The sequence below is a fragment of the Maylandia zebra genome, linkage group LG2, assembly GCF_041146795.1.
Source record: "Maylandia zebra isolate NMK-2024a linkage group LG2, Mzebra_GT3a, whole genome shotgun sequence".
Classification (NCBI taxonomy): Eukaryota; Metazoa; Chordata; class Actinopteri; order Cichliformes; family Cichlidae; genus Maylandia; species Maylandia zebra.
This window is the reverse complement of record NC_135168.1, coordinates 43,308,460-43,582,429: the sequence shown is the minus strand read 5'-3', so window position 1 is coordinate 43,582,429 and position 273,970 is coordinate 43,308,460. Positions and strand designations below refer to the sequence as shown.

Genomic DNA, 273,970 nt, shown 5'->3' with positions numbered 1-273,970 from the left:
ACTCGGTACAACACATAAGTATGGGACCTATATACACGCCCCGCAGAGCAGCCACCGAACCGGAACGGGACCACCACATCCTCAGTGAGTGGTAGACCCAGCAGAAAGGACAGCATGAGCCACCGAAGGGGCTGTAACGTCCAACCGATAAAACCGCACAAAAGTGTGCGGCGACGCCCAATTAGCCGCTGCACAAATATCAGCCACAGGCACCCCTCTAAAAAGAGCCCATGAGGTCGCCATCCCCCTGGTGGAATGAGCTCCCACCCCGTGGGGCAACGCAAAACCTCCGGTGCTGTATGCCAGCGAGATAGCTTCTACAATCCAGTGGGACAGCCTCTGTCTGGACAGAGCTCTACCTCTATTCGGATTAGCGAAGCAGACAAACAACTGGTCACACAAACGCACATCCCGAGTGCGCTCAATGTAGGTGCGTAGCGCACGCACCGGACAAAGAGAATGCACCCTCCTCTGCTCCTCAGATTCAAAAGGAGGGGAGCAAAAGCTCAGCAACTCAAACTCCATCGAACTATAAGATGCAGGCATGACCTTGGGAAGATAGGCGGCATTCGGACGCAATACGACCTTGCGGCCATCAGGAGAAAACTGTGTGCAGGCAGGATGCACAGACAGCGCATGAAGGTCCCCCACTCGCTTCGCCGAGGCCAAAGCGAGAAGTAATGCGGTCTTATACGAAAGAAGTTTCATATCTACCGACTCAACGGGTTCAAACGGAGGGCCACAAAGGGCCTCCAGCACCAAAGACAAGTCCCAAGCAGGGACACTGGACTTAAGCACGGGCCTCAGCCGGCGAACCCCTTTCAGAAAACGCACGGCGAGGGGATGCGCACCTGGTGTCACCCCGTCAAAACCGATATGACAAGCAGATATAGCCGCTAAATAAACCTTGAACGTCGAAAACGAAAGGCCTTTATCCAACAGCTCCTGCAGGAATGTCAAAACATCCACAATAGAGCACTGAAATGGGAGAGTGTGGCGGCCCTGGCACCATCGCTCGAAGGCTCGCCATTTGTAAGCGTACAAGCCTCTAGTAGACGAGGCCCTGGCGCTCTGAATCGTCGCTACCACACTAGGTGGCAGACCCTTAGCAACCAAGTTTAACCTCTCAGCAGGTAAGCATGAAGGTGCCACAGATCCGGGCGCGGATGAAACACTTCCCCCCCCGCCTGAGAGAGGAGATCCCTGCGGAGAGGAAGCTGCCAAGGACTTGCTGCAAGCAGGCTGATTATTTCTGCATACCACGACTTCGCGGGCCACCAAGGGGCCACCAGGATCAGAGAGAGGGAATGCCGACGCACCCTCTCCAGAATTGGAGATATCATTTCCACTGGGGGAAATGCATACAGGAGCACGTCCGGCCATTGGTGCGCTAGCGCGTCCAAGCCCAAGGGTGCATCGTGGTCGATTATGGAGAAGTACAGGGGGCAGTGAGCATTCACCCTGGAAGCAAAAAGATCTATTTGCGCCTCGCCAAATAGATCCCAAATCTGAGCCACTATTGAAGGGTGTAACCTCCATTCTCTCACCAGAGGACCCCCCCTGGAGAGAAGGTCCGGCCCCAGGTTCAGGTGGCCCGGGACATGGGTGGCTCTTAGAGTCAGAAAATGAACACTGCACCATAACAGCAGAGAGCGAGACAGCTGCAACAGGGGAAGAGAGCGTGTTCCTCCCTGCCTGTTTATATAAGACACCACTGTTGAATTGTCCGTCCTGACTAAGACATGCTGGCCCTGCAGGACTGGACGGAAACGCTTTAGAGCTAAGAACACTGCTAACAGCTCTAAGTGGTTGATGTGCAGCTGGCGCTGAGCCGCGGACCAGATCCCTCTCACTGACGCACCCTCGCACAGCGCTCCCCACCCACTTAGGGAAGCATCTGTGGACACCACCTTGCGAAACAACACCCTCCCAATCCGAGAGCCCTGGTGCAGTAGCCCGGGCTCCCTCCAAGGACGGAGAGCTAGCATGCAAGACGCAGTTACCGGCAGCCTCCTCCGGAGGTGACGCGAAGCACACAAACGGTGAGAGAGAGTCCAGCGTTGAAACGCTCTCATTTTCAACAGCCCAAGCGGCACTACGGCGATCATAGATGCCATCATGCCCAACAAGCGCAATATCGTCTGGAAACGCAGTCTGCGTCCCAGCTGAAATTGAGCGAGGCAGCGATGAAACGCGGCCACTCTGTGCTCTGACAACCGTGCGCGGCTGGAAAGAGAGCATATTTCCAGACCGAGAAAAGCGATCTGTTGACCTGGGATTAGCGAGCTCTTCTGAAAGTTCACAGAGAACCCCAGTGTCTGAATGTGTGACAGAACCCGCGACAGCTGCGTCTCCGCCTGTTCTCTGGAGCAAGCCACGAGAGCCCAGTCGTCCAGGTAGGCCAAGATGCGGATGCCCCTCTTCCTGAGGGGCGCTAGCGCTGCCTCGGCACATTTCGTAAAGGTGCGGGGAGCGAGCGACAGCCCGAACGGCAGCACTAGGTATTCGTAGGCTACGCCCTCGAATGCAAACCTCAGAAACTGCCTGTGTTTCGGGTGTATAGCTACATGAAAATAAGCATCTGTTAGATCGATTGTCGCAAACCAATCTCCCGGGCCGACTGCACTCAGGAGCTGTCTGAGTGTTAGCATCTTGAACCTGTACGTTCGCAGGTACGTGTTCAAGACTCGCAGGTCGAGGATGGGACGAAGCCCTCCCCCTTTCTTCGGAATGACAAAATAACGGCTGTACCAACCTTTGTCCGTCTCCGAAGCGGGGACCACCCGTATTGCTCTCTTCTGTAATAGCGCCTGTATTTCCTCTCTGAGTACCAAGGCTGCCTCGGGGTTGACAATCGTGTTCACGACTCTTTGGAAACGAGGCGGCTTGACCCGGAACTGCAACCGGTAACCCATGGCAACGGTTTGCAGCACCCACGGAGAGGGGGCGCAAGCGCGCCACTGAGGGAAGTGAGCAGCCAGCCGGCTGGCCTGCAGCACTGACGGCGGGGCGCCGTCGCCCCCCAGTGTGTCTGCAGGGGACTGCATCCCCTGCCTGACCTGGCTCATTTCGCCTGCAGGTTGAGCATTTGAGATTGTTTGAGAGTAAACCACACTCTTTATTGATTGCAACATGGGAACATGTACATTTATACATTTTGTTGGGTGCACCTTTTCCGGGGCATAACAATGAAAAACAGCGGGAACACTCGATGTGGTCGCTTGAACATTCAACACATCTGAACCGTGTGCAGGGGTTATGTGCTTGGGAGACCGCGATAGGGAAGTGCAGCGCCTTCTGGGGCTGACAACCTGAACAGAACTTAAGCGGCACCTCTTGTGCGGCAACAGAGGGGTAAGAGCAGCGTCTCCCTGCTGCCGGATCCCTTCCCCACTCGCAATCACAGCTAGGAGGGCTGAGGCTTCTTCCTCCTGGGCGTCGGGTCCCGTCGGGGGCCCGGGGGAGGGCCTTTGCCCCAGGCCGACTGGCGTGGAGCTCGGGCCGGAGTACGTGCTCTCGCCGGCGGCCCTCCCACTCCAGCAGTGGGCGCCGGTCTCTTGCCAGCTGTCAGAGGAGCGGCGGGCCTGTGAGAGCTAGCAGTGGGCTTGGGCTGGGGCTGGCGTCTGGGGATGATGTCGCGCAGAGCTTCCGTCTGCTTCTTCCTCAGATCAAATCTAGCCTGAATGGCTTCAAGTGAATGTCCGAATAACCCAGCCGCAGACACTGGTGCGTCCAGATACACAGCTCTGTCTCTATCAGGGACGTCGGAGAGGGTCAGCCACAGGTGCCTCTGCGCCACCACTGTCGAAGCCATCCCTCTGCCCAGGGAGAGCGCTGCACAGCGAGACGCACGGAGGATGTAATCCGTGGTGACTCTAACCTCGTTAAGAAGAGGTGACAGCGGGCTGTCCTCCGGAACCAGCGATCCAAGCTCCGCCAGGCACATTGCTTGGTACGTCTGGAGCATGGTGACGGAGCTCATGGCTCGAGCGGTGCCGGCCTGAGCCCGATAAATCTTCTCCAGCTGCGAGGCCGAGAATCTGCAGTGCTTGGACGGCAGAGTTGCGGGGCCACCGACACCATGGTTATGGGACGGGGCCAGATAAGCAGCCAGAGACGGCTCCATAGGGGGTGGGTTAGCTAAACCAGCTCCCTCGGCGCCGTCCAATTCCATGTACTGTCCATAGCCGGGCACAGTGACGCGGGTAGACAGAGGTTTGTCCCATGACGCTGTTAGCTCGCAGAGAAAGTCTGGGAACATGGGGAGGCAGTTTTTGGCCGTTGCGGGCTCCGGTGGAAGGAAAAAACCCGCAAACCGCGACGGCTTCCGAGCTGGTGGAGGAGAGGGCCAGTCCACCTGCAGCTTCTCAGCGGCACGGCGAAACAGGGAGAAAAGAGAGGTGTCATCGTGGCCGACCGGCGCAGCAGCGGCGGCATATTGGGTCGACAATGAGCTCTCCTGCTCATCCTCCGACAAACCATGGATGTCCAGGCCGATGTCCAGCACGTCATCGTCTTCCTGGGGAGCGCTGGCGGGCTTCAACCCAGGCTGAAGCCCGTCAGCGCTCCTGCATGGTTCCGGTCCGTCATCGGCTAACCCGTCAACGTATTCCATGTGGTCAGCCCAGCTAATCGCGGGGACATCGACCTGAAAATTTTCGTCTTCGGACTCGGACGAAGCCGGGGCTCCAGACTCGGAAAGAAGAGGGTCATGCCGTGCGACAGCCGAGCGTCCCAGCACTCTTCCCACAAACGTCACCCGTCTTTCCAGGGTCGAGCGTCGGAGCTGGCGACAAAACGCACAAGCTTCGGGCTCCGTCAACGCTCTCCTAGCGTGGACGATCCCCAGGCAGACAGGGCAGGCATCGTGCTGGTCGCTGTCGTGCAAAGAGAAACCACATCCCTGAGGACAGGGGCGAACAGAAGATTTCTGCTTTGCTCGCTTCGGTTTGGAGTCCATTCCCAAAACGCAAAGCGAAACGCTGCACAAGAAAAACTTGAAAATAGCGCTCCGCGGGCAGCCTACGCACCAGCTGGGCGGTGGAGGCTAACACCAACAGGGGCAGTTAAGCTAGGTTCAAGTTGGCAGACAACGGAGCTAACTAGCAGTAGCTAGCTAGCCCAACTCAGCAGAGGTGTTCTCAGCGAGGTGAAGAGCGTAAGAACTGAGGGATGACGGTGATGGCAGCGGCTATATGTGCGGGCGGGGCCTTGCGCGTGTCATCACACGTCATCTGCCGTAAAGGCGTGAATAAAGGTTTCTTCAGCCAGGACACGCGAGGGCGTGATATCCCATACTTATGTGTTGTACCGAGTGAATCGACTGAAAGGGAACTCCAGCTTTTTGTCTTTTTGTTTATTTTCAGCTCAATACAAAACACATAATATTAACTCTGAATACCAGAGGATTCCGTTTTTTATGGCACGGTTGGGAACTCTACTAACTAACCATATGAATAAAATAAAGTTCACCAGTAACATCATAGCACCCACCCAACTGTACAGAAACTCCATCATGCTAGCTACTACACAGTACGAGTATTGTAACTGACTGTAAAAAGTTAACACAATGAAAATAAACTACACCTAAACTTGGTTTGACCCACATAGACTGCAGGTCATAACTTCTTACCTGAAGCTCATTTCACCTGACAGTCGGACTGGCGGCCGCCTTGGGTCTCTCCACCTCCAGTCCTTTCCCCCATCCACCTGCTGGCCTCCACCGCTTACTAATTTTACTGAATCTGTGAAAGCTCCACCATAGCCACTACCAAACAATTGAGTTATTTTTACACGTCTGCCAGCATCTGTCCAATCCGCCACCTTTCACTGTTTACACGGTTATGGAAAAAAAGACAACAACAACAAAACATCGGCCCATATAAAAACGAAAAATTACCATCGGCCCACCAGGCAAATGCCCGGTATGCCCGATGGCCAGTCCAGCTATGACTGGAATGTAAAAAATGGATCGTGAAGTCTCTAAACGCATAGACCAGTGGATTTCAATAATCTTTTGTTATTCAAACACAGGTACAGTGAAATTAGATTAGTTAAAGCCAACAAGAATATGAATTCAAACACAAGCAATAAATATGAAAACAAGGAATAAGAAAAAAATTAAAACAAAAATAGTCTAAATAAGAAAAGTCAGGTTTAAAGTTTAAAAAAAGAGCACTTACAAGCCAACCTCGTTGCCAAACACTAAACCTGGATAAGACATATTCTGTATTTTATTTTTGTGAGCATATACTATCATTTGTCTATGTGACCTCCATTTCCAGTTGAAACTAAATTAACAACTTGGGCTACACCACTAATTACTATAGTGATTATATAAACGTTTTGGGTTGTCTGAAAATTTCAAGTTATGTATAAAAAATTTGAGTTTGAGGTTATCATTTCAAAATGTTTGGTTATATCAATATTTGAAGCTTTGAGTAATAATAAAATTTCGGCTTATTATATAAAAATGTGGGGTTATCAATATTTGGGGTGTCAAAATCTCAGGTTTTTATACTGAACGTTTGGGTAAGATTAAAAATTGTCGTTATCGGCTTATTTTATCCAAATTTCACGTTATTGTCTCAAATTTTGGGGTTATTATATCAAAATTTAGAGATTTAGGTTGTTATATCAAAAATGTAAAATTTTGTGATCATAGTGGATGGCATGACTTGTGGATGGCACTTTTTTTCAGTGGCGGTGAAAAGCTTCCATAAAATGTAAATGTTGCACTTTTAGCGTGGTAGGTTGTTTTAGGCGTCCTGTCGCGCCTGAATGACGTCAGCCAGACGTTTACCGTCATGGCGGCGGCGGAGGGCTATGAGGAGATGAGCGGCAACGGGGAGCTGGTAGAGTCTTCAGGTAGATGATTAACGGTGGTGAATTTAGAGTTCGTATCCGGTAGTTGTTTTACAGATGTGGTGGAGCTTTGGTTTAATCAGCCAGCGTTTTTAAAAACAAAGCCTCCAGCTGGAGCCATTGTGGGTGCAAGCATGACATGCTAGGCTAAGCTAACGTGAATTCACCTGCACGGAGAACAGTCTGTCTTTTACTTTCACTAAGTTACGATCGGGTGGGGGTATACAGCTGTTGGCTGCTGTTGTGTACCCTTTTTCGACAAGTTAGTTGTAGTCTGTCAAAAACAGCCCAGAGGCGCTTTAAAACTCTGAGCTTTATATGAATGAAGCATCTCTGCAGGCGCAGACAGGAGTCGGTAAAACAAAACAAAATACTGTACGAACTCATTTTAGTTGAGTTTATTTGGCCTTTTACTAGATAAATCACAGCTGTAGGCAGTAGATCATTCTTTCCATTCTTTTCATATTTTATTCTAAAGTTTACATGTTCATGCATGGTTTCTGTTATTACCATTTTTCATTCAAAACTATTCAGGAAGTAGAAGAAACAGAAAGTGAATGAGTTATGTAACTTCAGTTAAGCAGCTGAGTATTTCTTTAAGTCTTCTTTCTATTTTTCATCACACCTGCTGAACAACAAAGAAAAGATGAAACAGAAACGATGTCATAATGGGAGTTTTATCGGGTGTTTCTTTGTGTTGTAGTCTTTTGAGTATAAATAATTTATAACTATGGGCATTTGTAAAAGGTAGGCTGTTGGATTTTTTTCTTTTGTAAAAATAATTAAAATAATAATAATTCAAATCTCATCTGTGAAAGGTCAAGAGGCATGGTATACCCTGGTCTGTCCCAGGGTTAACACATAGACAGATGACCATTTATGTCAGTGGCCAACATTTCTTTGGTCTGTCACATCAAAATGCTTTGAGACCATGTGATGACGAGTTGTCAGACTTTATAAAAGTTTTCATAAAGAAGAGATTTATTCTCTGGCACTAAAAGCAGATTAAATAATCACAGAAACAATGTAAACAATAAGATTTTGCTGGCACCAGCTGTCAGTCAAATTCTTGTATTAAACATCAATATTGGCTCAGAATGTTTTGCATTTTGGGTTTTTGGTTCAACCAAAAAGTGTATCTTTTTCAGTATCGTACATATTTTGGGTCTTAAATATATTGAGATATGCCCCTGATCTTTTCCTCTTCAGCCATGGAAGCTCCTGAGGTTCCGGCGCCACCTCTACCTGAAATGACGGAAGAGAACGGCAGTGCCGCCGTGGTTCCTGAGGCTCCTGTTGGCCCCGACCCTGCTTCCTTCTCCATGCAACCAGCCGCAGTGGATGAAGAAGGGGAGCTACCTGCAGACTTTGAGCGTCTGTGGAAGGGCGCTCATGACAATCCTCAAGACTTCACCTCCTGGACTGACCTACTGCAGTACTGTGAGCAGGAGGTGTGTTTGTTTCTTTGATTGATCTCTGATACATTTGTTTTCCGGAGATCACAAGAGATTTTTGGTGAAGAAATTTAGAGTTGCTTCGTGTGACACTTGGATTAAATGTGTCTCCTCAGGGTCACGTCACATCTTCACGTAGAGCACTAGAAGCCTTCCTTGTTCGCTATCCACTCTGCTATGGTTACTGGAAGAAATTTGCTGATCTGGAGCGCCGCGTTGGGCTTAACGACAAAGCAGAGGAGGTAACGCGAGAGAGCTTTTACTGTTCTGTCCTACTGTTATTATATAATAATACTTTCAAGGCTATTTAGAAGCGCTTTATTTAGGTAGTTAACATATATGGGTGTCCTGTGTTGTGTTAGGTGTGCATTCAGGGTCTTCAGGCAATCCCTCTCAGTGTAGATCTGTGGATCCACTACATCAATCTGCTGCTAGGAACACTAGACATGAACCTTCCTGAGTCACCCAAGCGGATTCGCAGGTACACATACACACAGACCAGATCTTACTTCCTTTTTAATCCTTCCTCTTTTTTTCCTGTTTTTTTTTTTTTTTTTTGTTTAGTTTCATTTTTTTCTGCCTTTGCCTTCCCCATACAACTAAAATTTCTTTTTTCCAGCAAGAGCTCTGTTTTTTTTCGTAAGGATTCCCAAAAAAGAAGTCTTTAGACGTTCATCTTTTTTTCCTGGTCTTAAAACCAATCTAATCAGATTTGTTTAAGAGAAACTGAAAGCTGATTATCATGCTTTTATTTGTTTCACAACAACCATCAGTGTGTTTGAGGATGCTGTCGCGGCAGCCGGTTTGGACTTCCACTCGGACCGGCTTTGGGATCTGTATGTTGAGTGGGAGAAGGAGCAGGGCAACATGAAGAACGCAACAGCCGTCCTGGACAGAGTCCTCAGAGTCCCCACACAGCTCTACAACACCCACTACGACAAGTACGGCCACCACCCAGTTATTTATGCTGATGTTAATGTGTTTTTCTCTACCAGCTTTACTTTTAGAATACCACATGTTATCTTCTTAATTTACTGAACTTTTAATAGTTGTTAAAATATTTCCCCATGTGCTAGGTTTTGTATCTTTTAAGGGCAACACTAAATAACTCCACTGTTCTGTCCCTTCCTTCATTTCTTCTTTTCCTCTTTTGTTAATCTAATTTGAGGTCTTACTTTATTTGTCAGGTTTAAAGAGCATCTGAACAACCATGAACCTAAAGAGGTGCTTTCTCCAGAGGAGTACGAGGAGCTGAGGGAGCTGTGCCGTCAGAGCCAGAAAGCGGAACGAGCCGAACAATCACAGGAGGAGGAGAAGGAGAGGCCGCCGGGTGAGGAAGAGCCCGCCACACCCGAGGGCACAGACACAGTGAGTAACATCCACCTGCCTCACATTGATTAGAGGTGTGTGATGTGGATTAATGCGGAGGTCACATAGACTAATAAAATGCTTTTTCTGTGTTTTAGGAGGAATTGATGCAGAAGATTAGGGAGCAGGTGTTACTACGCAGGGACAAAGTGTATCAGGACAACGAGGGAGAAGTCCGGAAGAGATGGCACTTTGAAGATGCCGTGAGTTTGTCCTTCTGTGATTCGCTGCTGCTGTAGTTTTTGTGTCTCTATCTAAGAGAATCTAGGAGAAGTAGAGGGATTATTTTCTCTCCTTTATTCATAAGTGCTTTCCTATTTCTGTGCTAATGTAGAACATTGTCCTGAATCAAGGGGTTAATGTAAGAGTTATTAGAGATGATTAACAGATTAGGTCCTGGTAGAAAACTACATATATATTAATGAGCCCTTATTGGGGAAAGTAAAAAACACCTACAGTGGCTTGCAAAAGTATTCGGCCCCCTTGAACTTTTCCACATTTTGTCACATTACAGCCACAAACATGAATCAATTTTATTGGAATTCCACGTGAAAGACCAACACAAAGTGGTGCACACGTGAGCAGTGGAACAAAAATCATACATGATTCCAAACATTTTTTACAAATAAATAACTGAAAAGTGGGGTGTGCGTAATTATTCAGCCGCCTGAGTAGGGCTGCACAATTAATCGTTAGAAAATTGCGATCTCAATTCATACTTATGTGCGATCTCATTTCCAAATGACAAGGATTTAAAAAAAAAAAAAGAAAAGAAAAAAAACAGATGAAGATAGTATCACATTTTGATCCGGGACATAATCTGCATGGAGAAAATCCGTCCCGGTCAACCACCCAAACATCAATAACGGAAACCTTATACAGCGCTTCCCCATACCCGTCGAACTCTCGCAGGCACAAAGAAATTACGGAGGCTATCACTTATCACCTGGCTAAAGACATGGCTCCCATCAACACTGTGCAAAACGAGGGATTTAGGAAAATGATCAACACCCTAGACAAACGCTGCACAGTGCCGTCCAGCAACTATTTTTCTATTGTTGCACTACCTGCTGTATACACGCAGTGTCGAGCAACAGTGGAGACGGAATTACAACAGTACAACATTTTGCGGCAACGACAAAATGTGAGACATTTATTGTTTTTATGTTCAGTCTCAACTGTTATGAAGTTGATGTGCAGTTAATAAGTGCAATAAATATTTATATTGGAAAAGAAAATCATGAGAGAATCGTGATCTCAATTCTAAGCAAAAAAAATCGTGATTCTCATTTTATGCAAAATCGTGCAGCCCTACCCCTGACTTATACTTTGTAGAACCACCTTTTGATGCAATTATAGCTGCCAGTCTTTTAGGGTATGTCTCTACCAGCTTTGCACATCTAGAGACTGAAATCCTTTCCCATTCTTCTTTGCAAAACAGCTCCAGCTCAGTCAGATTAGATGGACAGCGTTTGTGAACAGCAGTTATCAGATCTTGCCACAGATTCTCGATTGGAGTTAGACACCAGACAGGTCAGGGATAAAGTTATTGAGAAATTTAAAGCAGGCTTAGGCTACAAAAAGATTTCCCAAGCCTTGAACATCCCACGGAGCACTGTTCAAGCGATCATTCAGAAATGGAAGGAGTATGGCACAACTGTACCAAGACAAGGCCGTCCACCTAAACTCACAGGCCGAACAAGGAGAGCGCTGATCAGAAATGCAGCCAAGAGGCCTGGACGAGCTGCAGAGATCTACAGCTCAGGTGGGGGAATCTGTCCACAGGACAACTATTAGTCGTGCACTGCACAAAGTTGGCCTTTATGGAAGAGTGGCAAGAAGAAAGCCATTGTTACAGAAAACCATAAGAAATCCCGTTTTCAGTTTGCCACAAGCCATGTGGGGGACACAGCAAACATGTGGAAGAAGGTGCTCTGGTCAGATGAGACCAAAATGGAACTTTTTGGCCAAAATGCAAAACACTGCACATCACTCTGAACACACCATCCCCACTGTCAAATATGGTGGTGGCAGCATCGTGCTCTGGGGGGGCTTCTCTTCAGCAGCGACAGGGAAGCTGGTCAGAGTTGATGGGAAGATGGATGGAGCCAAATACAGGGCAATCTTGGAAGAAAACCTCTTGGAGTCTGCAAAAGACTTGAGACTGGGGCGGAGCTTCACCTTCCAGCAGGACAACGACCCTAAACATAAAGCCAGGGCAACAATGGAAAGGTTTAAAACAAAACATATCCATGTGTTAGAATGGCCCAGTCAAAGTCCAGATCTAAATCCAATCGAGAATCTGTGGCAAGATCTGAAAACTGCTGTTCACAAACGCTGTCCATCTAATCTGACTGAGCTGGAGCTGTTTTGCAAAGAAGAATGGGCAAAGATTTCAGTCTGTAGATGTGCAAAGCTGGTAGAGACATACCCTACAAGACTGGCAGCTGTAATTGCAGCAAAAGGTGGTTTTACAAAGTATTGATTCAGGGGGCTGAATAATTACGCACACCCCACTTTACAGTTATTTATTTGTAAAAAATGTTTGGAATCATGTATGATTTTTGTTCCTCTTCTCACGTGTACACCACCTTGGATTGGTCTTTCACGTTGAATTTCAATAAAATTGATTCATGTTTGTGGCTGTAAGGTGACAAAATGTGGAAAAGTTCAACGGGAACGAATACTTTTGCAAGCCACTGTAGGTGTTTTAAAAAAAAAAGAAAAGAAAAAGATTTTTGACAAAGACAGTTGGAGGAAAAAAACCTAAAGGTTTTATTGGCAGTAATCAGAAAGTTTTAAATTCTTGGCTTCATAGGTTTTAAACTAAGATCCCTTTTTAACAAAGATGCTCCCTCCGCATTCTGTGACTACAGATCAAGCGACCGTACTTCCACGTTAAGCCACTTGATCGCCTCCAGCTCCGCACTTGGCACTCATACCTCGACTGGGAGATCACAGAGCTGAACAAGGACACGAAAGACCCCAGCCAAGGTGACTACACAGGTGATGAAGAGGCTGTTTGGTTTCCATGAATCTAAATGAAGTGTTCCAAACAGGCTCCCACACGGTTGCAATAACATGTTTATCTACAATGCTTAATCATATATCCTCATCTGCTTGTGGCTATGGAGAACCACTGACCTTCTATTAATCGCAATGTCAGTGGGTCGATCCCTGAAACCTCAGTTGCCATAATGGGGGGGAAAAAAGTATTTGTAGGAATGGGTGGATGTATCAAGTTCTCAAAGTAAAAAAGCGCTGTACAGTACAGTGCATTTAGGCAAAGAGAAACCCTCTTATATGTAACAAATCTATATGACAAAATACATTTAACTTAGCAGGTTCACCTATAAATAAATAAGCATTTTTGAGCTGGGGGTCTTTATAAGTATGCAGTTTAATCCTGCAAACCCATTAAAACCAAAGTGTTTCCAACCAAAAATCTCTTTCCCTAATCTTGCCTTGAGCTGACCTGCCAGTGAGGAATGAGTTTGGGCTTTTACACAGGCACAAAACTGTGTTATAAGAGAGAGGATTAGAATTATAATGCAAGATGAAATGAGAGCCCCATTGCAGGTCTTGATTATTTTGTATTAATAATTATTGGAGGCAATCACTGTATCTGAATTTACATTTGAAATAATTGCACAGTCCTGATGGCACCAGGAGGAGGGTGTGGTTTACTAGCTGATTCCCATGTAAGAGGGCTTCTCTTTGTCATTAATCGTTTCCTGCTGGTCAAGTATCAAAACAAATATAAAGATGTTTTTGTAACTGTTTGCCCATGCTGTGCGACTGCTTTGTGACACCTCGGTCATACTAGATCCAAACCAGGCCATCACAGAGGAGTCGGAGGTCATGGCCCCTCCACAGGAACCATTGGAGGACACTATAGCTGCTCAAGATGACCACAGAGTTCGCATCCTCTTTGAACGTTGCCTGATCGCCTGCGCACTCTATGAGGAATTCTGGTCCAGGGTAAGAATGATTTGCAGATACACTTTTTTTTTCTGCAGGTTGATTTAAAATCTCCTTAAATTCTCCCTAAACTCAGAATTTTAGGCCTTAACACTAAAACTGCCAGGTGGGTCCTTTTGGCCCCATTCAGCAACAATAAACAGCAAAGCCAGAGAAGTCATTTCTTGAAGTTAAATAAATTTTTGTAATCAAAGTTAGTATTTAAAATTATGTCTTAGTTATTTTTATCAGTTTTGCAAATTATTTATTATTTCATTACAGATCGTAAAGGTAAAATATATACTAGAATTTACTAATAAAGAAATATTACAATAAAACAACACATACTTTTTAAAAATGCAGAGGATCAAAATGACCCTGTTACCCTTGATGTCTCTTCCATCTAATAAGTGTAAGTGCAAATTCAATGAGATCCGGCTCAAGGACAGCATAGTTGCTTCTGATCCACCTTGAAAAAGAAAAAGCTCAAATTAGGAATTAGGTAGATTTGCATCTAGAAAAAAGCCAGTCAGTAAACACCTGCCATCACCAAATATTGTTCTGCATACACGTCCGTCAGCAACATCATCAATATTCCAGCCTCAGGATGACCAACTCTACATTAACAGCTTTAACTCCTGCAACCCCAAAAACGGGACATCGGTGCTGTTTGAATAGTCATATAAAAAATAAAAAGCAGTTAAGACATGTATGCATGTGTGCTTAAATTGGCTTTTCAAAGTCTGTAAAACTTCACATAACACTGGAGGATATTTAAACTTCAGTTTGAGTTCATATGTAGTCTGCATGAATCTCTGTGTGTGTTTCTCAGTACATCCAGTACCTGGAGCCGCAGAGCGTGGACGAGGCCCGGGCGGTTTATAAACGAGCCTGTGAAATCCACCTGGCGTACAAACCCAACATCCACATGCACTGGGCGACCTTTGAGGAGAGGCACGGTATGACAAAACATTAAACACCCACCCATCCCTTTGTTCTTTATTCTTGAATGTTAACAGACACTTAAGGGCTGTACTGGACAGTCATGAAAGCTTATCATCTTCTCTATCAGGTGACTTAACTGAAGCTCGGCGAGTGTTGGAGGCCCTGGAGAAGAAACTGCCGGGTTTGGCGGTCGTCCGTATCCGCAGGGCTGCTTTGGAGAGACGAGCCGGCCAGCTGGATCAGTCGGAAGCCTTGCTGAGGGAGGCGGTGGCTGAATCCAAAGAGAAGCCCACGTTACACGCTTTCTATTCAATCAAGCTGGCTCGATTGCTGCTAAAACTGGGCAGGGACCCCAGCAGTGCCCGCAGTGTTTTACAGGAAGCGCTGGAAATTAGTCCGGTGAGATGACAGAACACAATTCATTCATATTGCCAGAGAAATTATGTTAGACCATAAATTTGTGTAAGCTGAAAAGTGAAGACGATGCTTGCATTCTTTGTAATGACCAGCAGGGGTCGACTCTGATTGCAAAAACAATCAGAGTCGACCCCTGAAAAAGAGTCTTCCGTATTGCTCACTTGATCTGGGACCTTAGTTAACATTTTCCTGATGCTTTCGTAGGTTGAATCAGATGTTTTAAATCTCACTGAATACACACATGATGTTCAGTTTGTAAATTGTGTTTACAAACAAGCTTTGCATCCTGTATTGTTTGAGCAAACTTTAAAAAACAGAAAGAAAGAAAATTCAAATTTTAGTGGACTTTTAAAGTAGGTACTAATTGCCCCCATCCTCTTTCTTCCCTTTCATTATCCTTCTCCTCAGGATAATGATAAACTGCACATGAACCTGTTGGAGCTGGAGGTTTCAGGTGACCCCTGGGCCTCAGCCTCAGCGGTGCAGGAGTGTGTGACACGAGCTCTGGCAGCTCCTCTCGAACCTCACACCAAGATCCTCTTCTCACAGAGGGGCCTACAGTTCGCAGAGGACTACAGCAACTCTATCCAGAGGTCAGAGTTCAGAAAGAGAACTATTTTAAATTAAACTGCTCCCTTAAACCCTTTCAGGTTCTTCAGTTTTTATATGTGTGTCCTCTGCAGTGTGCTGTCTGTTTACGAGGAGCACCAGAAGCTGCTGAAGGAGCTCGGTGGAACAAAGAGAGAAGCCGAGAACGGGTGAGAGAGGGAGGAACGACTAACTAAATGTGAAATGGACTTAAACCCTGGTATTATTTAACATGTAGTCTGAATGCCTTAAAGGGGTGGGGTTTCACTTCTAGATGATTTATTTTTCTTAAAGAATAGTCCTTCATGTTATTGTCATCTGCCTCATTAATAAACATGTATAACAGCTGAGGTCTAGATGCATATTTTTGCTGAGTAAACGAGATGTGAACTGATTAGAATGAAAGTCACGCTTTCAGGATTTTCATTCTGTAGGGATGAAGATCCAGAGAAGCTGAGCAAAACTGATGACGGCTCTGCTGTGTCTGCACAAGTCCCACCTACCATGCCGCACGTCCCCATCACCACGCCGCCTCCTCCTGTGATGGGCGCCGATATGAGCGCACAGACTGGCTACGGAGGATACAGCAGCTGGTACCAGGTAACACTCAGATTTATATAAACTCTGTATTATGTGGTTTAACATGTCTGCCTGTGTTTTATTAATAGTGGAGTAGGATCAGAATACTTTATTAATCCGAGAGTAAATTATGTAATTGTTAGATTAGGATGGGTTTGAGGCTGCATATAGAAGATGAACACAGCCTCCTATTAGTTTGAAAATGTTCAGATCTAATTTAATAGCACAAATACAGATACCCGATAATTGTGTTGTTTTTTTGTTTTTTAATGCAATTATTTGCCAAATAATGTTACCTGTTCTGTAAACGGACCATCCAAAGAAGTTTTTGTCTTCAGTTTTGATGAGAATTTCTCGTATTTTATTAGTGTGTTATTTAGCTCTAATAGATGTCTGGATTTGAATCTGTTGGTCAGCTGGGGTCTTTCTGTGTGGAGTTAACATTTTCTCCCAGAGCCTGTGTTGGTTCTGTCCGGGTGCTCCAGGTTCCTCCGTAGTCCAAAAACAGGCTTGCTGGGTTGATTGGTTCATTCTAAATTGATCATATGTGACCTATTAAGGGTGTACCCCTGCCTCCTGCCCAGTTGAACCCATCGTAATATGCTCCTGCGAGCTAGCCAAACAGGCCTATAGACTAGTGAGGGTCCCATTATACCTGCCGTCCAGGGCCAAACATAAATAGATGTGGCTGTATGACCGTTACCAGTGCTGCACATATAATAGGGCTGTCAGAAACCCCTTACAACCACCAGTCCTTTGAAAAAAACATATGTTGTCCCGGATAATCAGACCAACTTGAAAAAATTCATTTTTAGCATTTGCCCCAGGAAGCATTGTGTGACTGGGGCTTAAAATAAATTGATGGAGTTTAGCAGCTAAAGATTTAAGCTTGGAGTTCAGAAACTAATGGGCTATGTTAATGATGGCTGTAGCCATCATTTATCTACAGTCTATTGAGAATGACTAGATGCTCCTTCAAGTGGACGCTCAAGAGGTGTCTTGATTTTTCAGCCCCCGAGGTTCCAGCTTGGTTTAATGTAGCAAAGCACAGTTTAAGATGTTTTTAATCCCGTTTCCTGTTTGTCGTGGTTTTTCTCCAGCAACCACAATACGGCAGCTACGGCTACCAGAACACCTGGAACTACAACCAGGGCTACTATCCACCCAGCTAGAGAGAGCAACAGCAAAAGACCGCATCAGGCCACTGAACAATAAAACTGAACTGAACAGTCCTCCAGACTGTGGAGAAGTTTCATCCTGCTAAAGTTCATCCAGTCATTATTCTTCCCTCTCCGTCCTTCCTCTCAGTCACCTCACTGTCTCACTGGATTTATGAAAACGAGGAGTTATGGTCATTTAAAAGATCATCTTTTCATTTTTTTTTTTTCCCTGAACAGCAGGTGGAAACATGAAAGGAAACACGGCGCTCATCTTCAGTGGCGTGTCTTTGAATTTTAATCAGAACTATTTTTGTATTCGTTGCAAGTTGACCGCTTTGCTCGTGTTTTAAAATCATCCAACTTCACAGGTGATGTATGATTGACATTTTGTACCATTCCACAGACTAGGCTATGTTTTTTTCTAATGTATATAAAGGTGTTTTATAGTGTGTCACAACACTGTTTCTTTGTGTCATGTGTTTCTGCTTGTGTGTTCATAATTAGAGTGGGTGGGGCAAAAAATCAAATATCACACTGTAAAACTGGTGGCCTGTTTCGGGTCGCTGTGCCTTGCTCATTATCTGGAGTTTACATGCCAGAAAGAGCATTTACAAGAAAGAGAATGCCCTTTGTTTAAAATAAAGTGTTGGCTGGATGGGCACATGCAAACAGGGAAAGCGCTCGTCTTCTTCGTGGGTTTTTATTTTTAGCCAAACTAGCATAATTTCTGTGAGAAGAGGGACTGCTGTTGGTTAGCGACTGTGATCTGGGCTGAAACTCAGACACAAGATTTAAAACTTACTGAAAAAAGATGCTGAGGATTTTTTTTTTTTTAATAGCCAAAAAAAAAACCAACCTTGAAGTTAAGGAAGGCCATCTGTAACGTGGACATTGTTAGACTTGTACATATCAAATTGAGTTAAACTGACAGCGTCTGGTTGTGATTTTTGTCTTGTATAATGCCAGCACCAGTGGCTGTTTAGTGAGGACTACAAAGTCCAAAAACTTGTATTATTTGGTGGATTAAGTATTGATTTCAAATGTGGACAAAATGCCAAACATGTAATGTGGGAGTGAGTCGCAGCAGGAAAAGGATCTGTGGCAAACTACAAAACCCAGAGGAAAATCACTTGAGTCAACTTTAGACTTTACACAGAGATAAAATCACTAAGTCAACAAGATTGTGTAAATATGGTTTCCTGCTTAAGACCTACTTTATTAAATTTTTTGCAAATCTGTAAGAAAGTATTAAAAAAGCTCCAGATCCCCAGACAATCTGAAGCACTTTGGGTTTACATTTGAATTTTGGACTATTAACCTTGAATATTGATTAACAGATGATCCTCTAAACCGGGGGTTTCAAACTCATTTTGCACTGCGGGCTAAATACAACACACGGTAATCTTGAGTGTGCCGGACCAAAGAAACTCCCCTTTCTAAGGAAGTTTAACTACACATCAACTACAAATTGTGAAAAAAAATTTGTAGACAGTGGAGGAAAAAAACCAAACTTTTCTGTCAGCCACTTGTTTATTACTTAATTACTTTGAAGCATGGGGGAGGGCTTTATCAGTAGTTATAAAACTTATGAAAATACAGTTAAAAGTCCAAAGTTTATGTCGGACCGTTGTGGAGGGCTGCATCAATAATCTGGACTTGATTCTGCTAAATGTTATTTTTATCTCTTTATAAACTTCTACTGATAACAGGAGATGTTACACTTTCACTGGAAAATTGCCCAACCCTTCTCTAAACTTTATCCCCATCCCAAGGTCGGAATTTGTCTTTCTCTATCTGTTCAATGAGACGCCTACAAAACTAATGACACCGTCCACAGCTTCAGCTGAACCTTTTGTTTGGTGATAACTGGAACATATAAAGTAGGATGGAGATGATGAGCAGAATTAAATGAACAAAGCTCACAAGTAACAAACTTTCCAAGTCAGCTTTATTTTAAGTAGATTTTTGGTGACCAGGTAGACATAGCTGTTGATATATTTAAACTTATATATAAAAAAGAAAAGGCAAACTGTCACAAAATCAGGAAGATTGTGGGGATTAAACTTAAGGTCCTTTCCGAATCAGGTGTTTTTATGGATCGGGTTAAAACTCAACAAGTTTGTTCTCTATTTTTGTCTTTAATGTGTTGAAACTATGAGTGGTGCTCCTTGAAGCAGTATCTGTCAGAAACCAGCTATCTTCACTATCAGGCTCACTGCACACACCAACCCACAGCCGGTGAAACCAGCGCAGAACAGGATGGATTCAATCAAGCCTTTTTCTTTTTGATAGTCGAACCAATTTCCTCCATATCATCATTTCGAGAGGAATTACACATCTGTGCTTGTATTAAGTTATCTGGCTTGTTGGGTGAAATGAAAAAGACTGCAGCTCTGTTTGTGGATCAGTCCATGTTCTGGTATCTCTGGTGTCGATGTAGTGGAAGTGGTGAGGTAGGCTCACAGAGCAGATCCTCCTGTTCTTACTTTTTGGCAACAACCAGCACAGCTGAAGGCACCAAACCTGAACACACAGAACCAAAGCAAGTCTGATTTCGATTTGTGATTTTTTTAAATCTTCACTAAATATTAAAATTATAACGTGATGATACCAAATCCAGTTTAAGCTAAGTGGCAGCCTAATGCTATTCCCAGCTCACCCAGCTCTTTGAGGGGCTTCTCCATATCCAGTTCAGTGTAGACGTGACGGGGGTAAGGTGACAGCAGCGTGAAGTCCTGACCCTCGGGCGTGTTGCCGTTCATCTGCACATAGACGCGCACTGCCGCCAGCGGCTCCTGGGCCTTGAAGACTGTTGTGATGGTTGAGCCGTCCAGCAGACGGACCTGTGAAGAAGCAGCAAAAATTAAAGTACATATTTTAAAGTTCAACGCAACACCAGTTTAGTGGATTCATTTTCATCTAAAGGCCTAAGCCCTGAAGCACACTCTGCTTATCATCCATTTTATTCTAAACACCCTGTTAGGCCTGAAGACTCTGTGCACATATTATATATGCATTTATCGAAACCTGTGACGTTCTGTTTCAAAGGGCACAGACTTCAAACTTTATTAACATACATGTAAAGTAAAATTTTAAAACCAAGTATGAATTAGGTACCTGTATCCTGGATTCATCATACTCCTTTTTAGTGGGTGGAGGGCCCTGACTGGTGGGTGAAGACGGACTGGGCTGGCCAGGGTGGGATGACGCAGTGGTGCTCGAGGGTGCAATACCTCCAAACTTCACAGAAAAAAAAGTCCAAGTTGTTCTTGTTTCCACCAGAAGTGGAAGAATACAGAAATGGAAAATAAACTTGAAAAGTACCTTTTGTGCTCTTTCTTCTCTGTCTCTTGCTATCTTCTCTTTAACCCTTTGCCTGTTGGTAATAAAGATAAGCAACACAATGACTCAGCAACCAGAGTTAACAAAGGAACAAAGTTACTTAATCAAACACAAGTTAATCTTTATGAATGCGAACATTTTCCAATAGGTAAAGCAGAGATAAAAAATTTTCCTGGGTTATTTGTTACCTTTTTATAAAAAAACAAAACAATTGAATGTAACAAAAAGGGTTCATGGGAACAACTAGTTACAGTGAAACGCTTAGCTTTTTTATTAATAAATCCACAGTATTTAGGCTTGCAATACATTGGAAAACATCACAAAAATCAACAGCATGACTGCTATCTGCTCTTTTGTGTGTCAGTGCTCAGCTGAAGTGACCACAGTAAGTTACTTGTGCATGTTTCTCACCAGACTGTCAGAAAATGATTTCACCGAGGGTGAAACAAGGGCTTGAAATCTGTTAGTGGTATCAGCTCACAGCCCAGCACTGTGCAGCTTTATGACTTTTAACCAGAGAACACCCAAATTCTCTCCACAGATTAAAGAAGCTTCAAATTGAGAACATGTGTCAGACGTGAAAGAGTGTGGCAAACATTATGATCCCTGTAACATCACTGGGACCCTCATGTCATCCTTGCGTTGTCTGTTTCCAACAGTCTGGTCAGAAACATGCACAAGAATAGCCGTTTAAACTTGATTCTGTAGGGCTCTGGCTGTGCTCCTCCTCACACAAGCAGACACCAGATACCAGCCCTGTTGCTGTGCTGATGCTCTTCTACAGCCCATCCATCTGTCATGAGATTATGCTGGGAGACAATTATCGGGCAGAGTAACATTATACTATTTAAAAAGCAACAGAATGCCTTTTAGCCAAGCTAGTCCTGTATATGAGATGGTGGGATTTGCTAGTCTTGGGCCTGTAAGACTGAAAGTTTGTTTTTATGAGAATAAACATGTCAGATAGGGTTGGGCCATAACATACTGTTCACGGTAATACCGGTATAATGTTGGGCAACGATAAGAAAATGGAATATCGCGATAGAATATGGGTCAAACGCACATGCGCAGTGCCTTTGTTTTTATACGCACATGGCGGAAAAAGCATGGCAGCTACGGAGAATGAGAAGGTCGAAAGCGGATCATTGAATGAAACAGATGAACCAGAATTGGTTTGTAAAAATGCTGCAGCTTCAGTGGTGTGGAACTGGTTTTGCTTTCGTCCGTCAGATACACAACAAAGCACTATTTTTGGTAGAGCATGCTAGCGGGCCGTCGTTATTACCGTGTTTTTTGGAAAATACGGCACACTTAAAATCAATCCTTTGATTTTTCTGAAAATCGACAGAGCCCCTTATAATCCCGTGTGTCTTATGTATGAATTCTGGTTGTGTTTACTGACCTCAAAACGATTTTGTGTCGTACATGGCGCTCGAAAATCTGTCAAATGTTTTAGTACGACTTTGCTAAGCTAGAAACCCGCACCGCTTGATGGACTGTCGGAGCATTACGGCTATCGTAGGCAGGAGCCTCGCGGAGTGATACGTACTGTGCTTCAACATAATATTACCGTATTGTGTGTGTATAACCTCTTTTTAACTTTTGTGGATATTATACATGGTTATGCTGAGGATATGTCGGCCAATTTCCACTGGAAACGCCTTTTGGTTAAACTGTCAGCAAGGATTTTGCATTTGCACTGTTAAATTTTTATATAACTTTAATGCACATAAAAAACAGCTGCTTGTTTAAGTAAAAATACATTGATTTTTTTTTTTTGCACTAATAAAGTTGTGGAGTTGTAAAGTATTTTGTCTAGTGTCAGTTATATCATCAGTTATATCATTATTGCAAATTTTCAAATGTATATCATATAAATATTTTTGGTCATATCGCCCTGCTCTAATGTCAGACATTTGGGGGCGAAGCCAAAGAAGTGTCTTTTTGACTGAACGGTTATTAGACTCTATGTACTCTGGTATGCAATCCTTCTCCAAACCTAATTATCACGTTCTCTAACTGTATGTGTGTTGTTGAAAAACATACCTTGCCATTTTGTCCTCCATCTTCTCCCTCTGACGCTGCTCAGCAATTTTTTTCATTTCATCGTCCTGCAGTTTTTGGCGCATCTGCTGCAGCTCCTGGCCCTGCTTCCTCCGCTGCTTCTCCCTCTCCACCTCTTCTGCCCGCTCTCGCTCTCTTCTCTCCGCCTGCTTCACCCGCATCAGCTCCTCGAGCCTGAAAAACAGACACAGCTTAAATTACACACGTGCTTCTATATTCAATATGCACACTGCTAATCAGTAAAATGCACTTTGAGTATCCTCTGACCTCTTGACTTGCTCATTTTTCTCCTCTTCTGTCATTGGCCGTTTGACGCCGTCCTCTGTCTCAATGTAGCCGATGTCTCCACCTGCTATTCCTGATGCCGAAGCAAACAGGCAAGACAACGTGAAAACTTTGACAGCTTACTTCCGACTACTAACAAACGCAAAACAAGACAAGAGGCCCATCTAAAATCAAATACCACAAACCTTAAAACAACACAGCAGTGCCAATGAACCACAACGAAACACCACCAACGAAACATCAAGGAAGTGACTCAACCACTTGACACAACATTTTTGAGATAAAGAGCTAGATAAGATAGATTTACTGGGGGTGCATATCCTGTAACTGAATTTAGCTGTATGCACGCGCACACGCACATATATATATATATATATATATACACACACGATTAACTGGTATAGCTATCAAAGGCAAAATAGTGTAATTTTACCATTTCCTTTTGGATATACAGCACAGGTGCACACATTCAGTATGACCACACTTACTGCAAATGTGGCGGTCTGATTGGTCAGATCTATTTATTTGGATCCAAATCAAGTCAAAAAATTTTTTTTAACACATTAAATATTCACACGGATTTTACACGTCCAGTGTGTAAAGTCCTTAAGAGTAGATACATTTAGGTTGTCTAGTGGTATATTCAATCACACTGAAAATCTGTGGGTGACTTTTCTTTCCTGCCCCTTTAATGACATACCTTCAAAACTTTCCTGCCCCTCCTGACCTTCAGAGCTGTCTGCTGTGCTGGGCTGGCTCTGTGCTTCTCCTCCCAGGATGTTGCCCGCTGGCGGCACATAGGGCTCATCGATGTCTGGGTCATTTTCGTGTTCCATTAGCCTGAGGAGAGTGTGTAAGCAAAATGTATTACTTTCCAACAGCCACAAAGAGCTTTACAGAGGTCTAGATAACATTTTTAAACACCCTATTTCAAGTCAAAATGGACACACACAAACAAAGTAAAAAAACCCCACAAAATCTGAAAAGATTAGTTTTAAACTGCCTTTTAAACAATACCACAAAGTCAAGGGTGCAAAGAGTGTGTGACAAGCTATTCCAAAGTTTTGGAATATTAGTTTTCAGGCGGGTATGAGGAACCACAAACAGGTCTAAGAACTTGGTTTGAAGAATAGGACTGGAGTAGTAGCAGGGAGACTATCTAGGAGGGGGCTGCACCCCATAAAGCCATAAAAGTGAGAACCAAGATTTTTAACTGAAAGCTAATCCTGACAGGAAGTCAGTGTGAAAGCTTTAAAAATATGGTGATATGAGAAAGTTTATAATGAGTTAAAAGCCTCACAGTAGCATCTTGCACAGATTAAATGCGATTAATAAATGTTTCAGTCCGACAAGAAAACAGTCCAATCCAAGTGAGAGGAGATGAAGGCACACACAAGCATTTCTAATTCACTTTTTGAGACAACACTACAAAGTTAATCAATATTTCTTAAACTGAAAAAACAACAGTCACTTATCCGATCACCACAATCATGTTTACATTGGGAAATGAAAACCACTGGATAGTTTTATGAGGGAAACTGGCGTGTGCAGCTGGACTGTGGCACCAAGTTAAGTGATGACAGAGGGAAAATGTTAATGTGGGAGGTTTCAAAGTACCGTAGTGTGTTGTTATTCTGAGTGCTAAACTCACCAATCCATGGCTTGCTCAATTCCCTGGTTCCCTGTGTTGGCCACTGCCTTCTCTCTAAAGACAGATTATGATAATATGATAGATAATGTAGACACAGTTTAATTTCCTTGAAATCAGCTTCAAACCTGAAATCCAAATAAACCAATAAAAAATGTGTGCATCAGGGATCACTCACGCTCTGTTTCGATCAAACCCCATCTCCAGCAGACTCTCGAGTGTTGTTAGCTCTGCCATTTTGACCTGAAACAATACAGGAACGTTAACGAGGAGTTCATCGTCTAACGTACTGGTACAATGCTTTCATTTGATGATGAAAAGAACCCAAAGGACTTCTAACCAAACTAAAGTTAGTGCAAGAGCTCATGACTTTATTTTAGCCGACTAAAGCAGCTACACTGACCACTATTGTCCGAATATAACACTGCGTGAATATAAATAAACGATTCCTTTACTAGCAGCTTACCAAAACACAAATTTATTCCCGCTACACATATGCAGTTATTTGATATAATAAATACCATCGTGATGAGAGCTAAAATTAGCTTTAATGTGGCTAACGTTCAAATTGCGAAAGCTAACTGGGAAGCCTCGCTGGCTAGCACGATTAGAAACAATTAGGAACTCCAATAAGCTCTTCATCACTTGTGCCGTTAATGTTAGTTTGTATACTTGAGCTAAATGCAAACTGACGTGCCAGTTTATTTATGTACGGAGGAAATATGAGCTAATATACCCAGTGAAGGTAGGGATAGTTAGCTACTCACACATCGGACAACACCGCTTCACCAGTAAGGAAGCCCACGCGAGTCAAAAAGAACAACGCGAAATTCACGCTTATTAGAAAGAACGATTTTTGAAGTCTTAAGATTTGTTTAAAAAACAAACAACATACAGATCCTCCACTTACTGGGGACACTTTGACGACGCTATCTTCACGTTTATACACCTTGAGCTTCTACTGAGTTATACTTCAAATGAATGAATAAGCCTCCCTAACATGCAAATAATGAACAGTAACACGTAAGCTACTGCAGGGTTCACCTGACCCCATCTATTCATCACCTCTGCGACAGCATATCAATACCGGGGTACTAAAACGATGTCAAATGATAAACAATGCAAAATATCTACAGGAACTAAATCAAATATCTTTTTTAAGGAAAAAAACATTCTTACACCAGTTTCTTTAAATCACTGGTGAAATAGTATAGATTGGTGAAAGTAGTGCCCTAGGTCAGAGTGTAGAAATACTCTGTTCGAAGCAGGATTTTAATTCTACTATTATTACTGATGTGGCCTGAGTAGGATAAAGTATATAAATCAAGGTGTTTACCTCTGAAATAAAGATTAAGTGAATATTAAATCATTACTTCACTACGTCTATTTATGGTTTTAAAGAATATAATTTGGTGTGAAATATGGTGTTAAACCAAATTCCCGTCAAAGTCAATGAGATCAGGAAACACATTGAGTGTGTTACTGGTTTAGATGTGCTATTTAAGAACTATTTATAAATGCATCTAACTGGCTTGGAGGAAGACGAAGAGGCTCTCCCTTTGTAACTCATTTACAATTATTGTTCTCACACTTTGACCAAAGACACATGCAGGAATGAACTGTTTGCAGGAATCACTCACTTTGAGCTTGAGCCAAATGCACTTTACAAATTTGTTTCAGGCAAACACTCTTTGTCTTCAAAAGTCATCTTCAAAACAACACCGTAAAGTAACACTGTTAATAGAAACGCCTTCAAATCTGGGTCATTTTTAAACGGTTTGTGTTTTGGGGGATACATAAGGTCTTATTATTGTCTATAATTTACAAATCGTTTGAAAAAAAAAATCATATATCATCTTGTAGTCACTTCAAAAGTCCAGTCCAGATTTGGATTTGATAGATATCCAAGACCAGAATAAACAGTACAACTTGATGGAGTTGGCCCAAATTTTGACTATTCATCAATCATTTCTTTAAAGTAATATCATAATGTTCTTTCCATTTAGATATTTAATCAGGGGATTTTATTAAACCGTGCCCCAGTAAGAGTGAGTGAGAGAGAGAGAGAGTGAAATGTGTCAGCAGAGGAATTATGTCCACTGATGATTAGGGGTGGGGGAGGCATGATGAGAAGGTCGGATGATCTTATTGGCTGCTCTGCTGCATGTATGATTTCATCTCATCTGCGTGTCTCCGTGGGTGTTCAAACACAATGCAATTTGCTGACTTTTATGTGCAGGTTGGGTTTGTTACATATTTACAGTAAGTGTAATGATTAATTTTTCTCTCCCCCACGTAGTCTTAAGCAGCCCTCATTCACGAGCCTACCATTACTCAGAGACTCCGCTCACTGCTGGGTGTCTTTTTTGTAAAAACGCTCTTATTTACTATTTATTCGTTTGTCTTTTTTCCCCCTCACACTTATATTTTGTTCTTTTTTTATCTGGGTTTTACTTGTCTTGTGTTTTCCTTTTACAATTAATAACTGAAGAAGCTTTGCCTGCAGCTTTTACTGGGTAAGTATTAACTTTTCTTTTACATTATAGAAAGCAAACTAACTCAAGAGATTAACAAGACCAGTTTATTTCACCATGCATCTAATCTGCTTGCACACTGCAGGAGAAACCCTGTAATATGTATTTGTATATATGTTAAAATGAGAACAGTTGATCACAGAGGATCTTTTAAGGAAATTAGATGATTCATTTATAATGAATTCAAGTGCCTTCAAAAGCAAACACGTTCTGTGCGAACATGTGTGTAATTTACAAAGATGTTTGGTGTCATTTCGGTAACAAAGACGATATTGTACCTATTCAGATAAAAATGATTATAGTATGAATACATTTCAGTTTCTGCAGGTTCTAACTCTGAGATGATAAGCGTGAGGATTTTCCCAGCATTAAAAATGTTGGTTTAATATGTGGTATTTGATTTCCTGACGTCACCTTTCTCTGTCCAGACCGAGTTCATTCTAGTTTCCGTGCTCGGCCTCATGGTGCACATTATCTGAAGACGCTAATGACCCTTCATAATGGAATTATCTGTTAACAATATATAGCAGGGCGGCCAAAGTCGAAGGAGACAATGGGGTGAAGTTCTCTCCAGGCTGCCCTTATATTGCTTTATGGTTCTCTGAGGCTTTTTTCTTCTTTTTACAGAAGGAGAGGATTAAAGGTCAAATTTCACCGAGGATATTCAGTGAGATTCTGGGAAGAAGATGAGCTACACACAAGAAAATGATGCTCGTTCCTGTTTACCACTTGTGTTAAAGATCCTTTCAACACCTAATATAAAAAGAAATAGCACAATAGATCTATTTATTTTTTACTAGGGTTACTGGAACCATTGTTAACTTCTAGGAGCACGTGTTCTTGGAGTGAATGAGCCTGATTTTTATTGGCATCAGAAGGGACACATGTAATCTTAGAGGCAGTAAAAGCCAAGATTAGAAGATAAAATAGTGGATGATACTAAGTCTTTATTGGGTGTGGGTAGTATTGTGACATGAAAGCTGAAGTATCATGTGTAATAAAATGATTCAAGTTCATGTAGTCAGAAACAGATGACCAAAAGAGGGCAGCATTAATTCATATGATTTAAAAGTGGACCATGATGCTGCCGCCCCCTTCCAGTTTGCAGTACTCTGAAATGCTTGTCTGGCTGATCAAGAGTACGAACAATACAGACTGTAGTGGTAGCCCCACAAAAATAGGAAAGCCCAGAGGAGTTGTTTAAGGTAAGTTTTGGTTATATTCAGTTTTGCCAACTGAATATATGACAGGAAAAACACTTAAATAGAAGATGCCAGCAGAATGAGTGTACATCCAATGCCGTGGTCTGGCTTGGTGCTCTCAGCTGTGTTTTTCTCTGGGTCTCACCAGCTGTAACAGCATCTCCATATGGAAAAACTGTGGCTTCCAGTGGAGCTGCTGTTATCTGTGGAGGGACACCTCTTGTCATGCAAACACTGCTGGGACTCTCTGTAGCTCATGAACAGCAACACTTTCAGTTTCTTGTTTCTGTGTTTAGTTTAATTTTCATGGTGATTTATGTGAAGGCTGCAATAAATTAAACAATTCTTGTGAATTCAGTTGAAGTTTCTGTTTCTTTATAGCCCCTTTTCACGAATAAAACACAAAGATTGAGATTTGTATGGCATGGGTTTATGTAGCTTTCTGAAATGAAAACCAAAAGTAAAAGTGAATACAAGAGCATCATTTGTAGTAAATGGTCAGAAGGATATGGGACTTTCCCTGACATCAGTCAGCGATGGTGATAGACTCAAAGGTCCCTTACAAAAAAAATTACCTTTTGGGGGTTCTTCCTGTAAACCCTGTAAGTGTTTACAGGAAGATATCGTAACAAGATCTTTTTCAGCTCAACAAACTGAAAACAGAGTAAAAAAATACTCACCACTCAGCCTGAGAACACAATCATCATGAGTGCTAACAAAGAAGCTGTCTTTGTTTTTGTAATGAAAAGTCAAACCAAAACTAAATCACTGTTTGCAATTTGATGTAGTCATTTCAAATTAAAAGTAACGCTAGTTCCACTACAAACACTGCACATAAACACAATATAGTGAATATTAATTCATAGTGAATGTTATTAGAAGCTTCACGGGTTCATACATATGAACAAATGAATGAATACATGCTTTCATCAAAGTTTTCATATGGGTTGTTGTTCATAACAGTAACACATTTAGCATAATACACTTTCCTAGTGGCATCCGGACACTAAGATGTTTAGCGTAGTAAAACAATATTAGAGAATAGAGAGATCGTCTGGTGACACTGCAGTTATAAGCATTTGGATTTCACCCAGTATTGCTAAGCCTCAGGGTCGCCTCCTGTTTAAAGACAGTTCTTTAAACTCTCTCTGGCTAATTGCATGCTCCTAGTATGGATTATTGGGTATTTGACATTTTCTTTGTGTAAAACCTGTCTGTTGTGGCTGTTACTGTGAAGGGGGACTGTATACTTTAAAAAGTTGTGATAGAGCCTGCTAAACCCTCCCCTCCGATACTTTTATTTGTCTGTCTGTTAAGAAATCCTTAATCCATCGGAACATTCTACTATTTATATCCATTTCCCTAATATTAATTAGTAGACATTCCCTCCACATTCATATGATATGCTTTTTCTATATATTGAAATAACTGCCACTACACTCTCATTGTTTATTTGTTTACGTTTTTGTTTGGATTTTTTCCTCATTAATAATAACTGAAACATTTAACCAAGACAAATATACAAAAAAACCCTGGAAATCAGGCAGGTGGTAAGCGCGTTTTCACACAACTGTATGTGTATGAACTTTTCATGCAGAGGCTTCACAGGTTCATATATATATGAACAAATGAATGAATACATGCTTTCATCAAAGTTTTCATATGGGTTATGAAGAACAGAGGCTTTTATTGTGAAATACAGACTGTAGCGGTAGTTCCCGCAAAAAAAAAAAAAAATACTGTTTCCGGAATAAGTCCTCTTCGGCGGTTCACCAACTGTCAGCAGGTGGCTAGTCGGCTGGCAAGCCAATAAACAGTTTTGCTGTCTGACATTTAAGCAGCAATTGACTGCATCTATCTGACCGCAGCTTAGTTTTTATGGTGGCGTGTCGTGTCACGTCACGTTAGATAACGTCCAGTGAAAAAGGAGTCCTCCTTGAATGACTGACTTCGCAGTTGCGTGGCTAGCTAGCAAAGAGGAGGGTGGGGACAAAAACTTCAGCCTCGCCCAGTCCGTAGCTTTATACCAGCAGGCAGCTACTCTCTCGGCGGTGTGAGCACCCACACCTCTAAATTCGATACTTATTAAAGGGGAGACTGAAACCCTCGTGTCAAGTAGGCGAAAAGAAGCAACCATGTTCAGGAAAAACTTGAAGAAGGATCCCGAGCTGTTTCAGAACGTGTCGGAGGGACTGCGGCGGCTTTACCGGACCAAACTGTTCCCGCTAGAGGACACGTATCGATTCCACGACTTCCACTCCCCAGCCCTCGAAGATGCCGACTTTGATAACAAGCCCATGGTTCTCCTGGTCGGCCAGTACTCCACCGGGAAGACCACATTTATCCGGCACCTCATGGAGCAGGACTTCCCCGGTATGCGGATTGGCCCGGAGCCGACAACAGACTCTTTCATCGCGGTGATGCACGGGGAACAGGACGGGGTGATACCGGGTAATGCCCTGGTTGTCGATCCCAAGAAGCCCTTCCGCAAGCTCAACGCCTTTGGCAACGCATTTCTCAACAGGTAAAGCCAGTGAGCAGGACTCCACTCTATCAAAGAGGATATGAAAAATTATATGACTCCTACCACTACCTCCACCTCCCAGGGTTATTCATTACTCTGTGAATGAAATGAATGGGGCTGACTCGAATTCTCACTTTAGTGCTGTTGTGTGTTGAGAAACTGTCATAATAACACAGCAGCCCTGATTTTAAATGCACTCCTACATGTTCTTACATGTACGACACGTTTCAAGGTACATTCTCACATTATGCTGTTGCACAATCTTTTAAAATGAGCCGAGACTGTGAGGGTTTTACCTCTTTCATCATCTTAAAAGAATGCTGGTGTTTTGTGTCAATAGATGACAGATGTAGCTTGTATATAAAGCAGAGGGTTGGAAGGTGCTTTCCAACACCTTTTCCCACTAGCCTTTCCCTTTCGCTTTGTATCATATGCTACCAATCAAATGATCTTCTTCGCCACCTGGCAGAGTCACTCTTGGCTGACCATTTTCTCCCAGTGTGGCCTCTTGAACTTAGAAATAGTTGAAGGTTATATTGCTAGGGAGCATGCCGACCTTGTCCTGTCCTCAGCTCATGAAGCCATAACTTTCATGTCTTATGGCATGGTAAACCAACTCCCTCATCCGCTACCTGTGACCTTTTATAGTCCTATCACAAAGGATTAAAGGCGTGGTTATCGATTTTGACTATTGTAACATACTTTTTGGCACTACTAGACTGGCTTATGTGAAGTTGGTCAATTCTAGTCCATGATCCAGATAACGAAGAGATTATGGGGAAACACAGCCACTCCCAAAGCATTATTAATTACTTTTATATTTGTTACTCAGCTCATGTCCTAATCCAACAAAAATGTCCCCCAGCAAACACTCAGATGACTCAGAAGTATTCCCCTTGTGGGTCTTTTACCAGTTAATGCAATTTAATTATGACAAGAATGCAGAAATAATCAAAAACAGCAGAATAAAATTAAATAAATGGCATAGAAAACTGATTCTAGGGTATTCTTTCAAACCCAGAGAGTGCCAAGGGCAGCTCAATCTTTGAGTGTTTCATTGAGTAAATGCTCCTCCCAGCTCAGAGTGCAAGTGAAACTGCACAAGCAATGTGCAGTGAGCCAGAGCCAGTGTGACGTTTCTTAAAACAGTCTCCTAGGTGCTGGGGGGCTTTTGGGGGGGGCAGAATTTGACATCATATGTCAAACATCTGATTGCTGATTATGTCATTTCCTGTAGAGGATGTAGGTATGCCCCCCTTCTCTGCCTGAGTTGCACCCTGAGTGGGATTAACAAATAATGCACAACTGAAAAACTCTGGGACAGTCATAATACTTGTTCTGTTATTAGTTTCAGGGTATTATGTGGGTGTAGGTAGGGTAGCGCAAACACTCAACTTGACACTTCCTAGCTGGACTAATTTCCCATTATCTCATGACAGCCCTTCCTTTATTATTGTAGAGTGTTTGGTTTATCTCGCATGAGTGTCAAACCTTTGCCAAGTGTCATCACTCAAACTTGAAAATGTGAAGTAAGAATAGGGGACTCTAAGACTTCATTGGTCACTATGGCTTTATTACTGACTTGAAGGGAAGACAGATAAGATTTGAACAAAAGCTATTGTCCGTTGTAGCATCATTTGCCAAACTGCTGGAAACAGTCCTACGTTATTGTGGGACTTGTGGTAGTCTTTCACTTCAGTGTGCATCTCTGTCTCAGAAGCATATGCAGACATGAGCGGGCATATGCTGGTTTAGAGCTCACATGATCACACACAACAGGATATGTGGGTAAGACAATAGCAGGTGTATGAACTGTTTAAACAGCTCACGTGGCATTTAGCCAAGAAGTGGCCTGCAAGTTGATGAATTGATTAAAATTTTCCACGAAGAACTGGATGTAGATAAACATTTAGAACCAGGCTGACTTCTGAACCATACTTCTGAGGCCAGTTTTCCATTTTCCTCTCAGGAAGTCAAAGAATTTAGCCTGGTCTTCAGCTAGGTAGGTAATATCAAGGGTCACATTGGTAATTGACTGAATGAGACTGTCAGGGCAGCTTCTCTTAATAGCTCTTAACTATAGTCATTCAAACTTCAGATTAGCCTTTAAATACCAGGCTCTCGGTATAAGCAGTTATTTATGAAGTGAGTAAACAGAAATCAGTCATGTGATCCTCAAATGCAGAGCTTTCTCTTGGGTTTTCTAAGCCCAAAATAGTAGGTAGCTTCCCAATTTTGGTGGTTTAAAAAAAAAAATAGAATTTATTGAATTGTGGTTGACCTTTCATTGTTTGTGCAGTGATACTGTTCTGAGTGTTTCCACAAAAGTTACCCAGTTTCTTTTACACCTAGATGAGCATGCAAATGTTTTAGCTCTTCTTCCCCTTTTTATGTTTAATTCAACTGCAGTCAGAGCCCCTCAGTGTATGTCAGTGCTTTCTGTAAATGTTTAGTCAGTAAAATCGGAGTCAGCAGAGCTCAAGTTCCGCACTGGCCCACCCCGGCCCACATTATCCTGCTCCGTCCTGTACTCCTCCAGGGTGCTGACTCTGCACTTTGTTGTGATAGCGGCTGACACACGTACACTCTTATACAGAGGTTAGCATGAAGACCTGTGTAGGTATGTGTGTAGTGAAATGATTGATTCACCCACACGAGGCAAGACTTCACAGGAAGAAGGAAAAGTCACACAGTTGTAACCTGCTGTTTGCATCTCCAGCAGTAATGACAGATACCCCGTTTCCTCTTCTCTCAGGGAAGTTGAGGTTACGACGTGAGGGAAGGTCATAGGTCAGGAGGTCATTAGCTGGAGCCAGATTTGCTATCACAGCATAGGCTTGATGTCTTTTACACTGTGGTGCATTTCCCACTTTCTGAAGATATAGTGAAAAACTGAAGGATCTTTGATATGCTAATGAACCGTCCCCCCTCGTCCCCTTGGGCCCTCCGTTTCAAAGAATTCCAGCTCAAGTTCATTGGAACATTTTTTTTTTTTTCCCTGCTAGCTCTATGTGGAAAAATGTTTGGATAGATGGCTGAAATGGAAAAGCTCAGCCAAAATTCCTATTGGGAATCACATGCCATCAGCTTTAAGAGCGAGAGAGTGAAAAACCTGCACGTTTGTTATCTTTTTGTAGTTTATTATTGTAACATTAATACACAGGGCCTCTATGCAGGAAGCCCTATTCTTATATTTCTTTAAGTTGCTCTTTGTGGATTTTTCCTTTCCCTGCTTTGTTAGGGTTTTCTCGTGTGTGTGTGTGTGTGTGTGTGTGTGTGTGTGTGTGTGTGTGTGTGTGTGTGTGTGTGTGTGTGTGTGTGTGTGTGTGTGTGTGTGTGTGTGTGTGTGTGTGTGCGTGCGTGCTCTCAGCGCGGTCACAGCAGGAATGTAAAAGCACGATTTTTTTTTTCTTTTTTTTCTCCCCCAGTCTTATGACCTGCTGCTTCTGAGCTCATGTTGTGAGTATCAGTTCAGTTTGACTGAAAGGGCAACAGAGTGTGAGAAGTAGTACTCCTGACTGTGTGGTGTCTTAACAATCCCCTTCTTTGTCCTGAGTGGGACAATGGGGGTGTATGCAAAAGCAGTCATCTACTTTCATTCTTATATCTGTCTGTGTTTGAATTTCTTGGCTTCATTTCTGTTTAAGGGCTCACACTCGGCTTTAAAATTTAAACCCCAGTGTCCCAGCTTGATGAGAGTATTGTAAAGTGAATTATGCCGCACTGGGAATGACTAAGGCATATAATTTATGGCTTATCATGTATTGTTCATATGTTTCCCTTATTAAATATTCTTACCTCAGTGCTGACCTAAAAGCATGGCTGTCACGCCGTTTGGAAAATCTGACTGTATAATTATGTAGCCTCACTGTTGTTGAGGGCAAAACATCCAAACTAGAGCTGAAATAATTAATCAGCTTGTTGAACGACAAAAAGAAATTACTGCTTTGATAAGCCATTATTGATAATAAGCAAGTCTTTAAGCAAAAAATGTCACACGTCCATTCATTTCATCTTAAAAATATTGAATCAAATGTGTTAAAAGCAGCAGTTGGTAGCAGTCTTTTACAATAACCACACACTTTATAAAGCAAATGATTAGTTGAACATTAAAGGGCAGATGTAGAATAACTGTTAACTTCAGAAATGTACATTTTTAGTTTACCTTAAGGCATCAAGGATTTGTAAAATGAGATTGTAGCTGTCCTCTAAACCCCAGCTTTGTCCTGTTAACAGACTCCTATTTTATATTAGTTTCAGGTTTCTTCCAACAAGAAAGAACATTATTTTATGCTTGAGATATTGTTGCTACAAAGTTCAAGATTAATGTCTGTTTAATAGGAGGTCTATGTAAGCATTCTCACCTAACCAGTTTTGTATCCCTCTCTCCTTTTACACCCCTCTGCCTGTTATTCTTGATCCAATCTCTCCCTCTCTCTTTCATAATGCTCTTTCACTTTCTTTTTCTCCCCTCTCTCTGTGCTCTGTCTCTCTCACCCCCTCCTCCCCCTCTCTACCTCCTTGGCAGGTTCATGTGTGCCCAGATGCCTAACCCCGTCCTGGAGAGCATCAGCATCATTGATACTCCTGGAATCCTGTCAGGGGAGAAGCAGAGGATAAGCAGAGGTCTGCCTCACATACATCCAGTTTTCCCACCTTTCACATACGCCTTGTTTCATGTTCTTAAAACTCTACCACACCACACCCACTGCTCAGAACCCAGAAACAAGCGCAATCAGAAAGCATTGCATGTATGCAAAATAAAACCACAGGAAGTGACAACTTCACTTCTGAAAAAGAAATGTTGAAACAACAAACATACCCTCCTTTCCCCAAGCCTGTTTCTGTTTAGCAAATGCACTGCCAATTTACTTCAGCAGTTTGGCTCACTGTGTTGTCAAACCTGTATTTAGCTCCTTTAACACCTCTAGGTCAATGCCTAACCAAACAGGTTGCATAAATCTGATGGAGACCTCAACAGCATGACAGTGCCAAGAGGCCACATAGCACTTTTCATTCTTTGTAGCTCTTCAGCGCCTTTAAAGAAATTGTCTGAAAGGGAGAGGAGCTAAAACAGAGCTGAGGCCCAAGACCAAGGCCCGGTATAAGATAAATAAGGACTATTTTAAGCAAAGCTCCAGGAATAAAAAGATATAGTAGGGAATAATTATAATAGATTGCATTTAAATCCCTCTTGTTTTCTAATCAGACCTAAAAAGGTATGAAAAATTGCGTCCTGCATTACCATTCTTCCTATTTTTATTTGCTTTATTACTACTTTTTAAACTTGATTTACCTTTTCTGTTTCCTATGTACTATTTATCACTACAGATCTGAATCATTTCCCTGTACTCTGTGGAAATAGATCAATTTATATTTTTATCTGCATGCTTCAGCAATGCTTCGACCTGCAGGGTCATTTCAGAATTGCCACATACGCACTTTTCTTGTAACTTTTGATGATCTTACAAACAAAACATAGCCTCTTCTTTTTTTCCCCCCACCTGCTCTGTGTGTTTGAGAGGAAGCACATATATAAGCACAGGTTTTCTGTACAACCCAGAGACAGGAAGTGGAGTAAAATGGCAAACATAGCAGAGTTTCCCAAGACTGCCCTCCCCTTATCCACTACCGCCTGTGTTTGGCAGCTTCTTTACAGGCTGCTCTTTATCGCAGTTGTTTCCTGTGAGGCACTATATGAAGAAATGGGGGGAAAAAAGAAGACTATTAAGCTAAATAAAGAAAAACTGATTATGTAATTAGCCTGTAGAAAGAGAAAGGCCAGAGAAACTGACAAGGCCAGACAAGCGACTGTAGACGTAGAAACGGATGTGCACATCTGAGTATGAATAAAGAGATTTGGCACACGGAAAAGTGACCCTGACTAAAGACACGAGGACGGTAAATCTGATGTTTCATACCTTAAACAGCTGTATACATACAGCACATACTCCTACATTCTTGCTGTCAAAGAGACTGTCCTCCGCATACACACTGTCTTACAGACATTATCCTCTCCTCTGTTTCTGTATAAACATGAATACAATACGGTACTGCAGACATACTGTACTAACTGTGTCATATATAAACACAACTGATTGGATTGTGCTGCTCAACTTTGACGGTCATGTGTGCCTCACCCAGAATAATGGCAGATCTGTTTTGTACCAGGCCTACAGGAAGCTATGATATTATTTCAGGTTTCCACAGATTGCTACGTCTCTAGTTTTTAGCGTAGATCCGCATTGCACAATTTCAAATGTGCAGGCTGTTTACATAACTTCACAATTACAAAAGTTTTCAGGAAAAAAATCAGGAAACGTGAAATTGATTTAAGTATATGGTGCTTTTTTTATTGCATAACACTTGGACTGTGTTTATTTTTGATTAGGTCAGCATGTGTGGTTCAGTGCTTGTTCCTTAGTAAACTATGAAGTGGCAAAAGCTATAGTAAAACTGGAACTAGGTGGTGTGTTTTCCGACAAGCAGTGCTGATGAATTGACAATGATATTTTAATGCTATTTAGCAAAATTAGAGGGGACTTGTTGCCCTTTTTTTCTGTCATGTATGCGCTCCTACATTGGTGGGAGCTCCTGTTAAACATAGCAAAGGACTGAAACAGTCAGCAAGAAGTGCAAGTAAGATTATACAAGACTGTGCAATGAAAAGTAATCCCTGTATGGCAAAATCTCAGGCAGTGTTTTTTTTTTTTTTTTTTTTTTTCTGCTCTTGGCTCTTTATATTGCCACAGAGAGGGGATGTTCCTACTGTGGTCACCTCAGACACCAGTCTCCTTCTGTGAGCATAAAATCCCCCCCCCCACCTGCTGTACAAACCTTTGCAAGGCAGCCAGTCAGAAGAGGGATGTCTTAAAGAGAGAGAGTAAAAACAGTTTGTTTCAGGCAATGGATGAACTGGGGGCTTGCACCAATGACCTGCATAAATAAACTAAACTGACTCGTGCAAAACTCTACTAGAGTCTAAGAATAAACATCTGGAGCTGGAAGTGAGCATAATAGGTCCACGTAAGCAGATTGTAAATACATTTTTTTAAAAAGGCTGAGCCTGCCACTATTAAGAGATAAAAAATAACACTTAAGGATTATTCTGAAGAAGAGGATGTCACTTTCTGGAAATATGTCCTTGCTGTGAAGTAAATGTGCAGCAAACAGATGTTTAAAGCTGGTTGTTTCTGTTGGCCTTTTGTTTAACAGACCTTGGCATATCGCACAACTTTATGCTAAGTCCTATCTGTTGTTTTATAGCTGCTGTGCTGTGATATGGAATTCTGTTTCTCGAATTCCAAACTAGTCCTTCGACTTTCCCAGAATTCTGAAAGAAAATATGCTCAGGGTTTTTTCCAATCATCTGCTCTCTGTCTAAGAGGCACATGATTTTGAAGCCATGAAGTCATGAGTGCATGGCTCTATCCCTTCATGTCTGTGTGAATAGTACAGACACAGCAGTTGTTAATGCTATGTGTTCTAAGTCAGCCTTGAGCAGCTGCCTCTCCGATTCCCTGACATGTGCGTTTAAAAACAGACTTAAGATGGAATGAACAAATATCCTCATCTGGCTCCCACTGGGATCCTTAACTGCAAGCAGTCCCCCTTTATGCCCCTTTACTTTCACATGTTACAAGCATGAACTAATTTTCCAGTATCCATCTGCTATATTCATCCAGACCTTGTCATTTTACTTTCACTTTTACTCTCTGTGTTCCCTCTTTATTCTCTTTTTATCTCCATGTCTCCCTCTTCGTGTCTCCATCACAGAGTTGCTCTTTTGACCGTATCTCTCCGTTGCTCTTTTGTATACATGTATTTGGACAGGGACAAAAGCCAGCCATGTTGGAATGCATGAGCTGCAGATCTGCCGTCAATTGTGCAGCTGCTGCGATGAGCTTTTAGAGCGACTGTCTCATTGGCTCAGAAAAGAATGCACACACTAATGAAAACCACTGCTCTCTTCGCTCCTACCTCCTCAAGTCCTTGAGGCAAATGAAAACTTAGGGGGGAAAAAGCCAATTTATGCAATCTGACTCTGCCCTGAGTTTCTCAAATAACCAAAGGAAGTGAATAGTACAGTAAGTTTCTGTGCTCAGGCGGCTATAGAAGTGTGTGTAGTGCACATTCTGGTCAAGCTATTCACTTTTTTTTTTATTTTATTTTTTTAAAGATGTTACAGTGTATAGCATTTTCAGTTTAACACCTTATATCAAGTATGTGTCTTCCTGCTTTCTGTTGATCTTTCGTTGCTTGGTTTCTCTAAGGCACGTTGCAGAATCTGCTGTGTCCAGAGGTCATTTTATTCCTGAGGCTAAAACCTCCAAAGAAAAAAGCTTTTAGCCAGTTCCACAGGAGTCACCCACCCTTCAATGTTGCAACACAATTTTCAAAATGTTTTTTTGTTACATTGATGGTTCAATTGTTTGTTTTTAAAGGGTCAGAAGTACTAGGTTATGTCAGACAAAGTAACAGGCTCTGCATTGTCAACCTCCCACGGCCTGCTGCAGGCCAGAAAAAAACATGTCATGCTTCAGATTATCCAGAGGGACTGTGGTTTAAACTTACCTTTATACCACTCTCTCTCTGTCTCAGTAAAGCAGTAAAGCCAGTTAATCAGTAATCAGAGGAAAAAGACCTGCCTCTTGAAATCCCTTATCTAAACATTACCTGGAATATAAATATGTGTAGAGTCCAAAACTAAACTTCTTTAAAGATGCAAGTTATTGGAGTTTCTTTCAGGTCAGATGGCTGCCACACCGTTGCACTTGATGTGCTCAAGTAGAATATGAACAAACATTGGAAGATAATAGTGCACACTGATACCCAGGACAATGTAGCCTGCTATGTGTGTCACTGTGAGCTTATCTAGTCATGACAGTTCTTTATCACTCCCCATATGTTAACAGCATGACACTATAATAATTCGTAATATGGCTGAATTTAACATGTACTGTCTTGTTTTTGTTTTAATGGCAATGCATCATCTGTTTGGGGAAACTTGATTTCAAGCAGCATACACACCTACCTAAGTTTTAATGTTGTTCAGACCTTATTGTAGACAAAAGGTTTAGAGCTGGGAAAACAGTCCAGTTAAGAAACCCAGTAATGCGACATTTAATATATTTAAAGATGTTTCAAAAAGCTTTTCTTTACTCTCTCCAGGGTACGACTTTGCCGCTGTGCTCGAGTGGTTCGCTGAACGCGTGGATCGCATCATCCTCCTGTTTGATGCCCACAAGCTGGATATCTCTGATGAGTTCTCCGAGGTGATCCGCGCACTCAAGAACCATGAGGACAAAATGCGCGTGGTGCTCAACAAGGCAGACCAGATCAGCACCCAGCAGCTGATGAGGGTCTATGGAGCGCTGATGTGGTCTTTGGGTAAAATCATCAACACACCTGAGGTGGGAAGGAGGGAAAAAAAGCCCTTTTGTTGTTTTTGCTTTTTTTGTTGTTGTTTTTTACAATTCTGTTTTTGACTGAAGATTTGTGTGAGAATAGTTGTGAGAATTATTTCACTCTAGCCTGGTAGTAATCAAGTGTTAGACACATGTGGAGCAAACAAAGGATGTTACTGTTTCAGAGTGAAAGCCAAGCTCCAGGCGAAGGTTGGATAGCTTTTCCAACGTTATCAAGTTCTCACTTTACCAAGGAACTTAAGAAAAAAAACACCTTAATGAAAGTGAAACGCGGATAAAATACCATCCATGTCAAATCCCATGTCCTAGCTGATATCACGTGACATAAGCACTTGTGATTTTTCCACCTGAATACTGAGTTAATGTTTGATCCAGAGCCATATTCATAAAGTGATCCCAGGGAAACCTTTGGAGCATGCAGATAATTACTCATTGACTTTGATCTGTAGTTCATATCCTGTTTGAAGGATTAACACTACAAATCAGTCACATTTTTAAAAAAATGTACTCCTGATTAACTCAGTCTTACTCTTTTCTTGTTTTTATTGTGTTGGACTATATAAATGTTTTACTTCTGTTTATAAATCCATGAGAACAATGTCACATATGTGGCCTGTGAGAGAATTTCTTGCCGTGGGTTTGAGCTGTAAAGTGTAACCTGATGGAGATGAATGGATATTAACTTGGAAAACCTTTATTCTAGGTGGTGCGTGTGTACATTGGGTCATTCTGGGCACAGCCCTTGTTGGTCCCGGACAACAGGAAGTTGTTTGAGGCGGAGGAACAGGACCTTTTTGTGGACATTCAGTCGCTGCCACGCAATGCAGCTCTACGCAAACTTAATGACCTCATCAAGCGAGCACGTCTCGCCAAGGTCAGTATTAAGAAAATTAAACCCTGTGGCCCAATGCAATGATCATTGCACAAAGCACCACATTCTTTTATACCAGTGCTTGAGTAGCACCTATGCTTCCTTTAAAGGATAGGCATGGATACTTGGAGAAACGGCACAGGTTCACCTTTAGAATTGGTATGGATTGGTAGGAAATGCATTTTAAAAAATTCAGTGCTATACACCACCACTAGTTCTGTGGTGTGTGATAATCCACTAGTCACTCACTGATGGATCATAGGAGTGTCTATAGACAAGCTTAGAGTTCAGCCTGCTGCTCTTTTCACATAGAGTGAGCTCAGTGCACATGGCAGTTTACCGGCGTTAGGTGTGCGTCTGCATGAAACCAAGCTCACCACATGTCAACCAGCAGCAGCGGTGACATTACATCTGGGGCACAGGTGACAAATAACACTGTAATAGTATAAACTAAGCTTTGTAGCGTTCACATCATAAACACAACCCGTTGAAAGTACCAGTATACTTTTTTTTTTTTTTTTTTTTTTTTTTTTTTTTTTTTTTGGCATATTTTTATAAATGGTATATTAAAAAAAAAGAAAAAAAAAAAAAAACCCCAAAAAAAACCATGAATTATAAATAATTAAAAAAAAAACACAGAAAAACAGCACTGACCACTTTCGGAAGAAAGCCTGCGATGTCAGAAAACACATTTTATATGCATTTATTTACCCTGGAAATATGCGTCACTGTGTTCTGTCTCGATGTAGTATGTGTTACTGTGTTTTTACACGTTCCAGCCATAGACCCGTCCTATCTTCTTACATTTTGGTGGCATTTTTCATTTAATTGTACATTTTTAAAGAAACCAAAAAGTAAAAAAAAAAAATGTTGAATTTTTTTTAAATGGATATTTCTGTCACAGATTACCATTCTTAGACTTGGCTGCTGAGTTTAATTTATGTGGTCATATTTTCACTCTCTATTCTTTTTAAGCCCCTGTCTTATGTCACTAATAGGGTGACACCAAAAAACAAACAATCCCCACCCTGCAACTTAGTGTTTCATGTTTAAAGTCACCACAAGCAGATGTCAGCCCAGTGATATGTTTGAACATATGTCAGTTTTAAAACGACTAATACAAATTATAGCACAGGGTTTATCTAATTCTGCTTTTAGTCAATATGTATATATCTGAAATTTAAAAATACACTGCAGACATCCATTTTAAATCTAGTTCCCTTCATTTGGCCTTCTGCCTGATTGAAAAGTCCAAAATTCAGATGTTGTAGCTCTGAAATGTTTAATGCAGAAGTCCAGAGGGTGCTAAGAATTTCTGCTTTTTCTCTTATGCATTCAGGTGCAAGCTTACATTATCAGCTCTCTGAAAAAGGAGATGCCGAGTGTGTTTGGAAAGGACTCCAAAAAGAAGGAGTTGATTGCCAACCTGGGGGAAATCTACCACAAGATAGAGAAGGAGCACCAGATCTCACCCGGAGACTTCCCCAAACTTGATAAAATGCAGGTAAGATTTAAAAAGGGAAAAAAGAAAGAACTGAAGCACTTCCCTGACAAAACTGAAGTGCTGTCTTGAGTTACAGATCTGATGAAAACACAACTCTATTTTTGGAGTGTTGTATAAAGTGTTAGAAACAGGCTGTTCAGAGTAGAATGACCTTCCAACCTTTTACTCTTCACCCTTCTTTCCTGCTCTTGCCCTCCAGGATGGGCCAGGACGGCGATGAGATTTATTTTTCCTGGTTTGTCAGGAAATCCTGCTTCTTGTATGTTGCTCCCATTGGTAGCCATTGAAGACTGATCTATTTCTATCACCAATTCCTGTTTTCTCTCAACCACCTTCATTCCCTCAGGAGCTGCTAAACGGTCAGGACTTCACCAAGTTTGCTTCACTCAAACCCAAACTGCTGGAGGCGGTGGAGGACATGCTCGCCAATGACATCGCACGTCTCATGGCAATGGTCCGCCAGGAAGAGGCCTCCATGCCCAGCCAGACCGTCAAGGGTGGAGCTTTTGAGGGAACCATGAGTGGTCCCTTTGGCCACGGTTACGGTGAGGGTGCCAGCGAAGGCATTGACGAGCTGGAGTGGGTGGTGGGTCGCGACAAGCCCACGTACGATGAGATCTTTTACACCCTCTCTCCCATCAACGGCAAAGTGTCCGGCGCTGCCGCCAAGAAGGAGTTGGTGAAGTCCAAGCTGCCCAACACAGTCCTGGGAAAGATCTGGAAGCTGGCAGATGTGGATAAAGATGGCTTCCTCGACGACGAGGAGTTTGCCCTGGCCAACCACCTGATCAAGGTAAAGCTGGAGGGCCACGAGCTGCCTCCCACGCTGCCAGACCACCTGGTGCCCCCGTCTAAACGTGGGACGGTGGAGGCCTAGATGCACCCTGCAGATCATTGATGTCAACACAGGGCTCTCCAGGCAGTGTCTAACTTCAAGAAAGAACGGCAGCACCTGGGGTATTTTTCACCAGAGAGAGACTGGAGGGTATCTGGGGGTTGGGTGGGAGGGAGGGCGGGTCCATCTTTGTGAATCTGGGGATAATGTTTAGTGTGTGTGAAATAAACGGTGGGAGAGGGGTTTTATTTGCAGACCGATAGAAGGACAATTACCAAACTGATGGGTAGCTGGAGGTCACACGATGAGGTGGAACATGGATTTATGCATCCTGTGTAAAAGATGTCTTACAAATATACACTTCATATTGTTATATGTTGATCCAAAGAAATCTAGTTTTTTTTTTCCAAATGGGAAAGAGAAAGGAAATGAATCAAAACAGCGGTTAGATGTGCTTTATCTCTATTTTTGTATTTCCTCACTGTTAACTTTGACTCTTTCCAGAAGCTTCCTTTTTTATTATTTTGCCGGATAAATAAAAAGGAATGCTTGTACCATTCAAAAGGTTAAGTGGATTTGTATTTAATATTGCTATATCACATTTAACAGTGGTTTGTCAGAAGAAAGCTACTTATTAAAATGGGGGAAACACATTTAAATAAATATGCTAAATAAATCTTAACTGATTCATAGTTTGGTGCTTTAAATTTGTAGTGGTTTTCTGTTACCAAAGGTTATGTCAAGGACTGTGTCACCCAGAGGTCATCCAAAGGTCATCCAGAGACTATTTAATGTATTAATTTAAATTGGTTTAGTGTGCTTTCCTGCCCTCTGTAGGCTAGACAGAGTCAAAGCAGGAGGCTGGGAGGACATATAAGGTAATTTAGCCATGAAAGTGGCTTCTGCCTGCACGTTTTCAAGGACAAATTGAAAATGGTGGCGAAGGCAGACATGCTTGCGTTCTCTGGAGCTCTTACACGACACGTGGAGACAATTTACAAAAACTCAGTCCGGGCTCAGAGACGAGCACAAATTGTAAACAGAAAGACAGGAAACACTCTCCAGTGAGCCTGGAAATAATATACACTTTTATTCGCCTTATAAATCTGTGCGACTATATAACCTGAGCAGGCCTAATGTAGATGTCAGATGTCAAAACAAGCAACTGAAGTATAAATAATACTCGTCAGGCCTGTATGTATCGGCTGTTTTCTCAGTGTTTGTAAAGGGAAATGCAGAAAGATGACTTATGCAATTCCAAGAGTTGCACAAACACATCCTCATACACTGCACGTCTCATCATGTTTGTTTGCATATTTTCCAAATGGCAGATTCATCGTCTCATCTGATCATTTTATGTAACTGAATATCAGTTGAGAGAATCAGTTTACCTCCTAAAACACGCCATTACACTCACGGTCATGTGTTTCCATCTTATCTTAAAATTACTCTGAAACGCTGCACAGTGACTCAGTAAGTTATCAGCCAGCATAAGATACATGATATTTCTCCTCTGGTCCAGAGGCGCTCTCTTGTGTCTTCCTGAGTTATTACAAGTGCTGTTTCAACCAGTTGTAAGCAATTCTACTTTCCCACGCCCTTCCAGCACATGCGTGATGGTGACAGTAAACATTATGTAGTTATTAGGAGCTGCACAGATTTCTAACAGGTCTGCTCTGTCTTAATTATCTTTATCTGCATTCTTGCCCCAAATTAATATAACCATCCTTTCTCTATGTCATTTACTTATTGATACTTGACGTGAATGGTTTAATGTATTGAATGGTAAAAATGTATTGCTTTTTGTGTTGTTACACCTTTAACATAAGTCACGCAGTTAGGCCCATAAAAGTGCTTTAACCATTAAGGCCTCTGTCAGTGCGCCCCAGGGTGGCTGTGGCTACAATGTAGCTGCCATCACCAGTGTGTGAATGGGTGGATGACTGGTTGTGTAAAGCGCTTTGAGGTCCTTAGGGACTAGTAAAGCACTATACAAATACAGGCCATTTACCATTTTTATCACATCACCCAGGTTCAGATTGAGCAGTTTTGTTTTTTTTTTTTTGTTTTTTTTTTGTCCTTTCAAATTAACCAGATTAAAGACCTGCATTTGATTCCAAGTGTTGATCTTAGATTTAGTAGCTGTTCACTGGAACTAAACAAGCGAACAGCTACTAAAAATGTAAATAAGGTACACCATCATTAAGCTGAAACACCCAAATAAACCAATCGGGGAGAGAACACTAACTTTAATCTGGTACATGTGTAAAAAGTGTGACAGCACCGGGCTGCTCAGCACCACTAATACACCACAAAAGACAGTTTAAGTGCATGATTGGATTCAAAAACACTCATGAGGTAGGAATATTATTGTCAAGGGAGTTTACAACAAGGTAAATGAACAGATAAGAGATAAACTTGGTCCAGAACAGTAGGAAGAGAAAAGGCTTGTGATCTAAGGCATACCATGCCATCTGTCAAACATGGTGGAGGCAGTGTTATGACATGGGCGCCTAGTGGAACCAGGTCATAGTGTTTATTAATGATGTGACTGCTGATAGAAGTAAAAGGATCAACTGTAAAGTATGCAGGGCTCTACGCTCTGCTCAGATTCAGCCAAACGCTGCAAAACTGATCAGATGTTCTTCAGTGGCCCAGTGAGTCGCCTGTTCTCAGGTCAATAGCTTTTCAGCTATTCAAAACAAAACTGAAAGCAGTAAAGGCCTGACGCAACATCTTAACCATGAAGACCGCATCTGGTGATGTCCATGGGGTTTGTGGTCCAAATACTTACGGACATAAGCTGCATGTTTTAAGGATGCGCAACTTTATTACCTGATTGTACTGTTGGTTGCATCTCTGTGTCTGCAAACAAAATGAATTTAACCAAAAGTGGATGCTTGTTTGTTGTGTCCCATTAAAGAGGTAAAAACTCTTTTAAGATGGATTTCTTTTTGTTCTCTGGCACAAAAATGTTGTAAAAACCACTGATCCTGAATTTCAGCCACTGCATCACTATCACAGGATAAAGATCAAAATACAAGCCTTGTCATTAAACTGATGCAAAGAGGAAAAAAGGATAACTAATAAAATTGGAAAGAAATCATTAGTTAAGAAACGTGACTGGATTATTCTGCCAATCAGAGATACCAAGAGATTCCTAAAATTTAACATAAAGCATAATTTGTGGCCACCTTTAAAATGGAAAAGAAATGCAATTTAGAAAGAATTTTTTTCCATTTACTATGAAAATATTGGAATTTACTGAAGCTCCTTTGCTTCTGATGTTCTTTTAATTGTAAATAAAACAGAGCCAAAAACATTTACTTCCCCCTGAAAAGTCAGGATCCTCCCCGGTTCAAGCAGATCATTTCCAGCTGGCAGCAGCTCCAGAGTTCCTCCTGTTCAGGTATGATAATTTACTGACAGAAAGCTGCTGGAATGCCCAGGCTGGTGTGAAGAGAGAGGCTGTTTGGCTCTGCATCCCTGTGCCTCTGTGCACTGTGTGTTTGGATAGCCGCTCTTCCACACTGTACATCTCTCCTTTACATTGTTTCCGTCTTCCAGCCTTCCTCTGTCAGGACGTCACCTTTTTCGCCTCTTCCTTCCTTGCCTTCCACTGTTTTCTGCTACTGCTTCTTTGTTTTTCATCTGTATTCCAGCCATGCCCCTGACTCTCTTTCACTCCACGTCAACCCTCTGACATGCTGACCCCAGCAGGGAGCTGACTGGGTCAGGCTTATGTAACACAGTCATGTGGAAGCCCACTTGGAATGAAGCACCTGTAGCCTATGTGTGAGTACAAACTGTAAGATGTGCAGCTATTAAATACTCATCTTATATAAGTCAAGTCAGCATTAGTGTAGTTTGAACATCCTTAATGACCTGTGGAATAAACCTCATATATTGGACACTTTTTAAGATGTGTGCCTACTTTTTCTGCACACTGAATGCAATCTTTAAACAAGGATATCTGAAAAACTTCCAAAGGTAAAAGCCTGAAATCTTCACTTGCCTTTCTTGCCATCAAAATGAACCAGATCTGTAATTTCAATTACAGTTGAAATTACAGTCTTACTCAGCACCTCAAAAATCTTGCGTGTCTTATGCATGAGTTCAGAAAGGAAGATCTGCAATCACTCATTTGCCTGCCTTCCTGGGTTTTAGGCTGCTTTGCTGTTCTCTTCATCACTACTGCTTTTCAATACAGTCAATCTCAATACTGTCATCATTACTCTAGTCCAATTATCTTCTTGCCCGCCTTCTTAGAGCCAATCAGTATCCACTTTGCGTTGTTTAAATCTACGCTCTCTGTCGTTCTCCCTTTCAGACTCATTCGTGTAACCCACCTCCTCCCCATCTCCACCTAGCAGACAATTCAGTGAGAGCTTCATCCAAGCCTCAGTCTTAATCTTCACCAGCACCTAGACTCCTGTTCTATATCCAATCACCACTGGGATTCTGTTCTGCCATGATGGGTCATCGGAGTCTTAACTGCCAAATACATCAATTTCTCTATCAATAAATCATGTTCTTCCAGATGATTTCTCCTTATTTAAAAGAAATTGTATTCTTAGAATCTGTGTAGGAAATATCACACAAGGTCAATAATTTATTGGGACAAAATTTTATTTTTTGGTGATTTAAGAACACATCAGAGCAGCTTCAAATGTACCTCTAGGAGTGCTTCAATATTTCCTGTAATGAAGATGTTTTCTGGACAGTTTCACATTCTTGAGGGAAGATGGGGATGGGCAGAAGGAAGATTTCATATAAGTGTTTATAAGTTACAATGTTTAACCTGATTTTGTCTGGTGGAGGGGGTGGAAAGTGCTGCCACAAACACAAACACTGGTTTATCTGCATTGAAACTCAACAGAAAGACTTTTTTTTTTTTATGTTTAAAGAGACAAAATACACACCAAACATTCAAATTAAAAGAAAAATCTTACATTTTTTTTCTTAATTTAAAAAAAAAAAAGCTTTATATACTGAATATCTTTTAATAGAAACCCTTAAATATAATTAGTCCTGTTACCCCAAACCAAATCTGAGTCTTTACCACAGACTCGTGTTATCTCTTTAAGTCCAGGGAGGTTTCATGAGGTAGACAGATGTGCTCTTTGGGGGGGAGGAACAGTCTTGCTTTGGCTCAGTTTGTCCTTTTTTCCCCAGGTTTGGTTGTGTGGTGTCTCCACTGGTCACAAATCAGTTCGTTTTATCACTTTTCAGGCTCAGCAGGGCCGCTTGGCTGCTTGCAGAGGAGCTCCGAACATTTCCTGAGAGGCATAGGTGATATACAGGAAGCCGTCACCATCTCTGTAGCGGGTATACACCTCCCCCATGTTGGAAGACATGCAAGACATGCTCTTCTCCGCCACCAGGAGAAACAGAGCCTGGGTGGAGTCCAGAGCGATTTTATTCCTGGAGGGGAGACAGTTGGAGAGGCAGACTGAGATTTTTAGGACAAAGAAAGACAGAATGTGAGGGAGGCAGAGGCATGGCGAAGAATGACAAATCTGACAACTTGCAGGAGAAGAAAAGGGCTTTAAAAATCAGAACAAAAGAACCTGCTGTGAGTCACAGATGACGTACCTGAGCAGGCAGAGGAACTGACCCAAGGTGAGCTCATAGGGAACCAGGAACTTTGTTTTGTCCAACAGGGGAAGGGTCCTTTCACGGATGTAACGTTCGACAATCACCTAAAAGCAAAAACACGTCTGCTTTAACAGGAAGTTCAACAACACGCATCTATTATGTCTTTAAAACATCTTAGTCTGAATCAACTTACAGGCAGCTTGTTGGGGAATTTAGACCGAATGCTGCACACTTCATTTTTTCTTGTTGCTAGAGAAAAAAAAAATAATAATTTGAAGACCATATTTTACACACATGCTTTAAAAACAGCATCCACTCAGTGAAAGGTCAACCAAATTGTCCTACTGAGGCATTTCCTCTGCTTGAAGGGCACCGTTTCCACAGATTTCTCAAAAGGAGCCATTTGTGCTTGGTTTTGTTGAGTGTTTCGCAGAGGCCGATGGTGATGGAGGCTGTCTCGCCCGGGCTAACGACAGAGTCCCCTCGGGTGGAAGTAAGCAAACCCCGACGAGCTGAGGTGACCACTCGTGTTTTATAGGGTGCGTGGGCTGGGAGGAGTCGAAATGTGACACCAGCAAACAAGGACACGCTCCTCGTCCCGGGGAGAAGTGTGTATGGATGCAGAGGTGTGTGTGTGTGTGTGTGTGTGTGTCCTCTTCAGAACAGATTCACACATACTGGCTATCTCTCTGAGTGTTCTCACGTCGGCTTGTGATTTCGGTTCTGCTGTCACGTACACAGAGGAGGACACTATGTGAAGAACACAGCGTAACGAAGGAGGCCCGCCTCCAAGAGAAGCAGAGGTTCCTAAACAAAGCTGCACAACCCAAACTGTCACACTCAAAAACTAGATGAGCCATACTTCTATCCTTTCACTTAGTGTCTGACGTAGGACACCATGGTCATCTTTAGAACATTTAACCCATGTTAAGCTAAACTTTTACCCTTGACTAACAATGGCCAGCACCAGTGATGACAGTGACTTGATCCTGTGTGCTTCTAATTACAGGAAGCACTGTGTAACTCATGTCTGCAGCATCTGCAAGCTCCAAATGTTATCTTATTACCTTTTTAAGTGCTGTGTGTGTTTCACACATATGGACACAGAGACATTCATTTAGATCCTCAGGCAGAAATCTGTAGTTGTTTCCACATCACATCTAAAGTCAAAGGGCGATTGTGCTTTGGCTGTCGAGCTTCATCAGTTGTTGACTGACCGGCCTGATGAAGTCTGATTTGCCTCATCAGCGTCTTCTTTTAAATCACTGCCAAAGACTTGTTTATATCATGTATATGATATCTGTTGGTATCCGTTTTTGTGTAGATTTTTGGCATACTCTGCTGATTCTTTTAACATTTAGATAGTTTTTGTCTTCATTTTAAGTTATTACAGCAGGTCACACTGTATCTTCTTCGTATTGTCATTTTTGAATGCTGTGTGGCCCATTTTAACTGATTTGTAAATTGTTTTTATAATTTTCTCTTAGTTTGTTCTTTTATTCTTTGTTTGCCAGAAGCACTTTGCAATTCTGCTTTACACATAAACTTTAATATTATTATTAGTGTTATTATTATCATTATATTAACTGGGGCTGTATTATTTTGATTTATTCAGTCTCTTTACACTTCTCTTTCTTTTGGAAGCTCTAAAATCTGCATGAAAGCTGCTTCCCTCCTGAATTTACTGGAGTTGTCAGTTTGTTATGGAGCTAAAACTAGTATTTTGCAACAAGAGTTCAGCAAGTATCATCACAGTGACAGCTATTTATGTTGGTTCCACAAAGACTGTAATTTAACTATATTTAGTTTTACAAAAATGTGAGTTCAGATTTTGTGGAAACCATTGTGAATAAACTGTCAGCTGAGTTATGAACAATGCATTTCTCTTTAAGGAGCTCATGCAGCAATGGACAGCTGCTCTACTCTGGATAAAGATTGCCCTCTGCTGGATGGAAGGTAGCCCAAAGGTCCCCTGCACTGCAGAGGAGACGCTCACCTATGCCTATCATGACATTTTCCCCAGTGGCTTCATTCTTAGTGGAGTGATAAAAACTCTTGTCAGTTTGTCCCCCCAAACTGACGACTTTATGCTTTTTAAAATTTTTATGAAGTACATTTAAAAGAATATAAATCCAACTAACAGATTCAGAATTTAAAAAAATAAATAAATAAATGTAATGCTGAGAAACAGTCAAAATTCTCATTTCGAGAGATGATTTCTGACTTTACTCTCATTTATTATATCACTAGGCTATTCTCAATATTTTTAGAATAAAGTGAGAAAAGAAAATCATAATTCTGAGATTAAAGTTGAAATGTTGAGTTTAAATCTGGATTCTGAGAAGTCAGACTTCAGAGGAAAGTCAGATTTTAGAGAAAAAGTCAGAAATGAAAGAAAAAAATCCGATTGATGAGAATAAAGTCATAATTCTGACTGTTTCCTGTGAATTATGATTTAATCTCAGATTTCTTTCAGATTTAAAAAAAAATTGATTCATGACACAACATTATTTTTTCTGAGGCTTTAACCTTCTTCTGTAGTAAGACAATTGAAACTTGTGGGTGGATCCAGTGTTGCTCCGTTCTGGCATCCTCTCCTCCCATGCCTGCCAACTCCAAGCTGCCCACATGTCACATACAGTAAACACAGCAGACTGGCCAGGGTAGCTCACTCTGAGAGCAAATAGTGCTCAGAGGTCACTGAATGTCACTCAGCACAAGGTAATTTAGGATTATGCTATTTGTCATCACAAAATAAATGAAGATTTTAAAAGATCCAAACTGTTTAGTTGCAAGAAAACCACAAAAGTGACAAACAAGTCAGTTCAGTTGTATCTGTTTAACACAAATTTGCAACAACAGTCACCTCAAGGAACTTCATATTGTAAAATAAAGACCCTAGAGTACAAAAAACAGGCAAACAAACAAACAATAGGGAAAGACCCTTTTTGCAGAGTGCATACTTTTACTAGTAGATATCACGACGGTGTCAACGATGCTGAAACTAAAGCACTTTTGTGTTAGCTGTGCATTTTTTTCCCAAGAAAAGAAGAGGATAAAAACTTTGTTGTGATTTTTTCCCCATATAAGGTCAAACTTTGCCCCCAGAGAGGGGGCCTGATTCACCTTGACTGGTAACCATTGGTAACCCTCATTCACCACACGTAGGAACTTTATTTTTGTGAAGCTGCTTCAGCACAATTCCTGTGCTCAGTCTCTTCCTTATGTTAGCAGAAGGTCGTAAACTATAATGATTTATTACTATACATATAAGAAAGTATAAGCAGCTTTTAAAACTTGAAGCTATTTGACTATTAGCGTATCACATGTGACAACTAGGATATGTTCCACTCTCATCCCCGCCTTCCACCCACCCCAAACCCTGAATTAGACGGATAAGAATCCAGGGAGAAAGAAACTGGATGGATGGCAAACACAGCTGCTTTCATTTATTTACCCTGCAATTATTCTAAAGCATAATGTTTAGTGGAAATAGGTAGGTAAATGTCAGCAACACTCCAAATGACAGGAGGCGTACTCAGACAGAGCAAATGCAGGCTTCTGTGTGGGTGAGCAGCATCTCTCATGTGTGCTGTTTAGCTATAGAGTTACATGCGATAGAAGGGATAAATGCTTAAAGACTTCGCTTGGAATACAAAGATCGTCCTTTGATATGTGCATTCAATAAGACTATAGAGTATAGATTTCACTAATGCAGGCATTGGATTATAGTATTCAACTCTATGCAATGTATCAGTGAAGAAAATAGCCACATTAACATTATACACATTATATCTCAAAGAAAAGCACTCCTCAAAGTAATCAGATTACTGCTGCAATATCTTCTTATTAAATTAGTCACACATTCCCTCAATATCTAATATTGTTTGAAGTCACATGACAAGACAGCATTTTACACAAAAGGTGTTTATCTAGTGAGCTTCTGAAGTAGAACAAAGACTCTTAGTTTTAAATGTAATGGAGTTAAAATTCTACTTTTCTTACAGAAACGTCAACGCAGGCAAATAAAGCTGTTCATACTGGGTCACGTGGCTTCTTATCGCAGCTCTACTCCCCATCTTGCAGAGATGATAAAATCTTGCATAGCTGCAGCTTTTAAGATGAAATACGTGCAAGTTTCAAGTTATAGCCGATGGAAAAAAACACTTGCAGCGCATTAAAAATTCAACTTTTCTACATAAAAAAAAAAAAATCAGTTTAGGGGTCAAAACATGGGCTAAAAAGTGGAGCAGAGAAACGACCCTGCTGATTATGTGCACAGTGTGCTGCTCGGAGCGTGGGTGCTGGGGTGTTTTCTACTGCTATAGTTGGATGAACACTTGAGGAAACAGTGCATCTGTCCTCTGCGATCCTGCGCGCTGAAGTTGGACACTCTGGGAATTTTCTTGCGTCCGTTCGAAAAAACTTGGTCGTCCAATCCGTGTGCAGCTCCTGCACACTGGCTCCTCCTTCCCCTCTCCCTCTGCCTGCTCCCACATGTAACGCTATCGCTGCCTCTCTGTTGCATTGTCTCATTGGGGACGCAGCGCACGGAGTCCAGCGCTGCGGACAACTCCGGCGGACCTGCGAGCTTTAAAGTGACAGGGGAAGGAAAAATGGACAATGTCGAGCGGAAATGAAAACCTGGGATAGTATGAGTCATGGCTCGTTGAGGTGTCTTCAGTCTGCCGGTGGATTCATTAATTCCAGCCCTGTGTCAGTCAGTCAGCGGGGCTGCCTGAAGCCGCGAGGCTGCACTGCACGTTAGAATGAGCCGCTATCCTTGATGTTGCGTTAAACCAAGCAGCTGCTATGTTGAAATCCCTCATTCGGACCTGTGTGGCTCTACCTGGTGCTGGACCCTAGTCCGTTCCTTCCCTTATCCCGGTGTGCGGTAACTGAGTGGTGGTCAGCGGTGCGCCCTGAGGAGGATGGCCGCCCGCCGCGGATGCGTGAACTCGCTCTGGTCGGGCACCGAGCGCGTCCGCATCGGAGAGCGCCTCAAAGCGACGCTGGCCGGAGTGATGGAGCTGGAGGTGCTCAGGTGCAAACACCTGGAGATGGTGGACGCCGCTCTGGAGGATCGACCGCCCGTTGCCGCCAACGCTGAGGATCCACGGGCGGCGGAGGAGGAGGAGGAGGGGAGAGAGACCTCGGAAAGCGGCGCAATGGATGCCGAGCATGGCTCTGCGACATCCCGCCGGCAACAGGTCAGTCAGTACGTCTGTCAGCTCACAGGTCGGATCCACAGACAGATGATTAAATATGAATGAAGGGCTGATGGTGATCTGCCAAAAAGCCAGTCCCTCTGCGACTCACTAGACAGATTTTATCGCTGCCTCGAGCGCACGGCTGTGCCGAGAGCTGAATACTCAATTGAATGTGATGGTGCCAGAGATCAAGCCAGGCATGCAGTGTGTGCGTGTGTGTGTGTGACATGGAGCAAATGTCACTGAGGTCAGGAAACCGGGACCAGCTCTGGCTCTGTGCCCTGCCTCATGGTTAGAAAGAAACATGTGGCGCTCAAATCAGGTGCAGGTATTAATACACAAGCCAGCGCTGCATTTTTTGGCTCAGGACCATAAGCTCTCCAAAGGTCACTTTGGCTCTCCGTTTGCATTTACAATTACTCTGATCACATTCTAAATACCAGCCCCTCCACTTTTTGTCTAAAAAGTGCGCTGCCTATTTTTTTTTTTTTAAAGTGTGTATGTTCAGTGGAGTGTGACCAACCTGAAGAGGGTTAGGCTGTCTCTAAACACCCATTTAACCCCATTTCCCCAAACCTGCCCTGAAATGGATATGCAGGTCTTTTGTGTGGAGAATGTGGGTTGACATGTAGGCTGATACAGGAGGACAGGATGAGAACAGGTCTCATCCTGAGGCATGGGCCCCGGGGCCGTAGCTGGTCTGCTCCGTTATTGGTGATCTACATTTAAAGCTGAGGAGTCATCAAGATGTAAAATCGGCCAAAAATGAGATGATTAAGATGACTATGGGTGCATCCATCAGTGTGTGTGTGTGTGTGTTTTTAACAAAACATAATAAATGTAAAATGGCAATGGGCAAGAGGGCACAGGAAGAGGATGACCAGTGTTATAAACAGAAATATAATGTTGAAAATATTAGACATGACCACTGTTTCAACTTGTTAAATTTGTCTTTTGATATTAAACAAATATTTTCTGGTTTTTGATTGTTGGTTAAAGGAGACATGCAACATGAACATCAGGCATTATATGCTAGAAAACATTGATGGATGGACATTGATTGCAATGACTGGCTTCAAGTTTAAACACCTTTTTTATGGTATTCACAGCCATCTAAAAAATAAATAAATAAAACAAACATTTTTCCAGCAACTTTAATACCAAAAATAAGCAAAAGTAATCTGAAACTTCACTGCATTGCACATGAAGTGGTGTGTTACTTTGTACAATGTGGATTATACCTGGAACATTTCCAGACTTGACAAACAGGTGATGGGTTCAGGCTGGAATTTGAGCAAATGCCAAATTTACGTTACATTTTAATGAAAATGATAAATAGTTTCAGAGCCAGGCAGCACCACAACCCACAAGTCTGAAGCATCACAGTAACCTCCACTGCACAGATGCCCAGTTTCACAAAAACAGATTCTTTACAGAAGGGATTTTGTTGTAGATACTATGTGCAGACCTGTTTTCCTCAGAACTAAAGGTTGCTGCTTTACAAACAAACTGCCCAGCAGTGCTTGCTACTTTTCACCAAATACAGTGGGGCAAAAAAGTATTTAGTCAGCCACCGATTGTGCAAGTTCCCCCACTTAAAATGATGACAGAGGTCAGTAATTTGCACCAGAGGTACACTTCAACTGTGAGAGACAGAATGTGAAAAAAAAATCCATGAATCCACATGGTAGGATTTGTAAAGAATTTATTCATAAATTAGGGTGGAAAATAAGTATTTGGTCACCTCAAACATGGAAAATCTCTGGCTCTCACAGACCTGTAACGTCTTCTGTAAGAAGCTTTTCTGTCCCCCACTCGTTACCTGTATGAATGGCACCTGTTTGAACTCATCATCTGTATAAAAGACACCTGTCCACAGCCTCAAACAGTCAGACTCCAAACTCCGCCATGGCCAAGACCAAAGAGCTTTCGAAGGACACCAGGAAAAGTATTGTAGACCTGCACCAGACTGGGAAGAGTGAATCTACAATAGGCAAGCAGCTTGGTGTGAAAAAATCAACTGTGGGAGCAATCATCAGAAAATGGAAGACATACAAGACCACTGATAATCTCCCTCGATCTGGGGCTCCACGCAAGATCTCATCCCGTGGGGTCAAAATGATCATGAGAACGGTGAGCAAAGATCCCAGAACCACACGGGGGGACCTGGTGAATGACCTGCAGAGAGCTGGGACCAAAGTAACAAAGGTCACCATCAGTAACACACTACAACGGCAGGGAATCAAATCCCGCAGTGCCAGACGTGTTCCGCTGCTGAAGCCAGTGCATGTCCAGGCCCGTCTGAAGTTTGCCAGAGAGCACATGGATGATACAGCAGAGGATTGGGAGAATGTCATGTGGTCAGATGAAACCAAAGTAGAACTTTTTGGTATAAACTCAACTCGTCGTGTTTGGAGGAAGAAGAATACTGAGTTGCATCCCAAGAACACCATACCTAGTGTGAAGCATGGGGGTGGAAACATCATGCTATGGGGCTGTTTTTCTGCCAAGGGGACAGGACGACTGATCCGTGTTAAGGACAGAATGAATGGGGCCATGTATCGTGAGATTTTGAGCCAAAACCTCCTTCCATCAGTGAGAACTTTGAAGATGAAACGAGGCTGGGTCTTCCAACATGACAATGATCCAAAACACACCGCCCGGGCAACAAAGGAGTGGCTCCGTAAGAAGCATTTGAAAGTCCTGGAGTGGCCTAGCCAGTCTCCAGACCTCAACCCCATAGAAAATCTGTGGCGGGAGTTGAAAGTCCGTGTTGCTCGGCGACAGCCCCAAAACATCACTGCTCTCGAGAAGATCTGCATGGAGGAATGGGCCAAAATACCAGCTACTGTGTGTGCAAACCTGGTAAAGACCTATAGTAAACGTTTGACCTCTGTTATTGCCAACAAAGGTTATGTTACAAAGTATTGAGTTGTATTTTTGTTATTGACCAAATACTTATTTTCCACCCTGATTTACGAATAAATTCTTTACAAATCCTACCATGTGGATTCATGGATTTTTTTTTTCACATTCTGTCTCTCACAGTTGAAGTGTACCTCTGGTGCAAATTACTGACCTCTGTCATCATTTTAAGTGGGGGAACTTGCACAATCGGTGGCTGACTAAATACTTTTTTGCTCCACTGTATGTTATCTCCGGATTGTTTCCATGGTCTGCTGTGATATGAAACAATGCCGTCGACAGCTACAGGAATAACACTCGTTCTGAGAAAGTAACAAATGCTTCATCATGGTGGCTTTACACAACCTGTTATTACACTGTGAATATGTGTTCCTGATACCAGTGAGCGGTATTAGTCAGCAGCCTGCAGCATATTAATACATGTTCTGTTTAAGCCAGGCTACAGCTGAGGTCACATCTGCAGAATATTGTATTTATTTATTTTTGACAGAGTGAAATGAAATTGTATCCCCACAAATAGTCTGCAGAGGAGAAGCGGAAAACACTTGAAATAAAAAGTGATGGGAGAGAGCTTTTTTGCAGTCCCATCTGAGAGAGGGCATCCGCATGGAAGCGCTTCTCATAACGTGCCGCCTTCCTCACCACCCACCCACCAACATCTCATCTGTAGTTCCTCCCGTGGTGCTGAGAAATCCTGTGGAGAGGCCGAGCAGCATTGCTCATTCTCACCTCTGAAGGGAGCTGCCGATGTAGCAGAGCAAGCAGGCTGGCACGCTGCCCTTTGCCCTGGCTGGCCTTCACCAACACACACACACACACACACACACACACACACACACACACACACACACACACACACACACACACACACACACACACACACACACACACACACACATCTAATTGACATAATGCTTTCCCAGCCATAACCATAACCACAAGCATAACCTAAATGTAACCCTGACACTAAAACCACATTTTGAGCCTCAAAAATGCCTACAAACTCGTGGGGACATGCATTTTGTCCCCATAAGGGTTCTTGGTCCCCACAAGTGTAGTAACGTTCCAATTTTTGGTCAAAACAAAGATATGTAAACATGGTACGCACACACAAAACAACATTTGCATAAAAGGGAAACAAATTTCTGTCTTGTTGCGACATGTAGCTGCAGATGGAGAGGGAACGAGGAAGGGAAAGTTGACGGTTACCTACTGCTTTGTTTACTAGAATCAACATACAGTTTTATACGTAAACCCATTATATTCATTTTCCCTGTATACACTACTCATTACTTTGGAAATCATTGGTTGTTCAGCCTTTTTTGTAAGCCAAGGATTTGGTGACTCATAGCATAATGTGCTCTACCGCAACACTAGATTTTTTTTCTTTCTTTCTTTCTTTTTTAATAAACTCTTGAAATATGATTCACATTTTTTCTCTCTAGCAGCAGAAAGAGGAGGATAGAAGCCACAACTGCGCACATCAGGGTTATGGCTGACTGTTACGGCCGTGGTGTCATCCGTGCTGAAAAATGCAGTTTAAAATGAGGGAGTATTTTAAAGAATGTCGGCTTTTGAACAAATGTTTTAAAAAAAACAGAGCAGTGGTTCTGTAGAATGGACAGAAAACACATTTAATTTGCATTAATACTATGAATAATTCAGATCTGCGCAATCTGTTGTATGGAGAGAACAAGCTTTGAGTTACTGAAACGACATCTAATCTGGAAACTAGAAGAAACATAACTTTTTGCTTTCGAAATGAGCATCAAGGCCACGATGGCGGATTCCGGCTCATTGCCGTTCAGAGTTTAAAAATAAAAATCTCCTCGCTGAACATAACACATCGAGAACAGGAGTGGGAGAAGGAGGGAATATGCTGCAGAGCTTTAATTAATTCACACGCACAGCAGAACTGCAACGATTAATTAATAGACAGGAAATTAATCAGCAGCTACTGTAATAAGGAAATCTTTTAGGACTGATTAAAGCTTGTCAAATGTGGAAATCAGCTGTCGTTTCTTGCAGAAAGCTGAATATCTTTGAGCTTCATGATTAAGCGCAAACAGCCGGTGATACTCATATAACGCTTTTCTACTCACATTAAACACACAGAGTGCTTTCTTACTACAAGCTAGAGACGAGCAGGTTGATCCAAATATCAGTAGTATCGATACCAATGATACTGGTATCATATCGATACTAGCGCGACAGAATCGATACTTTGTTTCTATCCTCTAAATTACTTTAAGTTAATAATTTAGCCTGCCTTTATAAGTTTAAACTATAGGTATGGGTACTGATATCAGTCATACTGGACCTGTCTTTACTTGGCAGTATTGAACAGCACTGCTACAAGCCTCAGTCACATATTCACGTTTCTTTAAATCAGGGGTCTCGAACTCCAGTCCTCGAGGGCTGGTGTCCTGAAACTTTTCCATGTGTCCCTGTTGCAACACACCTGAATACAATTAGTAGGTCAATAGCAAGACCCTGTAGAACGTGACTGCATGCTGAAGTGACAATTCAGCCATTTGATTCATGTTACAGCAGCTCATGAGTGAATGAACATGGTGCAATAAAAGTACTGTTAGAAGTAAAACACTTACATTTACTTACATTTACTTGAGTAGGGTTAGAGGTTGCCACTTCAGCATGCAGTCCAGTTCTATACTCTTGCTAATGACCTACTAATTGTATTCAGGTGTGTTGCAACAGGGACACATGGAAAAGTTTCAGGACACCGGCCCTCCAGGACTGGAGTTCGAGACCCCTGCTTTAAATGATAAGCACTTTTAACCTAACGTTTACACACTCACACTCCGATGGACACATCAGGGGTTAGTCAGCGTTCAGTATCTTGCCCAGTAATGCTCATGTTGGATTGAACCACCGACCTCCTTATTAGTAGACGACCTGCTCAATCATGAGTCGATAAATCGATAACTGATGGGAATAATATTCAGATAAGGTCCTAATGAGAAGTGTTTACATTGCCGTGTGCGCGCTCATTGAAGGAAGGCTGTCTTGAAATTAGGTTTGGGAAGCATCATCTTACATGGTGAGTCATTAGCCCCCCTCACTTGTGGAGTGACAGCTTTCATCTCCCCCCTTTTTGTGCCTCGGGGTATCTCCAAGTAAAACAACAAAAGTGTGTAACATTGATAATTTTTTCAGGATGATCCTGAAAGCTGAGTGAAGATGAAGATTCACAGTGTGGGCTGTCTTTACATTTCAATACCATATTAATAATGTATGAAACAATAAATAGACCACCGTGCGAGTTCTTCACACCGATCGCTCGCGCCGTCCCACACTATTTGACCAAATTATTCTGTCTCGACAAGCCAACCGCTGCAATTCGTTCTCGCTGATGACATAATGCACCTATTAAGAAGAAGTGTATGGCTTGTGCAGTCGCTGCAGCATTATTATCCCATCGACCCATACATTTTCTATGTGCACCCCTCCCTCACATGCAGGACTATCATATTACAGAGCTCTGAGCGAACCATCACCCGTCTCTCCAATGATTTGATCATGTGCTAGTCACTGTGTAACAATATATCCCGTAGCGTGCAAGGCCTTGTGTTGCTGGCACGGATTTGTTGCAGATATTTACCCTTTCAGGAGACTTTTAAAAAACGCGTTTCACATCGTTGCACAGGCAGAATAAGTTAATGGTCTTTTAAAAATGTCGAATTTTTCAGATCATACATGTGAGAGGAAGTCGCGTCACTATTGGACTGCATGTTTGTATGTGTGTGTGTTCAGGCTGAGGATTGAGTTAAATATTTCGCCAGGCCTGTTGTGCTGTTGTGGGTCTGTGTGGGAGGAGAAGCGAACGCGAGTTAGAGAGCGAGCAGCTGTAGCTATGGTGAGTAGAGGGTGGCTGGCTCGAAGGATATTATAGCAGAAGGAGGAGGGTTATTTGTTAAGGGGCCTGTGGGGGAGGTGGGGGTCCTTCAAGATGCCCCTCTCTCTCGCCCGGCAACCGCCCACCCCCCCCCCTTCACCTCACCTCACTCTCCCTTCACCGCCTTCACTCACTCAGTGACTCACTCCGCTATTTCTCTGTCTCTTTTTTTGTCCCTCGCACTTAGTTTTGGTCACCCACTCAGCCACGACTCGCTGTAGATTCACAGGGAAACAAAAAAAATAAAAAATAGTGAGGAGGGGGACAGGATCTCACTGACCTGAGAGGGAGAGATAAGCCGAAGACTGGTCAAAGTCTGAAACTCTCACACAGTTTCCTTCCTTCTCTCTTTCCTCCACAGTCCATCCCCCTTTTTACCTTCTGCCGCTCTGGCAGCTCTTTGTTACGTCATCTGTCTTCTCCCATTATCCTCTGAATCCCCCTCCTCTCCTGTCACCCCAGTGAGTCACTACCTGTATTGTTTCCTCAGTAACCACAGGATTGATCAGCAGCACCACTCACAGTGTTTCTGTTGTTTGGGCCTGATCACACTAATGCAGGGGCTTTTGGCTGCAGTCCTAAAGGGATGGGTTGGGGATTTGGAAGAGGGTGAAGGGGGGGTTACTCTTCTGCCCTCTTACTAATCTGGAAAATGGAGGCACTTTGCTAACTTGATGGGCTGATTGTTATTCTTGTTCTTGTTGTGCACAAGGCCTCATTTCTGACTGTTCCAGTAAGTGTGGTGTGACGTTGCTGGAGCATGTGGCTGGTAAATGATATTGTGAATGCACAGCCCTTTCACGTGGGTCTGGACCAAAACATGCAGAGGGTTAAGCTGTGTTTTTAAAGCAGTATCCTTATTGTCACTGGTGGAAAGTATACTTGAATGCTTAATAACATCTAGAATACTTTCTTCTTCTAACTTACTAGGTTTCCAAGGAATATATTGTAGTTTTTTTGTAACAACACTGTTTTTATCCAACCTTTTTCAGGGTTTTCTTTTTTTTCATATTCAGAAAGTTTTGACCTCTGCATGCTTTTTATTCTCCCCCACGCATCTATCAACTAGGTAAACTTGAGTATTAATCTAATTAAATTATTCTTTATGAAGCTTTATGGTAAATGAGCTGGCTCCTATATAGTGCTTTTCTACTCTACCCCTTTCCCCGAAGGTGCTCTATTGGATTGAGATCTGGTAAGTGTGGAGGACGTTTGAGTGAATTTATGGGTGATGGTGCACTGTCTCATAAAGGCATGAACATGGTCAGGTAGGCTGCGGTGTTAAAATGATGCACAAAAAGTGCCAAGAAGATATCCTCCACACCATCACACCACCACTAGAAGCCTAAACGATACAAGGCAGGGTGAATCCGTGCTCTCACTCATTGTGCGAAATTTGGACCCTACTATCCAAACAGAGCAGAGGCAGAAATCTTTTGACCAGACAGTGTTTTTCCAATCGATTGCTGTTCTATTTCGTGAATTGGTCCAACTTAGAGCCACAGTTTCCCGTTCTCGGCTGACAGCAGTAGCGCCCAGTGTGGTCTTCTGCTGCAGCTGCAGAACACACTGGATGTGTTTTGTGTTCGGAGATGCTCTTCCGCATACTTTGGTTGTAAGGAGTGGATATTTGAGTTACCGTTACCTTCTTGTCAGCTTGAAGCAGTCTGACCATTCTCCTCTGATCTTTTACATCATCGCAGCATTTTCTTCCAGGGAACTACTGTTCGCTGCATATTTTCTCTTTTTCAAACTCTTCTCTCTAAACCCTGGAGACGAAAGTGCTGGATAATCCCAGTAGGTCAGCAGTTTCTGAAATAATGAGACCAGCCTGTATGGAATCAAAAACCGTGCCACGTTCAGAGTTCCCTAAATCACCTTTCTTCCATTATTCTGATGCTCAGTTTGAGGTTCAACAGGTTGTATTAACCACGTCTGCATGTCTAAATGCACTGAGCTGCTGCCATGCAGTTGGCTGATTAGATATTTGTGTTAACAAGTAGCTGAATGGATGCACCTAATGCAGTTTCCATGGCTAAATATTAGCCAAATATATACCCATGAGAGCTGATCTTTAATCTCTAGTTTTCCTTCCACTGTTTCTTATTGATGGTTGGTGGTTCAATACCTGAGTCCTCCAGTTGGATGCTGGAATATGCTTGGGAAGAACTTTAACTTGCCTCCCAAAGCATCCATTTCTGTATGAATGTGTGTGTGAGTGTGAAGTGTAGCTTGTTGTGTTTTGGGAAGCCAATAACAGTAAAGCAATTTATTTAGATAGCAGTCCATCCATTTACTTCATGTTTGCTGCATTCATATCTTAAGTGACAGTAAATCAATATACCCGACTTCTGGTAAAATCGTGTTGTTATTCGATCACTCTTGTCAGATTTGCACACTCCTGCTGTATGCTATGCATTTTCAGTATCTAACCTGCAACTGAAGAACAAATGCATAAAAAGTAACGTTATTTTATGCTTGCTAAGTTTTAGGCCTGCAAAGAGCAGTTTAGTAAAAAAATCTCAACAGCCAGTATGTTTAATATGAGTCGTGTTTTTTTCCAGTTGTCCACTGACAAACATTTTGATGACGATCATGTGTCATTTTGATTTTTTATTGTGGTTTTAACCCTTACTTCCATTTTATCTGTGTGAATGAATCATCCATCGTCACCTACTGTTCTTCTTTTCTTTTTAGGATCCTTCTCCCTCTGACACCGCCTGTCAGAGCAGCCCAGAGGAATGCGGGGGTAATTCAGGGGACGGGACAGCTCACCTCTCATCGGGCAGAGGGAGTAGCTCACGTTGGTCCACTCTTTCCTGGGATGCCCCCTCTGACTTGCTTTCTCCTCCAACCCCGGATCTTAATGGTATGATCCCCCTGGACAGCGACTCCAGACCTAGTTCAGGTAATTACACACCTGAACACCTCTTTCGGGCGGTTTAAATGTCAGACGGCTGAGACAACGGCGCTGAGCTGTCCAATGATCCAACAGTTTCTCACCTCCTGATAGAACTACAGCTCACCTTGAGAGAATTTCCATGAAACATTAACCACGTCTCTTTTTTACTTTTGTTTGCTTGCACTCTGTGTGACTCGGCACTGACTCACTCAGTTTGTCTCTTGCTGTCAACATTTTTTAGCCTCTCCTCAAACTCTTATCCGTTCTCTGCTTCCTCTGAAAGCTTTTCTTGGCCAGGTATAGACTCTCACCCACTTTTCAATCCACTATTATTTATGCTCTGGAAAATCTATCAAACCTAAAGACATGATAATATATAGAGAGATTTTCTTTTAAAATCAAAATGATTTTTATTTGTCCATTCTTTAGTCAGTAAAAATGTAATTTCAGGATAAGTCTAAGTGTTCATGGCTCACACTGCATGTCTAACAGTGGTTTCTGCACTGTGACGCTTTTCTTTTGGAATTTTTACGAGGTTTGAGTTTCTATAGGTGATGGTAGCTTGTTTTTACTGACTCACCTATTTATCCGAATGCAGAAGGGATTGTGAATCTTGTGGAAGCACTGATGTCTCTGCTCTGACTCATAAACCGTGGCCTGAGCTTCATCTAAGTCACAGTAAGAGACAAAGAGTATTTGACTGCTAACAGTGCAGGCTGACAAAAGCAATCGAACCTTTGAATCAGCTGTTCCAGTTAAGGTGATGAGATTGGAAATGTGGACTGTAGGGGTGATTCTCTTTTTAAAGAAGGCCATAAATATCAAAGTCTGCTCATCTTAAGAAAGATTGATCGCTGGGAAGCATACTGCAATCATATACCTCCATGGGGCTTTAGCAGAAATGTTTTAGAAACGCAGGGAGCTTTAAAAGATTGCAGAAAGTGTTCTGAAGATCTGGGTGTTCATTAATCTATAACACGACTACCTAAAAATGGATACAATTCAAGGCCGCTGCTACTTTTCAAAGGAGTGGGCGTCCTGTAAACGTCACAGTAAGAGCACAACGTACAAGCCTGAACGAGGTGAAAAAGAATCCAAGAGTAACAGAAGAGCAAAAGAGAGGCAGTATGCAGAAATCACTACAGGTTAATGAGTGTTCATGGAAGTAGTGGGAATCATGAGGGAAACCACCACTATGCAAAAGCCGCTATTGTTTGCCACGGCGTTTTTTGAGGCTATGCTCTGTGGACAGATGGGGCAAAATCTGGTTGTTTGGAGGAAAAATGTTACCACACACCATGATTATAACTTCATCCTAAATGTAAAGCAGGATGGAGGAGTTTCACAGCTTTGAGACACACATTCAGTGAAGGAACATTGAATTAAAGTGATTTCTTGAGCAGTTACAGCCCAGGAAAATATCTAATAGAGTTCATTAAGAGGTGGATTTAGTTAATAAATCTACAGGTTTGTTTACTTTTCCTGTCAGTCACTGTCAGATACCTCTGTGTGTTTAATAAAAGGAAGATAACTACAGTTTGTGTGTTATCGGTTTAGTCGAGTTATTTTCTCTATATGGAGTCTATCCGAGAGGTGCAATACACCCTGGACAGGTCACCAGTTCACTATGGGGTTAACTCAGAGAGACAGACATACGTGCTCACATTCACACCTAAGGCCAGTTTAGAATTGATAATTAACCTGAATGTACATCCTTGCATGGTGGAAGGAAGCTGAACCTAGAAGGAGGAGAGGAGAACATTCAAAATCCACAAAGAAATGCCTCTTTTACAAATGTCCGTGTCTTTTTTTCAAGGTTTCTATTCAGTGAGCGGCAGCTCCCTGTCAGACTCTTGCTACTCTGTGTCCAGCGACGCAGCCCATGGAGGACCGGTGGCCCCTGCCAGGCCCCTGAAGCTGTGGGAGCAGGTTCCTGCGTGTGCTGACAACACTGACCTCCTGTGGCCAGAAGTTGCAGTGCAGCTGCAGCAACCTGTACTCCAGGACAGCCAGGAGGACGCTGAACCAACAGAAGAGACGCCCGTTTCTGGTGAGTTGGTGCAAACAATAGATCCCTATCTTGTAAATCAGTCCATGTAGATATGAGGTTTCAACTGTAAGTGAAAATACCTCGAAATGTCCACTGAAGTCTAAAGTTTTTTTTTCTCTCTGTCTCTTACAGTCCCAAATGACCTTGAAGCAACTGGTCTGACCTTTCTGTCTGAACTTTGTTCAGGACTTGGCGATTCCCTGATTTCTTTCATCCTCCCGCTCCTCAACCCTTCATCCTCCTCCTCCACCTCCTGCTCCCAAAATTCAAAACTCCAGCTTGACTCCCGCTACTGCACAGACCTGATGTCCCGTCGGACCAAAGAGGTTTACTCATACCCAAGCCCACTGCATGCTGTTGCCCTCCAAAGCCCCCTCTTCACCACCCAGAATCAAGAACAGTCAGCCTCTGTGAGCCCTGAGGGACCCCAGCATGATGAACCCACAGAGTCAAATGCTGACACAGCTCTGCCTCTCCAGCCTCAGCAACCTCCCACTCCACCCTCCTTCACCCAGTTGGAGCAGTACATCTCTCGTCTGGCTCGCCAGTACCACAGTCGGGCAAAGTCCACCTCTGATCTCACCTCACCTGCCACCCCTGGGCCAGTAACACACAGAGGCCTTTGCACCCCTGGCAAAACTCACGGATCCACCCAGTCTCTTTCTGCCTTCGAGAGCCGCAGCACACCCTCCACCCAGCCAGGCGTCAACATCACACCCTCTAAGTCACTGCTAGGGAACTCAGCCAGAGTCAGCCTTAGCACCACCGGAAAAAAGGGCACCAGGAATTCAATCAACCTGGGAAATCTTCCTTCAGCCACCGGAGAAGACTTAAACATAAATCTGCATCTAAACCTCAACTTGAACCTGACTCCCGGTTTAAATTCTGGTCATGGGCTAGTGGACAATCCCAGAAACGGAGCTCTGAGGAGAGACTTTGCGGCCAATTCCACCGCTTCTGCCTCATCACATTCTTCTGCTACACCCACCCCAGCAATGAGACCTCGTCCTCGCATTTCAACTTGTCCAAGCAGCCTGAGCCACCGCAGCTCCCTTGAGGTCCCACTGGGGTCTGGAGCCAGCTCTGGGTTTGGCTCATCAGCTTTCTGTCGCTCATTAGACTGGAGCAGTGGTGCTCCACCTGAGGCTGGACAGCCAGTGTTTGGCACAAATGCAGGATCAGCTCCCGGATCTCAGCGCAGCAGCTTGATCCAGGAGTCCAACTCCAGTCCAAAGTTAAGTGAAGACTCACCCATGGTGGAGGAGATCTCCCGCCTCTCTGGCCTGTCTCGAGCTGTTGTAGTTGGACTCATGGAACAAGGCGTGGAGCTAGATATTGACTGCTTCCCAACAGATACTGCAGGTGAGATGAGAAGCCACACTAAAACTCACCTGACAGCTCAAACAGATCAGTCACATGACTATACTAGACTGACAGACTTGAATCCCCAGAGACCAATACAGCTGTCTCTCAGTGTCACTCATTCTCCACAGTCTCAGTCCAGCCTCACCCCTCCTCTCTCACACTCCAGCAGCCCCATACACCCCTACCAATCCATGCACATTCCCTCCTCCCACTACTCCTCACACTCCCACTACCAACAGACACCTGACCTTCCTTCCTCCACAGCCTCCTCACCTGCCTCCCGTCCTACCCCAAGAGGTCGCTCACCTCCACGCCCTCTCCAACCATCCCCCCTGGGTGCGACTCCCCTCTCTGTTTTCAGACGAGATGCACCATTCCAGTGCTCCCTGCCCCGCACCAATACCAGGACCTCTCCTTTTGAGCATGGCGGGATCCAACCAAGAGGAGGATCACTTCGGCAGAGCAGTGGAGGAGGCGAGGGCAACAGCAGGCAGAAGAGGGCGGAGGGTGATGGGCTCTACAGAGGAAAACATGCCTCCCATAAGCTGATCAGGGCAGCAACAGTTAGCAGTTATGCAAAGAGAGAGGACTACAGCTCAGTTTGGCGTGAGGAGGAGGAGAAGTTGCGAGCAGCCGCTCACACATCCAACAAGTCCTCCAGCAAACTCTGGAAGGGCTTTGACGGACGTCTCTGGAGCAAAGAGTCTGAAAGTGAAAGAGAGGAGATAGACAGGGCAGAGTATGGCTATGGCTGGAGAACGAACAGCGTGGGAAGCTGGAGAAGAGAGCACAGAAGGGTTAAAGCTTCTAGCAGCGGTGACAAAAGGCCTAAAGTAGACAACTCTCCTGTCTTCTCAAAGAAGAGAGGTAAAGATGATGGGGAGAGACGCAGCTCAAGCCTCAAGCTTTCCAGGCGGGCTCTGTTCAGGAGTGAATCCCAGGGCTTGCTGGTACCTCGGAACCACAGCGAAGAGCCCACAAAGCGGCCACACTGGGTCTCCTCCTTGGACGTGGGGCATGGTGGCATGGGAATCAGAAAAGACGAAGGGGTCAGACTACTGAGAGCGAAGGAGGAGGACAAACGGCTGTCTTCCACCGCCAGCCTCTTTAACCTCTCTCGTTCTCAGAGCCTAGAAGGCAGCTGCCATTCACTCTCTCCTCTCTCCTCCCCTTCACTTTCTCCTTCTCCACCTCCACGGCTGCCCCTTCAGCGCTCCCGATCACTGAGGGATTTGGGAAGGAAAGTGTTTGGTTCAATGAGGTCGCTTAGTCTCAAACAGAAATCATCCAGGAAGTGACTGCTGTACAAAAAAGTGAACTTCATCGTTTGCGTTGTACATTCAAAAATACCAGTGACGATTAGTAATATTTGATGTTTAAAATAAAGTGCCAATATTTGGATTTTTATGACTGATCTGATACACTGGCTATGAGATATCCACTGGTCCTTTCACTCATCTCCAGTGTGTTGAAGTTCCTCTCAGGCACATAAGGTCTGTGAAGTTTTAGTCTTGGGTCACTTCATTCATTCTAGTAATGTTTCTTTTGTAAAACTAGGCATATACGTTTTTAGAACCTTCTCAAAAAGTATAAAATAAATGCGAACCTTCCCCAAACACGATATTTAGTATATATGGAGCACTTTAAAGCTCAGAAGTTTTTGTATTAGAAAACCATGTAATGTAAATTGTGCACACCGCAGCAGCAAGAAAGAGGTGTAAGATGCAACATGGCCCACAGAGAATTGTAATACTGCTTGTCCATTGATGTGGTACCGGTCTGCAGCTAGTTCTGCTTTGGTACCTTTTGAGTAGCAGTCTACAGGTTTATGCATTTGAAGTAACTTCCACAGGAAAGAGACCATGACTGACCTAACTTATGTGAATTTCTCTGATAGCCACTAAATAATTTCAACTTTGACTCCAACAACTTTATGCTACTGTGCACTGCTAGCTATTGGTACCAGGAATACTCTATGTGTGGCAGTCCTTCTAAATTAGGCACCACATCAGTGGAAAGGAGGCATCATTGAAGGGAACATGAGTGACCTGTTATTTAGGGGTGAATGATTCTTTTTAGGCTCTGTAAAGGGCTGCAACCCTTATAAACCCTAATTTTTATCAGTGCGAATGCCATCCTGAAGAGGAACACTTCTGGGATCCTATTGTGACAGGAGAGTAGCCATTTGAAAATACTGTAGTAATAACAACTGTAAGAAGCTTCAGTGCATAATCATGCGTATGAATGTGTACGTGCACAATCCCCTTCTGCATGCTGCTCTGTGACTTGTTCAGTGATTATAGCTATTGTGAGAGTGTGATATTCCTCTTTGATCATGGGCAGTATTGCCACTGAAGTACAATCACATTGGCCAGATTATGACCAAAATTAAGCAAATACTCTTTAACTTGATATTTTGCTCAGGATTTTGAAATGAACATTGAATTAAAGTATTGATGAGTTATCCAAGATACATATGTGTCCTCTTATGGCTTATGACTAATAAAGGAAACTTATAACTGAACGTGTGCTCTTCCTACTGTAAGTGCATTAAAGATACGTGTCAGCAAAGGGCTTTGCTAAAAAATTAATGAAAATTAGCATTTTTTTAACAAATATTTTTATTGAAAAGTCACAAAATTAACATTCATATCACTGACCAAACAACTGCAATCACAGAGGCAATTGAGTAGTGCATGAAGAGCCTCTTTAGCTTTCAGAAGCATTTTGTGAACTATATTAGACTGTGTTGCTAGGAAACCAACTTTTCTGTCTTTTCTATTTTCAGCAGTGACATCTTTGCTTTCCAACTGACTGCTTTCCTCAAGTCTGTATAATGTCTGTTATGCTTACGTCAATCCTCTCCCATGGAGACACAGCAAGAGTCGTTCAAGACATGTAAACATTCTTTAACCCCTTTGTGGTGTGGTCTGAGGTTGGAGCAGTCTCTCAGGCTGAGGTTTTATTTGGCACATTCAGCTTGTGGGCTAAACGCCGTCGCCAGCTCTTCTGGTTTGGTTAATCCCACCCTCGGAGCGATCATTCTGGTTGGAGGAAAACATGCCTCGATACATGGCTTTCTCTTTTTGTAAGTCCCGACTGAGTTTCTCCTCAGCCCTCTGCAGGTACTTCCTCACATTGGCATCTGTGACAGAAACGTATACTTTAACTCGCTGGTCTCCAGAGAAAAGATCAGTAATTTAAACTATGCTTAAATTACTATGAGCAAATCTATATCCTTCAGAAAAAAAAAAAAAAAAACTGCACAAGCTACCCACCTGGTCTTGATAAAATGTAATGACTCATACATGAGTCTTCTAACGTGCTTTAATTAAACACCTTTAACATGGGAAATGGTGACGCTTCTAACTCATGGGTTTAATTGATCACAAAGTTAAACAAGGTCAGTAAGCTTTTCTCAAGCTGAGCTGACTGTTTACTTTAAAGATGAGTGTTAATATTAATTACCATTTCCGAATGGATAGCAGTGTAACAAAAGAACAATTTTTGGTTATGGTGGTGGACTAATTGCAAATGTAGACTGAAAAATAAATACATTTGGAGAGCACAGGCGTCCACGGCTCCCACCAAAGAACTGCTGTTTCGACATGCTCTGTGTTAATCATCTACAAATCACAACTTATTCATCAAAGACACAGATTCTTTTTATTGCTATTTTTTCCTGCTTTCAGCTAGTGCAACTAGCTGAATTAATGTTTAATGTTTTCGCTCTTGAAAGTCGCCACCAGAAATACCTCTTGGCCCAAAGATTATGACACAGCCTCTGTGAGAGCTATTGGTGCTAGCAGTGCTAGTCACAATATGATAACTACTATGATGAATGTGCTGCATATTTCGGTAGCATTTAAAACAGTATGTGCAACTGGCAGATAGAGGAAGTGGCTGACATCCAGAAAGACAGCACAGAGGCACTAATAATGGCAGCACAGAAACAAGCTCTGAGTACAAGGTCCATATAACTATGTTATAAATAGTTTCAACAGAACCCATCAATTCCTGACTTGTTATCAGGAATTGTTTATCTTCATTTATTTAAACTTTATCTTCCATTTTTGCGATCCACATGTAGTTATGACCAAAATTTGGCATCATCTGAGTTAACAGAACTCTCAACATTTTCTGTTTATTTTATGCAATTTGATGGACCAAAATGTTTTTAAAACTTTAGTAAATTAAACCTAACATACTTTCAATCAGAGCCCTAGAGATTTTTCTTTTGGGAGAAGGTTATAACCTCTTTGGTGGTCCTTAAAAATGTAATATGCGGGAAGAAAAACCTGGCTATATATGTCTAAATAACTATTACGTCAACTTGCTCTTGAAGATCATGATGGTCTGGGTCTTTACCATTAGGCTGCTCTTTAGAGGCCTGGATGAGGTACTCTTTGGCTGTCTCTGCATCTCCCATCTCCAGAGTGGCTACCCCGGCCCTGTACAGCGCTTTGGCATTGCCTGGTCGCCACTTTAGCACTCGCAGACTGTACTCCTGCACACGAGTATAATCAACAGTCTTTCTCTGCAGCAAACAGGCTGGAAGAGATATAAAGAAATGATTATACTGAGGCACTTGTATCAAACTAGTGACTAGAGAGCAGTTTTTCAAAGAGTTACTACTTCAACAGCTTTGAAAGAATATGACATTATCTCAGAATGATATTTACCTACCAGCAAGGTTGTTGTAGCAGTCCACTTGAGTATTTCTCAATAAAGCCTCCTGTTCAGGTGTGAGCACAGGTGTCTCAGGCCCAAACCCTTTCACTGATGTCGTCACATCTGAGTCAATGCTTCGCAGGAGCAGAAGAGCGCGGTGATAACGACCAATGGCTGAGCGAATGTTCTTATCCTTGTAGAAAGCATTTCCTTCTGTTTTCAGCTGGGCTGCTTCCTCTAGCAAAGCTGAAACCGGCTTAGCAGAATTTGGTTTGTGTCCAAAGAGGCTCGGTGCTGCTGCCGCCGCCGCCCCCTGTACATCTAGGCTAGCCTCCCCACCAGCACCCTCCATGTCTGCAGTGAAGCTAATCAGCTGTTGGGGTGAGAAAGCACATTTTAGTTTATTCTTAAACAGAAAGCCTAAAACATAAAGTGGTGAGATGTAGAGAAAAAGATGTAAGGACTTATGAAACATATAGGTTCAGGCCACTATATTAGGTACACCTGTTCATTAACTGCTCATTAATTAAAACCAAAAATCTAATCTGCTAATCAAAATCAATATAAATGAATACTTTTCTCCAAGTGTAGGGCTGAACTCAAATTGAAAAACTTATAGTTATGTGAAATAAAGTTTAACACTTTTTCTTACAGTGGTATTGATCAAATAAACGTTTCAAAAGCGCTTACACACATAATCACTCACTGGCCACCTTGTTAGGTGCACAGGGTCCACTGCTTGTATACTACAAACATGTAATCAGCCAATCACACGGCAAGAATAGAGTCAAGACAACATGAAAACATGGAGCCCACCCTTGTTAGGGTGCTGATGGTGGTGGTTTAATAATGTGGGGGTACATTTTCAGTTTGAGGGGTGTTGAAGGATACAGTTTGTGCCCCTTATTACCAACCGAGCACTGTTTACACGCAACAGTCCACCTGAGTCTGATCGACATTAGTAAGGCTCGACACCACCTGTTCCAGTGTAAAAAGATGCTCTGCGTATAATAGTAGAAAGCACTTATGTGTAAGAAAACGGTTTGTCACACCTCTGCTACTTCACTCCTTCACTTGTAATACCTCACATATGACCTGGCAGTCACACAGTGAGCCACACTGCTTTTAATAAGAAGGTAGACAAACCGCAAGAGCAGTAGTTTTCCCACCATATTTAATATGACAAACGGCAAATCTACAGCTTTTTATTTGAAGTATTGGTACATGCCAACGTTACATTATTTTACGAATCAAATAGAAAGCACGTCACTCAGGTCCAAACGTAAACCGACGTTTTGCGGCAAAACGTCCAGGGTTTGTAGCTACCGCTAACCGAGCTAGCAGGCTGCCAAGCTAGCCCGGGTCCTCGAAAACTAGCTAACTCATTATTTCCCGTATGTTCGCGCATTTTATGAGGTTCGCTACATGAAAGCTGTATTGTTCTGCATTCTCTCGCCTTACGCCAGTGAAGCGACAATCCACGGATAGCTACTTTTCAGCTGGTAGTCATCTTAGTTGTTGCTGCCACACGTGCGCTTCCTTGCTTGCCTTTCTATGGACTCGCCCACAAACTGTGTGGAGTGCTACTGCCACCATAAGGTCGAAGCAGGAATTGCCAGCAAATTAACACAAAATACACCCTCTTCGTTTTTATTAAATATAATTTTGAAAGTAATCCATGCACAAAATACCAAAACAAACTTTTTTGGTGTAAATTACACTTATTCTGGAACAAAATGTAAACGCAGTTACTGAAAAAGTTGTTCCAAAACATTATTTACAACAATTAATTTATTAAACAATGTTTTTAAAATCTACTTTTCAGGTTCCAGAGTCCTGATAACAGAGCTATGCCAAGCATACCACACAGCAAGTAAAATAGCTCATGAAAAATTTACATTTGATACTAGAAATTGATAAATATAATTATCTGATCTTTGTTTTTTTTACAATTTCAAAATCTTTCATAATTGTATAATGACTCATTGATAAAACTGCAAATGCCCTAATATAATTATTCCGATTAAAAAAACAAAACAAAACAAAACACATTTATCACAAAGCAACTGTAAAATTTTACAATTTTACTGAATTCTACAAAAGAAAGATTGTAATTTATGAAGTATTTGTGTGCAACAGCTGTAAGCTGCATAGCTACAACCTTTTCTAAGCAATGGTATATAAGTGCTAAAAAGAGAAGGTTCAAGTATTTTTTTTAAAGTAAGTCAGTGACAGATTCTTAACATAAACAGGAACAAACCATGCACTGATTATAAACAATGAATTCCTCCAAAGTCCTTCATTTCTGTTTTTCTGCCAGAAAAACAGAAGGTGTGGTAATAAATCACCATAAAAACACATCTGCATCCCACTAAATCATTTAGTTTGTCACTCCAACTGACTGGGGGTTAGTATTAGTTCAGTTTCATTCTGACCACCTTCTCCTCCTTGTGTGTTTTGATGATGCCATTGATCATTAATGTTAATTTTTGTGATTCTTTGTTGGCCTTCACTTTGGGTACGTCCCACCTCTCAGAAATCACAACATGCAGATAGTCCTGACCGGAGAGCGCTGGACATAAATGCCATGTTCAAGAGTGCAACCTGGGAAGTGAAGGACAACAGGTAACCCTATGGATGGTTCACCACTGAGCAATCTCAGCAACACTCCAACTAGCAAGCCCATGATAGAGCCATAACCATTGGAGATGTTAAAAAAGAGGACGCAGACTAGTTGAGGGAACATGATGGTGTAGGTTATGTCTGAGCCCAGGATCCAAAAAACCATGATGCTGTTGTTTAGGAAGGTGAGCGATGTGCCAGCCACGCCCACCAGGACCACAGTGACACGGATCACCCACTGGAGCTCCCTGTCTGATGCCTGCAAAAAACCCCAAAATAAAATAAAATCTGGAAACTGAACCAGAAAAGACATAACCACAACTCGAATCTTCTCCTTTCAGGTCTCTTACTGTGGTCCTTAGGATGCTCTTATATATGTTGGATGAGAAGATGGAGGCGGCAGATAATAGAGCAGAGTCTGTTGAGGACATCACAGCAGCAGCTACAGCTCCAATACCAATGATGGAGATGTAGTTTGGAGTGAGGTACTGCAGAGCAATTGGCAGAACCTGACCAGCGTCTCCTCGCTTGAAGGGGGATGGGGAGCCATATAAGGTCATGTTCCAATCTGGCATAAAAACATAAAAATGTTATATAAAGTCATATTAATTCATTCATATTTTTACACTTGCTGTTGACTCTGTTGTGGTACCTGTTGATGCTGTGACTGCTCCAGTCAGCACAGATGGGATTCAAAGTATGAAGACTAGCAGGTGATCCTGGCTGTATTTGATGAGGAGGCTGAGAGAGTCCTCTGGTGGAAGTCCTGATATCCAAGGTTACCTAAACCCTTTAAAAAGAAATTACAATTAAGGACTACAGTACTTAAAATCTGATGCCATTAATTTATTTTTAATAGCAAAACTCAGATGCAGGCTGGGACAGATCAAATCTAAAGCAACAGCCTACCCAACAGCCTCAGGCCAGCTTGTAGGAGCCATTTTTAACTGTTTTAAGGAGCATTTCTTCAGAAATGAACAAAATACAATTTTAAAAAATATCTATCGACATGGTTCCTGTGCCATAGAAAGACCAACCAAGCTTTGATTCATAATTGTTTTTCAGTACAAATAAAAAAAAGAAGATGCATTTGGCTTTAGTGGGTTATTCGTGTGAAATCAGAGGGCTTTTCACACAAGGATTCAAGGGGCTTTATTGTCATTCACATTGCATGTTAACATGAGGTGGAATGAAAATATGTGCACACGGTCCCGGAGCGAAAAAGAAACCAAGTAATGAAGAAACAATTTTTTTTTTAAGTAATAAATAAATAGTTGTTTTTTGGTTTTTTAACAAACAGAATAATAAGTAATAAAACACTACAATAAATAATACAATAAGTGGAGTGCAACAACCTGAGTACCAGTATGGAGTATGGGTATAGAGTGTAGGTATAAACATAGGTATAAATAAATACTTTAATAGCAAAAGGGAATGATGACCAGCATTGATAAAGTGACAGTGACACTAATTATTAGTATGTTTAAATTACTAAAACTGTAGAGTTTTCCATAGTTGGTTACAACATGACTATTAAGTGACCATAAATTCATAGATTTTAAAAATCTCAGTGGAAATAAAAGTGCCTGAATGCATCTCACTGCAACAATAGTCATTAAAATTTCACCCATATTCACCATTTTCCCTACACACTGCACACTAACCTGTCATAGTGAAGACTCCAACCGCCAGACTGATCCCTCTGTTGCCCAACAGCGTGATCTCTCTCCGGTCTGCTTTGCTGTTTTCCTCTAACCCCTTGGACTTCCTTGAGGCCCACAGTCTGGTGCCCAGTACCATCACCACCATGCCCGGGATGTTAAGGGTCACCATTCACTACCTCAGAGACAGACAGACAATGGTTCCCACTAGCTCTCTCAAATACCTACATGACCTGCCTCCTGATGTAGAGCTGGAGTGGTGTTGCTCAATTACAAAGCTCACAAACAGAACACAAAGGAAAAATAAATAGTTCAGATCAGAGCACATCCCTGTTCAGATAATCTGAAAAGTGTAGGTAGGTTCACTTCACAAATTAATGCTCTCTAAAGACACACACACACACACACACACACACACACGCTTAATGGAGATCATTTGTAAGCGCAGATATTAGCCCTTTCATCTAACAGCCCCTCTCCTGATATCTCCATACTCCCAAAACTGTGCTGGGAGACGCAGCAAACCTTCACAGCTCCTGAAGGAGATGCACTACCTGTGGAACCTTGATGGGCTGCAGGTACTGACTCACAATAAAAGTACTGCTAACACCACTTAAACTGGAGAAAAAATAAATCAAGAGGGGATCAAAAGGTGTCTGTGGTCACCCCCTGCAACATCATTTTATTTTTTAGATGCTGCATCTGTTGTTACTTTCATTTTAAAAAACAGCATAAAGATTAGTTTTATGTATCTTTTGTTGTAAAAACTGTCTAAATTTGTTTGCTAGTTTTAGTACAATGAAAATTAAAAACACTGGCTCGTAGTAGCTGCAAAGCACTGTCAGCAGTCATTTTTGAAATGCTCAATTTAAAGGCATTTTCTTTTTCCAAATCAAACTGCAAACCCGTTAATGAAGACTGAAACCTCTGCAAAGAAGCAGTGGCAGCGACATGTACTCGCTTACTTTATTTCTCTGCTCAGCGTGATCCATATAAAGTTTCTCACAAAATTTTGTCATCCATAAAAGTGTGTAAACTTCATATCCTTCATACCAATAAATACCGCTGCGTCCATGAGGCTGAAGCCACACCTCTTTGAAAACTGGCTTACAAGTGGAAAATTACAACTTTAGGATTGTTGAGCTGGACTGAAGGTTGGCAAGAGTGATAGAGCACTAGTAATAGACCAGACTAAAAAAAATGGTAACAATTCCAGGTTTGCAAGAAATGTGCATTACTAATTATCAAATGACTTGTAGTATGTTTTTCCACACATGGCACAACGATGGTAACTACATTATTCATGAGTATTAATTGGGGATGGCCCGATTCGATATACAGTATCGGTCCCATCCTGACCTAAATTACTGGATCGGATATCGGGGAAAATAAGTGTTTTTCATAGGGGTTTTTTCGACTCACAACACTTTTTGGCCATGCCTCGTGTGTGTGTGTGTGTGTGTGTGTGTGTGTGTGTGAGTGAGAGAGAGAGAGAGAGAATGAGGAAACAAAAAGTCGGTTATGTGGGACTTGCTTGAATAAATTGCTCTACCTGATGCACTTTGTTATTCCTCTGTCTACTCAGATTGATAACTAATAGACAATTGCATTTGGCAATTACTCCACAATGCCAAGAAAGAGCCCATTTTAAAAAAAACAGAAAAAACAGGAGCTACACCAGGATGCTACCGCTAGCTGTCCTCTGTCGCCAATCAGGTCATCTAACATTAAGGAGAATGAGGGAGATGTTTTATCACTTATTAAAAAGTCATATAGGTTCCCAGAGCAATATGACCAGCTTGGGTAGATAATAAAAAATAGCATCCTTTAACGTTTTTATGGGCTTGCCAGCAAGTCCATACAAGTCTTGTTATAAAGTCTTGTATGAATCTAGGAGTTACCTTACTACTAAGAAACGGCATTCACAGTGTCTGATAAAGGAAGCTCTGTCACTGTGTGTTATAGATACATTAAAACATTCCACTTCTCATTATAATCTTTGTCATATATTTTTTCCTGTAAATATAAATCCAAAAATCTATTAAAATGAAATCTATTGGTGAGTACCCATAGAATGAAGCATATATTTTTTTCTTTTATTTAAATTGTACAATGCCCTAACTTTTTTAGGGGAAAAACAGGTTTAAACAGGTTTGCCTGCCCAAAGAAGTTCCAGTTGCTATGTGGGTAGTAAGACTATTAAACATGGAAGCACTAAATGAAAAATTCAAGCACCTAGCCATGCAGTCTGTCTTTACAAACATTTGTGAACAAATCTGTAGCTCTAAAGAGCTCACTGGATTCCAGCATGGTTCTGTAAGAAGATACAGCCATTGCAACAAGTTAGGAGTGAAACAAAATTCGCAAAGCTAAGCATTCAACAACCTTCAGATTGTATTACTGCAAAGTGAAAGTGTTGCGGAACCACATGAACTCAGCCACAAAGTGTCAGACCACATAAAGTTATAAATCAGGGTTACTGAATGATGAGTCACCAACACTCTGCTGACTTAATAACTGTAGAGCTCCAAATCTCCTTTGGCTTTAACATCAGCACAAACATTGCTTCAATGTATCACTGTAGGTTAAATATTTAGGTGGCCTAGTACACACACACGCACGCACGCACACACGCACGCACGCACGCACGCACGCACACACAAAGAAGTGCAGCCTTACCTGATATACACCCTACTGTTACTCATTTTATATTAAGATTCAAAAATCTAGTTGGTATTGGTATGCCGAGTAGCCTTCAATAATAGTAGCCTAATAAATCACACAGCAATAGTACATTCACGTAGTTGTATAAAAGCATGATAATAAATTACATAATCCAAAGTATTCAGAATATGTTACTTTTATTGAGTAACGTAACGGAATATGTTACAAAATACATTTTGGGACATGTAATCTGTAATGGAATACATTTTAAAAGTAACCTTCCCAACACTGAATATAGGCATGAGGATACAAAATTCAAAAAGAATGCTGGATATGCCATAAATTGGCCAAAACCCTGGTGGTGGTGTGGCTTGTGCATGAGCGGAAAACAACAAAGATTTCATTGTACACTGGGCAAGGATTCATTTCAAAGTGACGAAACTACATGAGTGATGTCGCAAACAACCAAGCCTGTACTTGCACCTGGAATCTTTCATCCAGTTCCAAGTACTAGTGCGGTCTCAAAGTTTGTTACTTTGATACGGAACCAGCATGCGTTTACTGCTGCTAAACTTAATATATACAAACAAATTAAAAGTAATATTCAATATTATTTGATAACTATATGAAAATAATGAGCGTTTACATAAGAAATTCAGCTATTACTGATGTTACAGCGTGCAAACAACATACAGAAATCCCAGCTGGCGAATTTAAACCTAGGACGTGTATCAAACATATTGCAACATGAAATTGAAAGATTTTTTAAATTGTAACCATTTATAAATGTATACCATCAGGATCAGCTGAGTGCTTGAATGCCAGTCAACCAATTATTCATTATGCAATGATGTTATACAACCAGCAGTATTGGCATGTAACGTTACGGATGATTCTAGTCGTGTATGTATAGCAGTTTTTTCAGACTGATAGAAAATGTAATTTCTATATCAACTTTTGAGAGAAAGATCACAAAGTGCTTCACAACAAAATACCAGAGCATTAAAAAAAGAAAAGAAAAAAATTTAAACACAGGAATAATCTCCTATAGATTGTCTTTTATCTCACCTGTCATGATCACGTTAGAGTTTTCTTAGTTGCTTTTTGGTTTAAGTATGCTTCCTGTCTGAGTTCTGTTCTTTTTTTCCCTTTGAATTTTCAGGTATTTCATGGTCCTGGGTTCTCTAACCCAATGTTTTTCATTTGTGGACTTTCTATATCTACTTATTATTCCTTCACGTCTTAGTTTGCTTTTTACATGTTATTCTTAAGTCTTTGTTTCATGACTTCTGTTGGATGAGTTTTATTACAACTTTTGTGGAGCAATTGGAGTTGAATTGGTTTTGCGATCTGCGATTACTTTTTAGTTTTCGATGAGCAGGAATTAAAGGCTTGCCATTTTTCTACACTTGTGTCATGTGTTCTGAATATTGGCTATACAGCTTCATGTATGAGACAATGGTGGAAGGCTGCCTCCCTGAGCCTGGTTCTGCTGGCGGCACCTCTTTTTAATAGGGAGTTTTTCCTTCCCACTGTTGCCAAGTGCTTGAATAAGAATTGTGTGATTGTAGGATCTTTACCTTACAATGAGAACCTATATAAATACTAGCTAAACTGAAAAAAAAAATAAGAAGAAAACAGTTTTCATTAAATACCAATGCTAGAAGTTCTATAATCTTGTATTTGTGTATCTTTCCAATTATATCTCTTGTGGTGACTGCCTATAAAATGTCTAACATTGTGTAATTTTTACACATTTGAAAATGAGTGTGATTGTGTTACAAAACTCACTTCAGTTGCAGAGTTAATGACCTCAACATCCTCCACTCCAGAGGATGTTGAGGTCCTCTGATAATATATTAGATAATATAAAAGCATAAGAGAAATCTTGCATAATCTACCATATCAGCATGTTCAAACATCTCATGACGTGTAAGAAAGAGCAGAAATGTTAGTGTGAATTTTTATGTCATGAATAGGACACATGTGGTCACATGTGTAAGTGTGGCACAAAGAAATCAAGGCATATAAAGAAGCAGATTCTTACCCTTGCCCATACTAACACTGGGAGATGTGAGGAACGTGGTGACATGAGTACCCTATATCAGTGCACAACAAACGTATTTAAATAAGTGGTATGTGGGCATGCTAACACCAACACTTAAATACTGCAGAATGCATGCCCGAGATATAGATTTTACATAACGTTCATATGGCTTTAAATTCAGAATTAACAGTTAAAGGTACTTTAAATGTCAATTCTCTGTTCATTCTAACATTATAACACAAATCTACATCCCAGTAAACCATTTGTTTGTTACTACAGGTCCAACATGACTGTGAATGAAACCACTGACAGTAAACCCAGTGCCCTGCCACCACATAGCTGGTAAAAAAATAAAAAAAATAAAAAAATAAAAAAAAATCTACCATACAATGCTACAGGCCATACTGTACCTGAGCTTTTTAACATAGACTCTGGCACAGTGAAAAATTGTCCTGTAGTACGACTAGAATTCATAAGAATTTAGCGATTCTGATTCCATTATCAACTCTCATTGCCTCCACTTTGAGAGTCACCATCATCACTAAGCACCATATGGAAGACGAGTGGATGAGAAACGTTTGTGCATATTGATAGTATTTCCACTCTTGGTGTTGATACTAAAAGTAATTGCGCCCAGAAGACAGTAATTTGTTACTTTTTACATTATATCAGCATTTTTCCGTAAAATTACATGGAACGCATAGTCTCATAATTACCATTTATCAATATAAATCTACTGACTACAGCCCCACACACCAACACATATCCCAATCCTAATAAGGACACACATATGATCTTTCTCAAAGCATTTACATGTGAACACAAAGCCAACAAAACAAAGCAAAGAAACTTCACAGTAATTTCCACAGTGATTCTACTTTAGTAACATGAACAGGTAGAAACAGGTACAGCTTGACTGCTCGTCACAGATGTTACCTGCTGAAGTTCAGGGTCTGGCTGCTGGGCGGGGTCAGGATTCACTCAGCTTTAAGTCACTCTGGGTTCTTGGTTAGCTTAGTGTTAGCATGCTGTCCTAGCAGGAGCTGGCAAAGAGCCGAAGTTGTGTTGGCAGGATAATGCAGTTACTGTTAGTGTAGTTTGCACTTTCCCCACTGTGCTCTTCTCCTTTGTGCAATAAAAATAAAAAATAATGTCCATATCCACACTTTTGCCCCCCATCTTCCTCTTCAGTTCCACATGTACTGAAATCAGCTGATTGTAGCACAAGTGCAAGTCCAAAAATATTTTTAATTGTTTTCCCAAATCATAATTTGTTGGGTAAGGAAGCACTTTACTGCGAGCATCCATCTTCCATTTCATACTTCCATCTAGCAAAATGAAGTCCAGTGGCATGAATGCTACATAAGATTCATACATATGAATGGACTCATATTCATTATGTGATTCATGTATTACCTCCCACTAACTTTAGGAATTTTATTGAAGTAACACTATTAGTATCATTCACCATTAGTAACAATCGGTTAAACAAATGCTAGTAAAATGTATTTAAAGAAATTACTCCAATGTAATTTTAAGAAATGTATATACTGCATGCAGAAAGCATGCACTGATTATAAACAATGGATGACTTTGGAAGAATCCATGAATTCTTCCAAGGCCCTGTGGCAAACATGATCATTTCACAAAATATCTGGCATAAAAACAGAAGGTGTGATAATAAATCACAATAACTTCAGCTCTGCCTTCAATACAGTTCAACCCCACAAACTGGTTAATAAACTAAGCAACTTAGGACTCAGCAGCTCACTGTGCAGCTGGATATTGGACTTCCTGAGCAACAGACCCCAGAACGTCAGAATGGGAGAGCACACCTCCACCACCCTCATTCTGAATGTGGGTGTCCCACAGGGGTGTGTCCTCAGTCCCCTCTTATACTCACTTTTCACCCATGACTGTTCACCAATCCACACCAGTAACACCATTATAAAATTTGCTGATGACACCACCGTCATAGGACTGATAGACAACAATGATGATTCAGCCTACAGAGAGGAGGTTCAGCATCTGAAGCAATGGTGTGACGACAACAACCTGCATCTAAACACAGCCAAGACCAAGGAGATGGTAATCGACTTCAGAAGAACAAAGCGATCTGAGCACTCTACCCTCTACACTGATGGGGAGGAGGTAGAAAGGGTATAAAGCTTTAAGTTTTTCGGAGTCCACATCTCGGCCGACCTTACCTGGTCCACAAACATTTCCCACCAGGTAGGGAAAGCACAACAAAGGCTGTACTTCCTCAGGAAACTACGTCAGGCCCAATTACCCCAAAGACTGCTCGTAAACATCTACTGCTCCACCATCGAGAGCCTTCTGACCCTGATTGGAGGATAACTGCACTGCCAACACTCATGGACATTACACCTTATTTGTAAATCGTATTTCTATTTATACTTCAATGCAACCAACACCCCTACCTCTTTAAACTATATTTATTATAACCTTAGCTAATATAGTTCCAACAGCACCCCCCCCCACACACACACTCTCAATGTGCAATATCACTGATCACACTGCACCTCTCAATGCACCTACTAGTTAGATGGCATGTATGTGTATGTATATAAATGTAAGCGTGTATGTGGAAATATATGTGTGTATGTATGTACGGATGCATATATGTATGTATGTGCGTGTATGTATAACTTCTACATATCTTTCTTGCGTAAATGTAAATTTTTTCTGTTATTGTGTAAATACTTACGCTATTGTGTACTTCACACACATGGAGAAATGCCAAACTGCCTTTCATTGTTCTTGTAACAGTGACAATAAAAAGCTATTCTATTCTAAAAACACATCTGCATCCCACTAAATCATTTAGTTTGTCACTCCAACTGACTGGGGGTTAGTATTAGTTCAGTTTCACTCTGACCATCAGGCTTCTCCTCCTTGTCTGTTTCGATGATGCCATTGCTCATTAATGTTAATTTTTGTGATCGTTTGTTGGCCTTCACTTTGAATACGTCCCACCTCTCAGAAATCAATCCTCTGTTGAAGAGCAGTGATGACAGGTAGGAGAACAACAAAGTAACAAAGATAGCGGATAACATGCAGATAGTCTTGACCGGAGAGCGCTGGACATAAATGCCATGTTCAAGAGTGCAACCTGGGAAGTGAAGGACAACAGGTAACCCTATGGATGGTTCACCACTGAGCAATCTCAGCAACACTCCAATTAGCAAGCCCATGATAGAGCCATAACCATTGGAGATGTTAAAAAAGAGGACGCAGACTAGTTGAGGGAACATGATGGTGTAGGTTATGTCTGAGCCCAGGATCCAAAAAACCATGATGCTGTTGTTTAGGAAGGTGAGCGATGTGCCAGCCACGCCCACCAGGACCACAGTGACACGGATCACCCACTGGAGCTCCCTGTCTGATGCCTGCAAAAAAACCCCAAAATAAAATAAAATCTGGAAACTGAACCAGAAAAGACATAACCACAACTCGAATCTTCTTCTTTCAGGTCTCTTACTGTGGTCCTTAGGATGCTCTTATATATGTTGGATGAGAAGATGGAGGCGGCAGATAATAGAGCAGAGTCTGTTGAGGACATCACAGCAGCAGCTACAGCTCCAATACCAATGATGGAGATGTAGTTTGGAGTGAGGTACTGCAGAGCAATTGGCAGAACCTGACCAGCGTCTCCTCGCTTGAAGGGGGATGGGGAGCCATATAAGGTCATGTTCCAATCTGGCATAAAAACATAAAAAGTACAAATAAATGAAAATATATTTTAACAATTTTATTAAATATATTTCTCTGTTGTTGTACCTGTTGATGCTGCGACTGCTCCAATCAACACAGATGGGATTCCAAGTACAAAAATAAGTGGAGCTGCAATAAAGCAGGTGATCCTGGCTGTATTTGATGAGGAGGCTGACAGAGTCCTCTGGTGGAAGTCCTGATATCCAAGGTTACCTAAAGCCTTAAACAAATGACAGTGTGACAGTTAGCCGTTCATTTTGTTAGTTAGTCATTTATTAGGGTAATGTTGTTTTAGTTTATAATCTCTCAACTTTAGTTGTATCTCTAATTATGTGTATTTTATTAGCACTCAGCAAATGACAAACTGTTTATTTCATCTTGAGTTAACTTGTGTGCTTTAGGTTTATAATGTTCACATGGAGTACACATTATAGGTTGAAACATTTGCTCATTTGTTTCTCGTCAGACTAATTGTTTATGTCTATTTGGAGTTTCAGTGCTTGTTCGGAGGTCCCTTGAATGTAAATGAACATTTCTAGTATTAATTATAGTTTTAGTATTAATAATCATTAAATTCAATGAAAACTATGTCCTTTACCCCCCCCCTCATTACATCATTAGGCTTACATCATGCAAACAATTTCATACCCATGAAGGCCTAATGCTGAATGACTGAATATTGTTGAATGTAACTTGATCGAGTTCACTTGTTAACCACAATTTCTCCACTCATGTTTTCTAAGATGAATATCGTGGTCCACATTGATATCCTTAGTTTTTTCTGGTTTTAAAGGGAGACCCTGTTCTTTATTTTGTTTATGAACCTCATTGATCCATCTCTGACCTGGATCCATTTATAGGCGAGTCACTGCTTGGTTTGAGTTTTGATAACTTTGTAAATTACTTAAATAATCACTTTAAAGCAGATTGAACAGCAACCGTGTGTGTGCTAATAAAGAATGCTGCAAAGCATGTTAATGTCATTCACATAGTTTATTTTGGATGATTGTTTGTACTTAGTGACCTTTATTTTAAAAACATTTAGATATTTTAATACCCATCAAGAGACTAGTGCTAGAAATCTGTCTTGGTCTCTGCAACTGCTAATGTTTTTCTGTGTTTGTTGCTTTTACAAATTCAGTCCTAAATAAAAATAAATGCAGGCCTTACCAATAATAAGAAATTATCAATCCATCTCCATAGCCTTTCTTTATCTACAGAACCAATCCAGGGGGCTTGGTAGGTAAAGTTGAAAGCAGTCTTAGTAATGTCCATAGAGTGGGGGTTCATTAAGGTGAAGGGGACACAGAGCCACTGCAGAACAGAAGAAGATCCAATGACATAAAGACTAAGTTACAATGTTCACAATCACATTAGATTTGCCTATATTAAAACCCTGTTCCCAAAAAGTTTGGGATGCAAAATGTAAAAACACTGTAAAATTGTAATACAAATACAATGCAATATATTGGAAACCATTCCAATCCTGTATTATAAGCAGTAAGTTGAAACTGTTGTGGTTAGGAGTCTCTTCTGCGAACTGTTTATGGCCCAGACGGGCATTGTTAACGCTGTGTATTTTTTGACATTGGGATAAATCAAAGCTGCTGAGGAAAAGGTGCATAATCACAGCACACATGCTCCAGAAGGTAAAGAACCATTTATCATAAAGATTAACCTTTCAACCTCAGATTAAAACCTACTGTTTTTCAAAAAATATAGGCTGATTTAGAATTTAATGGCTACAACACGCTTAAAAAAAAAAAAGGGGTGGGACGAGAGCAACGACAGTTAAGGGAGAAATGTATAATTAGGGAAACGGCTCAAATAATTGCCAGTTTCATCATCTTTAGTACATAATGTGCATGAAGATTCAGACAATCTGGAGAATCTAGAGGAGCCAGAAAACAAACGATTAAAGACCTTCAGGCCCTCAAGTCTGAAAACGGTGTCCAGTGAGCACCATCAGTCACAGATCAAAACTCACAAAGAAAAAACTGATGTTTAATATAATTTAAGGGGATAGAAAGAAAACCTCTCCTGTGGTGCATAAATAAAAGTTTGATATATATTTTTTTTCAAAGCCACAGATCTTGTATTTCTCATGGCCAAGGAGCAGAGGGAACATCCAACTTGCTATAAACACAATCTGATGAGTTTGGAGACATTAATGCATATATTACTTTTTTTTTTTTTAAAGTGAAGTGCCATCAAATTAAAAAAAAACAAAAAAACCATAAAAACAACAACAACTAAGTTTTCATGTATTTTCAAATCCATACAGGCTTTATTAAAGTATTTACATTAATTGTGCTCTTTTATTTATATTAAACACAGTTTCCCTATATTTTATTAAGGAGGGATGTGGTTTCCCATGCAAGTGAACTCACCATACTGAAGAAAATGAGTGTTAGCTGTATTATGTCTGTGTAGGCTACAGAGTAGAGACCTCCCATTAATGTGTATATGATGGCTACAGCAGCAGAGATCCAAATGGAAACAGCGTAGGATAAATCCAGGACCACGCTTATTGTTGCTCCTATAAAAGTAACACAGTAAATGATACAGAATCACATGCATCAGAATTACCTTCATTCAGTTTAGGAAAATGAGTTCAGTCACTTTAGGATGACACCAACAGCATGTGTCAGTATGACTTACAGTAATACTATCATACTAGTTTGTTGTATAGGTGTTTTGGATGCAGTTAAAACTATTATAGCAGCCAAACTTAAAACACTTGTCTCTATCCTGGAAATTATTCAGTTGCAGGTCTTATTACTAGAGAAGGAAAACAAAAGTTATGTGGGTATCACTCACCTAAGCCGATAAGAGTTCCTGTCACCCAGATTAGATCAGAAATTAACAGAGCCACGGACAGAGCTCCACTTATTGACTTTCCATACTTGATCTGGAATGGGTCCATCATTGTCACATATTTTCTTTCTCTCATTGGTTTGGCAAAGAAAAGTCCACCTTAACGACAGGTAGAACACATTTCTTCACATCCACTACTGAAAATCAGTGGACTTCCTCTTTAAGATTCATTCATAGTCTTATGCGAATCACATTTTACGCTAATTTGCACAGATGTGTCCCCACTTCCTTATAAGACATGCTTGGCCTGTATTTTTCAAAGCCTAATTTAGAAAAGGTAGGTTTTTAGATTTTTCCTTATGATTTTGCACAGCTTCCTCTAGAGGCATAAAAAGTGTTTGTGAAAATTTGTGGCGTTCCTATGTAAAACACATTTAAAGTAATCATATAGAAATCATATTTTTCCACACAGATATACGCCTTTGTCTTATAAAACACATCATTCCTGATTTAGACATTAAAAGTAATATCTAGAAATAAAAATCTTGCTTTGAAAAAGGTCGTTTTTGTAGATGTTACTTAATAGTTCAGATGAATATGATATTTGTAGGCGTAACCAAGTATGTGACAAGGAAATCATAATGATTAAAGTCTGTAGTGTAGTACCTTACGCACACATGAGCCGCTTTCGTCAGAAAATGGGAAATCATGTGCAAATGCAGAAATTATACAGGTAATGGTGTTATTATTAAAACTCTTACCAACAATAAAAGACAGGGCTGCTGTTAATGGCATGACTGCCCAGGCCAGCCCCATAGTTGGTGTGTACACTGCTTCTGTCAGACCAACGATAAAGCCCCCGCCAACAAAAGTAGCTGCAGAGAGCACAGCACAAACACACATAGAGGAATTACACCGTGACCTTCAGGCTCAGGTAAAGAGGCTTCTAAATTAATATTGCCTACTGATAAGCAGTTAATTGATGGTGTGAACACTTTTGCACATGAGATGAAGTTTTAAAAACATCTGTTTTCTCTTTTAACTGTGTCTTAGTGTAACTCAAAATGTAGGAATTCAATTGCACAAAAAAAAAATTGACTTAAGCAAGGAATATTAATTTAAAAAAAACAAAAAAAAAAAAAAAACCCGACTTAAGCTTAATGGTTCCACTTCACTGTAATATGTAATAAATTAGGCACAACAACACATTTTTTAAAATAACCGTATTAAGAAAGGTTTGTTGTCTTTTACATACGAACAGGCTAGCCCCTTTATCTTAATAGCTGCACATGTTTTTGTTGAAAGAATGTCAAACGGGGGACTCCCTGTTAAAGAGAGACAGGTTGTTGTTCACCAGCTACTTTACTATTTACTTTGGTGGAGTTAGAAGAGAATTTAACTTGTTCTATTACAAAAGCTGCACTGTGATGAGCTCATGCAACAACATACTCATTTTGTGCTTCACAATGTTCTTACACAGTTTCACTCAATGAAAGTGGCTACAATAACAGCCAAATATCTACAAACATGCACTCTCACCGGTCATTGTGAAGACTCCTACTACCATACTGATCCCTCTGTTTCCCAGCAAAGTGACCTCTGTCCGGGCTGCTTGGCTGCTTTTCTGCACCCGTTTGGACTTCATCGAGGCCCACAGACCAGTGCCCAGCACCATCAGGTAGAAGACCACCATTACCACCAGCCCTGGGATGTTCAGAGCCATTGTGTGCTGCCTTGATGACTGGCAAAACGTGGATCCACTGATGAAAATAAATAAATAAATTAATAAGTTGTTTTTCAAATGCAAAATGTTTAGTTCAATCCTAACATTTCCTACAAACTGTGCTTCCAACTATGAACTATCAGTTGTAATGTGATACGGGTGGGGCAGTCAAGGGCAGTCTGGGGTGCTACTGTTTGATTAGATTTTAGTAAATGTTTGACAGTTTCTCACAACTCCCGGAATAGCTCTTGATAGGGGTTGGAATTTTCCTTCACAATGTAAGGTTTGTTTTTAAGACTTTTCCCTCTTGGTTGAATTACTCAGCTATAGTTTAGTTTTATATTGGCATGTCTCCAAAACTGTGTGCAGAAAACCAAGGCTGGAAATGGAAAAAAGAAACTGTAATTATACTTACAGCTCTATAAACTGATATCTGTAGATGAATAAGCTGTCAGGACAGTCACAACCAATGTAGCAGAATTCTAAATACTAGACCATATTTTAGTTACATTTATTTTTACTGTTTACTAGTTATTAAGTTAGTGAAAGCGGTTAAAAATGTATTCAGTCAGTACAGAATCATCTTCTATCCTAAAATATCATCAAGAAAGCAGAATTAATTCAAATCAAGAAATAGGATCAGTTAGAGAGACAGAGGAGTGGCCTCACTTGGTTAAAGACGGAGTGTGATTGAGATCAGGGGGTTCCATTAAATCTTCTTATATTTTCACTAGTTTTTCAATGATTGATACTCGAAACGATTGGAAAGGGACATTTATTCGTTTATTTGTGATTTTGGGAGTGCTATTTAGGTGACAGTTTATGGCAGGTAAAAGAAAACCTTCATCAGAACTTGTTAGAGTGAATTGTTAAATCATTCATGTCATTTTATGCTTGCCAACTCTGATGAAAGGAATTCCACTGTCCTTCCCCCCCCCCCAGATTCTCGAGGTTGTGGGTGGGGGGGCTGTAATGTTTTATTGCAGATACATCCTATCTGGAAGATCTGCTTCTTGTGATGTTGCTCCTGCTTTTATGACCCTTTGGTCAGCAGGAGGTATATCACACACACACACACACACACACACACACACACACACACACACACACACACACACACGTATTAGAACCATGTGGGCGTTGCTTTGCTTCTAATTATTTGTCTTGTGAACTTGAAAACGGTGTCACATAGTTTATTATTCAGATTCAGTCCAACTTTATCAATCCCAAAAAAAGGGAAATTTGTTTGCAGCTTACCCACACAACATACTCCCACAGTCAAACTCACACAACCACCACAAACACTGTTGCATGTCAAGGCCACCTTACAGCCCTTAGCTCTCTTACTGAGAGTTTCCTATGTGAGGATAGGAAACCGGTTTCCTATGTGAGGATTTTTCTATACGTTCTAGAAAGCTCCGGAGAAATATCCACTGGCTTGGCTCTGCTGCTAGACCTTACTGATAGGAGGAGCTCCCAGCTAAAAATGATTTTGACGGTTGTTGCTACATGTTAGACACTTTGACACATTAGCCATAGCCTGCCTGTAGCAATTTGGGTGCATTTTTTCTTTCAACTCTGTTAACCTTAAAAGATTCACTCACCTATCACATTAGAGCCTGCTCACAGTAACAGCTAGAACAAAAATAACACAATTTGCATTTATTAATAAAAGGAGTCATTAAGAGGTACATCTTTGAACAAAGTTCACAGCTCTAAAATCTTGTTTTATTTCAGAGGAAGTTTTAACAGTGTAAAGTCTGCCTGTTTGATTTCCCTCTCTTTATCACACCATCATAGAGGCAACAAAAAAATAAAACAGAGTGAACACCGCATAATTTACAAAAAGCCTTGGCAACTGAAAAACACCTAACTGATCTAGAGTACTGGTTAGGTGGGAAGTAGTTATTTCATAAGGATATATCTAATTATTCTCCAACATTGCGTTCAAGGAAAAGCATTGGGAACAGTAAACATGTAAAGCATTACCTTCACCTTGTTACAAAAACTTGTTACAAACTGTCATGAAAGCTATTAAAAATAATTTTATAAAATCCATATAAAGGCATTTTGGCATAATATAGATGTGATAATGCAGCAGTAAAACCTGATCTGAGTGACCTTTCTGTGTAGATTAAAAAGTGATACAGTGACAATTATTTGTAAACTTTTACACTTTTACTTTGTTTTAAATCTTAGTCACCAGTAAGTGCCAAACTAAAACACACGCTTGCTTTATCAGACCAGCTTAGTTGATTTACAGTCAACAGCTGCAGCAAATATAGACAGAAGCTTTTGCTAACTGTGATAGGTTTAAGCAATGAAAATCAAAGTCAAACACTAATTACCTGCTTAGCTGGTGGCAGTGTGGGTATTCTGGTACCTTTCTGAATCCTTTCCAGGACTGCGTTCCTATTGTCTCTGCCTGACTGTTTTGTTTTCTGTTTGTCTCATAACCAGTCTAAGTCTCCTTGTGGCACAGGGGGCTGAGCCTATTGTAGATAAGACACAAAAAAAATCTACAGCTGGACAGGTTTTCTCATTCCTCACATACCTCAAAGGAACCAGCAATTTACGATCATTTCCAGGCAGAAAAAAGTGCCTGTTTAGGAATAGCGATACCAGAGGAAATAATTAGATTTAATAAATGAGACAGATAAAGGTTTTACTGAATTTCAACTTTTAGCTAATGGATTTGTGGCTGAAGGAGTATTTAGAGTCTTGACTTCTGCAAAAGTTGCGATGCAATCTAAAATATAGACATTGTTACAGTGCAATCAAAATCCTATGCTTTAGCAAAAAACATAAAAGAGCAGCACTCATTCTTCAGAATGTCACATGATTTCAAAATCACGTAATTCGCTCAGAATTTTTAATTCATCAGTGAAGAAGTCTATTTAAGAGTATAAATATGATTACTTTACATACTGTATCTATGATAACCCGTTTGTGGACACGGTAACCCTTGTTATATCTACAGATTACAGACTCCCTATTCACTTAATGTTTATGTATAAATATTATAAATATGTAAAAATATTGTTTTGAAATAAGAACAGTTATGACCTTGTTCCCGCTTTTTCACGAACTGCTTGTCTAGGCTACATGTGTGACTGACGTCAACTGGCACTATAAACTAAAGATAAAATACACATAAACAAAAAAGTTCTCTTGTCAGCATATTTGGTGTCAGAATTTATTTAGACCCATGATGTACAATAAATCTTCCAAACTTACAACTTTTTAGCTGACCCTAATATTTTATACTCTTTCAAAAGCCAGTTTGAGGGTCAGAGTTGGAGTTAAGTCTATGTCAGGGGCATTTATTGGGCAGGGTTCAACATAAAAACTTGCCTGATGGCTCAAAGCCTGAGTGGTAAAGTACACTGGGTATGTTGATTTGGCTGTGATGATATTTTTGTTATCAGATTATTCACTTGTGATGCCAACATGCTGAAATAAACCGTCACTATTTTTTTTTAAGTCAGCATTACTGTGATAAAATATTTTAATTTCACATACTAATGAATTACAGTAGTCCAGCCTAGAAGTAATAAATTCATTAACTAGTTTTGAGACAGGATGTTTCTAATTTTAGAAATAATTAAACACATTTTTTAAATTATACAAAATAAAGGAGATACCCTGGTCAAAAAAATGACTCCAAGATTCCACTCTCCATTTACATGAACAAATTAGAGTCTAATAGATAAATATGATTCAACCCACTGCAGCACAGTACATTTATTATTTTACTATTCTTACAGCATGCTATAATCTGTTATAAAATGTTGTGATCAACAGTATTGAACATTGCACTGAGCAAGCTAACGTTTAATTAATTTTTGGCTCAACAGAGCTCTGACTCTTTGTCAGCCTGGATAAAGTACTGAAAAGAAACCTGGGGTTGTTCTTGTTTTCTTCAACCAGGACTTTTTGCAAGGGCAGCAAACTCTTTTTCCAGGCTAAATGAAGCTCTAACTTAATGAGATGCCATTTCCTCTCAAGCTTACGTTTTATCTGCTTTAAGGCGCAGGTTTGCCAGGCACAGTTATACCAGGGAGTCAAGCAAAGATTTCAGGCTTTTTTCAGGGGAGCCACTGTATCCAGGTTCGTAAACAGTGCTCTGCATTGTGCTGGCACATGACATCGAAGGAGATAACCGTGGAATTGCATCCTTGAACTCAGTTACAGCGCTTTCAGGAAGACAACTTGAGCCTTACTCAGGGTGTAAACAGACCTCAGACCAAATAAAACTGGTTAGACCCTAAACTGCCATTGGCACACCTAATAACCTTTGAAAAAACTTGGCTTCTTTCATTGAGAAAGCGCTATATCTGAACCAGATGCACCTAGACCGTGTGGTGGCAGATTTATTTTCTCATCTATTAATCACATATTTAATCATATCACATTAGTTATAGTAATATCACTTTACTATAGTAAGAGCACTCCTGTCACTAGTTTACATGCATGTGGAACGTTAACACAGTGAGGCCATTGTAATGGGAGACATTAAACAGATAGTGGGACTCCTTCTGCGTATCAGGGATGTAAATCCTTAGGTGACGGCCAAGCAGAAAACAAGGTCATAATTCTCTCTGAGGGAGAAGGTATAGCTCCCCCGTGAGAGGGGCCAACGTGTGAGTTTGTGGAATGTTCTTTGTCTGCGTCTCTGTATATAAGATGTAAGGACGGTGGCCACAATTCAGAGATGGTCCTAGTGTTTCACTGGGATGCTCTCTCCACATTGCAATGTGTTTATCAAACCCACTTCAAATCAAGCTCGCTGGGTGTGTTGGAGGTTATTGTTCAATTTTCCACAACAATTTGGCGTTGTCGGGCAGGATTCCTCCGGTGAGTTTTGCTGAATCACGGGCACGCGGTGACTGGCCATCCTGAGGTAAAATTGCCTCAGTCCCACCGTTGTTTTCAAAAAGGGAGAACCGGGGGGTATGCTTCACCGAATCACACATGCAGGAATTTTTAAAAGAACCAAGAGAGGCACTGCAAAGGATCTGCAACGGTGAGCTGTTTTGATTTGGGAGGATTTTTCTATCGGACCGACGGGGAAATCCTCGCTTCCTTACAGCTGCAATTATTGGGTGCAGGTTCCTAGAAACTCAGTTTGGATATTCAAGTGGGTATTCTTGTTGCAGTGGTAAGTGCAGGATCAAATCCAGGTTTTGGTTGCATGATTTTCTTTTCTCTTTCAGAAATATGGGAAAGAATACATGCAGTATAAAGTGTGTAGAAACTGAGGAATGCAGTAAAGAGAAGTGTGTGTGTGTATATAACCAAGAGTGATGGAAAGAGATGTGTTAAAATGTGGATTGAAGAATAAGAGAGGGAAAGTGTTAATAAGTAGTGATGAAAATGATATTAAATATGTCACACATAAACAGAGAAATGTGAAGGAAAGGCAGGTTTAAGGACATGCTCTGCTGAATCTGCAGCTCCACTGCGCACACAGCCATTAAACAAACACACACACACACACACACACACACACACACACACACGAGTTATTTTTTTCTCCTTATCTTTCCTCATGTGGTGCATTTTCCATTGTTATACCTCTCTGACCTGTCTTCCCCATGTGATGTTTTGTGTAATGTATGTATGGTTGGAAGGGTAAGATGGCGCTGGCACGGCTGGCAGCCTTAACCCAATTTCCCTCGGGATAAATAAAGTATTATCAATCAATCAAATGTTACAGGGGGAAAATGTGTATTCAATGTGAAACACATACTGTGTTAAAATCAGTATCACTCCTTTCACAGACTAGGAAGGTTGACCACATGATTTACAGCAACACCTCTGGAATCTGTTGATCCAGGCCCGACCTGCGAGGACACACCACTGGCTAATGGTTTTTTTTTTTTTCCTCTCTAAGGGTTCTGGCATCACACAGGCAGACATGAGTGAAATGAAGCAGGTTGTGTAGTGATTACAGAACATCTTAGTGTGGGGCTCATTATCATATCTTTATTCATTTTAAGGTGTTGAGCTCAAAGTGTGAAAACAAGTGAGTGACATTACTTAAGAAAAGTTACTGGTTACAGTAGTTTTAATTAAACACATGGGATGATCCATGATTTGGGCAAATTATGGTAACAGTAGTGTTTTAATGATTTGGGGGAAATAAACTGCATATGGCGCACTTTTGTAAGTGGTGTTGGATGCCTTATTACTCTTATGACCCTACAGTTGTTTGTAAGTGTGAAGTTTGTATTTACTCACCGATTTTGGTTTCTAGGTAACTGTGGTGTGGATGCAGGCTCCAGGAAGAGCCAAGAGTTAGAGCCCACTTAACATGACATTAATGCTGATTTTATTCTTTAACACAGGGTTACAGGGCTGAAGTGAAATTACTCCGGAGGAGAAGCCCTGATGTTGTCCATGGCTTTTTACTGTGATTTGTGGGATTAACAGTTCATGTACAGGTATTAAACCTCTACAGGGGGGTTAAGTCCATGTTCAGATAAGGCTTTGATGATCTATAAGTAAACTTCACTGAACTGAAAGGAAAATGTGGTTTGATGATGGTTGACATGTTTTCCAAATGGTTAGAAGTTTTTCCTCCTAGTAAAGAGATACAGGTGCAGCAGCCAGAGTATTGCTGGAAGAAATCATCCCAAGGGTGGAATCTCCTGACTGAGACTGGGTGCTGATCAGAAGTCTTCAGAGACCCAGCAAGAAGCAGGGACCATTCATAGCAGAGCTGACAGCCCAGGCAGTGGTTGAGGTCAAAGGTCGTGCGGTTTGGGGCCCTACTAGTCATCATGAGAAGATTCCAGAACCACAGCAATAACCATAAAGCTGCGTTGGAACGAGAGGGTGAGGGGTGAAAAGAGCACCCTCCTCCAACAAGGGAGTGCCAAGCTCCAACTCAGCGACTGAAGAGTGAGACTCTGTGGCACCTAAGAGGGATCAGCGAATGAATGCAGATAACACCTGCTTAAACAGCCAATCAGTTTCCCTGGAAAGCTTAGTGTGTTTTTAAGTTAAGGTGGTCGTTGGTGTGACGTTAATAATCATTTTATAAATGACATGCATTTACATGACTCTCCGAACATCACAAACTCTGTTAGAGTTCTGAGCATGAGTAAAAGTGATTGGAGTAGTTATAGCATGCAAGTTTTACAGCAACTTGTGCGCATTTTGTAGGGTAGGTAGATTGATTATCTAGCATGTGTAGGAATGTTTAGCTTATTTTAGAGTTTAGGAATGTGTTAGATAGGATATAGAATTGTGAGACAGTGACACTGCCCTGGATATAAATAAAGGCCTGACTGTGTCATGAACTTAGGAGTAGATTTTAGGAGACCCTCCCCCAGTTGAACTGTGAAAGTAAGACAAAGAGGAGTTAATGCTGAGTGGAAATTCCCCAGAGGATACCTGGGTGGGGGTCTCAACATTTGTAACTGGATAACTGTGGTCTGGAAGGGAGATGGACTTTTATGACCGGCAGGGAGTCACGTACATAGAGACACACACCCACAGTGCTTTAACTGTTACGCACCCACAGTCACTCACGTGCACTCACACATACATACAGGTACGCACATACATTCACTCACGTGCGCTCACATAGGCATACGGGTACGCGCACACACAGGCACTCATGTGCTCGTGCATACACACAGACAGAGTTTGGAGCACACCATGGGGGTTTTATGATAGGGTCGCCTCTATAAAGCTGGCTGTAACTAACAAAGGGGTGAAGATTTTGCAGAGGGACATCGGCCTCGTCTTCCCTTCTAGAAGTGCATGCTTAAATGAAGATGAATAAAGGTTTTGTGAAATAACTACTGAGTTCCGGTGCCGTCTCTGGAAGTTTCGAGGAATAAAACGAACCGGGGTGAAACTGATTTCGCAACACATGTCAGTTCCTGATGCGTAAGTGCATTAGGCCCTCATTGTCTGAGTAAACATAGTAACAACAGTTGTGAGTTCTTTTGACATGTGTACTCAATTTTGACACATTTGACACCATAAAGATAGGATTTTTGGTTCATCACATTTCATTGAGGGATTTTGATAGACCTCAAACATGCTGGAAGCACCTAAACGAGGAGGTTTAGAGAGTTAAATGTGGTTGTTTTGGTTTCCCCAATCACTGGTGTAGGAACAGTAAAGATAATTGTAAATGCCCTTGAGAAGGTTTACACCTTTTAAACGGGCTGATGGCTCTACAATAGTAAAGAGTACAGTACACTGCATAGACAGAGAGGAAAGAGCTATAATTCTGTTGTAAAATGTAGCTCAGAAGTGTTTGATATATGTTGGCTGTGTGGAAATTCATGGCTACTTTTGGGTTTTACTTTAAAACTCGAGAAGCACTAACATCAGTGTTAGTATATGTTTGTGGTACCTACAGATTCAGACATATTCACTGTCCTTGATGGCAAACATCTGGACAGGGCAAAGCAAATGGCACAAAGGATTGTGTGTGATGTTTGGCGAGGCATGTGTGCCTCAATCCCTAATAACATGGGGGATGAGGGTCTTTTACAGAAACAGTTAATAAATTGGGAGATTTAATTATAAAGTGGGAAGATATATCACACACTGAAAAACTTCCTTATCTTAACAATGGGTTTTTATGAGAGAGCAGCTTGATGTAACTAAGGTTGAAGTTTTCTTTGCAGATAATGATGATCAATATCATCTCATATTGTGTTTTCTTTTATGATATAACTTCCATCCTTCGAACAAAGGGTGGAGACTTAGATGGAGAGAAGATGACCATAAAATGTGAATTTGTTGTTTCCTTCTGACTATAGGGAAGATGCACATTGTGAATTCTTTGAGTACACAATGGTGTTGATGTACAAAAAAGAAATTTCCATGTGTTTTTATGCGATACTTAATTATTTTTAATTCTTAATTGTGGTATCACAAAGGGTGGAATGTGGTGGCAGATTTATTTTCTCATCTATTAATCACATATTTAATCATATCACATTAGTTATAGTAATATCACTTTACTATAGTAAGAGCACTCCTGTCACTAGTTTACATGCATGTGGAACATTATGTGGAATTATAATATTATTTTATGCCATGTTAGACCCCTAATTAAAGTTTGTGAATTATTATGTAGTTTTAGTTTGCATTATTCTCCTGAATTAGAAGAAGGTGGTAACTATTGCATTTGTTAAACTGATTTGCATTACATTAGATTGCTGATTTATTGTGAATGAATGATATTGTTTTATGATGCATTATACTGCTGAGTTATAAGAAATACTGTTCGCAGAAAGTCATCGCCTTATTTGTCTGATTAGAAGAGAATAGAACATAGTGGAGTTTTCTGCCCCATCTCAGCAGGAGCAGATAAACAGGGAGCCAAGGTCGTAGCTTAGGCGCTGTGTGAGAGAAAGCATGTGAATGTTTAGGCTTTTATGATAAGGTGGGGGCCACTAGAGGCTATAAGAGTTTGATCAATGCTCCACCATTTTGAGATCTGATGCTGTCTGCGTACGGTGTCCATCTCCCACGCGTGTGATCATTAAAATCATCGTTTGACTCAACCCGGCCGGACCAGTGTTGTTATTGTGGTTTTTCCTCTTGTATCCATCCCCAATATTTGAATCCGTAACAGTTTGGGGGCACGTCCTGTGGTATTGGGGTGGAAGTTGGAGGTTTGGACGGTCCGAGGTTGTCGAACGGACAGGCACGAGCCAGTGGTCTGACGTGAGTGGGCATAAGCCGGCTTATACAAAGGTAAGGCACTACCTGTTGAATCTATTTCCAAAGTGTGCCAAATTGGACATGATTAAATTAAAGTCTACTCACTGAAGTTACTGGAGAAGGCCTGTTTTGATTTTGATGAAAAAATCTCATGAGTTTAATGCAGTTAGAGGCTGCTAAGTGTTTAATGCAGTTAGAGGCTCAAGTAGTTTGGTAGGGAATTGGTCATTTTGTGAGTTAGAGGCTCCATTGAACACTAAGTTGCACCTGCCTCAGTCATACTCTTGTTTCGAGGAGTTGACTGCTGTTTCAAAGTGTTATAAATTATTATAGGACGGCAGTTAGAGGCTGCTAAGAAGCGCAGTGCTCAGAGGTAACGCTTGCCAAGGTCGGGGACGTCTAGGCCTTGTCCTCTTTGAGGGATAGTCAGTTGGTCACTGTGGAGCTTGGGGCACTCCAGAATAACTAGTGGTTGCACCACTTTACCGTTTGGAACGGTATCTGCGCTTTTTTGGACACTGTTAAATTGAGTTAGGGACTTTAGGGATTAGGCCAGATACAGTTAGAGGCTGATACTGGTTAATTGATCACAAAAAAGTTGGACTTTCTTCGGTTGGACCCGTTAACTTAAATTTGTCAACAACTAAAACTATAACTGAAACTAAGGATTTTCAGAAAATAAAAACTAGACTAAACTAGCAAACAATTGGTAAAAACTAATTACAACTGATATAAAATTGAAAATCTGAAGTCGAAGCTGAATAAAAATACAAACTAATGAAAATTGCAAAACTATTAAAACCCTGGTGCAGAGATTGTCAAATCTGACCAGGAAATGTTATAAAATGGATTGTCGGAACAGTCAGCGTTAAAGGCACCTTTGACAGTCCAGACTAAGATGTCCGACGCCATGTTGGACATCTTCAGGGCGGAAAAGGGTTGGTGTGACCAACGTGTGGTTTGGCTTGTTGTATGTATATTTCGAGATGATATGGCTCTGGATGGACCAGTTACCAGGGCATGGAAGGAGGACAGACTCATTAAATGAGGAGAAGAAATTTTCTGGGATTGGAGATCCTCTGGGTGAGTGGTTGACTAAAAGCATGCATAAAATAAAAGCTATTTTTTGTTATTGATTGGTAATAGATTGATAATTGGCCACATTTACAGCTGTATTGACTTGTTGTGGATGTAGTCTACTTCATGTTTAAGCACTCTAATTAACAGATTGAAAATAGTGACATTAAAGGAAGAATATGCAGCGCCACCCTGTCAGACGCCAGTGACGGTGGGGCTCAGTGATGAATCAGGTGAGCTGCATTCATGGCTGAATCAAAACAGATTCCCCTGCTATGGTCAGTGAGGGGAAAACAGGGGGAAATAAAAGTAAAAGAGGCATGGATAAACGTTTATGTGTCAAGTTTATAAACGGGATAAAAAGGGGGTGTTTTACTGTTATTTTAGCATCAGCATTATTGTTACATCAGAATCATATAACAAGCATTGTATTGATCATTTATTGAAGCTTTTGACATTACATTAACATTTGTATTACGGTGATTGTTATAACCTCAGGTTAATCTTCTATTTACAGGTGTCTGGATAATCATATGATCTTTCATTGCAGGTGTAACCATGATCATTTTTATACATATTTCAGTTTGTTGCTCATTATAGAGTTGTGCTCAAGTTAATAAGGGTTAAAGGCTACGGTCAACGCGATGTTTGGCTGATCTATGGACTGGAGTGACTTTGGGCATGGAAGGCCGCACGCGCTTACATAACACTGATATCATGCTATTCTTTGTGATCTTTTATTCAGTTATGTCTTTTGCTAACTTTTAAGTAGTGGCAGTTGATTAAACAACATTCATTTAATATTTCATACTTGATTCAGAGCATTACACACAGATCAACTTAACAATCTGCAAAACCTTGTAGCTGCAATGTTGTGTCTCCATAAGGGACAGTTGGCTCCAGGAGATAAGTGGGAGTCAGTGCCTGTCCTCGAGAAGGAGAGAATGTTCCTTTGCTGTGTCAACAAGTTCATATTCAAGTGAAGTTCATATTAATACAGGTTTTGTTTCTTGGCAATTCTGCGGACGCAGGCTCTGGGCGGAGCCAGGAGTTGAACAGATCTAACATGACAATTAAATTGATTTCATTCCCTGGCACAGGATGACAGGACTGGAGCAATGACACTGGATAGGAGAAGGTCTCATACTTTCTAAGATATGAGGTCACTAACCTTTTCTTTTAATTTTCTAGCTCCGTTGATTTGACACATGGGAATGTGTCAAAAAAGGGGGGGGAAGTTGAGTTTTAACATCAAACAAGGATTATATGAACATTTTTATGACTTCATTTGTGTTTTTAATAACTTAGGTATGGTAAAACATAGGCTAGTAATGTCCCAAAAGGTTTCTGGACTTTTTTAGAGAATCAGTGAGAAGCATAAATCATTATTTCCATGTTTAAGCATTAATTATTGAAATGAACTGAATAGCGTTTAGAAGATAAAATGCCTGTGTTCATGAGAAGCTGACTACCACACTGGAGAGGAAACTGTGGGACAGTAGGCGGAAGCAAACACATGATTTTTGGGGAGCAAATGTTAGGATTAAAAATGGCTAATTTGTTTTTGATGTCTTTTGTTAAAATTAGTGGTTTTAATAATTTTCAGACACACCTTGCAAATGTGCTTATAATGAGTTGGCACTCGGTCATTTGAAGGTCATAAGCTTCGTTCGGCGTGATGGTCCGGACTGATAAAGTGTAGGAAATGCCTTGAGTGCAGAGGGCTAAATGCAAACACGCTTACACACACATAGGATATGATTAGAATAAGTCCCTGGGACATTCTGAATATTTTAAACCAATTCTGAATCACCAGAAGATCAGTAGATAACAACATTAGATTATTAGAGCTAGGAAGAGAGGTGTTTTGGTTTTCTGTCTCTTACAGAGAAAGGAACAGACACCAGACGAGGTCACAGATATACGGGGATCCTTCGCAGCAGAGACAGACACGGTGACTGCCGAGACACCAACTGGGTCCAAGTGTCATGGCGTTTGGGCTCCGATTAGTCACCTCAAAAGGATGGATCCCATAAACACAGCAATAACCATGAAGGGGTTGGCGGAAATCCAGGAACACCAGACCAACGAGGTTCGAGAGGCTCTTGGGCAAAGGGGGACACGTTCCTGTTCCTTTTTCTGGGGGATACACAGGACACAGAGGACCCGAGGACACACAGATTGTTGTTTGAAATCGGGGCAGAATAATCCTCTGATCTGTGCAACGACTGAAGGGTTGTCTAACCCCTGAGGTTGAAGAAAGAAGAGCAGAGGATCACCCAACTGGAAGGCACTGGTAGCTGCAGCAATAAAATAAAGGCTAAAAGCTCCTTGGACAGAGGTTCTAGTCTGAGTACGTCTGAAGGGTATACGGTAGCACCAAAATAATACTGTGGGAGGACTGGGGAGTGTCATCTGTACCTGCTATTGTTGTAATAATAGTTTTTCCTTTCATCTGAACTGCGCAAACACAGAGGTCATCTCACATATGGTTCGCCCAACAGGGGGACAAAGGGCTTCAGGAGTGAGAAGAAATGAACCCGGCCACACTGGATTACAGGGTGTAGGTGAGCTCTTTATTCTAAAGAGCTCATCAGGGGGAGTGTGGGATTATAATATTATTTTATGCCATGTTAGACCCCTAATTAAAGTTTGTGAATTATTATGTAGTTTTAGTTGGCATTATTCTCCTGAATTAGAAGAAGGTGGTAACTATTGCATTTGTTAAACTGATTTGCATTACATTAGACTGCTGATTTATTGTGAATGAATGATATTGTTTTATGATGCATTATACTGCTGAGTTATAAGAAATACTGTTCGCAGAAAGTCATCGCCTTATTTGTCTGATTAGAAGAGAATAGAACATAGTGGAGTTTTCTGCCCCATCTCAGCAGGAGCAGATAAACAGGGAGCCATGGTTGTAGCTTAGGCGCTGTGTGAGAGAAAGCATGTGAATATTTAGGCTTTTATGATAAGGTGGGGGCCATTAGAGGCTATAAGAGTTTGATCAATGCTCCACCATTTTGAGATCTGATGCTGTCTGGGTACGGTGTCCATCTCCCACGCGTGTGATCATTAAAATCATCATTTGACTCAACCCGGCCGGACCAGTGTTGTTATTGTGGTTTTTCCTCTTGTATCCATCCCCAATATTTGAATCCGTAACAGTTAACACAGTGAGGCCATTGTAATGGGAGACGTTAAACAGATAGTGGGATTCCTTCTGCTTATCAATGTGTAAGAGTTTGTGGAATGTTCTTTGTCTGTGTCCCTGTATATAAGATGTAAGGGCGGTGGCCACAATTCAGAGATGGTCCTAGTGTTTCACTGGGGTGCTCTCTACACATTGCGATGTGTTTATTAAACCCACTTCAAATCAAGCTCGCTGGATGTGTTGCAGGTTATTGTTAAATTTTCCACAACCGTTTGTTGCAACAAACGGTCTAGGGCCTTATCAAACAGTCCATGGACTCTCTTAGAAAAAGAAAAAAATATAGGGGGGCAGGGGGCGGGCTATAATCAGATGCTACAAATGTCGAAAAATGCCATTAAAATGACCAGTGATTTTATGATGCAAGAGTTATTTTGAGCACACATTAACGCAGGTGTGCATTGTTATGTTGGCTTTCCCTTTGGCATAGAAGCTTTTGAAAATAAATGATGTAGACAACCCTGTCTCACAGTAAATATAAATGCTTGTTCTGTTGACAAATTTGAACTTTGGTTGTAGTAAAAAAACAAAAAAACAAAACTAAAACCAACCCCCCCCCCCAAACCAAACAAACGTCGAGAGACACACAATTTCAACACATGGCACATTTTCTAAACTTATTAGTATTTTATGCATCAGATTTTTGCTCATGTTTCATATTCTTTCGTCTATAAGTCACCTTAAGTACAAATGACTCCTCTTACCCGAATATGGTTGTGTAGCGGAACCGAAGTGCGGAGAAGTTTGTTGTAAAATGCGCATTTCGTGTTTTTCACCAGGTGGAGGCAATAACGGTTTCCAGAATCTGTGCGCAGGCGCAGTGGCACATCACACAACCGCAATAAGCAAATATGGCGGCGGCCGTCGACAGTGTTGTTAAAGTGTAAGTTTACCTTTATTTATTGTGAGAGTTAAACTAGCAGCCGCACAGAGGCGCTTTTTTAGTTAATTATTCATCGTTTCAAAGGCAGGGCGCAGAAAAATTGCACATCGCATCTTCAGTATTGAATACGATAATTGTCCCAAGAGGATAACGTTATCCTCCGTGCTACTGTTAGCTTGTTAGCTTTGGGGAAACATAAGGGAATCAACCCTGCTATGGAGCTGCATTTCAGCCTCAGTTTAAGCCTAATTCAGCAAGTCTTAATTGTACTTAAAGTGGTTTTACGTGTAAAAGCTTTAAACTGTTTGTAGCCAGTCGCACGCAGATGAAAGAGGGTTAATTTTCCTTTAACCTGTCAGGTTGGCGGGCGCTTTGTTGTGACGAGAGTCGCTAACAATCAACCTTTTGTTCTGACACCCTCCACCGTTACTGATAATGCTGAGTGCTCAAATGAAACTAGGCTTGGTTTGGTGTCGCCCGTAAGTAAATAATTAAATACATTGACCCCAGACAGAAAATATCATCGTTTTACTGTTGTGATTCAACATAATTAATAGTGGATTTATGAGGAGAGCAGTAACCCTTAATTATTCATTTTAGATACATCGACATTGACTACTGTTAAAATAGTTAAATTGTGATGTAATTGCAAAGCAGTAGAAGAGACGTTTGTGGTGAAATATGCGAGCAAAGTCGCAGTAGGTTGTTCGGTAGTGCCGTTTGCAGTAATTTCACAGCTCCTTTGTTGTGCAGCTCAAGCAAGGCCGGTTTGTGTGATAGCACAGTCATGTATCAGCTGCATGTCATTCAAAAAAGACTGTTTTAAAGTGAAAATAAGCTTTTATGTGTCTTAATTCACTTTATCTCGACTCTTTACAGAGCATAGTCATGCTGTTAAACCCAGCTAAAATTTGCTTGGCAGATAAGTAACAAAAATAGCAGCTGAAAAAAAGGTTTAGTACTAGAGAAGCACTGATTGCAATTTTCTTGGCTGATTTTTCCCTTAACTGCGACCTGCCAATACCATTTCCTTTTTTTTCTAAGAACTATAACTCAGGATATATTAATCAAACTGAACCTTTTTTTCAATGCAAATTATTTTCATAATAAAGAGATAATTAAACTTGAAAATGTCCCCCAGGTTGAAGTTAATTAGAGGATTTTCTCTCACTTAAATTACTGAAAATAAAATGCTCTGCTGTGTGTTGTTTGCAGTATGTTAATAACGTAACCAGATAACTCTTATATCTTTTTCACTTGCTTGCATAATTTTTCACATAACTGCATTGATCTTTTGCTCATACTGAGGCTGCTAGCTTGTGCCTGGCTCTGAGCTCTGGATAGTTTTAGCTAGAGATACACCCATTGACTGTGCAGGGATATCTGAGCTAAAGCAAGCCAAGGAGGGAAACCACGAAAGCATTTGTGACAACAAATGTAATGAGACAGTTAAACATAGACATTTTAAGGACTGCTGGTGCTGCTGATACATTTTTACTTATCTCTTCAGTGTTGATTATTAATAGTCTGTTCTGATTTGTGTTATTTGACCTGTTAGTGTCCAACTTCCACTTTTCAGGCTTGGAGAGCAGTATTACAGAGATGCCATGGAGCAGTGTCATAATTATAATGCTCGTCTGTGTGCCGAGCGCAGCATCCTTATGCCTTTCCTGGACTCTCAGACTGGTGTAGCCCAGTCAAACTGTTACATCTGGATGGAGAAGAGACACCGAAGTGCAGGTATCGAAGTAGTGTTGGATGATTTCTTTAAGTATTTGTAGGTTCTCAGTCATCTAGGTCATAGTAATCCAAGGAGCTTGGAAAGCAAAGCGACTGGACGACCTTACGTTTCTTGAAGACATTTCACCTCTTATCCGAGAAGCTTCTGAAGAACCAAAGAACTGAAGAAGCTTCTTGGATTAGAGGTTGATGAAGTCCAGTCACTTTTCTTTCCAAGCTCCTTAGATGATCTCTGTAACTGATATACAGGGTGTAGCATGTCATCTCACTAAAATATACTTCAGCTTTTGGTGTTTCTCTGTCACATCAGGCGTAGCTCCAGGGCAGCTCTACACCTACCCAGCCCGTCGCTGGAGAAAGAAACGGCGTTCTCATCCCCCTGAGGATCCCCGTCTGGCCTTTCCCCCAATCAAACCAGGTACCACCTCTGATGAAACAACTTTTCCATTTAAATAAACATTCCATAAGTTTAATTATTTTCTTTTTTTTTTCTTCTATACACTGGTTTATCTGTTACACTTGTAGTGGTTGTATGCATTTTTGTTCTGCTTTGTTTGTGTAGCAGACTTGGAGCTGGGTCTGAAGCGCGATGCCTTGGGAGCAGTGGATGGCAGCAGTTTGGAGGCCCTGCTGAAAGGAGAGCCCCTTGACAGGAGGAGCGGTGTGGCAGATGTTCGAGGCCCTGAGGATGATCCGGCTACCGTGGAGCCTCCTGTGACATCAACGACCACCACATCCTCTGGGCGCATCCGTAAGGTCAGACCCAAAGCTGACTCGATGCTGATGCTTTTTGTCAAAAATGGCACAAATGATTTTTTTTTTTTTTTTAACAAGCAGAAGCAATTAGACTGTTATTTTTATGGTAGAGAGTGCTGGACCATGATGACTACCTGGATGATCTGGATGACGAAGACTTTGAGGATGAGACCCCCAAGAGGCGAGGGAAGAGCAAGTCCAAGGTTAGTGTTCTGCTTCTTCACTGATGGATTGCCAACTGTGAGTCTAAACTGATATGTTTAAAATATTAACTTGGCCGACATTTGATGTTACATCTTTCTGACAGGAAATAAAGAAATCTTTACAATAACAAAAAGAAAAACGTGACCAGATGAGCTGCTGATAATTCAAGTCATCCTTTGTCTTATTTGCAGTCAGCGTAATGTGTTTTCAATGTTGTCATTTTTAATAATACAGTTAATTTGATTAATCAGCTCATCATTTGTCTTACATAATTAAAACAGTGATAGTTGATAGATAACTGAATTAAAACAACTTACAACAACAGTGCTTACAGTTACTACTTAAGTTGCAATGCTTATAGTTCTCAATCTAACGTTTTTCTTAAACGCACTTCTTTTCCATGGATATTGTTTGATCTCTTCAGAGATACAATATGAAACATCACTGGCTTCTTTAGTCTGATTGACTGACACTGTTCTGTCATTCAGACACAGATACGGTTGGCCATTGTGCTTTTGATACATGAAGCTGACACTCTTATCGAAAGGCATATTTATCTGAAAGGGGCTTTTCTTGTTCAGCTGGTTCTCCTGTGTCAGAGTTTATTTTTGTAATTTTGATTTCTCCAGTGAACCAATTTCACAAAATGTTCAATTCATTTTCATTTCTCAAAACATTTTGATCTGTACCAATTGTCAGAAATGCACTTACTTCTCATTGTTTTTCAAAACCGTTAAAGGTGATGTATGCAAAGTAAGTTGTGTTGTTTAAGTTGGTCTGTTTGTTGGTCTCAACTGTGCAATTTGTTGTTCAGGGCCGCAGTGACAAGAATGGCAAGAAGAAAACGGAGGCCGCAGCTGCAGCGCTGGAGGAAAGGGATAAACCTTACGCCTGCGACAGTGAGTATTAGCTTTCTGTGTAACGTGTTTGTGTGCGCCATGCATGTCAGCAAGAGAGGCTTTTGCTTTTCCCCTCTTAAAAGACAAAGATGAGCCTTGTTCCATGCATGGAGTCATCTGAAAGATCCCACCTGGAACTAAAGTTTGACGACGCAGAAGTTGAAAAAGTTGCTCGCCTGGATGCGTTGTCTTTTTTTTCTTTTCTCTCTCTTATCCCTGAGATACTGCTTCGTGTGCTCTGTAACTTCCTGTTGGCCCCAGCTCACTGTGCAAATGCTCTCCTTCGCTGTATGAGTCTGCTACTAGCGTGTCCGTCAACAATTAATCATATGAAATGAAGTTAGTTTTTTTTAATGTTTTTACTTGGTTTTGAGGTGGTGAAAGGTGCACGCCCACCTTGTTTCCAACTTGGGCCTTTTTGGACGGTAGTTAAAATTCGCTGCCACAACTATAACACTTTTGTATGAACGTGTGTGTGTGTGTCAGTTTGTGGGAAGCGCTACAAGAACCGTCCTGGCCTGAGCTACCACTATACACACTCTCACCTGGCAGAGGAGGAGGGCGAGGACCGCGAGGAGATCGAGGCACCACCCACTCCTCGCCAGCCTGAGGAGCAGAAGAGTGAGTCACTCTCTAGTGCTGAGAGAGAGAGAGATGGAGAGAAAGAGGGGAGGGAGGTTTGGTTGCATGCTGTGTAGCATGTGTGTGTTTGTTCAAGGGAAGTCTCTCTCTCATTCTTTTTTTTTTTAATTTTTCTTGCTCTTTTCATTTTTTGATTTTCATTATTTCAGATCCCAAATTTGGAGGCATTCCTGATTGAAACATGCTTGCACAGTTGGGACTTTTGGCTCCCCCCCCCCCCCCCCCCCCCTTTTTTTTTTTTTTTAAAAGCATATCATCCATATTTATTTTTTCCTTTGTCTGCTGTTTTTAAACCCCCAAACATATCCATGGTCTTGCTTTTTAAAAAAAAAAAAAAATTCCTTTGTGCACGCGAAATCGTGTTATCATATACATAAAAAGAAGTGCGTTTTGTGAGTTGTCACTCATACTTAAGTTTCAATCATAATTCAATGCATCATCATTATGAATGTTATTTTTGGAAGGCCTGCTACAAACAGGTTTGTACTTGGAAAATGTGGAACTTTCATTTTTAAGCTGTATATGCTGATCTGCTTACCTGGGAGAAGAGCGCAGTGTTCTCTTTCCTTCATACGTTCAGATTCTTATAGTTTCTTCACTTATTTCCTGCACAGCTACTAAGAAGGGTCCCAATGGGCTGGCACTGCCCAACGATTACTGTGACTTCTGTCTGGGAGATTCCACCCTAAACCAGAAGACCGGCCAATCAGAAGAGTTGGTATCCTGTTCAGACTGCGGTCGCTCAGGTATGAACGCATTGTGTCCCTTTAGGCTTGGTTATCACACATATAGTTAAAAGCAGATATTTATCTGCTGTTTGGTGTAATTGGTCTTTCTTGAGACAACCATTTAAACTTAAAATGTTCTGTATCATGATGCCTGCAGGTCTTTCCACACTACTTCCTCACAGTTTTCATTGTTGTTCACCTGTTTTGTGTGTGTGTTTTTGGGGTTTTTTGTCTCCTTTGCGTAGGCCACCCAACGTGCCTGCAGTTCACACCAGTGATGATGGCTGCGGTGAAGACCTATCGCTGGCAGTGCATCGAGTGCAAATGCTGCAATGTTTGTGGCACCTCCGAGAATGATGTGAGCTTTTTAAAAAAAATTTATTTATTTATTTTATTTTATTTATTTATTTATTTTTTTTTATTTTTTTATTTTTTTAATGTTCCCCAAAACCTTAATCTGTAGTGGTTACAAGTTTAAAAAAACTGCCTGTGACCCCTTTCTTCTCTTTTTGACCATATCCACATAAGACTGTCTATTTTTTTTGAAATTCTTTATTTTCAAGAAGTGGAGTACAACATAGTGTGTCAATAACAGGATGTCCAAATATAAACCACTTTTATCTTTTTACGTTTTGAGAACAAAGAACAAGTGGGGAGCAAAGGAAAAACATCCGTCACAGGGTTTAAAGGGGGATAAGGCACTCACAGGCACTCTAAGTTTCTAAACAGGAGAAATTTCAACAAAGTCTGGGTGCAGAGGCTTAATAAAACTGACCCACTTGCTCCATAATTTGACAAAAATGCTCTTTTTTTTTTTTTTTAAGACTTATTGAAAACATAATAGCTTCCATTACATAAATCTCATTCACAATGTCTTTCTACTCTGATATAGTGGGAGGCACGGGAAGGAGCCAGCATCTCTTGACTGCCTTTTTGGCTGCTTTTACCAGAATTGTAAAAAGATATTTATTTACTATGCACTGCAAGATTTACTAAGAATATGGTAGAAAATTGTAAAGGTATATTATTTGACTTAAACTTTCTATTTTTAAAAATCGTTTTGTTTTAATGAGCAAACATCCACTCTGTGCGTCACAGCTGTGGGACAGACACAGTGCAACATCACTTCTCAGTTTCAGCTTGTTGACTTGCAGTCCCCCCGACTCTGTTTTTAGTGTGTTTAATGAGTTTGAGAGGGACAACAAAGGCATATTAGTTGTTATAGTGGCTCATGTAGGTGTGATTAACTTTATTTTCTTTATTGATGAACTGCTGTCTTGACACCAGCATAACATACTGGGCCAAATAAACAGTATCTTTGGATATCAGATTTTAAAAAATTGGATAAGATAAGATACCTTTATTAGTCCTACGAGTGGGGAATTTCATAGTTCAATTAAAGAGAAAATCATATAAAAATGATATCGGATATTCTTCTTGTGAATGCGATAACTCAACAAGGTGATGTACGAGCTTCGAACTGATACCTTAGGGCTGGCTATTAAAAATCTCGGATCAGTTGAAATCCTGGTGAGGTCAAGTTTCCTGAAAATCTTGTTAATGTGAAAGCAAGAACAATGTAATGCAGGATTTTAAAATTGATACCATAGGTTTATCTACTAGGAAGGGGTACCCTAACCCTCTGAGTGGTAGCACTGGTGGTCACCAGTATTTTTTAAGTCTGTTAATTAATTAATTAATTAATTAATTAATTAATTAATTAATTTTTAGCTTATTTTGACAAACAGAAATTGAGACTGTTTCTGAGAGTAACTGTCCTTTTGCTCCTCCTTACTTCAATTCAGTTTTCATACAGTGTCTCTTCCTTACAATGTAAGGTAAAGACCATCAGTACTATAGGAAATACCCCAACAATCAGACAGCCCCCTATGAGCAAGCACTTTGGTGATAGTAGGTAGGAGAAACTTCCTTTTAACCCTTTAAGACCTACCATAGAACCAAGTTCGCCAGAGTTTATATTATATTTTTACATGCTGTGGAGCCATTTTTGGGAGCATTTCAAGTTGCTATACATCAATACAACCATTATAGCCCAAACTTTAATAATATGTCTGCATTAGGTGCATAGTAATTACATAAATTGCAAAAAAGTGCAATAAACTACAAAAAAATTGAAAATCGTTTTTGTTTTTTTAACATATATTTCTAGTTAGAGAAATTTAAGAGGCTTATCCCTCAAAACTGTAAATACAAAAAAGTTACACAAACTAGTTTCCCACCACAGGAAATTTATTTTGAGTGTCTTCATAGTTTTATTTTTGAAATACACCAATTTTTATATACTGCAGGAAAAACGAAAATAAATATTATAGTGCAAATTTGCAAAATAACAGCATATGCATCAAAATAAACTATTTCCAGCAGTGCAATATGAGTCCTAAGCATCCCAGAAACGACACAGAAAGTCATAAACTCAAACATAACTTTTTAAAACACATAACAAGTAAAACACAAGCTCATAAGGGCCCGATCGTAAAAAACTACATTTCCGCAAAATGACGTCACTTCCGGTTTCGGGCAGGTCATGCGGTCATGTGATAGTTCGCGCTGATGGACGTAGGAAGTGTTACAAACAGCTGATGGATCGGCGAAGCGTGTTTCTGGAATATCATGTTTTTGTTGCTGCAAGTGATTTTTATGCAGTTTTTGCAAAGCTATATGTGGAAGGAAACTGTGACCTAGGACAAGCTGATGGCATAAGATGTAAGTACAACTCCTCCAGTTTCATATGCAAAAAAAATTATTGTGCTAGCTTAAGTGGTTGCAGAGCTACCGGGATTTAAAAATAGTTACGCAAAACAGAGCGTGCCCGCTCCGATCGGCTGTAAAGGGTTAATAGAAAGAAATCTCCTGCGGAACCAGGCTCAGAAGGGGCAGCCATCGCCTATTTGGGTGTGAGGGGAGGAACATGGGATAAAAGACACACGGTGGAAGAGCCAGAGATGAATAATAATAACTAATTATTAAATGCCGAGGGTTAGGGGAGTGAAAAGCGTGAGCGGTGAGCATTTCATCAGTAAATTGAAATTTTGTGTATTTGTAGGACCAGCTGCTGTTCTGTGATGACTGTGATCGAGGCTACCACATGTACTGTCTAACTCCACCCATGACTGAACCACCAGAGGGTAAGCAGACACTTTACAGCAGAGGGTAGCAAACTCAGAGGAAGTTGTTAGATACAACTGAGAGAGCTGTAAAAATGTGACTAATACAACAGCTAGTGGCCTTCTGGTATCTGCCAAGTTACTCCGAGATTCCATCACTTCGAGCCTTGTCTCACTTTGCTTCTGTTTTCCAGGGAGCTGGAGCTGCCACCTGTGCCTGGCTCTGCTGAAGGACAAAGCCTCCATATACCAGCAAAACCAGAGCTCCGCCCCTGAGTGACAACACAGTGGTGGACTCCACCCCCTTCAGGCACCAGGATCCCACCCCGAATTGAAACGTCAGACCTCCTCTCAGTCCGGAGCTCGAGGCTTGGTCCTGATGTAGCTGAGCCGGATTGCAGATCAGCTTTAGAAGTCTTTCATATCTTCAGCGGCCAAAGGGGGAAGGGGGAACAGAGCCAAAACAGACCTCAGATCAGCAACCACGGGGATCAAACCGTCACTACCAACCTGCCTGCAGAGTCCCCGAGGGCTGCCGTCAAACAGCATGGACACACACTTTCTCCTGGACTGTTACACACCAGATACCAGAGACACAGCGCATACAGTAACCATAGTAGCTGCTGTCTCCATGGGAGCTCCTAGGAGAAAACGGATTAGCACCACAGCTAACAACCTGCACCCCTCACACTCAAAGACACAGTGTGCAGTGTCGACCCACCACAGTTCTTCTTCTGCTGAATGATCTGTTTTTATTCCCCGAAAGGAGCAAAAGGAAAATGTCACAACATACAGTAAACGGTTGAGTATTCTTCTTGTTCTTCTTCTTCTTATTGTTATTATTATCATTATTGTTATTGTTCTGGTTACTAGTTGGCTTTTGTAGTGGCATGTGTGCTTTTGTCTGATCCATCGGAGTATTTATCCTTTGAGGAAGTTTCCAGAGAGGGACCCGGTCAGTGCCAAGGTCCGCCATCACACGACAGCAGCTCATCACTCGCTCATTTGAGTCTGCACAAAAGTTTTTGTATTTGCTACCTTTCACCTCCACTCCATTACTTCAACCAAACACTACATAAAGACCATATGCTGTAGGCTGAGCTCATCAAACAAAAGCCCTTTTCCCCCTTTTTTTTCATCTTTCTCCATCAGACAGAAAACCTGATTTTGCCGGGACGTCAGAAACATGAAACTAATTAGGATAAAGTAGCATCCTGTTCTCACAGCTGTTATTTTGCTTGCTTTGTAAACTTCATCTAGCAGTGACATCATCCTTTCACACTCCATTTCTGTTGATTCAGTGGCACACACTCATTCACAAACTGTAGCTGCTTTCATCATTTGTCACACTGAGGCAGATTTGCATGCAAATTGCACCCGTATGAACGCACACACACTCTCATGTCACACTCTTTATTTTTTTTGTTGTTGTTGACATTGTATTGTTTGTATTTTATTTTATTTTTTCATTTTGTATTATCTGATATTCCATTGGTATTGGGAGTTTTCTAGTAGAATTTTGTAAACTCTACAGCATAGCAAACACTTCAATATCTAGCTCCTAATGCATTCTCTGTACTGTATTTGCCTTTTTCTATTTTTTTTATGACTGTGACATGTTTGGATTTATTTGATTATTCTGATATGTCAAACCTCCATTATGAGTATTTGTATAATGATGTACTTTGTTGTACTATTTTTATTTTTACATTTCTTTGGTATTGAAGCCAATTTAGCCTGAATGAAAAATATCACCTTTAATAATGTGTTCATTGTTATTTCATTTTTGTCTTTTCCTGAATTATTCCTTCCTTAATTATGATTATGGACGACTATTCAACTGCTTGTTAACAAAATGATCTGCTTACTTAACCAAATGGCAGCAACTCACTGAATTTAGACAGGTCAGTGCCACTTGGAAAAGACAATTCCAGTGATTGTGAATGTGGCACCAAATGTACTGGGATTTTCCCACACAACCATCTCTTGGGTTTCCAAAGAATAATCTTAAAAAGCACTGCAAAAAGACCAGGCTGAGCATATTCTCTGGAGAAAATGCCTTGTTGATGTCTGAGGTCAGAGGAGACTGCTTCAATGTGATAGGAAGCCAGCAATAACTCAACCACTCATTACAATCGCAATCCAGTAGAGCACCTTTTAGATGTTATCAAACGGGAGAATAACATCATGGATTTGCAGGTGACAAATCTGAAGTAGCAAAGTCAGACTGGATGTTTGCCTGTTCAGTGCATTTGAGCTTATGCATGCTGTCACAAACCTCCATAACACTGCTTCTTTACCTTTTTCTTTATTGAAATCATATTGCATATAATTAGCATTTTCCCTATCATTAAAATTAGCCGACGGTTGTGGAACTGTCCATGGTGCTGAACTGCAGCAGGTAAACACCCCTGACTGTTTTTAACCTAGCTTCGGTATCCATTCTAAAACGAGAGCGCCACTTTGTTAAAGTAGCAACAGCGTTTACATACATCACTTCTGTCATCTGCTTTAGTAGGTAAACTGCTGACAGGACAAAGTTAAATTAGTTTCCATGTCCCAAAAACCAATTTCAGCCTCCACCTTTGACCATGGCTGTGGCCCATCTGGCCTGTTTGCCATCTTGGTGAATAAAAGTATTAGGAAAAATAAACAACCAAAGTTTGCTGATGATGTTGCACCGATCAAGAGCTGGGTAAATTAATAGAAATGAATGATTTGTAAAAATTAAGGTGTGGAGAAATGCCAGAAAATGTCTGAGAACTACTGTAGGTTTTCCCGCTTCTTCGGGTCCATTCAAAACAAGTTTAAATTTAGTCCTCTTTGGTTTAACTCTTCTGAGATGTTTTAATCTTTTTCGCAACAAATGTCACAGTGCCGTTAAATATTAAAAGTGTGATTAAGAATTTCGAGCCTCAGAAGACAAACATCACAGAACAAAGATTTTTATTGCACTCGTAACTCAAAGACATACACTTCAGGACTCTCTCCAGACAGACATTTATAAATATCTTGCAGAATATATTCATTGTTGTTTCAGGAAAAATTAAAACAACCTTTGTGTTGAGAAGCTTTTAGCAGGGGGGAGGGGGGCCTACATTGTATACAAAGCCAAGACAACAGTGGCTTAGTGCAAATATCTGGAGCGTGATTAGCCATGCTATGCTATTTTTACAGCTACAGATACAAAGGCGTGATGAAAACACAAAACTTTACATGAAATAAGTGGACAAACCGAGAAGCAACCATATACACTTACATGTGAAATCATCTGCTCGTTGAGGTTACTTGTGGCAGTAATAATAAGTAAACTAACACACTTTGGGGTTCTTATATAATATTTTAGGTTTCAGAATACAAATTCCATATTTTATAAATTTCTTGTGAGACAGTGCATTATCATCGGGTTGGAAGTGCTACAGTACAAAACTCTGTAAAAGACTCATTTATCAAAGGTAAACAATTTCGCTTGTAGGCAGCCGGTGTCATAGTAACGACTATCTATTGTGGAAAGCCACTTTGAAATGAAACCATAAATCATCTCTCCGTACGTTTTTCATTAATAATGGCAGCAGGGGAGGAGGGCCGTTTGTTTGCGTGTAACGGGAGTGTCGTCTAAAGCTGTTCGAAACCGACGGAGCAGAGCAGGAAGACAGCGTACAGCAGCAGGAGGCAGACTCCCAGCCTGCGGTCCAGCCTCCAGTGGTTCATATGGACACAGAGGACCTGAGGAGTTACGGACAGAAAGAGGCACACGGGGAAAAATTAAATAAGTGCTTTTTGTTTTGTTGTGTAATCACGAAATATGTTAGTGAAAATGGTCTCAGACAGTGATGGGTGGTCTGTTTGTTTTTGTACACAATCTCACTATTTGATCTGTGCTTTATAACATCAGGAGCTACTCACAGTAAGCGTGACTGAGGCCAGAAGCAGAATCACTGAGTACACCAGGCCTTTGCTGTTTATCGTCACCTGACAGGACACACAATGTGAAGTGTGTAACGCGCTGTTTTAAAACACTTGCAACATGTTCACAGTCAAATTTTGGTTTTGGCCAATGATTTTTAATTTTGGGGCTTTTTTTTTTTCATTTTTAAATGAAAAAAACTCACACTGTTTAAAAGGGATTTTGTATGATTTTTCTTTCTCCCTGTCATTTATTTACCATTCCAGTGGACAGCATTTCAAATAAAGAGATCAGCACCTGTACAGGTAATCCCTGTGAGCTAAACACTCAGGCTTCAGACTCCAATTAAATAAAACAAAAACACAATGTATGATGCCACGAGAGATCCTTTACAATTGGTAGTTTCAGAGAACTCTGGCACAAGCACAAGCACAGGAACCCCGCCTACCTGCTGTTCAAACCTTTTGTTTGTGAGGAGCATCCAATCAGAACAAAGCTTAAAGAAAGGATGAAGAGAGCCCATGACCTCAGAAAAAAGTTTTTGGTCTCTTGCAACTCCTTGAATAAATATCTGGTTCTGGTGCATTGCCTTACACACACATTAGCTGTGTGTGTCTGCTACTGGTCCTCAACAAACAGTTTACAGAGGGCTGTAGCGACAGCTGCTTTCACCGCTAAAGACAGTGTTTTGAGAGAAGTAACAGTGAATCAAAACAATAAGACTGCAGAGCTGAACTGTGATCTGGATGAGCATAATCTTCACATTTTAACACTGATGTAACCTTCAAATACTAGTTATAGCAGCTTTGAATTACTTCTTCATTACAAATCAGTTACAAATCAAAAGAAATGGTAGTTAACAATGAAAGAGTAATTCAGTAGTTCTATAAATATTGTCCAATTACAAATGTAAGTTTTAAAGGTGCCTTGAATATCATGTAAGGTACTTACAAAAGTTTTCTTCAGGTGCCGAGCGACTTTTTTTTTGTCTCGTCAAACACATTTCATGGTAATATTGAAGCTATGCTAGCTTACATATCAAAAGTAAAACTGAAACTGAGGTACAGAGAACAGCTGGTGTTACCACTGATCCATAGCTGACTATAAGAGTCCTCAGCGCCCAGGGAAAGCCCAGACCCAGCAGCACATCAAAGATATTACTGCCAATGGAGTTGGACACAGCCATGTCGCCCATCCCTGCAGCATAACAACATCATATGTTCACATCTTCATTTTCCTTTCCTTCATTAAATATTAAACACACAAATACACACCTTGTCGGGCGACAATGAGACTGGCCATGCAGTCAGGGACACTCGTGCCAGCAGCCAGGAAAGTGATGCCCATGATCACATCTGGGATTCCAAATGTATAGCTGATTATTGTCACCTTAAGAGAGGAAAAATGGTCATGCGCCTGTGTGTGTACGTGTGTGTTTAAACCAAATGTGTGTGTGTGTGAATGTGCATCATACCATCCAGACCATGAGGTAGGAGAAGAAGGCTATCCAGAGTGTGGAGGACAGGAAGGTGAGCAGGTACCAGCGCTCCCACCGCGGCAGGTTACAGTCAGGGATGGTGCAGTAAAGCAGGACGCTCACAGGCCAGGAGAGCAGCCACTTCAGACGCACACACCACCCATCTGAGAACATGATGAAAACACTCAGAAATGCACAAACAAGGTGAAACACACACACGCCCACCAGTTTGCCCAGAGGCGTCCTTACAGTTTAATCTGAACCCTTAAATTATTCACTGGCACAGCCTGGATGTGTCCGCGACTTCTCCTTTTAACTAACTCCATCAGCTATCAAATACTGTAAAGGATTATCTCTACAGTGCCTTGATGAATAATTATATTATTATTTATCAAAGCAGGAAGTTCTGGCTGATTCCAACGACAGAAAAAGCCTTTTAGAAGATCGACACAGTCTCTCATCTGCATTTTCTGTGGAGAGGAAGATTTAATTGGCTGTGGATGGCAAAAAATGGCATCCTGTGACCAGGTACATGATCGAGCTTCAGGATTAATCTTTTTCTGTGTTTCCTGAGTTTTAAATATGTAATGAATATTAACATCATAGTGGGTAAAACTCTAGTTATTGCGAAAAGCAAAAAGTGTGTGTTTTTTAGTATTTCTTTGACGCAGTATGGCTTACATGTGCATTTCAGATACTTTGAGAGTAAGTTTTGTCTCTTGCTTTTCCAAAAGACATGTTTGATAAGACTGACTAGCTCAAGTGTCGTAGTTCAGTCCTACCCTATAGACATGTTTTTTTTAGCAAAAAAGTTGACTTCTGTGTCAGGACCAAGTTTGGCCTAAATTTTTAGATATATTGAACTTTTAAGAGGAATCTTGTTTTGCGGCTGGATGTGAATTGCCGTGAAGATGGTGTGTGGTGGTGGTGCATATATTTGACTGTGTATTGAACATATGCAATACCTGAGATTCAATCTAACGTTAGGCGGATAAACTCACATCTAAAATGATTTCCTTTATAGCATAATGATGTGAAACACATCCAAGTATTAAAACAAAATCCCAGTCGGCCTTTCTGTGAGGCCGGCTCTTACCTGGCAGGACAAACGGTTTGAAAGGAACATTCTCTTCATCTTGGTCCTCTTGCTCCTCCTCCTCTTCCTCTTGCTCCTTGGGCTGTCCTCCCCCACATGTCTCCCCTACTGTCTCTTTACCCCTTTCCAACTCTCCCTCTGGTGGCTGTCTCTCTCCCTCAGGTGCCGTCCCATTCTCTCTCCCCCAAGGCCCACTGGCTCCCGAACCTTCCTCCCCTGAAGCTGCCCCTTCCTCTGGGCCAACCCGAGCCCGAATCAGCCTTTGCCTCTGTGGGTGATTGGTGAGGGAAGTCAGGAGAAATTTAAAAAAAGAAAGAACTTTATTCAGGAAAAAACAGAAACACGTGAGAAACACTGCAGCAGGGTTATGGAAATGAAGGTAGTTAAGATTATTTGAACTGGCAGGAAGAGTGATTATGCAGCTAGACAAGTCTTCACATTCACCAGAGGGGATTTAGAAAGCTTTATTTTGGTGGGGGTGGGGGTGGCATGGAGAGAGCAGGCATAGCATTGGCAGGTGTGCTTTAATTTGATGCTGGAAATGGCAATCACAGAGAGAAAGCTGAGAGAGTGAGGAAGCAGATTGGGAGATTGGGGTCTTGTCTGCTTTTGTGTCTGGGCTAATATTATGCATTAGGCTGCACTCTGTGTTGGTGTGATTTCTTTGTGGGCTTATTAGATGGCATCTGTGTAACAATGGCAAACAGGATGTTGTTTGATATGCCAGTACACATCTCCCCGTTTGCCAGTTTGTCTGCTATAGATGCACCAATTTAGTGTCTTCTTATTCCAGTACCACAGCTTTGGGTTCCTGCTGATGCTGTGTACTTCTCCCTAACTAGTTCTAGGTTTCAAGAAAAAGAAAAGAAAACCACTGAATTGAAGTGTTTATATTTAAATCTAAATTAAAATGGTAAATGGTCTGTATTTGCATAGATGGTATAACACTAGTCGCTAAGGACCCCAAAGCGCTTTACATATCCAGTCATCCACCCATTCACACACTGGTGATGGCAGCTACATTGTAGCCACAGCCACAGACAGAGGCGAGGCTGCCGGACACTGGCGCCACCGGGCCCTCTGACCACCATCAGTAGGCAACGGGTGAAGTGTCTTGCCCAAGGTCACAACGACCGAGACTGTCCAAGCCGGGGCTTGAACCGGGAACCTTCCGATTACAAGGCGAACTCCCAACTCTTGAGCCACGATCGCCCACCAAAATACCACCAAGCCGGCCGAAAAAGCCAGGGCAGCTTGATGTTATGCAATGAGTGTGAGCATGTGCAGTGTACCTCGCTGATGACCATGCGTCCTGCCATGCGCAGGCAGGTGAAGGGGGGGAAATGCGGGGTGATGAGAAGACGGAGGCTTGCCTCTGACAGAGTGAGTTGATGGGGGTGCGAGTTCAGTAGCTCATCCACCATCACGACCCCTGAATCCTGACCGGCCACCACACATGAGTCTTGGAGACAGAAGGAAGAAAAGCAGAAAAATGTTTAGTGGGAGATAAAAGAAGAGGGGAGGACAAAAAGGACACAGTGTTACGTAGAGAATAACTTTTGTTCGTCAAAATGGTCTAGTTCTATTTCAGCCTGTTGGAAATCCCCAGGGGAACACAAGAACCTTATACTGACAGCTTAAACTGTGTCACTAGGTCTGCTGGATGCTGCTCAGAGGCTTGGCAAACTTTTTCCTGTTTTGGATGTACAAGCACATGTACAAACACGACCCTTTTCACCTGGTTTCAGCGGCACCATGTCATTGTCGCCGTCTCCGGCGTTTCCGACAGCAGTCGTCCGTCGCAGACCGCTCAGACACGGCTGACCTGCCCTGCTGCAGTGTCTCTCCACCAAGCAGCACAGAGATCTGTTAAACCTTCACAAAGCACAACACATGAAGATGCTGCCTGTGGTACGTATAAAACATGTTGTGGCTTTAGGTTGGAAATATGAGCAGAAGCAAAGACTCACTTCATGATGATTATATAGAGTCCATACATAGAGATCAGGATGATGGTCTCCCACCTGAAACATGCACACAAATACCACCACAGATTCACAAATACCCACACAATCATCCAACGCACACTGGCTGCAAAAAACGTTTACCACAGTCTTACCACAGGACTTTTTCATCATAGATCACCTGCAAAAAAAAAAGAAGGAAACTTTAATGCCAACTTCAATTAGTTTTTTAGAAATATATTTAAACCATAACTCACTGCGAGAAGTTGCAGTATAGGCATGCAAAAGATTGTTTTATAAAGAATGAGAAATAATAAAAACTGGCCAAAAAACCCCAATATTAATGTCCTGTAATAATACAGGAGGTGTGTAGTTTTTCCTATACTGTTAGCCCTATACTTTATATAGTAGTTAAATCAGACAACTAAAAAAAAAATTATTTGGCGCCCTTCACTGTGCACACATGAAAATCTGATCTACAGATTTTGAAAGGTGGAGCTGGAGCAGAGGCGGGTTGCAAAAGGGCTTGCAGATGTGCAGCAAATGTAGGGCTGCTAAAGTACCGATAAAAACACACGTTATATGGAGAATTACCAGTGTACCAGAGTATGAGCCGTGACTTTGTATCCTACTTGATTTATCAATTAAAATATATACTTTAGATGCACCAGTTTAACATTAGAGTCATCTTTCATTTGCTTTTATTCTTGCACTAAAAGGTGCTTCCTTTCAATTGTAGGAATAATGTTACATATAACGGTGAGTATTTCAAAATCCAAATCCAGTTTATTTATATAGCACGTTTAAAAACAAAACGTTTGCCCAAAGTGCTGCACAGAAACACAGGGTAAAACACAAGGTACAACCACTGACACTCACATAAAACATAATAAAACACATAAAAACCATATCAACTCAAGCCAGTCTGAACGCTATCGAAAAAAGGTGTGTTTTCAAAAGCATTTTAAAAATAGGAAACGAAGATGCCTGTCTAATATTTAAAGGCAGCGTATTCCAAAGTTTTGGGGCCATAACTGAAAAGGCTCGTTCTCCTCTACGTTTAAGCCTTGATTTTGGGACAACCAACAGCAGCTGGTCAGCTGATCTGAGGGTCCGTGAAGGAATATAAGGCTGAAGTAACTCGGAAAGGCATGGGGGAGCAAGACCATTAAGGCATTTAAAAACCAGTGTTAGGACTTTGAAATTAATTCTGTGATGAACAGGAAGCCAATGAAGAGAAGACAGGATAGGTGTTACATGTTCATAGCTGTGGGTACCAGTTAAGAGGCGGGCAGCAGCATTTTGAATGAGCTGAAGACGAGCAAGAGATCGTTGGCTGACTCCAAAAAACAGTTCATCACAGTAGTCAAGCCGTGTTGAAATAAAGGCACGTATTACCTTCTCCATGTCACGTCTTGACAAAACTGGCTTCAGCTTAGCTATTTGCCTCAGCTGGAAAAAGCTTTTTCGCAACACCAAACTAATATGTTTGTCCAATTTAAAATCTGAGTCCATAATGACTCCCAGGTTTGTCACACGCTGCTTGATATAAGACCCTAGAAAACCAAAATTTACGAGCGGGCTGCATGAAATATTATTAGGTCTAAATACAATCACCTCCGTTTTACTCTCATTGAAACTCAAAAAGTTCAAAGCCATCCAAGCTTTGATATCTTCAAGGCAGTTCAAAAGGATTTCAGGACTTTTCATCAGTACTGAGTTTTGTACTGTAGAGATTTCTCACCAGAATAAGCACCACTATGGAGAGGATGTAGAAAACAGCATCACGGAACAGAGGCCACCAGCTCAGAGCAATGGGCTGCAGAGAGAAAGGAAACATGAAACACTGTGAAGACTCCGTCAGGCAGCAAGGGGTGCTCTGTAGTGTGCGTACCTGTCCTGCAAAGATGCCACAGATGCCGATGATAACCAGGATGTTAAAGACAGCTGATCCCACAATAGTTCCCACGCCCACGTCACCCTTTGTGATAAACACGGCTAAGTCCAGAAGAAGAAAGATCAAACTGAAATCATGCACACGTGTTTTATCTGCAACAGTGTACAAATTAAGAGTTTCTCAACAGAAGATAAACACAGTAATTCATCTGTCAGTTGACACCCAGAGGGGCTGGCCTGATGTCTTTCATGTTTTGTAATATTTACCGACTTATTGCCTAAAGTCAACTAAAGTCAAAGCAAGACTTTTTTCTTTCAAGATTAAAATATATTGTATCAGAGGCCGTTTTTGAGGACATTTCCAAAGGCAACATTGATTTAGAAGTAAGGCTTTCATTTTTATAAACTGTAGGTCAACATTTGTTTCAGAAAAAGCAGAAAAAAGTAGTTAGTAGTTAGTCTCAATAAAGGATCAGAGTCACAATACAATAATATCACAATATACTGCTAACAATAACAATGGCTCGTGCTACAGTGATGCTGCAATACCTGATACAAGACAGTTATATCTGATATGTTTTATCTGTGCAAAAGAAGAAGAAAATAATGCTAAAAGGCAAAATGTAGAAGTGATGTATTTAATTATTGTACTGTAGTGTCACAGTGTATGGGCAACATTATTATATAAGCAGTTACACTTACTGACCTGCTGTATATGCTTGTTTGTGTTTAACGTAATTTTTTAACTGTAACAAAAGAATTTCCCATATCTGGGATAAATAACGTACATCTTATCTTATAATATATTCACCTTGGAAACGTTTATTCCTTTGAACTGGTTGAATTTTTGACATGTCTGAGCTTAATGCACCGACCTGGCCTCAGATTAACGTACTTATCAATAAGCTTAGAGTGAAAGTCCCAGAAAAAGGCAACAAAGAAACAGAGCTGGGGATGACAAGCACAGCTTAAAAACACAGAGACTAACTCAGTGAACACACAGAGTATCTGACAGAGGCTACAATGGAGACAGGACTGTTTACTCAAAGAGGGAGTGAGTGAAACTCAAAACAAGACACAAGAGACAACTAACTAACAAAGTAAAAATAACAACAGCACCCAACTAAACACAGAGATATGAAAGCTCACACTAAAAAATAAAAACACAACACAGGGGGAGGCTGGAATAATGAGCTGAAAACAAAATACACGGACAAACACAACCCTCCACTAGGAAAACAGTTAAGTAAACATAGAACTATAGACTCTGGAATAGCAGGAAAAATCAGAACATAAACTCCAAAATATAAAATAAAGGTTTTATTTAATTTTATTTAATTTTTTTTATCTTATTTAAAAAAAGTGAAAGTTTATTTACTGAAACACTGTTAATGATTAAAAAAAAAACCTGCCCCACAGTGACATGATAAACCATCAAGCAAAAATAAATGTTGTCTTCTTGACATCTATGATTAATGATAAATGCCTAAAATTAATCACTGCTAGCTCCCTATGTGCACTTTTCTCTGTCCTGATTAGACATTGTCTCTCCGATTGCCTCTAATTGGAGCACTGATGGCAGAAATATTGATCTAACCAGCTGGAGGGAATGACTGACTGGGATACTGACCAATCAAAGAAGTGAAGAGCTCAGGGGCGGAGCTCCCAGCTGCCATGAAGGTTGCCCCGGCAACATCCTGACTGAGCTGAAGGTTCTAGTGGATGGAGAGGGGAGATTAAACAGGCTTAAGGATGAGGATGGTCATATTTGGTATTCTTCTGTCACAGGATTGATCCTAATAAATACGGTGTGTTTATCCAGAGCCTGCCGTAGCCAAAGACCTCTACTGCTGTCCAAAAACTACTAGAAAAACATCAACTAAGGTTACATTTGTCCAATGAACATGAACACTAGTTTATAATTTAATACCACAAGGCTTAAACAGAGAGTTCTGATAGACTAACACACTATTGTTTCATGTCTTTAGAGATGAATTACAGCCAGTAAAGAAAATACACTCGCTTCTTACCCTTTAAAGGTTTTTTTTTTACTTAATACCTAGAGTAGAATGGGAAACTATCAAGTATTACTTTACTTTCAGCCATTATAGATTTCTGCATCGTACCTCTGACACTTTTTCCAGTGATGGCACAAAGTAAACATCACAGACAATGGCCAGTGCGTGAAACATGTAGATAGCCTGAGAAATACAGCAAACGCATTACTGAAGATTTGGTTTAAGATGAAAATAAGAGAAAATACAGCATTTTATTATGTCAAACGCAGGCTTTCAGACAGATGTGATACTCACACAGAGAACATGAAGGAGGACTGCACCCTGTCTCCTTTGATCCACAGTAAAGACGTCTTCAGGAAACTCACTGATAGCTTGGGAAAAGATGGATAGAGTGTAATCTAATGACATGTGGAATTAGGAAACAGTGTTGGACAACAAAAACCAGTTACCAAGTATTCTAATACATTACATTTTAAACACGACTCCCTAAAACCTGCACTTTTATCTTCTGATATCTGAAGATTATTTTCTGTCATGTCTCAAAATTAACTCACAATGACTTTAACACACTTTCTTTAAAGGAGGATTTGTTCCCTTGGAGTTCAGAGAAGAGCCGCAGGTAGGTGGTTAAATGAAGGCTGTGATTAGAATTATAACTCAGCTCCACCCTGAACCTGCGGGCATTTATCCTTGCATGCGTCAGATCTAGAATTGGCGTATCTCAGTTTGTTGAATGTATCCTGTATCTTGTCTAGACACAGCTTGAGTTTAAAGTCACACAACCAGGAGTCCAATTGCATTACAGCTGTATTTTCCATGCTCCTCTTATGACTTCACACTATCCCTCACGCCATCCAAAAACAAGTGTTTTATTGACTTTCTTTGTCAGTTCTTCTAAAAGCAATTCCAATTATATTGAAGTTCAGAGGCATCTAATTTGGCTGAGCGTCACCATGCGTCACAGCCTTTCTCCTCCCAGCAGAAAGCGATTGCTTTGCTTGGCTGCACTGTCTTGCACATAAGCTCATAAATACCACAGCTCACTGCAACATTTAAAAAGCTTTTTTTCATGATACAGACGCAACAATAATCTGAAAAGCAGCCTCCCAAGTGACTTCCCCTCAAGGTTTTCTGATTTAACTGTACATCAGATTTTTTAAACTGCTTTTAAAAGTGAAAGAGATATCAATGTGCAGTTAGAGGCAAACACAAATCACACCTAAGAGGCAGAAATGGCGTGATGTTGGTTTAATTCAGATCATGATCAAACTGTATATTTTTAGCATCAGAAACCACATGATGCTCTTAAAAATAGAAATATGATAGTTTGAACAAAGCTTTTAAGTTGATCTGCACTATATTTCCGTGAGGCAGGAACTTCATTCTGACTGAATACAGCTCAGTGTGTTCTGTAAAAATCTCAAGCAGCCACACAGATTCAAGCATGCATAAGCAATGGTAGAGCGGCTGATGAGAGGTTACTAATCAGCGGGTCAATACCACAAGCGGGCACTTTGAACAGCTCCAGATGCACACTATATCAAACCACAAACTCAGTTTCCTAGCAACCATCAAAGACCTAACTGTTTTTAAAACATATATATGTACTAAATTTAAAGAAATGAAAGGTGGACCAGAGGAGTAAAGGAATGCACAAGAGGAAATAGTTCTTGATTTAAGGAGATAAACGAAGATTGCACACTTTGACTGCCATAAACACACAAGGGCTCAGAAGGTCACGGTGACTGTACACAGGTTATCCAAACCTGAGCTCATTCTAGCTCAACACACTGATGCAATTAGACTTTTAAAGTTTTGTAAAGATAATGTTCCTGTTGGCGCATCATGCACGTCTATAAACAGAGTGTATGTGAAAGACACAAACACGTGGTAAAGCACCTCACCAGATCTAGAAGCACCCCCAGTCTGGTTGTCTTCTTTTTGCTGGATGAGCTCCCTCTTGAATAAGGAGCTGCTGTGATCCACAGTTGGTCTATGGTAGTCTAAAAAGAGTAATTCACATATGAATACAGTTAAGCTATTTGAGGATATAAATTCAACATAACCTTTTATGTAACTTTAATGTGTTTCTTTACTAGTATCCCGCTAAAATAATCTGTACAACGTGACATTTGCCTTAATACTGCAATTTGATTTGTTATAGCAAATAATGAAAGTATAGGAGTGGTTAAGACAACTTTAAATCAGAGTCTTTATACGCACCTGTAACATCACAGAAGTGAAAGATCCAGGCGGCTGCGAACAGACCGACTCCACAGACGCAGAAACGCCGGAGGAGGCGCGTCTGCCTCGGTCTTCTCGGAGCCTTCATCCCGCCTGCTGCCGCCGCTCGTCGGCTCTCCGCTCAGAACATGCCGCTGCCCCTCTTCCTCGGACTCCTGCTCTCAGACCGAATACAACTGGCCTGTTGATCTCTTATTCTGATTTATTGTCTATCTTTCTTTGCTCCATCCAATAAGCAAGCGGATGTTAAACAGGTTCGGCCTGTCCACAGCATCTCCGGGAGTCAGTCAGGACTAACCGTGCAGCATCCACACGCTTCACATACATCCAGCGGATACTTGCACACAATGAATCATCAGCCAGCGCCTATTTGATAATATCCCGTCTTTCCTCCTGATCTAAATCTGATCTGCTGTTTATGATTTTCCCGTCGGGGAGGAGGGTTTTTTTTCCTGGACCTACAGACTAGAGCGCCTTCAGCTGGGTGGGGCGACGCGAGTGAAATACTGATAACACGAAGCAATGATTCAAGTGTCACGTGAAGCGCGCGGCACCGGGATTCTGTGGGGTGCATGAGAATATTTTCCAAAAGTATATATATTTTTTTCATCGATTAAAAAAGAAAATTCAAAAGGTTAAAGGGAGTAAAGCCTCTGTGTGAAGTAAGGTCCAAAAATAAGATAAGATCAGAAAGATGTTGAATAAAGACATATGCGCAATGCAACTTAACATAGATGATAAGACAATGAAATGAGATAAAAACAAAAAAAGTGAAAGTAAAAAAGATGCAAACTGCAAAGAGAGCCATAACATCCATAGTTTATTCGTTTTTGGGAATCAGAATTCTGAGATTAAAGAATTCTGACTTTAATCTCAGAATTCTCAGAAAAACGTCAGAATGGAGAATTCTGAAATTAATGTAAGAATTCTTTTTTTATCTGAATTCTGAGACTAAAGAATTCTGACTAATCTCAAAATTCTGAGATTAAAGTCAGAATTCAGATTTTTCCCCCTCTGAATTCTGACTTTAATTTGAGAAAAAAAGTCAGAATTCTGCCCTTTTTCTCGGAATTCTGGAAAAAAAAAAAGACGTGCCCACTTTTCCCCCCCCAGTGGCCCTAATCCTCTTCTGTAGCTAAGACACTTGCTTTTGCAAATTTGATTTTTTGATCAGCACAGCCTCTACATGCTGTTGGTTTAGAATCTAGACATTTCTGTATGTCATAACAGTGCAATAGACAATCAGCAAGCTCATGCAAGACCCTGAGGCTGAAGCAGCTTAATGCATCATGAGAAGCTTTATTTGTTTGTTTTCTGAACTCATGTTTACAAAAGAAATACTAAAATACAAGAGTAGACCAGAGGGAGAGTTAAGCTCAAATGGGAGGCAAGGCCCTATATTGTACACTCCAATAGGGCTGTAACATCAGGTGGGCGCTAGTCCACAAAGTGGTGATGGAAGAGAAGTCAGATGTTCCTGCAAAGCATCCTGAAGCCACAAAGGCTATAATCATGAGAATGAAGATGCACAGCATAAAGAAACCCACTCTCCAGATGGCTTTCTCCAAGGTACCTGGGCATCTTTACACGATTGAGAAGCAAGAGGGAGAATAATGAGCGAGAAAATGAAATACGATGCCTCCATCACGTACAAAATCTTATCTGAGTACCTTTTAGACTGAAGCTTAACTGTGGGAAGATGAGGTTTCAGCAGCTCCTCAGTCTTAGCTTCCTCCTGCAGACAGTGTAGCAGGCATCATTAATGTAGCATTTCTAACTCAGTTTCTCTAGTTTGTATTTATTTTATTGAACTTCATACAGACATCTACATTTCCATGATTTGTGGAGTCTGTCATGCCGGTATTCATTTCAGCTGTTGTGGCCAGCAGTTTAATTTCCTCTGCAAAGGACAGAGGGCGGTTGAGCACTCGTTCCTTCTCTCTCATCAGGTCACTAAAAACAGAGTACATTATGAGCTCTCCCACTATACTGTGTAATCTTTTAAAGCAAGAGGATCTGTGAGTGAGGATTACAATGTGGCCTCATCTTGTCTGTCCTCCAACTGCTTACTCAGCTCCTGCGTTGTCTGCCTGAGATCCTGTAGCACAGACACAGGGCCAGACAGTAAAACACCTTAAAAGTTTATAAGTCAGAATTGGGCAAATGTTACAAGGGCATACATGCCAACCTTCCCGATTTTTCCTGTAGAATCCCGAATGTCAGTGTCCCTCCCAAAAATCTCCCGGAGCCACCATTCTCCCGAATTTCTCCCGATTTTCCACCCGGACAACAAAATTGAAAAACCATATATCGCAGAATTCATAGCGCGGCCCAGCCAATTCCAGTTTCCAACTGTGGCGGCAGCTACTTAGTTTTAATATTACTCCTATTACTCTTTCTGGGTCACAAAATAAACTTTTAACATATTTTCAGGCGAGAATGTAGCTGTGTAAACTTCAAATATCTGAGCCGAGGAGACACATCGGCACCCGTCACATCGTTTTCAACCCCCGCGGTCTTTCACTACTCAGATTAAACATGATATATAAGTCACTTTGATAACTTAAAACTGCTATTGTTGGACTTTTTTCAGTGTTTTATTTGTTCGTGAGTAAATCAGTTTGGCTGAGATTAAAGTTATCAGATTAGATTAGATTCAATTTAACTTTGTTAATCCCTCGGGAGGGTTCCTCCGGGGTTTTCACACAGCTGAATAAACGTCAAACAGAAAACTGATTAAACAGAAGTGTGAGATGGTCAAGAATTTATGGCAGCGTCAAGTTTATATTTTAGATAGCAAGGAGCAGGCGGAAGAATTTCACTCCACTGACAGAGTTCGTGATGTAATTCTGAAGGCTAGACTGTCCAATTTCACAGTCGCTCACTTCCGGCCTACCCGGCTTTCGGAGGACCCGGCCCACTTAGATTGCGAAGGCCAGGTCCTGAGGAGGATGCAGCCTCTCAATTTGGATACCCCCACTGTTTCTGGCCAGCAAATAGAGCTGTTGGATACCCCCAACAGCCCTTTTGAATGTCTCCCTAATTCTGAGGTTTCAAGGTTGGCAAGTGGGGACTCTTTGTGAGCATCGCCTATGGACTGATTCCAAATGCAGTATCACATTTCAGGAATCTCTGACTCTCACACTGAAGATGAAGCAGACAATCCCTCCACCAAACAGACTTTAAGATGAGTTTTTTTTAAATCAAACAGTAATTGTGACCCACAACTACTAACTGTGCGCTCGGCTTGCAGGCACACAGCATGTTTAAGATCTCCCCGCTGACTTTCAGTGATGTTTAAGTCATAAAACTGTGAGAGCTCCTCCAAAAGCGTCAGCTTACAACTCCAATCAATCACATAATACATCAAATAATAATCTCTGTAATATTCTGGATATTTATTATTGAGCTATTTGTATGTATTAGAGCTATTTCTTATAATAAGCAATTTAGTTCAGTCTGTTACTGTTCTTACTGTATTGAAAGCAACTGTAACCACATAACTTCATTTAATAAGGTATTCTGTGATGAAAGCTGATGTCTGCTTTGCATCAATACTCAACAGTTCACAGTCTTCTTATAGACCTGCTTTTTCTTTCTTCCAAACATATACTTGATGATTCTGGCTAGACTTTCTATCTCTCTGCATCTCTGACTTATCCAGATGTTTTAGTGAAGTGACTGCACGTAAGGATTCCTTTGGAGGACTCTTCCATGCAGGCTGTGTTTGCACATCTGAACTGCACAGTGAAATAGTGCACCAACTCTCCTCTGTCAGTTAAAATTTCCAGCAGCTCTTTTGAATTCATGACGTTGATTTGTTTTCCTTTCTTGCACAGCAGGGGTGCAGTTTTAGCTAAAAGTTTTCTAAGCCTTGCAGATATTGTCTTGACTTTCAGAGTTCCTTTTAACTGTCGTTTCTCAGTGACTTGTCAGACAATTGAAAGTTGGAGGTATTTTGATCTTTTTAAAAGCCTTCCCTTTGATGCCCTGACAGTCTTTTCAACTATGGCACTTTTTGACCTGTCAACAAGTCAATTAAGGCCCAAAGAGTACCCGGACTTTTACATACAACTGTGCATTTGCAGATCCCAACAGCTCCAATGCAAGCTCGCACATCATCACACAAAGGAAATGTCTCTCTTGTCAACAGTCTGCTAATCACTGACACAGTTTGAAATCCATGTGATAAAGAGTTGCATCACATGAATAAATTGCATAAATTATACTTTTTTTGGTTTAATGTTTGATTAGATATCAATGGATAAAACATTCTTACCTTTATATTGTTGAAGCACTCTTCCACAGTTTCACTTAATTGATTCAACTGCAAGTATATCTATAAAGAAATGGTAAAACAATAAACAACAGAGAACTGTGACAATCTTTACTGTTAATGTTTGTGAGAAAATCTAAAACTGTTGGTCAGTCACTGCTTTGTATTGACATCGATGCTGATCTTATACTTGCCAGCTGAATAGCCTCATCTTTGTGCTCCAGGTTTGACTGGTCCTCTTCCCTTTTAAACTAAAAAAACATACAAAGTACAGAAGAAAAGAAGATTATCAAAATACTATATACTCATGTCATTCAGGTTTGTCAAGTGAAACCAATGTGGACGTTCTTTACATCTGCATTATTTTTTAAAGTCTTCCGGTTATATAGAAGACTGTGGAAAAACAGCACTCAGCTTCCTTGATCTATGATATGACACCCTTCTGGGATCTTTATGAGCTCATTAATATCAGATCATTCTGAAAAAAACATTCATTTTGTTTATTATGGACATTATTAGAGCCAAAAAAGAGGATTATGCACAGTATTCTTGTTTTTAAATAACTTGTCAATCACATAAGAATGGGCTGTCCTTGTTTTTGCAGTCAGATACACTCCTTGTTTGCCACATTCAGTTTCAAAACTATAATAAGGCAACGAAAAACACTCAGTTGGAGGCTTCATAACTTTACTAATGTGTGACATCGAGGTGGCTATAACCATGGTGGAATTGATAACGTTACCTTCAAGTCCTGAATTTCAGACTTGAGGTTGCTCAGTGAGAGCTTGTCCTGCTCTATTTCTTGCTGGAGGCTTTTGAGCTAAAAAAAATAAATTATATTTATATTTAGACACAGCTTTCCAAGTTTCTGCAAAACTTGAGATGTCAAAACTGAAACCCAAAAGCAAAATTCATCCAAGATAAATAAGCATGTATCACTGCACACTGAAACTATAAAATATGAGTGTTTAAAGTTGTTACTGAATGTGAAAAGTAATGCATATCTACCTCTGCAGTTAGCTTTTCATATGTTTTCTTCATCACAGTGGATTCCTTCTCCTACACAAAAACATGAAGGTTCATCTGAAGTGAACTCGCTGGGAGAAACCAGCAATCAGTGCAACATTACATCTACATTTTATGAAGCTTAAATATCACTGGGGGAAATAATGATTTGATCCAAGGCTGGATTTGTAAGTTTGCTCACTGGCAAAGAAATCACAAGTCTCCAATTTTTATGGTTGTTTCTTTTTAATGGAGAGAGACAGACAATCAACTATTCAGAAAAAAACACATTACATAAAAGTAGTAAATTGATTTCTGTGCCATTGAATGAAATAATAAAACATGACTTAGCACTTGGTGGAGAAACTGTTGAAGATGTTTCTTGTAGTTACCACCAGGTTTGCACACATGTCAGGAGGGATTCTGGCCCACTGCTCTTTACATGAACTTTCTAAATCCTTTAGGTTTCTTGGCTGCTGCTTGGGAAATCAAAGCTTCAGCTTCCTTCACAGATTTTCTATGGGACTGATAGGCTACTCCTTAACATGCTTCATATTGTTGTTTTGGGTCGTTGGTTGAAAACCCATCCATGGAAGGGGGTTCTCTTCCATGACTTTAGGGACTTCTCGTATTGTTAGCAGAAAAAGCATAACGATTCCACCTCTGTACCTGACTGTGGAGATAGTGCTCATTGGGTCATCATCTCTCTTCTTCCAAATGCGGCATGTCAAGTTCATGCCAAAGAACTCGATTTTGCTTTCACCTGATCACATCACTTTCTCCCAAACCTTCTCTGAATCATTTAGCTGTTCCATGGCAAACTTAAGATGTGCTTGCTTGAGCAGGGGAACCTTGCGGGTGTCGGAACCAAAGAAATTGCTTCTGAGGATAGGACTGCTTTACTCATATAATAAGTCTGTTATTGATTGACTGTAATCTATGTACCAAATTGGCTCACATCTCTCCATTAAAATGAAACTACCATAAAAACTAGACACTGTTTATTTCACTGTAAGTGAGCAAACTTACAAATTCAGCTGGGGATTAGATAATTCCTCTGCTATATTTCAAACACTTCTTACGAACCAATTCACGGATCTTTTCTTCATTCCGTCTATGTGCCTCGAAGTCATCTTCCAGAGCTATGCAAGGCTCCGCTTCAGTCTGTTGCAAGTCTTGGAAAACTTTCTCCATGCTGGAGACACACAGCGACAGTTTTAAGCGTCTGACCACATTGCTAAAAAAAAAAAAAAAAAGAACCTAATAAATAAAATCACCATAAAAAAAAAAAAAGCACAATTATCCAGTAATAACAACTGACTTATAATAGGTTTAAATTAAAAAAACAAACAAAAAAAGGAGATCTAACAGCAAGATGCAAAGTATTTCACAGGCAACAATAAAACAGCAAGATTAATCTGAAATTAGTAAAATATTAAAAACCCAACCTGATAACGTACTGGATTGTTTCATTAAATTCCAAGCAAGAATTAGGCTACGTTCACACTGCAGGTCGTAATGCTCAATTACGATTTTTTGATCAAATCTGATTTTTTTTTGTCTGGTTATTCACACTACAAATAAAATGTGACAGCAAACGCGCTCTAGTGTGAACCGTTCACGGCCCCCAAAGCGGCCCGCATGCGCAAAAGAAGACGTCACACACAACGCGCTCTGTTTAGACCCAGACCAAACAGTATTGTTTGACTGATGGCCCTTAATATAAAGACTTGTTTCGGACTTTACGTTTCCCAATTTTGTTTTAAGTTATAAAGTTATTTTGTTATTTACATATGGCCTAATAATGATCCTTATTGCTTTTTTAGAGGAGCGGTGCTTCAAAGGATAGTTGCAGATTTCTGTCATAATCTGCAGATTATACAGTACAAACAAAATGTTCACGTTTCTCCAACGTTGTCTTCCCAACAGTTTCACTAACATCTACACTGGATGGCCAGGAAGCGTTCGCGATGTCTTCTCCGGCGCTGATAATTGGCGTCTGTCTTGTGTGAGTGACGTAAAAGACGGATTTAATGCGACATGACCATTCAAACAGCAGTCGCTTTCTAAAACATCAAATATGTATCAGATTCAGTACCACATACGAAAGTAACCCAGATCAGATTTGAAAATATCGGATCTGTGCTGTTCACACTGTCATACCATGATCGGATATGGGTTGCATAGGGTCAGAAAAGTCGGATTTGATGCGCTTTCACCTGCAGTGTAAACGTAGCCTTAGAAACACTGCTGTTGTCCTCAGGGCCAAAGATAACAATCTTTCTCTTTCAGACTTTTCCCAAACAAACATAAACCACAATGTTTTACTGGAAGCCAAAATATGGAAACATGTGACACTTGCAACTGAATGCCACCGAATGGCAGGGAGACGAAATGGAAGTGACCCTTCCACAATCAACTCGTGACAGTAATCTGTCTTAACTTACGTTTCAACTTGTTTTCTGAGGGACTTATTCTCCGAACCCAGTGCTGCCATGTCATCATCTGCACCATCGAGCAATTTCCTCATGTCAGCATTTTGATCTCTCAGCAGACTCTGACTGTATTCCAGCTCTGCTATTTTCTCAAGCATCTCCTTTGGTGACCTGCACATGCACATCACAGAAAAAGGTCATATGCTGCACAGTAAGTCCAACCAGTTGTGTGTGTGTTCATTAAGCATCACTCACATGTTTTCCTCTATGACATCCATTGAGTTGGCGTATTCCTTACCCTGCTGTGATCAACATATGTTTTTGTCAAAATTCATATAAAATAGTGACAAAGCCACAATACATATTTTTGAAGTGAATGGTGTTGAAAGTAATTTAGATTTCAACTAGATTTCAAGTAGACTTTATTTATTCAAGCATAAATACATTTTTGGCAAGAAAGAACAAGCAAATGCACAGGTTTCTATTAGGTAAAGTAACAAAAATATATGTGGACAAGTTGTGCTTATGTGTGGTTTCCTCCCAAAAGACAATTTTGTGCCATGAAAAACCATGATCTACTTAATTTATCTAGGCCACTACAGTCATGTGAAAAAGAAAGTTTCAACTAAACCCACCTTAAGCAGTAATAAATACAAGTAATTGTTTCCAGTGTGACTTTATCAGTCTTTTACAATATTGGCTTTTGCCCAACACAGCATGTCACTGTGCATTATGTCTAAGTATCTTCACTTTGGTCTTGTCTTTTTCAAAGAAGTATCATTGTTTTTTCAGATGTACTAAAGCTAAGCCATGCTGACACTTTTACAGAAGAGGCTTTCTCTTGGTAACGACTCCAAAGAAGGACTACCTGTTCATTATTTTCAGAACTATACTGTCATGAACTTTAACATTTAATATGCTAATCGAGGCTTGCAGAAATTGAGTTTTTGCAGTTTCACTAAGCACTGCACAATCTGAACTTGAATATGCTGGGATGTCCACTCCTGGGATGATAGAGGCATTGTGTTAACACACACCTGAATGCTTCAGCCCAGTAAAATGCCTGAACTCCTGCTTTTACAGAGGTGCTGGTACTTGCTTAAGGTAAGTTAATCATTTACATTTGGAGCACCTGGCTGCTACTTGCCCTATTACTTGCTATGGCTATAGTAAGGGTTTGTTAGTTAACTAACTAGTTAACTTAGTTTTTGCATCAAGTCCTTTTTTTTTTAACATGACTGAACCAGAAATGCTTCATATGAGGCATATTTGTTTTGGCCTTGCAGGCAAGACCAGGACATCACACATTTAAGTAGAATGACATTTTGCTGTTAATGTAAATATAGATGGAGGTATGATTAAGGCCACATTAGCTTGAAAATGAATAAAAACAGACTCAGGCTTAGCTAACGGTTAACTTAAATGCGAATAATTAAAGCTAATAAGTTATGAGAACTTAACTGTCGTTTACAAAATGGTTAAGTTTTTTTTTTTTAAATACAGACACACATGCAAGCATTATTGTAACTTTACATAAATGTTTAAACGTACTAAAATGGAGGGGGGGAAAGGCTAATGCAAGGTAAAAACGTGCAAGCTAATGGCCAGCTTTTTTTTCAGTTAGCGTTAGTTAAATAAAATTCAACTTTGTGCAATAAAGACAATTTCTAGCAGAGCTTAAGTGTAAAAGTGTTTCAGTGGTGTTGTAGCTGTATAAAACTAACAAGCTAAAAACCTTACCAGCACATGAACACTTTGCTACTTGGATACCTGGTCACACTAGCTTAACTACCAAGGATCTAGCTTCCATACAAGCTGGTCACCATGGCAGCAATTAGTTGGGCAGGCTTCACAATGAAGGCACTTTTATCAAATCGCTTATTTCCATCTAGTTTATAACAAATTTATATAGCAGTATAACTGTAAGACTCACTGATACTGCTTATAAGGGATCAGAAAAGTTGCTGCCATGTGGAATAAATGTAAACTGTGCTGGTAGATATTGCTGCTTGCTTCAGTTGCAATTATTAGTTCAATATTAGACAAATATGACAATTTGTTTGTGTTGTGTTCAAGAAACCTGTCTTGGATGTTTTGAGCTTTGTGGTTAACCATCCATTAGAAGATGGGTAAACTTCTGTCACACAGGGATGGACATGGCCAGAGGCAGGCTGTGGGTGTTTAAATGCTTAGTTCATCCCAAAGTGGTAATAGAATATCCCCTGTCACAGAACAAATGGAGTCTCAGCATGCCATACCAGTATTATTCCCATCTTATATTGTTTTATTTTGGTGAGCCTCAGTTTCCTGTCACCTGATGTAGTCGCCTGCTGCTGTAGCCCATCTTCATCAAGGTTCAATGTGTTTTGAGTTCAGAGATGCTCTTCTGCATACCTTGGTTGTAACAAGTAATTATTTGAATTACTGTTGCCTTCCTTTCAGTTTATGCATTTCTCTGAACTCGGGATATTTTCAGTTATTTTCAGATGGCTGTGCAGGAAACTCCAAGGGGATCAGCAGTTTCTGAAACTCAGCTTTGTTGTTGGTGCCAGATGGATTGGCCTATGTTCAGTTACTTAAATCACCTTTCTTCCCCTTTTCCATCTCGACATACATAAGTACACTGCCATACTGTTGCTGCCAGTATGGCGAAGATTTTATCTTTTGGTGATTTTTATAATTGTTTTTATAATTGTTCCCTATTTGAACAGGATCTATTTGGAATTTTGGAATAAGAATTATTTTTATTAGTCAAATATGACAACAATTGCAGTTTAAAGTGATGCAAATTAGAAAAAGTTAAAACTTTTGAAACCCAAAATTTAATTATTTCAGCACAACTTTAACAAAAATAGAATAATATTAAAATTAAACATTTCTCAGTGGTATATCCCTTCAAGCAAACACCTTTAAAAGGCAAAACACCCAATAATCAACCAAACAAAATGATATCTTTTGGCAAGGAACTAACAACAGTTGTAAAGAATAATAATATAAAATTTAGTGACCAGTACAAACAAACAAAAAAGGCTTGTAATTTTTCCAATACACTTAGGCCAGAAGAATTAAAATAAGAAAAATAAAAGATGCCAAGGAGTAAAATACATGGAGGTAAAGGAAATTCATTTGGCATCAATTAAAACTGACATGTTCGCATTCTTCCATATTATTCTGAAATGAAGCACTTGACAGGATGAAGTACACTCAAGACAGGTAAACAGTTACAGGGATACCTCGTGAAAAAAGAAAGACTCTATAGCCATCAATTATAACAGTTTGAATGTGTTTGTATGCAAAAACTGGTAATTATAGGCAAAAACAGGATGCTCTAAAGATTTCTATACAGTATGTAACGTATAGGGTACAGAATGAGGACACAGACGCTGCTTAATGAAATATCAAGCATGGAGGCAAAACTGTTCACACATCATAAGCATGTACATTTTAAATACTGCATTCACTAAACGTAAACTGTCATATTTTGCACTTTTTTCCACACCATTTCAGTGTTTACTTTTATTTATTTCAAATTAATGTTGTGCTGAAGACATTAAGACCGCTCCTTTGTGTCTCCCACTGTTCCACCTGCCACAGCAGAATCCAATTAAAAAGGTCAGTTTAATAAACTCAGGAGCATCCTCAGAGCAACAGCAAAATAGAGGCAAATGATTGTGCATTTTACAGTCAAGTGGAGTAATCAGGAACTGCGTAAGCCACACTTGTGTAACGTTCGGATTTAGGCAGCCTCAGCGTAGGGAAAACCCAAGAAAGCAGCTATTATCAACACTCCCACGAGGCGTCACTGTCAGAGATTGTGAGTGCTTCTCAACAAGGATTAAAACTGAACGTTGTTCAGTCAAAATACATTCTTATTTCAGTGCTATTTTCAAACATGTATTATCAGTGCTCGCTTGCAAGATGAACACATCGAGTTTCTGTGTTCATTTTCTGAGGCCAGCCTTGCTGAGTGTACGGATTACCATTTAAGATCAATGTACCACCAAAAGAAGACCCTTAATTTCTTTGTCTCAGCACAGAATCTACAGAGTAGACACTGGCAGTGAGTTACACCCACCAATACATTACACAGCCACAGACAATTCTACTTTCTTCCCACTCCAAGCTACCTCTTCTTGAACTAAGATGAGTTCCCCTGCTGCTCCCGATAACATTAACCACCACCATTAAAGTAAAGACACTCGGTCCGCTCCGATCAGCACCTGTTACCGCGAGGGCTCCAGCGATCCTGTGACCTGGAAGTTTATGCCGTCTCCTGGCAGTGGCGAGGGGATAAGAGGGCAGAGCCAGCAGATGTACCAACGCAGGCCCAGTGTGTGATGCAGGTTGCCAAAGAGTCCCAGGCTGTAGGGTCGGCGGGAGGAATACCACTCCCTGGTGGTCTGACCACGAAACAGCAGGTAGAGATGGAAGAAGAAGAAGGAAGACACCAGCAGGAAACCCACCACGCATGTGTCTGCGATGAATGCGAAGGCAAAGGCACGTGCTGAGACCTGGCCTGGGGTGACGAGGAACAGCAGCACACATTAAATCACAGCAAGTGATTACAAATCCAGGCAAACTGAGGTCTGTGATTCATCTCATCACCAATCAACCAGAGGCAAGAGGACAGTATCAGTTTTACTTAACCCGTAGAGTTTCTAAAATACAAACTAAAATATGTATTTCTGAATAATTCTAAATATTTTTTCATAGATCTTAATAGTCAGAGATGTAAAAATAATGGAGATGAACTAACTGTATATTTGGATCTGATATTGACATTTAGCTGATTTTTTTTTTGTGGTTACTAAGATATGTGATCAGTAATGATACCAGTCAACAGTGGGAATATCAGCCAATACCAAGCGAAATCAGACAGCAATAACGATAATTTTTCTTTAAGCAGAGATGACAGTATCCTCTTTCCTTCAGTTTTAATACATTATGTTCATTTAGCAACATCTATAAGTTCAAACAGAGTGTCAAACAGTTAGTATCACAGTAATAATGTGCATGAGACGCTCCAGCTGTGACAAACCAGATCGTACCTGAAACAAGCATGATCCAGGGTATGAGCAGCAGCAGGATGCTGTGTACCGTCACACCCTCCTTCAAGATGACAATGAAGACCTCTGCGTTCATCAGGGTGGCGTACAGGAGCCCCGACCACATGAAAAACAAGCAGCTCAGGAAGTAGCGGTAATTGCGGAAGCCCACGCACTGGCCAAAAAAGACGCAGTGGTGATCCCGCCGCAGCACGCACACCTTGCAGTCGTAGCAGTGGGAACAGCGCGGAGGAGTGTGCGTCTCACATGTGTAACAGTACCTTTGAATAAAAGACAGACTTTTTTTAATGTATGGTTATTAGTAAATCTATTTTATTGTGAGCATCAAAAATAAAGATTGTGTTGAGCCACACGTTAATAATTCAAATGAACACCTGCTTTGGAATAAAGTGTGAAGCAAACTTTAGATCTGGCAAAAAGCAAAAATCTCACTTCTTTGCTGCCGTTAAATTAATTATTTATGGTTCCCGATCTCGCATTTTTCAGATTTTAGAAAACCTACAATCTGTTTCAGTTGTCAGCAGAGGTTATATTTCTTGTTAACATGCAGTACATGTTATGCAATGCTAAATTTTGTTATGTAATCACCCCCACCCCTTTTATCGCATTGCACAGTTGTAAGCAAAGATTTACTGCAAATTTAATCTGATCACTTCACTCAAACATAAACATCTCATCTCACATCTAAGTCACAAATAATCTGTTAGGATTCAGTGTTTTTCCTAGCTTGTCTCTCTTTAAAGCCTAAAACAATATGTCAAGGAATTCTTGCCTCTGCCTTGCTTATACCTCATGTTGGGCAGGATAGGGAAGCATACAGGAAGTAGTTTTTCTGATTCGATGCTTTATGAAGGTTACAAAATACAAATTAGTTGCCCAGAACATTATTTAAATCAAGATTCTTATCAAATCATGACGACAACAACAACAAACCCGAAGCGCACAAAGCAGGTAGCTGTAGATAGGTGGCAATATTAAACATACAATGTGCTGTGCATCAAATGTTCATTTCTACAGCTGTTTAATCCTCACCTCCACCCTTGGCCGAGGACTTCTCCTCCCAGGAACACTCCCTTGATGCTGGGACTAGTTTTCATGAAGAGCAGGGCGTTCCAGCAGATGTTCCCCAACATGAAATACTGGGCCAGCAAGTGGATTAATTTCCACCGAGAGGACCACTGAGTCTTCTTCTGGTCTGGCTCCAGCGGAGCCTCCACCGACACCAGGTAACTCACCTCTCCGGTTATGGAGAAAACCAGGAACGTGTTAAGGACCACAGGGAGGTAGTGACACATCTTCTCCACCCTGCAAAACACCTTACTAGCTATACTCGTCATGTTTTATTTGAAATTGCACCTAAAAGTGAATACGGAAAGCGGAAGGAATGCTTTAGCCGACGCACAGCGGTAAGCGTTGGCTAGTTTAACTAGCCTAAAACAATCTAAATTAGCCTCTCGCGTGAGATAAAGTCAAACACATGAAATAAAAAAAATGCCTTACGTGTCTTCCGGAAAGTTACAGTAGCGTAAGAAAATAAATGGTACCGTTTTAATCTTTAAAAACCTCACTGACAAGCACGATCTCTGATTGTGGACGGAATCTCGTCTGCTAGTAGGTGTTACATGAAAATATATCCGCAATGCAACAATATACTTTGGTTCCACCTCTAACTTGCCATGGGTAAAACATGACTAAATCACTCGCCTTTAGCCCTTTATTTGTATATAACTGTGTGTATCGGTTTTTTTTTTACGTCCCAAAATGTATTTCTGTGTGTCAGCAGGCACCATTTTGGTGTAAATTTGCTTCAACCACAACCCTGTTTTGAAGAAAGAGAGAAAACAAAGCAGCTTCTCCTCTTGTTAATCTGTTCAGTTTTGTAGCAGGTGTACTTTTTGCGACAGAACTGCAAAAATATTTTTTATTACTTCTGGTTTGAAGGTGAATCAAATTTTCTCCAAGTCAGAGAAGCTCACCTTCGGCCCTAAGTATCACATGAATTTTTCATTATAGAAATGATAGACTAATTTCTAATCCTGTACATCCTGGTCGCTCCTAATGAAGATCTGAGCATTTTCAACTGTGTCTCACTCTCACTGTCATCTTGTACATCATACCCTTCACTCTTGCTGCTATCCTTCTGTCCCAGATCACCCCTGGCACTCATCTCTGCCCACCCCACTTTGCCTGTACAGTCTTCTTCACCTCTTACGCAGTTTCCGTTGGTTTTGATGGTTGACCCCAGGTATTTAAATTTATCAGCCTTCACACCTCCACCTCTTGCAGCTTCAGTGTTACACATAGATTATTATAGATGGTATTCCACTGATGCCTGCTACATGCCCTCAAAATACCAGATATTAGGTATAAAAATCATTTTGATTATGTTATACTAAGGGCTCACACATTTGCATAAATACAAGTTCCAATAACTTGGTTACCCACTTACCAATAAAGTTGACCTCGCTGCTGTTTAACCTCATTAGCATGTCGATATGTTGATTGGACAGCATGTCTTTGGTCCCTCCCCTGTTGAAACACAGCCTTTAATCCCTGGTAATCTGCTCATCTACTGAGAGCCCACAGTCATGGCTGCACCAAAGGAAAATTTGCTGTCTCTTGGGCGTCTGAACTGCTCAGAAAAAAACACTTTCACCAAAGAAAGACAAATCTGTGGAAATAAGAGGTTAGACCACCTAAATGGTACCACATTTGCAGAGAATGGTGGATGATTTTGTCTTTAAAATCTTTTAAACTCTTAAAATGTGACATAATTTAAGTGTGTATGCAGTTTTTATATGAAAAGTAATGTTCACAGTCAAGACTAGTTTTATTGGCAAGTCTAAGAAGCAGATGCTGCCATGTCTTCTGGAAAAATGGGCTGTATGTAGATGGAAAGTGTGTGTGTGTGTGTGTGGCTTAGATGACCATCCTGCTGCTTCATGACCTCTTTCTCTTACAGTGTTAACAAGCTGGTGTTGTTGCAAGATGACCCTTCAGCTCTTCACACTCAGGATCATCTGTAAGTTAGCGAGATGCTTTCTCAGTAAGTGTTTTTTAAACTCAAAGTTTTTATGTGTGTGTCCTATTCAAGAGTGATGCACCTGCAGCAACGCTGGCAGGAGCTGAAGGAAAGAGAGCACATAGCCCAGCAACAAAACAGGCAGCTGCTGCAGCAGTTTGAGAAGGCCCAGGACACACTGAAAGGGATGTTGGCCCGCAATGCTGCCATGAAAGTGATTCGGGTGTGTAGATGTGCAGAAAACAGACCCATTAAACACACTGGAAGAAATCTATTCTTTCCTCGTGAAGCTCTTAAAATAAACTATTGCTTTGACCCCTGCAGATGGAGTATGAGAGATACCTGGAGGAGAACTCCCCCCGCTGGAAGCAGCAACTTAAGGAGAAGAGACAGGCAGCTCAGAAGAAGGTACAAGTAATGCACAGCATGAGCTGATTATTCACAAAGTTAAAGTGTCTGGTCAAAATGTAGAGCTGGTTTGTATTTGCTGCCTTACTTGCAGTTGTGTTTACATACACTCTCGTTGGCATGAATGTAATTCTGGGCTTTTAATTATTATTTTTTTCCAAGGTAGAATGATTGTACAGCATACATCTTTAATAATGACGCTAAATAATTGGGTGTACAAGTTAGAATTTATTTTAGATCTTTTCTAATCCACACAGGGTCAAAATTATACGTACACACGTTTTAATTTTAATGATGCTGAAGCTTCTACAAAGTCTTTTAACACAATTGACCACATTTGGTAGCTTCTCTTTGCCTGCATGAAAAAGGACTCACTAGACTCAATGAACAATGGGAAAGTCCAAGGAACTTTGGGAAGATCTAAGAGGGAGAGCTGTAGATTTACTTTTTGGGAAGGTCTATTGGAACCATTTCTAAATAACTGTAGATTCCAGGACCAGGATAATCAGTTTAATTAGTTATATTTAACTCAATTTATTCAGATTTATTCACTTTGCTGAGATATTCAGGAACAATCCAGGAACCACAAAGGCTCAAGCCTTTCATGAACTGGAAAGCTGCCGGTACACCAGCGTCACTGTCCACAGTTAAGCTAATTTTACATTCCCATAGACTGAGAGGGTGCCGACCAAGAAAGAAGCCACTGCTACTAAATCAACAACTTCAAGCCCGACTAAAATTTGCAGCTCCCTACACAGAAAAGTCAAACACCAAGGTTTTATAGTCAGACAAGACAAAGATCGATTTATGTCGGCAATGACAACAGGTGTGTTTGGAGGAGTAAAGATGAGGCTTTCAAACTGAAGAAAACTGTTGTAAAGCATGGAATGGAATGGATAAGGCCAGCTAACATTAAGCTTCTGGAATGGCCTTCCCAAAGCTGGACCTCAACCCTATTGAAAATGCATGGATGCTTGAAAGTTGAGTCAATGCCAGGAACCAACCAATTGAAATGAACTCTACCAATTCAGCAAAGAGGAGGGGTCAAATATCCAACCATAATTATGCCAAAAGCTTGTTGATTGCTGGTTCATCTAACCATGTGTTAGTGGGGGCGTGCAAATTTGTGCACCCAATTCTTGTTTTTTTTAAAGTCATTAAATATGTATGCTTTACAATCATTCCACCCAACAGTTCAAAGAAATCATGAAACAATCAAAATGACAGTGACATTCATGTCCATCATAAGTGTATGTATATTTCTGATCACAGCTGTATTTGATAGCACTTTCAATGTTTCCACTTCCTCTCACCTCAAAATGACAAATGCAAGGAGATTAAGAATATCCATGTTCCAAAATCCAAAGTCATTTTTCTTTATTTACAACTGATGCCATGTCTTTCTGACAGTGTATTAAAGAAACTGTTTCTTCAACAGAAAATGGACGACTATTTGAAGTCATGTTTAAAGAACACGGACGTGATGAAATCTTCTGCAGGTAAGTCTTTATGCTGTGGGGCTCACTTTAGGAAATGACTAGATCACATTTATGGTTTAGTGGTAATAATCTGGTCTCATGTGTTATCTTGAAGATTGAGGTGTTCAAATATTTTATTTAAAGTTAGTGTGACAAACACCAGTCGAACATGTATCCTTGTTTTCAGGTCCACCCACGGAGCCACAAAAAACTGCTACACCTCAAGGTTACTCTGACTACAACCAAGATGGCTCCTCCCATCTTCCCCACACGCAGTCCTCCTGGTTGAGCTGCAGTCAATCCCAGATAGCCAGATTTCCTACCAGAGTTCCACCCATCATTCCTCACCCATATCCGCTTTACTATCCCGCCTCCGCACCCGGACAGTACCATCATCCCTGGCACAGGCAGGATCTACAAGGCAGGGCTTCCCTACAGCCTGACTACCCCTGGTACCAGCCTGCTGGTGCAACTGGAACTCCATCATACTCCGAGGCCCTGTGGGGCCAGCTTTATATGGAGGAGCCTTTACGTGACTCAAGGGTTTCGCAGACTGTGGGAGAGGAGGATAAAATGAGCAGAGTGCTGAGCTCACAGAGGGAGAGGAGCATCAGAAGCAGCAGCAGTCGTTCGTCCCACGAGTTAGACATTAAACCAGGTGAATACACAAAAATAAATACTTTTCTTACACGAGTCTTTGTGCGTATTCAGCATGTGTGTGGACTTGTTTTGTGTTCGTACATTCTGTATCTAGTCCGTCTGTCCAGCAGTCACAGTGAGAGCAGTGAGAGTGGCAAGGATTCCAGCAAAAAGGCGGGGAAGGAGAAGGGAGGAAGAAAACAGCATGTCTCTTCAGACAGAGAGAGATGCAGCCCTCAGGAGTAAGCAGCATTCTTGTAGATGTGACTTTGAATTCATTGGATCCCACTGATGTATCATCTCCCCTTAGTTTCTTCCCTTCATGCTGCACCAGTCTGCTAAATGTGTTCTGAATACCCTTCATCAATACCCCCCTCAATTTATAGGCGCATTCCTGTCTCCTTTAAAAAAAAATGTAGTTGATTTATGTGTGTCCTAATCTTTCTGGTGCAATTACTTGCCTTTGATCACAGCACAGACAGAAGCTGCAGGAAAAGAGAGCACAGGAATGACAGTAAAGGTCAAACTGGCTGGACATGAAGCTGGGGATAGTATTTAAAGGCGTGTGGCAGTCACACTAACAACTTAGCACTAAACCACATTTTATAGAAAACATCACGTTCTTGTTACCTCCTAATTTTATATAAATTAACTTTTAAGTTTTAAAAAATATGTATTAGTTAAACGGCACATGCTGTAGAGGAGGTCACAAAAGATCAGAAACAAGTCTTCTCCTCTTGCTTTATTTCTTAATACTTATTACTGTTTTAGACTGGCAAATTCATTCATCCATTCTTCCATCTTTTAGGTTTTCTAGGAATTCGAGTGCCATTCACATTCACTCAGTTAAAGTGGCCCAAAGTTCAGAAAGCAATGCCTCCTCAGAGAAAAGCCTGAGGAGCAGTAGGAGAAGGAGAAGTGGGGAGCTTTCTGTTCAATCACCAGGATTTCAGGAGGCAGAGGAAAGGACTGCGAGTAAGGGAGGTGATTCAGAGAGTCAGGACACTGGTGAGGAGTCAGGAAGTTTGAATGAGGCATACGAGGGTGAAAAAGCAGGGAATCAAAATCATGAAGAGAAAACAAACAGATGCAAAGAGTCAGGATCCCAGCGGGAGAAGGAATCAGAAAGTGGCAGTGCAAAGAATAAAAACGATGATGTCAGTGAAGTAGAAGAGCAGGACAGTAGCAGTGCTGAGCAAAGCAGCACAGGAGAAAAAGTTAAAAGTAAGACAGAGGAAAACCTGGAAGCTAAAGAAGACTGTGAAGAAAAAGAGAAGAGTCAAACAGATAAAGAACAAGATGACAGTGATACCAAACAAGGTGATGGTGCTTCTGCCAAGGACGCAACAGAGGAAGCAGAGACATCTACAGGTGATGAAATGGAGGAACAGGGAGGTGAAGAACAGTCAATCAGGCTGAAGAACGAAGGCACTGAGAACAGAAAACAGGGTGCTGCCTCCTCTCAGGACGAAGAGGATGGAAGTGAAGGCAGTGAAGAAGAAGAGGATGAGGACTTGAATCAACAGGAGGATGACGAAAGCGAAGAGGAACACGGGAGTGAGGAAGATCAGATAGATTCAGACGACTGCATCGTCACACCACAAGAAAAGAGGTAAGACGATGAAGGATTGAAATATTCCTCACAGACATCATCACAAAAAAAATCGAATGTAATCCTGTTTTTAGATCTACACAGATTATAACCGAGGAGGCAGCTCAGGAACAGGAAGAGGGTAAAACAGGATCTGATAATGACGACTCAAACGAAGTCAGTGATGAAGAGGATATTGAGAACCTTCTTGCGCCTCAAGAAGAAACTCAGCAAAAGTAAGTACTCTTTTAACTGACTGACTTAAATTACAATGTGAAACGTGCCTCTTACTTTTCTTTTACCTTGTAGAGAAAAGTATCTGAGAGGTGAAGAGAAGCCCAAAGGTACAGTATAACCAGTCTTTACAGTAACATTAGAAAGGCTGCAGGACTTCTGATTTATGCTCAATTTATTTTCCAGCGAGTTTTCACAACATGGGAATTTTTCAAGTGGAGCACGACAAGCCGAAGACGGAGGACCCAAATGACTCTGATGAGTTTGATCATTTTTATGACTAAATGTACTGCTGTGCAAGTTAAAAGAGACAAACCACATTCAAAATAAAGTACTGCAGAGTATTATAATTAGTTTTATAATAATACATTAAAAACAGAAACAACAGGCTATTTAATAACTGTTTTATTTCTTCTTGTTTTAATTAAAGGCATTTTTGAATGTTACAATCTTAAACTGGAATACAGACTGTACTCAGGCTTCCCTGCAAACACAAAATTATTTTCATTTTGAGCTGCAAAAGCAACAGGATTTTTCAGCGTGTTACTTTTTCCTCCTGTTAGAGACACAGGAAGATAAAAAATCTGGACAACAATAAAACTTAAGTGGAAGAGACACAATGTTACAAAAGCTGTACAAAGGGCAACAATAATTTGTTGAAAAAGAAATTATTGCTGCTGTATTTGACTGATAACCCATCAGTTATGAGCACAGTACACTTCAACATGTTCAAGGTATAAAAATAAACCAATATACAAAATAATTTGAAATGGTTTTCCAGCAGCATGCCTGTAGCACAGCTGGTCCTGGTTAAACCAGCTCATTTCTGGTGACAATTAGAAGTGAAAGTCTGCACTCTTGTTAGATTTTCACCACCTGAGCAGTCAAACATGGGCTCACCCTCTTCCCGTCTTCTGACTGAGGACTGCGCTGGATGAGCAGCCGCCCGTACGTCCCGCCCACCTGGCCTTTGGTCAGCCGTCCAGGGTTGACACACACACAGCCGACCACGTCCTGAAGATGGGAGGAGATTTTAGATGACATAACACTCGTAAAAACTAAACAAAAAAAATAGTCACGTGTTTAAAAAAAACCAAAAACATGTTTTACTTTATATTATCAATGCAATAACTGATGATCCTGCAATCAATTACCTCAATAAATGTGTATATATAGGATGTCAAGGGGAAGACGAGTTGTTTACCTTTACAAAGTAGCGCATTTCAGAGGGAACAACAAGGATGTCGGGGGTGAGCGGCATTTGGCCGAAACTCTGGAACTTCTCATAATCCATATTTACCTCGTCCGCAGGCGGATACAGTGGGTAGTAACTGGACATGAGAACATGGACACGATCACTAATAATACGTGATCTCAAATAAATAAATAGATCTGAACTCATTCAGGATTTACCTCCGCTGTGTGAGCATGTGCTTCAGTATACGTGAGAATTTGTCTGAGCCGGTTCCACTGCAATGCAAAACATCAATTTCAACTATGTACACCGATGACCTTCATTGGAAAATATGATCATGTGAATAATTTAAGAAAACGGTCAGCCCTGTTCTTTATAAATCTGCATAAAAATGTAGGTCAGTAACTCACTTTGGTGTTTCTGATCTGCCACCTTGATGTCAGAATTTGGTGCAAATTAGAAAACAGCCTCACTCACCAGCTGATTTCCTCTGCACCCATGTGGATGAGGATGTCAGTTGATGTCAAGCCAATAGTCACCCCGTCAATCAGAAGGGTGCAGGGGTCAGGGACCAGGGTGACACGCTGCAAAGCATGAAGACAAACATTATATAACCTGACACTTACACATGACATCTCCGGGACTGAAAACCATATTAAAGACAAACAATGCTACACTATTAAAATAAGGTTTGCCACAAGTGCTCAGAAATCTGCTGCATGTGCTCATCAGCACGCAACAACAGTGTCTAACCTGGGTCTGTTCTTTGCTGGGGTGGGGCAGGCTGAACGGAGGCTGTGGGTAGATGAAATGGTGGTGGATGTCTCTCTGAGAAGGCACAAACACCAGCTGACAGCCAACACTGGATTAAAGAAAACGAGAAAACACGAGGCTTCATTGTGGTAAAGAAAATCTGATTTGAACAGGAGGAAAGCACAGTTTAAAAAACAACCAAACGAACAAACAAACCTCGAATCGTTACAGTGTGACTGACCTCTGTCTTAACTTACTTGTATAATGTGATGACATAGTTTATGCAGACATATATGTAATTAACAAGAAAGACAAATTTCATGTGCAGTTGCAAGCAGGTTAAGTCGCAGGGTTTCAGACGGGGTTGCAGCTATAATGTCCTTAAGGCACAGATTTAAAACAAAAGCGAAAAAAACTGTAACTTTCGGAAAATTGCAGAAAAGGTCACACATGGATCCTGAATTTAACATCACAAAGGAAGTCACATGCATAGCTGTCTGACTCTGAGCTTTGATTAGACAACACATACCTTCTGGTCCCATCCACAATGCTTTCAATGCATCTGGTGAAAATGTTCTCAAAAGTCTCAGTCACCTGGGCTTTCTATTTAAGAAACACATGGAGATGACAAAGAAAGAAAAACAAACAAACATGTTGATTAAAATGAATTCACACTGCAAATTTGGATATAGAAGCTCAAATTAGATCCTTCTATGCAAAACGTGTACGAGTAGACGGTATTTTATGATGAAAAAAAACAAAAAACTTTCTGTGATTGCTATACTGCACCTGTCGGTTTCATTGATCTGTTATTGTGGTCAATCCAGTGGTACGCTTTTTATTTCCAGACCCAATAACACTGAAACTAATCGTCTTATTTGTGGGTTAAGTGTTATATCTTGAAGGATAACACAGAAGATTTATTCAGCAAGTGATACCTATTAGTTTTTGTCTACACACATATCCCTTTTAAAGCATTTTGACTTGTGCAAAAATGCACGCGAAAGGTTCCCCCGTGCGCTGTGCACACTCAAAAACAAGAAAAACACGGTCTCTGTCCCACTGACCTCAATCTGTTCATGTTTGGAATCCACAAATGGGCCCAGCTGTGGAAGAGAAACAAGAAATAGGAAAACCAGACAAAACACAGAGTCATGGGAGGACTGTCTCCCTCATAGATACACTCCTGACAGTGTGTATGTGAGCTTTAGTGGAAATTCTGTCATGGATAGTGTCTGTTTTATGATGGAACAACAAGGGAGACTGTACCAGCAGGCAGACATCAGGACGATCCCTGACAATAACATTGATTAAGTCCACCAGGGGGTCAAAGGTCAGACTGTCAGAGGGAGCGTACGGTCCACAGGCCACCAGTACATTCAGTGGCTCTGCAACAAATGAAGAGCGTGGAGTGTAAGAAGATGGCTTTAAGTTCAAGCTAAATCTGAAAAATTGATCAGACAGATCTTACCCTCATCTGTCTCCATTTTCATGTCAGAACTGTAGAACGGCAGAGGAACAGCCTAAAAGCACAACAACGTTACAAGAGTTTTCACAAACAGGCGAAAAGTGTTAAAGCCAACAACTTAGAACCGACCTCATAGAATTTGGAAGCCACCAGTTTTCTTCCTGTAGTGTTCATACCCTCCATCACCACCACCTAAAAAAAAAAAAAACAGAACAGGAGCATTTAGATAAATGTTTTCTTACATGTGGGTTTGTTGGAAAGAGCTGCAAAAACAAAGCTACACGCTTCTGCTGATAAAAGGTTTCCTATAATTCTGAAAGTTTATTTTTATGAGGGGGAAAAACTGTCAGAGCTCTCGGTCAGACACCGGGTCAGTCTCAAGCCCATGTCCTTGGCATGCTCTGTTACTCTTGGTGGCCATATAACCTGCTGCACATAAGCTCAGTGCACAGGCAAAGGAGAAACCACCGACTGGTCATTAGGAAGGACCTCACTGGCATACCCATTTCTAGTTTCATCTGTCAAAGTAAGCGATTTCATTCAGCTCACCTGACCAGGAAAAAGGGAATACTCTTTAAGCTCCGATAGGTCAACAGGTACTTGCTGACCGCCTTGTTCTGGTCCAGCCTCTAGCAGGACTGACTGTGCATTCAGTTTGCCATTACTGTCACAGCAAATCTGTCCTAGCACAGTTATACTGTCCTGGAGGGAAGAAGACGCAAACCCAAGAAAGAAGTTAACTTTTAATCAAACAAATAAGCAGGTTTGATTTTACTCCTCAATATATATGATTTTAAGAGAAAACAATTCAGTGATGTAACGTAACATTTTATAGCAATGTACTATTATTTAATAATTTATTGTTTAAGCAGTGGGGATGAATCTTTAATTTAAAAGTTTTCCACAGGTGTCATCTCTTCTGTACCTGGGCAGGCAGAGAGACGGGGGAGAACTCCTCAATGCTGAAGTGAGTCCTGAGTCCTTCTCCTAGCTCCTCAATCTTCTCTGTCAACACTGGGAAAGACCCAGAAAAAAAATATTATCCAAATGTTCTGGGGTATATTTATTTAGTGATTTTACACCCAAACATACAGGAAATCTTTAATCAAGTGTGTGCAGCTATGTACCGTTTCGAACATCTCGCAGCCTCTGGAACATGTATTTGTAGCTGCTGTTAAGGGAATCTTCCGGTCCTTCCAATATCTCAACTTGGACACCTGCACCTGGATCTTTCCTGCCCACCCAACGGGTGCCCTGCACAGCCCCAAACGTGGCCACCACCTCTCCCTTTCCTCCCCGCTGGCTGTACTTCTGTGAGGGTGTCGCACTTCCAAAGAGATAAGGGGAGAAGGTCACTTAAAGTGACAGTGATGCAAATACAAAGGTTTATCTTTAAAAAAAAAGCTTTCTTTTTAAACTTTAACACAACCAGAGAGCATAATTTTCACGTTTTCAAAAATAATCAGAGCAGCATGGGGTGGAGAGTACTTGGGAGAGAAGCTGGCTGGAGACAGCAGTATGCTCGGGCTGGCCATCAGAGCTGCAGTTCTCTTTGAATGAGGACGCTCTGGCGTCGTCAGAGGTCGTTTCTGAGAGCCCTGTATCGACAGGAACAAACACAGTTAGGATCTTGTCTGTCTACATAGACTCAAACTCACTCTGCGGGAGACCCACGAGTTACATCTAGCTTATCTTAGCTTTTAAAGGCAGATCAACAAAAAAAACCTAAAGCATAAATGGATAAAATTTTTTTTAAAAGTTACGAAACTTTATTTCTTTTGTTCAGATTAGATAACGCTCTGCTGCTGACAAGCAAGAAGTGTTTGGTTACCTTAGCAGGAGTAGAGTAAGAATCTAAGAGATCCTCCTCCTCTTCCTCAGCTTTTATTCTGATTCATTTTGTCAAAGTCTATGACTCAACAGCAACATTAGCAGACACAAATCAAAGAAAACACGTGACTCCAGGCAGTGCAGATAGACGGGTCTTTATGCTCAAGCATCAGTGTGAAGGATACAAATCATCAATCATGCTAATGTCTCTCATTCTACTGGCTGCTTCTTCCTTTCGGGAGGTTTTTCTGGATTTGATCCTCTTGTTCAAAACCTGTAAGATGACAAACATGCTGCATTTATAAGGAGCAGAGAATGACTAAGTTGTTGCATATTTAATAAGTAATTTGTAATGCATATTAAAATCTGTGGTCCTGTTACCTCATGTTCAAACTGCTCCAGAGTGTCCGTGGTGAGCTTCACGCCTTGTTTTGTGGCGCTATAGGCAACCCACTCATGCAGTATCTCTTGTGCCTGCAGTCTGTTACAAATACACTGCTCCACCACTGAAATGGAGGAGATATGAGGGAAAACAACCTAGGATTTAATCTGAGTGTCTGAGAAAATATTAGATGCAAGTACAATGTGAATTAATTTTGTGGGACACAACTTGCAGTGAATAATTACTGTTCCTGATCTTTAAAAATGGCTTAGTAATTATAAAAGACGTATCAATGAAATCAAAACAAAAAAAGCAGATTTCTAATTTACTTGACTTGTGAAAGTAAGTTATCAAGAAGAAAAATGCTATTTTAGTCAAAAGCTTTAACTAACAAAATCGCATGCACATGGGTATATAAATATTATGACTGATGACAACAGCTTAAACATGTCACAACACTACATTACTGCTATCCTGGGTACGGTAGAGTCCTCGATGATTACAGTGACAATGCACTTAGCTTCTTTGCTAACACACTCTCCCGTGTAAAGCTTCAATCCATATGAGAAAAACGGTCATCTTAGTTAGCAACTTACTTTTGTCGAGGACGGAATCATCTTGATAGGGTATATCGAATATTTCCAGCTCAGTCTTTAAGCTCTCTGTAGTTACTAGCGACATGGTTTTATGATACACAGTTACTACGTTGTGGAAAACGTCAAAAGCTCCAATGTTGTGATAATAGCTGCTAACGTTAGCTTTACTCTTACTTCGCGACAATGCCGCCGACCCTAGTTTTGTTTTAACTACACGGCTTCTAAATACTACCTACAGGCGGTTCGCTGTTAGACAGCAGAAACTAAATAATAATGGTCAACCTGATGCCTGTTTCATTTTACCGCGAAAAAGCGCTGTTCGTGTTGGCGGCCGGAATGTACGTCACATTCGTAACAGTAATAAACGGAAGTTGGCGGTCCCACAAAAATAAAAGCCTGTCCTGGTAACTTAGATTTTTTTCAAACTTTTTCAGTGTCCCACTTCAGAAGCAGAAAAACGAAAACGCCCCACAGTTTAATCATCCAATAACAATTAAAAGCAAAGGACGCAAGAATTCTATCTGAATAATGGTCAGACAAGTGGCAACAAGCTATCTATTTATACTTATTTAATCATCTGGTTGTCTGCTCCATGGTTGTCTGGGAATCACTGGATAACATATGTGTGTTTAACTATTGGATAGCACTGGTCTGGGTAACACAATTCTCAGATCTTTTTACAGGTGTGCAGTGTGTGTTAATGATACTGCTCTGCTGCTGGCAGAAAGTCTCTGGAGTGGGCAGTTGTGTCCTTGCAGAAGATCAGCAGCAGCAGCCCGTCAGTGATTGAAGATATGTACATCAGCAGATGCAGGAACAGGGCTACCAGTATCAAAAACGACTCTTTAAACCCATGGACTTTTTACCCCCTCACCTTACAAAGTGCATCATCAGTGCAAAAACAACAACCTGTCACACCCATAAACACTGCTACACACTAACATTTTTTTGTCCATGCACACATACCCACACATTAGGAACTTGTTACGATACGCAATAACAGGTTACACAAAACAGACTCATTTTTGCAATAACACCTATTGTCCGTTTTTATATCTATTAAGACTCATTTGCACTCTAGAAACAAATGCGGTCTAAACAACTGCATACATCAGATAAGAATGCACAAAATTGCATCCTTACCGATGTATAGCCTTACCTTAATTATATGATCATTAATGTGTTGTTTTTTCAAATTTAGAAAATATTTCAAATTGTATTACTTGTTGAGGTTGCTCATATGACTATGATATCAGATAATGATAATATAGTGACCAAATTCTATAAAGAATACAAGTAAAATTCAAAACTATTAGAAATAAGACAGGAAATTAATTCAACAGATAATTTTTAATCTTGCATTTAGCACACAAAGTGGTAAAATAAACATTTGAACTCAAGTTAATTATTTTAATGCTGTTGTTTATTTCTAATAGGATGGATGCATGTTAGAGCTCTGAAACTTTACATTTTACAAATTTTTAATATTCAAACGTACTGGCGCATAGCCAAAAGATGTGAAAATCACTTTTGTTTGCCACCAGATCAAAGTGAAATTGATTGTATTGATTGCACAGTTCTTGGTGATGAATGCCAATGTTTCACGGAAGAGTATCTGAACTGGGGCTATTTCAGGGTTCAGTCTTGTCAGTTTAGGGAGATATCTCAACAACAGATACTCATCAAAGATCTCATGGGCATTCTTCTGGCTATCTGTGACGAATATAAAGGTATCACTGCCTCTGATTTTACGGCTTTTTTTCCAGGTTACCATGGTGATGTAGGTAAAAAGAGAGGCTCTTTCACCTCACATCCTAAATAGATATATGGTACAGACATTTTTCTATGGGTATAACCATTGATAAGAAAAAAACTGAGATCAATTTGGAATATTATTACAAAAATAAACCAGTGCAACCAAGCTATAACAACAACTGTACTTATAAATTATGGGTTAAACAGATGTTGCTTTTGGCAGCACTTTAAATTTTTTAAACACATTCAAACCCTTCTTCTGCTGCCTCCGCAGCCTTTAACCATAACAGAACTCTTAAGATAAACACAGAGATTCTCAGATTTCTGCTGTGGTGGGCTCATCGTTTTCAGGATGTACTTCCATCTGTTAAAACAATGACATTGCATCAAATTGTGGTTCAGTGTAAGAGGTACAGTGGTAATGAGGAGCTGCTATAGGAACTGGGTGGTGCTGGCGGAAACAAAGCGTCTCACTCACCTTAGTAGAAAAGCACTTTGCCTTGGGAACGAATTTCCACGATGTCACTCTCCACAGTGATTCACGGAGCGAGGCTGCCAACTCATGTGTGTCATGTACCTGACAAACACAAACCTAACATGTTGTCAACGCCTCTGAATACAGTATTCAGGTTCTGCTTCACACCATGAGACAAGCAGTTTTTCCACACCTTCATGCGGTTCAGACAGGCATTTCTGAAGTCCATGCTACTGCTGCTGCTCACGATACTCATGGACGAACCGAGAATCACCTCAGCAGCTGCATGCAGCTTCTCTTGTTGCTTAAGGATACACACAAACATACATAATTACTTTTTTTTCTGGTGTCAATAACTGTTGGAAATGAATGTAAAACAACCATCACAATCTACCCGAGTATAGGGTAATGCTTAATTGCATAACCAATTCAATCCATAGTTAGTGAAAAGAGAGAAAAGCTGTCAATGATCAAAACTGTTGCTGATTCATTTTCTGATAATGGACTGCAATAGTTATCATTACAGGACTAAAAACTCTTAAGTAAAAGAAGTAGGACACTTAGTGTGTTTGTGCATGTGCGTGTATGTCTTTGTCATGCCTTTTTTCTGTGATTTTGTGATTTCAGTGTGTTCCTCAGCTCAGTCTGCACGTCTGCTACGAGGGCCTGCCTGTTGTTGTTCAGAATGTCCTCCAGGTGGAGCTCTATCAACATCTCGGTGGCTGAATGATCAACAATTTGCATGTTTGGATTGGAAAACTGAAAGGCAGGCTGTCTACAGTGTAGGGTTTTGTGACTGTACATGCCGCTGCGGTTCCTCACCCATAAGATCAGTGAGCTGGGAGGTGAAGGGGTCACTATGCTGTAAGAAGAAGAAAAGCAGGAGACTCTGCTGCACTGTGGGAAGACTTGATTCCTGCTCTGGATCATCCCAGCTGTCTTTCTCTACTGTGTACACAGTACCGCCGCTATACACAAGATCTGCAGGGGATGTTGAAACATTTATGCCAAAGTAAAGAAAATAATAAGATGGATACAGTGGGAGTTACTTGAGATAAGAATTTTAAGAAGAAAACAGTGTTCGCATGAAGCCACACATGGGTTACAACCAGCATAACATGTATCTAGCATGCTGGCAATTAAAGACACACCTCTGGGTTGGGCAGGGCATTTATTTATTTATTGCAGCCTTTTATGTCAGCATTAAAAAATAGCGTGTCAAACGTGTTTCTTTTCATCCCAAATCAAACTTCTTAAATAAGATAAATGTTGATGGAAGATGGAAATAGTCAGAGACAGTGTGAAGCAGAATAGATTACGGGGCGTTTTCAGGTTTCATTGTGTAAATGTGAATGGATAGACTACTGCTGATTAATACAGACTGTCGGTTTTGTTTGTAGTTATGATTTATTGTATACACAGGGGGAGACACTTATTGTGAAAGAGCAGTTTCTGATAAAAGGGCCGCCTTTTGACTGTTATCACCACATGAGTGCGTTTAATCACACTGCTCCAGTCTGCCTTGTGTACAAAAGAGCGACTGTTAAGTCTTTTTAAAATGTAGCTTCCAGACTAATGTGTTTCTTTTTGATAGCTCTCTTTAGGGTAAGGTTTTAAATACCTGCTACTACTGCTTAAAATAAAATCTAAATGACTAAATGGTTAATCCATCCATCCATCCTCATCCGCTTTGTCCGGGGCCGGGTCGCGGGGGCAGCAGCCTAAGCAAAGAGGCCCAGACCTCCCTCTCCCCAGCCACCTCCTCCAGCTTATCCGGGGGAATACCAAGGCGTTCCCAGGCCAGCCGAGAGATATAATCTCTCCAGCGTGTCCTGGGTCTGCCCCGGGGCCTCCTCCCGGTGGGACATGCCTGGAACACCTCACCCAGGAGGCGCCCAGGGGGCATCCTTGTCAGATGCCCGAACCACCTCAGCTGGCTCCTTTCGATGTGGAGCAGCAGCTGCTCTACTCTGAGCCCCTCCCGGATGGCCGAACTTCTCACCCTATCTCTAAGGGAGAGGCCAGCCACCCTTCGGAGGAAGCTCATTTCTGCCGCTTGTATCCGCGATCTCGTTCTTTCGGTCACTACCCACAGCTCGTGGCCATAGGTGAGGGTAGGGACGTAGATCGACCGGTAAATTGAGAGCCTCGCTTTTACACTCAGCTCCCTCTTCACCACGACGGACCGGTGCAGCGTCCGCATTACTGCAGCTGCAGCCCCAATCCGTCTGTCGATCTCCGGCTCCCTTCTCCCATCACTCGCGAACAAGACCCCGAGATACTTGAACTCCTCCACTTGGGGCAGGAACTCATCCCCGACCCGGAGTGGGCACTCCACCCTTTTCCGGCTGAGAACCATGGCCTCAGATTTGGAGGTGCTGATCCTCATTCCCGCTGCGAACCGTTCCAGTGCGAGCTGGAGGCCCTCACCCTATGAAGCCAACAGAACCACATCATCTGCAAAAATCAGAGATGAGATTCTGAGGCCACCAAAGCGAAAGCCCTCCGCCACTTGGCTGCGCCTAGAAATCCTGTCCATAAAAATTATGAACAGAACCGGAGACAAAGGGCAGCCCTGGCGGAGCCCCTCACCCACCGGGAACGAGTCCGACTTATTGCCGGCAATGCGAACCAAGCTCTTGCAACGGTTGTATAGGGATCGAATGGCCCGTAGCAATGGGCCAGACACCCCATATTCCCGCAACACCTCCCACAGGACACCCCGAGGGACACGGTCGAATGCCTTCTCCAAGTCCACAAAACACATGTAGACTGGTTGGGCAAACTCCCATGCACCCTCAAGTATCCTGGAGAGGATAAAGAGCTGGTCCAGTGTTCCGCGACCAGGACGAAAACCGCATTGTTCCTCCTGTATCCGAGGTTCGACTAACGGACGAACTCTCCTTTCCAGCACCCTGGCATAGACTTTCCCAGGGAGACTGAGGAGTGTGATCCCCCTGTAGTTGGAACACACCCTCCGGTCCCCTTTCTTAAAGATGGGGACCACCACCCCGGTCTGCCAGTCCACAGGTACTGCCCCTGATCTCCACGCAACATTGCAGAGGCGTGTCAACCAGGACAGCCCTACAACGTCCAGAGCCTTCAGGAACTCGGGGCGGATCTCATCAACACCAGGGGCTCTGCCACCAAGGAGTTGTTTAACTGCCTCAGTGACCTCGCCCCCGGAAATTGGCGGGTCATTCACCTCATCCCCAGACTCTGCTTCCTCCTCGGAAGACGTGTCAGTGGGATTAAGGAGGTCCTCGAAGTATTCCTTCCACCGCCTGACAATTTTCTCAGTCGACGCCAGCAGCGCTCCGCCAGCACTATACACAGTGCAGGTAGAGCACCGCTTTCCCCTCCTGAGACGTCTGACGGTTTGCCAGAATCTCTTCGAGGCAGTCCGAAAGTCTTTTTCCATCGCCTCTCCGAACTCCTCCCACACCCGAGTTTTTGCTTCAGCCACTGCCCGAGCCGCATTCCGCTTGGCCTGTCGATACCTGTCGGCTGCCTCCGGAGTCCCACAGGCTAACCAAGCCCGATAGGACTCCTTCTTCAGCCTAGTGGCTCCCTTCACCTCTGGTGTCCACCATTTGGTTCGGGGATTACCACCACGGCAGGCACCAACCACCTTGCGGCCGCAGCTCAATGCAGCAGCTTCGGCAATGGAGACGCTGAACATGGTCCATTCGGACTCAATGTCCCCAGTCTCCCTCGGAATGCTGTTGAAGCTCTGCCGGAGGTGTGCGTTGAAGATCTCGCGGACTGGGGCCTCTGCTAGACGTTCCCAGCACACCCTCACTACGCGTTTAGGTGCACCAGGTCTGTCCAGCGTCTTCCCCCGCCACCTGATCCAACTCACCACCAGGTGGTGATCAGTTGACAGCTCAGCCCCTCTCTTTACCCGAGTGTCCAGAACATATGGTCGCAGGTCTGCTGATACGATTACAAAATCGATCATCGACCTACGGCCTAGAGCGTCCTGGTGCCACGTGCACTTATGGACACTCTTATGTTCGAACAGGGTGTTCGTTATGGCCAAACTGTGATTAGCACAGAAGTCCAGTAACAGAGCACCGCTCGGGTTCAGATCAGGGAGGCCGTTCCTCCCAATCACGCCCCTCCAGGTCTCGCTGTCGTTACCCACGTGAGCATTGAAGTCTCCCAGCAGGACAACAGAGTCTCCAGGTGGAGCACCCTCCAGCACCCCCCCCAGGGACTCTAAGAAGGCTGGGTACTCTGAACTGCCACTTGGCGCATAAGCGCAGATGACAGTCAGGACCCGTTCCCCGACCCTAAGGCGCAGGGAACAAACCCTCTCGTCCACCGGGAAAAACCCCAACGTACCGGCAGCAAGCCGAGGGGATATTAGGATACCCACCCCAGCCCGCCGCCTCTCACCAAGGGCAACTCCAGACTGAGACAGAGTCCAGCCCCTCTCCAGGAGACTGGTTCCAGAGCCCAAGCCATGCGTAGAGGTGAGCCCAACTATATCTAGCCGGTACCTCTCAACCTCACGCACTAACTCAGGCTCCTTCCCCACCAGAGAGGTGACATTCCATGTCCCTATTGCCAGTCTTGGCAGCCGGGGGTCAGTCCGCCAGGGCCTCCGCTCCTGGCCGCCACCCGGCACACAATGCACCCGACCCCTATGGCGCCTCCTGCGGGTGGTGGGCCTGCGGGAGGATGGGCCCATGTCTCCTCTTCGGGCTGTGCCCGGCCGGGCCCCATGGACTAAGGCCCGGCCACCAGACGCTCGCCCTCGGGCACCCTCCCCGGGCCTGGCTCCAGGGCGAGGCCCCGGTAACCCTATCCCGGGCAGGGTAAACTGTTCCCTCGGTTTCCTTTTCATAAGAGTCTTATGAATCGCTCTTTGTCTGGTCCCTCACCCAGGGCCAATTTGCCATGGGAGACCCTACCAGGGGGCAAAAGCCCCCAGACAACATAGCCCCTGGGATCCCTGTGACACACAAACCCCTCCACCACGATAAGGTAGCGATTCAAGGAGGAGTAAATGGTTAATAAAGACTTAAATTAGGCTCATTTTACTGGACTGCTGTCTGGACACAAGAAGACAGTTTGGTCTTTTTTAGAGAAGAGCGTCCTGCTTGTTAGGTACTCATTGACAGGAGAAACCATATAATATTTATAAGACTATTACTCTGCAAGTCAAATGATCTTATCTGTTCAAATATGCCATATAGAACTAATTTGCAAAATACATTTTGGGAAACTATAATGCTGCTGTCTGTATGTCCATCAGTTTGGTCCAAATTTAAACCCGAAAAACTTGATGGGTTTAATTGCAGGGGATGTTACTAAAAGCTTTTTGTAACTCTGATGGGACAGACTTTTCCTTGCATGGCACTGGCGGTCTTGTGGATGTGTCTTGTCAACTGCTGAATATTTTGCAACAAAACAGGTCCTGATAGATTTGCAGCAACTCTGGTTGTCCTATCTTTTTATCTGGCACTGCCATCAAGTCAAACATTCAGTCTGCACGTTGCACACAGTTCACATTCCACATGCTTTTTGCACTGTCACTGTGACAATATCAATGAAACAAAAATGAAACACTGCTCATCCCAAAAGCTATTAGCATGAAAAATTATGTAAATCCTTCTGAAAAAACAAACAAACAAACTTTTAAGTATATTACTTTAAGAAAAGCACAGTAATTCATGGGTAAGACAGACAGTTAGGTCAAACCCTTTATCCACAACTGGAGTCGCTGCTATGAGAATATTTTGCAGCGTGACTGAAGCACTAAATCTTGTATTGGAAATAAATGTCAAGTGCAAATTAGTTGCAGATGAACCCCATTCTCATGAGGCAGGTTTTTAGAGTGCAGGGACAACCACTGTGTTGTGACAGAAAGTAAATTCTAGAGTCCATTTTCTTTTAGTGCTTAATGCTTTTGTTTATGTTATATGTTCTGCGTCCATTGTTCTGTTTGGTTTTGCCTTTCCCATTCAAATGTTGGGCTTATGAGATCCATAAAAGTCTTATTTAGCAGCCTCAGGCTTGGGCTCATTCTCTCATAAACCCACGCAGGTGGTTGAAATTAGTTTTCTTCAACAAAGGTAACAAATCCAAGTTCTAATTGTTTCAATGTCTTAATGTCCTGTAAGGACAGGATTAACTGTTCCGGACTTTGGACCTACATCAGGTTCGTTTTACACTCTTTTTATTGGGAAATCAAACCTCTCAGCAAAAAGAATTAAAATACACCCTGAACATCAGAACATGCTGTTCCCATCAGTGATTACCTTTGAAAGAAGAGCAGTAAAGTCTATATAGTCCCAGCTCTTGACAGTCCAGAACAGCAGGAAGTTTTTGAAAGAAGCCAGAGGGCCCAGTGACAGGAATGTTACTGGGGTTGTATACCAACACATGGAAACATGTCAAGGAAGACTAATCCAAATCAGATGCCCAAATACCCCTGAAATGAGTCAGGCCCTAGTCTGAATTTCCTTCTTTTCAATTCCTTTGCCTACCATGACAGGAAATGAGACTGTGTGGTACAGATGTATGATAAAACATGAAAAGGATATTTGTATGTGAGTAAGTTCTGTTGCCACATTGGGATATGGCAGCAGACAGGGGGTCAGGAGTGTAACCACCTGAACACTCAGATCCCCAAAGAGGCCCTGCTCCATGGTTTGTGGTGGGATGCTGAGTGGCACCCTGCCTCCTATAGCAGGGTGTCCTCTCACACACCAGCACCCTTTCTTCACACAGCACGGAGGCCTTTAAATTCAAGGGGAGAAGAGAAAATCAGACGGATCAATAGAAGGCACTTATTCCGGTCAAACCTTTAAAAGCGGCATTACTGACGGTACAGAACAGGTGACGTCCAGGGTCAGTAACAGTTGGTCCGCCAGTGCAACTCTTCTCTTGACCTTGACACTGCAAGAACGCAAGATGACTATGTCAGCAGTTCATAAAACAGAGACGGATATTTCCATTCCTTTTTAATTTACAATCCAGACTCCACTCAAGAGGGTTTAGCACAGTCAGCCCTTTGTCTTGTTTTTATGTTTTTACTCCAAGACAAACCACTCGAGGCAGTTACAATGATCTACGGCAATACACTTTTGCTTCAACTTTTTTATATTGCAGTTACTTTTTAAACTTACTCAAAAATAATTAGCTAAATTCTGTTTATGAAGTGAGATCCTTAATGAACCAAAAGCAAAGTCATTAATTGTGAGATGCTCTAACAAGAGGGAGGCTTTCAAAAACAGAAGCTATGATATACATCGATGCACTCGTACCTAAATTCCCGCAGCGAGGCCTCCTGGTTGATTTTGAGTTTGAGGTGGATTTGTATCTATGAAAAATAAGAAACATGTAAACTTTTTTTGCTTGAAGCTTAACATGTAACTCGAGATGGGGAAACAGATCTGTTCATACCCCGGCATTAGCCAAAGTGAATGTGCGCAGGAATGCCTCTAGATGGGCTTGCCACTCTGAAGTGCAGTGTCTTGTGTCTTTTACCTGTACATTGCAAGTTATTTTAAAAAAACATGAGACTCACACTACTTGTGTTACGACTGAAAAACAAGAAAAGTGCATTTCAGAATTCATCTGAGTTGTTTTTCTACCTGAAAAGATAGAAGCAATCTGAGGGAACCATACAGATCTGCGAAGGCACTCAGCTCCTCAGGGTCAGGCTCATTACATGGCCACACACAGGGACACATGCTCTCTTTCAAATGGACAAGGGCTGATGTAGCAAGAAAAGAGACGATGTAATGCACAGAGGTTCCAGTTATGTGTATATGTCTATATTTGTGTGTACATACCAGGTTGGAGGGCTTCCATTTGAATCCCTGCACACCAGGGGCCAGCCGCTGCAACTGTGCAATTAACTGGATCAATACAACAAAACATTAGCCTTTGTTCCAGGAGCTGCTGGGACAACTAGCTTCCTGTTAGTTATCTTTATGCTGCAGTAAATTTAGATGGAGGCACTAACAGTAATTGTTCAGTAATAAATTATTGGTAACCAATTAATCATCTATTGATAAAATGTTATTCACCATATCCTGAAGAATAAGTTAATTTATGTAGAGACTTAACATTTATGATATAATTTATAGCTTTAATTGATACAATAAAAATCCATTGAAGTTTTATTTTAAGTTACCGTATTTCCCGGACTACAAAGCGCACCTGAATATTAGCCGCACAAGCTAAAATCAGGGGAAATCCTGTTTTGTACATACATTAGCCGCACCTGACTAAAGGCCGCAGGTGTTTCAATGTTGACTTATCATATGTAAGAGAATATGCACAAAGGGAATTGTCAGGAAAGAGATGGCTGTTTGGAGACACACCCCTTTTATTAATATTTTGAAAAACAAGTTATGGGTACATATTTGCACAACTTTTTAGGTAGGTCAGCAGTGATCACTGACTGTTTTAGGAGCTTTTTGAGATCAAATAGAAGAAAATACATAACATTAAACATGTTAACAACACAAAAGCCATATTAAACGCAGACTACTTTAGACCCGGAAGTAGGATTCGTCGCGTCATCACTGAACAACCGGATAGGCAATAAGGATCCCAAAGCGTGCCAAGAAAATATCCCCCCACAAAAAATGAACCACCAGCAGCCTGAACTGATGATACAAGACCGGATGGATTCATGCTTTCATGCTGTTTACACTAAATTGTGATCATAACACCCAAGTATTGCAGGATAAACTGTGACTCATCAGACCAGGCATCTTTTCCAATCTTCTACTTCTAATTTTAGTAAGCCTGTGTGATTTGTAGCCTCAATTTCTTGTTCTTAGCTGGCACCCTGTGTGGTCTACTGTGGCTGTAGCCCATCTGCTTCAAGGTTGGGCAAGACAACTGCCACTCACCTCATATTTTCCTTTTTTTGGACCGTTTTCAGTAAACCATAGAGATGACTGTGTGGGAAAATACCAGCAGTTCAGCAGAAATACTCAGACCCGCCCCGCCGGCATCAACAATCATACCAACTCATTCTTTATCCTGAGGCTCATCTTGAACTTCAGCATAGTCATCGTGACCATGTTTACTTACCTAAATAAATTCAACTGCTGCTATTTGATTGCCATCAGACATTTGCATCAATAAGAAGTTGAATTAAGTGTCCCTGATAAAATGACCTGTAGATATCAAAATACTGCATTTTTCTAATACATGGTGTGTAAATATAAAAAAAATAACCCCTTTTATCCAAGGACATTGTCATTTTAATATTTGATCAAACCCTACCTTAATCCTCATTTGTCTCCCTGTTATGCCTCTTTTATTTGGTGCAGTCTCAGCTGCTTTGACTCACCAGTGCAGTTCAGCTTTTGTGTAGAAACTTCGGTGTCAGTCCACAAAAGCAACAAAAGCCCTCCTCCTGTCCTTAAGCCCAGCTTTTGCCTTTGCTTTCCCATTAGCATGATCAAACGCAGCACCTGGAGAGGCCATTTGAAAAAACAAACTCCTAGCTTAGCATGCTAACGCTACTTGCTAGTTAGCGTTAGCTAGTAATTTGCTAATTTGCTAGTAATTTTCATCTTTATTAATCTCTAAACCTTTTTATCCATTTTCTTTTCTACCATGAATCAGGAATAGCTATAACTTAAACAATTACCTGTTGCATTTCTTTCAGCATTTTCAGTTGTTGTCTTTGTGCTAAATCAGCAACCTAACCTAATTTAATATGGGATCAGAACTTTGTTCCCGTAATTAGGCTGTTGACTCATACCATACCAATCCAGGAAAGCATCTGTATGTAATTTGAAAATTATTTATTATTTATTAGTTGTTTAAAATATTTGACATCATCATCATATTCATTGTAATAATAATAATAATAATAATAATAATAATAATATTTTTTACCCAGTTTTGAACATGGTTTTTATTGGTATGTATTGTATTGCTAACTGTTTTTTAACTTACTATTTAGTTTTAATGGATTTAATTTAGTTTAATTAATTTATATCTAAGCATATAATAGGCAGTAGTTTAAAAAGTATGTTTTGGAACATTTACATTTGATTGTAAAAATGTCTATATATTTAGGCATATTAGATCATAAGAAAGTAATTTATTTATTTTTATTTTTCATAAAAAACTGTTCATATACAGTGACAAGTACTCGCCTCCTTTGTAATTTCTCAGTTTTTTCCCCTACATTTGTTACACTTAACTGTTTCAGATCATCAATCAAATACTAGTAATAACAAAAGATAACCTGAGTAATACACCACACTGTTTAAATGATTATTTCATATATGATAAAAGCTATCCAAATCCATCTGGCTCTGTGTGAAAAAAGATAAGTGCAGTATAAATCTGTCCAGTGGTTGTTCTGTCCTTGGCAGCAAGAAAAATTAAGTAACTGGAAATGAGTCTTTCACATCACCGGGGAGGAGTTTTTGGCTACTCTTCTTTGCAGAATTAATTTACCACAGTCAAATTGGAGGGTTTGTTTTATGTTCTTTTTTATGCAATCCTGCGTTTGTTAGTTTTAGGACAGACGTAATGGGACTGAAAGCCTTCAAAGAGTTAAACATTTGTCTTATCAGTCAACAGATTATTTTCCCCAATGTTTTGCAGTTCTTTAGATATTGTTCTGGGTTCTTTTGTGACCTCCTCCATGAGTCATCGATGCACTCTTCAAGTCATTTTGGTAGGCTGGGTTCATGAGTGTGGTTCACTAGAGTCTTAAAGCCTTAGACTGACTGATCGATGTGAATGACCTTGTTTATCATCTGTTCTTGAGTCTTTTCAAATCAAATCAAATCACTTTTATTGTCACATCACATGTGCAGGTACATTGGTACAGCACATGTGAGTGAAATTCTTGTGTGCGAGCTTCACAAGCAACAGAGTTGTGCAAAATACAATAATGTAAACAAGCAAAATACAAGAATGGCTACATCTGAAACTAATAAATATATGTACAATATATAATAGTATATGCATTTCTGGATGTGTATACTAAATATTTTGCTACGTGTGTGTGTGTGTGTGTGTGTGTGTGTGTGTGTGTGTGTGTGTGTGTACACATATTTTACAAATTAAATAGAGTAAACAATAAATAAAATATATAAAATAAAATATACAGAGTGAGACATGTGCAAAACAGTGGCGTTACTGTACAGTATGGAGTGCATAATGTTAAAGTTCCAGTAGTGAAGCTGAGGTGTCTATGAAGTGTTCAGCAGTCTGATGGCCTGATGGAAAAAGCTGTCTCTCAGTCTGCTGGTACGGGACCGGATGCTGCAGAACCTCCTTCCTGATGGAAGTAGTCTGAACAGTTTCAGATCATGGCATGATGTGTTGCTTTTTGTTGTCTTTTCACCTGCTTCACTTTGTCAAACAGAGTGATTTCTTGATTCAACAGGTCTCGCAGTAATCACGCCAAGTGTAGATAGCGTAGATAGTGAAATCGAACTCAGCTTTTCAAAAAGATGTGGCTAACCACAGTTAATTCATGATTTAACAAAGAGCTGACAATGGCTTCTTCACATGGGGCCTTCTTGGTTTGGATATTTTTTCCCATAATAATTGAAATCTTTTAAAAGCTGTATTGTGTATTTAGTTCTAGTTTTAGTGTTATTTTTGCCTGATGTTAAAATGTTTTTGCAGATCTGAAACATTTAAGTGTGACAAAGAGGCATAAAACTAAAAATCAGAAAGGTGGCAAAAACCTTTCAAGGCGCTTTTCTCTGATAATGTTAGCAAAGCTCTTAATTTTATGATGATAAATAATTATTAATGATGCAATAAAAGTCACTCTACCACTGGTACTTTGTACTGTACAGCTGTAATTTTGTGGTGTTTATCAGGCTCATTACGTGCACCTCTGTTTGCAAAGACATCATTAAGCATGTATTTATTATATCTTTTGGGATCTTGCAATATTTTTCATCCTTAAAAATGAACAAACAGAACACAATTCTTTCCAAGTAAATGTAATAATTTAATTTCTTTGTAATTATTCATAAATATAAAATTCAATATTGCACAGTGTGAAAAAAATCACCAGAAGATTAAAACATCTAAATTTCACAGTTGCTGATTGGATGAAGACATATGAAACTCTCCTTTAGCGTGAATCACTTTCCTTCTTTCTTAGACCACTCGCTGTATCCACCAGTATAATTGCATGCGCTGAAATAGAGAACAGAGATGAAAGATGTCAGAATATAAAAGCTGTTATTATTACATCATAAACATGCAGTAGAATGCTGCACATTTTTAAAAACAACAACAACAACAACAACAACCAAAGATGGCTCTCTACAGTCTTAAGGGCTTATTGCCTTTGTGTTAATGAAGAAGACTTGGAGTTTTTTTAATGGGCCTTGTCCATGTATGTGTGTGTATTGTGTATTATAAGCAATAAATTATTTACGTCACATATCCCAGCTGTTGGACTTTGCCGATGGCCAGTCCTGATCGCCTGCCCGTCTGGCAGGAAAACACCAGCTCTGGTGCATCCAGCTGTGGCTTCTTTATGCCATACTTGGCCTTGAATTCCTCTGGATTCATTGCAAAAGCAGTCTCCACTGTATCAACTGAAGGAATCAAAGAAGAGACGAAGGTATAAAACATGAATATGCAAATGAAAACTTAGAGAAAACGTACAGAACTTGAAAAACAATCTCACGTGGGATATTGGTGCATCCTGGAATATGTCCTTTTGCTACCTCCTCTTCACTGCGGACATCAATCAGAATGAGATTTGGGCTCTTTCCCACAAGAGCCTTCAGTTCCTCATAGGAAATATCCTTGGTACCTTGAACATGGCAGAAAAAACGTTTCATTAAATTAATTAAAACTACACCACTTTCTTTTTTAGATACAGGTTTTAAGTGACAAATCATCCTGACACAAAAATGCATTATTGATGATCATTGCCAAAGGAAACTAATTACTGTTCACGTGAAAGGTTAGATGAAATATGACACCTGCTTTACTTGTACAAAGGTACATGCAAACACGCTGATAAGGAAGGATGTACTAATGCAAACCGCACTGTGGCTACATGTCATTTGGCATGTGTAATGTAGTGATCCAGAGAGTATCTTTGCTTCATTGTTAGTGCCGCAACAATCTAGCAATAATATTCAAATACATGTACATGACCCAGCCACTTTGTTAGGTACACCTGCTCAGCTGTTCATCATCTCAAAAATTTAATTAACCTGTCACACGGCATACAAGGCTCACCAAAAATTAAATAATAGAAGAGTCATTTCAGCATGGTCCAAATTCTCTAAAGCTTATTTATAGCAGCTACTGGAATCGATACCAAGAAGAACTGAGAAAGTTCTGAAGCTAAAAGGGGGTCTTGCTATCAAGGTGTACTTATTAAAGTGGCTGATGTAAATCGTCCTAGTTATTTAAACACCGTAAGGTAAACAGAGTGTTGAGTTCAGCTATTAAAATAATTCGTTTCTCAATTTGGCTTTTAGTTTAAGTAGAAGATGGCCTGAAAAAGAACCTGACATTTAGCTCCCCTTTCATGCTATATTCCTTACAAGATAATTTCACTCGCATGTTGACTTGTTCTTATCATATAGTGTGATGAATATGAGCCTGTAAAATAGGAGTAAAGGTACACTGTCCTGACTGCCAGTGAAAATATGCAGATAATTATCAGCGGTTATTAAACCTGATTGTTTTTTCTTACTCGAATAACCGAGTAAGAAAAAACAATCAAGTCCTTAGGGAGACTTAAAAGCTTCCAGTTTGAGCTATTTATTGTTTGCTGAGTCATTCTTATCCTACAAAGTGAGGTTTCTTCATGTAAATATTTAGTAGTAAGAGAAATAAATGTGGGAAAATGAAACAGTTCAACAGAAGGACCCCAAAACAAGTTTAAGTTTACAAAAATATATAATTCAGATTTTTATGAAAGCACTCTATTACTTCTTCTTAAGCTACTGTAGTTTCGAATTGTTATTTTACAAATTGGTTACCCATTAAATTAGACGTGCTTCAATTCAGACAGCAATAAATATTTTATAGTTTGTTAACCTGGTTAACAAAGTTGCAGAGTGGGCTTAAAGACTCACCTGTGTTCGCCATCCTCTTTGTTGGGTGAAGTTGAAAATATGAATGGCATTAGCAATTATATATAATGGAATAATAATGCACCTTCTGCATGCATTTGTTTGGTGGCACCTCATTGGCTCACCTACTGGTAAAAGGTGGATCTTAGCCCTCGAGACTTCACTGCTTAGCCAATCAAATCAAAGTCTTACTCATTTGTTTCCCAAGTAAAAGCTAGAGGAGGTGTTTAGTGACTGTGCAAAAGCCTGTTTTACAGTGTATAGTTAGTGGCTTAAATATTTTTTACAAATGTTTTGTGCAAGTAAAAATTATGAGTGTGACATGCCTAAAGGATCAAAAGTAAACCAGTCTCAGTTCTTATAGTGCAGACACAATCGCATTATTAGAATGAAGTGAACCCAACCTTTAAGTGGAAACTAAAAAAAAAGAGGTTAACATATAGAGTTCTCGTTTAAATGATTTTATTTTTTAAAAAGCACTCAGCAGTGTCTATCTAAAAAAATAACATTTACTTTACATTCTGTCTTTGATAGATTAAAAAAATATCACAGATCTACAGAGGTTAATTTGCCAGCAAATAAAACTGTGGTGGCTGCAAAGTAGCATAATAAATGATTTGTTAACATTATTCCTCAACTTTACAGTCATATTCACTCATATTTACACATTCCTTGAAGAAGGAGTTTAAATAATGTTTAAATTCTACAGTCACTGATTACACCACTACAGAACTGCATTTGTCCAGATCACAGTGTTCCACATGTACTTTAGTAAGTCCATCAGTAGAGTCTCTCTTTCCCTTTCGAAACTTCTTATACTTCCCACAGATCAGAGCTGCTATTACAACCAGTAAAAGGAGAGCGACTCCTCCTCCTATAATCCAGGCCATCAGTGTGTGGTCAGAAGATTCATGCAATTCATACCGCTTACATGAAAACTCTGAAGGATCGCTGCTTCCTGCGTTGTTCACTGCCACCACACACACTTTAGTTCCCACTTCCAAAGATCTGACCAAACCCCGCCGTGACGCATCCCCAAACTTTGGGACTTCACTGTCCCTTCCCTCGATGACTATTCTGTACTCAGATACCACTGAAGATGGAGCACACCACTGCACCTGTATTTTCCCTCTGTCACTCCCCTCACTGACTGGAACCAGCGCTTGGATACGTGGTGAGTGAGGACGCACATTAGCTCCACTCATCCCAGGGCAGAGGCACCCAGTTTGCTCTGAAAGTGTAACACAGGGAACCTGGTTCTCCGAGCAGGGGTCGTACTCGCAGAGCTGGTTTTTCTGGTGTATCATTGGGACGTTCACCACCCTAGTAGGAGCTGTGGTGGTGTCGTATTCAATAAGGTCATAATCATCCTGGCCGTCTGAGCCCATGTCAGGCACGCGTATGATCTGTGAATGGGTGATGGGTGGGGAAGCAGACGCAGCATTGGTGAAGAAATGGGAATGCATGGGAGGCAAGACAAAAAAGAGAAGTGCCACCAGGTTCCTGCAAAGTGAGGTCATCTCTGTGAAAAGAAATGACAAGAATAAATATGGTCACTGGTCACTTTACAACCATAAATTGACTGATTGATGCAACCTAACCACAGCTTGTTCATTAACCTACTTCTGTATATTAAAAGTATTCCCATGTAATTTTCTTTAGTTATGATGAAGTAAATTACATAAGAAACGCACTGAAGCAACAGTCACTGTAGCAAAAAAAAGGAACTAGTTACCAGTGATGGGAATAACGGCGTTACAAGTAACGGCATTGCATTTGGAGTGGCACAAATAATTTGTGTGGCATCTTATTTAGTGCAGAACACCTGATTGTTATGTAAATAGTTTGAAATGGTTATTAAAAAAAACAAAACAAGGTAAAAGGTAAATGCAAATAACTGGTGTTTGCAAAGGTTGTGCATAGGATTTTAAAATTGACAATTTATATTTGCATTTAAAGTTATGAAATATGATTCAATAAACATGTTTGTGGTTGTTACAGTAAAAAATACAACTTTTTCTACTCCGATTGTATGTTTTTTTGTCTGACTTTAGATCAATTGTGTTAAAACAGTTTATCAAAATAAAAAAAATCCTGCAAATTCAGACACGTGAGGTTGTGCTGAAAAGAATGATACCAAACAAGGCAAAGTAAATAGTTTTTAAAGGTGAAAAAAAATGTCTAATTATACCCTGGACCCCAGAGTGTTAAACTTTTAAAGTAATGCAATAGTTACTTTTCCTAGTAATTGATTACTTTTAGAATCTTGCAACTCAGTTACTAACTCAGTTACTTTTTTGAAGAAGTAACTTGTAACTATAATGAATTACTTTTTCAAAGTAACTTAACCCAACACTGCTAGTTACTGAATTTGGTTGAAATTTCCAATTAATAGTTCTGCAGTGGTGAAATAGTGAAACTTTAAGATTTGTTCTCCATTTTGGCACCTTAACACGTACTGTTAAGATGAACAGTAACTGTTAACATCTTAACTGTTAAAACAACTCCACGCTGTTTGATACAAAGACACATTTTTCTTTCAGTTCTCCTCTGCTCTTCGGTGTAATACTTTGGAGTTCAGATATAATCAGTCCCTCTCTTTTCAGAGAGCCATCAGGTGTGGAGAAAAGTAATGGAGGGAACATAAAAAAATAATTATTAATATTATTTTTTAGCTTTGAGACACTTAAGTTACCATAGCAGTATGCTTGGTATTACTATCCCGTTGCAGGATGACTTGCGGTCTAGATAACAGGATAACAGATAGGTTTCTATGCATGTCAGAATTCATTGTGCAACTGCCCTCAGCAGTCATATCGTCAGAGGAGATAAGCTTGCTAGCACCTGTGGTAGCCATAACATCCTCACCACCATTTTTAAAAAACAAGCTTTAGATCTTGGGCAGTTCTTCTTTGCCTCCACACTTTGATCTCGCTCTTACTCTGATACAGCTTAATCTTGTTCTCGTCTGTCCATGACGCCTTATTTTTCAGAATTCTGCAGGCTCGTTTAAGTACTTTTTAGATTTAAACTGTAGTCTGGCCATCCTGTTTTTGTGGCCATTTAGTGGTTTGCATCTTGCTTCTGTATTCTGTTCATGAAGACTTCGAAGTCGCTGACAAACACAAACACATACCTGCCCCCAAAGATCTGTTTCTTTACCATAGTGAGGGTTCTTTTGTCCTCAGCAGTGGTCTTCGTTGGGTTAATCGTCCCTTTGTGATTACAGGGCTGATGTCTTTAACTGTTTTATTCTTCTCATAATACCTTTAGCTTTTTCCTGTTGTTGAACAATGGCAACTACAGACTCTGTAGAAGCAAGTATAAGTAACGTATCCCTACGCTAATGGACCAATGTCCAACTTTGATAAGATAAGTGGAAGAGAATGGCTGGCTGGCTGGCTGGATGGATGGATAAATGGATGGATGGAAAGAGTGGCACTGGCAAGCAGAGAAAAATGCATCCTTGTCCCAAACATTATGGAGGGTAATATATAAAAGAAGAGAAAGATAAAAGAGTTTTTTAAGTCTGGTAATACATAAAATAAAATTCTTTGGCTGGATTCGAGGCACCAGGATGCTGTTTGCCTTGGTTTACAGCTCATAAATGCTCTTGTGTACACTCAAACATCTGCAGTGTCCTGTCCTGTAAACACTGATAGATAAATAAATACTGAGTGCGGGAAGACAAGTACAACTACCCCATCAGCACTACCATTGTTACCTGGCAGAAAGCCAGGGGAGTTTTGTGGGAACCCAAAATGTAGAAAAAGCCGGCTGGCTTTCATTCTGGTCAGTTTACAAAATTATTCATAACAGTCAGAAAACATTTTTCATGCTGTTAAACGATAATACTTATGACTAAACCTCTAAAAATAAAACATGGAGCAAAGAAAATACTGAAATGGGTCTACAGTACCTGCTTAATGCTGATGGATGTGTCAAGTCTCAAGTCTGAAGTTCTTTGTTTCCACTGTGGCTGCTCTCACCGTGTGCTCCCGACTGTTCTCAGTCTTAAGCTGTTTCTCTCAGACTCTCTCCTCCTCCTCATCTACACCCCCTCATCATTCTCTCCCTTCTGGGCCTCCCCCCACCTCCTCTTTTTACTCTTTTTTCACTTCTTCCCATTTGTTTTTCTTCCAACTGACCAGCAGTGCTCTTTTATTTTGTTAATCCGTGTCTGGAATTTGTGTTTGAATGTGCGTTAGGAGGGAGAGGGGGAGAGTCGCCATGTGTCTGTGTGCTGCTCAGCATATTAATTTGCTAAGTAACAGCGGGAGACAGGCTTGTGCTTGTTGCTCGGAGTGTTTTTCACAATCTGTAGGTGTAGCTGTCCGTTTTTCCATGTTATATGCAGGTGTTATTATGGAAGGGGACAGCACATAAGGTCACCTAACTACGTGTTTATTTGTGCTTCTCAGAGTCAGGAGGGGGGTGAGGAATGCTTGGGTGTATTTATTAAAGTTGTCCTGCATCTCTTGTAACCCCTCATTGTGAGACATTGGAGAGAAACGATGGAGGTTTGTTTTGTTTTTACCCTTTTATGGGATAAAGCTGGCAGAGTACACATTTTTTCTTTCTTGTTCCAAATGCCACTGTGGCACAGAATAGAGGAAAAGTACCAGCGCAGGAGCCTCCTTTTATCGTTAAAGATTCACTCAACTCATATCACTGACATCTCTGGATCCTTCATTTCAGAAACAATTCCTAAGATCTTTGGCCGTTTTTAGTCAGTAGAGTCACGCTGAGTGTTTTATACAACATTACAGTTCTTTGTTTGGGAGGATGATGATTGGCTTCTTTGTGTGTAAAACAAAAAGTATACAGTGTGTTTAAAAAGTCATAACTGCCTTTGAATTTTCTTAGAATGATTATTTCGTTTAAATATGAGAAGATTTGAAGGCAAATCTGTTAAGGTTTTAGTGAGTATGAGTTTACATATGAGGGCAAAACGATTGAAGAAAGCTATAAATCTGTCCAGATAAAAATACAATAGAAAAGAACCTAAACATGCAGTCATTCAAAGTGGAACAACATAGTTACTGGGCCAGGTTGCTTATAACTTTAACTCTCAAAAAGAAGAAGCTGAAGTTGGAGCTTTAAGAATACACAAAATAACATAATATGAATCCACACTGGGAAAAGGTATGCTGTGCACAAAAACTTAGATTTAGACCCGCATAGCTCTAAAGGGTTGAAAGTGAGGTGTAGCCTTTCATCTTTCATAACATCTACAGTCTTTCTCCTAATTACCTTTAAAAATTCTTCACTATCACATTTAAGACCTTGACTCTCTATGTGCTTGTTAAAAAGGAGTCTAGCTGAGTCATCAATTAGGAAATTCTGTAACACATTTTCAGAGAAGAGCAGAGGCGCTTCACAAGTGGTTGTGCCTGTTGTGGGAAATGAAACAGTGTTGCACATCTTGGTTTTATTATCATGCAGAAGAAATATTGAATCCAAATGTTCTTTTCTCCCCAGCACAGCCTTGTTCAAAGGCTGCGATGAAGGATTAAAAAGCTGAATTGAAAAGTTCAGACTTTCAAACAGGTCAAGTGAAACAGATATGACTTCTCAGTTTAGACCTAATGAACGTTCCCAGGAGTCGTCAGATATCGATTATTTCTGAAATGTCATCTATTCCACATCTTTGGTCACTTGATATTCGTGGTATTACCCTTAAGTAGTATCTCAGTGCTTACTGGATGAAGCAAACATTTGATGAACGCATTCACGTCCTCGGGATTAACTGTAATCGTGTTAGTCATGTCAAAATGGAAAACTTTCCATTTCCGAGTACTTTAATTTTTGAATGAAGACCTGTGAAACGTTCCCTGCTGTCACAGCTGTATTTTAATGTTTATCCAAAGACATTTTAAGGGACAATCTTGATACTGGGAGAACTTCCGGTTCTTAATATCTTATTTGGGGAAAAAGTTAGCAAAGCTTTTCAGTGGTTACATGACTGCTGATCCTGGGGTTATTTAAGACACTGAAGAACTATTTCAGCGGTTCTTCAAAGCCAAGTGCTAAGACCTGGTTTTAAAATGACTTGATTTATTGCTCATTAGCAATAAATGCAGATTATGTCTCTGAACAAGGCAGCGTAGCTTTTCTCCTTGCACTCCTGTGTTTAGTCAGTCAACCAAGCATGAATATAACATGTATCATTTATGTGTCATAACTGAGTAGAAAATTCAGGAAGAGCTACTGTAAATTCAGTAGGAAAGAGCATATTTAGAAAGGTCTCCTTAAGTCGTCCCCCATATGTATATTCTGTCTTCACGTTGTTTTGGCTACGTGAAACCACCATTTCTTCCCCTGTCTGACCCCCCCGTTTGCCACGTCAGAAATTGCTAAGTATCAACAGTTTCCCTGAAACTGTCTGGTACAGGTTTCTGTGGTTCATCAAGTTGAAGTCATTCATTTCAACATCCAGTCAATCCTTGAGGACAGTCCAGGATCTGTGATAACGATTCTTCTCTCATTACAGAAATACTCTCACATTTTCAGCACAGCAGTAAGTTTTTTCTTGCTTCATCCAGCTCAGCGTGGGCATTTTGCTCCATTGTTTTTTTTTTATTTTAAAATAAGCAAGATCGTGTTTTATGACACTAACAATAAAGAGAGCCAAAGAATTTCACTCTGCATGAGCACAGTGTCAGATTAAAAGAAACATACAGAAACAGTGGCTTACAATAAAGATTTTTTCAAAGGTCTGCAAGCGACGACTCAGCCAACGATACATCTAGACAGACTCCAACACAGAGACCCTTCCATCAGCTTGTATGCTATTTGTGTGTGTGAGGTCACACTTGTGAGGGTAGGATTACGTCAGATAAAGAAGGAGCTCCTCTCTTCGTCAAATATGGAAAGCGGAATCGACAGAACAGAAATGGAAGCAAGTATCTGCTATTTTTAACACGCTACAGCCGATCAGCCAATTTTTTTTTAAAGATTAAATTTATTGCCTGTTTTTTTCATGTTCATTGTCAACTCTGGAACAACTACTTACATGCAAAAAAGTATACAGCATAGAGTCAGTGACTGACTATGTTCAGTAAATCTTGTGATCGTTGGGAGGTGAGTAATTCCTGGATGAATGGCTTGACTTCCTTATTCAGCTTTTTCTCTCAGGTAAAACCAAGCAAACGCAGGTGGCTGAAGGAAAACTATGCACAGACTGAGCTGATAGAGTCACTGTTTTGTCTTCACTGGTTTTTCTAACATGCCCTTATGTACTGATAAGGTCAGCAGTTTTGTTAAAGGTGGAGATCATCACTAAGGAGGCCAAGCTTTTTCTTTTTAAATTACTTTCCGCGGTCAGTTTTAGGCCAGACTGTTTTTTTTTTTAAATTTTTCATAGAAACTGTGGTTCAGAGGTCCCTGAGGAATAAAGGAAGCCATAAAGATTGAGTCACATTACTTGAGATAGTGAGTTGCCTGCCTGTGCACATTCCCCTTTCTTTCCCTCCTACATGTTTGATCACGTTGCTGTATGTTACACACAGCCATGACCACATAGACAACTCCATGGTTTAAACTTGTGGTGTAGTAGTGGTTAAAAAAAATCCCTACTGATATGGAATTATTTTATTTATTATTTTCCTGAGTAAAACAACAATTATTCATTAAATAGGGAATCTCCTCTAACATATGTTTATTGAATCAAAATAACATCCCTTTAGTTTCCCATTCACGTATTCAGTTTCTGATTGATTTGGCGCGACTTAATCAAACTCATTCTCCAGTCCCTCTCATAGTCCATACGTCTCTGAGGATTTAAGCTATTTCTGTTTAAACAGGAAGCACTGCTATTGGCTAAATCCCAATCACCTTTGACCTCCCACTTCACTCAAAAGGAATCTCGTGGTAGGGTTATTACCAGACTCTGTGATGTTGTGTGAACCGCTACTTTCAGCTTAAAATAGCCGTGGAACTAGAATGCAGTCCCAGTCAGCGTGAAGTCACAGTGATCCTCCAGAGGATAATTGGAAACAGAAGTGTAATGTAGCAGTACTATGTGATGATGAGGTCCCACATTCCTAAATCTGGCCACAATAGAGTGAATTATAAATTTGAATTGGATTTGTTTTGTTTTATTGGCCTTTTAAATCACACAGAGGGCTTTATTTCTATTTTCTTTTTCCCTTTCCCTTTTTTTCCCTCTCTCTTAAAAAACTTGAATGTGTGTAAAATTTTACGCTCTATTTTTTATTTTTTTTACTTTCATGTAGGCTTATATGAACCTTTTAATTTTTTCCCCTCTGTAAATAACTTTTTTCAATTTTGAATGGTGCTATACAAATAAAAAAATTAGTATTGTTATTAATTTGATTCCCCAAAGAACTTACAATACCTATGCGTATTTTATTAATTATTTATGTGTCATGAATCGGATCAAATCTCAGACAAAATACAGACACCAGACAGACAGGGGGCTTAAATAAACAAGCATGTATTTTATTAAATTAAGCTCGTAGACATGTGGAATTGCTGTCAGTAGAAAGCAGGTATATGATGAATGTATCTGAAGGAAAGGAAGTTTACCAAAAGCAAACAAAACCCAAACCAGCCACTCTTCTCCCCAGCAGATGAGAGCGTGCTAGAGGGAAGGGAAAGTATTTTAGCACAGAGCCCCTTTTAAAAGCCATTAGCCAAGTTCCAACAGGCATGTTTCCGATAAGACCTGTCAGCCACACTCACTGGGTGAACTGCTAATTTGTGCTGCTCTTAGTAGAATACTCAGTATTGCTGAAATGAACTGACGATGTGATCTAGTCTGCCTCATTTCCTCCTCTTTGTTTAAGATATCCATGATAACTAAAGTAAAAGAAGTGAAATGAAATTACCCCCATCCATCACTCCCAGCTCAATCAAAGTAAAACCTAACCAATCATTATCCTAAAGGCAATAGACCTAAACAATAAAAAAAATAATTATAAAGAACCTTGAACTCACCTTGATGAATTAATAGAACTCATAATCTAGATTTACAGCACTAATATAAATATGTGTTTGTGGAAAAAATTCATCCATCAGCAAGTTTGATGATCAGAGTTCAGCTATGCATATAACAGCCTGTTGTTGAAAATGTAAACTATTGTGGTTCATGAATAATTGAAAGATTTATTTCAGTGATATATGGGACTACTTTGTCTCCTCTCATTTCATAAAAGATGCTCCCAGTGTGTAATGTGCTAAGGGATTTAATAAAGGAAGCAATGAAACGAGTCACTTCACAAACTTTTAATATTTTTGGACCATACCCAAAGAAGAGTTGCTCCAAACACGTTTCCTCTTTTTTTTTGATTATTAAAGTCTTAATTGTTCTCAGAAAAGGGAAAGAGAACCTTTTTGGCCTTTTAATGATGCAAACTAATAAACTGCATATTTTCTTTGAACATATCAACAAATGTGTCACATGATGTGAAATCTCAACATAAAATGTGCTGATAACAGAGAATCCATAGCAATAAAGTTTAATAAGAACTGTATAGATGTAAAATGTACATTTAAAAAATACCATTAAAGCAGGCAAAGAAAAAACTGCACCTTACTCTTTATCAGGGGACCTAAACATTATTATGTCCAGGATATTTGTGGCATATCATGGCATACAAATAACCTTTGTGATAATTTATCAAACACTGCACTCGATTTTAATGCGCATGAAACAATTATCTATTGTTCATCTCCATCAGTAGTACAAATGCTTGAATTTCTGCAGTCTTCCTATGATGTTATTAAGTCTTATTTAACTTTAGCTAGTGTTAAATGGATGCAAATCCAAGTATTTAGGTATCACTATAGAACAGAATGTGCAAATTAAAATTTACTTGGAAAGACCTGGATCCCTGTTTCTTGGAATAATCTACAGAAGGAGCTGTAGTGATTACGACAGGGGAGACTTTAAGTTCATCTTATTGGAGCAAGAGAATAGGTCTCTTGGTCAGTGTGACTATATTTTTAAAGCTGCTCTTGTAATGATCTGCATTACATATGTGGTTTGTGTTCATTAGTCTGTGCTGAATACCTGGATTGGAACTTTTAATCGCGATGAAACTTTTACCTGTATAATAAATTAATAAATGATAATAAATCAAGGATAGTAAAAATAGCAAACATGCTTTCGCTGTCATCATTACTACCAATAGAGCAGCTTGTTGATTCTGATAATCTGCCAGATGTTGCTATAAGAAATGTGAAAAGCACTTTTTTTCTTCTGCAGCCTGGCTCCTGTTTGCAAGTCTGTTGATCACACTGCGAGACACTTTATTCACTATTAAAAATGAAAGAATATAAAATGGAATGTAATTAAATAGAAGAAAAAACATAACACTGGAAATGACACAGACTTATGATTGGTGGTATTTATTATATATTTTTCAGTGGCTGATTGACATACATATCCTTTAATATTTGCCAGGAGGTGCTGGGACACCCTCACATGCCTGATGAGGAGCAGAATTCTTGAAAATACCAGACTGTGAATCATGTAGTAGTGGCTGAGAGATTATTATCAAAACATCTCAAAACTACCAAAAGGCAATGTGGGAACCTCTCATTTACACTGTCTGGATAGTAGCCAACAGCATAAACATTTGTACCGATGGTTTCCGCTTTGAGACCTTTACACTGAGTTGTAGCTCCTCTTAGTGGTGAATGCTCATTATTAAATCTTTCTTCTTTTTCCCACCTTTTCTTTTCCAATCACTTATGTTTGGAAAAATAAATATTTTTCTGTCACTAAAAAAAAGAAATGATAAAGTAAAATGAGATAAAATAAACATTTATTGTCATCTGTAACTTATAAATTATTGGTTATTATCTCAAAATTTAAATGTACCAAGGTAAAAAATTTGAGAAAATAAGGTAGAAATACTATACAAACTACATTTTTTAAATACTTTTGTTTTTTTGATATAAACAACAAATTTTACAAAATTTAACCGACAGTTTACAGCTTACATATATAACTTATGTTTCCTTCTTTCTTTTTTATTTTAATAAGGGAGTAAAAATTCCTAGTTAGGTCCCACAATCACAAAGAAAGTTAAGGTCGTGATGTGGGAAGTGTTATAGCTCTAACGCTGCTGCTGGAACAAATATGAGACTTCATTATTACCAGTGTGAAAGCAGTAAGAGGGGGAAGAGAAGGCATCATTTCGACACTTTTTAATGTCCATGCACATTAATTTCATACACTACAAGAAGTTGTGTGGTACAAAGCTAAGAATCAGAGACTTGTTAGGTCTTTTTGAGCTATGTACTCTAAATTCACACGTGTAAAACATTTAAAAAGATGTCACACTGCTTCACTAGAAAAAAGCTAGAGCTCCTTTATAAACCTTGAGCAAACTAGTGATTGTTAAAATACCTCAGGAATATCAAGGATGTTGTCACATGTTTTATGAACTTCCAATATTTTCATGGTCTTACAGCATGACACAAAAGTTTATTTATTTATATGTATTTATTCATTAATATAAAATTCAGTGTACAGTCTGAAAAATACCAATATTTATTTTATTCTTCCTGTTTTCATAAATAAATATGAAACTCTCCTTTAGCATCATTTTCCTTCTTTCTTCGACCACTCGCTGTATGCACCAGCATAATTACGTGCACTGAAACAGAGAACAGAGACATAAAAGATGAAAACTGTCTTCATTACGTCAAGTAAATGCAGTAAAAAGCAGCACTTTTTCAATAATATGAAAAAAATGTCTTCATAAAAAAGAACTTGACTTTGTATAATTAAAGGACACTTGGAGTTTTTGTTGGGCCTTGTGTATGCATGTATGTATGTATATATGTGTATTTTGTTGTATAGGTAGTGACTTATTTACTTCACGTATCCTAGCTGATGAGCCTTGGTGGTAGCCATTGCCCCTCGCTTGCCAATCTGGCAGTGAAAAACCAGCTCTGGTGCATCCAGCAGTGGCTTTGTTACTCCGTACATAACCTTGAATTCGTCTGGATTCATTTTAAGAGCGCCCTCTACTGTATTAACTGGAGGAATGAAAAAAGAGACAAAGATAGAAAACATGAACAACAAGTACATAACTGCCAGAACCTGATAAACCACATTCACCACAGCACACATGCAAAAGATCTTTGTGTGTGTGTGTATATATTATATATACATACATACATACATACATATATATATATATATATATATATGCGCAAAATGCTAAATAAAACAAACTTGACAGACGTGGAATATTAATGGATCCTGGAATATGTCCTTTTGCCACCTCCTCTTCACTGCGGACATCAATCAGAATGAGATTCGGGCTCTTTCCCACAAGAGCCTTCAATTCCTCATAGGAGATTTCCTTGGTACCTGAAAACATAGGAGGAAACACAAGAAACAGTATGATAACCTTTCATCAGATTAAATAAAACTACACCAATTACTCCTCAAATACAGGTTTCATGTCACAAATCATCCTGACACAAGAATGCATTATTGATGATCCTCGTCAAAGAAAACAAATTGCTGTTCATGTGAAGGGTCAGATGAAATATGACACCTGCTCTAACTGCCCAAAAAGGTCCATGCAAACACACTGACAAGGAAGGATGTACCAATGCTAACCGCATAGATATCAATGCTAACATGACATATGTAGAGCGTCATGTAGTGATCCAAACACTATCTTGGCTCTGTTGTTAGTGCTACAACAACCTGTACATCATAATTACATGTACATGCCCATGCTATTTTGTTAGGTACACCTGCTCAGCTGTTTATCCTCTGAAATACTTAATCAGCCAATCACATGGCAGCGAATTTGGAAAATAGAAGATTGCAGAAACATTGCCTGCAGTTCTGCTGCTACATTCGAATGGTAATGTAACAGCAGGTTGAATTTTTCTTTTTCTTTAAAGTTGTAAGAATATGCAGACCTAGTTTTTGTTATGTAAATTCGTAATTAATTTTATTTTTGGAAAAGTTTTTGGAAAGTGATTGGTTTATTAGCTTATGGACCCTCCCATTAATCAAGGGATTAAGAGCACCCTGGAGGGGTGTGGTAAAGATGTTTTTTGTTAGTCAAATGTCAGGAGGGTTTAAAAAAAAAGGTTTTTTTGACCACTTTTGAAGTTGTTAAAGCAATTTAAGTTAACTTTAATTTAATTTTAAGTTTTAAGAATTTATTTGGTTGATTTTTGTTAATAATTTTCCACGAAATAAATGCCATTTAATTTTAAACAATGAAGTCAGAAGTGTGTTCTAAAACAAACCTCCCGTTGCCACCCACCTTTTCTTGGACTTTTTTGGTGTTTGGAACATAAAAGGCCGTGACATAAACAGAGTATTGAGTTCAGATATCAAAAGAAGAACACGCCAGACTAAGCTGCCACATATTGTAATTAGTTTCTCAATTTGGCTTCTAGTTCAAGCAGGAAAAAAAAAAAACCTTTAAAGACTCCCTAAAAGCAGAACTTGACATCAAACTCCACTTTCATAGTACATTCCTTACAGGCAGATTTTCCATAAAGGCAGGCGTACTTGCTTTTATCAGATCGTGTGAAGAGTGTTAGACTGTAAGATATGACTAAAGGTACACTGGACTGATGCAACAGGTTATGGTATGCAGATAATTATCAGTTTGTTGTTTGTTGCTCGGGTAACCGAGTACAGTCCTCAAGGAGACTGGTGCCTCTTTACTGTTTGCTGAGTCATGCTACAATTTTTCCTTTCTGTAAATATTAGAAAGAGAAATACAGCCTATGGAAACAGTTCACCAAAGTGACCCCAAAATGTATGAAAACATATAAAAAATTTTTTTTATGAAAACACGGTAATACTTCTTAAGCTGCTGTAGTTTTGGGTTGTCACAATTAAAAATAGTCGTCTTTTACTCATTACGTTTGATATGTTTCAGTTCATTCAACAAATTCAGACAGTAGCCTTCTATAGTTCACATACGTTAACCGTATCTGTAAGAGTGGGCTTAAAAAGACTCACCTGTGTTCGCCATACTGGTTGTTGGATAAAATTAGAAATATGAAAGTCATCGACAATCACAAACGGTATAACAATACTGGATCTTCTTCCTGATACATTTGTTTGGTGCTGTCTCATTGGCTCGCATACCGTTGAAGGGCGGGGCTTAGTCGGCGAGGCTTCATCGCTTAGCCAAACAAATCAATTTGTCACTCTTCAAAATAAAAGGAAGTAAAAGGTATTTAAATAAATGCATATGTTGAATATTTTTTCACAGAGTAAAGTATGTGGTTTAAATATTTTACGTTTAAGTGTTTTGTGCGAGTAAAATTACGAGTGTGATATGCATAAAGGATCATATGCAGTGAGCACAAACCTTTTAATGGTCGCAAAAAAGATCAAGTTGACACAAACATAGTTCCTATTTAAACCATTTTATTACAAAAACAATCAATCAGTCTCCTAAAAATAATATTTACTTTACATTCTGTTTCTGATATATTAAAAAATAAACAATCTACAGAGGTTAATTTGCCGGCAAATAAAATCATGGTGACTGCAAAAGAGCATTATAAACTATTTGTTCTCGTTACATTTTACATGTACATTGTTATAATCGCATTTACACATTCTTTGAGGGAATTGAAATAACATTTAAATTCTACAGTCACTGATTACACCACTACAGCACTGCAGTGTTCAAACTGTACTTTAGTAAGTTCATCAGTAGAGTCTCTCTTTCCTTTTCGAAACTTCTGATATGTCCCACAGATCAGAGTCCCTATAACAACCAGTAAAGGGAGAGCGAATAAACCTCCTATAATCCAGGCCATCACTGTGAGGACAGGAGATTGACGACATTCATACCGCTTACATGAAAACTCTGAAGGATCTCTGCTTCCTGCGTTGTTCACTGCCACCACACACACTTTAGTTCCCACTTCCAAAGATCTGACCAAACCCCGCCGTGACGCATCCCCAAACTTTGGGACTTCACTGTCCCTTCCCTCGATGACTATTCTGTACTCAGATACCACTGAAGATGGAGCACAACACTGCACCTGTATTTCCCCTCTGTCACTCCCCGCACTGACTGGCACCAGCGCTTGGATACGTGGTGGATGAGGAGGCACATTAGCTCCACTCATCCCAGGGCAGAGGCACCCAATTTGCTCTGAAAGTGCAGCACAGGGAACCTGGTTCTCCGAGCAGGGGTCGTACTCGCAGAGCAGAGGTTCTAGGTCCATCTTTGGGAAGGACACCATCCTAGGAGAAGCTGTGGTTGTGTCATATTCCTCCTTATTAAAGTCATAATCATCCTGGCCTTCTGAGCCCATGTCAGTCATGTGTATGATCTGTGGACGAGTGATGGGTGGGGAAGCAGACGCAGCATTGGTGAAGAAATGGGAATGCATGGGAGGCAAGACAAGAAAGACAAGTGCCACCAGGTTCCTGCAAAATGAGGTCATCTCTGTGAAAAGAAATGAAAAGAATAAATATGGTCACTGGTCACTTTACAACTATAAACATACTGATTGATATATTTAAAATATTCCTGTCTAATATCTTTCAGAACTTGTTACTGAATTTGGTTGTAATTTCTGATTAATGAAAAAAGCAAAGAGGCTCTGCAGCGGTACCAAGGATGACAGTGAGACTTTAACATTTGCTCTCTGTTTTGGCATTTCACTGTATCAAAAGAGAGAAAGACAAAAGTGTGGTGACACACAAAAGAAAGTTCTTTGGCTGGATTCGAGGCACTGGGATGTAGTTTGCCTAAGTTTACAGCTCATGAATGCTCTTGAGTATACTCATACATCTGCAATGTCCAGTCCTGCAAACACATTTGTACTTGGAAGAAAGCCAGGGGACTTCTGTGGGAACCCAAAACAGACAAAAAGCTGACTGATTTTCAGTCTGGTCAGTTTATAAAATTAATTATAAAACTCAGAGAATATTTGTAATGCAGTTAAAAGATAATATTTATGACTAAACCTCTAAAAGTAAAACATGGAGCTATAAAGTGAAAAAAAGAAAATACTGAAATGGGTCTACAGTACCTGCTCAATGCTGGTGGGCGTCTCAAGTCTGAAGTACTTTGTTTCCACTATGGCTGCTCTCACTTGTGCTCTCAACTGTTCTCAGTCAAAGCTTTTTCTCTGACTCTCTCCTCCTCATCTACACCCCTCATCATTCTCTGCCTTCATGGCCTCCCCCCACCCCCTCTTTTTACTCTTTTTTTCCCTTCGTGCACTACAATTTTCTTTTTATTTAGCAAGCTTTCTAACTGGCCATCCGTGACCTTGCAGTTTGCACAGATTTTTTTAAGCTCAGATGTGTATTTATTAAAGACCCCTTCCACCTCTTGTAGCCCCCATTGTGAGATGCTGGAGAGAAATGAATGAGGCCTCATTTTGTTCTTATCCTTTAATGTGCTAAAGCGGGCAAAGTACCTTTTATGTTTCACAACATTTTTAATCTTTAAGGACAAAAAAATCTTAATTACTTTGCGAAGACCTTGACTTTATTAAAAAAAACTTTCAGCTGAGATATGCGTGGGGAAATGATACGCTTTCTGTAACTTTTGAAAAGAACTGAAGATCTTTTATCAGAAACAAGTGCTCAGAATTGGATGTGCCCAGTCAGGGGAATTGCAGGATAAAATTCCTTCACTGTTACTTTCCAAAATACTATGTGTCAATACATTGCAGAACAGCAACACAACCTCTACTTCCACAGAGGTAGGTTATCATATTAATAGTGTTACATACTTATTGCATATGAAACTGGATACTGTGTTTCTTCTGAAAAAGAAAGCGTCACATTTGTTATTTGACGCTTTCTTTTTCAAAGTCAAATAACAAGTGCTTGCCTACTTGGTATAACTCTCAAATGCACACCTTAAAGCTGATAAACTGTAAGCTGGAGAGAAAATAATGTCTCACTAATTTAGAAGGTCTTCATTTAGTATGGTAAAAAGAGTTTGTTGCTCTATAAAAAGCCCTCCATGAAGCTGGCACCATCTTACTGTTCATCACTGATTAAGAAAACAAGAACAACCCAAGGTTTCTCCTCAGTACTGGTTCCAGGCTGACCTACTTAAGTTTAAAGCCTTTCTTTAACCATAACATTTTATTTTTGACAGACTTTACACTTTGTTCTATTTGTGTGTACAGTTTTATACTCTATATTTCTACTCTCAGTATATTTTTCATTGTGAACCTTTACATCCTGTTCTGCAAAGCACGTTTTTTCAATGCTGAAAAGTGCTATACAATAGAAACAGTGCTTGTAACAAATGTTTCTAGTTCTCAGTTCTTTGTTTAGTATTGTTCCCTTTCGCCTGTTTCTTCTTTGTGTGTCCTCCCCATGGTCCCTTGTGTGTAGTCAGTCATGTCTCTTTACCAGTGTCCAGTTTGTGTGTCTTTGTCCATGTCTCTGTCTCAGAGTTAAGGCGTCCTGTTTTATTCTGCTAGTCTCTCGTCTCATGTGCACCATGTTCAGTTTTCCTTGCCTCATTAGTTTGATATGAGTTATATTGTGTCATGTTTCTTCCCAGGTGTGTTCAAACTGCCTCTCATCCCCACAGCTGGCCTCTCTTGTGTATTTAAAACCTCAGAATAGAGGGTTGTGCCTGTGTTCTTTGTTGTGTCCTCCATCACAGTTGTGCCCTCTGTGCTCTGCATTTCTTTACAGACTCATAGGCTAGTTAGTTCCTTACCTGAGTTTATGTATCCCATTGAAAGGCTTGTGTCCAAGCTGAAACTTGCTTTCAGTTTTTTTTTCTAGGAAATAAATCTTATTTCTCTAACCAAGTAATGAAACATTCAACCCTGTAACATTCTTACTTTTATTGGATTATGCTTATCTTTATGAATGCACCAGGCCAGTATCTAATGAGATTAGATACAAAAAATTTGGAAACAAATGCACTGTCCCTGTTTCCTGGAATAATGATCTGTCTGTGTTCACTTGTCTGTCTGCTGAATATCGGTTGGAGTTTTTTCTTCACTTGAATTTTTTGTAACTGATGCTGCTCTCTTGGCCAGGTCTTTTTTGAAAAAGATATTTTAACTGCTATCAGACTTTGTCCTAGATAAAGAAAGGATAATAAAAACAGCCAACATGCTTTCACTCACCATTAAGGCTGTAGGAGTATGTTGTTGATTCTGATAATCTGCTAGATTTTGTTATTTTTCAAGGATTGATGAGGACATCTACAAAGCAGTTTTGCATAGCCTTTATATTGTGCTGCTGGGTTCCCGGTTGCATGTCTGGTGACCTCACAGCTTCAGACACAACTGAACCTGAGTAACCTAAGAGCTAATTTACTACAATTTTAAAAAATAATGAAGGAAATGACATAAAAACCTATTATTAGTGTGAATGCTTGAAAAGCATTCACAGTATTGTTATTCGAATCTTTATTATTATTATATATTCCGTACGTTTTTTGGCATCTAACTCCTTCAAAACCGTTCAACTTAGAAAAACCATTCAAACACCGTTAGATTCCTATTCTTTTGGACATGACTGCTTCTATTTTTCATATTTTTAACATTTATATTTTTAATTTTATTCAACTTTATTCAACAAAAATTTCCCATGTATTTCAATGGGGAGACCCTTCAAATTCTCATTCAACTTACTCATTTTTAAACTCTTACTACTTCCACATACGTTGACATAGAGCCACCATTCAAACTTTAAAACGAAGACAAGACATTCAACTATTCAACTTGTATTTATCTTTTCAATATCTATTATACTTTTTCTTCAGTTCCAGTTTAAGTTTCATGATGTTTTTTCACCCGTTTCAGAGTTTATAATGGGTGTGTATGGGACGGAATGTTGGGGCTAGAGTGAGGCAGCTCAACTGCTAGAGTGAGAGGAGCAAAAAAATTAATCTTAAAATCTTTTTTAAAACTGCTGCTGTGTCCGCAGCGTTTGCTCTACAGGTATGATTTTACCCTCAAAACGTAGCCATCGCTGTCCTCTTTCATCCAATGTGTTTACTATTGTCCTAGGTGTTATGGTTCTTTCGTAAATGTCACCAATGCACAGCCTCCTCCCTCCAACTCTTCCATAGACTCTAATGTTAAAATGGCTCAGAAGGTTCGTTTGAAAATCAGAAGAGCATGGTGTCTTTCCACTGTCACCACGTCCATATAATAAACTCCACAGGCATGAAAACTGAGAATTCAGTAGACTAGACATTGCTGTCACTCACGGTGAAAGAATTTTGTCAATACGACCTATACTTTTCATTTGGGAACGATTTGTTTCGGCCTGACTTTTCTGTTCATTTTAAGCAGCAAAAGTGAGGCGCATGTCTGTGTACGTGTGTATGGAGCCATTGGGTGCGGTCACTATAGCAACCAGGCTCACACCTGCCTGCTTAACGAGCTCTGCCTGCCACTGTACCAAGATTCATCTTAAGCACTTCTCTTTCAACTGCTGCTGTGTCCACAGTGTTACAGCCATCATTTTACCCTCAAATTGTCGCCATTATTGTTCTCTTTCCAACACCGTATCTTTCAAAGCTCAGGCATTTAAACTTTTTAAACTGTGTGGATCAAAGTGGAGGGATCACATTTGAGTCATTCAGTGATTCAAAGAATATGACCTTTTAATATTCATTCAGATGTTTTCTGACTCTAAATGTTCTTTTCTCATTTCTTAGGGTTTTCTAATTTACATTTAAAACATTTTCAGCTTTTTTCCAACTCCTTCTTCTGTGTAACCTTCAGCTTTTAGCAGTTCAGCACTTTTGTTTTCAGGTTAAATTCGGGGTTTTTTTTTAATCTCATTCAAGCTTTTTAACTTAAATTCAGTAATTAATTCATTTCAGTGCATACATTCAGATTCAAGCATTCACACTGCAGTTTCTTCAGAAAATGCACTTTCTAGTTTCTAGTATTAATTATTCATTTTCAGTATTTAATTGACATACAGGTCCTATACAGTTGGCCAGGGGGTGCTGTGACACCCTCAGCACGAGTACTTCCCAGAGTCTTTGATGACATTGAGCAGAATGTTTTAGAATACCAGGCTACGAATAGAAATTTGGCACACTGGCAGTATAAATAGTGTGTAGATCACAATGTATATCAACACCACAGAATAGTGACTTAGAGGCTTATCAAAATATCTCAAAATTACCAAACATCAGTGAAGGATTTTCTAGTTTTCTCTTTCTGGAGTGCAGCCAGTAGCATAAACATTTTATCTTTGCTGTTCAGTTGCATTATAAATAAACTTATTGACAAACCTACCAAGACTGTTTTCACTTGCCATCACAGTACGAAAAGCGCAGATGTTACTGATCAGGTTAATGCTGAACATTAAGATCAGTCCCAAGTCCTCAAAGCTGAAGCAGGAATTAAACCATCAATCGTGATATTTTTTACACTTGAGGTTTCTGCTGTGATATCAGACAACAAAACCTGTCTGTACATATGTTAAAATATCATGCAGTTTGTCTTCACAGCCACTGGAATTTATGCATCTGTTCATGTAAAAGTCTGACTGAGATTAAAATCTTTTTAATAAGAGACCTTCACACTGATTTGTAGCGCCACATAGTGGTGAATCCTCGTTATTGCTGCTTCCTGACCCTTCACCCCGTTAACACCATAGATGGTAAAGTTCTGCTGTCTTTTCCCCCCAATACCCTATACTAAAACCTTACTTATGCCACTGAAATAAATAAATCCATGAATTAAATAATAAAGATTTCTTGCCACCAACATATTAAAACTATACGTCTCAACTGAATAAGTCATTATGTCAAAATTGTGAGTTAGGTGTCTTAAATGATCAGCTTACTAACCCAAACATGTGAGAAAATCAATCTAAATTGAGAAAATATCTTCAAATTTCGAGTTAGTAAATCGATTTTTTTTTTTTTTTTTAGATTTTAATCCCGTATTTAGAGTTTTTGGATGATATTTTTTCCTTTCTCCATATCCATACAATCCAGAGAGTTAGTAAGCAGATAACGTGCCTGACGTCTGCCACAATGATGTAAAACATTTTTTAATCTAAAAATTCAATTGATAGTTTAGAGCTATTTACAACTTTAATAAAGCTAAGACGTATTTTTTTTAAAATTATAATTAATATTATTTATTTTAGATATTAGGTCACTTAATCAAACGAACAAGACTTGTTACAAAAATTAAATTTAAAATTTGCAAAAATTACAAAAGTAGATATATCTCTTGATGTGTCGATATAATACACAGTATGTTATATTATGTTATATTATGTTATACTAGATTAGATTAGATTATAGAGGAAAATGCGCTGAAACGGATGTTTGCATTAGCCACAGGATGTTGTTACTAATCCGACACAAGAGAGGAAAAGCAAGCCACACTCGGGTTTTTCCGCGAAAAGCCACGAAGTGCAAACTCGTTCTACTGTAACTGTACTGAAGCTCCACCATTGGCTCCAACTGTCCGTCCGCCGGGGAAAGGAGGTGGTCGAGGAGGAGGGGTGTGTGGATTTGCTGAATGACGGCTCGGTGTGTGTTGACACTTGAGAACCGCTACAGCCTACGGGACATGCACAGGCCTACCTACGTTACATATCCACCTTGTAAAGATAAAAAGAAGCGTCTAATTCTTGCATTTAACATCGGGAAATGTTGATGATAGTGCGGGAACTGCGCGACGGGGCTACACGGAGTCGAGGCGGAGCGAACGTTTTCGCAGGTTGATGATCCTCTTTCGGCACCGAGGAGAAGAGCCAACACAAGTAAATACATGGTGTTAGTCTTTATAGGCGGTTAGGCAGGCTTGCATTAAAAGGAAGGATAGGCGGTGCGAGCTAATTCCTGGAAATATAGACCTCCGGCCAGAATGACACACGCTATGTTTGCAGGTTGGAGTTTATTCGCTGAAGTTGGGGCTGCGAGCAGCGTGTAGGAAGCTTGTGTGCCAGGAAAAACACCATCCGTCTTTCACGTTTGACAGCTAACCAATCAAAGCTGTTATTCAAATCGGTGCTCTTATGTCAGCGACCTATATCTCATGCATGTGCGCCAAAAGCCCACAGTAGCCTCTCCGCCAGATCAGACAGCATGGGGACCAACGGGCTAGACAACCAAGCGCAGCCGTCCGACAGAGAGTCACGGACGGAACAGCCGGCTCCAGGTCCTCAGATGGAGCAGAGGGATGCCCCTCAAGACCTAGACACGAGAAAGCATGACCAGGCGGACGGCAGCGAGGGTAAAATCGTGAAGGAGGACAGTAATACGCAGCTGATCGAGACCGGCTGCAAGCCACCCCTCACGCCGGGTTCCGACTTCGAGGCTAGGGTGCAGGTAGAGAAGCCCGGCCACGGAGCTGGCTTCGTCCCACCCGAAGGTGGTTTCGCTGGCTGGCTGGTGGTTTTTGCTGCAACCTGGTGCAACGGGTCAATCTTCGGAATTCACAACTCCTTCGGGATCCTGCACATGATGCTGGTGAAGGAGCACACAGACCCTGAAGACCAAACATCCCAGTTCAAAGTGGGTGAGTAAGTACTATCTGAGCAGTATCTCTCTGCTCAGGTGGGCTGGAGCTGAAGCCACAAGTGAGCTGGTGGACAGGAGTAGAGAATCTTGATGCACATTTGGTTTATAATTATAGGATTTTTTTTAAAAGTGGAACTTAGAGCTGTGGAAGTGTCATTTAAAGCACAATTACTATAATAAACATTTTAACATCAACTTTATATTAATTTACAGGATGTTTATTTTAATATGTATATCACTTTAGAAAAAAGTGGAATAACTTAAATTCCCAGTGGAACACTAAACACAGTAATGAATAAAACAAGTGCCCCACCAGCAGGTGTAAAGTATGCTCATTGCTGCATTCTTATTTTTGAATTATTATTTTCTTCTCTTACTCTGAAATTGCTCCTTACATCCTGTTGAAATCTCTTGTTTTCCAAAGCACCAGCATTCTAATGAGTTACAGGCACTTAACTGAAAAAGCACCGTAGGCACTTGTTAACTATTCATTAAGGCTGTCTGTTTATCCACAACACAGTTTGCTACAGTGGGTCCTTTGATAAAGGTTTCCTTAATGATATAGTGAGCACAAAGGACTGAATATTTGTGAACATTTGCACCGGTACTGAGCTGATATTGGAGTGCTGTTTTTTTCTTGTTATATTTTCCCCTCTTGGTTCCCAACAACCAAACAAAGACAAAAATTTTAAGCTATTTACCACAATATCATTGAACATTTGGCCAGAACAAAGCTGTTTTGTTAAATATCAGCCAGGGTGGTAGTAGACAGATAATTGCAGTTAGCGAGGCCGATATTGGTCCATACGAATGTCTGACCCATGCATTGCTGGACCAGTATGGACAGACTTGTTAGAGTCCCCAAGATGCACATGACTAATGATTAAAAATCCTGCGATAGATATGTAAATCAGGGATATTGCTTCTGCTTGTAGTATTTAATACAATCTAACAGGTAGTTATTATTAGAGTCACATCATTACCCTACCCACTTCTCCCATTTCAACCATTCTGTTTAGGATCATAAGCTTTCATTACTAAATGGTCAGACTATTTCTCTATCCTTATTTACTGTTTGCGCTCAGCTCCCTGCAACGGGAAAGGCACTATACAAAGCAGTCAAGGATATCAGTCTTAATAAAGAAATCACTGATGTTCATTTACAGGAATGTGACAGTTCAGTCTTGTTGTTGCAGATAAATTAGTCCCCAGAAACAATGGGCCTGGTGCTACTCCAATTGTTTGCAGGAATCTGACATTTTCTTGTGCCTGCAAGTCCAGTAGAAACATTTCTATTCTTCAGTGAGTTCACAAAGTCAGCGTCCAATTTGTTGCTAATGAAGCTCTGGGCTTCTGGGTAACCGTGGCTTCTAGCTTTGTGCTTGTTAATCTTGTTAACAAATACTGACTAAAGGAGTAATCATGGGAATTCTTGTTTGGGGGGAGAAGAAAGGGACCCTCCTGCCTTTCTTTCTCCTCCTCCCCTTCCTCATTGTGAAAACCGTGAAAGCTGCTTCTGCAGTGTACTGATCCATACAGAGAAATGTTTTGAGCTCGGGAATCATGTAACAGGAGTGGATGTTTTTCTTAAAATCCTCGTCAGTTCCCGCAATCACATGCAAAAGTTAAGGTCACAATGTGGGAAGGGATTATGGCACTAATGCTGTTTGCTGGAACAAATGTGAACCTTTATTATTATTATCAGTATAAAAGCAATAGGGGGGCGGGGCGGTATAGGAAAGACATCTTATTTATTAAAAGAAGCTGATGGAATTTTATACAGGATGTTTATATTCTCTCTTCCCCATTTTTTGACATATTTAGGATTTCATCTCCAGCATTTTCTTGGGTTGAGCTCATATGTGAACAGATTAAGTGAGTAGGCTGAGACCTGACCTTTTTACCTGAGCAGCAGGAAAAAAGCACAGGGGAAGAGCTTAGCTACAATAGCTATGATCTTAAAGGCTTCTTTTGAGATATCCGGTCTAAATTCACACGTGTACAACATTTTAAAAGATGTCAGACTGCTCAATAGAAAAAAAAGCAAAGGACCATAAGGGATAACAAAAGGCTGGATATAATGAAATCATACTTAGAGATCACCATTAGGCCTTGCTGAGGTCTTTTATAAACATCGAGGAGTAAACAAGTGAGTTTCAGAATACCGTAGCAGTATCGAAGTAGGGGTTGAGAACAGTAGGTACTTTAAATTTTTAATGACGGCGAGGTGTGTGTGGGTTATGAGTCACATATGGTAATGATTTGCTCCGTGATTAACATGACACCTTTACTCATTTTTTTCCCAGTTGTTACCACAAAAATGTTGGTAAACTTGTAAAGTGAGTGCACGTGCCCGGCACACCTTTCTTTTGAAAATGGAAGGGGGGGGGTGCTTTCATAATCAGCGAGGGGTGAGCCCCCAGTCAGGTGGTGTGCGAATGAACGTGGCTGCACCGAATGTGGGAGGAAAGTTCAAAATGCAGCCGGCACTGTTTCAGCTGCAGCAAAGTTGGCAAAGAGGGAATGTGTGTGAAGGGGCAGAAGAAAGGGACTGAGTGAGGAAGGAATTAATTTTTCATTGAAGCCTAAAACTATTTCCATCTATGTGCCACCGTGAAACGGAGCAGGAGGAAAATTGTGATGAGAAAAAAAGTAGCTCATCAAGTTCTACTTGTTTCTAAGCCTAAAGTTGGTTTACTTACTGAGCGTTATGCACTTTATTCTCTCACAAGAATACTTAATGACTCTGTAGTAACTATACCAGTAGGCTATGGTATCTGTGCGAATGTGAGAAAACATCTGATGACTCCAGCTGCAGAAGCCTGTTGGCTTTAGTCACCTACATTACATCAAATCCCGCTAGCTTGAATGTGCTGTGCTTCACAAATCTACAAATCAACAGAGAGAAATGCAGTGAAATGATTCTTGGGGACTTAAACATCGCCTGGATTTCTTCATCATGCACTCTTAAAGAAAGATGACAAAGAATGCGAGTGATTTAACTCAGATATTTATCATTCCTACCACAGTAAGCTCTGGCATGTCTAGACTCATGTCTGCCTCATGCACTGACCACATCTACACTAATGGCACAATAATGGATCTAGTAAGTGTAATAGCAATGACCAGAATCATTAGGTCACAGATTCTGCTTCAAAGACTTATGATGTAAAAAATTCACAGGGGAAAAGAACACACCGAGTGAAAGATTCAGAAATTACATTACGCTTGTTCCTGGATATCTTACAGACTGTTCTAGACAAGCATGCACCGATAAGAAAACTCACTAACCTATTGTGAGCAGTGCTTTAGCCCTGTGGCTTGATGTGGAGCTTAGCTAAATGAAGAATGCTGCAATAAAACTGAGAGAAAATAATAGAACAAACCACGTCATTTTTAGAAACTAAATCTGGAAAGATTGAAAACACAAGCTCAGTTAACTAAAGCATGAGTGTATTATAGAATAGTTTTACTGACATGTTAGGCACATATATCTTTGTTCATTGAGTCTAATTGTGTCAAAACCCACTATGTATGTAAATAAATAAATATGTAAATAAACTGTTTTTTAAACAAATGGAAATCAATAAAAGCCACGATGCGAATAACTTGGATAGCAAACTTTTTTGTTGAACCAACTGAAGAATTTATCAAGAATTGTATATGATTTTTAGGCTTTACTTGAAAGCAATACAAATATAGGAGGTTAAAACTTGTTTCTCTGCACAAATGGGCTACATAACCTTGATGGTAAATGAATAAGGATATAGCCGATTGCACTTTTGAACTGTTGTCATATTATTAACTTTAGTCTGAAAGAAACAATTTCCTCTCAAAGCCAACGGTTTTAGCCTTTATAGCAGGTAACTGTTATTCTTCTATCACTGGCCTTGACGGCAGCTCAAAATCTTTTTATCTTAGCATAGAAAACTGATGCCTCGTTACATTAACCGCTAGATGTAAAATGAAAAATGGTGACGCTTTCTTGCGTGACGTCAGTGCTGATTTCAATATAAGGAACATTGAACTATAACTGAAGTACCTTAAAGCTTATATTTTCAGTGTAGATGCTGGTGGCTAAGTTACGGTTATTCCGCTAAGCCTGCAGACACAAAGGGATCGAGACCGGTCGGCAATCCCCAGAAACCTCTGGTTGCTAGGGAAAATTTGTGTTCCTCTAAGTTTTTGGAAGTGACATTTGTTGAAACTGATTGAGTTGGGAGCTGCATCAGAAAATTCCTTACATTCGCTTTGGTTGCTAATAGATTGCTGGTCCCTCCTAATTTTCATGGAAGAGACTGACAGTGTGTAAAACACTCGCTAACTACTAGCCTAGCAGTATTACAACTTAAAAAAATACAACCAAAAAACAGAAATGGAGCGGATTCACCTTCAAAGTTCAAAGTGTGGTTTGATCCTTTCAGGATCAAGTCAGGAAATGTTTGCTTTAGTGGCAGAACCACACTTCCTTATGGTGCAGTGCTTACGGACAAGTTGGTGTCTTGTCTGGATATGACTTCAGGGCAGGTCCAGCTTTTAGGTGTCAGTCTGGATAAACAGCTTACCTGGTCCTGTCACACTGATAGGATTGAAGCCAAAATGAGTGGCGCAGTATCTGTGGTAATTATGCGGTAGGTAGCTCAGTCAGACAGATCAAACAATTACTGGGTTTATCTCATCTTGACTATTGATCAGCTGTTTGCGTAGAACAAGGTTATGTGTTTAGCAATTTGTTGTTTATCCAGGGTAAGTGTAGAGGGCCTGCTGTTGGATGAAAGTAGGGGACACACTTTAGTTTTCTTTCATTACATTTCAGCTGTTGCTACACCGGTTATTATTAATAAGAACTGCTAATATCGAGCCCCAAAAAAGCTTAAAAAGTTGATTCCTTTTTACTAGTCAAAAATTAATTGCCCTGTCACCTGTAGTCTAATTTATTGCTAGATTTCTCTTAATTTAAGTGATTTCTTGGGTCCATTTAAAAAATTACTCGTGATGTTTTGTTCCTGGTTCAAAGACTTTGAGACAAGCTTCTGCCAGATAGGCTCCATTAGTAATGCTGCAGGTAAAGGAGAGCCTTTTTAACTCAAACATCATAATGTTTATGCATTCATAACTTTAAGTGTTGAAAACCCTGAGAATACTGAAATAACAGGGACATTCACACTCACTGGCCTGGACGTTGGAAAGTATCTGAAGATTAAAAGCAGCCATTCGCTGCATGCTGACAATATATAGTTAGGAATAACTACAACAAGCCAAAACTAGCCAACAAGTGAGAGGCATTAAAGATGTTTTACTAAACTGCTTAAAGCTGTCTTCCAAATATTGAGTTGTGCTTCATCATATCTCTGTTTTCTTTGTGTGACCTTGTTGTGCATTATTTATCTTGGCCATCGTTAGCAGTCAGGTAAAAAAAATACCTTTTAAACTCTGTTTCACTTTAAACTCATTGATTCATTGCTTAAAGGCAACGATGGCGTCTTTATTGAAAGTCTTTCTACTGTTAAAAAGCCTTTAACAGAACATTAAACATGGGGAAGAATGAAGTGCAACATATGCTTATAACATTTGTATACACAGTGGTTGGAGAAACTGGGGAAACCTTCAAAGACAATGATTCCAGGTTTATCTCTGTGTTTCTTCAGTGGCTAGTTCATTATTTTAGATGTGCTTAATAATCATTGTTGGATTTTCTCAAAAACATCAAAAACAAGTGAAGTAACACAATAGTCTGTCTGCCAAGAACATGTCTTAAACCATTAACGTAGGGCTGTGCTCTTGGTAGGTAGTGTGTTATTGTTTTTCCCCTGCTCCAGATTTCTCCAGCATCTCCCAGGACAGCTGGAAATCTTAGGTTGGCAGATCAGGGTGCAACGAGGCATTTTTAGCATTCCAGTGGACAGTGGAATGGGTTCAGGTTGGAAAAAGTTTCTTCAAACTCCATGCGCTTATAAAAAGGTATATAAAGATGTGTACAAAGAGTATTTATTGGTTGATTTTGGTTAGTTTTAGGCATTTTTTTCTGTATTTAGATAGGATGAGGTCCATTTAACAGGCGCTTGGCTCTGGACCCTTCTACTGATCACAATTTAGCCTATGGGGTATGCACCCTAACGACTAGGACACCAGTGTCCCCTCAATACCAAAATGCATCTGTTTATAGAGGATGTTGCAGAAACTATCATTTCAGTTCAATCCAATTAATTTCAGTTGTACTACTACGCTGACACATGACAGGGTAAAATCTCCGCAAAACACATCCATTAAAAAAAATAAAAAGGATTACCCCTTTCAGCTTTATTAATAGTGTCAACACAAGCAGTTTGCACTTACTCTCAGCCTGAAATATGATGCGATTTGTAAACATCAGAGGGAATGGTTGACTCAAGGAGCATCCTGATAGCTTTGCTGTCAGAGCTCATTTATGGTCTGAGCCTGAGCTGTTTGAAGAGACTCCTGGTTGATCTGTGACAGATGGGCCTCCACATGCCTTCTGCTAGCAAGCCTTTGCGAACTGTGTCGCCTCACCTGTTGTACTTTCTATATTTGTGCTAACACAACATCCTTACCATTCTACTGTCTTTATGATACAAGCAGTGTTTTCTCATTCTTTAAAATGAACATTCTGTCCTTATTATGGACTTTAATCTTTAACTTGGTATGGTATTAATTATTATAAGATAAAAATGACTGATTTAAAGGTGACTTTTATGCTTATCTTCATCTTCACAGTGTTGTTCTTGGACTCTACTGTAGTATTCGTGGATGATTCACAGTTGATTCACAGTTGATTCACATGGGCGACCGTGGCTCATGGGGTTGGGAAGCGTATCTGTAACCGGAAGGTCGCTGGTTCGATCCCCGGGCTCTCTGTCCTGGTCGTTGTGTCCTTGGGCACTTTACCCTACCGCCTACTGGTGCTGGCCAGAGGGGCTACAACTGTAGCTACCTCCACCAGTGAGTGAATGAATAGTGGTATTGTAAAGCGCTTTGGGTGCCTTGAAAAGTGCTATATAAATCCAATCCATTATTATTATAGATGATTCAACATGTTTGATCTAATACTGGACATTGGTGCGGCTTGTAAGTTTGTGCACTGCCTGCGTTTGAAGAAGTTTTAGCTCTTTTCTGGCTAAATTCAAGCCAAATATCTCATGATTGACTGACTGACCACATTAGGGATATGTGCTCTCATCATATAGATATAGAGTAGAAAAAATGCTCTGAATCTGTGCATTTGGAGCAGTTTGAAACCTGAGCTGGATCATAGGTATTACTCGTACATAATCAAAAAACACACTGCTGGATCGTAGCAGTGTAAAGCAATGTATTTGTGTTTTTCAGTTTATTATGTTGCCTCAGCACCTGCTAAGAGCATTTTATGTTACCTTGAGGGACAAAAATACCTATGACTATTGTTTCTTTAGGAGTACGTCCCCCAAGACGCTCTCAGAAACAGTGTGATGCATTGTTTAGGTTCAGCAGCATTTCCCCGTGTCTGCGTCAGCCGTGGAAAATATCGTCAGAAAGCATTTGAACAGATGTGTTTTTGATTGTTTGGGCTCACTGGCTCAGAAACAATAATTTTGAGCTGAAAGCAGCAGTGCGCTGCATTCGCAGTCGTCTAAGCGGATGGTTTCATACACTGCGGGATACATTGGAAGTGAAAGAAAATGTCATTGGTGCTTCTCAAAGCAATGAAAACAAAAACAACAGCAAGGGATCTTTCCAAGGACAGTGTCTTTGTTATTCTGGAAAACCCACAGACCATATTCTGAGCAGTTTCCCTTCAAAGTATCGTACTTTCTGCCCCCTTAAACAAGGGGACTAATGACCTATTATTCCTACTCTAGTCATTTGATATGAATCCTGATATTCTCAAATTAAGACTGAAAGTAGGCAGTTAAACGTCATTATTTCATTTCAAATCTGGTGCTGTGGACAACAAAATAGTGTCAGTTTCTCATTGCACTACAGCTGCTCATAAAAAAGGATCTGTGAACCTAATAATTTAGTAACTGCAGTGTAGGTAATTTAATGCCTGGTTAAATTTCAGCTTTGTTATGAATGGAGTAACAGGGCCTTTGTGATATGAATGACTTAGTTTTAGTGTACCTTTTAGCTGTCATATATATGGTTGTCTAGGATGGCTACACATGACACAGATTAGACTAGACACAGTTATGTAAATATACATTTTAATTACATAACACATAGAAGAAATCCACAAAACACAGTTGTCTTGCATGCATATATTACAGCTTAGCATAAAGCATGCTGAACTCATTAGTCTTATATAAACTTCTTATTATATAAAACCCAACTGCATTTTTCTGCCTTAAGTGTTCTTACTCTAACATAAATATGGGTCCTATAGAGTATGCTGCTTCTTGTCAGACTGCATCAATCATGTTAAGAGATGGAAGCTTGTTAACCCCCTTCTTTGCTACCCCACACAAACAGACATCTTTTCATTTGGCTCCAGTCTCCCTCACTGTGTTCTTTTGCTTTTGTTTGAAAGTGTTTGGACCTAATCCCCTCTAATGAGCACAGTGCACTCAGTTGTTGTGTCAGGACACAGGGAAATGGGGCTTTGTTGTGGGGCTGGCCAGAATATAGAGTATGCTGTAAGGCAGTGTGACACGGGCCTGTTGTTTTGACCCTCTGATTTCACATCGGACCTTTTGGTTTGTCATGTCCAAACTGTTATTGGTGCAATACTAGCACTGCAGGTGCTAGAGCCATTAAAAAAAGCAATACTGGAACTACATTATAATGCCAAACTGACCAATTTGAGTGTTATAAAACACTTTACATCTCTGTGTCAGATATTGGGCTTTCCAAGAATGAGTCTGCAAGAAACAGCATGCTAGCAGCAGTGCATGTCCAGATGGGAACGCCGCAATCACTAGCTGAGATTGGTGAGATTAAGTTAAGAGCCTGTGGTATTTTCCAGACAAACCAGCTGGACATCTAGTATTGAACAGAAAAAAGGAAAAGTATTACAGGTGGTAGCTTAAGTGGTCTTAGGAGCTACATCAGTAAGAAATAATATCTGAAGCTGAGGAAATGCAGTGATTCAGCAATAGAAACACTCATAACTATCAGCCAGTTCACACTTTTAGGTAACTTAAAGGGCACTGTTTTTATGTTTTTATGTCTCACTACTTGCAAATTCCTCAAAGTATGCTATTTAGAATTTGACTGGACTAGAAAAAGTCTCACCTTGAGCAATAAAGCATAATTTAAGCATCACAGCCTACCTATGTATTATAGTGGACCATTTATGATGGTCATTTATGATATACTCATTTGTAATATGAGTATATCACTATTCACTAGAGCACCATTGGGAGGTGGTGGAACAGGAGATTCACAGTATGGATGTGCAGCAAGTGTGTGATGCTATGATGTCAACGCGGACCAAAATCCTGTTTCCATCACCTTGTTGATTCTGAGTCTAACCCAGCACTGCAAGGTAACAAAGTGACTAGTGAATGTGTATCAAAAGCATTTAATATATTATACTATTAAATCTACTGAAATTGTTATTGAGGATGTAGATTCCACCTATATGGCTGGGTGTATGACCCCCCTCCCCTTTTTTCCATTTAATTTGAAAGAATAAACTGTAGAAAGACTCGAGTAGAGTCCTGTGCTTTAATCGTACTCTGTGTACCAGAACATGTATTACATGTATAGTATAGTAATAGTGTCCATATTTAAGACTATTTATACAGTGGTGCACAGCTCATGTTTCACTCTGAACTCTGTGTGTGTGTGTGTGTGTGTGTGTGTGTGTGTGTGTGTGTGTGTGTGTGTGTGTGTGTGTGTGTGTGTGCGCGCGCTTAGGTACATAAATCCTGCCATCAGGCTGTTTAGTAGTCTCTCTGGTCTCATTTCTATTGGACTGTTGGACCAGTGTGACCCAAGGCCCAGACACCATGGTAGACATCAAAGCTACCTTTGCTCCCTCAGGGACTGGATCCAGACATGTGTTTGTTTGTACTACAGGGTACGCGGTGTCTCTGCTAGAGAAATCTGCCTCGTTATGTTTTAACACTGCATGCTCTACAGGCCAGAACTATCCACTTTGATTCACTTTTTGATCTGCTTAATCACCATGAGAAATCTTATAGAGCGTGTCTGATCTACATGATGCAAGTGTAGACACAATAATGAGTAGAGTTACATAAATGTATATTAATAGCAAATCACATCAGGTGGTGAGAGAGTCACAAAGACAGAGAAGAAAAAACTAGTGTGCAGCATACAAAGCTTTGTAGTTTTTCAAAGCTTCGGGAAATCTTGTGGGCAAAATTCTTATTGTCTGGGTTAATTAATACCTACTGTATGGGGCATTTAAAGGCAAGACTCAAAATGCTACACATGTTTACTTTGAGCGTGGCTGCTGCTGAGGTCAGGTGGCAGATTTGCAAACAGCTTGCAAGCTCTCAAAAACTTTAAACAAAACATAAAGATTTGCATAGAGGCCCAGGCATACGTGCATGAAGGCCATGTTGTTTTTCAGTGATGCCTTTTTTAACTTTTATGCAATAACTTCTACACGTGGAAAAAATTATGTTTTAATGGTCAAGGACTGCACACACTGATCTTTGCTTTGTGTACAAACAGATATAACAGTGTCTTTTATTTACTTTAGGTGATAGGTATAACACCTGAGATTTCCACATGCTTCTGATGATGAATTCTTTCTTCTCTCAACTTCCTCTCCAGCCTGGGTTGGGGCCCTGGCCATGGGCATGATCTTCTTCTGTTCACCTGTGGTCAGCATGTTCACAGACCACTTTGGCTGCAGGAAGACGGCTGTGAGTGGGGCGGCACTGGCTTTTATAGGACTGCTCAGTACATCGTTTGCAAAGTAAGACATGTTTGTCAGATACGTCCTTTGAAAATATGAATGAAACCATGTAAAATTATATGCTAAATCAGGGGCTCTAGATGTTTTGCCCTTTTAGGCCTCCAAGAGGAAATTTTGTGGGTAAACCATTATGAGCTTGCACATGAAAAACCCATGTGGGCCCCATGTCGGCTAGCCCATGTGGTCCTCTGTGAGAGTTTTCTGTGGACAACCTACACTGGGTTTATTTATTATTATATTTATGCTCGTTTTTCTTCCTGATGTCCTTTTTTTTCATTGTAGTTCCTTGATCCTTCGTTACTTCACATACGGCATATTGTTTGGCTGCGGCTCCTCCTTCACCTTCCAGCCCTCGTTGGTCATCCTGGGCCACTACTTCCGCCAGCGCTTGGGTCTGGCCAATGGTGTGGTGACGGCTGGTGCCAGCCTCTTCTCTATGGGCCTTCCGGTGTTACTGAAAGAGGTGGTGGAACCTTTGGGCCTCAGCAGAACATTCCAGATCCTCAGCGTCTTCATGCTGATCCAGGCTCTGCTGGCGCTAATGTTCAAGCCTCTGATCCCTGCTGGGGGAGACATGGGCCCCCAAGGAATAGGCCCCGACCATGCCGAATCCCAAACTCAAGCTAATGCTCAAAGTGGAGGCAGGTGGAGCAGGGCGATAACCACCATCAGGAAGTACTTCAATTTGCGTGTGTTTCACATCGTCACATACCGAGTGTGGGCATTTGGAGTGGCTACAGCTGTATTGGGCTATTTCGTGCCATATATCCATCTGGTAAGAACATAAGATAGGCAAGAAGTAATTGTTTCTAAATGGTGCTGCTTTATAAATATTTACAATAAGCCCAGTTTTTATGTGAATAAAGAAAGCACTGTTTAACAGCCTTTCAGTTATTTCTGCTGTGGTAAAACATTCCGACCTCTTTATTTATATTATGCGCTTACACAAAGAGCATTAGAGATCAGTGGGGTTCCTAATCATGGGTTTGATGTAAAAATGCTTTTTCTCAGCTGACACTGGAAATGAGGGGGAGTGAGATTGATGTCAGAGCCATACTGTTGCACTGTGGGAGGTCTGGTGCCATTCATCTTCTGTAGGCCTTTTGGAAAGAGGGCAATTGAATGCATGTCAACTGAGTAAATGAGCAGTGGCTGAACATCGCCTTTGTCCCTCTCAATAAGGATAACAGAGTTTGTCACAATAGCTTCTGTGAGGAACAGCACTCAGTTGCCAGGAGTTAATTGTGCTCTTCTTAATTTTTTTTCTGCTTCAGTGTACAACCTTTGAAAAAGGTTGCCCAAAGGGAAAATCTATAATTTAAATATGTCATGTTGAAGCCAAAGAGCTTGACAGTAGTTTACTAACTAAACTACTCAGCTAGAGAAGCCGAAAGTAAAAGAAGTCCATTTATCCATTTTGTTTACATCCACAAACTCAAGTATGTTTTCAAAGTCTGAACTCTGATTGAATTTGGGGTGTGATAATAAGATAGTAAAAAATGAAGATGAAGTGTTAAGTTGCTGTGAAGTTGATCTCCCTCTATCCAGATGTCGGATGTTCCAGCTCCGGCCTCCCTCTGTCAGGCCTGTTGTTTCAGGCCCGGGCCCAGATGTAAACACTGCCCCGGTCTTTGTATTGGCTCGACCATCTCAGGAAACCTCTCCTGTATGGCCTCTCTGTATCCCTAAACATACCTATCCTATGGCCATTGATGAATGTAGACCTTCAAAGCAGAGCAAATATTTCACAAGGACCAGCATGTTCAGGAAAGACTTCAGAGGGCGGTTTCATGTTTTGGATCTAATTTGGGGGTCACGGCTAAAGGGAGCGGGAGGCTCTGACCTATATGCGTTCAGTCTTCCTGCTCCGCAGTTCCAAAGGTCTGTTGATGTGGACATTTTGTTAATGTTTGAGGTTGATTTGGGGTGAAGGATGAACAATTCCACTCCAACAAATGCTGAGTGTAATGTTTTCTCGGCAATGAAGAATACGGTTCATGAGCACGTTGTATAATATCTTTGTCATTATATGCACGATGGACTTTTACGGACTAACAGTGTCCACAGTAATGATTCTGTCTTATTGTGTCTCTCAGATTAATTTTGTAAAAGAACAGTTCAAGGGCACTGAAAAGGAGTGGGTGCTCCTTGTTTGCATAGGAGCATCATCAGGGGTGGGACGCCTCACTTTTGGAAAGATCGGGGATCTCATTCCTGGTCTACGGAAAGTCTACATGCAGGTGAGGGAATTATTGAAGCTCTAAAATTTATGCAGACTGCTTTTCTTTACTGTTTGGTCTGTTTTTGGGAAAACCTAATGCACTTCACAGTGGTAAGTGTGCCTGTCAAAAAGTGGTTTTTATAAAATTTGCCTCATTCACCCACACAAGCACTTTTTTTTAATGCTTTTCCTTACTATGTAAGAGTAACTCAAACAGTCCCAAACCATCCCACTACCATCACCATATTTGACCGTTGGTATGATGTTACTTTTCTGAAATGCCAGATGTAACGGGACACACGCCTTCCAAAAAGTTCAGCTTTTGTCTCGTCAGTCCACAGACTATTTTCCCAACAGTCTTGGGGATAATCGGGATGTTTTCTGGGAAAACCTAGATGAACCTTTATGTTCCTTTTGCTCAGCAGTGGTTTTCATCTTGGAGCTCTGCCATGCAGGCTTTTTTTGCCCAGACTCTTTCTTATGAAGTCATGAACACTGAGGCAAGTGAGGCCTGCAGCTCTTCGGATGTTTTTCTGGGGTCTTTTGTGACCTCTTGGATGAATCGCCGCCGCGCTCATGTGGTAATTTTGGTCAGCCGGCCACTCCTCGAAAGTTCCCCACTGTTCCGTGTTTTTGCCAGTTATGGATACTGGCTCTCCCTGTGGTTCACTGGAGTCACACAGTTTTAGAAACAGCTTTATAACCTCTTGGGAGTTTTCACTTATTTTGATTCTCATTTGTTCCCGAATTCCTTTGAATCGCACTATGGTGTCTGGCTTTTGACGATCTTTTGGTCAACTGCTTACTTTGTCAGTCCGGTTCTGTTTAAGTGATTTCTTGATCGAGAACACGTGTGGCAGTAATCAGGCCTGGGGACTCAGCTTTCCAAAGATGTGATATACAACAGTTAATTTATGTAATAATTCGCTTAAAAACGGCATTTTGTTTTTACTTGTGTTTACATTTGTGTACATATGTACATATGTTTGATGATTTGAAACATTTAAGCGGGGCAAACACTTTTTCACACACCTGTGTTGTTTGTTAGGCCCAATTTTACTAAAATATTTATTTTTTATTACCTTGGTGAAATTAGAAATTCGTTTTTATTAATGGCTTAATGGCATTATGTTTCTCTGGAATGAAAAACAGACTTGCGAACACAAGGGGAATTACATGACTGGATAATGTCAGGTTCCTTGTCTATTTTCCAGGAAATAGACAAGGTGATGTGAGAGCAATTTGTGCAGTGAATACAAACAGGAGTTGCCATTTCCTGCACGTGCGGCTTCTGCTGAATGCAAAACACAGGGATCCATTGTTTTGACCAGTAAACTCGTTCAAGCAGCTCACTAAGCAAAGGGGCACGGAGTTACGGATTAATTAAAATATAAAAACAACTTTGAAGTTGTGGGACATGCATACTTAAAATGTGCTGATCTGTGATATCAAGCAAAGTATTTCTAAAGCTTCATTTGCAGTATTAGTCATATAAAGAATTTCCTGACAGTGTGGCGGTGAATATTAAAGAGTCTAGTTATGCAAGAGTCTTTTATAGAATGAAATCCAGTATGTTTCTTTTGTCCAAGTGTTGAACACAGTTTTTAATTGCTTAAATCCACATTGTTGTAGTTGTGAAGGGATTTGAAGTAACACTCTTTGGCTCTTTGAAGTGACACAGAACAGTCATTCACAGCATTCATGCCGTAGACACTTAGTGAACAGACAGCTTTATATCTTTTATATTTTTCATAATCATTAACATGTAGTTTATTAATCAGATTGATGACGGCACCGGTGCACTCAGGTGAATTACCATAGTAAATGTAACTATGATGCTGAACTTTGCCTGACGGAGACGTTAGATGAGAGCGATGACACAGGAAGAGTCCTGAATTGGAAAAATTAATTCAAAAATTCTTTTATGTTGTTACCACAGAAATACACTTAATTTAAATAGTATTTCACAGTAAGGACCAACAGGTCTTACCGAGCCAAGTGGTAAGACTTACTCATATCAGAACTTTGTTTTTCTGCATATTTAAAGTATGTATGAGAACATATCAGGACTTTTTATCGTTCATGATCAATTTCTCTGGCAGACAAAGTACTTTTTATTTTCTCAAATAACTTTACCTGACATAAATATGTGTAGGTGGAGCCTGTAGATGGAGGGTGTGTCCACTTGCACACGTAACCATATCTGCCTGAGGCCAGATTTACATGCATGAACAAAGGCAAAAAGAAAGCAATGTGAGCCATCTGACTGACTGCATTTAACGCATATTTATCTGTCAAAAAGAATGTTAGGAGAGCATCAAGACATTCAAAGCTTGTTTATGGGTTCTTGCTGTATTTTGCAGGTGGTCTCCTTCATTGTTCTTGGCCTGATGTCCATGATGATTCCTCAGTGCTCGATGTTCGCCGGGCTGGTGGTCGTGTGTGTGTTTCTGGGACTGTGTGATGGATGCTTCCTCACCATGATGGCTCCCATAGCTTTTGAGCTTGTCGGGCCCATGCAAGCCTCGCAGGCTATAGGTTACCTTCTAGGCCTCATGTCTATCCCTATGACTGCGGGTCCACCTATCGCTGGTAAGAAGCTATATATGTGTGTGTGTTTTCCACTTTTTGAATAGCGCAGATATATGTTATTTACACATCTGTGCTATGCTTGTTGGCAGTAGGGATGCACAATGAGCTGAATTATATTAGCAGAGAAAAACCTTGGACGTGGGTACAACTAACGTAATTAGTAAACGGAAAAAGACAAATGCACAGCAGGACAGGTTATACACTGGTTTGTGTTTAGAGATGGTTGGGCTCATGGCCAGCCACTGCCCGTCTCCAAGGATTTGTGTTCATGAAAAAGCACACACAGTACTGATCTTCGATCTGCGTTCTTTTGTTCCGCTCGCTAATAAAAAAATAATACCTAAGAACACTAGTCGCAGCACGCTGCTGACTCAGGCATCTTTTGACTTTATCTCAACAATCTCTTTTGCCTCTCACACATACCAGAGCTGCTTTTACTACACAACTTTCTGACTTCCTGACAGCTTTTTCCTGGCCTTTGTAGCCTCAGCCAACATACTGAAACTCTTAGATGTCAAATGCTAAATGTACTTTTTTAAATGAAGAGTCATGCTGTCTGGCAGGGTTTTTTTTTAATTTCTTTAAAAGAGATTAAGTTTTCAAAATAATCTTCACTTCCTAATGACAGATTTTTGTTTTGCATTGCAGTATTAGAGACAGCAGTGCACTGACATAGATCGATAGCATATCCAAAGCTATGCCAGCAATATTGGTGCAACCAATAATCCTTCTTACTGTAATAATACATTACTATGCACCTCTTTTATAGTGTGGTTAAACAAAAAGAGGCATTATGACAGTATATACCTGCAAATTGTTCAACTAAAAAAAAAACCTGCTAGTTGTAGCCTTGCTGTATCCATTTCTTTTGCAAAGTCTTGTTTTCATAATCAAGATATAGGAGATCCAATTTCATCTTTAATGTTTTCTATTCAATAATCAGAAATTTTATTTTAATTTTGGGCACTTGTCTTTTTTCACAATTGACCAGAAATCCAGGAAACAAGACAGAAAATAAGGAATTCTTACTGTCAAATTCCATGAATTTTACAAAAATGAACAGCCTTGTTTCTTGGCTTTCTGTCTCCTTTGTTAGCGAACAGTATCACCAAAAAGTAATATGAACAGGCGGTGCAGGTGGGATGTTAATTTAAGAGATCAGACTGCACTACTTGAGAATGCACACTGTGACCTGCATGCAGAGAAAGTGTCTTTTTTATTGACTTATGGTTACTGGAACCAAAGAACTGTGTTAGAGGAAAAACTGAGGGGCTGCACCAGGCCCCATGATAAGAAAAACAAATATTAGTTTGAATTGTGACACATACAGAGCCTTCAATTGGAGTCCAAAGATAAAACATAGTTGGAAATGAGCACATTGGGGCCCCTTTAAGCCACAAAAACAACCATAATAACAACCATACTATAGAACATAAAAACGGTTCGTTTATTCTAATGCTTAGTTAGCATTAAAGCCTACAAGCAGACAAACTGAAACTAAGGAACACTGTGTTTATGAGGCTTGACAAAGCTTATTGTCTTCTAGGCCCAGAGCTGTAGTTAAAAAACCCCCCTGCTCTTTTCTCATGTGTCCTTGAGGCCCAACAAATGTGGATTTCCTTCCTCATATAATCTTTGCACACCCTGGTCTGTAAATGGTTTGAATACTGTATTGTTTACTACAGCGTTTGGTAATTACAAATCTTTTTCTTCACTGCCTTCGTCAACACACGGCCTGTCTTTGCTAGTGTGCGATGTCCACCATCTGCCGGGCAGCGGAGTAGCTTAAATGCATTGCAGGATGTGGAAGAGGGTGTACATTTATTTCACTGTGTGTATACACAGTATAAACAAACTGGGAATCTGCTTGATCTAAAGCAGATGTTTTAATCTTTCCATTCGCATTTTGCTTCCTTACCTCCGCTGCACAGGTCTCCTGCATGACTATTTTGGGAATTACACAGTGGCCTTCTCCCTGGCTGGTGTGCCTCCGATGGTGGGGGGCGTGGTGCTGTTCTTTGTGCCCCTGATCCACCACAGGCTCCAGCGAGGTCAGGCATCACCAGAGGAGACCTCCACAACTGCCCACATGTTGCCCAGCGCCCCACCGGCCGAGGAGCCCAAGAGCTGCTCCAATGGAGACATCCTGCCCGGCTATACAGATGTAGAGACACACATCTGATCGCATCATACAAAGGTTAGACACATCGTGTATGTGAAAACATACATGTATGCAATAACGTCTAGATATTCCAATTCCTTCTAAAACATATTGCATATACTGTTTTTCTCAGGGATTCAGCCCACCAGCACCTTTTCTCATCCATAATCTGTCCTCCACCTAACCAGAAGTCTCAACTGTGGATTTCCTGTTGGCTGATCTTTAACCTGCAACCCTCCAAGACCCCCCTCTTTGGCTGTTTTCTTTCTTTTTTTTGTTTAATGCGAAGAGAAGTTGACAATGCTCTGGCGACAAGTCACGGAGTGGATGAAAAGAGGGCACATTAGCGTCGGAGGTGGATAAAAGCAGAAAAGCACAACGTAGTCTAATCTAGTCGTTGTAACACATACCTCCACGAGGAACTAAATGAAGACTAAAAAGCTGTCTTTCTGATTTTATAGCATTTAATCGTGCTACCTTAGCTTTTGAAGCTGTAAAAAAGATACACTTTTATTTTTAGATCTTCTGAGAAGAAGAGGTATATAAAATAACAACTAGTGAAGGGATAAAGTCAAAATGTCTTTATGTTGTACCTCAAACATCTGATTTCTTTTTAACACAATGTGTTTTATTTAGTATGTGTAGCTAAAACATGGTTATATCTTAAATGATTTGCAGCTTTGCTGTATTCGGCTCTGCGCTTCTGTCTGTGTTTTCTGCTGTTACAGCTACAAGAGAAGCATGCGTACTGTTTGTACATGTCACAGGAGGTAACAGATATTGCCAGCAGATACAATCCACCTCAGCTCAGCTGCACATGAGTTTTAGACCCTGGCGTCACTGTGTGTTCACACTCCGCTGTCTAAAACGTAAGCAAAATTTCTTCACCAGTCTGCCTGCAAGGAGGACGTGTGTAATTGTGGCAGCTGTTGATTCCACTGATTCATATGCAATGAACCTTAGTGTTTTTGACCTGTTACCAGTTTTCAGTGTTGGGTCAGTGACTTTTCACCACCACAGTTAATAGAGGGTATTTCCTCCTGAGTCTGTAAAGCATAAATGTTTGCTTTTTTTCTCACCAAACGAAATTTTTTTTTAGCAGGGTGCTACACAAATCTGAATTAACTGTGTCTGACACAGCTTTGAAAAATAACTGACAACAGTTTTGTGCTTTATAGGTGTGGAAAGAGTTGGAGTCAAGCAGTAGTTATGGGAACTTAATGGCTGTGAAAAACATAGACTTTATTCAACTTTGCAAAAGGCATTTTGTTTGAAAGTGTATGTGTGTGTGGTTGCCTAGTGATCTTAGTAAGGACTAGTTTGAGTTTCACATCCTTTCTGCCTGTTTAAAGGTTATGATGTGGCCTAAGGATTGTTTACAAGAAGGTTATGGTTGGGGTGTTGGTTTGGATGGTTAGGGTTAAAGATAGGGATGATGTCAGTGATCTTCCTCACAAAGATAGTCATGCATCCTGTGCGTGTGTGAATCTGCATTTAATATTAGAGGCATTTATTTAATATGAAGCTAAGTTGGGGTCTGTTGATGAAGAGGGGGCAGAGATTAAAAACTGCCAAATGGCCCAAGCCCTCATCAGGCCGTCTCACAGATAATCCAGCCAGTTTGCTGCTTTAATTTAGCATCACTACGATGACATCACTAGTTGTTTTTGCAGAAATGGAAAAAAAGAGACAAAGTTGCAATCTTGTTGAGATACAGTATTCCCTCGGGAGGACAATCTGTAGTGGTAACTACCACTTAGCATTTTGGACCACTTACCTCTGCGCTTTTAGATTGCAAGTTCTCCTGAACGACAGACTTCAGCGAACAGACGTGAAGTAGAGCTGCAATAATCAGCTGTTTGAGTTACACAATTCTACGTGGTTCTATGCATAACTGAATCACAAAGGGGGGAATGCCGTGGCATTCAGCTGGCGTTTCTTTGTTGGTTTCCTCTCCTTGCTTTCACTGCCATTACTCAGTCCGCTCCTGCTTGACAACAGATCAGAGCATAAAAGCTGCACAAACCTCACTGCTGAGTGTAGTTTTTATATGGACAAATGGTTCTGGATAGGAAACATACACCTGTACCTCAGTAATTACACAATCCTCAGCAATCCAGTTGAACACTTCGACATTCTTTATTATTTTTTAACGTTGCTGTTCTGTGTTGAGATTTTTCTTTTTTTCTGTTACAGTCCGAGAGCCACAAAACTGCCAAATGTCTGTTGTCAGTCAGTCTCGCTTCTTCCAAAACAGTTGGTGCGTAAACGTTTTTAACAGATCTTCTGCCTTCGTATCCGTTTACTCTGTTGTTTTCAGTCCTCAGCATTCCCGCTCTTCCGACACATTCACTGATCGTTGTCACCGTGAGTTCTCTTCATGAAATTGTCTTCAGCTGAAGAAATGCTGTTATTTAACTGTCAGATATACTTAATAAGATGGAATAAAGGAATATAAACAGTTTATATGCGCAGGTTGGGAAGCAAAATCACACGTCTCTAGTTTGAGGTCTAAGGCTTTGTTAGATTTTATTGGCAGTGCAAACGGTTGTTTACATAATTTGCAGCTGCTGCTGGCCAATAAAAAAAAAAAAAAAATGGTGGTAATTAAAAATGATGGGTTTACACCAGCCATATAAATGAATGGTTTAACATGATATCATCCCTCCATGCAAAGCCTCTTTTACTTAACTAAAACAGTCACCAGCTGCCCAACAGATTTTGTAATTAAGTATTATAAATGATTTCAGGAGATGCTTCTAGAAGTGCAAATTCAGCGTCCTTATAGAGTTGGTTTATATTTATATGAAGTGCATCCACCCATATGTAAATATGAAATGTAATGAGGCAAATTCTATTATATAAACTATCTTTTTTGTGTACACTGTCAATTCCACTGCTGCTCAAACTAGGGGCCTGTGTCATTTATATTCCACCACTGGTAAAAAAAAATTAGATAAAGCTAATGTCGCAACATTATGTCCTCTTCGGTGACCCCCCAGTTGTGAAAAGTGATTTTTCTTTATGCACCAATTATATCCGTCCAAACAAAATGTAATAGATTTCTTTTTTTCAGTTTTTAGCATGTCATTGACTGTGAAGATACATTTTTTGCTTTTTTTCTTAATTTTTAGTATGTTGGCATCATGTTAGTGTTTTCCAAATCACACTTTTGAAGACAAAAACAAGACATTTGAGTCACAGCAGAAACCTAAATTATGAAAACTTGCCTGCCTTACATTTACCTATACACGTGATCAAAATTTGTTTCCAGATTTGAGACCAGAATTAAAATCGTAACATTTTCAATTATACCTGTGCTACTTTTCTACTGATTATTTTTCATTTTCTAACGGCTTCGTCCAGTTTCTGGTCAGAAGCAGCTGAATGCTTTTTATTTTGTAACCTACTGTAGATTAAGATACAGAAAAATGACATATATTACTATAATTCTTCTAAATGAATCATAAATAAGTTTTTTTGTGATACTGCTGGAAAGAGAACTGTTGAGTTAGTTTGTGTGTCCGGTTCTGAAGGAATACATAAAGGCGAAACACCCAAATGAATGAAAAATGAGACACATGAGTACATGTGTATGGTTACAGGGTGTCTGCTAAACCAGTGTTTGGCTTAGCAAAGCCGTTTGATCTATGCAGCATCACTGGGTTTGTGGTCCACTTTATGAGACTGCATTAATTTCATTCTGATCATGTCAGACTGTAATAATGAATGCTTACTTGGACTACAAGTTGCATTTGTCTCTGTAGCACTCAAAGCTGTAGCTGGTAGTAGTTCGGGAACCGCTAAACCTACAGTAGAGCCCCTTATACTTTACCTAAACTATGTATGTACTACTAACACTACTACTTGTTTTACTTAATGTTTTCTTTTTAAATACTTTGTATTATTAGAAAGCTTTGAGCTGTTGTCAGACTTGTCACTGTTTCCCAGAAAGCTTCACCTTTTTCTCCTGTGCTGCTTGTGACATACACTATGCATGTAGCAGCTTCAAAGAGGCACATTAAACTCTAATGTACACGTGAAAAGGCAACGCTAGCATGATTCCCTATGTGCTTTCTTGGTTGTTTCAAAACCCATAGAAATACAGGTCAGATGAACTAAATGTGATTATACTGTGTCATATTTACTTGTTTTTTTTTTTTTGTTTGTTTGTTTTATAGGTAATTTAAAAAAATAGCATAATTTCTTCACCATTTGCAGTAGCAAGCCTTGTTATACCGGTGTGCAATGTGTCATTTTGCTGCTCTTCAGACCTCAATCTCTGCTTACTGTGTAACATCTAAAACAAACAGTATGTGTTAAAGCATAGCTGAGGGTCTCTATTATACGCTGAGTCATGATTTGCAGATTACTATGGATCCCTTCCAGGAAGAACACAATATTACAGGTTGCACATGCATAATGTATAGACCTTTCCACACTCCACATGTTTTATTCAGTGATATTTTTTTTTTAAAATTATCTTAACTGTAGGCATCATGTTTCCACATTTATAAATGTTCCAATGTTTTTAGTAACTGTGTTTTTAAATTTTGTGAAACACTTAATGGTCAAAAGTTTTGAGCACTCCCTCCATTTTCCAGGTATTTATTGAGATTAAGGCTGTTAATGTCTATTGACCATAAATGGTACAAAGGTAAGCAGTAAACTGCAACAAAAACAGAATTAAGAAAATAATTTCCAGTAGCGGTGCAGTTCAACGTAGCTTTGAAAGTAGATGCAAACAATTTTTCTAGAGACGGCCAAACATCGAAAGGACCCAGAGGGCCAGCTTCAACAGGAACATTCTGTGATTTAATTGTTAGGGTATTATTTACTTGGTCATGAGGGAGTTCTTTATCATTAGTGAAAGCTGCAAAACATGAAAAAAATCATTCATGGCCTCCTTCACATTTTCCAAAACCATGCAGTGGGCCAGACTGGAGTCTTTGGCGTCCCTATCCCTGCCCTTGAGCCTTATATTTGACCCTCCTGGTTTAGACACTATGTGATGTAAACAGCAGTAACTGGAAAAGTGGAGGTGTGCTAAAACTGTTGACTGATTCTGTACGTTGTCTGTATGGTTCTGCAGTGATGCTCAGCTGAGACCTCCTCACAGTCTTACATATTTCAGTACAGGGATCTGATAAACCTTCCTTCTCTAACCTCCAGTAAGGTTCCTGCAGTTAAACCTCTATGGCCTCTCGTCACTTCTTAAAGCTGCCACCTTTTGTCCTTCTGTTTCACACAAGCTGTACTTTTGCAAAAAAAGAAGCTTTTTTTTTTTTTTTTTTTTAAATATATATCTATCCGTTTAATTCCTTTTACAGAATGATCAAACAAGGCCAGTGTCATCACATGATCTGAGATTAAGTCATGCTGCTAGAAAAATGTATGGATTTTTTTTGTCATAATTTTGAATCTGTATCAAAAGAGGCACATTTTTTTTTCTATTAAACCTATAATAAAGACATAATATTGCAGCTCATGCTGTCACTCTTTTCTCTATAGCTGTGCGCTTCGCTTGTCAACTATTTCACCCAACTGGAGATTAACTTTGTGTTTTTGTGCTGTTGTCCATGGACACACTCTCGGTCATCAAATGTGCAATCTGTTCACTATCACCAGAGCAACATGGCTGTGTTCATTCAGGCTTTAAGTCCTGCGCTGGCCTCAGTATTCCTCACTTAGGCACCCGGTCATGGTTAATCTTGAAGTTTACGCTTCGCTGAATCAGCTCCGGAAAGCAAAGCTCTTTATGTACAAAGGGAATGACTGGGCACGTGTCACAAGGCAAAGAATAAATCAGTTGTTGACTTCAACTCTGAGCTTGGAGCTCCTTTATAAAGCAACTATAAACACAATGAAGAATGATATTTCTGGGGCACACATTACATTATTTAACCCCTTTAAATGTGAGCGTTCTAATATTGCATGACTATATAGTGTTTAATTCATGGATTTCTTTTATACTTCTGTAGGCACATGTTGTTTGTCCATCCAAGTCAATTCTCTCAAAAGTGGCTAATTTACACCTTAACATGATTGGACGCTGAACTCCACCCTCAAATTCTCATTCTATATTAAATCCTTCTCAAAATCTGCAGAACACAGCTGAAACCCTCATTAATGCTTTGATCACTTCCCACCCAGATTACCTCCTGGTTGGCCAGTCTATCAAAGCCCTGAACATGCTGCAGTATGCTCAGAACAGTTCTCTCCTTAACGTTTTTCAGATGCCCCGTCCATGCAGTATTTAAACCCAGAGTACACCATCACTCATTGTGCGACTGTTATGGTAGTGGTAGTATACCTCAGGCCACTTTTTACTTATTTGCTCACCTGTGTGTTTGGAGTCATTATTCTTGTACTTACCTGTATCCTACTTCCTGTTTGAGTACCTGCTGTAAAGAACTCTTTACTAACCTGCCTGAGCAACTCTTGCCCTACCAGCCTCACTACTTACTACTTACTACCTCACTACTGATCTTTTTACTTACTGGAAATCAACCTTATAGAATGAGACAAGAAGTCACAACCTTGTTTTTTAGTAAATTTACTTGAACTAGTCCTAGCCATGGAGAAAGGAGAGACACTGTACTAAGAGCGGTTTGGTAAACCTGCTAAAGAAATTGGCCTGAATTTGATTTCTGCTGATGCTGCTTACCAGTGATATTCATTGTTCTTCCAAAACACAAAAATCATTAAACCCTTTGACTCATTCCTACATGTTGACCCCTCTAGAAGAAAACAGAACGATTTTCCTTTAAGAATTGTTTTCATATAATCCTCTAGATAGATTTGCAGTTAGTGACTGGTATTACCTGTTGGAACAGTACTGGCTTCTATCTTACCACAATAGTGTTGGCACAGCAAATGATCTGCCTTGAAGGTACTTTAAGGAAGTGCCTTAGAAAAATGTTTTAACAGTAGATCTTTCCATATAGTGAAAACTACAGAAGATTGTTTTGACTGCTTGTTTTTGACAAAATAGTTACCGTCACTGAAGTTTTTACTTTTTTTTTTTTTTTAATATTTGTTATCTCAAAACGTCAAGTTAACTATAAATGTCAATTTATTTTTTTTATTGAGATAATAACTCCCCACGCCCCCCTTCAGCAGCTGAAACAAACTTCTATACTAAACCTTTCTTTCCTAAAGCAAACACCAGTGTACAGTGGGGCAAAAAAGTATTTAGTCAGCCACCGATTGTGCAAGTTCCCCCACCTAAAATGATGACAGAGGTCAGTAATTTGCACCAGAGGTACACTTCAACTGTGAGAGACAGAATGTGAAAAAAAAAAATCCATGAATCCACATGGTAGGATTTGTAAAGAATTTATTCGTAAATCAGGGTGGAAAATAAGTATTTGGTCAATAACAAAAATACAACTCAATACTTTGTAACATAACCTTTGTTGGCAATAACAGAGGTCAAACGTTTACTATAGGTCTTTACCAGGTTTGCACACACAGCAGCTGGTATTTTGGCCCATACCTCCATGCAGATCTTCTCGAGAGCAGTGATGTTTTGGGGCTGTCGCCGAGCAACACGGACTTTCAACTCCCGCCACAGATTTTCTATGGGGTTGAGGTTTGGAGACTGGCTAGGCCACTCCAGGACTTTCAAATGCTTCTTACGGAGCCACTCCTTTGTTGCCCGGGCGGTGTGTTTTGGATCATTGTCATGTTGGAAGACCCAGCCTCGTTTCATCTTCAAAGTTCTCACTGATGGAAGGAGGTTTTGGCTCAAAATCTCACGATACATGGCCCCATTCATTCTGTCCTTAACACGGATCAGTCGTCCTGTCCCCTTGGCAGGAAAACAGCCCCATAGCATGATGTTTCCACCCCCATGCTTCACAGTAGGTATGGTGTTCTTGGGATGCAACTCAGTATTCTTCTTCCTCCAAACACGACGAGTTGAGTTTATACCAAAAAGTTCTACTTTGGTTTCATCTGACCACATGACATTCTCCCAATCCTCTGCTGTATCATCCATGTGCTCTCTGGCAAACTTCAGACGGGCCTGGACATGCACTGGCTTCAGCAGCGGAACACGTCTGGCACTGCGGGATTTGATTCCCTGCCGTTGTAGTGTGTTACTGATGGTGACCTTTGTTACTTTGGTCCCAGCTCTCTGCAGGTCATTCACCAGGTCCCCCCGTGTGGTTCTGGGATCTTTGCTCACCGTTCTCATGATCATTTTGACCCCATGGGATGAGATCTTGCATGGAGCCCCAGATCGAGGGAGATTATCAGTGGTCTTGTATGTCTTCCATTTTCTGATGATTGCTCCCACAGTTGATTTTTTCACACCAAGCTGCTTGCCTATTGTAGATTCACTCTTCCCAGTCTGGTGCAGGTCTACAATACTTTTCCTGGTGTCCTTGGAAAGTTCTTTGGTCTTGGCCATGGCGGAGTTTGGAGTCTGACTGTTTGAGGCTGTGGACAGGTGTCTTTTATACAGATGATGAGTTCAAACAGGTGCCATTCATACAGGTAACGAGTGGGGGACAGAAAAGCTTCTTACAGAAGACGTTACAGGTCTGTGAGAGCCAGAGATTTTCCTTGTTTGAGGTGACCAAATACTTATTTTCCACCCTAATTTACAAATAAATTCTTTACAAATCCTACCATGTGAATTCATGGATTTTTTTTTCACATTCTGTCTCTCACAGTTGAAGTGTACCTCTGGTGCAAATTACTGACCTCTGTCATCATTTTAAGTGGGGGAACTTGCACAATCGGTGGCTGACTAAATACTTTTTTGCCCCACTGTAACACTCCAAATTGTCCAGCAGGGGTCCCTGTCCTCATGTCTTATGTTGAAAGTAGTAAAGTAAATAGTAAAGATTGAGTTACTGCAAATAAATGTACTTATTTTAATAATTATATGATAATTAATTGAATGTAGTTTAATATTTATGCTGGTTGGTTTTATTCTCTGTCTCCTACAATATTTAGTGGGCATGCACTTGAGTCTTTTTTCTTTCAAAAAATATGACTCCTGTAACCCTACGAGTCACTGATTTTCAAGTTTAGATTTGTTTGCAAGTCTATGAGCCAGCCTTTAGACAACGGTGCATGTTCTTGAGTCACCTAAGGGTTTACATGATTTCTAAAAATCATTTAAAAACGCAGATATTTGTGACGTGTTGTGAATGCACACAAATGTTTAAACATGAGCAGAATCTGACTAAAGAACACATTTAAATCTAAAGGTTTAGAGATTTAAATAAGTCAAAGCAATGATGTTAACATGTAGATAGTAACTTCCACAAACAAGCAGTTTTATACCAGAACTGTCAACTCATTACAATCTGATGATGTCTGAAAGTAGCAAAAACAAATGAGGACAGGAGACAGATAAATCATGTCTATACTATATGTGTGCTAGTGCAGCAAGAGGACTATTCAATGAGATATGAAACACATTATATGATCTTTCTCTCCCTCTCTCTGTATTGATTACACATGATAAAACCAGATATTTTTGTAGTTAATGCTGAAAAAGTGGTTACAGAAACAACAGACATTTCTATTATTTTACTGTTTACAGATAACTAATATTAATATATTACTTACTTAACTTAGATGCAGGCCATGGTATTTACAAAAGTCTGTAAAGCTGATTAAAAAAAATGGTAAAACCCCACAACATTTAATCCATTTTCGTTGAAATGTGCATGTTTAAACAGACACACGATTATGTAGAAAAACCGATGTTGAGATGATTCTGTGCTTGTGAAATATTTGTAATCTCAAAGTTTTTCAGGGTAATAGGGTGTTGTCACAATGGAAAATCGGCAAATGATCCATGCTGCACATGTGGGATGGTTCTTAATATGGTCAAGACCTACTGTTGCAAAGAACTGTTTATTCATCACCATGGTAACTGAAAACCCTGCAGTTTATTTGGAAGCAAAGCCCCCGAGTAAGTCCATTCAGCAGCTCCTCTTTGAACAATGCCTATAGGCAGTGAGTAATCATTACATTGAACTTTGGAGGCATTGGCAGATTTTCTAAACGGTATTAAAAATAGAGTTTGAAGATTATTATTGTTAATCTGACCATCTGGTCGCTTTATTAGGAACCATTGTGCAATCTACTGCAAAGCAGTGCAGCATCTTCTTCAAAAATTTGACGGTTCCTGTGACATGTTTCATGTTAAAAAACAGGAGGTGCTTGATAGAAGCACAATTTACGAAGAGCTGTTTCACTGGTTTGAATTCGATTTGACAGTTACAGTCCCCAATATTGGTGTATATTACACAAATACATTGTATAGTGGTTATTGCTTATAGTAGTCTCTTGCTTAATATGAGAAAACAATGTGAAAAAAAGAATAATTCTTGTTCAATTTTGCAAGAAGAAAGAGAAGATGGTGGGAAAAAAAGTATAGACAGGTACTTCTGTTTTTGTGTGGTTTTTTTCCCCCTAATCTATATGTCGGTTCTCAGGGTCCTTAGGCCAAGGTAAGAAGTGATGTCAGTGAGGGTGATAAAACTGTGGTCTTTTCTTCAGTTGTGTCACTTTGTTTTCCTTCCTGCTGGTTTGTAAAAGCCCTGAGAAACAGATTCCTTTACACTGTTGTCACAACAAGAAGTGTGGCAATTGCTCACTGAGGTTCACATTTATAAATGTTTGAGAAAATCTGAAAATTCTGATCACTCATTGGTCATATTTGGAAATTCTTAATCAGATTACTGTCTGTGTGGCAGCTGACGCTTTGAAATCAGAATCAGTAATCAGTTTGGTTAAAATACATTTTTCCAAGCAAATGGGTTCGAGATGTTTAAAATCAGCTCAGCCTGATATGTCACTGTCTAAAACTCCATCCATTCATTATCTTCCACTTATTCAATTCAGGGTGGACGGAGGTGATCACAGCAGTCTAAAAAACATTTTATGGACAAAAGGAAATATCTGTTTCTCAGAAAACCTTCTATGAGTGTGTCATGACTCACATTAAAATAAGGTAAGCTATAATTTTCTGAAATTTACCAACTTTTTAGTTTCATTTTGTTTTCTGGTATGATGCAAACTTAAAGAAGAAGAAAAAAGAGGAAACCGAAGGGCCGTCGAGGCCAGCTGTGTGTTGTTGCACATTAACCTCAAAAACCCACTGCACTGATGACATCCATGTGTCCTGTTTCTCACCCCTTACCAGCTGAGCAACAGAAATGTCTTCTTACATTTAAATACGTTTGAGCTTTAACAAACATGGATGTTCAATACTTTGATTTTGTGCTGTTATTTTTATGATTATTTGATATTTCTACGTTTCTTTCCTTCTTTTTCGTTAATTAAATATATTTTTGATCTGCTTTGTAGCTTTAGTTGCCCATCTAGATTACGCTGTCATACTGTATCCACTTTAAAAGATACCTGCTTTCTTTTAATTAGACTGTACTACATAAAATTAGCTTTTTGACACTCAAATCAGCCAAAAACTATTTGAAAAAGTCATCGCAATCAACGACTTTTTCCAGGAATGATGACGGCTATTTGTGAAATAATAGCGTCATGACAAGAAATAAATATTCCCCACCTCCGCATTATCTTGCTAAATTTTCCTTCCTAAAATAATTTCTTCATGAAATAACTCACAGCAACATTTTTGTGATTAGCTTTGAGGAACCAGAAGGTTTTTTTTGGCAACAACAGTGAGTTAACAGCTGTTAGCTGAAAACTTTTCTGCATACGGTGTGAAGCTTTTTCTTAAAGAATTTGAGGAAAGTGGGCAAAAAGAAGTGCCTAAAGCAGCAGAAATAGGAAAAAAAAATCAGCAAAAACCTGACCTGAGAGATCCGTCCTTCACTTCATCTGTCTACTGTTGACTGAAGCCTCATCAGAAGGAGGCACAAGGATAGAAGGATGGCTGTCAAGAAGGGAGGGAGGAAACGTGGAGTCTATGGATCCAAATTAGAAATTTTTAATTTTAATGAGGACATGAGGTGCAACTGTGAGTGTCTACAGCAATCTGTAAAACACAGAGGAGGGGCTGTGGTTTTAGTTTTCAACATGACAATGATCCCAAACACACTGGCAGTGCAGTAAAAGCATACCTGGATAAGACAAAAACACATAACAAGGAACAGGATCAGTCATGGATTGGCCTTCCCAAGACGCAAACATCAACATTATGGAAGCAGTGTGGGATCATCATGACAAAAAATGGAATAAAAGTCAGTCAACAACCGAAGAAGATACCAGAAATTGACTTTCAAGCTTTCAAGAATTGAGGAAATTGTTAGCAAAGTTTAAAGAAATGAGGTGCACTTCAAAACTCACACAGTTAGACTTGGTCTCTTTAATCAAATTTTTACTTCAACATGAAAACTTTTTGGACTTTTGGTGATGTGAAGCAAGGACTTGAAAAAAAACCCATTAAATGTATAGTTTCAGTTGTGGGTTTTTCTGTATTGCGTCAACATTTGAATGATTACAAAGAACAAACTGAAACCAAAAGCTGGAAAATAAACCTAAACTCATGTTTAGCCATTTAAGCTCCACCTGTGTCCACTTTGCTGTATGTGACTGGCCTGTATTTGTTGCTGTTGCTTCTTTCACACACTAAACTCAGTACTAGAAGTTGAGCAGCAGGCCATGGCCTCTCCTTTCCTCTGAGATTATGTGTGCGGATTGGTTAGCGCGAGATCAATGCAGGTGCTGTTCTGTGCAGGTCTGTTTTTGAGATTATAGACAATTTGTTATTGTTTTCAGAGAGATGTGATAGTCAGGCATATTGTGCTACAGCCAATTCTCTGCCAGTTCATCTCCTGTCCAGTGTTACTCTGCCCTCCAAACAAAACACAGACCCCCTGCCTGGAAACTTCCTGGCTGATAATGAGGTGATAAAGGTTGTGGACCTACAAACAGGGTGAATTCCCTGTTTTCATGTTGCCACCACACACGCAAAACCAACAGATACAGGCATGCACACACCTTGTTGATCTTAGCATTGGTTTGACAGTCCTTGGACCTGGTCGTTCTATCATTGTGTGTGAACAGACTTGTTTTTCCTCTGCTGAACGGGAGTGCATATTTTAACTTGTAACAGAACAATGCTGGACCTGAAGGGTTCATTGTTTCTGCCAGGAGGGCCTGGTGGAGGCGGATAAGCCAAAATAACAGTTTGGGAACATTTTGGACTTAAGACAGATGAAATGAAGAAAGAGCATGGATAATGAGCTGGAAAGAATGAAGAAAGCAAAAGCAGGAAAAGTAATTGGAGATCAGAACGCAAAAAAGTGAGTCAGAAAACACTCAGTTTAGCTCTAAGCATGTTCAACTTTGGACTAGTTAACAGTTTTGGAAAGCAGCCATAAGAATTCAAATGTTTTATGTCTGTCAGCAAAAATATGTTATGTAATATATTACACATATTTTTAGTATCATGAAAAAAGCACCACTAACTAGTAAGTTCATAGTTTATTCAAATGTAAAGCACAAAAATACAAACTTTTCCAATGATATAAAACAGCCAAACAGTATATATCCATCTGAGTCAGAAATATTTACACACGATTACATTCAAAAGGTTTTCTCTGTAGTTATTGCAGCCATATGCTGAAGTGGTAATTCTCAGAGTTTTCAGCTCTAATTTCTTCTGATCAGTAATTGTTCACAGATTGCAGCCACAGGAAAAATAGCTTAATACAATTTATATATAACTTAACGAGGGCTTTTCTACTTCTTAAACGCTGCTTCGTGCTGCTGGTTGCGTTTGTCCAGTGGTCTCAGACGCCCTGCTGTGTGTCACAGCCCAGCACCTCCAGACGCAGAGCGATGTCTTTGATCCAACCCCGTGGGTGGATTCGGATGTAGCGGGCAAACAGCGGAGGCTCAAAAACATTGATGGCTTCTTCGTCAGGGTCGTCATTTCCTTTGAAGATCTTTGGATGAACAGAGGAAGAAAGAAGAGAAGCGGTAAGTAAACAGTTTGACAGATTCATGCAGAATCGGACACATATCTGCACCTGGTTGTGCATGCCGGCACCCAGAGCATTTTATGCCACTAAAACATCAAAATGCTTTAAATGCCAACACATTTTGGTAACCTCCCTGAAGAAATAAATTAAAGAAGCAGTAAGCATGTTAGTCATTGTAGTTTTATGGACTGTTTTATGTAGGTGAAGTCATAGAGGAAGCTGGAGCCCATCCCAGACTGACAGAGGCCTCATTTTACTGCAAAACTAAACACTAAGCCTACCTTTTCTCTCCGGGCTCTCTCGTCTAACACGCTGCTCCAGGAGTGCCCATCAAGACTGCTGGTGACTGAGAACTCCGTCACCATCATTTGGGTCATCAGTGATCGTGCTCCTTGGGTGATGACTCCTGTGATGCGTCTGACTTTCTCCAAGTCAACCTGCAGCCACTCGTGGGGGTTGTTGTTCTGAGGTAAGAGAGATACATGAGGAAACATGGTTAGATATAAAAGAGAGAGAAAAATGATTAAGTGCAAGTACATTGTGAAATTTAGGAAATTATTATAAATGTCTATGTTCGGAAGAAAAAGGTGGATACATTTAGGAAATACATAAATCTTGAGTCACCCATCATTTTAATGTATTTTTCTTGGAAGATGGGGGAGCTGCTAATTAATTAATTAATTAGCAGCGTCCCCTGGCCTACAAAACACTCTGAAAGTCAGTTAACCTGGCCTGTTTACTTGTTCTGCTTCTTGTTTTGTTTTGAAAGACTCACATGTCTTGTTATTTCAGTTTGTCTTCTTTGGCTGAGACACCAGTCTCTGCATTTAATGAGTCAACAGATTGTTGGCAACTGTGCAACTAAATCTGATCTGCCACTTTGTTGTTGAGCTGAAGTGGTTTCAAAACACTTCCACTTTGCAATAGCACGGATGATGGTGTAATATGCAGAAAAAGAGATTTCACCAAATGACTTAATGTTGGTGCATTGTTACAGCACCACACTTCTTCAATTCTGTAGCAATGGGACTGAAAACACCTGAATTCAAAGATGAAGAGGTGCAACCTAATGCTTCTGTCCATACTGTGTACGGCTGCCTGAATATTCAGTAAAGACTTTGACCTTTTGAATTTACGTTGAGTTCTTACACGGACTGTGGATTGATCCACTGACCTTCTAGTTACTGGACAAACAGCTTGACCTCTTGGGCTGCAGAAACTCAATATTGTGGTGTGTAAGTTAATTGACAGATACCCAACAGAAAAAAAGCATGTTGACAGGATCAATACGTCCAGGCAACATACAATATATAGAAGCCCGGATTGAAACCAGGGCTTAAAAAATCTAACTGAATTTTTGTTTTTGCAACATTTAATCCACCGCTATGCTCAACCACTTAAATCAAAAATACACTATCTATCTATCTATCTATCTATCTATCTATCTATCTATCTATCTATCTATCTATCTATCTATCTATCTATCTATCTATCTATCTATCTATCTATCTATCTATCTATCTATCTATCTATCTATCTATCTATCTATCTATCTATCTATCTATCTATCTATCTATCTACATTTGTGATATTATGTGCAAAAATTAATAAATTAAATTAGTAAAAAAAAACTTTTATGACTAAAAGAAATGGATACATGTTTCTGAATGAAGCAGATAAAGCAAAGAAAGCAAAGAGATGTAGAGATGGCCAAAATGAATACCACACTGCTTCCTCTCCCGTATTACCAGGAAGGAGGAAACTCATAAACTAAGAAAATGCTTTTGGCAATGCGATGCATCATTTTCCACTGACATGACTTTGCTGTGCATGGCCAGACCTACACGAGTGCTTATTGTGAAGACTTTTTTATGTACTTTAAATCCTCCATTCGTCATTCAGGAAACATTTTAGCTGTTTACTGCAGGGAAACGGTTGGCATCAGAAGTCTAAACAGAACTTGAAACTCTGTGCTCTTTATATTAAAACCCAGTCTAAAAATCAGATCTCTCATGCTTACAAAGAAAAGCAAAGAAAATGTGTTTTTTTTTCAGTATCCTGTGACATATTTGCAGTATTCCTGTTTAGTCTAACCTTAGCACTCACTTCAGGTACTAGCGGAGCCAATCAGGATGTTAAAAAAAGGAAAATATTATCTAATTCGATCAGATCCTTGAAACCTTTTAAAAAGACTGTTCTAGGTAAAAGGTAGCGCGCAGTGGTTGACCTCAGTCCCAACTGATGTGTGTGACCTTTAATAAGCAGCTCAAGAGTTTTCCACAAGGACAAATCACACCTCTCAAGTTCAGTGCTGCGAAGTGTGAAAATGATAACTTCAGACAGAAGATTGAAAGCTTAATAAATGTCATTATGCAAATTACTGCTCTCTCAGTGGTGAAGCTTCTTGAACAGTATAGCTGAGGCACTGATGGTGCTTGCAAAGCTGATCTGTTAATATTTTTGCTGCTTAGAGTAAAACATTTTTTAATATTTCATTTGTATTCCAAGATTAAATGAGATATAAAACAAACTGTCTGGTTTATGGTATCCTCAGTGGGCAGACATATTTTTTCCCAGACATCAGAGTTAAACAGAACTTATGGTTTGTGTGAACTGCACGTCAGACACACTGTAAATGGTCTCCGCTCCACTAACTGTAACATAATCAATATCCTTTTCTCCTCATGTGTAGTTCTGAAATGCTAAATGAAGGCCAGAGTAACTTCCCTGAAAGCCGCCACTTGTTCTTATTCTTTATGTTTATTAAAAATAAGTCAGTGTACAGTTTTCTACAAATTTTGCATATGTGTAATTATGTGTGTGCATGTTCACCATTGGCCTCCAGGCGTTGGCGCCGCCCTCCTGGTGGAGGCGAGCGAGACTTGGTTTCCAGGTACGGAGAAACGAGGAGTGAGATGAGGAAGCGCTGAAGCTGCCATCAGGAATACTCTTCCTCTGGAGTCCGAGAGGGAGAGAGCAGCCTGGCAACGCACATATATCCCACAGATATGATGTAAGCACTTTCACAGTCTATACAGAACTACATTGAGATCATTCTTGTTATTTTTGGTACAACTCACTGTTGAGATCACAGCCCAGCAGCTCCAGCCGGAGAGCGGGCCTCTGCACAACGCGGTAAGGGTGGATCCTGATGTAACGTGCCACGAATGGCGGGGAGAAGAGGTTCTCTTTTACTTTGGAGCTGTCCAGGTTGCCATGAAAGATCTACAACAGAACCACTTTTTAGATCACACTTGGCAGGACGGCATGTTTTAGCAGAACAACCCAGCACTGAAACAACTGCCGCACATTCTCCATACTTTTCTTTCTTTTCCAGACTTGAAATTTGCTTGAGATGAGTAACCAAGTATTTGGTGTCTTACAGCATTTATTTAAGAATGAAACAATTTAATAAAGCCTCCTTTTTAGTTCATTTACTATTTATCCTTGGCTTTTCATTTCTGTGGTGCTTTGACGCAAAATAGAAGCAACTATGAGGAATTGGAAATAATTTTAGCCGTCGACTCAATCAAATATTAAGTAACAGCTTCACAGCAGCAAGTTTCACTTTTCGCTTGAGCTTCTACTCTTCACTTTAACTTTTGGATTCAGTAGAAAGGAAGGAGGAAGGAGGAAGCGGTTTGTCTTCCTCCAAACATGAAACAGGAAACAGATAGCAGAGCTGCTTTTGCCCTGTGAAATGTTCCATAACACACAATTTCAAACCAGCACACATTAAATGACATCATGCCATATCTGGAACTTCAATAAAAATATAAAAGTGGTCATGTGCTCTCTTTTTTCTGGCGATGTGGGGTTTGCAAATGACATGTGTGGTTTCTAGTTTTGGACTTTTCAAAGCTGCAGTACTAATTTCCAGAAGGGTTAACATTTTAGTGGTGCATGCCACAAAACTGCAGCTGCTGTCCAGTGTAATAATCTTATATTTAGATTTTGTTTTTAAAATCTAGACATGTTTATCGTAACTGGCCTTATTTGTCATTTAAAAAAGCTACAAGTTCCCTTTATAACTGGATTGCTCTGAGTCTTTTTATAATCTTATTGTCATGTTTGTGTGGTGCAATGACAGTCAGGACGCCTGGCTTATTTGAAGTAAAATTTACTTACTTCAAGCCTCATATCAGAAACTGTGGAATTAAATATCACAGGGCAATTTCAACCCTTACTGTAACAGATATTCAGCATGTGGACATACATTGATGTTGCTGGTCTCGTTTCCTCTGTAATTAGTCCAAGTCTCCTGGTCCAGGCTGTAGGAGACAGTGAAGTATGTGATGTAGTGCTCTCTCAGCCTTGACCTCACTCCCTGTGTCTGCACACCATGCATGAGGGTGGGTCTTTGCAGATCAACCTAAAAACACAGACATTGCATTATATTTTCCTGTGCCCTATTTTTGGTTTATATGAGATAACTGATTGATTAAACTGATTTTGACATCATTTTTTAGATCAGTTCAGAACATCATGACTTTACGTAAGTGAAGGAAATAGAGCAGAAACAAAGAAAGCTGCACATCTAACCTGTATCCATGATTGCTTGTTTTTGCCCATCCAGGCATTGATATAACCTGACTGGTCCAGCCTCGCCAGCGCTGGTTCCCAGTAATCTAGACACACGTGAAAACACAGTTATAATCCATCTCGCTGTGGGTAATTTCCGGGCTTTCAGATCTCATAAAGTTTCCTGGTGGCCACCAGAGTGAGTTCTTTTCATTTGTATGTTAAGCCCTTCATCTCCTCTGCGCACACTAAGAGGGATTAAGAGCCTTCTTGGTGTGTTTCCCTGCTGAATTGGACTAAAATAAATAAATATAATAATAACTCTTCCCCTTCTCCTGCTGTCTTACCTATGTGATCTGATGCTGTGATCTGGGAATCTTCAATCTTCCCTGATTTCATCCCCAGCGGCAAAACACATTCTGCATAGCAAAACCAAAAAAATTCCATGCATTACAAGTTTCCACATGCACACAAAAATTACCCATATATTATACAATTTTTAGCATGTTCTGCTGGTACCATCCTTCACCTAAAAACTCAGTCAATACTATTTACAGCAGCATTACTTGGTCAGAGTACATTGCACGTACTTGGGTCATAGACCAGTAGTTTAGCCCTCATGCCAGCCAGCTGATAATCTCCAATAGTGCATTCCACCAGCCAAGTGCCGACCGTGGGTGGTCTCATCTCCACCGTGCCAAATACACCTAGAGGAGGGAGGAATAAATTGGTGAGCAATGCAATACATGAAAAAAGTGTGTTTCATTGCAGGAAAAGCAAACAAAAACGTGTTTAACCCCAACTGGTAAAAAAAGAAAATCTGTTATTTCAGTGGAAGCATCTGTTCATGTGTCATCATATGATGAAGAGCAGTAGAGTCTGGGAGAGTGGAAAAATAAGTATATGAATATGCATATGTATTTACCAGGGAAGAGGTTGTAGACGCCCATACGGTGTTCCTGCTTAGCATGAATAGTGAAAGGCAAACCATGGAAGTGCACAGCATGGATCTCTGTGTCGCTTCCTACGTTCAAAAGGTGCCACCTGACTCGCTGGTACTGGGCTAACAGCAAACCAGGAAGAGTCTCTGCCACATAGCCGTTTATTGCTGAGGATAAACATTGGCATTACTTATTAGAGTGATTACAGCCTAGGCAGGCAGATTTTACATCAGAAATCAATGTGTTAATCTTTACCTGCAAACTTATTGCTGGTGTGGTACCAGGGATCCTCAGCATTGACTTGACAAGGTGGGGCACAGTGTCGCTTCAGGTTCTCCTCCAGGTACCAGCTTTTAGTTTCATCAAAGGTGTGGAAGAGCAGGGAAAACGCCTGGATGCCTGGCTGCGTGTTCTCATTGGGCCGGAGGGTACCAGGCTTACAGATCACAAGTGGACCGATCAGACCTGAGTGAAGGTCCTTCTCCTAGAATATAAAAAAGAATTGTGAATTTTCTCCTACTCAGGTGAATAGTGTTAATGTTGGACATTTTAGTTCCTATCTTAAGATAGGAACAGGGTACAAATGAAGACTTTGCAGACCTTGTCCACAGTGGAGTAATAGGCCCCAGTCTTGCAGTCAAATTCAGAGTCAGTCGGTCCTTGTTTCTTGGTTACTCTCCAGTTATAAGTTCGGGCTTCACCAGGAGGAACGGGCTCTCCTGGCACCCCGGGCGGAGCAGAGGGGGAGCTTGTTTGGGCAGTGCTGGCCCCCTGGCTTCGGTCATAGACTCCGTGAAGGTGAAAGGAGAACGGTCTGGATGCGCTGTTCTTAAAGGTCACCTGGGATTAGACATAGTGAGAAGATGGGTTTAATTAACTAATTAATTGATGACCATTGTTCACATTTATTTCCATATTTCAGCACCAAGTTAGATATCTGCCGAGTCTTGAGGAAACAGTCATTGTTTTACTTTGGTTTGGGTACAGTAGCACTCACAGTAAGGAGATCATTAATCTCAGTTGTGATGACAGGTCCCATGATTCCCAAGTGCTCCTGAAGCTCCCCTCTGTCTTCAGGTAGCAGGAAGTCTTTATCCTTGTAGGCTCGAAACACCACCTTCTTATAATCTGGCAGGAACTTCCTGATCCCTCGACGTATCTCACTAAAAGGAGGGATTGAGTCGAAACTGCCGTTTACACAAATTATATTAAAGATGTATTTTTTTTGGTTTTCAGGTGACATTAGGATTTCACATTTTAATGGGGGAAGTTGGTTGCATAAACACTGGGTGGGCTTTCAAACAGTTTCCCGTCCTCTCTCAGTCTTCAGCTGACCTATTCTTATTATACAAACTTGAGAAAGAAGTCAAAAAGGCCAGAAAACAACAGGAAAAATAAAGGCATAGTGCCACAAATGTTTGACAGTTTCCTAGAATTTCTGCAAGGAAACTTAATTCTTACCCGTTTTCAAAGACCTGTTGTGGTTTTCTGATGCCGTAGTTCCAGATGATCTCCTCTGCAGCAATGTAGTAGTGCCGAGGTCTGACTCCTCCAGAGCGCACGTTTATGTAATCTGCACCAACTGTATCTAATGTGTCATTCGCCTAAAAAACAATTCGAATATATGTAGTGAGACTCGTGCTATTTAATGTCCTTTACAAATGTGCGTGAGACATACATCCCGGTACCTCATAACTGTAGTCATCATACTCGAAGGACAGATCAATCGTTGTGTTTGCAGCAGTGTAGTTGACTTCCACATCAGGCAGATCATGTATGAGTCGCTCTGGCTTGATGCGAATGTGGTTTTGCGGTACTAAGTTTTTATCCATATCTGCTGAATTTTGTAACTCTGCAGCTGAGACCTTGGTGCTCAACAGGGGTTCCCGGTCCAGTATGATCTCGTTGCTCTCTTCAAGTTCTACCACTGTGTCATTCTTCTCGCTTTGCATTTCTCTGCTTTCCTCAGCTTTTGCCTTGGCATCGATGTCAGTCATGTTTTCCACAACTTCTCCAACAATCTCCATTGTAATTTCTTCATCCATTAAATCTTCAGAGCTTATGTCTTCATCTGTCTCATTTCTGTTTGCCTGCCTTCTCTGTCTCTGTCTTTCTCCATGCTCTGTCTGATTCTCAGAAGCTGCCCTCTCTCCATCTCTGTCTAATTCTTTCAAGACATCCAGTGGGATTTCACTCTCAGAGGGAGCTTTCCCCCCTTTCAGCGATGCTATGTTCACTTTCCTCAGGCGGCATCTCGGTCCAGTTCCTTCAGTTTGAGCAGTGGTGTTAAGTGACTGAGTACTGTTTTGAGCCCGGGCTTTCTTGCACACTCGAACCAACACTGTGTGATTTTCAGGTCTCAAACCTCTTGGCAGGAAGTCTATTTTATCAATATAGTCAGAGAGATCGTCATCCCTGTCTCCATTCCCGCAGGGACGAACGGTGTAGTGGATGCTCATCCCGCGGTTCTTGAGGCTGCTGTCAAAGGCACTGATCTCCCACTCACCTACAAGAGGGGAAAAGTGTGTGTGCGATACAAAGTAAAACATCCACTTTGCACACAAGCCAAACAACCTTTGTGTGTCCTGTATAACTGCCTTGATACGCATTGTTAAAAAAGCAGCGCTCTCCAGATTGTTACATCCCTGATTACAGTGTCTTTACTGTGTCTGTGTCACTTAGGGGTGGAAATAGGGTACCAGAGTCACACAACAATAAAAAACCAAGACTCCAGAGTTGCCTAAAGTTTGAATCCACCCACCAAACAATATTTAACAAATGAATTTGTTCCTGCAATTACAACAGCTGACTCTCTCTGCAGATGTTGGCCTATGACCTTACCAATAAGCTCCGTCTCCATGGGAAGAGTTATAGCAGTCATGGGAAATAGGGTGAGGACAGACTGGTAGAGGCCTTGGTACTGAAACATGTTTCCAGTGAAGTAGACGGAGAGGAAGTCACTCTGGGTGCCCACACTGGCAACGTGCCAGAAGGTCACATCAGTCTGACACATCACAAACTGACGCCTGCTGAACATGATGCCATTTACACCTGAAAGGAATTAAGCAAATCAAATGATTTATTTTTCAACTTCTGATGATTATTTTATATTTTGTGTTCAAAAGTGGCTTTCATTTCAGTAACAACCACCGAAAAGAAGTAAACGTAACTCACTGTAAATGACATTTGAGTTGTAGAAGTCGGGCTCCGTGGTGTTGAAGGACTTTTGAGTGGACTTCCGCATGTTTTCATCAAAGTACCAACTCCTGTTCTCATCAAATATGGCGAATATCAAGCTGAACTTCTTATCTGGTCCCAACTGCATGCAAAAACAGGATTCAGCAAAACACAGAGCAAGCTGCAATGTTACGTCAGTGCACATTAACGGTTGTGGCTGCAGCTTGAAAACATTAACATTCTCCTAACCAGTCGTCCTCTGAAATCGATGGCGTCATACTTGCAGATGAGCAGGGTGCCCACCAGCCCAGAGGCCAAGTCCCTCTCTGGGGAGACAGTGCTTTGATACAGCTGGGTCAAACACATGGGGTCTCCTTCCAAGGGCCCATCATCTGTTGTTAGCCTCCAAATGTAGCCAAACGTCTTGTTGGGGGGCACACCCATTGAGTGCAGGTCACTCTCTGCAGCTGTTTGGTTAGATTTGAAAAGACTTTGTGAATGAAATCATTAGGCGTTAATAAAGATAATCAATCAGATGTTAGAGTCTGTCATTTTGGTGACAGGGACTAATCAAAAACAGTCACGTTTAACTTGTCAATTTTAAAGGTGCTGTGTTTAAAACTGTCATTTATTTCTTGACTTTATCTGTGTGCTTTTCGGATCAGTAATCTGCTACTGCAGGGATTATATTTACAGATTAAAAGTGGGGAAATTACCTTAAACAGTGTGAGAAACCTTAAAAATCCTACCTCGCAATGACTAAAATTAACTTTTCGATGTCTGACAAAACCACTCAAAACTGAGAGACAATCATTTTGTCTCTTTAGCTTACCATTTGTGGATCTTTGCAGCGGAAAGATCTTGGTAAGGCCGTTGGGGTAGATGTTGAAAGGGCGACTGGCCAGGTTCTTAAAGGTGATCTGCAAAATATTAAAGCCATTCAAAGGTAGGTTCACCTCTCAGTCTGGTGTGATTCTGATAGTTTTTGCTTAAATTTAAGGATGCAAAACTCTGAAATGTTATTCACTCACATGGAACTGATCATTGACTTTTCCTTTCAGAATCGGGCCGAGGAGTGGGCTGTCAGGGTCTTTCCGCTGAGTGAAAGATCCATCTGTGTATTCCACATACACGACCTTTTTATACTGGTAGCTGAGGTGGTGTGAAGCTGAAGGCAAATATCTGGACTGGAACTCACTGATGAAGCAAAGAGAAAACAAACATTGAGTTAAACAAGTGTCGCTCTGTTTTTCTTCTGCTATTCTGCTATGATTCCTCTCAGTACCTGTCAGAGGGTTTGAGATGAGGAGCGTAGTTCCAGGTGACCTCTTCAGCAGCAATATAATGCACCCAGGTTTTGGACTCCTGTCCTCTGAGGCTTCTGACTTGCAGTTGTGTATTCTTTGGTTTAATGTTGATCACGTTGAACAAATCGCCATCGTCGAAGTTCTCGTCGCTGTAGTCCTCCTCGTGTTTGACTTGACGCCGGTTGGGCGCTGGAGGAGTAACGACCTCGGGGCATTTTTTCTCCACTGTGAACAATGCGTTCATGCCATCTGGGGCAAGCAGACGTGCACAATGAAAATAAAGACTCGCAAAACAACAAAATGAATAAAATGTTCTGGTTCCGGAATCTTGGTCTTTCTTACCATGGCGGTGAGCATGTATTTTGCAGCTGATTAGAAAGCTGCCGATGGTGTGAGGTCTCATTTCTGCGGTGATAAAGCTCATGGGGGTTACCTCCACGGTGACTTTACGATGGTTCAATATCTGAAGAAAAAAAAGCAAACAAAGGCAGTGTAGTGCACATTTAAGATCGCGTTTAAAAATCTAACATCACCTAACTCTTAGAAAGAAAACACGTATCCCAAAATGCTTTGCTGTGACAAACACGGTTTAATGAGCTTTATTATATATCTGTTGCACTGTTTCTGAAGCCAAACTGAGTGTAGTGTTGTATAGAAAAGTAATAAGCAATAATAAGGAAGCAGCACATATTCCTTAATCTAAGTGTATTCTTATTACATATACATGTTCCTGCCCTTCCAGAATGAAACATTAGATTACCGTCAAAGAATGATCCTGAAACTGAATGGAGTGGATTTCTGGAGCTGTGCTCATGCCTATCAGATGCCAGAACACAGGATTTCGGCCCTGACACATTGTCAACCCTACACACAAAAACACAGAAACAGAGAGAGTGGGTAAGGCAGAATAAAATGCGACCAAATTCCTGTGACGACCAAATACAAAGCAGCCACTGATAAGCTGTGCCCGCACAGTGTTAGCGGCAATTAACATTACAGCATGACTTTCTCGCTGTAATGTTAAGTGATTTCTGTTCTGAGTCGGGCTCTTTGATTACCAGGTAACGTTGAGTTAACAAAGCCATTGATGGTGTGGTATTCCTTCTTGCCGTTGCTCCTTTTGAACTTCTCTCTGCTCACCCTCTCTCCAACCTCTCCATACCAGCTTTTGGTCTCATCAAACACTGCAAAAAAAAGGACGAACGCCGGATATCTCCTCTCCTCGTCTTCTGTGAAGGCACCTGAAGGAAGACAGGCATAATTCACACGATGCAGGATGCGATAAAAGGATCCCATCGAGTACATTTCCACAATTCCTTACACTTCTTTGAAATTCTCTTTCCAGTCCACTGCTTTTATCTCCATGCAGTGCTATCATAACTATACCTCTAATTGAAACATAACAGAGTCAGAGTAGTTAAAGCTAGATGATGCTCTGATTAAGACGGCCTTATTTCTTTCTTTTTATGTTTTTGATTTTTGATAGTATGTGTTTATGGAAAATACCAACAGAAAGATGAATCAGTAGCATTCTTACTTGCTTTACAGATAAGCAGAGCACCAATGAGTCCTGAGTTAAGGTCTCTGACTGTATCGACTCGTGATGTGTATGAGTAGGTGAGGCAATCGGGGTCGCTGGTGGTGGGGCCGTCTTTAGGGCTGATGTCCCACACATACTCATAGTATCCTCCAGGAGAGACGGCATCATCTTCCTTCTCCTGGCCTGCTGTGGAGTCATCATACCCAGCTCCTGGAAAGAAACCACATGTAATCACTTTGTGACTCATCTGTACCCTTCAAGCAGTAGAAAGAATTGAAAGCAGAAAATACACTCTCTAGCCACTCTGTCTTAAAACTCTAATCAGCCAATCCCATGACAGTAAATCAGCGCATCATTTAGGCATGTAGATAGGTAGTCAAGATGATGTGCTAAAGTTCGTCTTGGGCCAGAACCATGTCACAAAACTCAAATAATCTCAACTGGTTCATTGGACACAACATTGAGTCTGCTGTACTCAAAATGCTTCCAAAGTCACCAAATATCCAATAGAGCGGATGTGGTGGAACGGGAGATTCACATCGTGGATGTGCCACCGACAAATCTGCAGTAACTGTGTGATGCTATCAAGTCAATGTGGACTAAAATCTCTGAGGAATGTTTCCAGCACCTTACTGAGTCTGTGACATGTTGAATGAAGCCAATTCTGAAGACACAAAGAGGTTCTAACCCATTACTAGCGAGGTGTAGCTAATAGAGTGGTTGATGAGTGGCGGCTTGTGGTGACGCTGAAGTGATTGGATCTGCTTCATCAAATCCCGTTCCTGGACATGGCAGAAGCTGCTTTTCAGATTAGGATAAGCGCAGTTATAGGAATCTATCCTTTGGTGGTAAGACATGAACTGCTTACAGAAACTGACTGCATTAGATCCATGGCAGCATTAATCTGTAGGGGGGTTATTAACACTAAGAACCTTCTTAAGTCAGTGATATTCAGCTATATCCTTGACGGTTGGGTAGTGTTGAAGATGAAAGAAGTTTAAAGACTGACTGTTTGGCTCTCACAGGCAGTGCAATATCTGCACACGCAAGATAATGAAAACCGTTTCTCTTGGTAATTTCTAAGGAATGAGGTGGCAACTGTTATTTCCTGAGTTCTGTATAACTTAGGAAACCGTTTTCATGATCAAACCATTAATAAGCCTTAACAAGCAGTTTTTTTGGGTACATTTTGATTCGGATAACATATTTTCAGACTCAAGCAAAACCGGAAAAGTGTTGATCTCAGCCAAAGTAGTACTGGAAAGCAAGGATCTGGGCTTTTCTTTTTTTGTGAATGAACGTTATGTTTAAACAGACATGAGTCAGAAAGCTGAGTCAAGTTCTTGCTAGCTGCTTGGTGAGGAAGAACAGAATCCTACTGAGTAAGGTTCACCTTGTGAGTAAGTTTATGAGTGAAAGCAAGACAAATTCTTTCCATTCTGTTACTCCAACCTTCAGATTGTTTCCAGTAGGTGATCCCCACAGGGCTGATACTGTAGGGCTGAGAGGCTAGGTTTTTGAAGTGGACCACCACCGTTTCACCAGCCTGTGTGACGATCACAGGGCCTTGAATCCCTGCAAGAAAATTACATCTTTTTTTTTTTTTTAAGAATTCAAACAATTCAGGCAAAAAAAAGTTGAATTTGTTTCTTTTTTTTTTTTCAAACCACTCAGAAAAATTGTCTGACTGTCCTTGGATGTTAATATAACATTCAAAAAATGTGGTATGATACAAGCACTTATGGATTTTTTTTTATTGATTATTGAAAATATGTACAAGGAGACTTACCTGTCCATGCTGGTCTTGGCTTGGGAACAGTGTATGTAGAGTCCGTATACTCCCTATAAATTGCTTTGATGTATTTTTGCGGAATGTCCTTGGATGTCCTTCTTAAAGATAAAAACACGCATAAAATTATGAAGAGAAACTTATGAGAAAACTGACTTAAAATATCCTTATTAGCTCTTCCTTAATAAAACTGCATTTAATTTACTTCTAGTAATTCAAAAGTAATTTAAAGAAACAAAACAAAAAAATTACATAAAGAAAAGCTAAAAACATAAGAGCAAAACTAACCTAACTGACTGGACACAGATTTTTCTGAAGCTAAGTCTTCTTCTTCATTTGGAAACATAATCATCACAATTATTTACCAACCGAACAGACTGCTCGTGATTTCATTTGTCTAAATCAGACTTATATTTAAGAAAGAGTTTACCTTTGTTCAGTTGTTGGGTGAGGCTCGTAGTCCCAGCCGATTTCTACAGCTGCTATATAATACTCTCTTACAGTAGCACCTGGCTGCTGCGCTTGCTCGATGGAGGAGCAGAGGAGAGGCAGCAGAAGCGCGAGTGTCGCTCTCATCGCTGCGTGCGTACTTGTCGGCTCCATGGCGTCCCGGGTCGAACACTGCCACGGCTCTGGTGCGCCTTCCGTGGGCTGAGATATTTAAAGGGAGGAGGGCGGAGAGGGGCCAAGTCACTGAGAGGTTCAAGCACGCGGGGGATCTGTGGTGGCTGGGGAGTGTGTGAGTGAGATTGCGCGCTCTGCTGTGGTAACATTACATGACAGTGTTCCAGGAAAGAGATTTATCTAACTTTGCTACACCATGTGGCGCCCAGAGTCAGAAAGTTACCCCGAGTCACACATTCTTAAATACTTGTAATTAAGGAGCTTTATTCATACACACACTCACTCGTACATTCAGCAACAGTTTTCCATGTTGGAAACATTATTGATAAATAATTATGAAACACAAGCCAAATATCCCAGTTTTACAAACGTTCATATATACTCATAATGGACATCAATTGTATTTTGGGGCTTTTCGTGATTTCTTTAAACAGTTTTTTGTTTGTTTTCTTTAAGGTTGGAACGATTGTACTGCAGATTCGTTAATCACAAGAATCGGGTGCACAAGTTTGACTTTTTGGGGGATTTTTCCTAATCCACACAGTGTCGAAAGTACACAGACGGACACACACCGCCTCTGACATTTGGTTAAAAGTGTAAGTCGCACATTAACTGATGCTTTTGGAAGTTTTTGGCATAATTCTGGCTGGATATTTGAACACTCATTTCGGCAGAATTCATGCCAACTCATTGCTTTCCTGAATTTAAGCATAGTCTGCAAATCTTTGGCAGAGTTGAGCTCAGGGCTTTAGGAAGTGCATTCCAAAAGTCTAATGTTAGCCTGCTTTATCCATTCCAAAACCAGCTTTGATTTATGTTTGGGAACACTGTCCTGTTGAAATACCCAGTTGTGTTCAAGATATCTAGATTTTTATTTGAGTTATGGCTCCCGCTTCATTGTTTCATCCACTGTGCAATGCACCACTGCCACTGGCAGCAGAACGGCCTCAGAGCATGATGCTACCACCACCATGCTCGACAGCTCAGACAGTGCTGTCAGGTTTGAATGCATCACCTTTACTCTTCCAAACAGACCGCTTGTCATTGTAGCCCAACAGCTCAATCTTTGTTTCGTCTAACTAAAGAATTTTCTCCAGAAGGTGTTTTAACTTTTCCATGTAGGCAGCTGCAAATTTCAGTTGAACTTGAAGGTGTTGATTTTGAAGGAAGGGCTTCTGTCTCAGTTGGTACCCTCTCAGTCTCAAAGAGCACAGGCTGTTATTTAGCTTATTTATAAAGAGCAAATATTGATGAATAACAGGTAAGTGGAGTGGAATTGGAATAGCAATGCTTTTAACATACCTTGCAAGTATTGGGTTGAACCATTTTTGCCTTCAACACAGCCTTAATTCTTCACAACATAGATTCATCAAGGTACTAGAACAATTCTTCAGAGATTTTGGTCCAAATTGACATAATAGCATCACACGGTGGCTGCAGATGTGTGGTTCCACATCCATGATGTGAATCTGCCATTGCGCCACATCCCAAAGGAACTCTATTGGACTCAGATCTGGTGACTGTGGAGGCCACTTGAGTACACAGTCATATTCAAGAAACCAGTTTGAGCAATGTTAGATGGTGTGTTAACTTGTTGGAAGAAGCCATCTGAAATTGGAATGGGCATGGTCATCAATACTTGTCATCTCTTTTCCAGATCATTCCCTATACTCCCCACAGATGTTTGTGCAAAAAAACCCACTAGATCAGCAGTTTATAAAATACTCCAACAACCGTCACAACGGCACTTAGCTAACCTTTCTTCCCCATCTGATGATCCCTTAAAACTTCAGCAGGTTGTCTTCCTCATGTCTTTGTGCCTAAAAGCATTGAGCTGTTGCCATGGAATTTGTCAATATTTAATGAGCAGTTGAACAGGTTTACCTAATGAAGAGGTTGGTAAGTGTATACTTGACTATTTGAAAATAGCATTCACCAATGGACCGCCTGCATTTACAACTTTATAAAAAGAAAGAAAAAAACAGAAGCAAGAAGAGTTTTGCTATTAACGTGCCTTAATGGGTTTCCAATGTTTAATAGCCAAACAATAGAAATAAATGAATACCTGCATTATGAAACTGTGCCTCTACAAGAAATTATCACTACACACCTTTCACCAATATATCCCTTCATACGTTCTTCATGCACTGTGTAGTGTTTACAAAAATGTCAAAGAGACAGAAAAGAAATATTTTCCAGGGTGTGTTGGTTGGTTGTTGATGCTGTATGAAACTATTGTGTAATATAATACCATTCACTCTGCACAGATACCACTTAGTTTCAATACAAGATATTAAAAGATTCAATTACTGTATGCCCTGGATGGTCGATACTTAACCAACCAAGAAAAGAATTTTCCACCTTCCTCTCCAAAGGTGTCTTTGAGAGGCTTTACTGTCACCTTGTGGTCAAAAAGAATAAGTACTGAAAACCTTCCCATTTTACAGTTTTTTCTGAATGCTTAAACCCTAACTGTGATTCCTGTAGCACAATCTCTAAAACTATTCAGACTTATAGGAAAACCACTCACTGAGTTTGCAAAACTAAAAGCTGCTTTGCACTCAGTTTGCAATTTTGTAACACACACTTTGCAAAACTGTAGGCACAATTCACTGCACAACACTCAATTACCAAATTTCCAACACACTCCTAGCAAAAGTATACACATGTATGGCTATCATTAACACTAATTTGCCAACTGTCTGGCACACTTTCACATGTGAAAACTTTTTTAGATAATTAGTTCACTTTGCAATCAGCCTAAGCACTATAATACAGGTAAGCTGTGTGTGCGGAGTACAATGGAGGGAGCAGAAAGAGTGAGAAGTAGAGGAGACCGAGGAAGAGGACGTGGAGGTGAAGAAGTAGGATGAAGAGGACGACAAGGACAAGGAGGAGCAAGAGGAAGACGAGGAGGGGGGAGAGGAAGGGTAGGAAGAGTAAGAAATAGAATTGCTGATGACATCAGAGCTACAATAGTGGACCATGTAATCAACCGTGGAAAGACCCTGAGGGTAGCTGGCCAACGGGTCCAGCCTAACTCGAGCCGCTACACTGTAGCAAGTACCATAGGGACATCTTGAAATGAGAATTGGTTAGTACAGTCACTTCGCACAAAGATTTGTAGCACTGCCATATGCCAATGAGAAACACACCAATACCATTGATGTAAAAATACTGAAATTGTTACTTTACAGAATTGCCAATTGCCAATAAATTAGCCAATAGTTACAAAAAATGTGCTTACAGTTTTTTCTGAATGCTTAAACCCTAACTGTGATTCCTGTAGCACAATTCCTAAAACTATTCAGACTTATAGCAAAACCACTCACTGAGTTTGCAAAACTAAAAGCACAAAAACTGCTTTGCACTCAGTTTGCAATTTTGTAACACACACTTTGCAAAACTGTAGGCACAATTCACTGCACAACACTCAATTACCAAATTTCCAACACACTCCTAGCAAAAGTATACACATGTATGGCTATCATTAACACTAATTTGCCAACTGTCTGGCACACTTTCACATGTGAAAACTTTTTTAGATAATTAGTTCACTTTGCAATCAGCCTAAGCACTATAATACAGGTAAGCTCTGTGTGTGGAGTACAATGGAGGGAGCAGAAAGAGTGAGAAGAAGAGGACGTGGAGGTGAAGAAGTAGGATGAAGAGGACGACAAGGACAAGGAGGAGCAAGAGGAAGACGAGGAGGGGGGAGAGGAAGATGAGGAGGGGGGAGAGGAAGGGTAGGAAGAGTAAGAAATAGAATTGCTGATGACATCAGAGCTACAATAGTGGACCATGTAATCAACCGTGGAATGACCCTGAGGGAAGCTGGCCAATGGGTTCAGCCTAACTCGAGCCGCTACACTGTAGCAAGCATCATAAGGACATTTTGAGAATCGGTTAGTACAGTCACTTCGCACAAAGATTTGTAGCACTGCCGTATGCCAATGAGAAACACACCAACACCATTGATGTAAAAATACTGAAATTGTTACTTTACAGAATTGCTAGATGACCAGATGCTGGGGGCAGAGGAAGCATGTTCACTGCAGACCAAGTAACCCATATAGTCATTATGGCGATTGCAAATAATCCTATACTTGGAAATAAACACTTGTGTTTGTTTTGATGTGTTTGAATAAACACCAGTACTTGAAGTTTGGATCCCTCTATGCTTATGGATCTATGACAGAAGTAGCTCAAACTGACATAGCCTACCTTGTGCACAGAGAAAGCAAACGCCAGATGTGTTTTTTATTCATACCATCAGTGTGCAGTTGGCGCATTGTGTGCTTAGTAGATGATGGCTTGTCTGTACTGTTTGATATGGAAACACCATTTTTACGAAGGTGTGAAGAGTTAATCTAGCTGTGTTTGCTTTTGCAAGAGAACTACAATGTTTTGATTATTGGGTGACAGGTTTTCTTATTTGTGTGAAGAGTTTTGCAAAATTAGCAAATAGTTACAAAAAATGTGCTTACAGTTTTTGCCCGTTGCTTGAACACTATAAACCCATGCTCAGACTAAAGTAACACAACGTGAAGCTTTTGTTACCATACCTCAAACACATGTACCCATACCTTAAACAAAAGCGCTGCTTTGCACCCCAGTACCAATTATGCAACACTCCTACTCCTTTATGCAACACACCTACCCCTTTATGCAACACACATGGTCCTGCATGCTACACTCTATTTCATACATAAGACACTTCGCTCACAAAATGAAATCTCAGGGTGCCATTCGGAAAACACATGTATCCAAAATACAAAACACATCGGATAATTGCAACCACTCAAATACACACCTGAAGACACGTACTTGCAAAACCGAACACCAATTAGCCAACTACAAAAAGCCCTCAGCGTAGCCATTTCAAGAACTTTGCAAGCATGGATGGAGGGAGAGCAAGAGGAAGAGGTAGAGGAGGAGGAGGAAGAGGAGGAGAAGGCCGAAGAGGCCATGAACGGACCCATATTTCTGATGAAATAAGAGCAACTTTGGTGGACCATGTCATCAACCATGGCCTGACTATGAGGGAAGCTGGGCAGAGAGTCCACCCACATCTAAGCCGCTTCACAGTGGCATCTGTAATACGAACATTCCGACTAGAAAACAGGTATGTCTTCACCTCCATACCTTCTGCTCTACTCAGATGGTTTCATAGCACTGTTCTACAGTATATCACATTACCATATCAAGTGTACGGGGTGCTAATGCTCCTTTTGCAGCCAAAGTGGCTGATTCCTTATATTGAAGTACAGTGTTGTACAGTGGATGACACAGTACATACAGTAAAGTACTGTAAGAAAAATAAGCAAACCGATGACAATATGTGGTTGTATTCCTCCAGAATGACCCGAAGACCTTCTGGGGGAGGGCGGCAACGCCTGTTCACACAACAGCAGGAACTTGCCGTTGTGGACCTAGTGAGGGCAGACAATGCCATCCGTCTCCACCAGCTACGACGGAAAATACTTGCAGACAGGCGAGTGTTCAGCAACATAAACCATGTGAGCATCACCACCATCAGACGCATCTTGGGTAAACTCAGCATCACCATGAAGCAGCTCTACAGAGTCCCATTCGAGAGGAACAGTGACAGGGTTTCGACATGCAAGAGGATATTTTCCCCGGTGCCCAGCGGGAGAGGACACTGCTTGCGATGTTGATGAGGTCCTGTGGCCAGACCCCAACAGACGGCGGGATCCATGAGCCCACTTATGCACAATTGTCATGGTTTTTTGTGTTTACAGTATAGTGTTTTTTCTATTGCAGTATTATTGTGTTGTGGTTTTTTTTTTTTTTTTGCTTTATCTGAATTCATGGTACTGCGATGTACACTATTGAGTAGGTCTATTTGCGTTTTTGGTTGTTTGGAAATGTGTCTCCTGTAAATGTGCCTTCTGAATACACAATGGAAATCAAGGACTGCAGTGTTTTATGTAAAGAAGACTAGTGTGTTCCCCCTGATCTGTAAGTGTTTGCATATGATGCAAGTATGTGTCATTTTGTCAACAGAGTTACATTTTGACAGAGGAATGTTAGGTTTTGACAGCAGAGTTTAGGTTTTGGGAGTGGAGTTTCATTTTGGCACAGATGTGTATGGTATATTTCCCAGTGTTGTGTCGTGTTTACTTGTGTTTAGAGTTTTGGCACAATGAGCGACGTTTTGCCAAATGTGTTCAAGCAACGAGCAAAAACTGTAAGCAATCAGAAAAAACTGTAAAAACAGAGATGCAGTGAGCAATAACTGGTTTCAATATTTTAATGCAAACATAACAAATCCTGTTTAGAAAACAGCAACCGAGTGTGTACAGCATCTTAAATAGCTAATTAAAAAAGAACAACAAAAGCAGCAGAACAATGAAAAGCAACAGTTAAAAAAATTAATGGATGAACTGAGACAAAAAAACCCTCATATTTTCTAACTGACATCATGACCAACATGCTCATGTTTCTTAAAGATTATACTGCACAAGTATTCAAAATGATGTGACAACCGTTTGCCATATGTACAAGACAGCTTCACAAGTACGAGTAGTCAGACTTGGTGACTTGACCCTGACGGTTAGCTACAAGAATTTAAGTTACAACTTTTATTCCTCTTAACTCTCTTTATAAAAACGATTTGCAAACTAGTACTTAGCATTTCTCCTGTCTCTTTTTCCCAGCCTCTTGCTTAACAAGAACTCTTGGCACTCGCAGCTTGTAATCAGTGCAGGGCAATTTTTTTATACACCTGAACTGTAATTTTGTAAATTGAAAGACACTGAGGTAAAGTAATTCGATACATGTCTTTTATTTTAACACTGCAAACTGATTACCACACGGAACACAAATATTACCAGGTTTTATAATCTCCATTATTATACACGTAATCCACATGCAGCACCAGGAATATGAAAAACATGGGAATGACATTACTCTCCAAATCAACAGAAAGAGAATTATTAACGTATGCATATTGTATACTGAAGTAACAAATAGTTTAATTGATCCAAACACAACTGTGTAAGTATGTGTAACACAACGAATAATAATTGACTTCTGCTGGACTGCTGATCATAGCTTCAGGGAGTTGACCTCTATGATCTGCTGCAGGATGTTGTCTACATCATTGGTGTCCAGGCTGATGCCGGCCAGGTCCAGCTGGGGCAGGAGTGCCGTGAGAAGCACTACCACGTTGTGGCGGATGTCATGCAGATTCTCTTGCACAGACCTGAGCGTACAACAGATTTGTCACTACAGCAAGAAACCCAAACAGCTCACATTTCACTTCTTGTTCCAAGAAAATTTTTTCTGGGAGAACTGAGCTTTTGTATCGTGTATGAATAGGTGTAAAAGGCTACAAGTGAGATGTTTACGAGGTGTTCCTTTATCATTTTGTTAAAACCTGTTAAAACCTATCAAGTTGATGTGAAATAAATCACAGTCTTGACTGATACTCGATCGATTTATCTACACGTACTTTGTGCAGATGAAGATAAATATAAATTAAGCATTAGGCATTCAAATTAGAACAATATCAATATATAGCTTGGGATCCCTGTCTACACAGCTGCATGTGGATGTCTGTATAACGCACTCACCTGTTGTCTTCACGGGCCTCAGTGTCACTGAGTCTTGTTCTCGTCTGGCTGTCAGTCTTTTCCTTCCTGGCTCTGCTCAGTTCAGGCTGGTTGTTGGACTCACTCACAGCTTTTAACCCGTGAAGTTCTGCAGCCTGAATCAGGCCAGAGGATGAAGTAGAGCACTGATAGACAGCAGGAGATAATCAAAGTTTTCATTTAGATTTCATTTAAATCAGATTTAACAGGTTTAAAATAAATCACATTACACTGCAGTATTTATCATTCTTCTTAATAATTCACTATTTTGTGCTTGATTTGTTCGTATGATTACAAAACACTCAACTACTTATTAAGATGATCAAACCTTATACTTGGGATTACCTTAGATTAATATATTTTAGTAGCTAAATTCAGCTCTGCAAGTCAAATCAAATTTCACTTTTTTTTAATTTAAAGCTCCAATCACAAAGAAGTCACTTCAAGGTGCTTAATATTGTAAGGTAAAAAGACCCTACAACATCAGAAAAAATGACGTCATCATACGATGCTCTATGAGCAAGGGCTTGGCGACAGTGCCAAGGGCAAAACTCCCCTTTAACAGGAAGAAAGCTCCTGCAGAATCAGGCTCAGGAAGCTATCCGCTGTGACCGGATGGTAGTGAGAGGAAAGAAAAGGGAGACGAGAGAGAGAGACGGGACAAAAGGAAACTATGGAAGAGAGAGAGCCAGAGTTTAATAACTGCTAATGATTAAATAAAGCAGTGGGGTGTGAAAAGATATCACCTAGAAACTCTATATTGTTGAAAATATATGCTTTAAATCAATGTATATAGGCCACTTTAACCATGTCCTTCAAGTGTTTAATAACTACTAAAGTAAATATCAAAAGAGGCTCATTACAAGAAGGAATGATGAGAATCAAAAGAAAATCATGATAGGATAAATGTGACTACATTAAACTTTAGTCTAACCAACATTTAAATAAACTAAAAAGGCAAAAATGGTTCTAAATGGTTTCTGACCTCAGCCATGTCCGTCTGACAGCCGACCTCTTTGCGTCCCGATGGTTTCTCCAGCGTCTGCGTTGGACTTTTTTCGTCGCAGTCATCATTTGTCATCGTTCCTTGAGTTGTCTTTGTGATTTCCAGACCTAGAAGGCTGCGGAGCTTCTCAGCCTCTTTCTCCAACCCAACCAGCCTCTGCATTTTAGCCTCCCGGTTAAGCCCTTCCGTGGGCAGCACCCTGCTCTGCTGCCCTTCTGTTCGGCTCAGCGGGGGCACTTTCACAGTCTGTGTGGAGGGGAGTGAGTGCTGCCACGTGTTGCCGGTGTGGGTTTGCGGTGGGTTTGTGTCTGAGTTCTCTACCCGGCTGCTGGCGTCCTTTTTGTTTTTTTCTGGGGATAATGTCTTGACTATATCACTTTGTTTCCCAGAATGCAACTCCTTATCCGTAACTGCTGAATCGGACTGGTGAAGCTTCCAAAGGTACCGCTTCTTTTTAACAACGCACAATATTGAATCTGACATCCTTTTGGGGTTACAAAAAAGGAGGGTTAATCGGTTAATACAAGGTATTAAACACTGATATATCTATCTATACACACACACACACACACACACACACACACACACACACACACACACACACACACACACACATATATATATATATATATATATAAATTAACTACTACACTATATCCAACCATTATCTAAAGCACAAGTTTGCATCAATACACTTGGATTAGACTGGAATTAGATTCTCTTTTTTATTTTATTCAATCTTTCCCCACCTTAAAGTTTCTAAGTGCTCCTCCTCTTCTGTCTCCATGTCTGCGTTTTCCGTTTTGTCGCTCTCTTCATCCTGAAGCCTCTTGTCACTTATCTCATTTTCCTTGGGCGACGCTCCTTTTGCAATTTCATTCTTCTTTTTAGTGACCGTGTCTCTTCCAGCGGCCTCCTCCTGCGTTTGCGTGTCCGTGTCCGACTGTGACTCCGCATCGTCATTCGCGAAAGTGTCATTTAGATCTGTGAGTTCATCTGCGTTTTCCACTTTGGTGGGCTTAGATGAACTCCGTAAGACTATTTGATGTTTAGACACTTGTTCCTCTACCTCAGACACCTGCAATGAAAACAGCAGAACGCACCTGTGAGATACAGTACGGGACCTTTACTGTTGGTGAGAAAAACACAACAAAGATAAGAAAAAAACAAATTTACATACCTCTAATGATTTTCGCTTTGTGCCTCTGGAGTACTCTCTGCAAGATAAAAACACGGATAATCACGTTATGCTCTGGTTTATCGTCAGTAAATATAATTGTCTCTGCTGGAGCTAACTAACTAACTGAACCTATGAAGGCTATTCGGGGATTGCGCACACAAGTTATTCTGCTTAGTAAATCTGAGCCCTAATCAGACATGATGAATCAAGTTGTCTGTAAGACTTCGCTGTTATTTGTTGATTTAAGGATTATTTGTGTGACTCCTGCGGGCACTGGATTTTCTGAATACGATGCCGTGCAACGGTGATTAAAACTAAACGTAAAACAATATCTTGGGCAGCTTTGTGTGCATAGTGGTGGTTTTAAATAGGCTTTGGGCTGGAAACCATCAGTATCTGGTAACGCTGGGGTATACCCTCGACTGGTTGTCAGTCTGCAGGGCTAACGCAGAGACCCGAACAACCATTCACACCTACAGCCAATTTAGAATCAACTTAGCAAAGAATATCTTTGGACTGTGGGAGGAAGTTTGAGTAACCGTGCACCAAAAAAAAACCATGTTAACTTTCCAGAGTAATGCTATAAGTAAATGCCACACAAATACCCAGGGCTGTAAAACAATCAGAGTTTCTTGGTGTAAGTTCAACAGAATATTTCTCAGTTATTTAGTTATAAAACAAAAATTATGCTGCAACAAGCAAGTCATCGGGAAAGTGTTTACTAAATTCATTAAGGAACTAAGCAGTAGGGTTGTTTTTGTCACAGACCATCAGGTTTCTTTTTGTTACATAAGTAGTCGCCCCTGTCATCCATTAGGAAGATTTCAGGTTCAAGTCACATCCATCTTTTACATACAGTCTATGGGAAGACCACAGTCACTTTAGTCTGTGCATCACTCACTAACTGCTGTCAGTGAGCGGTTTATAACCTTGTGGTTTATCTTAGTACATTTGTATTTAACAGATTTCTGTCAAAAGTTGCCAAATTTAAGCAAATTAGATGTTACCCTTTCTGCTGACGTCTGCTTAAGTGTCTAAATAACAGACCTAAAGCGTTTTGTGTACTGATGAGCAACATAGAACCATATTTTAAAGAGCTAATTGATTCTTATCAGTTAGAGGATACCATAAGTAAACTTTTCTCAGACACGCTTAGAGTCACATGGACAACCGCCGGAAATAAGTGCATGAAACCACAAAACGGCATGTGAACCCACAAGAGCAAGCAGGCATGCAGAAAGAGCTGCAGTGCGATATATCCGTCCATGTACGAATTTTCACATACAGTCAAAGTTTCAGAGGGGTAAAGAAATGGGAATTTACAGTTTCTTGTGGCTTTTCTGATAGCTCGGTGTTAACAGCTCCTCGTGTTCTTCTGTTTCCTCTGGTGACGAGCAGCTTCTGTAAAGACAAAGAGACTTGTGCTTACTTTCAATTCAGTCAGCAGTGGCTTTGGCGAAAATTGAAAATGACGTTTTGCATCATACAAGCCATTAGAAATATCTGTCTTTTTTAAGAAAAGCAGTGAAATAAAAAGTAAACAAGGGAGAAAATGAATGCAAAGGACACGCAGGGCTCAGAAAGGGCTCGTGCTCGATCAATTAACGCTAAAATATGACCATGCAGAGTTAAACGATTAAAGACAGACTAAAAAAAAGGAAATGGTGACTACTGATGCTGAAGAGGCTAAAATATCTTGACCTCTAGTCCACAGAATAGCTCAAGAGAAAAAATATAGGTCTGCCTGCCTGCTAAAATTCAGTGTCTCCACTCTGTGCTCTGACTTCATTAAGATAATACTAAAATTTGAAGTCTTAATTTTAGCAAGATTAGAACATGCTTGTTAAGTTACCTGGTAGCTGATTAGCTTCACTTGATAAAATGACGAGTATATCAGAGGAAGAGCTGAGGTTCAGCTATCAATTTTGTCTCTAGAATGGTGTTCATTGGTGGCATTGTGATGTGAAGTGAGAGCAGGTGGAAGCGAGCCTGGAATGGTGGAGGTATGCTCTGAGGGAGGGGGAATGAAAGCCAGCAGAAGCGACAAAATGTGTGTGAATGAGAGGGAGACAAGTGGAAAGGCGAACACACACAAGCGAGGGGAAGAAGAGAGTGCAGCCAGGGTGGAGTGACTGAAAACAAATGCCAGAGGTGATTCGAGACAGAAGAATAGCATCTAGAGCGAGCATTGTAAATGATCAGAATGGGCCAAATTAGAAATGAATATATCAGCTCAAGATGAGCAGCTTGGAGAGACAAAGTTAGTCTACGTCCACATTAGCCTGGAGAAATTTCAAAACAGCGTTTTCCGCGTCCACACTATCGTTTTCAGAGAGTTGTGTGTCCACATTGAAATGACCGAAAACGGCCGCATGTGCATGCGTGAAATGCGAGACGATTGGCCTGCCTCATTTCTGTCTGCCGTTTATTTACTTTCCGGCTTTACCGAGTTTTTTAAATAGACTAATAATGAGGTGGAGTTGTTGCTGCGAGCAACACAAAAGTACAAAGTTGCAAAAGCGAGTGAGAATTAAAGAATTTGAAGAAAAGCTATCTGGAACATGTACAGACTGATATTAATCTTTAGCGTGACAGAGGAGGATGTTAGGAGTTAGGGTTATGTGGAAGCTGATGCTGCTGTGGTGGCCCAGCAATGGAGCAGCCGAAAGAAGAATAGACTGATAAATGCTGCCTGACACAAATAATTAGGTTTTCCAGCAGTGTAATGTTGCTCCTGAAAATAGTGTTGTTGAACATGATTCAGCTTTTGCATTCATTGTGTAATTGTGCTTCTTACTCAAGTCAGTGGTGCAGTTAAAATCACGAGAAATAATATGAAATACCCACCTGTAACGTGAATTTGGGTTCTGGCTGCAGGTCCAGCTCTCAGGAGCAATTCTGTAAAAGCCGTCAGGGATGCTTCGCCACTTGAGACACTCTTCACACTGTAACCACATGGGACCCCTGTAAATACAACAGCTGTCAGTAAGATAAAGTTGGCAATAAAGATATACTTAACTATTTTTATCTCAGTAAGTCTAGACTTGTGCACACAACAGATCTCTTCAAGATCTATCTATCTATCTATCTATCTATCTATCTATCTATCTATCTATCTATCTATCTATCTATCTATCTATCTATCTATCTATCTATCTATCTATCTATCTATCTATCTATCTATAAATAAACTTTTGGCTTAACGGATCATATAGATGATATTTTTATGTTCCTTGTCTCTGTAATTTTACCCCAGAGCCTGAGTCTCACTCCTCTGGTTTAATATAGATATGATATTATGACTTTGATAAATAGCCAAGTTCTAACATGCACTGGCCTGCGGCTGAACTGAACTTTGGAATGAGGATATGTTATTAACACTCCACATTTTGGTCATGAAAAAACCTGAAAACTGTGGGAAACCCTTCCGAGTTGAACAGCACGTTTCCTCAAAACAGTGTGCGGCGATGTGGAACAGAGGGGCTTTGAAGTACACTGATCTTATTTGATGGGTGAGTGAGGAGTGTTAGATTATCAGCAGTGACATGTTTGTAAACCACCTGTATAGAAAAGCAGTGCACTAATAATATTGGGCGCCACTGAACGCAGTGTAAGGGTTTATTGAGGTTTTTTTTATTATTTCCTCCTTTGATAGTACTATTTACCATGTGTCTAGCTTTTTGGCATCCGTTACTTTTTTATTCCTCTAGCTGTCTGCTCCACCCTACTTATTTATACTTGTCACCCAACCTTTATTTACCTTTCCTACCTTTCTGAGTTCTACATTTAGACTTTCTGTTTGAACTGCACTTAATACTCGGCACGTATTTAGAGCCAGATGAACTGGATGAGTGTTCACTGTTTGCACTACAGCTATATCAGGTCTGGGTCTATACTCGTTATACCAGTGATGGACTGGCTTTTCTAGTCTTACTGACTCCAAGTGCTCTAGACTACAAGTCAAAACACACCATACAGTACGTTATTCCATACACTTCAAGCCTTCACGTCTCACGTCCATGGCCTGTTTCAAGTCACCAGTTAGCCTAACATGCTATCTTTGGTTTGTCGGAGGAAGTAGCCAGAGGGCACTCACACGAGCACATGAGGAACATGAAAACTCCACACAGGGTTCAAACCAGGAACTTTCTTGTCGTTGGGCGACAGGGTTAACCACTACAACACCACGCAGTTTTGTTTTTTAGAACTAGAAATAAAATTTAAAGCTGAATTTTAAAAAAAGGCTTATGCTGTATGTTAGAAATGGCCCAAGGGCACAGCCAGCCTATTGCATAATGACCACTTCAATTGATCTCTGTACAGCTGCAGCAGCCTTTGTGTGAGAACAGCAACAATGAATACCACCTGATGATACAAAGCAATGACGGACATGCAAGAGAACACTGAGGCCTCACCCCTCATAATGGCAACATCACTGAGTATAAAACACCTTAGTTAGCCAACAGACTCCACATTAATAGGCCTATAAAACTTTGTAATGGCAACTTTAGAAATTATTATTAGTCTACAATAATGTCAGCTTGTAACAGTGTTATAAACAAGCATTTTTTCCTATATATTTATAGCTTGGTAAAATGACAAATAACCATAGCTTAATTATCAGCTTTCATACTGTAAACCTGTATTCAGAGCCTCAACATATAATGTTTATGCAATGTATTATTTGTTTATAATTTGTAATATGAAAGCATCACACATAACTTACAATAAAGTATTAACATTCTAATAATGCAGCAAATTTAACAGCAACTATTTCCACTGTCTGACCTCACTGTTTTTCAAAATCTGGCCCTGACTTCATCTGTGTAAAAAAAACAAAACAGTTAACACTTACTCATCGACATCCTCCTGGACCTCCTTCTCATTTTTGTCTAGAGCCTGAAACTCTCGCTCTCTGGCCTTCTTCTCTGTCACCTCCTTCCAGTAGTCGTTGAGTTTTAGGCCCAAAGCTCCGAGGGTCAGTCTTGGGAGTAAAAAGAGGAAACAACTGTAAATGTGTTTAAAATAAGACAATGACAGAAAAAGAAATTAACTGAAGATTACATGATCAAATTACCGCCTTCGCTCTTAACTTTGTACATACAGGATGAAACTATTTATTCCAACTCAACAGCTCATATTCACAAACAAAACAATCAAACAAAAAAAGCAACTATCTGATTTATTACTGTTTGTTACCTGTACTCTTTGGTGTACTCAAAGTCTTGCTTGTTATGAGCAGGTTTCAGAAAATTGCACTCAATGACGCCGATGACGCCAATGCCCGCTCTTAGGCCCGAAGTCTGAAGGAAATTTAAGAGTGACATTTATTAAGCAGAGGCAGGTACCCAGGGTAGCCTCACAGTATTTGTAACACACAACATTATTTTACTTTACCTTTAGCTGGCAGCCCACTTTCTCATACGCCTTAATGAGACGATTCTTGTGGTACATCATAATCCCATAGTGATCCTTGTTTTTTGGGTTAAGTCCAAAGGTCACCTTCACTTTGTCTTTCTGACAAAAACCAGTTAAGAAAACTGACAAAGTTTAGAATAATGATGCAATTTTCATATAATTAAAGGGATGTTACTAATGTAATTGTTTTAACAGAAAAACATGGAAAAAATGTAACATTGTTCATGCAATTATTATTAATGACCTTATTATTAATTATAGTAGAGTATAATTCAGAATTTTCATAACTCTTATCCTACCCCTGAGGTCTGGTTTGTTGCATGCATTCATATATTAGATAGGCAAACAGATAAAGTTCAGATTAAAAATTCGGTTTTGTGGGCGCTGAACCGATCCCTGGCACGATAACACAAAACCCCAGTTTCAAAATCTCAGTTCTCTAGAAGACATGAAAAGATTAAAAAAAAAATAATAACTAGATATGAGACCGCATGAACTGCCACTGTGAAGCTTGTTTGGATTTTCCCTTCATGAACATCTGTTAAGCACCAAAAGTGTGTGTGTGTGTGTTTTTTTAAACTTTTTTACCAGACCCCAGTAAAGTAACACAGATGCTTCATCTCCAACAGTCACACGAATCCCACTTCCTGTTTACACTTGAATTTGGCTGTTACACACACACATAGCGTAAGGATACACTGAAGTGGGGTTTGTAGACGTCATGCTCAATGTGTATCAGCCTCTTCGCTACCAGTTTGGCCTGAATCTTCTTCCCCCTCAGTATGATCTGTGTTTTCGGCTTCAGATACAGGATACTGAGGTAGGCCTGTGATAAACATGCAAGCAAATAAAACGGACAAGGTGGAAAAAAAAGAAAGAAAATAAGCGAGGCTTAAAACTGAAAACTCTAAATATGAAATACTCTTTCGGTTGAAATCCACTCGTGAACGCACATTTTTCACCAGCGGGTTTATTTTTTAATCTTGAAACATGAAAAAAAGATGATTTACAAACAAAAAGTAAATTCTTAGAATTTGCGAATTATCATTTAAAACCTGCAAAAAAAACATTTTTTTAATGAAACTGGGGCAGTGTTACTACAAAACCACAAGGTTGACAGTTTGTCTACAGTAGTGTGGAGGTACTCAGTGTCTGCCAAAAAGTGGAAGACACTCTTACACCCAGCCCCCAACACACACAGCACTTGTATGGCTAAACCCACACGTAAACCACAACCACTACACCCTGAATTTTTCTCTAACCCTGATCACAACCTTTAACACTAAAATCCTCCTGAACAGGTCCCCAAGCCCTGACAAATATTAATATTATGGACCACAGAGGCTCTAACATAATAACAGATGGTAAAGTGTTTTTTTACCCACTCACCCTGAGACTGTAATGCATGTCTGGGATGTTCTGCTCAGTTCTCAAGGATCCGCTATTCTTCAGCCCCTTCTTCAACTCTTCGATCTGAATCTCAGGCAAACGAATGTCATTCGGATTGGTCTCAAAGTCGAGCTCCATCTTACCGTCTTTAGCTCTTCGGGATAGCACGAAAGAAAGCAGCTGTTAGAACATGTAATTGTGTTTCACTGCACACGCTGTAATGGCTGTCTAGAAAGCTCCACAGATGGCTTTGCAAGACATTTCATTAATTGGGAACGATTTGCAACACAAAGTCACTGTATGGCTTTACCTCCTGTGTCTAATTACTAGGATTTGAATCACAGGGCAATACTTGAAATGCTGGATGGTTATACTCATTGTGGTGATCATCTCTCTCTCCAGCATGAAGAGGAAGTGAAATAGGAGGTATGAGAAACCTGACCTGGTTCTTTTTACCACTTTACAAGAACCTGACTTCAGTCGACCATTTCTCTCTAAGAAATTTAGTTGAAGAAGGAAAAGAGAAAATTCAAAACTTCAATTAAGGAGGTTCTCTGTTCTCCATTTGAATGTGGGTCACTTTGCATAGATTTGCCTAGAACCATGCTTATACAAATACTACATATGTGTTTTTGTACCCACTTGCCTCCCTCTGATACTGACTGTGCTTGCACACTCCTCAGTGTCATGTGGTATTTTCAACCAATGGTCACAACACGCCAACTTGGAAACTCTAACCGAGATGTTTTGACTTGACTGACACTAAAGAAACAGTGTAATAAGGTCTGCGCTAATCTGCTTTGTTGTACAGAGTTCGACAAAATGACTGACATCATGACAGTTATCTAACAAGATTACAGATTTCACACATTTGGCTTCGTCAAACTGCTAGTGGTGGAAGGGAGATGTTTGTCGTGTGGAACACTCTTATCTTATCATGTTTCAACTTTAATGTAACACGAACATGTGATTCTGACCTGCGGATGTTCCAGATTAATATCTTGGTGCCTTTTTTGGAGGGAATTGAGTCAAAATGTGAATGTATCTGCTCCAGGGATTTGACGATCGAGTGGTCGAGGACGGCCGTCAGACTGGCCTGTGAATCCTCGGTCACAACTAATAACTGTAACACCGAATTAAGGTCAGAACATAAGGGAGCATGTATGGTAATAAACACATATACATAATATATTTGTTTCCTGTTATCTGCCTTAAACTTGGCCTGCCTATTTTAATTCATGTCACCCCTTGCCCACCGCCCCCACCCACACACCCTGTGCCATTCAAATGATCTCATCAGTTCTCACACTAAAAAAATCAGGAAGTCATACTGATGTAGAACGTCTACGCATCAGCAAATTCACAAAGTAAACCTAATATTGTATCCTAATATTTCCCAGTCCCTTTGTGAAGGATATTGGTTTGCTGGTTGAAAGGGACAATGGGGACGATGACAGCCTGGGCTTTAATGCTTTCCAGGTAGGTCTGCGACAGCATCCCCACAGTCTGACAGCCGCCGTTCTTGGTGAAGATGAGCGCGTCACGCCCCAAGCGCATGGAGCCCGACTTAAAGCCGTTCCCGTAAACCCCGATGGCCTGCTGACTGGCCCTACCCGAGCCCTTCTCTGTAAAACCAAAGCTGGACACAAAAGCGAGCAAGTGTTAATTATCGAACACTGAGAAGCAAGCTGAGAAGACAAAACTAGCCTAATGTGTGAATGTGACACAAAGCGGCACATGTGAGGCCACAGTTGGAAACTGCGCGTGTGTGTCTGTGGGTTAAATGCAGAAAAGAGGAACACAATCGGTATGCAGCACTACTGTGTCTTTCTATGTTTCTTTTTTTCCTTGTGTGTGAACTTCACACGTGTCTCACCTGAGCATCTTGTGCAGTTTGTTGGGGGTCATGCCGCTGCCATTATCGATGAAAGACAGACAGAGGTGATCCGTTTCATGAACTACATCTATCCAGAACTGTTTAGCGGACACACCGGGGTCTGAGGCATTGTCTAGAAGACGACAGGCAGAAAATTGGAAATAAGAAAAACAAGAGAAGCACATGGGATGGCTAGTTCCTTATATTTCTTTACAACGTGAACTTCCTGCAGGCATAGTCAAAGTGATACTGCACATTATAGATGAGGAGACTCATGCTGCAGGAACAAATCATTAGATCTACAACTCCACTGCTGATCTCTGGATGCTACTGCTATGTGCTGTAATCTATACTTCAATGTGGGGCACAGCCACTAATTGCATCACACCATGATCAACAAACATCGAACATACGGAGTTTGGGACTTTCTGCAGGGTTATTGCGAATCACTGCGAGCTTATTCCAAGAAGCACGTGGCTCCCTTTGTTGTTTCTAAAGTTTAGCCTGTACTTTCACGTGGGACAGTGGTGCGAATGCATTTCTACAGCGCACTCCCTTCGCTGTTCCGGTTTTTAAAAAAGCCTCAGCAGCCAACAGACGGTCAGCACGTCTGAACCAATGAGAGCGCACAGAGTGGAGGAATGGCAATGTTGACAGCCCAGACACGAACCATTTATGTCACATAAAGGCGCAAATAAGCTACTGCTGCATATTTACCAATAAGTTTTATATGTATTTTGTCAAAAATAATCCAAACTGATTCTGTTAATGCTCACGAGAAGTAAGAGTACCGACACTGCAGAAAACCTCACTGCAGTTGAGCAGTTACTAATATCTCAGCACTATGATTTCAAACTGCAGAGCGTTAAAGGAACGAGCTCCTCTATCCTTACTTTACGAAGGGATTATTACCACAACACAGCGTCTGCAGCTGCCAGCACACGTCTTTAGGCGTGTGAGCGCAAACTCGTGAAAGAGGAAGTCCGTTCGGTCCATTTTTGCACCAACACAAATGTCTGCTCAACACGCCAACTTTGTGCGCGACAGCGGAAGAGCGGTGCGAAAGAAACCACGAAAAGCTGCAGCAACAGGTGCAGGGGACTGTGCAGCGTTTCTGTATTATGCCTGAAATTTCTTATTGCCTACCTATTAATTCTGCCACAGCGCTGAAAGGCCAGGTATGACTCGTGGAGTTGCTGTTCAGGAAGGAAGGACTCATCTGGAAATGAAAAAAAGAATTTAAAAAAACAAGTTAAACTTTCACTTGCTCTTTTTTGTGAGCCGCTGTAGCGAACGTTTTCTAAAGTGTCGAAACAAATGCGAATCCTCTACAGCAAATATCTGAAATACTTACAGAACTCAGGCGAATCCCATGCTCACTTAACCTCGCCATGTTTTTCGTCTGAATATTTTGCTTCTCGTCGTGTGAGCTCTCCGTGCGCAGGTACGTAGCCATACAGAGCAGTGGGCGCGTCCTCGGGGCCTGTGTCAAAGGAAGTCAGCCGAAGTCGCGCTTCGAGCAGTCTGAAAGAGACACAGCTGAGGTATTTCTTTCTGCAGATCTTATGTTAATATGACGTTTTACCAAGTTCTTGCATTTATTACCAAGTTGATTTATTGTTACTTTGTTATAACGCGTGTTTGAAATGGGCTGGTTTTTTTTTCATTCAAAAATTATAATAATTCAGTTGCAGAATCAGCTAAATGCTTACAGTAAATGGCCGTTGTGTTAGGCACACCTCCTTAACTATCATTAAAAGAGATCTGACATGCTGAAGGTTCAAATCTGGCATCAAAATAGGGAAGAGACGTGATATAAGTGACTTTGAATGTAGCTTGGTGCCATATGGGCTGGTCTGAATATCTGAGGTTGTACTGAGAATTTCCCATACAACTTTCTCTTTACTGAACGTTTACTGAATGGTCTGAAAAGGGGAAAAAAAAATCTGTGTTCAGCAATTCTCTGCTACTCACAGCGGTTCAAGTGTCTTGTTGATGCCAGAGGAGAGTGGCCGTGCTGACCGGAAGGCACAATCCAGACAATCCAAATAATCACTTGTTACAACAAAGGTATGAAGAAGAGCACATGGAACCTTAAAGGAGATCGACTGCAGCAGCAGAAGACCACACCGGGTGCCGCTCCTGTCAGCTAAGTGCAGCGCAGTGGTTTGCTGATACTAACAGGAAACGGAAGCTGCAGTTCACACCTGCTCACCAGAATTGGACAACGGAAGATTGGAAAAACATTGACCTGTCTGGTGAGTCTCGATTTGTGCTGCAACGTTCAGTAGTTATTTGGTGTAAGCTATGTGAAAGCATGAATCCGTGCTGTATCCTGTCAATGTTTCAGATTGGTGGAGGTGGTGTAATAGTGTGAGGGATATTTTTTGGTACACTCTGGCCTCATTATTACTACTTTAGCTAGTTTAGTTGTTCAAAACACCACATCCTACCTGAGAATTGGTGCTGACTATGTCCATCCCTTTATGACCACAGCGTATCCATCTTCTGATGGCTGCTTCCAACAGGATAACGCGCCATGTTACAAAGCTCAAATCATCTCAAACTGGTTTCTTGAACACAGGTTTGTCGTTACCCATGGGTATTCGGGGCTCTACTTCCAGATGTTTTTTCAGTACCCTCTGATCTCCCGGCTGAATGAAATGTTTATTAGAGGAAACCTGTATTTAGGTATGTGTTTGCCACAATTTATCTGGGGCGAAGCCCCACTCCCATCTCTGTCCGACCAATCACAGCAGAGCATTCCTCCTTTAGGTCCAACGTCAGCACCTGTTAGCTGTCACTGATGATTGGTCTGGATCTGACAAACTGGTGGTTGCTAACCAGCTAAAGCACTTCAGCAGAAGAAGTTTTTTTTTTAGAAAAAAAAAGACAAAGTGAGGGGGAGGCGCAGGTGGAAGGAGCTGCCTCCTGTTGCTACTGTAGCAGACACAGGGCATGAAATGGCCACTGCATTAGATACAAACTCAGGGGGGTGAATTGGTGAAGTGCTTCTGACATGTTCGTTGCTACAAATCTGTTTCTCACACACTGAGTCAACGATTCACACATATTCCTCACACCCTGTCTGACCTTCATTTTCTCACGTAGGCCTAATCTGAAAAAAAATAAAATAAAATAAAATAAAATAATTTATCATAACAAAGTTATTTAGACCATCAAGAGAAACCTGAGAAAAATACAAATAAATCTATTGATTCTTAAAATCATTCATGCTGCTCAAAGTAATGCCAGGCCTAAACAGCAGCACTTTCTCCTCTCAACCTGCACACGCAGTTGACAATGAGTAACCATGGCTACAGTGAGTAACCCTGGTGACAGGGAGATGCTCTGTACTTCGCTCTGAAGCACTCATTCCCATTCCCAATAAAAGAGCTCAGGTTATTATGGCCATTTAAAATGAAGAATGCACGTCAGTGCTGAACCCTTGTAAAAATATACTGTGTATGTATGTAGTCAGTTATGTTTTTTCTATAGGAATCATATCAGAGAGGCACAGAAATGAACTCTTCATTTGAGTGCATTTGTGTAATTTACTGTTCCAAGATATACTTGGAACAGTAAATATATCTTTATCTTTGATATAAATATATCTATATCTTTGTATACGAAGTCTGCCATAAACAAGATGACTTAGGTCTGTGTAGAATGTTAGGTCCCACATTCACTGTGGATTCATACATGAAATAAAGGAAATGCAGAAAAATAGAGAGCGATGACAAAAATAGCACGAATGAGGCGTGATTGTTAAAACACTGTGTGCCTGTAAACACAGACGTCATTAGGTGGAGAGGGCACAGAATGCCATAGAAATAAACATCCTGCAGAACACTGAGTGAAGCACGTTGTGTCTGCCCGCATTAACCCCTTAAGGCCTAGAGTATCATATTTGATACATGGGTTTTGTCAGTTTTGGAGACTTCTGCATCATCAGTGGGATTTTTTCCCCCTAGTTAAATTACACAGTACATTTTTAACAAATAAAAAAAACCTCCCCATGTTTTGGTGAGGTTTTTTTCCCCACAATCCTGATAATGATAAGCAGAAGATAATGGATGTATGGATATAGAAAATACAATAAAAATTTAAAAACTCATATATGCAAATGAATATTTAATAAAAAAAAAAATCTAAAAACACATGATTTGGGCTATAAATCATAATTCATAAATATTGTAAGTGTCACTTAGTAGTGACTTGGATAACTATTTAGCTTTTGATGATAAGAAAATTTTCATATTCTGCATGTTGATATTTGTTGAATGATAAATACAGTGTTTGAGTCCACATATAAACTAAGTTTGTACATAAAGAGTTAATAAATGAATTCAAATGGCCTCTGCAGTCACCAGATTTCAATCTAGTAGAGCACCTTTGGAACCTCTGTGGTGAAATGAGAAATTTGCATCCTGGATGTGCCACCGACAGATCTGCAGCAACTGTGTGATTCTATCAGGCCAATACAGAGTGAAATCTGAGAGCAATGTTTCCACCAGGATGTCGAATCTGTGCCCTGGGCCCTGTTTCAGGAAGCCGGTTTAGTGGAAAAACTGAGTAAGTATACCCTGAGTTAACGAAAACTCTGGGTTTTCGGTTTCACAAAGCGAGTTCAGATGAAGCCTCAGTGAGTCACTATGACGACACACTCCGTGAAGCTAACCTGCCCCCTAGCAGGTTTACTACAACTAACCCTGACTGTCTCCGCCCCTTTGTCGGAAACCTGACAGTAGGAAGTGTCGGACATGGCGTGCCCCTTCCTTGAAGAGCCAGTAGATCGTGAAGCCCAAATTCTCCGCAGAGCTCTCCGCCGGGAGAGAGTGATCAGAGCGCGTTTGGACATTTTATCATTTCCTGATGATTTTCTGTGTGAACGTTACCGTTTCTCAGCACAATCTATAAGTTATTTGGATAACATCCTCAGGCCATATATTACGCATGTGACACATCGTGGACATGCTCTCAGTTCATTGCATATTATTTGTATTGCACTTCGGTTTTTTGCAAACGGGAGCTTTCTGTATAATATTGGTGACGCTGAGCACGTTTCCAAGGCTACCGTCTGTCGGGCAGTCAGGAATGTTACAGTTGCACTGAAACGTCTCCTGTACTCGTTTGTGTTCCCCGGTCATAGACCCACAAGATTCATCAAAGAGGGATGCCACAAAATTGCAGGTATCAGGATGACCAAAACTTAATTTATGATGTGGTGCTACTTGGACTACTACTTAAATTTTACATTTATTTTCACGGTTCCCAGGCGTGATTGGCTGTACAGATGGCACTCACATTCCAATCATTGCTCCTTCAGTAAATGAAGGAGACTATGTGAACAGGAAGTCTTTCCACAGCATTAATGTGCAGGTACATAGTTCCCTGTAGCATTTCAAACTAACAAATTATTTCATTATAGTAATGGATGCTAATTTGTGTTCTCTGCACTGTGAAGATCATATATGATGCTGCCAACATTATCACAAATGTGGAAGCCAAGTGGCCAGGCTCTGTCCATGACTCACAAATATTCCGTGAATGTACACTGAGCACAAAATTTGGACATGGTGAGTTGAGAATACTTTAAAATATATAAAGACCAATTGCTTCAGGGACATTTGAACTGAAGTGTATCCTTCTGTCTTAGGAGAGTTCACTGGCTACTTGCTTGGTGATAGGGGGTATCCATGTTTACCCTATTTGCTTACCCCTTACCCTGACCCTGAACCGGGCCCACAGCAGCGATATAATCTGGCTAATTGCAGGACAAGAGCCAGAATTGAAATGACTATCGGAATGCTTAAGGCCCGGTTCCAGTGCCTGCAAAGACTCAGGGTCACCCCAGAAAGGGCATGTGACATTATTGTGGCATGTGTGATTCTTCACAACATTGCCACAATTAGAGGAGAACACTGTCCTTCTGGACCAAACATCAGCAGTGATCCAAACCATGAACATCCTGACCCTCCCACGGACATACAAGATGGAAGAGCAGTCAGAGACACCATATGTCACAATCATTTCCTTTGACCCATCACCTCAACATGTTGAAAGAAGAATAAACAGATTTTTTGTTCAACTGGCTTTATTGGTCGCCTGTGTTTCCTGTACACAAAGTATTAAAAGATGTAAACCTCATAAAGTGTCTCTGTTGCTTCCTCCTCTGTAACAGCTGTCAATGTTTCTTCATTATTTTCCTGTAGTAAAGAAGTTAACAACATTGCTGTTCTACTGTAAACTCATATAATCTGTGGAGTATTACTCACAACTGCATGTTGGTCTGGCTCAACAGGAGGCTGCACCAGATGCAGTACACCACCACCATCAACTGATAGAATATGAGGTTTATACAGGTCACTTATAACTTACAAGGGACCAAATGGCAATTAACAAACATACCAATCACCTTACACTTCATTGTCATTATGCTCTCAAAGACAACCAAGACTGAGGGAAGGCAAAATCAGTAGGAAAATAACTTCACTACAAAATAATCCATTATGGTAAAGAGTTTATCAAATGAATGAGTCGCACTGCAAAGGTGACTGTGGTGAAAGGATGTATGCACATCATGTATTATTTTGAATTTACCCCCTATGTAGGCACTTGTGTCTTGCGGGGTTATTGACTCAGAGGATGTCCCTGCAGAGATGCCTTCGGCCACAGGGCGCCCACTGTTTTGGCTGAGGGCCAACTGCTCAGCCTCTGTGAGTGGTGGTGGTGGAGGACCCCCACCTGTTTTTCGGGCCTCCGCTTTTTTTCTGTTGGCTATAACGGGCCACATTTGAGCATACAGAGTAAGCAAATATGTACTTGTAATGTGCTCAGATAATTTCAATAAGTGCTTACAGAAAGAAAATTAATGTAGCCTCTAACTGCAATTGATTTACATCGGACAAACAGACCAAGCACTATGGCTCATAATACAATTACACCTCACCTGTTTGGACTATATTTTTATATTTCATTTTTACTTGCTGCCAGGCACGTTTGGGGCCTGTTGGGTTGCACCTGCGCTCACATCACATCACAAAATAAAATGTATAAAATAACAAATAAAATAACATATGATAAAATAACGTGTTAAATGGGTGGAAATCCCTAGATCAATGTTTATATTAACACTCACGCATTGACTCTGTCGGCTATGTTTTGCCATGCATGCTCCCTTTGTTTTGCAGCTGAGGCTGTGTTACTTTTTTTCTGAGAAATTTGCATGTTATCGGCATATGCTGCCATCAGAATTTCGGCCTCAAGCGCTGTGAAATACATTGACCGCGCCTTCTTTCCCTCCGTCTCCATGGTGACTCGCTTAATCTGTGCTCCGCTTATCAGGGCTTTATGTATCCTCGTCCGCGCGCTTCACTTGGGGTTAAAGCAACTCCGCGTTGATTGAACTAATTGTTATCAGCCTTTCTGAAACCGAATATTCCGAGTTGGACAGTTCGGGGTTACTCAACCCTGCGTATCATTTTTAACTCTGAGTTTTCTAAACCGGCTTCCTGAAACAGGGCCCTGTTGAATTAAGGCAGTGTTTTCAGGTAAGAATGGATCTAAAACGATACTAACAAGGGCTACGCAGCAAAGTATATTTTACTATTCAAATTAAAAAGATTCATTGCTTTACTGTAGAAATATCTTTTTGCCAACAGCCATAATTGTAGAATCAATATTATATTTTATTAAATATATGTGTTGTAGGATAGGCTTAATCACTGATGACATATTTCCTTTTCGTTCCCAGGACATAAAATACTACTGTTTATTACACACAAGGCGTGCTTGGGTGTAAAGCAGTGATGCGTGTGTCATGGCAATAGTGACAGGGGTTTCACTCCTAACTTGTATTTCAAATCAAACCACAACCTTTCTGTAAACCTAACTGAAATGAAAATTAAACTGTAAGTGAAAGAGGACACAAACCACAGCTTCTGGTCATGATTGATTGGTTTGTATTAGAAACAGAGGCTTCAGCTTTATTATAGCCAAACACGTTTTATAACCATCAGTTGCAAACTTACAGTGATTTACAAACCAGCTATTGACCAAACAGTAAGCAGCAATAATAATGACTGTTGTAATACACTGTTAACTAAAGTTAGCGATTCATTTTTATTAACAGTGGCATTATAAAGTGTTAAGAAGTCTTTTTGCATTTAGGAAAATCTGCTGCGTTAACACACAAACTTAAAAATGGATCAGAATCATTATTGCAAATCTGCACAGTGGATCAACGTGGCATACAAGAATATTTGAAGAAGCAGTTAATGGTAAACACGGAGTACTTATCTTTTATTTATTGGCATTTTTCTTTAGAATGCATGAGACTGATTTATTCCAGCTTTTATTAAGAAATGATAAACTATGTATTTAATTAAACATTTGGGATTTAGGAGGTGTTGCAATGCTTTACCAACCGTGGCTCTTATTGTAGTGGTTTACACATTTGCCTACCAAACAAAAGATCTCTAGTTATTTTGCCTGGAAGGAGATGGAAGTTTTTTTGTGGTTGCATGAGGAAGGGCATGTGGCATAAAACTCTGCCAAATCAAACATGTGGAGCTACCTAATGTGGCAATCCAGCCAGATGAGCAAATTGCAATACTTGCAACTCCAATTGATGGTTTTAAACTGTAAACTGATGTCATGAGAATGCAGACAGCTCAGAAAAGATGAGCTGACTGCTTCAACCAGTTTAACTGGTTCCTGTTGAATTTGTTTTCCTCAGGTTTATCTGCTCAGTATTAGCTACTCAAGCTTGTTGCAATACACTGTTTGTTAACTAATTCATGCACCTGTTAATTTAACTAGAAATAATTCATTGCATCTTCCTTCAAAAATCTATCTGCTGTCAATTGATTTTGCCTCTGCGGTTGAGAACAGTGCTATTTTTTTTAGTTCAAGAACTCATTTCAACTTGTTTACATTTAAGTAATTGGACACCAACAACCTGCTTAATCAGAATAAACCTTGATTACTCTGCGCAGTTGTCTGGACCTTCTTTTACACTCCGTTGTTGTTATACTCCCAAAAATATTTGCTCACTAGAAATGCAAGATGGCAAAGTGTAGATCACTTAGTTAAAGGTATATTGGCAGAAAATAATGAAAGAGTTGTCAGTGATTTGCTTTAAAGACAACAGGATACCCAGAAAAAGAATAATGTAGCAGAAACATTGTTTCTTTTTTCTTTAATTATCTCTAACACGGCAAGCTTCAACAGCTCAGTCTCTTGTCGCGTGAAAAAGTCCCCATCTTTGGTCTCCACTGTTGGAACGTTCCAGTTTTTCTTTCCATCCATTCACTATTTCAAAATAATCCTCTTCAGAAAATTCCTGCAGGGAAAAGATACAGGTGTGTTGGATGGCACACTAAAGGAGGAATTTAGCTTTCTGTCGTAACACAATTATGAAGGTGCAATCTTTGACACACTGTGTGGTTGTGGTTGTGCATTCCCACCTTAATGAATTCATCTTTAATGACCTCTGCTCTCTGCAGCTCTGTCTTAATCACTTCGATGAACTGGGCTGTGCGGTCTTCGGCTCGAACTTTGCTGAAACCAGCCTCCTGAATGAACTGTAGATGGGGAGGCAGAGGAGGGATTAAGCAGTGTGGGGACAGCACCATCAACTGATGGACTGCAGTAGTACATACATACAAAGTCTATTCTCTGGACATAATGTTGGAAAATTTGGCTGCTTCTATATTCTTCTAAACACATTTACTCATAAGTGGATCAGTGCACTGCTTATACTGTTAAACAGGATTTTGAATTGCAAAAACAGAAAATATAATCTACATATCAGAAAAGAGTCCAAAGTTTTAAACTACTAGCATTTTTATACACGAGTATTTTTACCTTGCCATACTCTGAAGGCATATACAGGACATAGCCTCTTTGTTTCACATAGGCCTCGAATGCTGGGGTCCAGGGCTTCTTCCCACAGCAATAGTCACTGATAAGCAACTGTCCGCCTGGCTTTAACCATGACTGGATATCAACAAGAACAAGATGTTTGTTACATTTAGTGCTGTATCATTTTTTCTCTACAAATTACAAGAAAAGTTGGGAAATTCATGAAATGAAACCATTTAGACTTAAAGAGATGCACACATGGAAGCGTTTGAAGAGGGCTAGTTTATCATCTATGTGCAGAATTGTGTCTCTGCTGTAGATCACATCAAATGAATCTTCTGGAAATGTCCTTTTTGTAGCATCGGCAACCTCAAACCGCACCTGAGGAACAGTAAATACCATTAAAGATTTGGAAATAAATCATTAGTCCAGCCATTAACTTTGGTGTTGTAATCAACAGAATAACATACGTACTGATGGAACATTCTCTGCTTTTGCCCTCTCTATTGCAATGTCCACCATGTTGTCTGACAGATCCAAGCCGAGCACTTCCACTCCAAATGCCTGAAAAATCACATAATAATTGCCACAGTTATAGCTTTTACAATAATGATAAGTGCCCTAAAATCAACATTGTAAGTGTGGCCTGTGACTTGGTTGCTCTTACCTTTGCCATGTAGAAGTCTCCTCCACCAATGCCACAACCAACATCCAGAACCTTCTGTCCTGGCTTCAGGTTCAGCAGGTCCACAAACTCCTGTTAGCACAAAAATGTTGTCTTTGATTCAGCCTGGCTTTGAGGCCAACTTTGTAAAGGTTATTCTGGCTACAAACTTTTATTTCATAGTTACTGAGGCCACTACGGTGTACATATTAGGACAGGGGTGTCCAACTCCAGGCCTCAAGGGCCGGTGTCCTGCAGGTTTTAGATATCACCTTGGGTCAACACACCTGAATCAAATGATTAGTTCATTACCAGGCCTCTGGAAAACTTCAAGACATGTTGAGAAGGTATTTTAGCCATTTAAATCAGCTGTGTTGGATCAAGGACACATCTAAAACCTTGGACACCCCTGTTTTAGGACATCTGCAGGTCTCAGGAAAAACGTCCTCAGACATGAGCTCAAAACAGCCTCTGGCATCAGACTAAAATGTCAAAAAAAATGGCATCAGATGACATAGACCTTCGTGGCCCACCCTATCCCAGAATTCATTACGATTTTAAGGTTGAAGAAACGTTTTGGAAAAAATGGTGACCGGTTTAAGCAAAGCAGTCCAGAAATAAACCTTTAATAGTAAGTGTTGAGTTTTATCAAATGTTCAGCAGAGAAGAATCCTAAAAAGCCGAACTGAGCTAACTTTTGGCCAACTTAATGCGGCACAGGTCCTGCATGCTTTGGTTGGTTGGTTAGTTGGCTAGTTAGTTTTCTGCTGAAGCTGCGTCTGTTTGCCAGTGTGAAGCCAAATGTACTTAAATGTTTTGGGAAAAAACGAGCAGACGGTTCACTTTTTGAGGTAAGTGTGTTCTCCAGGACCAAACATGTGACCCGTGAACTGTGGTAAGGAAACAGACTGATGTAACCAGGATGTGCTGAAGTCATATTTACATAAGCTCTCATCCTGTAAATTGCACGTTCATAAACTTAAAGTGTGTGTTATAGTATTCTATATAAGAAGTCATGTATCTGTATCATCTTTCTCCTGTTAGATGCTCCCTTTTATTTATAATAAAATATCAATAATTTAAGACGTATTTGTACCTTCAAAATGAAATGAGACTAGTCTTGTGAGCTACACTAGCAAACTAGTTTACTAACTAAAGTTAAGATAACTGTTAGCTAAAGGAACTCGGCCCATGGCTGTGGTGTTCTCAGCTCATACGCAGATGAAACATCACAATTTTCTGCAATAAAAGTAAAATAAATTACATAAAATAAAGATTTTCTCTATTTCAGTCATTCACCGCGGCTCTAGCTGATATCGTTGCGGTTGCTAGACAACAGGAGAAGTGCATCTTAGGCTAGATCTTTCAATTTAACAGCCGTTCGCTTCCAGTCTTTGCTACCAAAAAGGGTCTGAATAAAATTGCCAGTGCATTTAATGCAAATTCTGCACCAGACTAAAATGTTAGACGCTCAGAAGTCTGAATACTTACAGAAGCATGCAGTTTTCTGTGTTATTTTCTGTAATTGTGTTTATAACTCAAAATCATATTTTTGCATTTTACGTGTTAAATTTCCTTCCAAGACGCACTTATCATTTGCATCCAGCCATATTATTTGGGATTTGCCTACCTTGGTGGTGCTAGGCCCTCCTGTGCTGACGTAACCAGCCCCAAACATCTTCTCATAGCGCAGGATGCCACGTTTGGTGTACTGCTGGTTGTCCAGGAATTGCTGGAAGGTTTTGAATCCATTCTGGCTGTTCGAGGAGCGAGTGACCTTCTCTAGCAACCAGCAGATTTGATTTGGATTGTTTTTCATCTGTAAGTGTTGGATGGATGAGAAGGTGACAGAGATAAGTAGTAGTAAAATGGGTTAACTACATGTCCACACACCAGCATCAGAAACTGCCATGTGCTTTTTTCAATCCTAATATGACTCAAATGTCTCTACCTCAACGTAGGTCTGAACTCTCCTTTTCAAGACAATGTCGAAACCAAACGTTTGGCCCTCTTTTGGCTCCGTCACTTGCACTGTTGTAGTCATGTGGCTATATTGTGCCTCAGTACGGTAGCAGGTGGGGTTGAAATCCCTCTTACTGTCACCTTGGTAGAAAATTATGAATGAAAACAAACTAATCTCCATGGAGCATAGAAAGTGAGCAGTTAAAAGAAGGTGTACAGACATCTAATTAAATCTTTTTGAAATATACAGGCAGAGGACTTCATACAATCTTTCTTAAGTTACCTTCATTTAGCATAAAGGTTTAAACATTGAATTTAATTCTGCATCTGTACCTGACCGGTGGTTGCAGGACTCTCTGAAAAACAGAAAGCCTCCAGGCTTCAGCCAGGTAAGCATTTTTTGCATAACCGAATTCAGCTCCTCGTCACTCAAATACATCAGTAGCCAGTTGGAGAAGATAAAATCAATGCTGAGGAAAAAAAAGCATCATTCTTTTATCACAGTAACCAACAGTATTTTCAGTATATAACAAATAAAGCTGTGTGTGTCGTCTCTCTGCCTTTCGAAACTGGCTCCTTTCAGAGTTACTACTTCCACTTGTACACCTATGATGTGTGCTGGAAACGGTGACCTTTTAACTTATGTTTCATTTTGGGGAAGTGGACAAAGTTGTGGTGAATGTGTATTGTGGCCATAGTACTTCTGCCTTTTCTATGCACTGGGATTCATGATAGCATACGCTACAGTTAAGGCAGTTTCTACTAAATGCTCCTCCTAAGATGCCTTTGGCTTGGAAACTGCAGACTCTCCCCTCTAGACTATTTGATCTGTGGGCCATAGCTGACAAAAGGGGTGATTCTTCGCTCTCTGCATATTTAAGGTCCCATAGGGACACTACAGATGTGCACGTGCAAGCCCTCAAAGAGAAAGCTAGAAGCAGGATGTAGGAAGATAGATTTCATGGAAAAAATGTGTCATTTCATTTCACTTAAAAGGGCAAATGTCAGCTTTATCGTTTCCAAGGTAAGCCTCTGCTGAAGCCACTTCTGCGTATGTTAAATATACTCATTTTCTGACAGTTTATCCAGATGTTCTTGAGATAATTCAGAATCAGGCCAGTAGACCAGCTGACTCACAGTAGTGCCATTCATCGAACCACGCCATTAGTGAGGTTAAATATTAACGACGATATCTTAACACACACCTGTTTTGGGGAACATCCAGCTTTGTGACATCAGCTTGGAGGAAGGTACCATTGCTATGGTGGCCATTTTTCTGCCTGTTCTTCTCTATAAACCTTTCCATGAAGTCCACAGCAGTCACATGGGCTGCCTTGGTCAGCAGGTGCTTGGTGTAACGACTGGATGCAAACATAAGAATATAAAATGACTTTTGCTACATATATTCATCGAGTGCTCCTCAGTCATAAATCTTTATACTAAATGAAGTCTGAACCCCAAAAAGTTGATTCTGTTCATCTGGACACTGCAGGTTTCCCCAACCTTGTAAACAGTACATTCGTATAATGACTGGAACTAGCCTACTGAATGAACAATGATCTGTGAGTTCAGTTTCTCCATCATTAATATGCCATTTTAAACATTTATTAAATATTACAGTACTCCATTAGCTTATACTTCTTCTACTAAATCCCTGTCTTTTAAAGCACTGACTTTCTTGTCTTCTTGTACTGTTTTCCCAGAATTCTAAGTCTATTGCAGCTGTGTGCTCACCCAATTCCTGCTCCCAGCTCCAGCACTTTGCATCCCTCCAGGCTAGGCAGCATGGAGAGGATCTCTGGCAGCTCATGCTGAGTCAGTTCTTTGGCACGAGAATCCAGCATCATCTCCTCCACTGTAGCAGCCTTAGAGTGCTCCTTCCAAAACTCTGTCATATTGCTACGAACTATCATAAGAGAACACACAGGGTTGGCAAGAAGCTAGATATGTGTGTAAGTGGGTGTGTGCGTATGGACACTAATAATGATGGCAATGCAGTTACAATTTATGAATGTGCAATTAAGATTTAATTCCCATGGGATGATGTGTCAAAGTTCAAGGGTACCTGTCTGTGAATCATCTATCAAGTATATGACAAAAAAGAAGTGATCATCAGGTTAATCATGTTACTTCTAAGTTATTTAAGATGTAAATTATTTTTTTAATTTATTTTTAAAGAGAAAAAAACAGTCTGAGTTCATTTAACTCACTCAAATGTGAGCTTTTGGAAAGTTTGACAAATGTTCATATAAAGGGCTCTACCCCTTAGGCTAAAAATTCTTCTGAGATAAACTCCCACAAACACTGTGGCCACACAGATTAACCATTAATCTAACCTGATTAAGCAATCCCAAAACACTCATTTGCCACATAGACAGAATATTAAACCAGAATCAGTTTCATATTACACTCATTCGCTGTCACAGTTTGCAAAGTTTGGTTTTGTTTGCTTTTGTTAATATGACATGCTGTTATTTCCACAACAGGTTTTAGCTGCCTTTTGTCAAAAGACAGATTATACTACAGTTGTTCCACAACGCCCCTCCACCCACCTGAAATCCCCCATTCATTCTTTAATTTTACAGAGATCCAAGAAAACCATGCACAGTAATGTGCACAAGCATATAAGACAGTAAACATCAGGCTACCGCTTTCACTCACAAATTTCCCCATGTGCTTTACACCAGAGACACACACATCCACAGGCTAAATGACGCCAATGCGGCAAAGTGGAATCTAAGATTCCAGTGACGAGGTGATAACAGGGTGAGAGACAATCTTCGTGGTCCTTTTTTGAGGGATAACTGCAGGTTAAAAGAAAATCATTTGACAGCTTTGTTCAAATCACCATCACATTCCAGCACAGAGCTCACAGTAGGATTACTTCCACCAGTTGAGTGAACAATTACAACACAATAACACAGCAGCTCAAACAAAATCCAAACTTTGGTGTAATCAGCTCCCTCTGGCTTAAATCAACTTTTCAAGAAAGTTTCACAGTAGTAAATGAATAAATAAATAAATAAATAAATAAATAAATAAATAAACAAAATGAATACATTTGATCTGCTCATACCTTTGTCCATTGTGGTTTTTGGTTGATTATTGTAAAATTAATCTATGAAGTGAGAAATCAGTCTGATGATTAACGATCGATCTCCTATATAACAGAAAGCAGATGTCACTTCGTGTGTGGGCTCTTTAAATAACGGGACGAGCGTGGCGCGTGGAGGAGGTGGTCGCCAGGTAGGAAACTGGCCATTAGGATGCGCCCAATACGAGGGCATGGGAGGGGAGCACACACACACGAATCACCATGTGGGAACAAGGGTCTGCAGAGAACATAGAACGGATTTGCATTGACACTGGGCATAATGCAAAGCCTACGTGCACAACACACCACAGACGTCCAGAAAAATCCCTGGGAGACATGTCGGCCACAGATAGTAAGTTGACAGAATGCACTCACATCTTTTTGCACGATCGTTGCCTCGTGTATTTCCCCGCGGCAGTCTGCCTCACCGGCTCCCGGCTCGTCGCGTCTCGGTTGTGCTGACACGTGGAAAATGTCTGGCGGCACGCGCAACATTGTGCAAGATTGCCTCATACTGTTAAGGTGGAAAGCGTGAGGTTATGAAATGCGCCAGGAGTGTAAGTAGCCCACAGTTTTCACAAGGCTTTATGAAAACTGTAATTAACAGTTAATTGCTAATATCTAATTTTCGCCCTCTTTATAAAGAAAGCATTAGCAGCCAGTGGGGTCCCAGGCTGTGAGCTATGAGAAGTTAGTGAATAACATATATTACTTAAGTATGCAATTAAAAATGTATGAGAAATTAGTAGAATTAATAAGTAAAATAAAACAATTAATTTGTCATTAATAATAATAAGTTAATAAACCATTAAACGATGATAAACAATTCAAAAAGCCTGCAGAGAGTGTGTAACTGAACATTAAGTAGGCCTAAGTTGTTTTAAACCAGACTGAATCGTACAAAGAGATCAGACTCTTTTATTTTGTTTTACTTTACTAAATGCCATAGACCAAAATCTCTGAGGAATGTATTCAGCTCCTTTCTGAATCTTTGCCGCAAATAATTAAGGCAGTTCTGAAGCCAAAACAGCATCCAGCAAAGTACTAGAAAGTACCAGTAGGCCTACTGCACCAGATGATCTCTCCTGTAATCTAGTGCAGCTCTTTCAAATGTTCCTAGAATCAGATCCAAGTATGCTAAAGGTGTTTCTGTTTTAAGCACATTTAATTTACATATACCGTAATCAAATGTCCTATATAAGTAAAATTGGTACTTTGCTTTCTCACCTTCACTTTCACTTTCACTCTGCTCTATTTATAAAAACAAGAAGGTTTACTCAAACCACCAAAGCACAGAGTAGAGAATCATGGATTAGGCTACAAACTGCATACAGCAAACGTGACTTTGCTCTCTGTTACCTAAAGGATATAATTAAATAATATTTGCAAATGAATTCAATCTGACATTTAAGTTTCCATCCTTTAATGTCCTCTGTTTTGCTGCTGAGATGTAACAGAGCCTCAGCTGTGACATTTCCACATAGATCATGCTGTTTCGGGTGGAGACCGCGCTTCAGTCTACTATCAGTCTGCTGTCATCTTTACATTGGTGAGTGTTCTCAGGTCGTGCACTTTGTGTGAACTACAGTATGCGAGATGCTGGCGTTTATCATACTGACAATATGACACATTCCAGTTGTTAGTCAGTTCGTTGCAGTGTGGCTCGGTGATGTCCTGTAGTCTTTGATGCTTTTCACCATGTTGCTGTTGGTTGTAAATGTTTAACATTTGTTGTATTTCTCCCGTGGGTTTCTTATAAGTCAAGTTGTTTCTTGCCTGGTTGTGAAAACTTTAATTGTGCAGTTTGTTTTCTTTAATGTTTTTTTTTTTTTTTTAGCAAGTTTAGCAAACCTGGTCAACTTCAAGAAATACAGACAATTTTAGAAAGACAACAACAGAACAAACAAGTGGACATGAATAATATCTATTTTCACTTGTATTCATAAAATGAGCACTGAAAGTTGTCTTAACTTATTCACGTACAGCATATCTGTACACGAC

General features: G+C 40.6%; 22 protein-coding genes and 2 long non-coding RNA genes across 57 annotated transcripts; 8 read left to right on the top strand and 16 right to left on the bottom strand.

The window, feature by feature from the left end:
• The first annotated feature begins 6,777 nt into the window (after nucleotides 1-6,777).
• Nucleotides 6,778-17,792, top strand: si:ch211-114c17.1 (pre-mRNA-processing factor 39). Of its 3 annotated transcripts, none has more exons than XM_014412589.3 (15): nucleotides 6,778-6,867; nucleotides 8,074-8,315; nucleotides 8,435-8,560; nucleotides 8,681-8,799; nucleotides 9,092-9,259; nucleotides 9,506-9,686; nucleotides 9,785-9,889; nucleotides 12,563-12,680; nucleotides 13,513-13,667; nucleotides 14,479-14,605; nucleotides 14,719-14,990; nucleotides 15,417-15,601; nucleotides 15,692-15,766; nucleotides 16,031-16,196; nucleotides 17,276-17,792. In XM_014412589.3, the coding sequence occupies exons 1-15, from the start codon at nucleotides 6,807-6,809 to the stop codon at nucleotides 17,345-17,347; spliced, it is 2,172 nt and encodes a 723-aa protein (XP_014268075.3). In that variant the 5' UTR covers nucleotides 6,778-6,806; the 3' UTR covers nucleotides 17,348-17,792. The 3 variants fall into 3 exon arrangements, with proteins under 3 accessions (XP_014268075.3, XP_076730800.1, XP_014268074.3); XM_076874685.1 differs by having other exon boundaries at nucleotides 13,504-13,667; XM_014412588.3 differs by having other exon boundaries at nucleotides 12,563-12,692.
• A 1,474-nt stretch (nucleotides 17,793-19,266) lies between these two features.
• Nucleotides 19,267-25,670, bottom strand: ubxn1 (UBX domain protein 1). Of its 3 annotated transcripts, none has more exons than XM_004545554.6 (10): nucleotides 25,585-25,670; nucleotides 24,853-24,917; nucleotides 24,678-24,731; nucleotides 23,727-23,866; nucleotides 23,009-23,099; nucleotides 22,724-22,915; nucleotides 20,660-20,711; nucleotides 20,453-20,575; nucleotides 19,995-20,178; nucleotides 19,267-19,858 (listed from the first exon to the last, which is right to left on the bottom strand). In XM_004545554.6, exons 2-10 carry the CDS (start codon nucleotides 24,909-24,911, stop codon nucleotides 19,818-19,820), a joined length of 936 nt encoding a protein of 311 aa, XP_004545611.1. In that variant the 5' UTR covers nucleotides 24,912-24,917; nucleotides 25,585-25,670; the 3' UTR covers nucleotides 19,267-19,817. The 3 variants fall into 3 exon arrangements, with proteins under 3 accessions (XP_004545611.1, XP_004545610.1, XP_004545612.1); XM_004545553.2 differs by lacking the exon at nucleotides 25,585-25,670 and adding an exon at nucleotides 25,442-25,543; XM_004545555.5 differs by lacking the exon at nucleotides 25,585-25,670 and adding an exon at nucleotides 25,411-25,453.
• A 1,355-nt stretch (nucleotides 25,671-27,025) lies between these two features.
• LOC112435932 (uncharacterized) lies at nucleotides 27,026-28,763 on the top strand. The gene is made up of 2 exons (XR_003024837.2): nucleotides 27,026-27,190; nucleotides 27,836-28,763. It is a non-coding gene; the product is annotated as an uncharacterized LOC112435932 (long non-coding RNA).
• Nucleotides 28,764-30,154: 1,391 nt separating this feature from the next.
• On the top strand, nucleotides 30,155-44,264 carry ehd1a (EH-domain containing 1a). The gene is made up of 6 exons (XM_004545551.5): nucleotides 30,155-30,934; nucleotides 35,463-35,560; nucleotides 40,106-40,347; nucleotides 41,066-41,236; nucleotides 42,573-42,737; nucleotides 43,084-44,264. Exons 1-6 carry the CDS (start codon nucleotides 30,546-30,548, stop codon nucleotides 43,612-43,614), a joined length of 1,596 nt encoding a protein of 531 aa, XP_004545608.1. The 5' UTR covers nucleotides 30,155-30,545; the 3' UTR covers nucleotides 43,615-44,264.
• A 3,919-nt stretch (nucleotides 44,265-48,183) lies between these two features.
• Nucleotides 48,184-49,696, bottom strand: map1lc3cl (microtubule-associated protein 1 light chain 3 gamma, like). Its single transcript, XM_004545552.4, has 4 exons — nucleotides 49,516-49,696; nucleotides 49,364-49,419; nucleotides 49,168-49,274; nucleotides 48,184-48,996 (listed from the first exon to the last, which is right to left on the bottom strand). The coding sequence occupies exons 1-4, from the start codon at nucleotides 49,571-49,573 to the stop codon at nucleotides 48,807-48,809; spliced, it is 411 nt and encodes a 136-aa protein (XP_004545609.1). The 5' UTR covers nucleotides 49,574-49,696; the 3' UTR covers nucleotides 48,184-48,806.
• Nucleotides 49,697-53,675: 3,979 nt separating this feature from the next.
• On the top strand, nucleotides 53,676-70,062 carry si:ch211-168f7.5 (uncharacterized). Of its 2 annotated transcripts, none has more exons than XM_076874621.1 (4): nucleotides 53,676-54,380; nucleotides 63,919-64,129; nucleotides 65,940-66,173; nucleotides 66,360-70,062. In XM_076874621.1, the coding sequence occupies exons 1-4, from the start codon at nucleotides 54,102-54,104 to the stop codon at nucleotides 68,834-68,836; spliced, it is 3,201 nt and encodes a 1,066-aa protein (XP_076730736.1). In that variant the 5' UTR covers nucleotides 53,676-54,101; the 3' UTR covers nucleotides 68,837-70,062. The 2 variants fall into 2 exon arrangements, with proteins under 2 accessions (XP_076730736.1, XP_004545607.2); XM_004545550.3 differs by having other exon boundaries at nucleotides 66,306-70,062.
• Nucleotides 70,063-70,216: 154 nt separating this feature from the next.
• ttc9c (tetratricopeptide repeat domain 9C) lies at nucleotides 70,217-73,820 on the bottom strand. 4 transcript variants are annotated; one of them, XM_004545549.3, is made up of 4 exons: nucleotides 73,666-73,799; nucleotides 72,225-72,582; nucleotides 71,907-72,089; nucleotides 70,217-70,683 (listed from the first exon to the last, which is right to left on the bottom strand). In XM_004545549.3, the coding sequence occupies exons 2-4, from the start codon at nucleotides 72,559-72,561 to the stop codon at nucleotides 70,526-70,528; spliced, it is 678 nt and encodes a 225-aa protein (XP_004545606.1). In that variant the 5' UTR covers nucleotides 72,562-72,582; nucleotides 73,666-73,799; the 3' UTR covers nucleotides 70,217-70,525. The 4 variants fall into 4 exon arrangements, with proteins under 4 accessions (XP_004545606.1, XP_076730793.1, XP_076730789.1 ...); XM_076874678.1 differs by having other exon boundaries at nucleotides 72,225-72,574; nucleotides 73,666-73,779; XM_076874674.1 differs by having other exon boundaries at nucleotides 70,218-70,683; nucleotides 72,225-72,574; nucleotides 73,671-73,820.
• Nucleotides 73,821-79,191: 5,371 nt separating this feature from the next.
• Nucleotides 79,192-104,288, bottom strand: LOC101479509 (high-affinity choline transporter 1). Of its 7 annotated transcripts, none has more exons than XM_076874636.1 (11): nucleotides 104,173-104,288; nucleotides 91,827-91,970; nucleotides 91,083-91,113; nucleotides 89,295-89,515; nucleotides 88,517-88,630; nucleotides 87,759-87,914; nucleotides 87,329-87,477; nucleotides 86,109-86,252; nucleotides 85,005-85,158; nucleotides 84,706-84,923; nucleotides 79,192-84,613 (listed from the first exon to the last, which is right to left on the bottom strand). In XM_076874636.1, exons 4-11 carry the CDS (start codon nucleotides 89,476-89,478, stop codon nucleotides 84,056-84,058), a joined length of 1,677 nt encoding a protein of 558 aa, XP_076730751.1. In that variant the 5' UTR covers nucleotides 89,479-89,515; nucleotides 91,083-91,113; nucleotides 91,827-91,970; nucleotides 104,173-104,288; the 3' UTR covers nucleotides 79,192-84,055. The 7 variants fall into 7 exon arrangements, with proteins under 7 accessions (XP_076730751.1, XP_076730763.1, XP_076730773.1 ...); XM_076874648.1 differs by having other exon boundaries at nucleotides 91,862-91,970; XM_076874658.1 differs by lacking the exon at nucleotides 87,759-87,914.
• Nucleotides 104,233-114,213, top strand: dpf2l (D4, zinc and double PHD fingers family 2, like). Of its 5 annotated transcripts, none has more exons than XM_004545546.3 (11): nucleotides 104,233-104,351; nucleotides 105,931-106,091; nucleotides 106,402-106,509; nucleotides 106,657-106,847; nucleotides 106,958-107,050; nucleotides 107,866-107,950; nucleotides 108,437-108,571; nucleotides 109,207-109,338; nucleotides 109,566-109,678; nucleotides 112,385-112,466; nucleotides 112,640-114,213. In XM_004545546.3, exons 1-11 carry the CDS (start codon nucleotides 104,320-104,322, stop codon nucleotides 112,723-112,725), a joined length of 1,218 nt encoding a protein of 405 aa, XP_004545603.1. In that variant the 5' UTR covers nucleotides 104,233-104,319; the 3' UTR covers nucleotides 112,726-114,213. The 5 variants fall into 5 exon arrangements, with proteins under 5 accessions (XP_004545603.1, XP_004545602.1, XP_004545601.1 ...); XM_004545545.3 differs by having other exon boundaries at nucleotides 106,654-106,847; XM_004545544.6 differs by lacking the exon at nucleotides 104,233-104,351 and adding an exon at nucleotides 104,442-104,830.
• A 1,161-nt stretch (nucleotides 114,214-115,374) lies between these two features.
• LOC101479214 (sodium/potassium/calcium exchanger 3) lies at nucleotides 115,375-127,550 on the bottom strand. Of its 2 annotated transcripts, none has more exons than XM_076874625.1 (17): nucleotides 127,027-127,550; nucleotides 126,708-126,806; nucleotides 125,098-125,174; nucleotides 124,912-124,986; nucleotides 124,416-124,500; nucleotides 122,784-122,887; nucleotides 122,634-122,708; nucleotides 121,045-121,070; nucleotides 120,896-120,949; nucleotides 120,664-120,800; nucleotides 120,218-120,387; nucleotides 118,926-119,193; nucleotides 117,827-117,993; nucleotides 117,627-117,741; nucleotides 117,437-117,549; nucleotides 116,352-116,417; nucleotides 115,375-116,171 (listed from the first exon to the last, which is right to left on the bottom strand). In XM_076874625.1, exons 1-17 carry the CDS (start codon nucleotides 127,133-127,135, stop codon nucleotides 116,061-116,063), a joined length of 1,851 nt encoding a protein of 616 aa, XP_076730740.1. In that variant the 5' UTR covers nucleotides 127,136-127,550; the 3' UTR covers nucleotides 115,375-116,060. The 2 variants fall into 2 exon arrangements, with proteins under 2 accessions (XP_076730740.1, XP_004545595.1); XM_004545538.2 differs by having other exon boundaries at nucleotides 120,299-120,387.
• Nucleotides 127,551-128,326: 776 nt separating this feature from the next.
• LOC101478747 (uncharacterized) lies at nucleotides 128,327-137,449 on the bottom strand. 5 transcript variants are annotated; one of them, XM_076874605.1, is made up of 12 exons: nucleotides 136,844-137,449; nucleotides 135,019-135,065; nucleotides 134,776-134,934; nucleotides 133,415-133,565; nucleotides 132,332-132,382; nucleotides 132,066-132,143; nucleotides 131,518-131,574; nucleotides 131,327-131,386; nucleotides 129,081-129,145; nucleotides 128,871-129,000; nucleotides 128,718-128,782; nucleotides 128,327-128,628 (listed from the first exon to the last, which is right to left on the bottom strand). In XM_076874605.1, the coding sequence occupies exons 2-12, from the start codon at nucleotides 135,039-135,041 to the stop codon at nucleotides 128,424-128,426; spliced, it is 1,044 nt and encodes a 347-aa protein (XP_076730720.1). In that variant the 5' UTR covers nucleotides 135,042-135,065; nucleotides 136,844-137,449; the 3' UTR covers nucleotides 128,327-128,423. The 5 variants fall into 5 exon arrangements, with proteins under 5 accessions (XP_076730720.1, XP_076730714.1, XP_076730711.1 ...); XM_076874599.1 differs by lacking the exon at nucleotides 136,844-137,449 and adding an exon at nucleotides 136,504-136,804 and having other exon boundaries at nucleotides 135,019-135,062; XM_076874596.1 differs by lacking the exon at nucleotides 136,844-137,449 and adding an exon at nucleotides 136,504-136,801.
• Nucleotides 137,450-137,566: 117 nt separating this feature from the next.
• zdhhc24 (zDHHC palmitoyltransferase 24) lies at nucleotides 137,567-141,462 on the bottom strand. Of its 2 annotated transcripts, XM_004545537.5 has the most exons (4): nucleotides 141,330-141,459; nucleotides 140,862-141,134; nucleotides 139,812-140,089; nucleotides 137,567-139,279 (listed from the first exon to the last, which is right to left on the bottom strand). In XM_004545537.5, exons 2-4 carry the CDS (start codon nucleotides 141,122-141,124, stop codon nucleotides 138,987-138,989), a joined length of 834 nt encoding a protein of 277 aa, XP_004545594.1. In that variant the 5' UTR covers nucleotides 141,125-141,134; nucleotides 141,330-141,459; the 3' UTR covers nucleotides 137,567-138,986. The 2 variants fall into 2 exon arrangements, with proteins under 2 accessions (XP_004545594.1, XP_004545593.1); XM_004545536.5 differs by having other exon boundaries at nucleotides 140,862-141,462.
• On the top strand, nucleotides 141,000-147,526 carry LOC101478009 (uncharacterized). Of its 4 annotated transcripts, XM_012917719.3 has the most exons (12): nucleotides 141,000-141,112; nucleotides 141,979-142,074; nucleotides 142,792-142,851; nucleotides 142,924-143,074; nucleotides 143,176-143,259; nucleotides 144,698-144,758; nucleotides 144,925-145,395; nucleotides 145,492-145,618; nucleotides 146,185-146,988; nucleotides 147,063-147,203; nucleotides 147,277-147,311; nucleotides 147,388-147,526. In XM_012917719.3, the coding sequence occupies exons 1-12, from the start codon at nucleotides 141,075-141,077 to the stop codon at nucleotides 147,483-147,485; spliced, it is 2,166 nt and encodes a 721-aa protein (XP_012773173.2). In that variant the 5' UTR covers nucleotides 141,000-141,074; the 3' UTR covers nucleotides 147,486-147,526. The 4 variants fall into 4 exon arrangements, with proteins under 4 accessions (XP_012773173.2, XP_076730708.1, XP_076730707.1 ...); XM_076874593.1 differs by lacking the exon at nucleotides 142,792-142,851; XM_076874592.1 differs by lacking the exons at nucleotides 141,000-141,112; nucleotides 141,979-142,074 and adding an exon at nucleotides 142,398-142,515.
• A 65-nt stretch (nucleotides 147,527-147,591) lies between these two features.
• pola2 (polymerase (DNA directed), alpha 2) lies at nucleotides 147,592-153,793 on the bottom strand. Its single transcript, XM_004545534.5, has 18 exons — nucleotides 153,426-153,793; nucleotides 152,829-152,953; nucleotides 152,633-152,721; nucleotides 152,449-152,506; nucleotides 152,106-152,215; nucleotides 151,745-151,944; nucleotides 151,543-151,631; nucleotides 151,167-151,319; nucleotides 150,747-150,809; nucleotides 150,621-150,672; nucleotides 150,419-150,537; nucleotides 150,217-150,255; nucleotides 149,679-149,752; nucleotides 149,150-149,258; nucleotides 148,874-148,980; nucleotides 148,615-148,671; nucleotides 148,406-148,532; nucleotides 147,592-148,215 (listed from the first exon to the last, which is right to left on the bottom strand). The coding sequence occupies exons 1-18, from the start codon at nucleotides 153,508-153,510 to the stop codon at nucleotides 148,063-148,065; spliced, it is 1,809 nt and encodes a 602-aa protein (XP_004545591.2). The 5' UTR covers nucleotides 153,511-153,793; the 3' UTR covers nucleotides 147,592-148,062.
• Nucleotides 153,794-154,768: 975 nt separating this feature from the next.
• On the bottom strand, nucleotides 154,769-165,409 carry top6bl (TOP6B like initiator of meiotic double strand breaks). Of its 4 annotated transcripts, none has more exons than XM_012917655.2 (14): nucleotides 165,284-165,409; nucleotides 164,981-165,104; nucleotides 163,464-163,529; nucleotides 163,263-163,384; nucleotides 163,072-163,155; nucleotides 162,933-162,988; nucleotides 162,493-162,564; nucleotides 162,210-162,405; nucleotides 161,925-162,048; nucleotides 156,478-156,636; nucleotides 156,256-156,377; nucleotides 155,849-155,959; nucleotides 155,659-155,772; nucleotides 154,769-155,544 (listed from the first exon to the last, which is right to left on the bottom strand). In XM_012917655.2, exons 1-14 carry the CDS (start codon nucleotides 165,302-165,304, stop codon nucleotides 155,497-155,499), a joined length of 1,419 nt encoding a protein of 472 aa, XP_012773109.2. In that variant the 5' UTR covers nucleotides 165,305-165,409; the 3' UTR covers nucleotides 154,769-155,496. The 4 variants fall into 4 exon arrangements, with proteins under 4 accessions (XP_012773109.2, XP_004545590.2, XP_076730705.1 ...); XM_004545533.2 differs by having other exon boundaries at nucleotides 155,659-155,757; XM_076874590.1 differs by having other exon boundaries at nucleotides 161,925-162,036.
• A 2,205-nt stretch (nucleotides 165,410-167,614) lies between these two features.
• LOC101468457 (thiosulfate:glutathione sulfurtransferase-like) lies at nucleotides 167,615-169,737 on the bottom strand. Its single transcript, XM_004545884.3, has 4 exons — nucleotides 169,725-169,737; nucleotides 168,314-168,442; nucleotides 168,059-168,221; nucleotides 167,615-167,814 (listed from the first exon to the last, which is right to left on the bottom strand). Exons 1-4 carry the CDS (start codon nucleotides 169,735-169,737, stop codon nucleotides 167,760-167,762), a joined length of 360 nt encoding a protein of 119 aa, XP_004545941.1. The 3' UTR covers nucleotides 167,615-167,759.
• A 429-nt stretch (nucleotides 169,738-170,166) lies between these two features.
• On the bottom strand, nucleotides 170,167-173,799 carry LOC101477157 (LRRN4 C-terminal-like protein). Its single transcript, XM_004545532.4, has 2 exons — nucleotides 173,641-173,799; nucleotides 170,167-171,243 (listed from the first exon to the last, which is right to left on the bottom strand). The coding sequence occupies exon 2, from the start codon at nucleotides 171,239-171,241 to the stop codon at nucleotides 170,438-170,440; it is 804 nt and encodes a 267-aa protein (XP_004545589.2). The 5' UTR covers nucleotides 171,242-171,243; nucleotides 173,641-173,799; the 3' UTR covers nucleotides 170,167-170,437.
• A 7,085-nt stretch (nucleotides 173,800-180,884) lies between these two features.
• On the bottom strand, nucleotides 180,885-183,837 carry LOC101476870 (thiosulfate:glutathione sulfurtransferase). The gene is made up of 4 exons (XM_004545531.5): nucleotides 183,703-183,837; nucleotides 181,945-182,073; nucleotides 181,574-181,736; nucleotides 180,885-181,351 (listed from the first exon to the last, which is right to left on the bottom strand). The coding sequence occupies exons 1-4, from the start codon at nucleotides 183,713-183,715 to the stop codon at nucleotides 181,297-181,299; spliced, it is 360 nt and encodes a 119-aa protein (XP_004545588.3). The 5' UTR covers nucleotides 183,716-183,837; the 3' UTR covers nucleotides 180,885-181,296.
• Nucleotides 183,838-184,067: 230 nt separating this feature from the next.
• LOC101476585 (LRRN4 C-terminal-like protein) lies at nucleotides 184,068-185,961 on the bottom strand. Its single transcript, XM_004545530.5, has 2 exons — nucleotides 185,742-185,961; nucleotides 184,068-185,152 (listed from the first exon to the last, which is right to left on the bottom strand). Exon 2 carries the CDS (start codon nucleotides 185,148-185,150, stop codon nucleotides 184,356-184,358), a length of 795 nt encoding a protein of 264 aa, XP_004545587.3. The 5' UTR covers nucleotides 185,151-185,152; nucleotides 185,742-185,961; the 3' UTR covers nucleotides 184,068-184,355.
• Nucleotides 185,962-191,052: 5,091 nt separating this feature from the next.
• On the top strand, nucleotides 191,053-215,544 carry slc16a2 (solute carrier family 16 member 2). Its single transcript, XM_004545529.4, has 7 exons — nucleotides 191,053-192,200; nucleotides 202,943-203,087; nucleotides 203,370-203,862; nucleotides 205,184-205,327; nucleotides 207,672-207,900; nucleotides 209,832-210,097; nucleotides 210,195-215,544. The coding sequence occupies exons 1-6, from the start codon at nucleotides 191,768-191,770 to the stop codon at nucleotides 210,080-210,082; spliced, it is 1,695 nt and encodes a 564-aa protein (XP_004545586.1). The 5' UTR covers nucleotides 191,053-191,767; the 3' UTR covers nucleotides 210,083-210,097; nucleotides 210,195-215,544.
• Nucleotides 215,545-223,483: 7,939 nt separating this feature from the next.
• On the bottom strand, nucleotides 223,484-237,983 carry f8 (coagulation factor VIII, procoagulant component). Of its 2 annotated transcripts, none has more exons than XM_004545528.6 (27): nucleotides 237,704-237,983; nucleotides 237,274-237,371; nucleotides 236,937-237,059; nucleotides 235,482-235,694; nucleotides 235,003-235,185; nucleotides 234,705-234,808; nucleotides 234,287-234,407; nucleotides 233,923-234,193; nucleotides 233,669-233,834; nucleotides 233,470-233,557; nucleotides 232,887-233,104; nucleotides 232,635-232,779; nucleotides 232,302-232,511; nucleotides 231,149-231,966; nucleotides 230,922-231,064; nucleotides 230,458-230,623; nucleotides 230,061-230,300; nucleotides 229,716-229,944; nucleotides 229,445-229,627; nucleotides 229,110-229,226; nucleotides 228,867-228,938; nucleotides 228,541-228,626; nucleotides 228,215-228,370; nucleotides 227,079-227,223; nucleotides 226,831-226,979; nucleotides 224,280-224,462; nucleotides 223,484-223,962 (listed from the first exon to the last, which is right to left on the bottom strand). In XM_004545528.6, the coding sequence occupies exons 1-27, from the start codon at nucleotides 237,874-237,876 to the stop codon at nucleotides 223,807-223,809; spliced, it is 4,956 nt and encodes a 1,651-aa protein (XP_004545585.3). In that variant the 5' UTR covers nucleotides 237,877-237,983; the 3' UTR covers nucleotides 223,484-223,806. The 2 variants fall into 2 exon arrangements, with proteins under 2 accessions (XP_004545585.3, XP_004545584.3); XM_004545527.5 differs by having other exon boundaries at nucleotides 237,274-237,374; nucleotides 237,704-237,982.
• A 6,706-nt stretch (nucleotides 237,984-244,689) lies between these two features.
• On the bottom strand, nucleotides 244,690-257,846 carry zgc:152774 (MORC family CW-type zinc finger protein 3). Its single transcript, XM_014412536.3, has 17 exons — nucleotides 257,737-257,846; nucleotides 257,529-257,601; nucleotides 256,383-256,515; nucleotides 255,925-256,145; nucleotides 255,484-255,631; nucleotides 254,507-254,660; nucleotides 253,815-253,943; nucleotides 253,097-253,216; nucleotides 252,899-253,002; nucleotides 252,555-252,683; nucleotides 250,547-250,663; nucleotides 249,023-249,100; nucleotides 247,700-247,736; nucleotides 247,269-247,597; nucleotides 246,499-247,003; nucleotides 245,496-245,659; nucleotides 244,690-245,125 (listed from the first exon to the last, which is right to left on the bottom strand). The coding sequence occupies exons 1-17, from the start codon at nucleotides 257,836-257,838 to the stop codon at nucleotides 244,969-244,971; spliced, it is 2,700 nt and encodes an 899-aa protein (XP_014268022.2). The 5' UTR covers nucleotides 257,839-257,846; the 3' UTR covers nucleotides 244,690-244,968.
• A 2,604-nt stretch (nucleotides 257,847-260,450) lies between these two features.
• Nucleotides 260,451-262,536, top strand: LOC143412821 (uncharacterized). The gene is made up of 2 exons (XR_013093357.1): nucleotides 260,451-261,961; nucleotides 262,042-262,536. It is a non-coding gene; the product is annotated as an uncharacterized LOC143412821 (long non-coding RNA).
• Nucleotides 262,537-264,329: 1,793 nt separating this feature from the next.
• Nucleotides 264,330-272,416, bottom strand: pmt (phosphoethanolamine methyltransferase). 3 transcript variants are annotated; one of them, XM_076874569.1, is made up of 13 exons: nucleotides 271,952-272,091; nucleotides 271,537-271,679; nucleotides 270,610-270,781; nucleotides 270,081-270,236; nucleotides 269,209-269,345; nucleotides 268,865-269,016; nucleotides 268,544-268,732; nucleotides 266,917-267,006; nucleotides 266,724-266,813; nucleotides 266,508-266,630; nucleotides 266,253-266,384; nucleotides 265,853-265,969; nucleotides 264,330-265,728 (listed from the first exon to the last, which is right to left on the bottom strand). In XM_076874569.1, the coding sequence occupies exons 3-13, from the start codon at nucleotides 270,768-270,770 to the stop codon at nucleotides 265,618-265,620; spliced, it is 1,458 nt and encodes a 485-aa protein (XP_076730684.1). In that variant the 5' UTR covers nucleotides 270,771-270,781; nucleotides 271,537-271,679; nucleotides 271,952-272,091; the 3' UTR covers nucleotides 264,330-265,617. The 3 variants fall into 3 exon arrangements, with proteins under 3 accessions (XP_076730684.1, XP_076730685.1, XP_004545581.2); XM_076874570.1 differs by lacking the exons at nucleotides 271,537-271,679; nucleotides 271,952-272,091 and adding an exon at nucleotides 272,345-272,416; XM_004545524.5 differs by lacking the exon at nucleotides 271,537-271,679 and having other exon boundaries at nucleotides 271,952-272,085.
• Between the last annotated feature and the right edge of the window lie 1,554 nt (nucleotides 272,417-273,970).

Coding starts and splice junctions, on each gene's coding strand:
- si:ch211-114c17.1 (XM_014412588.3), top strand. CDS start 6,807: ATGGCGGCGGCGGAGGGCTATGAGGAGATGAGCGGCAACGGGGAGCTG. Junction 6,868..8,073: donor GGAGCTGGTAGAGTCTTCAG/GTAGATGATTAA, acceptor TTTCCTCTTCAG/CCATGGAAGCTCCTGAGGTT. Junction 15,602..15,691: donor TACAGCAACTCTATCCAGAG/GTCAGAGTTCAG, acceptor TGTCCTCTGCAG/TGTGCTGTCTGTTTACGAGG.
- ubxn1 (XM_004545554.6), bottom strand. CDS start 24,911: ATGGCAGAGCTAACAACACTCGAGAGTCTGCTGGAGATGGGGTTTGAT. Junction 20,576..20,659: donor GAGAAGAAAGAGCACAAAAG/GTACTTTTCAAG, acceptor TTTTCTGTGAAG/TTTGGAGGTATTGCACCCTC. Junction 19,859..19,994: donor GAAGCCCCTCAAAGAGCTGG/GTGAGCTGGGAA, acceptor CTGTGTGTTCAG/GTTTGGTGCCTTCAGCTGTG.
- ehd1a (XM_004545551.5), top strand. CDS start 30,546: ATGTTCAGGAAAAACTTGAAGAAGGATCCCGAGCTGTTTCAGAACGTG. Junction 30,935..35,462: donor GGCAACGCATTTCTCAACAG/GTAAAGCCAGTG, acceptor CCTCCTTGGCAG/GTTCATGTGTGCCCAGATGC. Junction 41,237..42,572: donor AGCGAGCACGTCTCGCCAAG/GTCAGTATTAAG, acceptor TTATGCATTCAG/GTGCAAGCTTACATTATCAG.
- map1lc3cl (XM_004545552.4), bottom strand. CDS start 49,573: ATGGCTCCTTTTGAGAAATCTGTGGAAACGGTGCCCTTCAAGCAGAGG. Junction 49,420..49,515: donor CAAGCAGAGGAAATGCCTCA/GTAGGACAATTT, acceptor TTTTTTCTCTAG/CAACAAGAAAAAATGAAGTG. Junction 49,275..49,363: donor AATTCCCCAACAAGCTGCCT/GTAAGTTGATTC, acceptor TTTTGCTTTTAG/GTGATTGTCGAACGTTACAT.
- si:ch211-168f7.5 (XM_004545550.3), top strand. CDS start 54,102: ATGGCCGCCCGCCGCGGATGCGTGAACTCGCTCTGGTCGGGCACCGAG. Junction 64,130..65,939: donor CGACTCCAGACCTAGTTCAG/GTAATTACACAC, acceptor CTTTTTTTCAAG/GTTTCTATTCAGTGAGCGGC. Junction 66,174..66,305: donor AGAAGAGACGCCCGTTTCTG/GTGAGTTGGTGC, acceptor TGTCTCTTACAG/TCCCAAATGACCTTGAAGCA.
- ttc9c (XM_076874674.1), bottom strand. CDS start 72,561: ATGGAGGGTGCTGGTGGGGAGGCTAGCCTAGATGTACAGGGGGCGGCG. Junction 72,090..72,224: donor CTGCTACAACAACCTTGCTG/GTAGGTAAATAT, acceptor TATCTCTTCCAG/CCTGTTTGCTGCAGAGAAAG. Junction 70,684..71,906: donor CTCTAAAGAGCAGCCTAATG/GTAAAGACCCAG, acceptor TTTCTGTCACAG/ATGCCAATGTGAGGAAGTAC.
- LOC101479509 (XM_076874636.1), bottom strand. CDS start 89,478: ATGGCTCTGAACATCCCAGGGCTGGTGGTAATGGTGGTCTTCTACCTG. Junction 86,253..87,328: donor CACTCATTTTCTTCAGTATG/GTGAGTTCACTT, acceptor TCTGTTCTGCAG/TGGCTCTGTGTCCCCTTCAC. Junction 84,614..84,705: donor AGAGCATCCTAAGGACCACA/GTAAGAGACCTG, acceptor GTTTTTTTGCAG/GCATCAGACAGGGAGCTCCA.
- dpf2l (XM_004545543.6), top strand. CDS start 104,787: ATGCTGAGTGCTCAAATGAAACTAGGCTTGGTTTGGTGTCGCCC. Junction 106,092..106,401: donor GAAGAGACACCGAAGTGCAG/GTATCGAAGTAG, acceptor CTGTCACATCAG/GCGTAGCTCCAGGGCAGCTC. Junction 109,339..109,565: donor TTCAGACTGCGGTCGCTCAG/GTATGAACGCAT, acceptor TCCTTTGCGTAG/GCCACCCAACGTGCCTGCAG.
- LOC101479214 (XM_076874625.1), bottom strand. CDS start 127,135: ATGAAGGCTCCGAGAAGACCGAGGCAGACGCGCCTCCTCCGGCGTTTC. Junction 122,888..124,415: donor GCTCTTCACTTCTTTGATTG/GTCAGTATCCCA, acceptor TTCTGGACTTAG/CCGTGTTTATCACAAAGGGT. Junction 117,742..117,826: donor CCTACCTCATGGTCTGGATG/GTATGATGCACA, acceptor TCCTCTCTTAAG/GTGACAATAATCAGCTATAC.
- LOC101478747 (XM_076874605.1), bottom strand. CDS start 135,041: ATGGATGTCATAGAGGAAAACAT. Junction 132,144..132,331: donor ATGAAAAGCTAACTGCAGAG/GTAGATATGCAT, acceptor TATTTTTTTTAG/CTCAAAAGCCTCCAGCAAGA. Junction 129,001..129,080: donor AGACAAGATGAGGCCACATT/GTAATCCTCACT, acceptor CTCTGTTTTTAG/TGACCTGATGAGAGAGAAGG.
- LOC101478009 (XM_012917719.3), top strand. CDS start 141,075: ATGGAGAAAACCAGGAACGTGTTAAGGACCACAGGGAG. Junction 143,260..144,697: donor GACAGGCAGCTCAGAAGAAG/GTACAAGTAATG, acceptor TTTCTTCAACAG/AAAATGGACGACTATTTGAA. Junction 146,989..147,062: donor GTCACACCACAAGAAAAGAG/GTAAGACGATGA, acceptor TCCTGTTTTTAG/ATCTACACAGATTATAACCG.
- zdhhc24 (XM_004545536.5), bottom strand. CDS start 141,166: ATGACGAGTATAGCTAGTAAGGTGTTTTGCAGGGTGGAGAAGATGTGT. Junction 140,090..140,861: donor GTCCTCGGCCAAGGGTGGAG/GTGAGGATTAAA, acceptor TTTTATTCAAAG/GTACTGTTACACATGTGAGA. Junction 139,280..139,811: donor CTGGATCATGCTTGTTTCAG/GTACGATCTGGT, acceptor TCGTCACCCCAG/GCCAGGTCTCAGCACGTGCC.
- pola2 (XM_004545534.5), bottom strand. CDS start 153,510: ATGTCGCTAGTAACTACAGAGAGCTTAAAGACTGAGCTGGAAATATTC. Junction 151,945..152,105: donor CCAGCCAGCTTCTCTCCCAA/GTACTCTCCACC, acceptor TCTCTTTGGAAG/TGCGACACCCTCACAGAAGT. Junction 148,533..148,614: donor CACATGCTCACACAGCGGAG/GTAAATCCTGAA, acceptor TCTCATGTCCAG/TTACTACCCACTGTATCCGC.
- top6bl (XM_012917655.2), bottom strand. CDS start 165,304: ATGCTGAAAGAAATGCAACAG. Junction 155,773..155,848: donor CCTGTCTGAACCGCATGAAG/GTGTGGAAAAAC, acceptor ACAACATGTTAG/GTTTGTGTTTGTCAGGTACA. Junction 155,545..155,658: donor CAAAGTGCTTTTCTACTAAG/GTGAGTGAGACG, acceptor TTGTTTTAACAG/ATGGAAGTACATCCTGAAAA.
- LOC101468457 (XM_004545884.3), bottom strand. Junction 168,222..168,313: donor AGGATGCACCAATATCCCAC/GTGAGATTGTTT, acceptor TGATTCCTTCAG/TTGATACAGTGGAGACTGCT. Junction 167,815..168,058: donor CAACAGCTGGGATATGTGAC/GTAAATAATTTA, acceptor TCTCTATTTCAG/CGCATGCAATTATACTGGTG.
- LOC101477157 (XM_004545532.4), bottom strand. CDS start 171,241: ATGACCTCACTTTGCAGGAACCTGGTGGCACTTCTCTTTTTTGTCTTG.
- LOC101476870 (XM_004545531.5), bottom strand. Junction 181,737..181,944: donor AGGATCCATTAATATTCCAC/GTCTGTCAAGTT, acceptor TCATTCCTCCAG/TTAATACAGTAGAGGGCGCT. Junction 181,352..181,573: donor CATCAGCTAGGATACGTGAA/GTAAATAAGTCA, acceptor TCTCTGTTTCAG/TGCACGTAATTATGCTGGTG.
- LOC101476585 (XM_004545530.5), bottom strand. CDS start 185,150: ATGACCTCATTTTGCAGGAACCTGGTGGCACTTGTCTTTCTTGTCTTG.
- slc16a2 (XM_004545529.4), top strand. CDS start 191,768: ATGGGGACCAACGGGCTAGACAACCAAGCGCAGCCGTCCGACAGAGAG. Junction 203,088..203,369: donor CTCAGTACATCGTTTGCAAA/GTAAGACATGTT, acceptor TTTTCATTGTAG/TTCCTTGATCCTTCGTTACT. Junction 207,901..209,831: donor TGCGGGTCCACCTATCGCTG/GTAAGAAGCTAT, acceptor TCCGCTGCACAG/GTCTCCTGCATGACTATTTT.
- f8 (XM_004545527.5), bottom strand. CDS start 237,876: ATGGAGCCGACAAGTACGCACGCAGCGATGAGAGCGACACTCGCGCTT. Junction 234,194..234,286: donor AATACATGCTCACCGCCATG/GTAAGAAAGACC, acceptor TGCTTGCCCCAG/ATGGCATGAACGCATTGTTC. Junction 228,627..228,866: donor CACAGCATCAGATCACATAG/GTAAGACAGCAG, acceptor ACGTGTGTCTAG/ATTACTGGGAACCAGCGCTG.
- zgc:152774 (XM_014412536.3), bottom strand. CDS start 257,838: ATGGCTACGTACCTGCGCACGGAGAGCTCACACGACGAGAAGCAAAAT. Junction 247,004..247,268: donor GAGCACTTAGAAACTTTAAG/GTGGGGAAAGAT, acceptor TAACCCCAAAAG/GATGTCAGATTCAATATTGT. Junction 245,660..246,498: donor GTCAGACGGACATGGCTGAG/GTCAGAAACCAT, acceptor GCTGTCTATCAG/TGCTCTACTTCATCCTCTGG.
- pmt (XM_004545524.5), bottom strand. Junction 268,733..268,864: donor GAGTTCAGACCTACGTTGAG/GTAGAGACATTT, acceptor CAACACTTACAG/ATGAAAAACAATCCAAATCA. Junction 266,385..266,507: donor CCCTCTTCAAACGCTTCCAT/GTGTGCATCTCT, acceptor GTTGATATCCAG/TCATGGTTAAAGCCAGGCGG.